We start from the raw sequence: 211,526 nt of genomic DNA, 5'->3' as shown, positions 1-211,526 counted from the left end.
ATCACTGAACCAATGTGTCAACAATCAAGAGTTATTCTACTGGCTAGAGAGATTGATCTCAGTTACCAAAGGGAAACTGAGTGACCGCTGCACATTGAGGCAAGAAGGAGGATGCAACAAGGGGATTCCCCGAGGCGGCCTTTACTCTTCCATGACCATAGCAAGGGTTAATGCAAAACAGGCGGGGTGATTGAGGACTGCCTTTTCTGACTGAAGGTTTAGGTCACTGTACCAGATGAAGAAATGACCAAGTCAGCTTCTGGCTGAGAGTGAGGGAAATATGCAATAGGTTAAGGGAGGTAGGAAGTCACGGATAAGCATCTATGACTCGTGGCCAACTACTGAAATGAGGACTGGTGGTTTCCCATATTCTCTTTGCCTGTTATATATTTTTATGTGTAAGCTATTTCTCTCTTTTCCCACTTTTATTTTATGTAAGTTAGTGGTGCTTAAGTTAAGCTTACATGGTAGTCTTTAAGTAACTATTCCGTGGGACTAGAATTGGAGCAGTGGGCATCCAATAACAGGTGGGACTGTGCATCTTATTTTGGTGAAGGGTGAGGATTCCTTCTCTTGTAAGATGAATAGCAGCAGCATATTCTGTGAAAATACAGAGTGGAGTTGTACAGGGCTCAATGTGTGCAGAAGGGTGAATATGGCAGCTGAATAGACAAAGTAGTGCACTATTCCATTATCAATTTGTTGTCTTTTAGCTCCCCCTACACCCATTCTTGATCTGTGATAGTGAAGCTGAACTTTTAAAAAGAATTTCTCCTTTCTAGTGAACATGATGTTAAGCTTTGTCAATATAGAGGGTGCCGGGGGAGCATGTCAGAAAAAGGAACTTCTCTTTCTATTTGTGGTGTGCTCCTCCCATATGTCTCCTGCATTGTGCTTGTGTGTATGCATGCATGTGTGCGTGCGTGTGTGTCTGCAGCACCTTTCTGTGGGTAGCTTCATAGCAGAGGGTTGCCCCAAACCACGTCCCCATGCACGGGTGCCCGAGGCAACCCGCTTGCTGCAGCTTTGCAGTGGGCTACATATGGAGGCACCTTCTCCCAGCGCCCCTCCTTGGGCATCTCCATCCTGTAGTGCTCCTGGCAGGGCACCTACCCTGAACATTTGCCACACCCTTTCAGGTGGCTATTCTGTGAGAACTGGGGCATGTCTTCTCTCTGGGCATGGATCCCCTAGCCAGAGATGGGTTAAGGGCGGCTGAGGCCCCAAGCGCAGAAGAAAATATTGGGTCCCTTAAAAAAAGAGGGAAAATAAAAATACATGTGAGCCATATTTTTAAATAAATAAAAAATATTATGTACTATTAATATTTAAATTGCGCATATGAAACCAAACTTGATGTCATTAGAAAAAAGTGTCAAGTTGGGGTTTTGCAGGCCCTTCAGAAGTCGGGCAGGGCTCAGAGCGTGTGCCTAGTGCACCCGCTGTTAAATCCGCCTCTGTCCCGAGTACTCCAGAAAGCAGCTTTCCAGCAAGTTCCACCGAATCAACACCTCAGGGAACTTCTCTGCCATCCGTGAGCCTGCTGCACCTTCACCAGCAACGTCTAGACCTCAGCACTGGGAGCGGAGCGGTGGCTTCTTCCTCGGGTCCCATCGCAGCCCGGAGGGGTGGTGGCTGCTCCAACCCTGCTGTTTCTCTGTTCTTTGGAGTTGCCTTTCTCATAGCAAATTCCCACTTATTCTAATTTCTTGTTCAAATTGCTGTGTGACTTCTGTCTCCTGACTGGACTTTGATTGACAGACCTTCTTTTAGAGACAAGATGGTATTACACAAGAAGATTCCTGACCAAGGTCATTTAAATTGTTCAGATTATGTCTCTGGGTTCAAGGGAAAGTGCTCTTCCCTGCCAGAGACAAGGACCAAGGATAGGGAGCGCCCTTCACTACTTTCCTAATTCTGAAGCCTTCCTCAGGAGACTTCCACTGAAGGTTAAGAGATGGAGGGAGTACCTCCTTCTGATAGTGTGGCGTCAAAGCTGGCCCGGGCACCATACACACCTGGAAGTGATCCACCAAGTGTCCTGTCGACTCTGTTTTAAAAACCTGGATTCTCACCTGACCAGGCAGAAGTGTGGTGGATAGAGCATTGGCCTGCTATGCTGAGGACCCAGGTTTGAAACCCTGAGGTTGCTGGTTTGAGTACGGACTCATCTGGCTTGAGTGCTGGCTTACCAATCTGAGCGCAGGGTCACCAGCTTGAGCGTGGGATCATAGACATGACCCATGGTCGCTGGCCCAAGGTCGCTGGCTTGAACAAGGGGTCACTGGCTCGACTTAAGCTCCGGAGTCAAGGCACATATGAGAAAGCAGTCAATGAACAACTAAAGTGCTCCAACTATGAGTTGATGCTTCTCTTCTTTCTCCCTTCCTGTCTGTCCTTGTCTGTTCCTCTCTCTCTCTCTCTCTCTCTCTCTTTCTCTCTCTCTCTCTTGCAAAAACAAAAAAGAAACAAACAAAACCAAAAAGAAAACCCCCTGGATTCTCCTGTCTTTAGGCAATGTTTCTTGCTCCTTGCATTGAGTACAAGGAAATGGAAAGAGTAAGGCAATGAGATTTTTGTATGGAGATGATTAAAAGAAAAAAAAACATGTCAGAGGCAGAGAGGCAGACTGGAAATGTTCTTGTTTGGTTATTTACAAAAATGCTTACTGGTTAAGAAGGCTGGACAGTGGTTAGTGACCTGAGCTTTGTATTTCTGTTGCTTGTCAGCTTGGTTAGTGCATGTTATACAAGAAAAGGAATGATTAAAATTACAAATAAGAAAATAAACTTATAAACCAATAAGACTAAAAGTTGGGGAGAAAAATGAAGGCGGAAATAAGATAAACCAAATAAAAGGGATAAAAACAATACATTAATAGATTAAAAAAAAACAAAACCAGAAGTTCAGAAATTATAAGGTATAACTAGGAAAAGTGTGATAAAAGAAATAAAATTTTAGGTATTAAAAATCAGAAGCTTAGAATTTCAAGTACATACTTGTGAATAAAGCTAAAGTAGAAAAAGGGTACAACAATGTTTTAAAGTGAAAGCAAGGAAAGGAAAAATTAAATGGAACATAAAGAGTAAGCCAGGTAGCTGAAACAATTTAATTTAAAGGAAGATTAAAATAAAGCTAAAACTAGTCAAAGGATTATAACATACTTTAAGTGCTAAACATTTAGAGACTGAAACAAACTGAAAATAAATATAGACAACAAGAGATAAGCAATTTAAAACATGAGAAGAACAAACATTTTTTAAAAAAACAAATTATCTACTTTTTAGAGACACCTCGCTTTTGTTATTGTTATTCCGCAGGTAACTCAAGAGGCCACAAATTCCAGTAAGTTGTCTCTAACTGATTCCCAAGGTCAGGTTATTTGCAGATTACCTCTTGGGGTTCCTTGGGTCAAAGCTGAAGGCAGCAAACAGTTCAGAATATTGAGCCTCCTCTCCAAAGGCTCCTGTGTCTGCATGGCTGTTAACGCAATACCTTGTGGAGCTGGGCATGGAAGCAGGATGGAAAGATGCCCAGCCCTGTTGTCTGTCTTGGCTGTATCAGCCATCCCGTGAATGTGCCCTTCTCCGAATGCCTAGAAGCCCAGCAACCATTCTACAAATGTATTTGCTTGCCTGCATAGCTCTCAGTGCTGAAGTGATTATGGGCCTCTTTTCTTTTCTCCATATCGCTTGCTGCAGCTCAGTCATACTGTTTTGTAATATTTCTGGCTTCCATTAGGAAACAGATCAGTGGTGCCTGACCAGGTGGTGGTGTAGTGGATAAAGTGTCAGAGAACCCAGGGTCGAATTCCCAAGGTCACCGGCTTGAGTGCAGGCTCATCTGGCTTGAGCACTGTCTCACCAGCTTGAGCACGGTGTCACTGGCTTGAGCATGGGATCATAGACATGACCCCATGGTTGCTGGCTTGAGCCCAAAGATCACTGGCTTGAAGCCCAAGGTCACTGGCTTGAGCCCAAGGTCATTGACTTGAGCAACCAATGAACAAATAAGGTGCCACAATGAAGAATTGATGCTTCTCATCTCTCTCCTTCCTGTCTGTCTGTCCCTGTCTATTAGCCTCTATCTGTCCCTGTCTCTCTTACTAAAAACAAACAAACAAACAAACAAAAAAAACCAAAAACACACACAAAAACCCAGATCAGTGGTTTTTAGACTTCTTGGCTACCATCCACAGTAAAAAATACATTTCATATTGTGACTCAGTACATACTGAATATATGGATGTATATATCTGTATGAAGAAACAAGAAGTTTTATAGAATAAGCACCCTAATATCATATATTGTTTCTATTCCTTTGTATTGTCTATTATAGAACTGTCTCCAGAGGGAGCCAGATCAATGGCTTTCAAAAACATTACACTTCCAGCTGCCCTAAGAAGTACATTTTACATTGTGACTTAAGGCACATATATGTTTATGTATCGATATAATTACAAGTTTTATAAAGCAATGCTGACTCTTCATATATTTCACCTTTTAATTTTCTATTGTATTATGATTTTGTTGATGGATTCTGATGTGGCTATATTTGCATCTCTAAGCTTCCTACCAAGCAGACTCAATGAGAGTGTGGAGAACCGCAGCCAAGGCAAATGTCCAACAGGGAAGCAGAATAGTTATAAACATCTTTGTACTGACAATTCATTCTACTGCGCCCTGGTGCTGACCTACTTTATACATCATCTCCTATTCCTCCAGTATTTGTCAAGTATGAGTACCTTCCATGTGAATGACACAACCTCTGTCTCAGGTGTTCACAGCAGGGGGTGGGAGCCGGGAGCCTTGAGAACAGAGCTCCAGGATAGCTTCCAGAGGCGTAACTGAATTGAGAGAATTGGTGGGATACAATTTTTTTGAAGATCACAGAGAATCCAATGCAAATATGCTTAGATAAAAAAATAGAATTTATTTACGTAACTAAATGTTCAGAGAAGGTTTGTTGTCTTCCGACTCAGCTAGATCCAGCACCCAACAGCATACTAAGATCTGTCACTTATACCTGCTTCCTTTGATGGCTCCATTCCCAAGCTGGCTCTCCTTGTGCTAGCAAATACGGCTTTAGCAGTCCTAAACACTAAAGCACCATGAGCTGGGGGAAGAGTTTGTATACCTGCATAGGGTCATGTTTCCATCCTTGAACTAAACGTCTATGTGGAATGGAGGTGTGTGAACAAGATATGCCAGTTGTTTTAAGCCAATCAGAGCCTACTCCGGGCTGGTGTAGAACTAAGTTGCGATAAACCACATGGTTAAGAGTAGAAGGGATTGTTTTTTCAAAGAAAATATTAGGAACTTTGGCTTAAAAGGTGGAAAAATGGAAGCTGGACTGCCCATGGCAGGTGTATACTCCACTGAGACTTGAAGGCTGTGCAGAGAAAGAGAAAAGAATTGTGTTGGGAAAGGTTTGTCACTAGATGGGGACACAGGGCAGCACTTGAGGTGCCCGGAGTGGCATGAGTGAAGCCTGGAGCCACCATGAATCACCTGATGTAGCCAGAACTCAGGACACACGTGGAGAGCTCTGAGAGATGGGACTGGAGCCAGTGAAGCAGACTGGTTTCTTAATCCAGGCCATGGAAGGAGGACTAACTCTAGCAGCAAGTCAGAATTCAGAGAAAGGTTCTGAGCAAAATCGTTACAGTTGGCCCTTGAACAACATGAGTTTAAACTGTGTGGGTCCACTAATAAGTAGATTTATTTATCAATAAATTCAGTAAATACATTTTCCTTATAATTTTCTTACTGACATTTTCTTTTCTCTAGCTTACTTTATTATAACACTACAATATATGATACACATAAATACAAAATACATGTTAATCAACTATGTTATTAGTAAGGTAAACTCTAGGCTATAAATAAAGTTGTTTGGGGGGGACTCAAAAGTTGTACATAGAGTTTTGACCGCAGGGTAAGTCAGTACCCCTAATCCCTGCATTGTTCAAGGGACAGCTGTACTTTATGAGATTCATTTTGTATTGGGGACAAAGGCAATCCTGGTAGGCCATGGTGGTCCAGGCAGAGTGAGTGCCCATCACAGAGAGAGGAGAGGGATTGGAGCAAAAGCTCTATCTAGGCTCCTTTAGCTTGTAACCCATGAATGAACTTCCAATTTTGTTGACTTTTGTAAAGGACGGAGATATCCTTTAATATTTCATTGGTTTCCAACAAAGATCAAATAATTCCTAAAAGCTTCACTTTCAAAAGGGAAGAAATTACCTGTTGAGGAAAAAAAATAAACCAATTGTTACATAACTCATTATACAAGTCTATTCCATCAAATGTTAAATTACTTTGCAATAAATGAGATGGAATAAAGACATTTCTAACTGACCAGACAGGTTTTGGAGGCTACCCTGGGGCATTCTGGTCACAATTCCTCTTCTCCCTGTCCCACAGAACCTTTTGGTTCAACTGTCCTATATCAGCATTTCCTGCATCTTTATCCACCATTAGATTGTGAGCCAGAGGAAAGAAACTTTTCATGATGACAAATAATTTATCTTTTATGTTTCCCTTTTCCAAGCACCTCTACTTGGTTTCAAGCATTGTGACAGGTGTTGGAGATACAGAGACGAATCCCAGCTCGACCTGAACACAAGAAGCCCCACTGTACTGTGGGAAGTGAGACATTTAACAAAGGCTGGGAGAGACATCTAAACAGAATACAGTGGGAACAGAGGTCAGCTCCAGTGGTGAGATCAGGAAACGCTCTTCAGTGGCAGCACGTGAATATTAGAAGACCAGGTGCCAGAGCAGGTAGGCAGGAGAGAGGAAGGACATTGAGTAGTAGAAAGTACTAACTGGCCAGGTAGATGTTTTAACGTGGGGGAGGCCATAACAACATTGACTTCAAGGGTCTCTACAGAAGCATGTAGCCATTTCTTTTAAAGCGGGTTCAGAGCATCTCTGTGGAGACCAAGTTATAATGAACATGAATGTTTTATATATTCGTATTTCATTCTTACCACAATGCTGTGAAAACAAAATAATGTGAGAACACCAGTCTTACAGAAAATTGAAGCTTAACAAAGTGTTTTTCAGATGCACAGCTGGGTGGAGAGGGGGCTTGTGTGATGTCCTAGCTTCCAGGCCTTTGATTCACTGGAGCACATGGCCACCCCCCGCTCTCTGCTCACAGTGACTCTGTCCTTTTGGAGTTGAATCAGATTGGAGAACGGGGCTCACTTGTCTGCTCTTAGTTATAAGATTTCTTCATTTTAGTTGTCAAAACAGCCCAAGAATTTTGATACCTGCTTGAAGAGAAAGCCCATAGGTAAAATAAACTGTGTGCGTGAACACACACACACACGCACGCGCGCATACACAGACACACACGGCAATAATGGTGATTAATTAAAGGGAAAGACATCTGGTGTTAAGGACACAGGTTTATTAATATTAAAATCACCCTAACAAGATTTCTTCCTCTTTACACTGGAGTCAGGTCGAATTATATTGAGACAAGGAGTAATTTTGTAGCATTTGAAACACTAATACTTAAAGTAATTTTTCTTTAAAAAATAATTTTTAGCAAAAAATGTTTTTTAACATTCTTAGAACTCCTGAAAAAGTTGGTTTTGTCACATGATTTCCATGCTTAACAAACTTCAGTGATACACCACTAACATCACCAAATTCACACCTTCCACTTGGAATTCAAGGTCCACAATAATTTTACTACAGCCTCTGTTGGTAGTTTTATTTCCAAACTATCTCTCTTTCTCTTTCTTTCTTTCTTTTTTAGAGAGAGAGAGAGAGAGAGAGAGACAGAAAGAGAGACAGGGACAGACAGGCAGGAAGGAGAGAGATGAGAAGCATCAACTCATAGTTAGGATACCTTAGTTGTTCATTGATTGCTTTCTCATATGTGCCTTAACTGAGGCAGGGGGGTCCAGCAGAATGAGTGACCCCTTGCTCAAGCCAGCAACCTTGGGCTTCAAGTCAGCAACTATGGGGTCATATCTATGATCCCATGCACAAGCCAGTGACCCCACGCTCAAGCCTGTTGAACCCATGCTCAAGCTGTTGACCTCAAGGATTCAAATCTGGGTCTTCTGTGTCCCAGTCCTATGCTCTATCCACTGCACCCCTGCCTGGTCAGGCTCCAAACTTTCTTATCCAGCCCTGTGGATGTCCTTCTTTTTTGGTCCATGCTCACTTATCCCTTTTTTTTTCTTTTTAGTTAGAGAGACAGACAGGAAGGGAGAGAGATAAGAGACATCAACTCGTAGTTGTGGCACTTTAGTTGTTCATTGATTGCTTTCTTACATGTACCTTCATTGGGGGCTCCAGTCAAGCCAGTGACCTTAGGCTTCATGCCAGCAAACTCTGGGCTCAAGCCAGGGACCATATAATTCTATTTGTATGAACTTTAAAAATGGGCAAAAGAAATCTGCATCAATGGAGGTCAATGGTTACTGTTGACAGAGAGATTGACTGAAGAGAGCATGAGCGAACCTTCCAGGTGCTAGAAAAGTGCTATATTGTGATCTTGGCAGTGGTTAAATGGGTGTACAGATATAGCAAATTTCATTAGTATATACATGAAATTTGTGTACTTTATTGAATAAAAATAATTCAGTAAATATTAGTGACTTAAAGAATAAACAAGACATTCTTCAGGAAAAATAAGGCTAGGGGGAAATTTCTCTACTAGATATCATGACTTATAAAGCTATATAACTAAGACTGCGTGGTACTTGTACAGGGATAGACAATTCAGTTAGAATGGAACAGAATACAGAAAAAAGAAGTAAATCTCCACATATGTGGAAATTTGATTGCAGATTACTGGAGAAGAATGAATTCTTCAGGAAGTGGTGCTGGGACAGTTGGTATCTCCATAAAGCAAAGTGATTTCTACATCACTTTATACAGAAATATAAATCCCTTACTGTGCCACGAAAGACAAAAACTTTGAAAAATTTAAGAACAAAATGTAGAAAAATAACTATTGATGAAGACAGTGGAATATTTATGAAATAAAGTATAAGAACCTCTAATCATACAAAAAAGATAGAAAATATGATTGCACTGAAATTTAAAATTTCTCCGTTCATCAAGAAGCATCATAGATAAAAAGGAAAGACAAGTCACAGGTTGGAAATGGATATTTGCAATACATGCAATAAACAAAACATAGTGTCTAGAATATTTTAAGAAGTTTTAAAAAGAAAATAAAAAAGTAACCAGCAGAAAAGTGGACAAAGATGAGTACCCATTTCACAGATGAGGCTATACCAAAGGAGAAGAAAAAATGCTAAATTTCATAAGGAATCCGGTAAATACAAGTTAGAATCACAATGAGATAAACTTTGCATGTACCAGATGGGCAAAATTTGCAGATTGAAAATACCAAGCTGAGTGTTAGCAAAAATGTGGTCAATTACTTTTAGGAATATAAAGTGTCCACCCACTTTGGAAAGCAATCTGGCAATATCATGCATATGAACAATTTTTCTCTATAACCCAGCAATTTTATTCTGTGGCATATACACTGTATAAAAATTATTGTATACATGCACTAAAAGAACTTTCCAAGAATATTCATAAAAGCATTGTGCATGTTAGTTAGCAACACACTGAAAACCTTAATGTTCACTAAAACAAGAATGAGTAAAAATAGAATATGACATATTGCACAATGACATTGTGCAATAGTGAAAATAACTAGAGTTATATACAAAATAAATGAATAAATCTTGCGGACAAAGAAAGTATTAGAAGAATAAACACAATGTTATAACAATTTTATAATGTTTATTCATATGCAAAACTAAACAATAGGTTATTTTTTGACTATCTATCTATCTATCTATCTATCTATCTAAATATTATTTAAGAGCAAGAGAATGGTAAACAGAAAATCCAGGACCATACTCATGTAGCTTCACAATTAGTGATAATAATCTGCTTATGTTTGCTTCATGATTTATGTATTTGTCATTTATTTTTTATGTATCAAATATTACATATACTATAAAGATGATGTGATAGGATATGATGACTACTCTACCTATAGGGTTAAATTTCTGCCAAGAAGTACATAGTGACGAGGGCCGACTTTGGAGAAAAACCTGTAGCTTCTAACCCGACTTTCCCACTTACCAGCTGCCTGACTCTGAGAAAGTTACTGAAGTGCCTATGCTTCAGTTTTCACATCTGTAGAAGGGGAATGATACAAGAAGCTATTTATTTATTGGAACAATTGTGAAAACTAAATGCATTTATATATACTGCTCACAAAAATTAGGGGATATTTCAAAATGAAGATGAAGCGATACAAAAAAGCAGCATTTGATTTTTTTTTTATTAAACAAGAACATCAAAAAAGCAATGACAAGTCAAAGATAGTTGTTCGATTATACAAATGAGATGCAAAACCAACTTTTATTTCATTGGTGAAAATACACTGTACAAAAGGCTGAAGGTACTGGGGTATCTGCACGTTCCCTGATCCCCTAATTTTTGTGAGTGGTGTACATAAAGCACTTGGAATACTGCCTGGTATGTTACAAGCCATGTATCCACTCTGCTGTTCATCATGCTGAGAGCCCAGATCCACAAACTCTCTTAGTCTCAGTATACTTATCTACACAATGAGATAATAAGATTATTGTGAAATAATATATGCAAAGCAAGTGACATTGTGCAAAGCACCCAGCAGATATTCAGTAGATAAAATATAATTGGAAGATTTTGATTCAATCTCATGGATTTCTTATACAGGTATTTGGTTTGGAAATTAAAGAACTAGTCACATAGTAAAGAACTAAAGATGCTAACCTTTGCGATGATTTATGTAGTGAGCAAAGACATCCTTTTAATAAGTGTAGTTAGACATGGCATATACTAGATTTTTCTGAACATCCCTGTTGGGATTCTGTTTGAAATCTTGTTCTGGTGTCTTTTTAAATATTTTATGAAATAACATTACGTGATTATAATAAAGATTTTGAAAATGTGGGAAAACCTATAATCCTATCCATTCAGAAATAAGCCCTTTTCTCAGTTTAGTCTTCTAGCACTTTTCCTACTCTTTATAAAATGCATTGAGATTACACAATTAAATATGTGGCAGAGTAGATGGTGAAAGAAAGGCATTCCAAATGCTCAGGAAAGTAATGATCACAGTCCCTTGTTGAGGCAGCCGTTGGCTGTTAAGTCACCTTTACTGACCTTATGCCATCTTGCCCTTACATGTAACCTGGCAGTAACTGGACTCTAGGTGCTGGTCAGATGGTGTCAGGAGCCTGGGATGCTCCACTTTTCCCATGAGTTCTTCTTTCTATTCATATTGGGTAGAGATGGAACCATTTTCGATTTGCTTCATAGAAATACAGGGGTTTTGTTTTCTGGTTTTGTTTTGTTTTTAAGATAAATGTTTACTTAATTTTTATGGACTTCCAGGAATCAGCCAGTTGGATTCCTAGCAGCTTTTAAAAGCTGTCAAGTTCAAGTCAGGCTACAACTCATCTCATTTTAGCCTCCCTTCTATAGTTGAACCACAACAGTCAGAGCCCAAGCTGCCCTTCCGTCTTTCTGCATATGAGATAGCATTTGTCAATATTAAATTTAATTTGTGCTACTAACAGCGAGGACACAAAGCTTGTTGAACTTCCCTTTGTGTGCTCAGTCCAGCCAGCATTAACAAACTGAATGAATTTGGCAACATTATCTTACTCAAATCTAGGTCAGCTCTGCTGATTGAAAACATTGTACATTTAAGAACTGACCATGTAAACATCCACCTAAAATTTAACTTGTTCATCACCTATTCTGTCTCCTGTACCTCTTAAATAGACGAACATGTAGCAATTACCCAATCCAATAGGTCAACATTAAGAGGTTATCATCAATAACAGACATTTATTGAGCGCCTATTGTGTGCAAGGCACTGTAGTAGGCCTGAGGCTACAAAGATAAAGGAGGAAGAGTCCCTGCTCTCCAAGAGCTTACAATCTCATTAGACTAACAAGACACATACATAAAAAGTCAAAAGACAACCCAAGATAGCATATAACATTAGAGCACTGAGTAGAAACAAACAGGAGTTCAGCCTTTTTTTGCATTTCTATGATGTCTCAATATCCTGAGTTGGTGGGATGAATGAGTTAGAATAGAGAGGTTCCTCTTGTTCATTTTTGAGCTTTGTGGACACCCCACTTCTTTCCATTCTATTATCTTCTGGCCTGTGCTCACCTAGGCAATGGGCTCACTTTTCCCTTAAGACCTTAGTATCATAGTTTTTTATTGAGGTGGCCTTTTGATAGGGTGTCTCACAATCTAGGTTTGCTTGGGACTATCATGGTTTTAGCACCTAAAGTCCTTGTTTTGGAACTCCTCCTCATCCCTCCCCTTCTCCCCGACCCTGGGGAAACCAGGACGGCAGGCACTTCTGAAGTTCCGTGTCCTGTAGCTCAGTGGCCCTCAACCCCCGGGCCGCGGACCGGTACTGGTCCGTGGGCCATTTGGTACCGGTCCGCAGAGAAAGAATAAATAACTTACATTATTTCCGTTTTATTTATATTTAAGTCTGAACAATGTTTTATTTTTAAAAAATGACCAGATTCCCTCTATTACATCCGTCTAAGACTCACTCTTGACGCTTGTCTTGGTCACGTGATACATTTATCCGTCCCACCCTAAAGGCCGGTCCATGAAAATATTTTCTGACATTAAACCGGTCCGTGGCCAAAAAAGGTTGGGGACTACTGCTGTAGCTAGATGTAGTCCTCTCACCTAATATTGTCATGGCTCTGGCAGGACTCACTCCAAATCTGTTCCCCAGACAGATCTCTAGGTTAAAAACCTACAAGAGAGAACTTAACAGGCCCCAAAGATTGCTGGTTTAAGAGAACACTTTGGACAAAAGAAGACAGTCAAGAGAGAATGATAGCAACAAGATGAAATGAGGTCAAGAGAGAAGCAGCAAGGTCGGAAGTGATTGTGGTCAGGTGTGAAATATGCAGGCGTATTAACATCACGTCCTAACAACGCAGAGAGACAATGGGAACATGGACCCTTTTCTTAGAGTAGATCCATTGGACAGTCTGAGTCATCGCCCCAGGGAATCCGGGGTATATTTCTGAAACAGGGTCACTCCTACATAAGGGCAAATATTTGGGTCTATTATAAATAAGTACATAAATATTTAACACTGTCTTAATCCTGACAGAATTTCAGCTTTTCCTTCCACTTTTACCTGGCATTCAGTTAGCTTCTAAATCAATATTTTTAGTCTTTGAGGAGGGTTTTGATTTCAAAATGAGGTTGTATCTCTCCATTTAAATTAATTCAAATAAATCAGTGATGGAGAGAATTTCAGAAAATGAAGGTAATCTGTCTTGAGAGGTGTGGGTTGGGATCTGATATGCATATCTAATAGTAACCTAAGATTCCCAAGAGACACACACAGATTTCTCTCTTAGGTACAGTACTTTGAGTTCTGCTTTCATGTGTTTTTTGAAGAAAAGCTCTAACTCTGAAATTGTAGGAAGTTCCTGAGTTGCTCCAGTTTTACATCTAGCCCTTTGGAGCCCATACCAGGATTAGTCAAGCACAGGGACTTAGTTACCAAATACCCATTAACCGTAGTGGCAATCAGCCAGCGAAGTCTCCATGCAGCATGCTGAATATTAACTTCCTAATGTTCTTTTAATGTACACTTTCTTGGGTGACGATTTACTATAGAATATTAAATGTAAGATTCCTCTCTTTATGGGCCATTTGAAGTGATTGATTTTGTTTGTGAATTCCTATATCTTTGCCTGAAATGGCTATCTATCGTAATGGCCTCTGCCAAATGTTGTTGCATTGACATAACAGATGCCAAGGATCGTCCAGCTATGGCTTTGCGATCTGGTGGTCTTATAGTTAGGACGAGGCTGATGGCACAGCAAGGGGAGGGGAGAGAAAGGTATGTAACATAAAAAATATGAATTAGGCTCCAAACACAATCAGATATTGAAATCACTGAGGTCTGTAAACGTGGTTTTATAGTCACCTTTCATATCAGAGTTGAAAGTTAATGGTGTTGAATGGTATTAAGACTGATAGTTATGAAATAGTAGCAACAAAAGAATTCAATTGCCCACAACCAGATCCATGAGCACAATCTCTCAGAGTTCTAGGCATTTGCTTCAAATGCTGTAATAAAACCACTGCCTAAGCAATAATTTCTTACATTTATTTATACCATGTTTTAAAAAATAACTCACATACTCACATGTTGTACCTACATGTATATTGAAATATTTGCCAGTGAAACCAGAAATTTTAGAAGTTTGTTGCTTTTCACTCTTTTGAGCATTGAGAGGGAGGAGTTACAAAAGAGACGAAGCCATCGTAGGGTCTTTAAAAAACAAACCCTAATACAAACATTTGAGATATTATTAGATTTGTAATATAACTACTTCTTTGCATTTCCCAAGTATGCCTTTCTAATTTTCCATAAAAATACAGTGGTACCTTGAGATATGAATAGACCAACATACAATTTTTTTTTAAAGATATGAGCTGTGACTCTGTATTTTTGTTTGAGATCCAAGCGAAATTCCGAGATACGAGTCATGATTCGGGAAGCTGCCACTAGTTGGTGTGTTGGCACACGGGTCCAGTATCAGCAGTTTGATATAAGAAGTGACCGACTTATGAGCTCAGTTACAGAACAAATTAAATTGGTATCTCAAGGTACCACTGGAAATGTAATTAAGGGTGCTACTTATATCTGAAAAACATAATCTCTTTAAGTAGTGGTAAGGTTGGTTTATAAGTTAATTATCTAAAATTTATGTTTTTTATACATTCATAAAGTATTGTGTATTTAGAGTCCATGCTGCAGAAGAGATTGTACTGGAATAAAATTCTCTTTACAAAGTATGACAAAACTTATAGAACACATTCCAGTATGTTTTGAACAGACATTTCAATTGTACTGGCTTTTAACAGCTCAAGCCACACCACGATAATACCAACTTCATTTTGCTATATAAATATCTAGACTGTATTTGCATCTCAACAACAATACTCCATATAATTAATAGTACCAGTTAGTGCAAGGGCATGAAATTTTTGTATGAATTAAGGACAGAAAAAAGAAGTAATATGAAACAACTTCTTTAATCATAAACCAGGTCATGTTCTGTAAAACAGTGTCAGTCTTTATACATGACATTTGCTGATGCCTTCAAATTTAGCATTAGAGAAATAATGCCTCCTAAGCCATGGTAAAAAACAAACAAACACCACTGCCATATATATATATATTTTAAAGACTATTTTTGAACATTATTACTTGCTTAAATGAAAATCTTCCATACCATCTGATTTTGGCTTTGAATAAAAGAAGTCCTTCACACTCCTCCACACCAGAGAATGAATGGTAATGAATATAAAGTAAATTTGCAATGAATGACTCTAATCAGGGGTCCCCAGACTTTTTACACAGGGGGCCAGTTCACTGTCCCTCAGACCGTTGGAGGCACCACCACATACAGTGCTCCTCTCACTGACCACCAATGAAAGAGGTGCCCCTTCCGGAAGTGCGGCGGGGCCGGAGAAATGGCCTCAGGAGGCTGCATGCAGCCTGCGGACCTTAGTTTGGGGATGCCTGCTCTAAATAGTGCATAGAATAAATGAGTGATATGATAAGGAATCTCCTTGTATTCTCTTCTCCTAAAAGACTTGCAGAAGGGCAGTCAGTCCCTTGCTCTTGTACCTAGGCAACACCATGGAAGTTCTCTATGTCTATCTCTATCTCAAATCAGGAAGCAGGTTTTAGTTAATGGAGAATAAGGAGAAAGTATGTTTTTTATTTTTATTTATTTATTTTTTTACCACAAGAAGGAGATAGGTAATAGGGCAATATAAAAAGCCTAAAAAAGGCTCCTGCTACTGTGGAAGGCCCATCGCTTCTAATTCAAAGTCCTTAAATGGGTCAACAAGAGGCTCATATAATTTTAGGTTTGGAATGAAACATTAAGAGGTCATCTGGTACAGTGACATCATTCTGCAGAAGGGGAAACTAGAGCTTAAGTGAAGGGACCCACATCAATTATTACTAAAGAAAACTATCTTTAAGTTTCTCTTCTTAGTATGTTTTTGTTACTAGCACAGTTTTTGGTTTTGTCATATGTAGCATTTCTGTACCTTGGAAAATGTTATAGCTATTCTTGAAGTCCAAGTGTTCAGAAAATGCAAGACAACAGTTCTAAGCCAAATTCTAATTGCATGCTAACAAAGAGTGTCGTAGACACAGTAACTCAGCAACCTGATTCTAGCCTTTTCCGACCACCATTCGGGAGTCAAGAGTTAGGATAAATTACCTAAATAAAGATAGAAATAAACCACCACATAATAATCTATAAAAACACTGGCCTAGAGTACACTACAAAACTCTCAATAAATAAATATTAGGCATTTGCTTTATGAAAGCCAGTGGAGATGTGCTCTTCAGAAACCCTGTCCACGCTTTCAAGCCACTTTTTACAAATCACATACACTGAGTCCAACAGATGACAAAGGTTGTAAGTCAGGTTAGGATACAATTTGATAGAAAAATGTCTTTTTTTTTTTTTTTTTTTGTATTTTTCTGAAGCTGGAAACGGGGAGAGACAGTCAGACAGACTCCCGCATGCGCCCGACCTGGATCCACCTGGCACGCCCACCAGGGGGCGAAGCTCTGCCCACCAGGGGGCGATGCTCTGCCCCTCTGGGGCGTCACTCTGTTGCGACCAGAGCCACTCCAGCGCCTGAGGCAGAGGCCACAGAGCCATCCCCAGTGCCCAGGCCATCTTTGCTCCAGTGGAGCCTCGGCTGCGGGAGGGGGAAGAGAGAGAGAGAGGAAGGAGAGGGGGAGGGGTGGAGAAGCAGATGGGCGCTTCTCCTGTGTGCCCTGGCCGGGAATCAAACCCGGAACTTCTGCACGCCAGGCCGACGCTCTACCACTGAGCCAACCGGCCAGGGCGAAAAATGTCTTTTGACACGGTGTTTCTATAAAGAATACAACTAATAAATACCGTTGTGTTGCTCATGTTTCAGTTTTGAAGGCAATACTTAAAGAGATCCAAAATGTTTTTAGCCATGGCAGCATAATTGAAACAAGTGTTCCCCTCTTTTGAAAGGGGGAATACTCATTAGAATGTATTAATTCTGGAATCCTCCTGCTAGCCCACTGCACTGCTTTGCAGTTCCATCTTGTAGGCATCTGTACACAGTACATACTGAGGAGTGAGGCTGTTTCCTGCCAGTCCGTTCCTCTTCCATGTCCAGTAGCTCAGAAAGCCCAATGGCCTGGTGTCTGATACAGGGGTGCTTGGGATTTGGGTCTGGCACACTCATTCCTCAGAACACAGGCTTATTCTCAGGATGATTTATAGCAAGTGATTCTGGTTTCCAGTCTGGTTGAAAAAAGTGAATATTGAATGTCCGTGCCCAGTTTTTAAAGACGCGTTTCTCTGTGATAAAGCGATGGTGACTACCCTTCCGTCCTCGTTCATGGGAGAGGTACATTGTACATTCATCTGGCCCAAAAGGTTCATAATAGTGATAAGGGACGGAAGGGTGATTGGGATCCCTGTAGGTGGAAAATGAGATAAGTGATTAAAGCAAAAAAAAAAAAAATCCTTTGACTAAGGTAAGATGTTATCTTTAATAAACTGATAGCACAAATCATATATTCAAGCTAAATAGATTTCAACAAATGATTTTTCTGATGTTTAAGTAATGAGCAAGTGGAGAGGTTTTGAGTTTGTGAAATGAAATTAGTGCCCATTGGTATCAAATGGAGAGATTCAAAGTACACTGTAGGACCTTCAGGCTTTGGGGATTCAAAGACCCTGAGTTATTAAGACTCAGCTAGAGTTCTTATTTCTACTCTTGCACCCATACAGTCTACTTACCTCAAGCATCTCTAGACATATTTACAACACAAAAACAGATTATTCCCCTTCCCCATTTCAATTCCCAAATCATCCAGAGATTTCCAATTATACTGAGTACAGCCTTATAGGGTGTCACATGATCAGACTCCTTTCCAGAACCTTCTCCTAACCCACCCAACTTTGTCCCCTATGCTCCAGCCATACTGGCTTTTTGGGTCATCAACCCCTCCAAGTTTGTTCCTACGCTGAGGCCTTTGCACCTGAGGACAGTCACTTACTTGGTGGAACATTCTCTAACCAGTTCACTTCTCCTTCCTTTGGGGATCTACTCAAATGTATTCTCCTCGGAGAGGCTTTACCTGACGCCCACTCCCTTCACTTCCTCTCAGTCAGACTTGTTTTCTTTATGGCATCGATAACTGTCTGGAACTGCTGTGATGTGCACGTGTGTGTGTTCTTTTTGGTTATTGTCTGTTCATGAGGGTAAGTCTTTGTCTTGTTCTTTGTAGGTGCTCAATAAATAATTTTTATTGTTGAAAGAAATGTATATGGAGTTTGCAGCTACACAGCAAGCTTCTAAAGCCAATTTCTTCTCATGGGATGGAAAGTTGATGATCTTAGTTTGATTCCACAGGAGAGAAGGAAGAGAGCAGGCATGATGCTACCTTTATTCTCCTGTTATCCCGAAATTCCAAATCCTCAATCCCTGCTGTGTAGCCTGACTGCCCCAACATTTTCATGACTCTATATCCCCGTCTCCACCTCTCACGAGAAATACTGGTTCACGTCTTCAAGGTCATGTGCCCTGGATTAACATAAAGGTGTGGGTATGTGCCCTTGTTGCAGGGTTACTAAACCATCTAGCCCCCCAGAAGCCCTGGTGTCAGACTTGTTTTTATTCCAGGCCAGTCCCCTCCACTTCTGATAAGATTAGTTATGATATCCCAGGAGATAAATCTTCTGACCTTGAGCTACGCTCACTAACCAGTCTTGTGGCAGAAACTACGTTCTTCTTAGTTATTTTTAGCTCTTCTCTTAAAAGAGCTAAGCATCGCAGCAAACACCTTTCAGTGCCTAATGTCCTGGGGTCCCTGCTAGCTACTAAGGCTCTACTCTAAGCATGGTAACTTGGGTTCCCAAAGATGCTCCTCTGCTAGACACCTATTTATTTTCTTCAGGGGGCATCAATACACAAATGGCTTTTAGAGTAGCAACTCTACGGGGGTCAGGGATTGAAGTCTTTTATCAAGAGGGCTGTCAAGTTTGTGGCACTGACAACAATAAATCTTTGAGCTGCCTCTCCTCTGAGGTTAAGGTTCTTCCAGGAAGAGAGATTTATTTTTGTCATGCTGCATTTAAACCTACCTCATCGTGGGTTGGACGCTGTGGTGAATTTAAGCTTTGCATCTCTATTCTGCCTGTCTCAGATGTAGGTGTCTCTTCCATAGTAAAACATCACAAGCTGTCCTGTCTAGTTATTCAAGATATCACTTATTTACTTACCCTAGAAATTGGAGTCTCCTTAAAATTTCCACAGAAAGTGTTATGAATACAGAAAATGCAAGCTAGCCTAACCAGTGGTAGGTGCAGTGGTCTCTGGTTCAAACCCTGAGGTCACCAACCTGCATTCTGGCTTGTCAGCTTGAGCGTGAAGTTGCTAGCTGAGCACAGGATCATCAACATGATCCCAAGGTCACTGGCTTGAAGCCCAAGGTTGCTGGCTTGAACAAGGGGTCTCTGGCTCAGCTTGAGCTCCTCTTTCTCCCTCACCGTCAAGGCACATATGAGAAGCAATCAATGAACAACTAAAGTGAAGCAATTATGAGTTGATGTTTCTTATCTCCCTCCTTCCTCTCTCTCTTTCTCAAATCAATAAAACAACTTAAAAAAAGAAAATTCATGCTAGTTAATATTCAAGGTGGACCTACCACTATAAAGAAAAAAATAAATAAAAAGAAACAGAATCTTGTGAGCAAAATGTCCCCAAATGCATATGGCATAATTTGGGAGACATGCCAAATCCATGCAGCTTGGTATACTTGGGGTTAAGCTTTTATTCCAGCACCGATTAGGCTTCAAATCTGATTCATCTAAGTTTTGGACATATTCTTGGCATCAGTCTGACAAAAGAAACAATTAGGTTTCTAAAAATAATCATGAGATTGATTTGGCACGGAGGAATAGCTGGAAATTGAAAAACAGCTGAAGGATACTATAGGATCAATTTCCTCATGCAGGATGACCCTCTCTTTGAATGAAACTTATCTGGCTCTATATTGATCCCCTGAAGGGAGAATTAAATTTACATATTTGGTGGATTTAGTTCTCGATTTCAAAGGTGTCCAAATAACTGGGCATTGTTTGCATCCTTTAAAACTCTGTCCAAACGGCAGAGATATGCTTTGTGGGACTGAGGATGAGAGCCCGAGCCAGTTGTCAGCTGTAATCCATTGTTCCACCCAGAAAGCCCTTCCCTGTTGAAGGTCAAACCCGACTTTCTAAAGCCTGCTGTGGCTTTTTCTGCCTTCACCTGATCCCAGTGAATATACCAGTAAATATCAGCAGAATTTCTACATCAAAAGGCCACTGTTGTACCGGGAGGATTCTGGCACCAAGTCCCTGTTTGGGCCAGGGGAAGCGGAAGAATGAGGGTGTAAGGGCGGGGCTGGTGTGATAATCACAGAGCCAGTCACCCAAGTGGCTGCAGCCTGTCATCAGCACTCCAAGGGTGAGTGTGGGAACAAATCCTGCAGAATAATGTGGATAAAGGGTTTTTTTCCTTTATTTAGGAAGCAGGTGGGAAGACTAAGAGAACTAACATTTAATGTACACTGGGAGCTTTAAAGAAATATCATCGTCTGTGTTCCAGCTCCATAGGGTTGAGTTTAACTGATTTGGAGAGGGTCTTAGGCATGGGTATTTTACAAAGTGCCTGAGGTTTCAGTAGCAAAATAAATAATGCCAGAATTGGGTTATAAAACCCATAATATAAAATAAATATCCATGAGTCCATGATGATGTCAAACAACCAAATAATAAATGAGAGAGATGAAACAGCATTTCCTTAGAGAAGAATGACAATTAATAAATCGAGAAAGAATGAGGGCATAGGAATCACCATTAGAAGAATAGAGTAATTGCCACAGGCAAGAGGCACCAATGAATAGAACATTAGTGGGGATGTAGATAGAAGGAATAGGTTATTTGCATACAGTATCTTCCCCCAAGATGCTTATTAATGACAAAGAAAAAACTTGTAATTGTACTATGAGGAAACCCAGCAGACAGCACCTCAACCAAGTGGTAAAGGTTAACACAGCCAGTAATGAGACATTTTGACATCATGTACCTCTTGATATGAGATGCTGAGAAGGGCTTTTCGCTTCCGGGATATCCTTCCCTGGAACGCATAACCTCAGCTTAATCCAAACTGAGGGACATCCTACCATAATGACCAGAATTCTTCAAAAACATCAAAGTCGTGAAAAATAAGGAAAGACTGAGGAATTGTCACGGGTAGGCGGAGACTAAGGACACAGGAAAGTGAAGATAAAGGCATCCTGGATCGGGTCCTGAAGGTGAGAAAGGACATCACTAAGCAAACTGCTGAAATCTGAAAAAGTGTGTACTTTAGTTAAGAGTATTGTACTGGTGTTAATTTCTTAGTTTTGATCATTGGACCATAATTATGCAAAAAATTAACAGGGGAAGATGGATGAAGTGTGTACTAGAACTCTCTGTATTATTTTTGCAACTTTTTCTGTAAGTCTAAGACTATATTTAAACAAAATTTTTTTAATATAATAATGTTAGAATATAACATTATATTTTCAAATATAATAATGTTTTAAATATAATAATATAATCCTCCTTAGAGAATTCTAATATGCAGCCAGCTTTGAGATGGCTGATTTAGTTCAATACCCGCTAAACCTTGGTGCTTAACATACATCTTCGCCTTTACTTCTCCACTAGTTTATGTGATAGGCCAGCATCTGGCACCCAGGTAGAGTCTAGTGCTGGCTTTAAGCATATGGTCTCACTCATTGACCATTCAAGATGCTAGACTTACTCAACCCAAAACCCAGTGCTCAGGACTCTACATAGACTAACTTATCTAATCCTCACCACACTGAGTGAGAAAGGTACTGTCATTATTGCTATTTTACAGATGAGAAAACTCATGCATAGAGAAATTGAAGTTTGAGGGCCCAGCTGTGTCTTCTTAAGAGTTGGGTTTCGGGCCCTGGCCGGTTGGCTCAGTGGTAGAGCGTCGGCCTGGCGTGCAGAAGTCCCAGGTTCGATTTCCGGCCAGGGCACACAGGAGAAGCGCCCATCTGCTTCTCCACCCCTCCCCATCTCCTTCCTCTCTGTCTCTCTCTTCCCCTCCCGCAGTTGAGGCTCCATTGGAGCAGAGATGGCCCGGGCGCTGGGGATGTCTCCTTGGCCTCTGCCCCAGGCGCTAGAGTGGCTCTGGTCGCAACAGAGCGAAGCCCCAGAGGGGCAGAGCATCGCCCCCTGGTGGGCAGAGCGTCGCCCCCTGGTGGGCGTGCTGGGTGGATCCCAGTCGGGTGCATGCGGGAGTCTGTCTGTCTCTCCCCGTTTCCAGCTTCAGAAAAATACAAAAAAAAAAAAAAAGAGTTGGGTTTCGTGTCTTGGTAAAACTCCTGTCCCACCAGGTGAGTTTCTGTACTAATGACAGCCCACGTTCCTACTGGAGTTGGCAACACATTGTTGGGACAACCTTGTCCTTGCTGCACTTTCCCAAGCACCTATTTATAAAGGTGCCCCGTGCTTGGTGCAGTTGGTCAGGCAGCGAAGCAGAGGCCCCATACTCTTACAATCCTGTCCACTAATGTTAATGGCAGCAAGAGTTCATCATGTCCATTTCTGAATCTTCTAAAGCTAAGCTGTACAATTGTAAAGAAATGTCATAACATGAACAAGCAAGGGAGGATAATTCCATTTCTGGGTATGATCTAGGTTCACCCTGCTCTCTGGGCATGCGGCTGGACCATCTATAGGGAAAGAACGGGCCTTTGCTTCTCTCTAGAAACTCTCTAAACACACTTCTATTTTTGGTGTGGTACTTGGCATAGAGGATGTAGTCAGGAAATGTTTGAGGAAAGGAGTGAAATCAATAGCTGTCAAGTGTCTAAATTGTTCTGAAATTGACTTGCACAGGGGGCCTTTGAGAACACTGTGTAGCATTCAGAAAAAAATGTTCCCACAACGGGTCTTCCTAAACATCTGCCTCAGGCCAATGAGACCGGCTGAGCTCCTTTATCCTGCTGCCTGACTTCTTGTCTTTGGAGCTTTTTTTGAAAGCTAAACTGCTGCACATGTTGGAAGCTGCTGGGACAATATTTGTGTATTTGGGGCTCACAGAACACCAGGAGACAACAGCTGTTTACCCACCAAGGGCAAAGAGCCAGAGTGAGTCACCTGAACTCACCCCTCTCCCCCAACCCAGGCACCTCAGATGGCACCATAACATCTCTTAGTATGTCATTGAGACCCACACAAAAGAGAAGGAAGGTAATGAAAACACCCACCGACTGGGAAGAATTGGTCAAATTATGGCAAAGAAAGAAGAAACAATAAGCATCCAGGAAAAACACAAGAATATATTTTGAGACTACATCATAAAAAGTGAACCATATGGGTGCATCACCATCCATACCTTGCCTCTGTTAGCATCTGATTCTGCGCACTGCACTCCGCTAGGGACGGCCCATCTCTGCTATGCTGGCAGCTTTATTAATGTTCACTAGCTAATAATTCTAGCAGAGTCAACTCTCTGATAGTCGCAATACCTTTGAGATGTCCTTCACATTATGGAGGAGATATTAATTTAGTTTCATGACAGTGATCACTCTGAGTCATTACTCCTCTAATTAATACTGAAGAAATAATGGGTAACCGAGAGTTGTAAACTCGGTAATGTGGTAAGTATGACCAGAAATAAGATCCTTATTAGATAGAGTTTAAATGTTTGGCCCATTATTACTGCCAATAATTTACAACGGAAAATGAGATTAAAAATACTCATTGTAACTTAGTTTGGAAAGCTATGATAACAGATCTTTTTGCTGCAATTTATAGTGTATCTAGACAGAATGGATTTGACTTCCTGTAGGGATATGGCATAATTTACAGGTCTAGTGTTCACACAATAATATATTTTGATGTTGTCTAGAATGCAGCATGGGATTAATTTTCCCCAGCTTTCTGAACACTCACGAGCCTGGAGTCTGGTGAGGAAGGCAGGACGGAGACTGAGGCCCGCTGCCTGAGCCCCTCGTGGAGGACCCCATGCTGGCCCTGGGTGAGGATGAAACAGGTGGCCGCCAGTGACCTCTGAGGACCCTCGAAAGCTGAATTTGCCATTTGCGATTACACTTTTTATTCACCTGACACTTTTGGCCTTGAGATAAGTTTAGAATCAGTCTCTTAAACACCATCAAGGAAAGGGAGATTTTAAAATGCGTTGTGCCAATCCATACTAAATACATAGTGTGTGCAAGACACAACGATGAGTACTAAAGATACAAATGTTGACATGCTCCCTCGAGCCTACAGGCAAATGAGGAGATAAAAACCAACCAATGAGGTGGGGCAGGGTGAAGGAGGGAGGGCTTAGGTGGGTCTGACTCCGATTGGAGGTAGAGATAGGAGGAACAGTGCTGTGTCTGGAACAGTGAACTGAGGGGTTAGGAGCTTTGGTGCTGGAGTCCTACAGACCTGGACTGAAATCCTAGCTCTGCTGCGATCTGCTCTACAAGCTTGGCCAGCTGTTTCATGGCTTTAAGCTTCCTATATAAAATGATGATAATAGTAATGTTTACCTCATGGGGTTATTAAAGGCTCAGTGAAATAGTGTATGTATTCATACTAAATGTAGAGCCAGCATGTGGTATTGCAGAACAAAAAATATCAGCCATTAATATTCAGAGTAAAGAACCAGTAGTAATCATCAAATTAAGAAGAAAGGGATGGGTATTCTAAGCTAAAGCCACAGGAACTGGTCTTAGCAGGGCAGGCTCCTCTACCAGTTTTTCAGTCTGGCTAAAATAAGTCTGCATAAGCCGAGAAGATGAGACTTAAGTGAACACAGAAACCAGGCCCCGAAGGGCTTGTGTGCTAGCTAGGGCATGCGAACTCTGTTCTGAAAGCTTTAGGGGACAACAGAGGGGTTCAGTGACAAGGTCCGATTTGTGACGCTCAGGTGACTGAAGGCAAAGACCCTGTGTCATTCATCTTTGGTTATGTCCCCAGTGCCTAAGACAAGTTAGCTGAATGAATCAAAGTCTCTTTGTCTCTCTGATTAATTTAGTAAATGACTTTTTTTGAAGGTACCAATTGTGCCTCAAGTTCCAAAAAAGGTTAATTTACTAAAAATGAACAGTTGGCTTTCTCATTGCTTGCTGAACTCTGGCCCCATAAAGCTAATTCTTCATTCCTGTGAGAAACGCAGGCAGGCATGTGGTGAATAGCTTGCGATGTCCTGCAAGCAGCCAGAGGCCACGTGAGGCCAGTTCTCCACAGAGGAGAGAAAGGGGACGTGCTCACACAGGAGACCATGTGTGTCCTTCCCTTCCCAGCAGTCAGGCCTCCTAGCCACTGAGCACTATTCGTTAGTGCCCTCTGACATCTCCTTAAAATGTGCCTGTAGGAATCCACAGTTGCAGATGAGTGAATCCTTTCACTGGGTAAATTTACCCACATTTATCAGACCCCAGGGCTGTGCCAAGAGCTCCTCCCCTCTTACCTCATGGAACTATTATATAAACCCTGAGGCAAGTACTAGTGTCAGCACCATCTTACAGATACAGAAGCTCGGGCTTCAAGAGAGTCATTAAGTGACTTGCCCAAGGTCACTAAGGCTCAGTGAGGTGAAATAGTAACATTCCCAAGTTCAACAGCTTCTGAGGGGCAGAAGGGTTATTTTTGCCTAACTCAGCGCCCTGTTACCAGAGCATACAGCAAGAGTAGCAGACAAGACCATTTATTCATTTAATGTTTATGGAGCTCTGGCTATAGGCCAGGATGGTAAATGTCTACTGTCCTTGTGCTAGGGTTCCAACAGTGGCCCAAACACACAAAATCTCTGTCCACAGGGAGTGGACATTCTGGTGAGTTCAACCCACTTGAGTGGTCTCACAAAACCTTCCCTTACCACTTCTGGCCTTGTTAATATCTCATTAAGTCCTAGAGTTTATGAGGCATCTTACAGATACAGAAGCTATACTACATGACATGTGGCTCCTTACAATCCTCAGCTTCTTTCAAAATAAAGCCACAAGGGCTAGTGCTGGTCAGTCAGGCTGCCTGACGGCTGGTTTGGGAGTCAGGGCCATGAAGGGGGGCTGCCTGTCCTGGGTGGAGAGTTCCCCTCTATAGCCGCCTAAAGTCCGAGCACGCCCTCCATGACCAGGGACCTCTAGCCTCACTTGCTTTGAGAAGACATGGCCCTCCAGCCCTTGGGTGCTGGGCACCCCTACCCACTCCTGTGTTGCTGGAGAACAGCCAGGCTGAGCAGCTGGGAGAAGCAGGCCAGAAAAAATTGTTGGGGTGGAAATGGTCAGCCTAGCAGAGGAACTGACTCACATATTGCTTTTTTATTCTTTGGATGCAGATACTGTTTGCAAGTGTTATTTGACTCTAAGAGGTTTTGCCATCTTCATTATTTTTTGCTGTGGGTCAGGCTTATTGTGAGAGTCTAGGTCACAGGAACTATGTCCTATTCTGTGAGCCTCCCCAAATTCTTGATACCAGAGGGTACATCTCAAGTACTTAGGATAATAATAGTAACAATAATTTCATATATCTTATGGTATAATATTAATGTATTAGTAATAATAGTTTTTCCTGAGCACTAACTGTGTGTTGAGCATTATTCAGATGCTCTGCTTTCATGATTTCATTTAATCCTCACCATCACCTGCTTGCTCTTATTATTTTATCACCATTTTGCAGGTGAAGAAAGCAAAGCTGAAGGTCTCCCAGTTAGGGTTTGTTCTGGAATCAGATAAAAGGAACATGAGCATCAGCCTATGTTGCTCCTGGTTCTTACCTTCCTACACTTTGTTAATGGGCGTTACAACCGAGCAGGTGCTCCTCTAGCCTAACCCTATCCTCTAGACACCACCAGTGATGGAATTCAGCTGGCTCCTACCGGTTTGGTACAATGGATACTTAATTTTTTGTTGAGTTTGGTGAAAATGTTGTTAAAATGGCACTTGTAATTAGGGTTCTTACTTTTTCTTTTCTTTTCTTTGACAGAGACAGAGAGAGGGACAGATAAGGAAAGACAGGAAGGGAGGGAGATGAGAAGCATCAATTCTTCGTTGTGGCCTCTTAGTTGTTCATTGATTACTTTGTCATATGTGTCTTGACCAGGGGGTTATAGCTGAGCGAATGACCCCTTGTTCAAGCTAGCGACCTTTGGGCTCAAGCCAGCGACCATGGGGTCATGTCTATGATCCCATGCTCAAACCAAGAACCCTGCGCTCAAGCTGGTGAGCCTGTGCCCAAGCCGATGAGCCTGCGCTTAAGCCAGCGAACTTGGAGTTTCAACCTGGGTTCTCCGCGTCCCAGCCCAAAGTTCTATCCACTCTGCCACCACCTGGTCAGGCTAGGATTCTTTCTAAGGTGGGCTTCTGGGCAGCTGCCCAATATGGAATCATAAATTTACATTTCTTACTCTTTTTTATTCAGCATATTCTAAGCACCTGTAGCTTATTCTGACCATAGGTGAAAATAATTTAACAGAACTATGCTTGTAATATTTATTTATTCATTTCATAAAACTCATTATAACTTTGGTGAAATACTATAGTGAGAAAATGGTTAAGGATCAATCACACAGCCAATGATGCTTGGATAAAAGTGAAGAAAATCGCAAGTGAGGACATTAATCAAGAATCAATATAGAAATATCTTAAATAACAGTTTTATTGTTTTTTGTCAGGTATTCTTTAATATTTTTTCATTAATATTTTAAAACTCTTTCTTATAAAATAATCTATTATAGTTTTGTGTGCCTCTTTTATTGTTCTTCTTTAAGTATTAAATGCATGAAATGATATACTACCTTTCGGTATATCTTTTTTTACTACTTAAAACGGTCATTAGGGCAGAGAACTGGTTGTTAAATTATTGAATCCCACCCCTGGACAGCACCCAGCATGCTTCTCCACTTTCTGTGACAGGACACTGGGCACAGGGAACCTTTTGAAGAGTTCTTGCTGAGAACATCTTGTGAGAACAACTATCAAACCTTTTGGGATGATGGCTGAGAAACAGAAAGCCAGAGCTGGTGGCAACACTGACAGTGTCCTAACTGCCTCGGTAGTGCCATTCCATAAATTGTCTCCATCTATGTACAAGAAGTCTTGATGAGCTAACTCTGAATAAGAGAAATGACAGGTTGACTTGCCTTTCATTTGTTTTCCATAATAAATGGAATATTTCCTTGAACACAAAGTCATTAACATCTCAATTTATTCATGTGCTTTCTCTCTGATGTCCTAATGGCATCTCACATAATTATATCCGCCACGTAACCATCAACTTTGACAGCTCTCTGCATGCCCATAAGTGCTGCTCCCATGGTCTTTGTTAGCCTATTGATTTGAGAAGGCAGTTTGTTTTCTTACACCATCTTATCTACTTTTTTTTTGCATACAGATTGTTAAACAGGGAAACCAGGCCAGTAAAGTAAGTGATGAGAAACTGGGTGAGAATCCAAGCTAGGCACTTTGCATGAATTAACTTATTTAATTCACCTACAAGCCTATGAGGTAGAGCCTATTATTATCATCACCTCCACTTCCAATGATGAGACAGCAGAGACACTGAGAGCAATGTGCTCAAGGTCATGCTAGGTCAGTGAGTGGTCAGGCCGGGCTTGGAACCTGTGCGGCCTGGCTGCAGAGCCTACACCCTTCCTTACTACGTGGTGTCACCCCTGGGGATCAGTGAATCCAGGTACAGAACAAAGGCATGCTCTGTCCACACTTTTCCTTCTCTTCTGTGACCTGACTCTTACATACAAACTACTCCTGCTGCTGATAGGTTTGGGCATTAAAAACAGCGGGAGAAAAGCAGCCAAGTGGTAACAGCATGATTAAATGCCCTTTCCTCATTTTTGCTTCAAACCCCCAAATTGTAGATTTTGCATAAGGGCCCATGAGAAGTTGTTAGGTTTAATGCACAATGAAGCAAATGTAAATTTTACTGAACAATTTAAAAACACCCCAAATACCAGGTTTTACCATTTGAAGATCAGGACTGAGGCCATGTGCCGGCCATCAGGCATTCCTGAAAACTAGAGCACTTTCTGAATTTATAGGCATTGCACCTTTAAATTACAGAGCTTTCGCATATCAGTACATTTGTTGGGACACCAAACTCTGCCTGGGCACATACTTAAGGTAGCAACAGAGAGATATGTCTGTTCTCTTTAAAGTTGTACATCAAAATAATTATACCTGTGCTTTGGTGTTAGAAGCACAAATGGAGGCTACGTGGTGGTAAAGGAAATGAGGCTTAAAGAAGTATTTTAATTTTAGAAAACAGGCATTACCGTCAAAGAAATTGCCCTCGGTAATTCATTAAAAATCACCACATTCCTTTTGAATGAGAGTAATATTTCTCAATGCATGTTCATTGTGAATATTATGCCAATTATAGCATTTCTTTTGGTTGACAAATATCTAGAGGATAAATGAAGCCTAGAAGATGAATTAATTCTCCAGCCGTACAAACAAAAACTTTCAATATTTTATATCACATAATTAAGTGCTGTTTGTTATTTCTAGACCCAGAACTTGGGACATGTTAATTAACTGCTTCAAGAAGACAGACATGTTTTGTGGTTGATATTTGGAATCAGATATTTATAAACCCTGCACAACGCTGCTGATGAATTACACTTGCAGAATAAATCCTACCTGCAGAAGTCTGGGGGCACCATGCCATAAACATCGATCCTGTCACAGAGCTCCAGCGCTATCGTCATTGTGAACCAGCCGGTGCTGAGCCAAGTGTTGGAGATCTTCCTGGAAGGAACAACAGTTAAGTCTGCAAGCTGGTAAAATAATCATTACACCCACCATCATCTTAAATCCTTTCTGGAGCAAGTCTGACCATAAACATGCATACTCTCTCTCTCCATTTGGCAAATAGGTGGAACTTTACCAGAGAGATAGTTCTACCAACTCCACCACGTTCCACGGCACAATGATAAATGATGTCGGTGCACCACTATGGTGGGTTTGTGATACCGAAGGACGCTCACAGAACTTCATCATCAAAGATGATGATCATTGTTTCAGTGTTCAAGCGTATATCACCACAACTCAATTTCTTATAAGATAACCCTTTGTGGCAACCCTTTATTAACTAGAATACTTGATTAACTAGAAATATTCCTTGTTCCCCAAGCAGGGTAGATAATAAAGAGCTTATTAAATATGAACACAGATATGTCTGACTATCAACTGATTGATCTATCAAAAATCTAAACACCAAGATCTCGATTGAATGTCTTTCCTTAAGAGTACAGTAAGTCCTCACTTATCATCGTTGCTAAGTTCTTGCAAATGGCCACTTTATTATTTATTTATTTATTTTGTATTTTTCTGAAGCTGGAAACGGGGAGGCAGTCAGACAGACTCCCGCATGCGCCCGACCGGGATCCACCCGGCACGCCCACCAGGGGGCGATGCTCTGCCCATCTGGGGCGTCACTCTGTCGCGACAAGAGCCACTCTAGTGCCTGGGGCAGAGGCCAAGGAGCCATCCCCAGTGCCCAGGTCATCTTTGCTCCAATGGAGCCTCGGCTGTGGGAGGGAAAGAGAGAGACAGAGAGGAAGGAGAGGGGGAGGGGCGGAGAAACAGATGGGCGCTTCTCCTGTGTGCCCTGGCCGGGAATCAAACCTGGGACTCCTGCACGCCAGGCCAACGCTCCACCACTGAGTCAACCGGCCAGGGCCGCAAATGGCCACTTTAAACAAAATGACTTACAACAAAACCAGTATTACACTAGGCTAATTGATATAAACAAGAGTTAAGTTCCTATGGCACATTTCTGGTAACAAAAACATCACCAAACATCTAAATAAAGACCCAAAGCACTTTTGATATTAAACACTGAAATAAATGTGAGCTATATATACATTTAAGAAAGATTAATAAAAAAGTAAGATGATTATTTTCCAAGCCACTTATTCTAGTTTAGAGTTGTTGAGGAAGGAGACCCCCCCTTTAAATAAGAGGCTTCGAGGATATTTTATAATTTAGGCCAGGCATTTGAGAGTTTGTAAATATGATTTTTTGTGTAATTTACAAAATCTCAAGATGGCCGATATTCCTGCTTAAGAAGGGCTGTCATATTGTAAGTAAAGAGGTTTTCATACCTAGAAGGTTTTGAATAGAAGAAGGAAGGAGGTTTGGACCCCCTCCTTTCTATACACCTGGGGGAAAGAAGGTGAAACAGCCAGGAATATAGGAGGGGAAGGGAGACTTGAGTAGCCCTTTCCTCTCCCCTTTTCTTTCTCCTTAGTGGGCGATTTACAAATCTGGCATCCTGCAAGACCCTGCCATCCTGAAATCATGTAATTAATGATAAAGGAATCATGAGATCCAGGAATGTGAACTTATTTTCTGTAAAGGGCATATAAGATGTAAGAAATCTAATTTTGGGGACACGTGTATTTGGAGCTATAGCCCCATGTGCTCTGCCGGCTTAATAAATTCTTTTTTTCCACTTATAAGTTGTCTGAGTGTCAATCCTCTGAGGTTTTGCTCTCCTGCAACATTGTGGGTGGCCAGAGCCTAGCCAGCCACGTAGGGCACAAGGTGGGACACACCTGGGACAGGACACTTTGCCATCACAGGGTGCACTGCCTCCCACACCCCCACTCGCTCAGACTGGACAATGTAGATGTGACATTTCACCCCACGTGCACATCATTGGGATGTGGGAGGAAGCTGGAGCACATGGAGAAGACCCACAATGATGTGGGGAGAACGTGCTAACTCCACACACACAGTGGCCCTGGCTGGGAATTGATTCTTTTCCCCCTCATTAAATCAACATCATGACAAAACACGTTGAACAAAACATTATCCTGAGACCTGCGTGTTCATTCATTGAGAAGGGGCTAATGACCAGAGGAAAGGGACCAAAGAAATGCTTATGTTTAAGTGAGCATTGTTTTATTTTACCTCTGAACATTAAGAGCCTCTGAACTTTTTTTTTTTAAAGTAAGATGAGGGTAAATAGTGAGACAGACTCCCACATGCGCTCTGACTGGGATCCAGTCCACAACCCCCATCTGGGGCCGATACTCAAATCAGCTGAGCTATCCTCAGCACCCAGGGCTGATGCTCGGACCAATTAAGTACAGGCTACGGGAGGAGAAGAGGGAGAGAAGGGAGAGACAGAGGGGAAGAGAAGCAGATGGTCACTTCTCATGTGTGCCCTGATTGGGGATTGAACCTGAGATGTCTGCATGCCAGGCCGACGCTCTATTCACTGAGCTAACCAGCAAGGGCCCATGAACATCTTTTATTAGAAGAACAAAGCTGACCAAAGTTAAGGAACAAATCTGTGTCTTCCAACATTAATTCATTTGTCCACTCAAACATGGGCATTGAGCTCCAAACACGTGCTAAGCCTAAGGATAACTGTGGAGACACAATATCAAGGTCTAATTGGGCCCTGTGAGAATGAGTCAGCCTATCGTGCTATGCTGCTGTGGATATTAATTCAACTCTTTGGGGCTGCGCTTTTACCTTTTTTTTTTTTTTCCAGTGCTTATGGCATGCCTCATTAGCCAGTTTTAAACACCTATCCCCAAGGTCAGACCGTCTGACTTTGCCTAGCCGTAGCACCACACGTGATGTGAATAACAGGACTGCAGAAAACCTTTTCTACTTGTGCTGTGTGGCACTCCTCTTTGAGAAAGAAGGATTTTTGTTACGCAGTTTGCATTATTTCCATTTCACATAGGGACAAAAAACGGCATTTTAAGAAGTCCTTTGTTTTGTCAAATACCTGATAGGAATGAGCGATTTAGTCATTTTTGAGTCATGACTTCAACTTTCTAGTGCTTAATCCCTTTATTCATTTTTGTTTTTCATTCCATTGTATCCTGACCCATTAAAATCCCAGGAAGAACTTTTTTTTTTAAGTGAAGGAGGGGAGAAGGAAGGACATTTAAAAACTTTTAAAAATGAGAATACCATGGGTTTGTATCTTACCAGTTTCTATCACTAATCCATGGAATGAGCTGAGGCAGGTTATTGCTGGTCTTTGAGCCTTGATTTCCTTCCTATCTGTAAAGCAGGCTTGGGAAGCTTCATGTTCTTAGGCTCTTTTGAGGACTAAATAAGAGAACATCATAAAAAGTATCTAGCCTGGGCTCTGGATGGTTGGCTCAGTGGTAGAGTGTTGGCCTGGTGTGTGGAAGTCCTGGGTTCGATTCCCGGTCAGGGCACACAGGAGAAGTGACCTTCTGTTTCTCTACCCCTCGCCACCCCCACTCCCCCAACTCTCACTCTCTCTTCCCTTCCCAGAGCTATGGCTCAAATGACTAGAGCAAAGTTGGTTCTGGGTGCTGAGGATGGCTCCATGGCCTAGCCTCAGGCACTAAAATAGCTCGGTTGCTGAGGAACGGAACAATGGCCCAGTTGGGCAGAGCATTGCCTCATAGGGGGCTTGCTGAGTGGATCCCAATTGGGGTGCATGGAGGAGTCTGTCTCTGCCTCCTTGTCTTTCACTTAATAATAATAATAAAAAAAGTATCTAGCCTGGTATGTTGATACATCAAGATCCCTTCTTCCGTTCTGGGTTGCTAGGATGGAGCAAATGAATTGAGTAATCCAGCCATTCTTTTCAGTGCTTTTTATTTATTTTTTTAATTTTTTTTATTTTTATTTTTTTCTGAAGCTAGAAACGGGGAGAGACAGTCAGACAGGCTCCCGCATGCGCCCGACTGGGATCCACCCGGCACGCCCACCAGGGGGCGATGCTCTGCCCACCAGGGGGTGATGCTCTGCCCCTCTGGGGCGTCGCTCTGTTGCGACCAGAGCCACTCCAGCGCCTGGGGCAGAGGCCAAGGAGCCATCCCCAGCGCCCGGGCCATCTCTGCTCCAATGGAGCCTTGCTGCGGGAGGGGAAGAGAGAGACAGAGAGGAAGGAGATGGGGAGGGGTGGAGAAGCAGATGGGCGCTTCTCCTGTGTGCCCTGGCCGGGAATCGAACCCGGGACTTCTGCATGCCAGGCCGATGCTCTACCACTGAGCCAACCAGCCAGGGCCGTTTTCAGTGCTTTTTAGCACCCACAAAGAAACTGATATCCTTCTAACACTCTGCTACTTACTCTTGTATAGGAACCATCATCAGCAGTCAGGGCAGTAACTACAAAATTCTGGAGCCTCTGGCCTATGTAGGTATTAAGAAGCCCCCTTTCTTCTCACCAAGGATATATTCATAAGAGCTTTGGGAATGAAAGAGGTGGGATGGAGCAAAATGACTGACTGGGAGGGGGGGGGAGGCGGGAAGGAAGTGCTTTGCCTCATATTAGAGCCTGACTTCACCTATGGGGCTGTGACAATGTGGTGGCCACTTGTTCTAGGCTCACACAGGGTGAGTGAATAACTGTGAGGGTGTGGAGCCCAGATATGAGTATCACACCTGTGTCCTTATGCTTTTAGAGTTGTCAGAAAAACCATGAGGGCTTGTCCCAGTGGCGAAATTACCCCATGATTTTGGCTTTCTTTTGTGCGATGTAGTAGATCATAAGCCACAGCCTGAAATACAGGAGGGTGTGGCTCTACAGGAAAAGGTTTCATGGTAAAAACAGGAAGAATACAAAGTGGTAGACTAAAGAAACTAAAAGGAAGAGTTCTTTAAAGTGCCACTTAAAATTCCCCAAGCTTTCTAAATAATAGTCTTTGGGGATCACATGCTATAGAAATGCAACTATTGTCTCTATGGCCATACCACCGTGAATGCGCCTGGTCTCGGAAGCTAAAATCAGGGTCAGGCCTGGTTAGAATTTGGATGGGAAAAATGCAACAATTTTGTGCCATCTTTCTTAAAAAGATTTGAACTCTTTTTCCAACAAAGGAATAGCTACTGTTTTTACACTTAATCAGCTGTAATGAAAGAATATGAAGAGCTGTCATGTGCTTATTAGGGAAAATTATCAGATATTCTTTTATATGATGAAGTAACACACTGAGCTGATAATTCTATAGTGCACACTAAATTACAATTAAAGATCTTTCTGCTCCACCAGAATCTCATTTATAATCTCTGTGGAAATATTCTTCCTGCAGTTATTTCATTTATGCTTCCTTTTATCTAATTACTATAATATTGGTTCTGAATCATATTTTCCTAATGTACCCTTATTTAATTATAAAGTTATTTTCAAGTACAGTTACTTTCTAATGTCAAAGAATACCACTTGGCTATCCATGTCATTTGTCATGCTTCTTAATTGCAGATTATTCCCAGGTCATTTTTTTCCTCCACTTTTAAGGAGGCTGAAACTTCTGTAAATCAAAATCTACTGAATTACTCTATTTGTTTGAAATATTAACCTAAAATAAATGTCCTGATCAGAAGATGTACAAAATGGGATATTCCACACTTTGTGTGTCTTTGATACATGTTACGTTTCTGTTGGGTTTCAAGAAAGCGTACAGAGAGGAAATGCTGTTGGACCCTAAATGTTTTGTGTTTTAATTTATAGATGTAGCTTTGCCTTGAAGGTCTGTTTTGAACTCAGTTCTTTTAGCTCAGAGTAGGTTGCAAGTTAAGGATATGGACTTATGAGAATATTGAATCAATACAATATTATCTTTATTTAAGATAGTTTCTTAAAGATAAGAGGCACAAAAATTCTAGAAGTCACAATGCACTTTGGCACCTTACAAATCCATGAGTGATTTCCCTGAGCAGGGACTATGTGGACCCTCATGGATGGATGTCTGCACATGAGGGGCCTAGTAACCAATCCACAAAGCTTGGTTCCCTCTTTCCAGTTGGGCTCACCAGGGAGATAGACCTATTGAACAAAAGGTTTCCACTGGTCAGAAATTTAGTGAGTGAGATGTCTCGAAACAAGATTGTTTCCTAAAGATCTAAGTGAACACAGAGTGGAAGGACTACTCTTCAAATTTCCTCCTTAAAATAATTTCTTAAGGAGATCCACAGCAATGTGTAATTATCCTAATTAGCGAACACTGCAGCAGTGTTTCAGTGTTGTGGACTGTAAATGGCAAAAAGCCATTGTAGATTTGAGGCTTAGCAAAAGGCTAAGTTCTCCTCCATCTCCATATTTGGCTATTATGCTGAGTATTTGCACCCACTCCACTTGCTTCCTTGGGTTGCTGGAAGCAATTTTCATGCCCTTCCTCTGACTCTTTGTTTGTTTTCAGATGTTGGTAGATTACACTAATGCGTCCTGTTTTTGCCTTGGGAGAGTTCCTGTCTTAGCCTTGGACGTGTAACTTTGTATCAAGGACTTCCTTGATTTGCATATAGCTATATAATAAAGCAAACTGGGGCTATGGGGCACTCGGATACTGCTATTGGCATTTTGAAGAGTCCTCCTGGTCCCACTGTTTTTTTTTTTTTTTACACAGACAGAGAGAGAGTCAGAGAGAGGGATAGATAGAGACAGACAGACAGGAACAGAGAGAGATGAGAAGCATCAATCATCAGTTTTTCGTTGCAACGCCTTAGTTGTTCATTGATTGCTTTCACATATGTGCCTTGACCGCGGGCCTTCAGCAGACCGAGTAACCCCTTGCTTGAGCGAGCAACCTTGGGTCCAAGCTGGTGAGCTTTTGCTCAAACCAGATGAGCCCCGTGCTCAAGCTGGCGACCTCAGGGACTCGAACCTAGGTCCTTCCTCATCCCAGTCCGACGCTCTATCTACTGTGCCACCAACTGGTCAGGCCTTATCGTTTTTTGAGAAGTGTGTTTTCTTAATTCCACACCTTTTTTAGGAGCTGTGCAGGTCCACGGCAAGTGGCACCCAAACAGGGACTTGAGTATGAGGAAACTAAAACTGAAGGAAGGTGACGGAACTCCCCAAAGTGAAGTGTGCACAGTGAGTAAAGAATGTTTTGGGGGAAAATGTAGTCAGGAGTAAAAGATTATGGGACAGATAGGGTAAAAAATAAGGGACCTTTTTGTAGAAATGTTTCCGTATGAAGACAAATCGTTGTCTGAAGAGTATCAGGGTGAGCTGGAAACAGAGGGATGTGAATATGAGGATAACTTGGAGTCTGAAGATGACACAGGGGATAAAAAAATCCGTGGCTATGGCTGCCTTAGCCGTGGGGCCTCCGCTGCCCTCAGCTCCTTTCTACATTCAACCCTCTGCTCCTCCGTTCCCTTATCGGGCTGATTCCAGAGTCTATAGCTCAAGATCTGGGAAATCCCCTCTCCAACAATCTATAGACCAGGCTCGAAATGCAGGGGAAACAATAGATGGCTTTGCCTGTTTTCCTGTTGTGGAAAGACAGGATGATACAGGGAGACTAGTGCGAGAACATGAACCTGTACCTTTTAAAACTCTGAAAGAGCTTAAACTTGCTTGTGCTCAGTATGGGCCTACTTTCTCTTATACACTTGGTTTATTAGATACTCTTAGTGCAAAGGCTCTTCCCCCAAATGACTGGAAGGCGATTGCTCGTGCTTGTCTCTCCGGGGGTGATTATTTGTTGTGGAAGTCAGACTTTCATAAAAAGGCTGTAGAGCAGGATGAGAAAAATCAGCAAGAAGAGGTTGCTATTACTGTAGATATGTTAACTGGAGAAGGACAATATGCCCATATGGCAACTCAATTACAGTATGACCAGCTACTTATGAGATAATTAATCAGATAGCCACACAGGCATGGAAATGCCTGCCTATTCCAGGGACCAAAACGAAAGAATTTGGTAAAATTAGGCAGGGTGCAGATGAGCGATTTCAAGAGTTTGTCTCATGGCTAATTCAAGCAGTTGAAAGAATAGTGGGGGATAAAAATGTGGGAAAGATTTTAATAAAACAATTAGCCTATGAAAATGCTAACTCTGCTTGTCAGGCTGCACTTCAGCCTCACCGCAAGAAGGGAGATATAGAGGACTATATTAGAATATGCGCCGATGTTGGGCCTTCATACATGCAAGGTCTTGCCTTTGCCACAGATGGTAAGGCAAGATTTCCAGGACAATACTTTGATAAAGGACAGAACAAGCAAAAGAACAAAGAGTCAGAGGAAGGGCATGTAAATTGCTTCCAGCAACCCAAGGAAGCAAGTGGAGTGAGTGCAAATACTCAGCATCATAGCCCATATGGAGATGGAGGGGGGAGAACTCAGCCTTTTGCTAAGCCTCGAATCTACAATGGCTTTTTGCCATTTATGGTCCACAACATTTCAGGAATACTTAAACTTAGCAAACAGCCATTAAATTAAAATGAGAGAAGTGTTTTCTATGGAAAAGAGTGTTTCTACTTATTTTGAGTTTTCCAACCAGTCAAAATGAAACAGAATAGTTCCCTTCATTCTTCTCCCCTTACAAAATGCTCTTGATTAAATAAATCATTCAAATGAATGACAATCTCCTAAACCAGTGCTTTTTAAAATATTTCAACCTGTAGAGAGAAATACATGTTACAGCATGATAGAGCATATGTACATACATGGGTGTATGTATGGTTCTCATTTTACTTTAATTTTTAGTATATTCACAAGGTTGCACAATCATCACCACTATCTAATACTAGAATGTTTTTATCACCTCAGAAAGAACCTTCTACATATGCATACTTATATGTATAAAACCAAAACAAATATTTCATGAAGCAATACTTTGCCTTCCTGATCATGGGTGATGAATGCTGAGAGTATCTGTTCTACGTCATTCTATTCCATTCTTTTTATTACATTAAAAAAATCTTGGCCCTGGCCGGTTGGCTCAGCGGTAGAGCGTCGGCCTAGCGTGCGGAGGACCCGGGTTCGATTCCCGGCCAGGGCACACAGGAGAAGCGCCCATTTGCTTCTCCACCCCTCCGCCGCACTTTCCTCTCTGTCTCTCTCTTCCCCTCCCGCAGCCAAGGCTCCATTGGAGCGGGGATGGCCCGGGCGCTGGGGATGGCTCTGTGGCCTCTGCCCCAGGCGCTGGAGTGGCTCTGGTCGCAATATGGCGACGCCCAGGATGGGCAGAGCATCGCCCCCTGGTGGGCAGAGCGTCGCCCCATGGTGGGCGTGCCGGGTGGATCCCGGTCGGGCGCATGCGGGAGTCTGTCTGACTGTCTCTCCCCGTTTCCAGCTTCAGAAAAAATGAAAAAAAAAAAAAAAATAAAAAAAATAAAAAAAAAAATCTTGCAGTGACTATGTTGACTTTGTATCTGGTTGTTGAGTTGTAACTATCATTTTGGAAAACCTTTCTCTAGACTAAGGCAGGTCTCCCTGTCCTGCATGTCACAGCACCATTTTCTTCTCCTCCCGGGATGCTCAGCACACTGACCACAGCTCGATGAATGCTTGTCTGCCCAGTAAATTCTTGATTCCAGAAAAGTCTAGATCTGTCTTGTTTTTGAGTGTATCCCTGGTGCCTGGTGCAGCAAAGTAATAAGTAAATGTACTCAACAAATATGGGTTGCTTGAATAAGTCTGCCTTTGAAAAGGAAAAACTAACCCATATACCTCTTTTTGGTTAGTGTTCACACAAGTCAAGTGGAATGCAATAAAGCTATTATCTTGCACGTGTTACCAGTGTAAGCCAAGAGCTGTGTGGCCTCTGCCTCCAAAACTGGGATTTGGCCCTGAATTATCCACACAAGTGTCTCATTTCTTCATTTCACTTTGCCTTATACATTCAGCTTGAGCAGCCCCGGGTCCTGGAAGAACCTACAGACTAGCGCTGCCAAAGGCAGGAGCAGTGGGGCCACAACAGAACTCTTAGCAAAAGTTTTTCTTATGGTGAATCAGCCAGGAACCCCTCCCCCAACGCGCACCCTTGGCCCATGCCTGTGTGCCTGTTTACCTGTCCTTGCCAGTCTCCCGCTTGAAGAGCTCATCAAACTGAAGCATCTTGTGGCGTGTGATCATGAAGGCCTTCAGCCGGGGCAGCACCTGGCTCAGGAGGTGCAGGTTGTTGTACACCTGGCCCTTGCCGTCGCGCCGCATGTAGCTGCTGGGACCCCAGAAGATGAACACGGTGCCCTGGCTCACGTTGAGCAGATCGTGGCGGTTGCGGAGGATCCTCTGGATGCTGGAATGTGCGATGACCCTCAGGCTGGTGCGATTGCCCACGTCGCGCCCATAGCCGCGCGTGGGGGCGTCATTCATGCGGATGACACACTCGGTCTGGTCGATCTGGGGTCCTTGCCGGCTGCGCAGCAGATGTCCTGAGCTTGTCACCAGGGCACAGTCCCTGCAGTGCATTTTCAGGGGCTGAAAGGCAGGAGAAGGACACCATCAGCGGCAACCCTTCATTGCCACCAAGCAGTTAGTTTCCTGCCACAGAAGGCTGCCCATCTCCCAGGTCCTCTCACTTATGCTAGAATATATTTCTCCTGCAATTATTGCCTCATCAACATTCTCATTCTTACCATTCTCTTCTGAATTGGTGGCAGGGAGCATTGGACAGGAGGGAAGGAGAGCTAGCCTTGACCTCTCAAACACTGGGCTCCGGGCTTGGCTGATAGGCAGTAACTGAATCACCACATCAACCCAGCAAGGTGGCTGTTAACAGCCGTTTTACAGGCAAGGATACTGAAACTCAGAAATGTTAAGAAACTTGCCAGAGGATGCAGAACTAGAAGGTAATGAAGTCATGCTTTCAAACCCAAATTCAGAAAAATCTAAAGTTACCCTCAAATGGAAGAAAAGGCTACAACACAAATTGTTGTGGCACTACCTTGAAAGCTCTTAATTCATCTCATTGGAAGTGCAGCATATATTCTTGGTTGCTCTAAAAATATGTTTATCCCAAATAAACATCATCTAAGAATCACATGGGGGAAAATGCAAATTACAACCCCTCAAATGCTATAATTTTGAAATGACAATTAGGTAGTTTCTCCCATTTTAAGGGAAGAGATAGAGAGATTGAGTTGGTTTCTCTTTAAAAATGTAACGAGGTCCTGGCCAGTTGGCTCTAGTGGTAGAGTTTCAGCCCAGCATGTGGATGTCTCAGGTGTGATTCCCAGTCAGGGCACACAGGAGAAGTGCCCATCTGCTTCTCCACCCCTCCCCTCACTTCTCTCTCTCTCTCTTTCCCTCCTGCAGCCCTGCTTGATTGGAGCGAGTTAGCCTTGGGCATTGAGGATGGCTCCATGGCCTCTGCCTTAGGCGCTAGGAAAAGTTCCGTTGCTATGCAACAGAGCAATGCCCCAGAAGGGCAGAGCTTCGCCCTCTATGAGCTTGCCCGGGTGGATCCTGGTCGTGGCTCATGTGAGAGTCTGTCTCTGCCTCCTCTCCTCTCATTGAATAAAAATAAAAAAAAAATTTTTAAATGTAACAAAAGCCTGGAGCTCAGAGTCACAGACCTGATGATCAGTGAACAGGCGAGTGCCCTGTGGAAGCCTGGCCCTGTCGTCCCCACCAGGGACAACTGAATGACAATGCTCGTTTCAACACGCTGAACCAATGATTTTCTTTTCAAACACATGCATACTAACAAATTAAACATTCCCCTGTTCATGTTTAATGGGAAACATCTCTTAGTTGCTATTTGAAGATAATATAATTAGGTCCTGAGGCCAAGGCCAGCAAGTACACCAGAAAATGACAATCAAGAATGTTCTGAAGGAAAGTTGCATTGTCAGATTTTCCCCAGAGTCTCTGCCCTTCTTCCCTGTTAACTTTGAACAGGACACACTGGCTCCCTGTATGGTCTCTGGAAGTTGGATCCAATTTAGTACTGCATATATTCAATCTTACTTTAACCCTGGGAGTTTCCTGAGCCACAGCTCTGTCTTCAGAACCAGACAGAGTAACTGAGGGCAGCCACCTCACTGCATAGTGGCCGAGAGGGGTTCACAGGATGGATCCAGCCTTGGCTTTACTACCTGTTAGCTATGAGACCTTGGCAAACCTCAGATCTGCTCAAGTATCATTTTATTCTTTCATCTTAAACTGAGGATAGTTAATGCCCCCATTTTACCTTAATAAAATTAAAGCACAATATTAGATTGAGCCATTTGAAATTGCCACTGGTTGACCTGCAAAAATAACAATTGCAGGTCTTTACCATAAGACCTGGCACAGTGATCACCCAGTAAGTGCTAGCTGTTGCTGGGATTATCAGCCCAAGTGGAGCTCATTGTAGGTGCTCACTAAGTCAGTGCTGGTCACTTCGGGTTGGTAACTGACACATGGGATTATAAAATGGAGATTCTACCATTGCACATTCATCATTCATTTGACATCTAATTATTCTTAGGTGACAGGAACTGTACTGGGCAGGAAGAATGCAAATGAAATGGAAAAGCAGCATCCCTCAAGGTTCATACTTTAGTGAGGGACAGTGGGTCGGTAAAGGTGTGCAATACAGCATAACGGGATGAGGAGGGGCTGTGCTAATGTGTTAGTAGAGGGGACGATGCAGGGCACAGCAAGGCTCGGCACACAGGAAAGAGTGGTTGCTTTAGCTGATATGCTTTAGCTCACAAAAATAAGGGGATATTTCAATAAGGGGAATATGAAGCTATAAAATATCCCCTAATTTTTGTGAACAGTATATTTTTAGATGTTCTCTACATGCCAGGTACTGTTCTGAGCTTTTTCTCCATTTGAACTTATTCCTCAAATAACCCTGTAATGAAGATACTATGTTATCACCCTTATTCTACTGCAAATATTGAGGGACAGAAAAATAAAGAAACTTGCTCACGATCATGCAGTTAGCAAGTGGCAGAACTGGGTGTGAACCCAGAAAATCTGACTGCAGGGTCCAGGGATTCGCTATTACAGATTGCAGTGCAGTAGAGTAAATAGAATAAATATTGTGGGATGTTTGCTTAACTCACTACTACTTCCTTTCTTCCTTACCAGAAACTAAGTGATGTCATTTCCTAATTAGTAGTGTTGTTATTGTTCTCAGGGTCCTGGGCTGGGTGGATGTAGCAAAGTGGCGAGGGTCATGCACAGCAGACTCATCCAATTAGGAGCCTTAAGTTAAAGATTGTGACGTGGTTAAGACCAAACCTCCCTTTGAGGAAAAGCCCAATTACAGATAACCAGAAAGTGACCCATATTTCCTAAAGAAACCACTGGACCTTGAACTAGGAAGCCGTTCTGAGTTCCCTGGGTAAACCGCTGTGCGTGAGGGACAATTTCATCAGCCAAAGGAAGGGGAGGTACTTAATTTTCCTTTTTTTTTTCTTTTACCTGCCTATTCCATACATAAAGGATGAAGTAAAGTTCAAAAAAAATCTATTCAATAATAGAGTTCCTGTTATGTGTCAAGCAGAAAGAATGTAAATAACAATTTAGATAAGACCCTGCCTGTCCTTCTCCAGGAGCATGCAGTCTAAGGTGAGGGTGCCCCAGACAAACAATCGCAGAACTGTGTGGTAAGCTACAATATGATAAAGCATATAGAGCCATGGAACCAAAGATGAGGGAATATTTGAGCCTGTCTAGAAGAGTTAGAGAGCTGGGAGGACAGTCAGGAAGGACTATGTAATGGAAACCAACAGATGAGATAAGGTTTTTCTTCTTTCTAAAGGAAATTATTATTTTTAATTGAGTTTGTTGGGATAACACTGGCTAACAAACCATACAGTTTCAAGTGTACAACTCAACAAAACATCTACACACTGCATTGTGCACCCATTGCCCAAAGCAAAGTTTCTTTCTGGCCCTGGCTTGTTGGCTCAGTGGTAGAGCATTGGCCCGGTGTGTGGATGTTCTGGGGTCGATTCCCAGTCAGGACACACAGAAATGCCCATCTGCTTCTCCACCACTCCCCCTCTCGCTTCTCTCTCTCTCTCTCTCTCTCTCTTCTCCTCCTCTCCTGCAGTCATGGCTTGATTGGAGCGAGTTGGCCCCGGGTGCTGAGGATGGATCCATGGCCTCGGCCTCAGGCACTAAAAAAAAAAAAGTCTCCAGTTGCAAGGAAGCAAGGGCTGTAGATGGGCAGAGAATCGCCCCCTAGTGGGCTTGCTGGGTGGATCCCAGTCAGGGTGCATGCAAGAGTCTCTTTGCCTCCTCTTCTCTCACTAAAAAGTCTCTTTCTATTGCTATTTATCCTCCCTGTGCCCTTTTCCATCTCCCCCTACCCTCTTTCCCCCCGGCTAACAACATCTGTGTCTATGTGTTAAACACACACACACTTTTTTGCTTAATCCATTTACTTTGTTTCACTCAATTCCCCAAACCCCCATCCCTCTGACGGCTGTCTTTTCCCGTCTTTTCCACCTTTCCACACCTCCTTCTGTTTCTGTTTTGTTTGTTATTTTGTTCATTAGATTTCACATAGACCATGTGGTACTTGTCTTTCTCTGGCTGGCTTATTTTACTTATTTTCCAGGTCTATCTATGCTGTCACAAAAGGTAAGATTTTCTTATTTTTTAGGGCCAAGTAGTATTCCATTGTGTAAATGTACCCAGCTTTTTTATCCATTCATCTACTGATGGACACTTAGGTTGCTTCCAGATCTTGGCTACTGCAAATAACACTGAAGTGAACATGGGGGTGCATATATTCTTTCAGATTAGTGTTTTTGGTTACTTCAGATATCCCAGAAGTGAGATCACTAGGTCACAAGGTAGTTCCATTTTTAATTTTTTGAGGTAACTCCAGAGGCGGATTTAATGGCAGCACACCGAGCATGCACCTTGGGCTCCGACTTCTGAAGGGCCCTTCAAAACCCCAACTTTACACTTTTTTCTAATGACAAGGGGCTCAATATTTTCTTCTGTACCCACCTTAACTGACCTTAATCCACCTCTGGGTAACTCCATACTGTTTTCCACAGTGATTGCACCAATCTGCATTCTCATCAATAGTGCATGAGTTCCCCTTTCTCCACACCCTGGCCAGTATTTGTTGTTTGCTGATTTATTGATGATAACCATTCTGATAGGTGTGAGGTGATACCACGTTGTGGTTTCCATTTGCATCTCTCTGATGATTAGTAATGTTGAGTATTGTTTCATATGTCAATTGGCCATCTGTATATCCTTTTTGGAGATTCTTTGCCCATTTTAAATTAGGTTGTTTTCTTGGTGTTGATTGTATAAGTTCTTTATGTGCTTTGGATATTAACCCCTTATTAGATGTATCATTGGCAAATATGTTCTTTCATTTAGTGGGTTGCTTTTTTATTTTGTTGATAGTGTCTTTTGCTGTGCAAAAACTTTTTACTTTGAGATAATCCCATTTGTTTACTTTTTGCTTTGTTTCCCTTGCCTGAGGGCATATATTGGCAAAAAATATTGTTATGAGAGAGGTCTGAGATTACTGCCTGTGTTTTCTTCTAAGATTTTAGATTCTTTTCTTTTTTGCATATATCTAATTTTCCAAACACCATTTATAGAATAGGCTATCTTTATCCCACTGCATGTTTTCACCTCCTTTGTCAAATATTAATTGACTATAAAGTTGTGGGTTTATTTCTGAGCTACAGTCTTTCCTATTGATCTGCATGCCTGTACTTATGCTAGTACCATGCTGTTTTGATTGCTATGACCTTGTAGTATATAGTTTGATATCATGTAGTGTGACTTTTTTAAGATTGCTAAGACTATTCAGGGTACCTTTTTAGCTTCTATAAATGTTTGAAATATTTGTTTTAGATCTGTGAGATATGCCATTGGTTTTTAATAGGAATTGCATTGAATCTATAGATTGCTTTGGGTAGTATGGATATTTTAATGATGTTAATTCTTCCTATCCATGAATACTGTATATACTTTTACTTATTTGCATCTTTCTCAATTTTTTTCTTCAGTGTCTTATAATTTTCTGACTATAGGTCTTTTATATCCTTAGTTAAATTTACTCTTAGGTAGCTTATTTTTTTGTTGTTGCAATAGTAAATGGGATTGTTTTCTTAATGTCTTTTTCTGATAGTTTATTATTAATATTTAAAAGTGCCACCAATTTCTGAATATTAATTTTATATCCTACTACTATATTGAATTCATTTATTAGTGCTAGAAGTTATTTGGTGGTGTCTTTAGCATTTTCTATATACAGCATCATGTCATCTATAAATAATGATAGTTTTACTTCTTCTTTTCCAATTTGGATGCCTTTTATTTCTTCTTCTTGTCTGGTTGCTGTGGCTAGGACTTCCAGTCCTAGCTGAATAAGAGTGGTGAAAGGGGACATCCTGTCTTGTTCTTGTTCTTAAGGGAAACACTTTCAGTTTTTGCCCATTGAGCACTGTGTCATCTGTGGGTTTGTCATAGATAGCCTTTATTATGTTGAGGTATGTTTCCTCTATCCCACTTTCCTGAAAGATTTTATCATAAATGGGTGCTGGATTTTATCAAATACTTTATCTACATCTATTGATACAAGCGTTTAAAAATTTATCAATTGATTTTAGAGAGAGAGGAAGGAAGAGAGAGAGAGAGACAGGAACCTTGATCTGCTCCTGTATGTGCTCTGACTGGGGATCAAACCAGCAACCTCTGTGCTTCAGTGTGACACTCCAACCAAATGAGGTTTTTATCTTTCATTGTGTTTAAGTGATGTATCATGTTTATTGATTTGTGAATATTATATGAACCTTGTATCCCTGAAATAAAAGACACTTGTTCATGGTATATAATCTTTTCAATGTATTGCTGGGTCCATTTTGCTAATATTTTTTTAGGATCTTAGCATCTATGCTCATTAGGAATATTGGCCTATAATTTTTTTTGTAGCTGTTTTTACCTGATTTTGGAATTAGGGTAATGCTGGCCTTGTAAAATGAGCTTGGGAGTCTTCTTTTGATTTTGTTGGAATTGTTTAAGAATGAAGGTATTAGTTCTTTGACTATTTGGTAAAATTCATCTATAAAAACATCTGGTCCAAGACTTTTGTTTTCTGGTAGTTTTAAAATTAGTGCTTTGATTTCATTAGTTGTAATCAGTCTGTTCAGATTTTCTGATTTTTTCTGGTTCAGTTTTGGAAGATTGTATGTTTCCAGGAATTTATCTATTTCTCCCAAGTTGTCTGTTTGTTGACATATAGTCTTTCATGGTATTTTTTCTCTTTTACAGCCCTTTGTATTTCTGAAGTGTCAGTTGTTAGTTTGTCTCTTTTATTTCTGATTTAGTTATTTGGGTACTCACTATTTCTTGATGAGACTGGTTAGTTTATTAATCTTGTTTATATTATCAAAGAAACAGCTCTTTCATTGATCTTTTGTATAATTTTTAGTCCCTGTGTTACTTATTTCCACACTAATCTTTATTATTTCCTTTTTCCTAGTTACTCTGGGCTTTGTTAGTTGTTATTTTTCTAGTTCTTTTCTGTGTAGAATTAGATCGGTTAAATGAAATATTTCTTGTTTCATGTGGTAGGCCCATAATGCTGCCTCAAGAAGCAAATCAAATTTGCCTTTCAGGACTGTTCTTTCTGTCCCATAGATTTTGGGTTGTTGAGTATGCATTTTTTACTCTATGTAACTTTTGAATTCTTCCTTGATCTCATTGTTAACTCATTCATTGTTTAATAATATGTTAGTTAGCCTCTATGTGTTTAAGTATTTTGAGTTTTTTAATTGTTATTGATTTCTAGTTTCATTCCATTGTGGTCAGAGAAGATGTTTGATATGATTTCAATTTTCTTGAATTTATTAAGGCTTGTATCCTATCATATGGCCTATGTTAGAGAATGTTCCATGAATAGTTAAAAAAAAAGTATATTCTGCTGCTTTGGGATGAAATGTTCTGTAAATATCAGTTAAATCCATCTGGTCCACTGTGTCATTTAATGTTGCTGTTGACTTGAGTTTTTGTCTGGAAGATCTATCCACTGATACCAATTTGATGTAAAAACCCACAGGCATGACTGTATTGCTGTCAATCTCATCTTTAATGTCCAACAAGATTATTTTTATATGTTTAGGTGATCCTATGTTGGGTGAATATATGTTTACAAGGGTTATATCTTCTTCTTGGATCAATCATTTCAGTATTATATATCTCCTTCTTTGTCTTTTATTATGGCCTTTGTTTTGAAGTCTATCTTTTCAGATATAAGTATTGTTACCTCAGCATATATTTTATTTCCACTTTCATAAAATATTCTTTTTCATCCCTTCACTTTCAATCTGTGTATATTTTTTGTTTTGAGGTGGGCTTATTATCTCTTCCTTCCTTCCTTCCTTCCTTCCTTCCTTCCTTCCTTCCTTCCTTCCTTCCTTCCTTCCTTCCTTCCTTCCTTCCTTCCTTCCTTCCTTCCTTCCTTCCTTCCTTCCTTCCTGTTAGAGAGGAAGGGAGAAGGGGAGAGAGGGAAAGAGAGACAGGAACATCAATCTGCTCCAGTATGTGCCCAGACGAGGGATCAAATAGACAACATTTGTGCTTCAGGACAATGCTCTAACCAATCAAGCTATCAGGCCAAGGTTTAGGTGACTCTTTTTTGAAATTTAAATTTATTGTGTTTATATAGATTCTAGTGTCCCCCCAAATGCATCCACCCCTCCCCCATGTTTCTCACAACATCCCTCTTGCTCCCCTTCCCGTACGCCCTCCCTTCTTCCCTCCAGGATTTGCTGTCCTGCTCTCTATAATGCTGTGTTATGTATATATAATTTCACCAATCTCTATCCCTTCTCTGATCCCATCCTCTCATCCCCTTTCCCTCTGTCCACTTTCCCTCTGGTCCCTTTGATCCTGCCTCTGCCTCTATTCTGTTCTTCAGTTCACATTTCACATTGTTCATTAGATTTCTCAAATGAGTGAGATCATATGATATTTTTTCTTTCTCTGCCTGGCTTATTTCACTTAACATAATACTTTCCAGGTTCATCCATGTTGTCGCAAAAGGTAAGATTTCCTTCTTTTTCATGTCCCCATAGTATTCCATTGTGTATATGTACCATGGCTTTTTAATCCACTTGTCCACTTATGGACACATGGGCTGTTTCCAGATCTTGGTTATTATAAACAATGCCATAAACATGAGGGTACATTTCTTCTTTTGAATCATTGATGTGGTGTTTTTGGGATATATTCCTAAAACTGGGATGGCTGGGTCAAAAGGCAGTGCCATTTTTAGTTTTTTGAGGAATCTCCATATTGTTTATCACAGTGGCTGCACCAGTCCACATTCCCACCAGCAATGCAGGAGGGTTCCCTTTCCTCCACATCTTCGCTCGCACTTATTATGTGTTGTTTTGTTAATGAGGGCCATTTTGACTGGTGTGAGGTGTTATCTCATTGTGGTTTTAATTTGCATGTCTCCAATGGTTAGTGATGTTGAACATTTTTTCATCTGCCTATTGGCCATCTGTATGTCCTCTTTGGAGAAATGTCTATTCATTTCTTTTGCCCATTTTTTGGTTGGATTGTTTATCTTCCTGGTGTTGAGTTTTACAAGTTGTTTATAAATTTTGGTTATTAACCCCTTATCAGACATATTGTCGAATATGTTCTCCCATTGTGTGGTTTGTCCTTTTTTTTTGTTCACATTGTCCTTAACTGTGCAAAAGCTTTTCAGTTTGATATAGTCCCATTTGTTTATCCTGTCCTTAAGTTTATTTCACTTGCTTGTGGAGATAAATCAGCAAATATATTGCTGAGAGAGATGTTGAAGAGCTTACTGCCTATGTTTTCTTCTAAGATACTTATGGTTTCATGACTTACATTTAAGTCTTTTATTCATTTTGAGTTTATTTTTGTGAATGGTGTAAGTTGGTGGTCTAGTTTCATATTTTTGCAGGTAGCTGTCCAATTTTCCCAACACCATTTGTTACAAAGACTGTCTTTACTCCATTGTATGCTATTACCTCCTTTGTCAAATATCAATTGTCCATAAAGGTGTTGGTTTATTTCTGGGTTCTCTGTTCTGTTCCATTGATCTATATGCCTGTTCTTATGCCAGTACCAAGCTGTTTTGAGTACAATGGCCTTGTAGTATAACTTGATGTCAGGAAGTGTGATACCACCCCCTTTATTCTTCTGTTTCAAGATTGCTGAGGCTACTTGTGTTCTTTTCTGGTTCCCTATGAATTTTTGGAATATTTGTTCTATATCTTTGAAGTATGTCATTGGTATTTTAATAGGAGTTGCATTGAATTTATAAATTGCTTTGGGTAATATAGATATTTTAATGATGTTTATTCTTGCTATACATGAGCATGGTATATACTTCCATTTATTTATATCTTCATTGATATCTTTTACCAATGTTTTATAATTTTCCAATTACAAGTCTTTAACCTCCTTGGTTAAATTTACTCCTTGGTACTTTATTTTTTTTTGTTGCAATAGTAAAGGGGATTGTTTTCTTAATTTCTCTTTTAGACAGTTGTTGGTGTATAAAAATGCCTGATTCCTGAATATTAATTTTATATCCTGCCATCTTGCTGAATTCATATATCAGGCCTAGAAGTTTTTTGACTGAGAATTTAGGGTTTTCTATGTACAGTATCATATCATCAACAAATAATGATAGTTTTACTTCTTTTCCAATTTGGATGCCTTTTATTTCTTCTTCTTGTCTGATTGCTGTGGCTAGGAATTCCAGAATTATGTTTAATAAGAGTGGTGAAAGGGGGCACCCCTGCCTTGTTCCTGATCTTAAGGGAATTGCTTTTAAGTTTTGCCCATTGAGTATGATGTTGGCTGTGGGTTTGTCATAGATGGCCTTTATCATATGGAGGTATGTTCCCTGTATTCCCACTTTGCTGAGAGTGTTGATCATAAATTTGTGCTGGATTTTATCAAATGCTTATTCTGCATCTATTGATATTATCATGTGGTTTTTCTCCTTTTTGTTTATGTGATGAATTACATTGATTGATTTTCTAATATTGTACCAGCCTTGCCTCCCCAGAATATATCCCACTTGATCATGATGTATGATTTTTTTTTCATGTATTGCTGGATCCGGTTTGCTAATATTTTGTTGAGAATTTTAGCATCTAAATTTATCAGGGATATAGGCCTATAATTTTCTTTCTTTCTATCATCTTTACCTAGTTTTGGAATCAGAATTATGCTCACCTCATAAAAGGAGCTTGGAAGTCTTCCTTCCTCTTGAATTTTTTGAAATAGCTTGAGAAGGATAGGAGTTAGTTCTTCTTTGAATATTTGGTAGAATTCACCTGTGAAGCCATCTGGCACAGGGCTTTAGTTTGTTGGGAGTTTTTTGATAACTGTTTTGATCTCATTTGTTCTAATCGATCTATTTAGGTTTTCTGATTCTTTCAGATTGATTTTTGAAGATTATATGTTTCAAAGAATTTGTCCATTTCACCTAGGTTGTCTAATTTTTTTGGCATACAGTTCTTCATAATATATTCTTACAATCCTCTGTATTTCTGCTGTGTCAGTTGTTATTTCTCCACTCTCATTTCTAATTTTATTTATTTGAGTTCTCTCTTTTTTTTTTCTTGGTGAGTCTGGTTAAAGGTTCATCAATCTTGTTTACTTTATCAAAGAACCAGCTCTTGGTTTCATTGATTCTTTGTATTGTTGTTGTTGTTGTTTTTTTGCCTCTATGTCATTTATTTCTTCTCTGATCTTTATTATTTTCTTTCTTCTACTTCCTCTGGGCTTTATTTGCTGTTCTTTTTCTAGTTCTTTAGTTGCAGGGTTGTTTATTTGAGGTTTTTCTAGCTTCTTAAGGTATGTCTGTAATGCTATGAACTTCCCTCTCAGGACTGCTTTTGCTGTGTCTCATAAATTTTGAATTGTTGTATGCTCATTTTCGTTTGTTTCAAGGAAAATTTTTATTTCTTCCTTGATCTCATTGTTGACCCATTTGTTATTTAATAACATGCTGTTTAGTTTCCAAATGTTTGAGTGTTTTTCAGTTTTTCTATTTTAGTTGATTTCTAGTTTCATGCCATTGTGATTAAAGAAGATGCTTGATATGATTTCAATCTTCTTAAATTTGTTGAGACTTGTTTTATGCCCTAATATGTGGTGTATCATACAGAATGTGCCATGAGCACTTGAAAAGAATGTATATTCTGCTGCTTTAGGGTGAAAGGTTCTGAAGATATCTATTAAATCCAGTTGATATAGTGAGTGTGTCCTTTAAGTCTGCTGTTTGTTAATTTTTTTTTCTTGAGGATCTATCTAGTGATGTTAGTTGGGTATTGAAATCTCTTACTATTATAGTATTGCTTTTGATCTCGCATTTTATGTACATCAAAGTCTGCTTTATATAATATATTTAGGTGCTACTATATTAGGTGCATAAATATTTATAATGGTTATCTCTTCTTTTGCACTGCTGTCTTTAACATTATGTAGTGATCTTCTTTATCCCTTTATCTTTGTTTTAAAGTCTATTTTGTCAGATATAAGTATTGCTACCCAGCTTTTTTTTCATTTCCATTTGTGTGAAATATTTTTTTCCATCTTTTTACTTTCAGTCTATGTGTATCTTTTGTTTTGAGGTGGGACTTTTTTAGACAGCATATGTATGATTCCTGTTTTCTTATCCATGCAGCTACTCTATGTCTTTTTATTGGATCATTTAAAAATCCATTTACATTTAAGGTTATTATTCATATGTAGTTGTTTATTGACATTTTATTCTTTAAATTTACATTCCTCTTTTAATAGATTTTGTCCCCACTTTGTTCTGTTTACAGCAGGCTCATTAACATTTCTTGCAGCATTGGTTTGGTTGTAATGAATTTTTTGAGGATTTTTTGTTTTTTTGGTCTGGGAAGCTTTTTATTTCTTCTTCAATGTTAAATGATAGCCTTGCTGGATAAAGAAGTTTTGGTTGTAGGCTCTTGTTCTGCATTACTTTGAATACTTCTTGCCATTCCCTTCTGGCCTCAAGTGTTTCTGTTGAAAAGTAAGATGTCATCTTTATAGGGGCTTCTTTGTAGGTGATTGACTGCTTTTCTCTTGCAGCTTTTAGTATTCTTTATCTTTTAGCTTTGGTACTATGATTATAATGTGTCTTTGGGTTCTTTTTTAATGAGGTTCTGTGTTCTTCTTGAACCTGTGTGACTCCTGCATCAATTTAGGGAAATTTTCAGCTATGATTTCTTCAATCAGGTTCTCTATCCCTTGTTCTTTCTCTTCTCCTTCAGGAACCCCTATTATGCAGATAGTGTTTCTCTTCATGTTGTCACAGAACTCTCTTAGAGTTTCCTCGGTGTTTTTGATCCTCTTTTCTTTTTGCTGTTCTGTTTCCATGTTTTCGCTTATCTTGTCTTCTAAATCACTGATCTGATCCTCTGCTCCATCCAGCCTGCTTTTAATTCCTTCTAGTATAGTTTTCATTTCTGATATTGTGTTTGTCATTTCTGTCTGGTTCTTTTTTATGATTCCAGTGTCATTTTGATGCTTACAATTTCTTTATTTAGGTACTTATTAAGTCCATTCATTGTAGTTTTGAGATCGTTAAGCATCTTAACAATCATTATTTTAAACTCTGCACCTGGTAATATGATTGCTTTTATTTTATCCAGTTCTATTTCTGGAGATTTTTCTGATTGATTCATATGACTTAAGTTCTTCTGTCTTCCTATTGTTTCTGTGTGTGTTTTTCAGACTTGTTAGAGTTGTGGTTCTGAGTTTGGTTTATTTAATTTGGCTTTTTCTCCAGGCCTTTATTCCTCTGCCTCTACTGGTTGCTTGGATTTAATTCTACTTAACTAGTAGAGCCATTTTAAAGTCTTGATTTTCCTGCTGTCTGTTTGCTTAACCCAGCAGTGAGCTTATGATCTTGGCAGGGGGCTTAGTTGAAACTGTATCCAGAAATGCTGTGGGTGTGACCTCTGAGAATCTGAAGGAGTGTTCTGCCCAGTTACTCTCCAGGGTGGGAGTGTTCTCAGTATGAAGGGGTAGGTGTAGCTCAGGTCTCCCTGGAAACCTGAGTCACTGCCCCTCCCCCTTACTTTCTCCTTTCAAGGTGACTTTCTTCCTGATTGGAGCTGGAGAGCTTTTTGGGGGTTGGATACCTTTTTCCACTTTAGGTTTGTGCTTGGTTAGGGATTGACCCCTCCCCCAGCTATGGCTGCCTCCGCACTGGAAAATGAGTCAGCTCAGCTCAGGTTAGCCCAGGCACTCCTCTCCCTATCACCATTTATCTCACTTTCTCCATTTTCCTCATGCAAGTCCAGTCAGTCTTCTCAGCCCTCCTCACCCCTGGAGTCCCAGGCAAGTGGCTGTGGGTGATATTTTCTGCTCTGTCCCTTCAAGGTTCTCCAGCTGTTTCCCACAGACAGAACTTTCACTCTTCTCCCCACTCAATGCTGTCTTGCTGTCTCCTCCAGTCCCAGGGTTTCTAGGCTAGGTCTCCAGATCTGAGACTGAGGGCCCCACCCCTCAGGGTCTCAGGGTCTCTCTCCTTGTAATGAGAGCCCTTCTGGACTCTCATCCTCAGCCTCTCCTTCCTCCTAGGAGCACCGGTCCTCTGAACTCCCTACCAGGATCAGTGTGGATTTTTTTGTGCTTCTTGTTTTTGAGTCCTGTTCTTTTAGTCCAAAGTTGGTTTTTCATGATGATTGTTCCTAAGTTAATTTGTAATCCAGTTTGGTGGTAGGAGATGGCAGTCTGTGCATGTGCCTATTCTGCTGCCATATTGGAATCCTAAAGTGGGTCTCTTGTAGTCAGTATATATATATGTGGGTTTATTCATTCAGCTACTTTATATCTTTTGACTGGAGCATTTAATCCATTCACATTTAAAGTTATATTATTATTATAAGTTTTGGAGATAGAGAAAGAGGTAGTGAGAGGGACAGATAGGGACAGACAGACAGGAGGGAGAGAAATGAGAAGCATCAATTCATAGTTGTGGCACTTTAGTTTTTCATTGATTGCTTTTTCATATGTGCCTTGACTGAGGGCACCAGCTGAGCCAGTGACTCCATGCTCAAGCCAGTAAACCTAGGCTTAAACCAGAAACCTTGGGCTTCAAGCCATTGATCTTTGGGCTCAAGCCAGTGACCATGGGGTCATGTCTATGATCCTGCACTCAAGCAGGGGACCCACTGTTTATGCTGATGAGCCTGCATTCTAGCCAGATGAGCCTACCCTCAAGCCAATGACCTCAGGGTTTTGAACTTGAGTTCTCAGCATCCTAGATTGACACTCTATCCACTGCACCACCACCTGGTCAGGTGTAAAGTTATTTTCAATAGGTACTTATTTGTTGCCATTTTCTTCTTTATACCCATTTTTTACATTTCTTTTTTTCTTTCTTCTTATAAAAAAATCCATTTATCATATCTCACAATACTGATATGGTTGTAATGAACTCTTATATCTTTTTTTTTTTTTTTTTTGGTCTGAGAAGCTCTTTATTTTGCCTTCAAATTTAAATAATAGTTTTACTGAATAGAGTAGTCTTGGTTGTAGGTCCTTGCCTGTTATCACTTTGAACATTTCATGCCAATACCTTCTGGTGGGAATTGTTTCTGTGCGAAATCAGTTGTCAACCTCACAGGAGTTCCTTTGTAGACAACAAACTGTCTTTTTCTTGCTTCTTTTGAGATTCTCTCTTTGTTTTTAAGCTTTGCTATTTTAATTATGATGTGTCTTGTTGTGAGCCTGTTTTGGTCCATCTTGTTTGGGACTCTTTGTGTTCCTTAAACTTGTGTGACTTTTCCTTCATTGGATTAGGAAAATTTTCAGTTATTACTTCTTCAAACAGGTTCTCAATCTCCTACTCACTCTCTTCTGCCACACTTATGAAACAGATGTTGTTATGCTTGATGTTGTTCCAAAAAGCCCTTAGATTTTCCTAATGTAAATAAAAATTCTCTGATCTTTTTGATGTTCTGCTTGGGTGCTTACTGTTATCTTGTCCTCTAAAGTGTTGATTCCATCTTCTGCTTCATCTGTTTATTCTTTCTAGTGTATTTTTCATTTCTGATTGTTTTAAATGCTTACTATCTCTTTCCTTATAACCATTGCTTTAAACTCTTCATCTTATACAATATCTTGGTTGCTTTCATTTATTAAAATTTTTTTTCTAGGGTTTTCTTTTATTCTTTCATTTTGGGCATATTTTTTGTCTCTCCATTTTGTCTGCCTTTTTGTGTTTGACCCTATGTATTAGGTAGATATGCTATGACTCCCATGCTTGTTATTAAGGCTTTCTGATGTAGGTGACTTGTATGTCTCAGTGGTATAATCTCCTAGATCACTTGATCCAGGTACTCCAGAAATGTTTCTTGTGTTGGTTATGTGCCCTTTCCTGTTGCAGTTGAATGCTGAATGGCTTCTTCATGGGTAGAGTTAAACCTCAGGCTGGCTGACTGTAAGGACAGCCCTTGTTCACTGTGTATGAGTTGCTGTTCAGGGGCTGCCCACCAAGGCAGAGTTGTTCACAACAGGTTCTGGTGACTGCTGAAGTCCCCTTTTGGCTGTATCATTTGTGTGTCTAGTTAGGCTGAGCTCTGGTAAGGTTTGAAGCTCACCACTGGTTATGTTGGCTCTGGGCCTACTTGGATTGAGTTTCAGTGCAATTTGGTGTTAGACACTGTGTGTAACCAGCCTTGGGATCCCTGTCTAGAGCTACCACACTATTCACTGATTATGGCTGTATCTACTGGGCCTGGGTGTTAATGGGAAAGGCCAAGTTGTTTACAAGGATGGACTTTCTGCAGCTTTGAGTTGGGGCAGATCTATAAAATGTTCAAGGTTTTCTGAGGTTGGTGTCTACCTGTTGGCTATGCTACCACTCTCTGAGGTTGCCCAAACTTCAACCAGAGCTTTTTGAAGAAAGACTGTAGAGGGGGCCCAAACTGGCCATGCCCCAGTGTCCCCTCTATATAGTGTGAGATCTGTAGGGGCAGGGCAACTGGATAGGGAAGATGGGGCTAGTGGGTCCCTTACTTGGATTCAGTGTGGTCAGGCACTCAATGTTGAAAATCTACCCCTACTCCAGAGCTATACTACTCAATCTTTGTTAGAGTCTCCATTGGCAAACAAGTGTGTTTAGGTTTGCTCACTTAAATTCTGCTTTGGCCTGGGCAACGCCATGTGTGTATAGTCTATGGAAGGCTGTGGGTGCTTGTCCTCAGGACGGCAGATTGCAAATTGTGGATTGCCTTCCTGCTTGGGAGGGGACATTGTTTGCTGGAGAAAGGATCCCCCCTGCCAGCCAGTTTGGCTAGAGTACAGAGAGAGAGAGAGAGAGAGAGTCTAGTGGGTGAGGAGAATGAGTCTGGGTTGTGGAACTGGAGACCGAGTTGGGACTTGGGAGCCCTGATTTCCTCCTTGCCTGTTTGGCTGGGCAGTACTGAGGCTGATGGGTCCGGCTGAGTCTGGAATGCTGAGGGGCTTGGGACCCCTGCCTGTTTGCTCATCCGCCATTATGAGACTTTAATAAACAGAATGGCCCACCATTTTCTGGCTCCAAAGATCCTTTATAGTCTGCCCTAATCCAATGTGAATCTGCATGGCCATGATGGCGACAGCCACTGGCCTTACATTTGGCACAGGCAGTAGGGTTTAGATAGGATCAGTGTGGAGCCACCACCATCCTTGAGGGTTGGGGTAGAGGACTGCTTATTGCTATAGTTCCCCATGGCACTCCTTTTGGGGACTGTGGGCTTGCTATTTTTTACAACCCTGTGAGAGGCCACCCGAGGTCATGAGCTCCAGAATGAGCTGCAAATTGAGGACCAGCAATGGCTTGAACTAGAGCAAATGCTGGAAAAGGAGGCTGACTGAGTTTGAGAGCTGCTGAGCACCTACAATGCCTGGAACTAGAGTGATCTATAGGTTCATGAATTGCAGTTTGTCCTGGAAGCTGAATGTTGGCAGTGGCAGTTGTTGGAGGAACAACTGTGGTTCAGCTTTAGGCCAAGAGCTGGCAGCCTCAGGAACTTCAGTTCCTGCAGGCAGAGTGGCTCTGAGTCAGCAGGAGCAGACATTTCCAGCTCCTCTTCTGAGAGTGAGGAGGCTCAGGCCGAAGTTGCCGTTTGCACACTCAGAACTTAGCTAGTGGTTGTCCAGAAGGTAAAAACCTAGCAACAGAGAGTACCTGCTGAGCCCCTAGTAGGCTTGCTGCAATTGTGGAGTTTAGTGGTGGATGGCATCATGCTCTCTGGAGCAGAGGTGGAGAGATTGGCCACTGTTGCCATGCGTGTACTCCTTCTTGGGGTGGCGTCTTCAGAGTTACCATGATAGCAGAGATGAGAGGGGAAGCCTGAGGCCCTATGTGAACTTAGTTGCCTGTAATGGACCTTTATCTTGGTGATTTGCACAGACAGCTGGGCTGTCTATCATGGACTTATCACTGAGAGGTGTGATGGACTCTTAGACTGCAACCAGAGGGGGGCAGCAGCTCCCTTGTTGAATGGACATGCTGCTTGTAGACTGATGAAGGACCTTGATGGGGGAGGCAGCTCTGGTGGAGGCCCTCCTGTACTGGGAAGCTGCTCACATCCAGTTGGAAGATGCACCAAAGACACTTTAAGGTTTTTATGGACACAGCCCTGTACTATACAGGCCCGCCCACCTACCATGGAGTAGAGGGCTAGAGATAGGTCTCCAATTTGCACCTTGGGCAGAGTGCTCAGGGAGACATTATGAAGGGCGCTTTTGTAATTGTTGCAATTATATAACTTGTGCTGTTACTATAGTTCGTTTATGTAATGTACCTCATTTCTTGCACAGGGATATCTTTGGTGTAGATTGTGAAGCGAGCAAAAATGGTGGAATGTTCTGCAAACAAGTATGAAACAAGTGTGTTTAGGTTTGCTCGCTTATATTTTGCATTGGCCTGGGCAACGCCATGTGTGTATAGTCCAGTGGTTCTCAAACTGTGCGCCAGGGTGCACTGGTGCACCCTAGAAGATTTCCAGGTGTGCCCTATGGTATTCCAGGGAAATATGTGCCTGTTGGGGACCAAAAACCAACAGGGTTTTAGAGTTTAGATTTTTGGGAGACAGAGGTGTGGGGAATTGGCTGTAAGCTGACAGTCTGCCCAACCCCCCACCTCACTTGCCTGATTAGGTTGCAAAAGGCTGTTAAGCTGTGGTGCTGGATTGTTTACACTACCTCCCATGTTCCCCGGAAAGACTGGAGGCAAATTTCTTCTATCCTTTGTTTGGTGTAAAGTTAAGATGATATGTATTGTGGGGGTTTTCTGCACTCAACACGATTAAGAGTAAAAAGAGAGGAATTGACAAGGAAATGAGAGTTTGCCTTTCAAATATATGCCCAAACATTGAAGAAATTGCTAGGAAACTTTGGGCTCATGTTTCTCATAAACACAAGAATGAAAAAACAACACATTTGTGCAGGGACCTGCCGAATTTACTAAGTCTTACTAAGAATGTATCTATATATATAAAAAGATAACTTTTTTGTAGTTTTTTTATTTATTAACCCTTCTGTTTTATAAATTCTGAAAAGCATAACTCAAAAAATGTAACATAAAAATGTTTTTTAATGTCAGAATAAATTTAATTTTGTCGTCTTTATTTCATTTACCATAAAAGTACACTAGGACTTTATATATTTTTTCTTTAATATTTGACTTTATTATAACATATTTCTCAGGAATTTGTATATAGTGTGTCTACAATTATTTGTAGAATTTCAAATGCGCCCTGACTTCAAAAAGTTTGAGAACCACTGATATAGTTTATGGAAGGCTGTGGGTGCTTGCCTTCAGGGTGGCAGATTGCAAATTGCAGATAGCCTTCCTACTTGGGAGGGGCCATTGTTTGCTATTGTTTACTGGAAAAGGGTTCCCCCCAGCTCGTTTTGTCTCGGAGAGAGAGAGAGAGAGAGAGAGAGAGAGAGAGAGAGAGAGAGAGAGAGAGGAGAGAGAGAGAGAGGAGAGAGAGGAGAGAGAAAAGGAGTCTGGCGGGTGAGTCTGGAGAAGGAGACTGGGTTGTGGAACTGGAGACTGAGTTGGGGCATGGGAGCCCTGATTTCCTCCTGGCCTGTTTGGCTGAGACTGGTGGGGGCCTATGAGTCTGGCTGAGTCCAGAATGCGGAGGGGTTTGGGAGCCCTGCCTCTTTGCTCGTCCGCCATTATGAGTCTTTAATAAATGGAATGGCCCACCATTTTCTGGCTCCACAGCTCCTTTACGGTCTGCCTGAATCCAAGGTGAACCTGCATGACCACGATGGCGATGGCCACTGGCCTCAGTCTCCAACTCCAGGTCCCTCAGAAGGAGTGTGCCACTGGTTCAGGACAGGCTAGGTGCAGCCAGCTGTCTCCACGTCAGGAGGAAGCTCAGCAGGGCAGGCCCACCAGGAGTTGACAAAACACATAAAGGTAGTTTTCCATTGGGGTGGGGGTGCTGGCCAAGCCCACAGGAAAAGAACAGTGCATCTCGTTAGCTGCGGAGCTGTACTGCCTTGAGCCCTGCACTGGAGCCTCCGAGGGAGACGTGCTCTGAAGGCCCACGCTCGGAATGGCACAGTTTTCTTCTCGTGAAACTGAGCTCAGCATTGTGGGGCCACCGGGAGTTGGGAAAATAGAACAAAACAGACTCATTGGAAGGGGCGGTGCTGGCTGGGCAAGATTGGCCCCTGTTCCAAAGCCTCACAGTTCAATGTCTGAGTGTCTGCCTCTAGTTTCTTCAGAGAAAGAGCACACTATAAGTCTCTGATGGGTGCAACCAACAATCCTTCCTGCTGGACTCAAGCGTGGCAGAGTGGTCTTGCCAGTATTTGGAGGACTGGATTAGTGCACACTTGAGGCTGGTGCAGTAAGACTAGGAGTGCCTGACCCTGGGATGATGGTGCCGGAGGGCAGTGTGGGGCAGGGACTCAGGATTGGGACCTCAGTTGCTGACCCTCTTGATCTCTCTTTTGGGCCACACCATCCAGATCTTCTCTTTATGACTCCCTATACCCCGAGTCACCTTCCTTCTACTGGAGCTCTGGGTGAGTGCCCGAGAGCAAGCTCTTGTGTGTTGACTTTTTAGAGGAGCACCTGGGATTCTAGGAGACTCCCTCCTCTTCTTACCAGTCAGAATTGTCACTGAGTTTCACTGCCAGATGCTATGCAGGCTCCTTTTCCCCAGTCCTGGTGCTCCGGGTTGGGGGTCCTGGTATAGGGTTGAGATTCAACACTCCTCGGTGGAGGGGAAAGTTTACATCCAAGATATCATTCCAGCTTCTTAACTGACACATGTGGGTGCAAGGGCCAGCCCTTTCCCCACAGATAATTTTTTTTAAAAAGCAAGTGCTCAATGGTGTCATAAAACATGATAGGACAAGTGAAAGCAGACATGAAAAGTATTCTTTGGATTTGGTGACCTTGGCTAAAATAGTCTCAGTTGAACAGAGGTGACAGAGGCTGACTGTGGTAGTGAGTGAGGAAGTAGAAGCTGAAGCCTGGCTACAAAGAGTTGATGGCAGTTTGATGTGGAGCTGGACAGACTCTGACAGGGTGACTGTAAGGCCAGTAGTCCTGGCCATCACAGCCGCCATTCAGGTGCAGGTTCCCATTAGATTCAGATAGACGGTAGAGAAACAACGGAGCCAGGAAATGGCCACAGGTTTGGTTCTAGCCTTGCAACCGGCTGGCGAGTAAAAAACACACTGGGCACCAAGACCCACTCACATGTTCTCCAGTTCCACAACCTGGAGAATCTTTTATGGTTTTTCTTAGAATTAAAGGCCCCCACCAGTTCTCAGCAGAGCTCACAAAACCCCTCACCTCTGTTCCCCTTCAGCACTCTGCCATCTTGGCTGCCTCACCTCTCTGCAACAATGTGGTCTCTGCAAAAATGCCCTCCTAGCTCCTCCTTCTTCTTCTCTCTTCTTAAAACCTTTGGTGCAACAACCCCTTCTCCAGCACACATGAGCATAACCAAACCACTTCCCAAGCAGAAAGTTAATTAATTAGTCGTATCACCTGGGTGACAGCCATTCATGTGGGCAGCGCCATTTTTAACAATAAAGGTGAGCAAAATCAAATAACACAAATTTATAAACTTATTTGCTCAACAGTCACCAACTAAACTGGTTAGTTAAGGGTAGTGTGGATTTTAGCATGGAAAGTTCTGTATCCCAAGAAACCTCTTCTCATGGAGAAGCTCACTAGAAAGATGACAGGGGCATATGCAAATAGCAAGTGACTCAATGATGATTAGGATTGGGAAACATAGGGTCTAAAGCAGACTTTAGCAGCAATCAAATACTTAACCTTCTTATCTGTAAAACAAAAAGAGGGTCAACTAGATACTTGTGGCCAAATGACATTCTTTAGGGTTCACTGATTTAAAAGACATTTTTCTAGCACTTAACACACCCCTGAGGTTCTATGTAACTCAGTACATTTGCTTAATAAGGTCACTGTGTAGATTTGATTCCACTGGACCCTAAGGCCACTGGAACCTGTTTTTTTCTCACAGACTCACCTAGAATTATCACCCTGAATTTTCCAGTTTGATTTATAATTTTAAGACATTATGCAGATTGTTCAAGGAAAAAAACAACCTGAAAAAAGTTTCCAGTATCTTCTTCTCCCATAATTAATTATTTTGTTGAAATCCTCAGATCACAGGTTGGTTGAAAAGTGAAACTGGTGTTACCTTATGAAGATTCCAAGGCCTTCTTTCTTTATCTTATGCCCGTGTGAGTTCAGCTGAGTACGCTTTCAGGGAAGGCCAAGATGCTTGACTGTGCCATACCGACCCTATGTGATTAGTGGCACCACTCAAACACACTGGAGTCCAACCAGTCTCAGAAAGCCCTCTCTCATGATTCCTGCCCATTTGCTTTAGCTCTGAGGTATTGATTACCTCGGGCACCAACACCCACTCTTTGAGTTGTGCAGACACACTAAACAAATACAAAAATGATTGAAGTCTGAATTATGCCTTAAGTGTCTTCTGGTAAGTTGTGCCAATAAAATGACAATAGCCGTTCAAAACATAATGTTATACTTCCCTGCAGCTGACAAGAGCATGTGCCAAAGGCTGAATCACTTACAAAGGAGGAAATGAAGTCTGTTTCTTGCATTTGAAGAGACTAATGATATCTTGAGTAGCAGAGTGATTACAAATTGTACGAACTATATGACCATTTCTTGGGATGTGATACAGTCTTTTGAGAGAGCCAGGATCCTCTTCATTATGGTACCATTATAATCCTTAGTGTCTTAATGAGATAGGTGGAACTCATGCTTTGGTGAGTTAAGATTACTTGCAGTACTTGCATGCTCTTCCCTTGAGCATTAAGATGCTGAATTGGATCACTCAATAGTGTGTGGGAAGGTGAGTTTAGAGCTCTGCTAGGCAGCTGGGAAATGAAACTCCAAGGAAAGGAGGTGACTCCCAGTGAACCCACTGCAGCAGGGCCTTCTCTCTGACTTCCTCCTCAGAGCACTCAGCCTCCTTGATTCTTGGGGCATTTTCCTTATGGCCCTATTTAGTGAAGTGTTCCATCCTTTCATGGGAAACATGGCATTCACATTAGGTCACTCTAATCTTAGTAATCTCTCTTGCTTCCTGATACACAAAAAGCTCTCAGTTAATACTGAGTAGATAGATGGATCAAAAATGAGTAAGTGAAACCCAACTTCCTGCCTTCTCTGTCCTCTGAGAAAACCTACCTCCTGAGACACAAAGTGGTGTCCTAACCAATAACTAGCCTACAGACCCCAGCCCTTTATATTCATGCCAAGGGCAGAGGAAGGGGAAGTCCCTGTGGAAGCCTCTGTCTGCAGGAAGGAGGCCTCCACCATTTGCCTTTGGGCAGCCATTTGGCCCAGGGAGCCATAATGGCCAGAGCCTAGGGAACTGCTTGGAATTAATGACAGGCTGGGAAAATGGCCCAGGACACAGTAAGGGCCATTAAGCCCAGCCAGTTATTAATCCCTAGTAAGAGCTTGATGCCAAGGTCATTAGAGCTGTTGTGAGGTGAAAAATGCCCAGGAAAATCTACAACACACAGAGGAGTACCCGCTCTCCAGGCCACTGATGGTCAGAGATGCAGGTGGGGCCCTGAAAGTGTGAGCTATAGGAGCCTGTGGGAGGCAGGCAGGCTCTCTAAAGGAGTGCTCCGCGCGCATGCGCGCGCGCACACACACACACACACACACACACACACACACACACACACACACACAGACACGTACTGACACAAAGCTTAGCACTTTATTTTTGCTGTCACTTTTGCTTTATGATAATGTGTAAGCATTTGTCATTATTCTGGTACATAGGACAGTGTCTATAACTTAGTGGGGGCTTAAGAATGTTTCAAAAGGTGTGAATTGAGTCTCTTTCTCACCCATTCCATTTTCCTTAACTGCTCCGCAAAAAAAAAAAAAAGTCAGAGAGTATGGGAGCGTGACAACTTTCATCACAACTTGTTCTTTTGGGCTGTGGTGACAGGAGCAATCCCTGCTTGACAAAGCATGCTCAGGGAATCAACGTCTGATTTCTGTCACAGCCCAGAGAGCAGCGGCAGAAGGAATTTTCCCCGTGACCCAGCCCGAGCTTTTCTTAAGAGAACAGACCAGGCCAACTCAAATTAAACTTGACACCTGAAACACCCAGTGATGTCCTTGCAAACATTTGTAGCATGGCAATCTCAGGCTTCACTTTTCAAAATTCTGATTTATTTGGCAGAGGGAAAGGTACCTCAGAGCATAATGTCCATTAGCTCAGTAATGAGACCAGTTTTGCTCTGGGAGCTGCCTGTTGGTCTGGAGCAAACATAAGATATATTAAACGGCTTCAGGTGTTTCGAGAATCTTTGTACTTTCCAACCTGATGTTTTTCTGTAATTACTGGACTTTTATTAGCCGTCAATCTCGGTTCAGCCTGACACCGGGTATAAGAAGCTCTGATTATTTAATGTGATTCACCAGAAAAATGTTACCCTTCTAAGCTGCTCCTCTTCCTCTTGTTCAATTTGAAGCCCGTCCACCAACTTTCACTGCTAAGTCCTCCTCTCTCCATGCAATGCCGCCTTCCATGATTTTCATCTAGTGCTGGCTAAGGACGGAAGTGCTCCATGGACGGGGACAGTACTGAGCAGTGGTAAAATACAGCCTTTGGGGTCACTGGCTTTGAACCTGCTTTGTTCTACTCCATAAATGGATATTTTGGGGCCAAGTGGCTCAGCTTTTCTGAGCCCCAGTTTCTTTATCTGTAATCTGAATATTGTAGAGACAACCTCAAAAGGAAGGTTTGCTATCTCAGTTAATAGTGTACCTTCCACCCAGTTGCTTAAGACAAAATTCAAGGACCGTTTCTGATACCTCTCTTTCTCTACCCCCTATAGCTAACTCATCCAATTTTATTGGATCTAACTGCTTACATAAATCATAAATCCTAACACTTCTCACCATCCCTGCTGCCACCACCTTATCTAAACTACTATAATCTCTCTTTGGCTTTTGATGCAAACTCTTTTTTCCTCTCTTTTTTTGAATTTACTGGGGTGACACTAGTTAACAAAATTATACAGGTTTCAAGTGCACAGTTCAACAACACATCATCTGCACCCTGTATTCTATGTTCACTGCCCCAAGTCAAGACTCTGTCCATCACCATTTATCCCGCATGCCCTCCTTCCTCCCCCTCTCCTCCACCTCTCCTCCACCCCGTCCCCCGCAATCACCACACTGTTGTCAGTGTGCATGAGTTTTTTTTATCTGTTTTTTTCTTTTTTGCTCAAAATAAAGGTGATCTCTCCTCATCATCTTGTACAGAAGAACCCTCCATTCCCCACTGCTGCTGTCTGATGTGACATATATTGATATATTAGCTGTTCCCCCACCAGGCCATTCTGCATGACTGCTCCTTCATGCTCTTCAGCTGTTGCCTTCAGTCTACCAGGTAGGCCTTCCCTGACCCTTTAATCCACATTGCCCTTTTTTTCTACCTGCTGTCACTCTTTCTATTATACAGATTTTTTTTAACTCATGTATCACTACCTAAATAATCTTAGTGATGGGTGTGTTTACATGTTCGTTGTCTTTTTTATATTTTTAGTGAGAGAGAGATCAATTTATAGTTGCAGCAGCTTAGTTGTTCATTGATTGCTTTCTCATATGTGCCTTGACCAGGGGTCTGCAGCTGAGCCAGTGACCCCTTGCTCAAGTCAGCAACCTTGAGGTCATGTCTATGATCCCATGCTCGAGCTGTTGACCTCGGGGTTTTGAACCTGGGTCCTTAGTGTCCCAGGCTGACACTCTATCCATTGTGCCACCACCTGGTAAGGCTGTCTTTCTTCTTTACTAGAATAGAGACTCCATGAAAGGAGGGGCTTTGTTGTATTTACACTGTACCTTCAGCACCGAAAACAGTGCCTATGCAAAGAAGGAATTCAACAAATATTTTTGAATGAATGAATGAAAAGGCATGTACAACTTACTACAGTGTTTGACACATGAAGTATGAAAAAGATTGCTTATTGTATTTAAGTATCACCATTCTGCCAGTAACCAGTTTCTGATCTTTTCTGTCCAGATAACTATGTTGATATTTCCTAAAGAAATCTCCAGCATATATCATAAATGTCATAACCACTATCAGCACCACATGACCTTCCAAGAGAGGCTCAGAAAATCTCATTAGTTTTCTTTTCATTAATTTAATTATTTTATTTCCCAAATGTCTTTTTAATAACTTTATTGATGTATAATTTACATTCCATAAAATTCACCCATTTGAAATGTGAGTTCAATCATTTTTAGTATTTTACAAAGTTGTGCAGCCATTACTACAATCTAATTTTAGAATATGTTCATCATCCTGAAAAGAAACCTCATGTCCATATATAGTCGTTCTCTATTCCCACTCACAGTCCTATGCAACCACTAACATACTCTTTGTCTCTACAGATCCACCATTTCTGAACATTTTATATAAATGGGATCTTACAGTCTTTTGGGTCTGGCTTTTATTTTTAGCATAATAATTTTGAGGTCCATCTATCTTGCAGCATGAATCAGCATTTTGTTCCTTTTTATTGCTATAATATCCCATTGTATGGATATATCTCATTTTGTTTACCCATTCACCAATGTATATTTAGATTGTTTCCATTTTCTTTGGTTACTATGAAAATGGCATTATGAACACTCTTATACACATCTTTGTGTAGACATACACTTTCATTTTCCTTAGGTAGATAGCTAGATGTGGATTTACTGGTCATATGACAACTTTATATTTAACATTTTAAGAAATTGCCAAACTGCTTTCCAAAGTGGCTACACCATTTTACACTCCCACCTGCAGTGTATAAGGGTTCTAATTTGTCTACATCCTTGTCAACATTTATTATTGTCTCTCTATTTGATTATAACCATTCTAATGAGCTAAAGGAAATATCTCATTGTGCTTTTTAAAATTTTTTTATTTTTATTTTTTATTTTTTTTGACAGAGACAGAGAGAGTCAGAGAGAGGGACAGATAGGGACAGACAGACAGGAAGGGAGAGAGATGAGAAACATCAGTTCTTTGTTGTGGCTCCTTAATTGTTCATTGATTGCTTTCTCATATGTGCCTTGACCAGGGAGCTACACCAGAGTGAGTGATCCCTTGCTCAAGCCAGCGACCTTGAGCTTCAAGTCAGCAACCTTTAGGCTCAAGCCAGCAGCCCCATGCTCAAGCCAGCGAACCCACGCTCAAGCTGGATGAGCCCATGCTCAAGCCAGCAACCTTGGGGTTTCAAACTTCAGTCCTCTGTGTCCCAGTCTGATGCTCTGTCCACTGCGTTACTGCCTGGTCAGGCTTATTGTGATTTTGATTTGCATTTTTCTAATGACTAATAATGTTGATAATTTTTTAATGAGCTTATTATCTATACCATTAGTTTTTAGTTTCTAATCCCATTTATTACAATAGTACCTCTACCCCAAGTATCACACTAAGGGTAGGTGACTCTGTTAAACTCTGGGTCATCATTCCTGTTGATTTGTGCTGGTGTATTGTATATGCAGAACCCATTAGCTGGAAGAGGATGGATGGTCTAGGGAGAATACAGAAAAAGACAAGCCATGTAATCAACACCCTTAAATCAGGAGAGGTAAATCCAAAGTAAAATAAAGTGAGCACTAACTGGGTCACATTTTTTATATTTAAATAATATTTTATAAATCTGATTTGCCACGTGATCCAGCAATCCCACTTCTGACTATATACCTGAAGGAAATGAAGTCAGTAATTTGGAGAGATAGAAGGAAATGAAATCAGCAATTTGGAGAGATAGCTATACTCCCCTGTTCATCTCACAATAGCCAAAACATGGAAACAATCTAAGTGTTCATTTATGGATGACTGGATAAAGAAAATGTGCCACATACATGCAATTAAATAGCATTCAGCCATAAAAAATAAGAAAATTTATGACAACCTGGATGAACCCAGAGGACATTTTGCTAAATAAATTAACCAGATAAAGATAAAATACTGTTTGATCTCACTTACAAAATGTGAAGAAAAATCTTAAAAAAGTCAAACTCATAGAAAGAGAGTATAATGGTCATTGCCAGAGCTGGGGTGGGGAACATGAGCAGATGTTGGTCACAGGGTACAAATGCTCATTTAGAGATAAATAAGTTCGGGGATCTAATGTACAGAATGGTGACTATAAGTAATAATACGATTGTATATTTGAAATTTTCTAAGAAACTAGATCTTAAACATTTTCAACACACACACATACACAGAGTAACAATGTAAGGCTATAAATGTGTTAATTAACTTGATTGTAATAATCACTGTATAATGCATACGCATATCAAATCATCACATTATACTCTTTAAATGTATACAATTTTATTTGTCAATTATACCTCAATAAAGCCAGGAAAGAAAAAAGAAGACTTTAACAACTAAAGTTGGAAAATTCATTTTACTTAGTTTATTATACTGAAATGAATTTCATGGAATTATAGAATAGCATTACTGGCAGAAACCTCATAGATTATCTCTGCAAATAATTCTAAGAATATGGTTCTTAGTGCACCAGAAACAAGTCTAAGAACTTGCTAGAAATGCAAATGCTTGAGCCCCACACTAGACCTTCTGAATCCAATGTTTTGAGGTAGGGCCCAGCAACCTGTTCTTTAACAAGTTCTTCAGGTGATTCTGATGCCTCTTTTGGGTTGAGAATCCCTGGACCAGGCCAGAACCCTCATTTTGCAAAGGAAGAAGCTGAAACTCAGGAGGTTCTGTGGTTTGACCAAAGTTCTATGCTAAGGGCAGCACCCGGGATAAACCCCAGGCTTCCTTATTCAAAAATACCTAAGATAATCCACCTATGTCCAGAGACTGTTCAGAGTCACTGAGGACTCATTAAAGAGGAATCATGAATTAATTAACAGTGCCCTTACAATGGAACCTACAAGCTCTGGCTTGTATCTGAGGAGCTCAGTTGGTTAGAATGTTGTCCCAATACATCAAAATTGCTGGTTTGATCGCTGGTCAGAGTACATACAAGAATCAACCAATAATGCATAAATAAGTGGAACAAAAAATTGACCTTCCTCCCTCCCTCCCTCCTTCCTTCCTTCCTTCCTTCCTTCCTTCCTTCCTTCCTTCCTTCCTTCCTTCCTTCCTTCCTTCCTTCTCTCTTTCTTCTCTTTTCTCTTTTCTCAAATTAATTAAAAAACCCCAAGTCATTTATTTTAAAAAAAAGATGGAATATACAAATGGGAGTGGTGTGGTGGAGACAGATAAATCAGAAAAAACATCCCTTGCTTGACACGCCACGCTCAGCAGGGCTGCCTGCCTCTGCACCTGCTGCCTGCCCCTGCACCACCTGCCTGCTCATTTGGAACAGCTATATAGCATCTAAACCTCCTATGACAGAGAAGGTGCTGAATGCCTCTGTGCCTGGCTGGGGGCTGTTTTTGCCCCAGAAGTTGGGTTACAGTGGCTTTCCTCCAGCGAACACCACCTTGCAGAAGTGTGGCTAGTCAGTGCCCTCCTTATCTGTTGTGGGTTATAGTGTGTTCTCCCTTCCAACAGATATGTTGATGTCCTAAATCCCAGTGCCTATAATGTGACCTTATTTAGGAAAAGGGGTTTTAGAGATGCAATGAAGATGTAAATCAAGATGAGGTCATAACGGATCAACCTGGGCCCTCAATCCAATCACTGGTATACTTATAAGAAGAGACTCAGAGACATGGTGACACACAGGGAAACATCATGGACGAGAGAGGAGAGATTGGAGTGATGCCTCTACTGGCCAAGGAGCACAGAGGACTGCCAGCAACCACCAGAAGCTGGAGACGTAAGGCAGAAGTCTTCCTTCGAGCTTTCAGAGACAGCTCCTGCCAAGACGTCCATTTCAGATTTCTAGCCTCCAGAATTGTGAAAGAATAAATTTTTGTTGCTTTAAGACACCCAGTTTGTGGTAATTTGTCCTGGCAGCTCTGGGAAACAAATACACTGCCACCCACCCTCCCACCAGCGTCCTTCCCACCAACGCTGCTTCCCAGGCTTTCAGTTTTCACCCTGACAGTTCATTCTCTGCACAGCTGCCGAGTGAGGTTTTAAAGCATAAAGCATGCTGTCTCCCTACCCTGCTTGAAGGGTAAAATGTAAATGTTTTACCTGATTGGAGTCTTGCATGCCTCATACCCCTCTACTCTCTGTTCTCCATTCTCCAGCCCCATTGGCCAGCAATCTCCTTTCTGCCCCTGGGAGAGACTGGGTGTATCTTGCTTTTGTCTCTGGCATTCACCTCCCCAGTTATTCACATGTTTGGCCCCTTCTCATCTTTCAGATCTCAGATCAAAAGCCTTCTCCTCCAGGAGGTCCCCCTTGATTGCCCTAATCGAAATGTGCCTTCCCCACTAATTATATAACAAAGATATTAACTACTAATAACACTGACAAGATGTCCCACGAATGCACCAGGCACTGTTCTAAGCACAACATGTACATCATCTAATCTAATCTCGAAAATAGCTCGGAGAGGCATGCCAACCATCTTCCTTACTTTACCCGATAAGGAAGTTGATGCACAAATTAATCATCTGTCATCACTCTGTTTATTTTCTTCATATCATAATCTGTAATGATTTATATTTTTAAAATTTCTTTACTGTCTGTCCTCACCACTAAAACATGGATACTGCGGTAGCAGGGCTCAGGACACTAGCATGGCACACAGCAGGTGCCCAGGAGATGGAGAAATCTCTGAGCATCACACTGCTTCACTTTCTTGGCAAGCAGTAGGGGATTTTTCTCTGTCCAAAACAGGCGTGGATGAGCTGTCAGTGAGACAACCCGCTTCCAGAGCCCGTTCCTTCTCTGCCGTGCTAGCACAATGGTTGATGTTACACACTGGCTCACCTCACAGCCTTTCAAATAACTCCCTGAAGTGATTTCTTTCAAAGGTCACTCATATGCAATTACCTCCTCCAGGAGGAGATGGGATATAAAGGCCCCCTGTGCTCATTAAAACAAACAGAAAGATGCATTTTCATTAGAGTAAGGGATATTTAATGCTGCCAGACAGGGCTAATTCCACAAAACTGGCTTCTTTGGCTTCTGCTGCATTTGAAAGGGCCCTAAGATCAATACAGCATGGCCCCAATCTAGGAAGAAAACTGGACATTGATGGTTAAAGGAAAGAATTATGAGAACTTGGGAGTTCCACATATAGCTGAATTAAATGTGGGGGGTGGGGGAGGATGCTAAGGGTTCAGTTCACCAAATGAAAAAAACTAGAATTGAACAGTATGTTAAATTTGTAGTGTTAAAATGGAAAAGCACTGTCTTGAGAGTCAGACTTGGGTTCAGATTTAGTTCAGTTACTTATTGGTCGGTCCTTTCCCATTCTCAGCCTCAGGTTTCCCATCTGTAAAATGGCCAGGGTAGATACTTGGTAAGTCATAACTATTACGATGATCATAGCTTAATTATTACAGATACTAAAAGAACCCTCCTGAATAAAGTGTTACCCCCTCTGCCCTCATGTCCAATCACCCACTGAACCTGCTAAGTCAACCTCCTTTACCGCTGTCGAATTTGATCATTGTTATCCATCGGAACATTGCTTTCTCGGACCTACCCGGGTTCAACCCAGTCACTGCCACGTCTCATAGCCAATCCTCTCCCATCTCCTTCTGTCTATTCTTCACACCAGGTAGAATGGTCTCTCTAAAATGTACTTCTAACTAAGACATACTTTTCTTATAACTCCTAACTGGCCTCCAGTTGCTTTGAGGATGGGTCCTTCCAAGGGTTCACTGGGTTCTGGCACCTTGCCAAGTCCTCTGGCTCCGCCGCCCTCTCACGGCTCTCTATTCTCAGGTCACACAACTATACTGGACTTGGTAGCTCCATACTGTTCCAAGTGACACTGCTCATCAGGCTTCGTCTCAGAGCCTTTTCCACGTTTCCCTGGGACTTAAGTTTCTTCAGTTGTAAACCAGAATAATACCTACTTTACAGTTATTTTGTGAGATAATAACTTTCAAAGTTTCCCTTCCCTTCCTACTCTCTGTCTATAACTTTTGTAACTCCTTCATCGCTCATTCAAAGCATCATTTCCTCAGAGAACCTTCCCTAAACTCCAAGACTAGCTTAGCATCCTGTTTCTCCGTATATAATTCTCATCACATTTGCAATATCGATTCAAAGTCTCTCTTCCTCACAAAATGACAAGGTTCTTAAGAACTGGGTTCATGACTCCATTGGGTCACTAAACATAGGTCACTAAAACATCTCTAGGATCTAATACATAGTAGGTGTTTGCTAAATGTTTGCTGCACAAGTAACTAAATTAGTTCATGCAGGTGAGGGCCATTCAGAAAAAGAACTTCTCCCGGGCTTTCTGTTTGGGTTTCCATTTCAATTTGATATGCCCAAGTGTAGAACAAAAGACAACTCATTCAAAATAAAATATTTAATTTGGGGGCAGATACTCATTTTTCTCATAGAAGACTGAGTAGTACAAACTAAAATGATTACACTAAACCCTTACTTCTATTCATTTTATTACTGAAGCATAAAAAAGCCTCCCAAATGAGCCATTAATTGAGGTTCTGGACCCTGACTACTGCCAAGTAGCAAATAACCAGATTGTGTCAGTGTTGACACTCTGGTTCAAGCTGATGGTTTGTTTATTGAACTGCCTACTTTAGGGGCTCTGAGAATAAAAAAATGGTCATCAGCCGCCTGGATAACAACAAAGCACCCCAGCTGGAAACACATGAGTAAACAAAATCATAATTTTTCACTTTGCCAAGCTCAGTAAACACCATCGTGATGAGCTACCAGCGAGGCAGCCATTAGCTGAATAAATAAAGCACAAAGCTACAAAGAGGATTATCCATGCAGGCACAGTCTACTCATTTGCTGACCACTGATGGACATTAGCTGTGGTGTACAGACTGGGGAGGTACTTTGCCACCTGCTTTAATTTGCTAAACGTGATGCCTCCTCTGGGCGGCAGAAAGATTTATTTTGTATTCGTAAAAAATCACCTTTTTTCTTTTTGTTTCATTTTCTCCACACAGTTATTAAGTACCCATGCCTACGTAATGGTACCTCTTGGGCAGGCTGCCCGGTAAACAACTGCCTTCACTCTAGCTATCCCTGTACTCAGAGAGGGGTTCTAAAATTCAAGGAAGCTGATTTCTAGCAATAAGAGACAAGTGTCTCAGCTTCTTCAAGAAGCCTGGGAGTGGAGGAAGGCAGAAAGGATGGGTAGCTTCAGGGTTTAGAAAGGTTTTTTTCGTTTGTTTGGTTTTTTTTTTTTTTCTTTTTTTAGAAACTGAGAAGTTTTTACCCAGTCTTCTTTTTTTCTTGATACTTCTTTTTTGGCTTCATTCATTTAGATTAGATTTTTCTTTACATCAGGCTTAACCATATTAGTAGCTCCATAACTCCTTGGACACTTTCAGGAATCCTGATTCATGGCTTCAGCCACCCACTTCCCAGAAATGTCTCCTATATTCTGACTCTTACTGGGTTTTACTCCCTGGAGTCTTGTGGGTTGTTCTCATTTCTATTGTGGCTGCCCATAAAAAACAGATTTCATAAGTCCTGAAATAACAATAATAATGGCAGCCAATTAATTTTTTTTTTTTTTTTTTTTTTTGTGACAGAGGCAGAGAGAGGGACAGATAGGGACAGACAGGCAGGCAGGAAGAAAGAGAGATGAGAAGCATCAGTTCTTCGTTGTGGCACCCTAGTCTCCTTAGTTGTTCATTGATTGCTTTCTCATTACGTGCCTTGACCCGGGGACTGCAGCAGAGCGAGAGACTCCTTGCTCAAGCCAGTGACCTTGGGCTTCAAGCCAGTGACCTTGGGCTCAAGCCAGTGACCATGGTGTCATGTCTATGATCCAGCACTCAAGCTGGTGAACCCCTGCTTAAGCCAGATGAGCCTGCACTCAAGCCAGCGACCTCGGGGCTTCAAACCTGGGTCCTCTGCATCCTAATCCGATGCTCTATCCACTGCGCCACCACCTGGTCAGGCAGTGGCAGCCGTTTTTTTACAGAGAAGCATTTTATTATTATCATCATCATTATCTTAGTTAACCCTCAAGTAAACCAATAAGGTCTATATTACAACCTTGATTTATTTTTGAGGGTACAGAAGTGGGAAATCAAGGTCACAGAGTTCCTAAGGCACAGCCTGGGTTGGCATTGGGTGAAAAACACTCCCTGGTGTGTGTATTCTCTTTTACCATAACAGGCCAAACAGAGTTGAGGAGGAAGGGTTGCAAACAAAAGTCGATTAAAGAGTCAAAGAAGAAAATAGAAAGCCTGCGGAGGGGAAGGACCAATAGACAACAAAAATGGCAGGAAAACACTAGAACACAAAAATTTAGAGGCATTGAGATGACACAGTTACTGTAAAAATTCTTAGGTGGCCAGAAAAGTTGAAGAGGAAATTTGGCAGAACAGCCTAGAGTTCTGGAGGCATTTAGTGTAGGAACAAGTAAGTATTTCCACACCACTCAAAAGCCATCAATATACAACACACTGCATTACGATAAGTGACATTCATAATGGGGATCCTAAGTCATCAAGAAAAGCTTAAATTAAGTTAAGCTTTGTTCACTTAGGTAGGGAAGTATAAAATCAATTTGGAACCTTCAAAAATAATTTAGACAAATACAAGTTGGTGCTAAAAGGGACTGTGCTTTTATGCTATTTTAAGCTTCATTTGTTCATAAAATTTGATCCTCAACCATGCTTGAATATGAGGTGCTAGACTACTTTGAAAAGTTATTGCTGAAGGGTAAATAAGCTTTTCTTTCCTCATTCAGGTGTTAATAGACTTTCTACCAAAACTCATGCTTCCCTTCAGTAGCGTAGTCCTAGATGGAAGTGACGGCTCAATCTGGGACTGCATTCCTCATCCCCAAGCTTCTCGCTGGAGCCCTGTGCTTCCCAATGGAATTGGAACGGAGGTCATTGGAGAATTTAAGAAACAGGTGCCTTCCCCACTCTCTTTCTCCTTTGGATGTCTTGATATACATGGTGCAGTGAACTTGGAAGCCATGTGTCAAAGATGGCAGAGCAAAGAATGGAAGGAGACCAAGTCCCTGGATGATTGCATAGGTAAGAAATATTCGGGGCCCTGGCCAGTTGGCTCAGTGGTAGAGCGTCAGCCTGGTGTGCAGGAGTCCTGGTTCGATTCCTGGCCAGTGCCCATCTGCTTCTCCACCCCTCCCCCTCTCCTTCCTCTCTGTCTCTCTCTTCCCCTCCCACAGCCACGGCTCCATTGGAGCAAAGTTGGCCCGGGCACTGAGGATGGCTCCATGGCCTCTGCCTCAGGCGCTAGAATGGCTCTGATTGCAGCAGAGCAACACCCCAGATGGGTAGATCATCGCCCCCTGGTGGGCGTGCCGGGTGGATCCCGGTCGGGCGGGCGTATGCGGGAGTCTGTCTGACTGCCTCCCTGTTTCCAACTTCAGAAAAAAAAAAAAAAAGAAAAAAAAGAAATATTTGGAACTCTCACTTTTTTGACTATGTATGTAAAAACCATTATATATATTTTGGATCTGTTTACGAAGCAGGAAGGATAACTAATTATTATAGCAGGAAGCCAGGATACTTCCTTTTTTGTCCTCTTATTTTACTAAGTGGTCAGAGTTCAGGGACAATGTTTTCTTTCTGAAGTACAGTTCTGATCATAGCAGTCTTGCTCAAAGATCTTCCACAACACCATATTACCTACAGAGGAAAGCCTACTAGAATTGACCCTTCGTATCTTTTTTTTTTTATTGATACATTTTGAGAACTCAAAACTTTCCCAAACTGTACTACCACTCATTTATGCAAATGTGCCATGTCTTTGTCTTTGCCCAAAGAGAAGCTTCCTTCAGGAATGTACTCCCAGGCTCTTCTGACTCCAGTAACTGAAAGCCAACCTACCTTTCAAAGTCCTCTGCAAAGGTCATTTCATCAACACAGTTATCTTTTCCCCCTTCTTTCCCAAGTGAGAGGAAGGGAGATAGATAGAGAAACTCTTGCATGTGCCCCGACCAGGATCTACCTGGTAACCCCCATCTGGGGCTGATGCTATGACCATCTGGGGCCACGCTTGCAACTGAGCTATTTTTAGCACCTGAGGCAGAGGCTCCACGAAACCATCCTTAGTGCCTGGGACTGATGTGCATGGCTTCAGGAGTAGAAGAGAGAGAGAGAGAGAAAGAGAGAGAGAGAGAGGAGGGGAGGGGTGGTGAAGCAGATGGTCACTTCTCCTATGGGCCCTGACTAGGAATCAAACTCAAGACATCCACATGCTGGGCCCATACTCTACCACTGAGCCAATTGGCCAGGGCCACAGTTGTCTTAATTCCAATTGCTTGGGTTCAAATCCCATCACTTACCAACTATTTACAGTACCTATTGGGCAAATTACTTACCTTCCCTGTGCCTTACTTTTCTCCTCTACAAAACTTTGATAGTGATAGAACCTCTTTTATAAGTCTAGCAGGGTGCAGTGAGTGAACACGCAGCGGAGCCTCAGCCTTCTCTGCTGCCATCAGCTCATGCCACTCACAGTGCAAACTACTTTATCAATCTGGATCATGCTTGTGTCACCTCCTTGGGAGGCAAAAGCACTTTCCATCTTGTGTCCCACACTGTCCCACAAAGTGGCTTAAATACAGAAGATTTACTTTTTGGCTGAATGAATTAATACACGAATTTCTAAAGCTGCAGGGACTGGGTTTCATCATTTCTTTCACTCATGACATTCTCAGAGGACTAGGATGTTTTCCTCCAGCTTGAATTCCAGTCAGAAAATGACAAGGCTTTCAATAAATATTCTGAAGTTCTAACGAGGCTCTGACCATTTCTCTGACTTTCGATGAAATTGCCCACCCTGTGAGCGGGGGCACCTATTTTGCTAAAAAGGTTTGTTTCAACTTTAAAGGCATGAGACTTAGTGAGTTGCTCTGGCAGGCTGAGCAGAGGTGGACACTTTCGCCTTTTGTGCTTATTCCTGGACTTGTCTGCAGTGTCTGAGATACCCAGTATTTGTCTCAAGAGGCTAAGAGAGGGTTAAATAATTTGAGGCTAGAAGAACTAAGAATCCTTCAAAGCAGACAGTGAAAGAGGCCAGGGCAGGGGTCACTGGAGGAAGGCATGGTAAATGCAGAGTCTGACAGACCGTATTCCCCACTGGTCTGGCCCAGCCCATTGTCAGCTGCACTCACGGCTGATGCGGTGTTTGTTTAAAAAATAAGTCTTACTTAGGAGGGATGCCAAGACTGTAGATTAGTCTTTGAATGCAGGGAGACATGTTTATTTAGAACATTATTGGTGTTTAACAATATTAAACAGTGAAACTCCCCTGCTTTTTAACTGATATTTTGTATTGAATGATTCCACTTCCTAATCGGCTTTTCCTCACCCACAACACAGGTGGACCTGAACTCACCATCAGTCTCCCCGATCTGCCACTCCTGTTCCCACAGGTGAAGCCCCCTCCCGCAGCTGCCCAAGTCTAACCTGGGAGTCATACTTAACTCCTCCTTCTTCTCTATCTCAACCAAGGAAGCATTAAATTTTGTTGTCCTTTGCTCACAGTTTCTCTCAACTCAGTTCACTTCTTTCCATCACTATTCTAAACACCCAGTTAACACTCTATCATCTCACCTGAACCACTGTAACTTTTGTTTTTTCAACTGTGGTTTATTTATCAGGGTCTCGTGCTGGAACACAAATGCCTGGAGAATGACTCTTATCCATGGAGCTTGGCTCAGTATCTGACACAGAATAGCCGCTCAATAAATGGTCATCGGGCTCATGCTTCCAGCCATTGGAAGAGGACAATGAGAAACCCAAGTTGACCTTTACCCCTGCCCCCAAGTATAGGACCCCTGAGGTTGAGTCATGAACCCCACATCCAAGTCTAAAGAAACCTGAACACATTTCAATTCAAAATTCAGTATAAAAGACAACGTTTATTTTTATTGTAAATAATTAGTGGTCAGGAAATCTATTTGTTCAGCACTAATGACATTATAGAACTGTGGAAGGACGCATGTGCACCGTGAGGCTGGCATTCTGTTGTCTCCTCTATGCCATTAACTCTCTGAACTGTCGTCTTTGCAGTGGGAGTGAAAGCACTCTTGGTCAGCACCGCGCCTCCCCAATTCCTTCTGTCACCTGGGAGAACATTCACACTGGAGCAATAAATTCTTGGGCAGCTGATGACCCAAACCACTGTACCCCTCCTGGGACCTCTACCTGCCTTATTTTTGATCAGTTTAGGGATGGCCTGCAGGGGGAGGGCCAGACACCATTTCATTCATTCATTCATTCATTCACTCACTCACTCATTCATTCAAAATCTAATTCTTAGTAGTTGACTATGTTCCAGGTACTGTCTGTGTGCTAAGGATAAAAGAGTGAGCTAGGAAGACAGAATCTCTGCCATCATGGAGGCTGCATACAAACCGAGGAGAGGGAGAGTAAACTGACAAATAAGTCAAACACATGCAGTGGTCGACACCTGCTGTCCCCTCTCTGCTGACTTTGAAGAGCCCTGGCCATGTGCTGCTCGCTGGCACATGGAGCCAGGACTGTATTTCCCATGCCCTCGACAGCCACTAAGGTTAGCCTTCTGAACCCCTCTCAATGACACCTCCACGAACCTATGCCAAGGCTGGAACTGGGCCTCGGAGAGGACTGAGTCCCAGCTCCACACAAAGTCAGCCCAGCCAGGCTGCATGCGGGTGCCTTTCAGAAAGCAGTTTTAAATGCATTTGGCCATGCTGTGCCCTTATACGGAGACAGCAGGGTTGACGAAAAGGAAGAGGAAATTAACATGAGTGACGCTGAGGCTAATCCAAAGTGCCCACGGGGTCTGAGTACAATGGTCCTTTCCCCTGGATAAGAGGTTGGGAGTCTCTTTTTAATCACATTTCCCAGGATGCTTTTCCCCACAAAATTGGCAGCAAACAAGCCAAAGGTGGCATGACATTCTCATGAAAAAAAAAAAAAAGCAGCCCCCGGTATTGACAGAACTTGCCCAAGGTCACACAGAGCCTCAGTGCCAGCAAAGGACTAGAATTCTGGCTAAAACATTGCCCAGTTCCCTTCCCATGATGCAATGCTGCCTCTTCACAGAAAACCTGGGGGATAATAATATTCTTTCCTGACAATAGTTCGGACAAGTGCTGGCCTCCCTAAGGAAAGAAGCTCTTGATAGCAGAAAAAGCTCCTCTTCCTGTATTTATAGAGGGGAGTCTGGCCTCTGTGCCATGTGGTCTTGGCAGGTGTGGGCTCTGCAGTCGAAAAAGAAGAGACTGACTGTGGGGGGGGGGGGTAACATGACAGAAGGAGGCTTGAAGTGGGGCGAGTGACTTTGACACAATGGGCAGAGCTGTGAACTGGCTGACTGTCTTCTTCTGGACTCTTCTAACACTCCTCTCTTCCTTGCTTCACCTCCATTTGACCCACCCATTCCTCATCCTATCACATAATCAGTGTGGGTGGCTGCCTGCTTCCTGGCCACACAAGGATCTCACCATGGCTACAGAAGCACCTATGTTCCATGAGGCAATGCTGCCTCTTCACAGAACACCAGGGAGATAATAATATTCTTTCCTGACAAGTTTGGACAAGTGCTGGCCTCCTTAAGACCTTTCTTAACCACACTTCCTGATCAAAATCCATCTAGTACACAACTCATTTTTTTTCCTTAAGACTATTCCAGGCACCCAGAGAAAGCTGATTCTCACCAAGTAAATTTTCTTCAGGTATAAGAATGGTTTAATTGTTCTTTTTAATTCCTTGAGCCAAAGGAGTAACAGTGTCAGGTGAAATAGCTGGCATTTTAGTATCCTTGGAGTGGGGGTAGTTGTGTGTGTGTATAAGGGGGAAAGAAAGAAAGAGAGAGAGAGAGAGAAAGAGAGAAGAGCAAGGTTGCAGAATTGATGGGCTTTTCCAGCACCTTTATAAAAAATCAAATTTAATGGGGTGACATTGGTTAACAGGATCATACAGGTTTCATATATACATTTCTATGATTCTATGTATATTATATTATTGTATGCCCATTGCCCAAAGTCAAACCATCTTCCGTCACCATATATTTGGTTCCTTTTAAGAACTCATAAAACTCAACACCAAACAAACAAACAATCTATTATAATTGGAAAATGGGCAAAGGACCTGAACAGATAACTCTCTCAAGAAGACCTATAAACAATGAACAGGTACATAAAAGATATTCAACTTCACTAGCTATTAAGGAAATGCAATCAAAACTACAGTGAGATACCATCTCCATCACCTTTTAATGCCTGTGATGTTCATGCCTAGGACAAATGGAATCCACTGAGGGAGAGCTAGGGCTCAGGGACAGATTCAGAAGTTAGAAGGGGCAGAGGGCCTTGGAGAAGACCTGACCAGTGTTTGAGTGACAGAGAAAGGTGGGTCACAGCAGACTGGTCAGGGGACAGGAAGCTTCTCTGACCCCCTGCAGTGGGCAGCAGGGGATCTGTGCTTTGTGGACTGTGATGGTCTTTGCTCCATCACATTAGGCTTAGAGGCTGCTAACCAGCTGACTGTGTGGTACGTCCTTTAACCATGGAATTTTTAGGCAAAGATCATATCCTGGCTGGGTCTCCATAGGCAGGTTCACTGTCCCTTTTTCTTTGCAGAGAGTTTCTGTGCCTCACACGTCAAAGTCTGAAATCCAAGGATCCGGCTATGTCACTGAGATCTCCATTGGCCTTTCAGAGGCAAAATGCTCTCCCCGTCCATACTGATGCACCTGCCATTTGAGACTGAGGCCAGCTGAGGGCACAGTCTTCTTAGCTCACCCCTGGGAGGATACTACTTTCTGTCTTTGACCTTCCATTCATCCCGGAGTGTTCCTAATAGAAGTGATGCTCCGACAGCTTGAGGACAACAACAAGAATCAGTTCATTCATCCATTCCGCAAGCATCTCTTGAGTGTCAGCTCTTGCCAGGAACTGTGTTAGGTACTAGGGATTCAATGGAAAGTAAACTAGTCACTGTTTCTGCCTTCACAACACATATGGTTTGGATGGGAAGACAGATGTTAATCAAACAATTGCACAGGTAGGTAATTATAAACTGTAAAACGCGCTAGGAAAGAAAAGCACAGGGTGTTATGAGAATCATATCTCTGGTGGGGAGCTGATCCAGTCTGGCATGTGGTGTCTGAATGACAATGCACTTCTGGCTTCTGAGAAGCCCCTAAGCTTTCAAGCCCAACCGAGCCAAGTGGGCCTCTGCTTCCCTGCCTGGGGCTGGGCTGCAGCTTGCTGCCTGGACGATCTCTGAACTGTCGCCCAACTGTGACCCTTGTGTTGACTGGGCTTTATGCAGCCAGCATTAGCACAAGACACTCACCCATGGCACCCTAATCATTTTCCCGTTTGCAAATTGTTCTACCCACTTTGTCGCTCAGGCTCTTCCAGTGGTCTCCGCAGCAGCCCGGTTCCAGCACACCCCCACGCGCAGCCGCCTGCGCTGTGCAAACACAGCCGTAACAAAGGGCAGCGGGCACAGAAAACACCAATCTTAAATTCTAACTTTGAAAGCTCTGCCTCCTGCCCTGCCATGACTTCTGAGCCTGCCCCAGACGTCAGGTCTGCTTCCAGGGAGCTTCCCCCTAGACTTCACCATTCAGAATGGCTCTGGATTCCGTTTCTGAAAGCGGCTGTGTCAACACAATCCTCGGGCTCCTTTCCACGCCTTTCAGCGCTAGAAGGGCTTGACCGGCATTCGTTAGTGCACCTGCTCCGCCCGGCTCCGGGGCCCTTGACAAAGATTCCTTGATCAAACTCTAGCCAGACTCCTCCGAGCCTCCTTTACCACTAGGCCTGTGAACCTTGGCCTACAATGACCTGAACAAACACTAACATAGCTCAAGGCTGTGTCCCTAGGATGACCCTACCTCTCCTTAAAGTGTCCACCTGGGAAAATTCAAGGCTGTCAAAAGAATATACTGTTTGTTCCTGGCAGCACCTGAAGCCAGGGCCCCTATCTTCCAGTCTCTGTGGGAGGACTGGGGCCTGACTTCAACAAGTGCTAGTTAACAAGGCGGGCGGGTTTCACTTGGACCCACCCGCCCTTCTATTATTTGTGTCATTTTTCAGTTCCCTGATGCTGGTGAGCCTCGGTGCGTTCCCCTTGCTGTGTCCTCATGCTCTCTTTTAAACCCCAGTTACATGTACACAAATTGAACTTGAGTTCATTTCACATTGGATTCTCTTCCTTATTCTTTCCCTATATAACCAGTATATTATTGATACAAACCCACCTTTATCACTTTAACCAGTGTCCAACTTTTTTCGGCGTTGACTCCCTGAAATCGAGACCAGGTTACTGTCACCTTTCTAGAAATGTGCAAAGCACTTCTCGTTAGTTACCCAGGAAAATGAGTTCCTGTTAGATGCAGGGAAGACTGCTAATGTACTCATTCGCTGGGACTGCCATAACAAAATACCACAGAGTGGGTGCCTTGACAACACACATGTATTTTCTCACAGTTCTAGAGGCTAGAAGTCCAAGAACAAGGTGTCAGCAGGGTTGGTTTCCTCCGAGGCATCTCTCCTTGTCTGCAGATGGCTGCCTTCTCACTGTGTCCTCGCATTGTTTACCTCTTACTCCGAGCTGTCTGTGTCCTGATCTCCCCTTCTTATAAGGACATCAGTCATATTGCATTAAGTCTCACCCTGAAGACCTAATTTTAACTTAATTACTTTTTTAAAGGCCCTATCTGCAAATACAACAATATTCTGAGTTAACGAGGGCTAAGACTTTAACATGTACATTTGGGAGAACACAATTCAACCCATAATGCCCAATTTCCCCAGAAATACTTACTCAAAAAAGGACACAGATGTCAGAGGAAGAAAAACAGAAGGATTTTGAGATATTATTTCTTCTAAAACTGCCAATCCAGGGGAGTGTTCCACTTTCAGATGTGGGAACAAGATTGGGAGCGAAATTTTACTACCCCAGAGAACTAAGTTTCTGTATATTCATTTTCCTCAGTACATATAACTAGTCTGAGTTTTTAAGTTAAACCAAGCAAGCCCAACTTTCATAACTATTCATTATACTAGTGCACTGTGTGACCATACTGAGGTAGAAGAGACAGAAGCCTCCTTCTCTATGGGAGTTTCATGTAAAGTAATTAATGAATCATATATCTAGCTTGTGTTGTTTAAAAGCTTTAAACGCAATAGATGCCTGCATTTTCTGGACGGAGGCTTTACTTTAAGAACACATTGGCCCTCATACAGTTGTAAGCAAATACTACATTGTGTTGACTTCTTGGGCTTACCTATTTTAGGGGTGCAAACTTCATATGAGGAATCAAAACTTTTCAGAAGACACTTTCTTAGGTCTGGAAAAATAAAATGTCAACCCAAGCATATGTCACGTGGCGAGGGTAACATGCTGTGTAAGTCTCCCAGGAGCTCAGTTTTCCTAGGAAAGGAAAGCTATATTATAAAGCAAGGCTTTGGCTTCAGTGAAGTGTTTGGAACCACCTTAATGGTCTGTTTTCATGGAATTGATGGTAACTGAAAGCTTTCATGAGAGTAATTAAAACATCACTCTTCTCAGAAGACAGAAATGATGTATGCTTCTCTTCTTGGAACTGGCTATGTCCCAAATAGCACTAACCTAAAAATTCTGTCCCAGTATTTGACAGGCTGGACTTTTTTTTTTTTTTTTTTTTAAAAGATAAACAGGAGTGTCACATAGACTACTGAATGGCAGGACAGTGTCTGTATATGAAAGCCATTTCTGTTCTTATTAGAAGGTCTGATTACATGGTTCTCAAATTTCCCCTTAAGCATCCAGAGATGAGTATGAGGTGCAACCTTGTAAATTGTCAGCCCATATAAAGCTCAGATTTAGAGAGTGGTTTGCACTGTGCATACTATAAAACGTGTCCCATGAGGAAGATTAGTATCAATCACAGGCTTATTGGAGAGGGAGATGGAAGCCAATGATAACCTGGCACTATCAACTAGAGTAATGGTCTAAGAAGAAAAAGCAATCAGACAAGAGAAAGGAATATCCCAAAAGAAAGACACAAGTAGAAAATCAGAGTGCAATGTATCACACTGATGAACAGGAGCTGTTATCCGAAACAAAGGCTTAAGTGAACAATGTGTGTTCTCAAACAATGGATACTGCCTCTGCTCAGTTTAAGAAGAACGAGAGAAGACTTACATATCACATCTAGCAACCTGATTTTGGACACAGCAGCATCAACATGTAATGAAGTTGTTACTACTCAGGAGTCCTGCCTGTCGTACTTGAGAATCATTTGCTAATTTCAGAAGCTTCTAAAAGAGGAACTGTCATTCTTGTTTTACAGATAACTTTATCTTGGAAAAGAAAAAAAACCCACAACATTCTCCAGCCTTGGCCTGTTTAGTTAGAAAGGTGCTGATAGACTTATTTGAGTTGTTATTCCTTAGGACAGAAGTGGATCAACAGGATGGAGGAAAGGTTGGACTACTTTTTAAAAAGATTGAAGTTTTGTATATCTTAGAAGGCTTTGACACTCCTCTTATCAAGAAGCACAGTCTAATTCCCCTTGTCCTAACTCAGGACTGACTTTACTACCTCACCTTTGATGAATGGAATGCACTGGAAGGTATCCCTGGGTGACTCAATAGGCTAAATTAGAAATGGTGACATAGCTTCTGCCTAACCCTCTGTATTGGAACACTAGACCCTGGACCTCATGAGCCATGTTCTGAAGAAGTTCAGTGAACACAAAGAGGCCATTTGCAGGCCTTTTTATTGAGGTCCCAGCCAACAACCATAATCGTCCCCAAGAAGTGTGATGGAGCCTTTCATGATTACAGCTGCAGCCTCTGACTTCAATGGTATGAATCATATGGCAGACCTCTATGGAGATTTGCCCAACTGGATCTAATCAGTGTTCAGAACTGAGAGATAATAATAATAACAAATGAGTCTAACGGTCTTATACTAAGTTTGGGGTAGTTTGTTACTGATACATTTAGTAAGAGGCATGGCATAAACCCATTTCCCCTTTCTTCCAAACAATGGAAATATCAAGAGAAAGAATTTGAAAATTCTTGGGATCTGCTTCATGAGTACAACACCATAACCTTAAAACCACATTCTAGGCCCTTTAAAAATAGTTGAAACCTGAGAGAATCCCTTCCCAAGCACACTTGTCATCCTTACATAGAGCATAAGAATGCACCACAGTTGAAAAAGCATCTCCAATTTATAGACTGAAGTTACTGCCAAAGCTTTCCTCAATGTCATTAGTACAATTAAAGTTTTCTTCATCAACAAAGTAATGTGGATAGCTGGCTCAACTCTGCCTTGTTTTGCAATTTGAGGGGTTTTCATATAGAATGTGGTCTGGGTCTTTTTCCTAATCTATTGTGTCTGCACCATAGCCTGACATCTGTGCTCTGATTCCCAGACCTCCTTGCTTTCAGGCCAGAGTAAAGTCTAAGACAGGGATCTAGAGGAGGGAAACAAAACATAAGACACTCCTACATTCCCATACTTAGGAGCAAAATGGCCATTTTTATATGTGACAAGCATATTCTTTAAAAAAAAGTGTACCAGGTGGAGGAGGGCGGGCGTAACCACATAGCACAGCATGGGCGGGAAAGGCGCAGTGGCTGACTTGTTTTGCTGGTGTCTGGGCTTGGTTCCAGGGCCGGACGTCTCTGTCCTCAGCGTGGTCCCATCGATTGGTGCGTCAACCCAAGAGGATTCTGGCAGGAAAGGGACCACTTATTGAGCCAGGGCTGTTGCTGCCCCTGTGCTGAAGCTCAGAGGTAGTGAATCTTAGTAATTCTGTGTACAGGCCTTTTAAAAGGAACTTTCTGGGACTCCAAGAACCATCCATCTTCCTCAGAGAAGGGGGAGAGAGTGAGAGAAGGGGAGGAGCAGGAAGCATCAACTTCCATATGTGCCTTGACCAGGTGGGTGGCAGCATATAAAACCTGGACTACTGCTGGCCCCAACAGGTGAGAAACAAGAACTCTACCATCTGGCAGTTGTGTCCAGCTGTCCTTTAATTCGTTGGCACCTTCTTTCTCTGTCCACTTTTTTCTCTCTGGGAATATCTGGGTGCAAGTTCCGGGGCCCACGGAATGAGAGGGGATATAGTACCCTTGTGGTAGGGCAGGGTAAAAGCCCTCTTTGCCTCTGCACCTGCTCTGGCTTCTACCATTTCCCTTGGCTTCTACCATTCCTCCCTTCTGATGTCCTCAGGAGTGGATCACTGCTACTTGTTTTGGTTTCCAGACTGCTTCTAGCAGCTGGAGAATTTCACCTGGATATTTATGTTCTTTGCCACCAGCAGTTAAAAGTCCTCTCTAGGGATTTCAAGATGGAAGCAGAATAGGCAGATACACAAACTGCTACCTCCCACTACTGAACTTAATTAATTTAAGAATAATCATCATGAAAAGCCAACTTTGGACTAAAAGAACAGGACTCAAAAACCAAGAAGCACAGAAGAATCCACATTGATCTTGGTAGGGAGTGTAGGGGTGTGGTGGGGGCTCCCCCACTCCCAGGAGTGAGGGGAGGCTGAGGCTGAGAGTCCAGAAGAGCTCTCATTACAAGCAGAGAGACCCTGAGAGGCAGGGGTCCTCAGTCTCAGGACCAGAGACCCAACCTAGAAATCCAGGGTCTGGAGGAGATAGCTGGACAGCATTGAGTGGGGGAGAAGAGAGAGAGATCTGTCTGTGGAAAGTGGCTGGCAAAAGAAATAACAGCCTTAAAGGGACAGAGCAAAAAATATCATTCATAGCCACTTGCCTGGTGTACTGTGAGCGAGGAGGGCTGAGAGGACTGGCTGGTCTTGCATGAGGAAAGTGGAGAGAGCAAGTGTAAAGTCAGTAGCCATGGCCACTATCACAGCCACCTGGCCCATGCAGGTTCACATTTGATTCGGACAGACGGTAATGAAACAACGAAGCCAAGAACTGGTGGGCCATTATCTTTAATCCTAGTTTGCACCTGGCGGGCAAGAAATACACACAGTAAGAAAACACTTCCCTTTCCATTCAGGGCTCCCAAAACCACTGACTTATTCTGAGTTTCCTAGAATCAAAGGGTTCTACCTCACCAGCCTTGTTCACCTCTGTTCTCTATCTTCTTCTCTCTGCACAAACTCTGCCAAACTGGCTTCTCCTTCAGCACTCCACCTTCTTGGCTGCTTCTCTCCTCCACATGGCCTTTCTCAGTTCTCCCTGCTCTCCTCTGCTCTATTTTATAGTGTAGAAATCAAAACCTTTAATCCAATAAACAAACAAGGAAGTCTCTGATGTAAAGTCACTTATCTGAGACATAATGGGATTCCTTATGAGAGTGCACCATGCCCTATCATGCAACAGTCAAGGGTGTGGGGAAAAGCTTAGTCTTAGAATTGAGTCCTAGGCTATAAGAACCCTGCCGGCTTACAGCCTGTCCCCCACACTCAATGCAAACTAGAAGCGAGCAAACATATATATCATATTTACAAACTTATTTGACCAACAGCAAGACAAGGGGACCTAATCTGAGCTGAGCTGACTCATTCTCCAGCATGGAGGCAGCCATAGCTGGGAGAGGGGTTGCTCCCTTGGCCCAGTACAAGCCTAGAGTGAACCAGGTGATCCACTTCCAAAAAGCTCTCCAGCTCTAATCAGCGCAAAAAGCCTTCCAGAAAGGAGGAAGTAAGGGGAAGGGGCAGTGATTCAGGTTTCCAGGGAGACCAGAATTACACCTTCCCTTCATACTGAGAATGTGCCCTGCCCCCAGAGAGTAACAGGGTAGAACACACCTTCAGATTCTCAGAGGTCACACCCACCGCATTCCTGGATACAGTTTCAACTAGGGCCAAAAAACCCCCCAAAACAAAACACAACAAAAAACACAAAAACAAGATATGCCCACTTCCCCCTTAAACATAGAAGCAATCTGCTAAGATCAGCAAAGAAACATCTGTAAAATCAACACTTTAAAGGGGCTCTACTAGTTAAGTAGAATTAAAATCCAAGCAACCAGCAGAGGCAGAGGAATAAAGGTCTGAAGAAGAAGCCAAATTAAATAAATCAACCTCAGACCCACAATTCTAACAAGCCTACAAACCACACACAGAAACAAGGAGAAGACAGAAGAATGTAAACCATATGAATCAACAAGAAAAATCTCCAGAAAAAGAACTGAATGAAATGGAAATAATCAACTTATCAGATGCAGAGTTTAAAATAATGATTGTTAGAATGCTTAAGGATATCAAAGCTACAATGGATGGACTTAAATAAACACAACTTAAAAAAGAAATTAATTGCAAGCATTAAATAGGACACTGGAATCATAAAAAAGAATCAGACAGAAATGACAAACACAATATTAGAAATGAAGACTACACTAGAAGGAATTAAAAGCAGACTGGATGAAGCAGAGGATCAGATCAGTGATTTAGAGGACAAGATAAGTGAAAGCATGGAAGCAGAACAGCAAAAAGACAAGAGGATCAAAAAGTCTGAGGAAAGTCTAAGAGAGCTCTGTAACAACATGAAGAGAAACAATATCCACATAATAGGGGTTCCAGAAGAAGAAGAGAAAGAATAAAGGATAGAGAACCTGATTGAAAAAATCATAGCTGAAAACTTCCTGAAATGAATGCAGGAAAAAATCACACAAGTTCAAGAAGCACAGAGAGTCCCGGTAAAGAGGAACCCAAACAGATCTACACCAAGACACATCATAATTAAAATACCAAAGCTAAGAGATAAAGAAAGAATACTAAAAGCTGCAAGAGAAAAGCAGTCAATCACCTCCAAAGGAACCCCCATAGGATAACATTAGACTTTTCAACAGAAACACTTGAGACCAGAAGGGAATGGCAAGGAATATTCAAAGTAATGCAGAACAAGAGCCTACAACCAAGACTTCTTTATCCAGCAAGGCTATCGATTAAAATTGAAGGAGAAATAAAAAGCTTCCCAGACAAAGAAAAAAACCCCAAAACATAAAAAACCTCAAGGAACTCATTACTACCAAACCAATGCTGCAAGAAATGTCAAGGGGCCTGTTGTAAACAGAGCAAAGGGGAAAAATGTAGTAAAAGAGGAATGTAGATTTAAAGAATAAAATGGCAATAAACAACTACATATCAATAATAATCTTAAATGTAAATGAATTAAATGCTCCAATCAAAAGACATAGGTAGCTGCATGGATAAGAAAACAGGACCCATACATATGCTGTCTACAAAAGACCTACCTCAAAACAAAAGATACACATAGACTGATAGTAAAAGGACAGAAAAAAAAATTATGCAAATGGAAATAAAAAAGAGCTGGGGTAGCATTACTTATAGCTGACAAAATAAACTTTACAACAAAGGTTATAGTAAGGGATAAAAAGGTCACTACATAATGATAAAGGGAGCAATCCAACAGAAAGATATAACCATTATAAATATCTATGCACCTAATATAGGAGCACCTAAATATATAAAGCAGACTTTGATAGACATAAAGGATGAGATCAGTAGCAATACTGTAATAGTAGAGGATTTCAATACCCCACTAACATCACTGGATAGATCCTCAAGAAAGAAAATTAACAAAGAAATAGCAGACTTAAAGGACACACTATATCAATGAAATTTAATAGGTATCTTTAGAACCTTTCACCCTAAAGCACCAGAATAAACATTCTTTTCAAGTGCTCATGGTGCATTCTCTAAGATGTTAGGGCACAAAATGAGTCTCAACATATCTAAGAAAATTGAAATCATATCAAGCATCTTTTCTGATCACAATGGCATGAAACTAGAAATCAAATACAATAAAAAACTGAAAAACACTCAAACATGTGGAAACTAAATAGCATGTCATTAAATAATGAATGGCTTAACAATGAGATCAAAAAAGAAATAAAAAGCCCTGGCCAGTTGGCTCAGCGGTAGAGCATTGGCCTGGCGTGCGGGGGACCCGGGTTCGATTCCCAGCCAGGGCACATAGGAGAAGCGCCCATTTGCTTCTCCACTCCCCCCTCCTTCCTCTCTGTCTCTCTCTTCCCCTCCCGCAGCCAAGGCTCCATTGGAGCAAAGATGGCCCGGACGCTGGGGATGGCTCCTTGGCCTCTGCCCCAGGCGCTAGAGTGGCTCTGGTCACGGCAGAGCGACGCCCCGGAGGGGCAGAGCATCGTCCCCTGGTGGGCAAAGCGTCGCCCCTGGTGGGCGTGCCGGGTGGATCCCGGTCGGGTGCATGCGGGAGTCTGTCTGACCATCTCTCCCTGTTTCCAGCTTCAAAAAAAAAATACAAAAAAAAAAAATAAATAAAAAATAAAAAATATCCTTGAAACTAATGAAAATGGGCGTATAACAACTCAAAATTTATGAGACACAGCAAAAGCAGTCCTGAGAGGTATGTTCATAGCATTACAAACATACCTTAGAAAGCTAGAAAAAGCTCAAATACACAATTTAACCCTGAATCTAAAAGAACTAGAAAAAATATAGCAAATAAAGCCCAGAGGAAGCATAAGAAAGGAAATAAAGATCAGAGCAAAAATAAATGACATAGAGGCTAAAAAAACAATACAGAGAATCAATGAAACCAAGAGCTGCTTCTTTGAAAAGGTAAACAAGATTGATGAACCTTTAAACAGACTCAACAAGAAAAAAAAGAGAGAGGACTCAAATAAATAAAATTAGAAATGAGAGTGGAGAAATAACAACTGACACAGCAGAAATACAAAGGATTGTAAGAAAATACTATGAAAAACTGTATGCCAAAAATTAGACAACCTAGGTGAAATGGAAAAATTCCTTGAAACATATAATCTTTCAAAAATCAATCTGGAAGAATCAGAAAACCTAAACAGACCGATTACAACAAATGAGATCAAACCAGTTATCAAAAAACTTCCAATTAAAGAAGCCCTGGGCCAGATGGCGTCACAGGCGAATTCTACCAAATATTCCAAGGAGAACTAACTCCTATCCTTAAGCTATTTCAAAACATTCAAGAGGAGGGAAGACTTCCAAGCTCCTTTTATGAGGCGAGCATAATTCTGATTCCAAAACCAGGCAAAGACAACACAAAGAAATAAAACTATAAGCCAATATCCCTAATGAATTTCAATGCTAAAATTCTCAACAAAATTAGCAAACTGGATCCAGCAATACATGAAAAAAATCATACATCAGGATCAAGTGGGATATATTCTGGGAGGCAAATCAATCAATGTGATTCATCACAGAAACAAAAGAAAGGAGAAAAACCACATGATAATATCAATAGATGCAGAAAAAGCATTTGAAAAAATCCAGCACCCATTTATGATCAAAACTCTCAGCAAAGTGGGAATATAAGGAACACACCTCAACATGATAAAGGCCATCTATGAGAAACCCACAGCCAACATCATACTCAATGGGTAAAAATTACAAGCAATCCCCTTAAGATTAGGAACAAAGCAGGGGTGCCCCTTTCACCACTCTTATTCAACATAGTCTGGAAGTCCCAGACATAGCAATCAGACAAGAAGAAGAAATAAAAGGCATCCTAATTGGAAAAAGAAGAAGCAAAACTATCATTATTTGCTGATGATTGATACTGTACATAGAAAACCCTAAAGTCTCAGTCAAAGAACTACTCTACCTGATGAATGAATTCAGCAAGGTGGCAGAATATAAAATTAATATTCAGATATTAGAGACATTTTTATATACCAACAATGAACTGTCTAAAAGAGAAATTAAGAAAACAATTCTCTTCACTATTGCAAAAATAATAATAACAATAAAAAAGTACCTAGGAGTAAATTTAACCAAGGAGGTTAAAGACTTGTACTTAGAAAATTATAAAACATTCATAAAAGAAATCAAAGAAGATACAAACAAGTGGAAGCATATACCGTGTTTATGGATAGGAAGAATAAACTTTAAAATGTTTATATTACCCAAAGCAATTTATAAATTCAATGCAATTCCTATTAAAATACCAATGACATACTTCAAAAATATAGAACAAATATTCCAAAAAATATATGGAACCAAAAAACCCCCCAAAACATGGATAGCCTCAGCAATCTTGAAAAAGAAGAATAAAGTGGATGGTATCACACTTCCTGATATCAAGTTATACTACAAGTTCATTTTACTCAAAACAGCTTGGTACTGGCATAAGAACAGGCATATAGATCAATGGAACAGAACAGAGAACCCAGAAATAAACCCAAACCTTTATGGACAATTGATATTTGACAAAGGGGGTAAGAGCATACAATGGAGTAAAGACAGTCTCTTTAATAAATGGTGTTGGGAAAATTGGACAGCTACCTGCAAAAAAATGAAACAAGACCACCAACTTACACCATTCACAAAAATAAACTCAAAATGGATAAAAGACTTAAATGTAAGTTGTGAAACTATAAGCATCTTAGAAGGAAACATAGGCAATAAGCTCTCTGCCATCTCTCACAGCAATCTTTTATCTCCATGGGCAAGTGAAATAAAGGACAGAATAAACAAATGGTACTATATCAAACTGAAAAGCTTTTACACAGCTAAAGACTATAAGAACAGAATAAAAAGACAAACCACACAATAGGAAAATATATTTGACAATATGTCTGATAAGAGGTTAATAACCAAAAGTTATAAAGAACTTGTAAAACTCAACCAGGAAGATAAACAATCCAATCAAAAAATGGGCAAAAGAAATGAATAGACACTTCTCCACTTCTCCAAAGAGGACATACAGATGGCCAATAGATGAAAAAATGTTCAACATCACTAACCATTAGAGAAATGCAAATTAAAACCCAATGAGATATCACCTCACACCAGTCATATTGGTGCTCATCAACAAAACAACACAGAATAGGTGCTGGTGAGGATGTGGAGAAAAGGGAACCCTCCTACACTGCTGGTGGGAATGCAGACTGGTGCCGTCACTGTGGTAAAACAGTATGGAGATTCCTCAAAAAATTAAAAATGGCACTGCCTTTTGACCCAGCCATCCCACTTTTAGGAATATATCCCAAGAACACCACATCACTGATTCAAAGAAGAAATGCTTATTGCAGCATTGTTTACAATAGCTAAGATCTGGAAACAGCCCAAGTGTCCATCAGTGGACGAGTAGATTAAAAAGCAGTGGTACATATACACAATGGAATACTATGGGGCCATGAAAAAGAAGAAAATCTTACCTTTTGCGGCAACATAGATGGACCTGGAGACTATTATGTTAATTGAAATAAGCCAGGCAGAGAAGGAAATATATCATATGACCTCACTCATTTGTGGAATCCAATGAACAATGTGAACTGAGGAACAGAATAAGACAGAGGCGAGATCAAAGGGACCAGAGGGAAAGCGAAAAGAGGGAAGGGGGATGAGAGGATGGGATCAGAGAAGGGAAGGAGATTGGTGAAATTTTATGTACCTACCACAGCATTATAGAGAGCAGAAAAGCAAATCCTGGAGGGAAGGGGGGAGGGCGGCGAGGGGGATGTTGAGGGGAACACGGTGGAGGGGGGATGCATTTGGGGGGACTCTAGAATCTATGTAAACACAATAAATTAAAATCAATTAAAAAATTGATTTTTACCAAGACTGGACTGCTGGCACATCCAAGGTTTTTTTCTAGCAAAAAGGAAGTAACAGTCTAAACACTACAGTTACATCTGGGCAGGAACGTTCAGCAACCTTTCTACTACTCGGACTATTGTGAACAAAGGACTCAGGTATGACTTTCCATCAAGCCAGGCTACTTATGAGGTCAGTGCATAAACCCCTCCAGGCCAGGCTTTAGAATTAACACGGAGCAGGGAACTGAGATGGTCTCGGGCCAGTGGGGGAACTTTCTTCTGGAAGTGCCTGCTTAAAGTGTTTCCAGTTCTGTTCCGTTAGCTACAGAGATGCAGCTACCGAGGTGAGAGGCAAGAACTCCCGTGGTGTGAGCACCACGTGCCGCAGTACGAAGACCGTAACAGCCAAAGCAAACCTGGCCTGGCCAGTTCTCACTGCCCTGGAGTACCTTCTTTATGGGCCCCTGTCACCTGTGCTCTGAGGCACTTCAGTGGTGACAACACAGCATGCTGTCCCTACCGCTTCACTCAGTGAGCAGGGAGAGCACCTCCTCCTTTCACACATAACTATGTAGAGAAAGGATGTGATTGTTAGTGTTCCATGCCACTGAGCGTAGGGAACAGTTTAAAACTTCTGCCTCAAACAATTTCATTTGGCTAGATCCAGATGTGGTCTTCCCTATCCTGTCATTCAGAGGATGTCATTGCTTTACAATGGAACAGTTTAAGCAGAGAGGACATTTTTTTTTTCCTTCCCAGGAACTCAAGGGCTTAATATGGTTTCACTTTTTCCTGGGGGTTTCAAGGAATCAATGTGTCTAGTCCACAGGGCCATAGGGCTGGGTAGAGACCCCGAGTCCTTCATAACCCCTGTCTCTGGATCCCTGGGGAAATGTCACAGTCATCTGTTATGTGTGATTTCCTTGTTTTAATTTTTCCCTTATCTCATACTCACCTCTTTAAATAGAGGAAACAATCACTTCTCCTCCTAGTAAATAAGGATACAAAGCAGGGGTTGCAACATTGCAAAAACAGAAAATTTCTAATTTAAAAACATAAAAGAAACACACCCCAAAGCCAATTTTCACTTTCCTTGGAAACAGAGGATCTAGGTCACTGGGTCCTCAGTCCCTCATGACCCCAGGTATGTGGAGCGGACATGCCAGAGGCCACTTGCCACTTGTGTGCCCTCAGCACTCACCAGGCCAGCCTGGCACAGTCACGGCTCCTGCCTGGCTCCTGGGGGCATCTGCATTTGTCTCCTGAACACCATACCAGGTGGATAGCTACCAGTTCTGCACTGCAGTGAACAGAGAATAAAACTCTGTCATTTTAAAATCTTGTGTTAACATCCCCTGTTCTACTTCAACGACATTCTGATGCTGAAGGGAATAGAAATTGGCATCATGGACTTAAAGAAAGGCTCTACGACAAGTGTCCCCAGCGTTTACTGCTTGGGAGGCAGTGGAGAGGGACCAGCCCCCACATTCTTTTTGCCATTTCCTGGTTACACAGCTTGAACTTGGTTTGCTTTCCTCAGGCTCACCAACTCTGAAATATTACAGGAAGGGCCAGTTTCCTTTTTTTGTGAATGGTCCTATCCAGACTTGTAGCCCATAAAGTCCTATTCATGTCATTGCTATTTCTCCTTCCTTTGAAATTGCTCATGTCAGTCAGAACTAAGAGGTCTTAATACTGAGGCTCTCCACATTGTTTTTGAAACAACTGTGAGTGTGTGTGTGTGTGTATATATATATATATATATATATATATATATATATATATATATATATATAATTTATATATATTTTATTAAGTGAGAGGTGAGGAGGCAGAGAGACAGACTCCAGCAATCACCCTGACCGGGATCCACCCAGCAAGCCCTGTTGGGCAAACAAGTGTGTTACAAGTTTGTTAGGCTTGCTCACTTGTACTCTGCCTGATTGGTGCATGGCCATGGGGCAGCACCATGCGTGTTTAGTCTATGTAAGGCTGCAGGTATTTGCCTTCTGGGCAACAGATTGTAAATTGCAGATTGCCTGCTGCCATTGGGAGGGGCCATTGTTTGTTATTGTTTGTTAGGGGAGGGATTTTCCCCCCAGCCTGTTTTGCTTGTGAGCCCAAGAGAAGGAGAGGGAGAAGCAGTTTTTCCTGGCTGCTTGCTTGCCTGCCATTACGAGACTCTAATAAATGAAATGGCCCACCATCTTCTGGTTCCACAGTTCTTTTACTGTCTGCCCAAATCCAATGGAAACTTTCATGGTTATGACCATGGGCTCTACAAACCCCCTATGGGGTGATGCTCTTCCCATCTGGGGCCATTGCTCTGTTGCTCGGCAACAGAGTTATTCTTAGCACCTGAGGTGAGGCCATGGTGCCACCTTCAGTGACCAGGACCAATTTGCTTGAATGAGCCATGGCTGTGGGAAGGAGAGAGAAAGAGAGAAAGAAAGAGTGGTGTGGGGTGTGGAATGCAGATACTCTCTTCTCCTGTGTGCTCTGACTGGGAATCAAACCCTGGACTTCCACATACCAGGCTGATGCTCTACTGCTGAGCCAGGGATTTTTTTTTTTATTGTGAGTATATTATTTTCACTCAATTAAAAAGGTAACAGTTGAGAAGCTGCTGAAGATCCTAATTTTAATGCAGATTCCAACCCTTTTTTGTGGTTGGAGGACAGTTTATAGACTTGAGAATGGTGATATATTCTCCAATGTAAAACACTTGGAAGGGAAAATAATATCATTTAAAAGAGTGTATATTGGTCAAATAAGTTTGTAAATAGGATGTATATATTTGCTCGCTTATAGTTTGCATTGGTTGTGGGAGAGAGGCTGTAAACTGGCAAAATCCTTATATCCTAAGGCTTAGTTTTAAGACTAAGCCTTTCCCACCCTTTTAATACTAAGATCTTTTCAAAACTAAGCTTTTCCCCACACCCTTGACTGTTGCATGATAGGGGGTGGTGCTTTGTATCAGAGACTTCCTTATTTGTATATTGGCTTAAAGGCTTTAACTTATACACTATAAAGTAAGGCAGATCTGGGGCTCTTGCTCATGGTTCCTGCCATCAGCGTTGCAGAGGAGAAAAGGAGATGGGGGACAGAGGTGAATAAAACTGGTGGGGCTTTTGATTCTAGGAATACTTGATGAGTCAGTGGCTTTGGGAGACCTGACTGGAAAGAGAAGTATTTTCCCACTGTGTGTATTTTCTCACTGGCTGGGTGCGAGCTAGGATTAAAGGTAATGGTCTGCCAGTTCTTGACTCCATTGTTTCATTACTGTCTTCCGAATCAAATGAGAACCTACATGGGCCAGGTGGCTGTGGCTACTGGCTTTACAGTGTGCATCTCAGCTTTTTTTTTTTTTTTTTTTTTTTTTTTAGTAAAAAGACTGATATATGAAGAAGTCAACAACAGTGTTAAATACCGTTGTGAAAGCAGTTGGAACAGCAAGCTTGTCCTCAAATCTCAGGTCCTTCCCAGACCAGAAGCAAGTACCCTCGATTAAATCACAGCCTACAATCTTTTTTTGGTGTGGGGGAAATGTTTGCGGAGCAATCACCATTGTGTACTTTGAAGCAGAAACATTATTTCTGCTGTAGCTACTTTTAAGAGGTTCTTGATCTCCACCAAAAGTCAAACTTCCTTCTTCCTGGAGGGCAGGAAGGGAAGGAGGAAGGGAAAGAGGAGGGGCAGGAGGAGGAGGAGGAGGAGACTGGAGGCCTGGCTCTATGGAGACAGCTGCTTTTCAGGCTTATAAGCTTCTCCACGAATAGGAAATAGGCTGAGGAAGCTCTCCAGCCCAACTCTTCCTCCTTCTACCTTGCATCCTAAGCTCCAACCATCTGCCTATAAGTTTTGTCTTGTCTCCGGGGCTTTGTATATGCTATTCCCTTGGCCTGGAGAGTCCTTTCAACCTGGCTCACTCCTGCTGGTCCTTGAGGCCTTACACCATTTCCTCAGGAAAGACTTTGCTAGGCCATCCCAAAGATGGAAGTTGGCGTCCCTCCTCCATTTCCCCACAGCACCTACCCTCCAACCACTTCAGTAATACCTGCATTGCATTATATTTCTCACTTGCCAGTCTGTCTCTCTCCCAAGATTGTGAGCTCCTTGAAGGTACAAATAGTAAGCACATAGCACATAGTGAGTTTTCTTTTGTTTTTCTTTTCTTTTTTTTTTTTTTTTGTATTTTTCTTAAGTTGGAAATGGGGAGGCAATCAGACAGACTCCCGCATGCGCCCGATCGGGATCCACCTGGCACGCCCACCAGGGGGCGATGCTCTGCCCATCTGGGGCGTCGCTCTGTTGCAACTAGAGCCATCCTCAGTGCCCGGGCAAACTTTGCTCCAATGGAGCCTCGGCTGCGGGAGGGGAAGAGAGAGACAGAGAAGAAGGAGAGGAGGAGGGGTGGAGAAGCAGATGGGTGCTTCTCCTGTGTGCCCTGGCCGGGAATCAAACCTGGGACTCCTGCACACCAGGCTGATGCTCTACCACTGAGCCAACCAGCCAGGGCCGTGAGTTTTCAATATATGTTTGTTGAGCGAACAAGAGAATAAAGAATGTGTATATGCATTAAAAAACTGGTAAATTGAAATCTACTGATTAAGGAAATATGGTTTAGTGGAAAAAATATCTTTCACTAAAAAACTGGAATCAAAACCCAGCTTTGTCATTAAGTAGCTACAAGACATTAGGGAGGTCATTCAAATTTCTAAACATGTGTTTCCTATGTTGTAAATAATATTTAAATACTCCATTTTTGTCATTTTCTCACAATTAATTGTGAGAAAAATGTGATTGATTCTTTGCACATGGCCATGTTTCTCAGAAAATTCCATTCTGCTTATTTCCTGGTGGCTGATGTCCAGATCCCTAAGGCCTTCTCTGCCTAAGGGCCCACCAGGTCCCAGGTACAAGGAAGGAGGAGAGTTGGTTTGGGGGCATGGTGGGGGAGAGGACACATTTATATAAATTTGAGTCTGTGGGATTTCTGCTTTCTCCAGGACCCACTGGTCCACCAGTCCACCAGTTGGTGGTCTCTATCAACCATGGCCAGCAGTGGAGTTTAGAGGCTGCCAATCAACTTATTAAGAACACATTCTATTTTACAACATCTTCTGAGAGGGTAGTGGTTAAAGTTACAAAATTCATCGTTTGGATCTATCCAAGCCTTTTTTTTTTTTTTTTTGTGGGTGGAATTATCTGCCTCCCTGTATCCTTTATTCATACCTTCCAGAAAAGCTACACTAAATCTGTCATTGCCTCCTGCTAATTGCCTGTAAATCACCCGTGTGTGAAGTTCCACATGCCTATCCACAGGCATAAAGTTGAAGGGCCCCACACATTCAGAGGCCCTGATGGGGAATCCTGTCATTTGGCTGATGGAATGGTAATAGATGTGGAAATAAGTGATGCATAATGGATCATGGGATTTAAAAACCAGCCTCCATATCCGTGCTGCTTGACAAGGTTAGGGGATTATATGGCTGCAGCTGCATCAATTATGAAATAGAAAATACGCTCGCCTCCCCTGCATCTTAGAAGGTGGTAAACATTTTATACTGGTTCCCTCTGTACGGACAAAATACTAGCTTTTTATCGACCAGTCCCGGGTCTAAGCAAGTGGAAGAGATAGGGAAAGCCGGCCGCAAGAATGATGGGCAATGATCCTTTACTTACGACTTTATCCACAATTTGGCTTGACAATTGATGGGAAATGAAGTGTGATCAATTTCAGACAATGGTACATTTTTTCCTATTGACTGTTCTGCCAAACTGTTGATTGAATAATTAGTTAAAGTTCATTTTGAGCAGCCATTTTGCACAGTCCTCTCCAAGACAAGTTCTAAAGGCATCCCAGAAAGGCCAGCTTGCCTCAATGAGTAGGGACATTAATTGTGTATCCTTTCACTTAAGGTGGTGAGCCACACATGGATGTAAATAATTGTAAGTCTCTGAAGAAAGAAAGAATGGCAGCTGGGAGTAGGGCTGTGAGGCAAGACACGTATTGAAATACAATGTAGCAGTAGGATTTAGGGACGGCTTCTCACAGAAGATGTGTCTAAATGCAAATGGAAGCCCAGAAGAAAACAGGTCACAACTCATCTCTGGTTAGAAGAGATGCCGCTCAGTGACTGACTAAGGCTAGCAGCTATAGTTGCGGAGCAAGTTGCTGGCAAGCACAATGATACAAAAAACAAATGAAAAACTACCCCACCTGGGAACCAAAAAGCACCTAGGCCTGTGCCCGGAACACAGTGTTCAAAAAAATATATTAGCTCCTTTCCTCCTTGGAAATTCTAATTTCATAAAAAGGGCATCTATTGTCTAGGTGCTATTAATATGAAATTATGTGTAGAATCCCAGATGAGGCTCTAAAATCAGGGAGTCTGACTTCATAATGAAACATAAATCCTGGCTTGAGGTTTTTGTGGTTCTAGAACTGGGTTTCCACATTCCATCAAAGATACAGAGGAGTTAGGTGAGCAGCTAGCTAGTTCCAGTTGTTCACAATGTACTTACTGGATTGTGGGGCTGCTTCAGTCTTATATTTTCCTGTTCACACACTGCTCCCTCTGCCTGGGATGCTCTCCACATCAGCCTGGACACAGGCAAATCTTCCATGCCACAGTGCAAGGCCTCTTTAAGGGAGCTTTCTTGGATTTGACTTTCTTACCGCTAAGAGGCTTTAAGTGCCCCTGCCTCACTAATAGTATAGTAACTCTCAAATATGTCCATGGGAACACCTCATGAAATTGGTGCTAGTTTTGTTTTTTTTTGTTTTTTTACCATTTAACCATTATATTTTGGAGGAAAAGTACAATTTTGTTTCTTTATTTCTCTATCCCTTTTACCATATCCCCTAAAATACTGCCTGGTTCATCAAAAACACTAAATGAATAAATGAGTGCTAAGATGTATTAGGAACCTCTTCTAATCTATCCATAACCACCTGGAACTGTAGCTAAAAGCATCTAGGCTGGCTTGTTACAAAAGCCCATATACTGACTCCCAATGGCCCCTTCCCAACCCAGACGAGGTCCACTCAGTTCAGTTAGGTCTTGTCCCTCTAGCTTTCCCTCAGCACAGAAGGGTTTTTCCACAAAACATAAAACCTATCAAGGCCTTTAATTAGAAATATAAGCTATTGTATCACTATCTGTACCCCTTCTTCTACTGTACCTAGTTTTAACTGGCATTCGGAAGCAAGATACCCTCCCATTCCCAGGTGGGGTGAAGCCCCGGAGCCGCTCCACACTGATGCTTCTCCTCCCTTGTTTCCAGAGCCAGTGCTGACCTGGATGGAGCTCCTGTGCCTCCCACCCCATCCCAACACCCGGCGGTGAGATTCTGCAGTCTGTATTTCTATAGGTATGTGTACTAACCAGCTAAGTGTGCTCCTGGCCACAAAGAGATAGTCTTGGTTTCTATGAGGTTTGAAAAATTCCTAACCATTACTTCTGCAGAGAAGACATTTTTTTCTCTCCCTTCCCACAGACTTTTATGTCTCTCTACAGCCTAGTGATGCACTCTCCCCAGATTTCCAAAAGTTTCTGGCCACTTTGATCAGTGCAGTGTGGTAGGTAAATGTCTCAGGTACTAGTCACCAGGTCTGGGGTAAATTTTGGCTCCACCACTTATCAGGTATGGGATCTTGGGCAAATCACTTAGCTTCTCTCATCTGTAAAATGATGAGAATAATTCCACTTCTTTCAAACAATAAAGATGAGGATTAATGGTGATAATGTATATAAAGGGCATGTTATCATTATCACGATATTACAAAATAAAAATGTAATATAGACAAAGTATGTACAACATAATTACATTGTATACTATATATAAAATATAAAAATAAAATTATTTTATAAACAAAATGAAAATAAAATATTATACATAAAATAAAAATTTAACAAGCTCAGCTAGTCTGGGGTACAACCCCATAAACTATCACTGATAGCACTTTTGCATCCCTCAGTCTCCACTCCTGTTCCCCTGTGTGAGTGACATTGTACAGGCCAGAGAAACCAAGTCACGGAGAATAAGAATGCTTCTCCATGTCTTAATTCTGTTTGGGGAGTGCTTCCCATGGTAGAAGTTCTCATTGCTCTAATCATTGCTGACCCACTGAGTGCCACTCATAAGTTACTGAGCCAGTGAGGGCAACCTCAGAACAAAGCTAGAGCTCACTCCCATCGAGGCGCCCCCCACCCCACCCCCGTCTGAAAGTGTTAGGGTGTTAGGATGTCCTGTCTCTTGCTTTAAAGAGGCCAACAGCAGTAGCCTCACACTTCAAGGGAAATGATCAAAGGTCTTTATTTGCACTTAAACATCAGGGGATGAAAAAAAATTCTACCTCTTGAGGGTCCATAGCATCTCAGCGGCATGTAGATTTCTTGGGGAAGGTGAGGGCAGCTCACGTGTCCTCTCAAACATCATTTTCACAGAAACTGGAGAACTGAGTCAGTGTGTCCCCAGGTTGCAGTTGCTTTTAGAAATAATCTGAGACTTCCCATTTCCAAACTAGTAAGAGCATGATCTTTGACACATTTAAGGAAAGAGTGGCCAGGTATTCAGTCTTGAAGCCACAGGTGCAGGCGACAGCACCACTGCTTTCCTAGGGTCGAGTCCACAGGCCACAGGTTGAGACGCGTGGCGTCTTGGGCGGGGGAGAGTGCTGCACAGGGGGCGGGAACCGCTGCTGGAGCAGGGCGCCAAGGACCACTTGCCGGAGGTGTTAACTCCTATGGTGTCAACCGTTTCTGGCAAGGTTATTATTTTACATTATACATCATCTCTCCAATCAGTGCCGATACATATTTATGGGTCACTGACTGTGCACTGGGCCCCGGGATTGGGCCAGGACAAGACAGAAACAATGGCGTTCCATGTCTACGGGGCTGCCACTCACGATGGTCACTGGTAAAAATGACTAGGGCGTGGCTTCAAGGTCTCTTGGAGCAAACATCGTGATGCTGTTGATATGGCTGTCACCCTCAGGCCGACAGCCCCTTCAATTCAATTTTTCTAGCTCTGGTCTATAAATTAGGAAGAACAGCACATGGGAAGAGGTCAAGGTCATTCTCTTAAAAAAAAAAAAAAAAGCTATTTTAGTATTTTCCATAAAAGAGGAAACTGACAATTTGTCTTAAGAAAATATTCTCAGACTAGTAAGAAACTTGAAGACACCTCAATTTCCACCATGATAGAATTATGATTTCTTTAGGGGGAGAAGAGATTACCGAATAACAAGGTAAGGGATGAGAAAAAAAGTGAGGAGAGAAATACAGCCCCAGAGAGAAATAAATCCAGGCAGGCAGATCAGCTTCCTGTCACATAGACGTGGGTGTGAGACAGTGTTTTCTCACACGGCATTACCGTTAATGTGGCTCAAATAACTCAGCTGAAAAGCTTGCCTTTCACCTCCATTCATTTCCTTTCCAGATTCCTCTCCTATCTCTAATTTCTTTATCTCTTTTTCTCCTCAGCACCAAATGCATGCAGTCTCCCTCACTGCCCAGAGGTAGCATCTGACCCTGTCCTTAGTGTCTCATGTTTGTGGTGAAATTGGATTGTTCCAGAAAATGTGAGTAGCATGGATCCCATACTCAGGATCCAAAATCTCTCCCTCCTTCTCTTACCTCATAAAACGCCTGTGCCCATCCATCAAAGTCAACTCCCAACCAATCCCCCACCGGGTGCAGCTGCTACTTTCAGCTCAGGCTAACCTGGAAAATGCACGATTGAATAAATTCACATTTTGGTGGTGGGCTCTTCTAGAAAGTCTGATGGAAAACTATTTAGGAGAATATTGGGGGGAAATGGGTTTATGTCTAGCAATCCTAAAGCCATTCCAGGCAAGGTGCTAGTGTTTGAAGTCCCGGGTCTCGTTGTCATTGGGAAAGACTCATTTGCTGTTGTTCCTGTGATAACTCCAAGTCATAGAAAATAGCTCTAACAGTGGGCAAGGGCCCACAGAGTAATGAATCTCTGACTGGCTATGGATAAATAGCAAAATTTAGTTTCATAAATGTCTGTCTGAGTTTGAAACGGTGCCGGGATGGTTCACGGAGTACCGCCCCGTAGGTCTTTGTGGTGATAAAACTGTTGATTATAATAGCATTTCTGAAGATAGCAGCCTTCAGCTAATACTTTATCAAGTGCCTATCACATGTACTGTGCCAAGATTTCTGTGTGCATTCTCTTAGTACTTCCAAATTTTCTAGAGTAGGTAGTATTATTATCCCATTTTAGAGATAAAAAAAAAACTGGACTCAGAAAGATTAAGTCATTTGCCCAGGATCACAATACTAATAATTGACACATCTGTCTGACTGAAGTGCATGCTTTGAGTCCTCCCACATGCAATCTTTTACTTCTTGCCCACTGTGATGTTTGGTTACATGGAAACATGGAGCTTGGCTTTTATGCAGAGAAAGCACCTGTTCATGTGTGAGTTTAGTGGACAAGGGCCTGAGTCCTGAGGATCTCCACATCTGCACCGCTGGCTGGGCATGAAACCATCTCTTCTCCAGGTGCTGAGAGGTGGCAAGACACGCTTAGTCTATAAAAGGCAACCTTTCCAACAAAGTAATGCTAGTTTAAAAGTACAGAATTCCATTCTATTCCCACAGGACTAAACACACACAATAATGCTAATAATAATAATAAATAGTAAAGAAATGTCTAAAGAAAATGTGTGCCCTAGACAACCCTCAGTATGCAGCCGTATGTGACTCTTCAGTGCCCTTTGAACTTCAGCTTTCATCCCTCAAGCAGCAGTGAGGCCAAAAGTTTTAGCCATGACAACTTGCCGAAAGCATAAAGGAGGTGAGAAGCAAACCTGTCTTGTATAAAGATTACAAGTGGAAAATCAGTTTTCATGTCCATATAGAGCTTTACATCTGCTTTCTGGAATTGAAATATCTGAAACTTTTAATTAAACAAACTATTTTTCTATATTCAAATGCTCATAAAAGCATAAAGGGGTGAAGAATGGGAAATGAATATTCTCCAAGCTAAAAAACAAACAAACAAACAAACAAACAAACAAACAAACACACACACACCTTCCTGGATATGTGTGGAGATTCAAACACATTTATTCTCACTCACGAAACTTTTTTACCTACTGTAGAATGTAATTCCTGAGAGAATAAGGACCTGGACTATTTTGTTGGTGGCTTTGTCCCTAAGGCCTAGAAGAGTTTTAGACACAAGTAGATGCACAATAAGTATTTGTTAAATGAATGAATGAGCACACAAATGGAGAGCATTTTCAAGCAGGTGGGACATACGGTTCCTGAGGCCTGCATGCAACTTCAGAGACTATCATGTTTCAGGCACTGATTTATGATGGCAGGAGAAAGTTTTCAGATAACTTAGAGTTCATCAGAAAGTTGAACTAAGCAGTAAAGCTGTGATGGAGTGATAATAGTAATGGTCCCAGCCCTTTTTCTGCTTCTTGATAGCCACACCCTTTGGAAATGCCCTCTGCATTGACTCTGGGTTTGGCCTGGTGAATTGCTTTGACCAGTAGGACAAGCAAACATAATGCAAGCAAAGGCCTGAAGAGCTCTTGTGCAGTGGGGCTTGCTCTCTTGCTATTCTTGGAACCCTGCCACCACAGGAACTGGCCTGGGCGAGACTACTGGACAGTGAGAGATTCTAGGCCCAGTCACATCATTGTCCTAGCCAACAAAACTAAACAATCAACATACATATGCCTGAGGCCATCTGGGACCAGCCAAATGACCATAAAAACACGAGCTAGACCAACAGAGACCAGAGAAGTCCATCACAGTCCAAAAGACCCCGTAGAATTGTGAGCTGAATAAATAACTACTGTTTTAAACTATTAATTGTTGAGGTGGTTTGTTCTGCAGCAATATATAACTGAAAAATAACTGTTTTCCAAATTACCTGATCAAATGACCTGCAGTGTTGGTTAAAAAGTGTGTATTTCTACATTATTATGGTTTCTCAAAAAATTAAATATAGAATTACCATGTGATCCAGCAATTCCACTTCCAGGAATATATAAATATATACCCAAAAGAATTGAAAGCAGACACTTGAACAGACATTTGTAGTCTGATGTTCTCAGCATTGTTCCCAATAGTCAAAAGGTGGAAACACCCAATGTCTATGGACAGATGAATAGATAAACAAAGTGTAGTATATACATACAATGGAATATAGTCAGACTTAAAAAGGACTAAAATTCTGATATGCTACAATATGAACGAGCCTTGAAAACATGCTAAGTAAAACAATCCAGATACAAAGAGTGAATCTTGTTCGACTGGGTGACTTCATTTAGAGGAGGTACCTAGAATAGTCAAATTCCTGGAGAGAGAAAGTAGAATAGTGATTACTGTTTCAGGGAAAGGGAGAATGAGGAGTGACTGTTTAGTGGGTACACTGCTTCAAAAACTTCTGGATATGGACAGCCGTGTTGGCTGCACAACAGTGTAGATGTACATGATGCCATGAACTGCACCCTAAAAAGTGATTAAAATGATAAATTTTGTTATGTAATTTAACCGCAATAAAGCAAAAAATTCCCTACACATTCTATTTTTTTTTCTTTCTTTCTTTTTTTTAAGTGAGAGGAGGGGAGGCAGAGACAGACTCCCGCATGTACCCTGATCAGGATCCACCCGACAAACCCATTAGGGGGCGATGCTCTGCCCATCTAGGGCCCTTGCTCCATTGCAACCACAGCAATTTTTTAGTGCCTGAGGCAGAGGCCTTGGAGCCATCCTCAGCGTCTGGGGCCAACTTGCTCTAATTAAGCCATGGCTGCAGGAGGGGAGGAGAAGAGAGAGAGAAAGAGAGAGAGAGAAGTGAGACAGGAAGGGGTGGAGAAACAGATAGGCAAGAAGGGGAGGGGTGGAGAAGCAGATGGGCACTTCCCTGTATACCTTGACCGGGAATCAAACCTGGGACATCCACATGCTGGGCCGACGCTCTATCACTGAACCAACTGGCCAAGGTTTCCGGTACACATTCTTGAACCACCCTTCAGACCTACTAAATCACCATCTTTAGGGCAGGAGCAGGTTTGTACTATACAATCCCATCTCCCAAACTGTTTTAGCGTATAATTCAAAAGAATATAATACTAGGTCAGAAATAAAGAAAGCTTCCTCCTTTTTATGAACCAGGACAATCTCTGAAAAATCCACAAGGCATTGACTTTGTTTGAAGGATTAAGTTCAATATCTAAATCTCTCATTATTTACAGAAAAGCATCAGATTTCAGATAAAACACAAGAGAAATCCCTTCCTATCCTAGAGTCCAAAGCTGGCAAAACCACCTGTCTTCCATTTGTTTAGGCATCAAGGGGAAATACCACACTGAATCCAAAAGGTAATTCTAACCTTTTTTATTTCCCTGCAATATTGGAACAAGAATAAATTGAATCACTGTCTGAAAAGAACCGGCTGTGTGAGTTTACTTCCCTTTCATAGTCTCTAGTTCTAAGTAATAATGTAAAAATGTTGCATGAGAATGACTCTGAAATAATTTTCATTCCAGGTATGAAAACACTGCTACTCTTTTATAAGACACTGACTGTTATTTATGCGAGACAGAACTTTCAAATAGTATCCTCAGGTAGGTAATTCACACAGCAGAAACTATTCCATATTCTGCAGTGTATAATTACAGAAGAGAGTTTCATCTTCAAACATTTCACACATGTTAGTCACAGAACTTTAAAGCCTCTGGATTTTTTTGATGGATTACTCAATGATGGTTTAAAGTCCCTGAAGAATTTTTAAAACTCTAAACTTTAAGAATTTAAGTTCTAATAGTGAAGAAAAAATCCCAATATGCAAGTGGTATGTAAAAGAAACTAGATTTTCTTTTCCTGTGAGTTATGCCATTCATTCTGCTCAACACAGAACATAACTCATCTCCTTGTTCGGAGTCCTCGCAGATCACTGTTGGATCTAAATTAAGAATACACTTTGTTTAACTATACACTGCAAATGTCCTAAACATATTTTCATTTAAAATGTCATTTATAGTGTTTCAGATAAAACACAAAGGAGATCCCTTACTGAACCTGTGATAGGTACAACCCAAAATTGTTAGTTTCAAATGTAACATGTATTATAGGTATCTAATTTAGTACAGTATGGAAGAAAAGATTGAATCTTTTTGTGTCCATAATCTTTTTCTTTGCTTAATCCCTTCACCTTTTTCACTGTCGCCAACCTCCTTCCCCTCTGACAGCCGTCAGTCTGTTCTCTGTATCTATGAATCTGTTTCTACTTTATTTGTTAGTGTATTTTGTGCATTAGATTCCACATATAAATGAAATCATATGGTCTTTGTCTTTCTCTGACTGGCTTATTCACTAGGCATACGAATCTCTAGGTCCATCCATGAGAAAAGACTGAATGCTGACATGATACTCACCATTGTATTCAATGAGTGTCTGCATCCTGTTTGAGGGATCACCTAATACAAGTCCTAGAAAAGCTTCAATCCATATGGCAGGGTCTTCTATAGTAATGCACTAATTTAATGGAAACTTTCAAGAGCTTTGGGTCATCTTGAGCCAAAGCTCTAGTGTAATTTGTTGCTGCCATGCTTCGTGCTTCATGTGAAACTACTTCCTCAGATCCATTGCCACCTTGTCACATTCCTTTGTGCCCCGAACCACAGTTTATAGCTGTCTCCTCTTGAATATGAGAATGACTCTAAAATAATTTTCATTCTTGGAACTATCTTTTCTTGAAACTAGGAATAATTGCCTCTGCAAAACCATGCACACTCTGGGTATCTCCTACATGTGAGAACTAATTCTTTATCATTTAATTTACTTCCCCAGTTTCTACTTATTTACAGGGTAGTTTTTTGTTTTGTTTCAAATTCATCTATTATAAAACAAACAAAACATAGATTTGTTTTGTAATTTTCACTTTCTCGAAGGACCTCACCTCTTCTCGCTTTGCTTTACCTGTGAATGTTACAGCCCATCAACCACCTAGTCTTATCTAGGGCTCATGTGATATTTCTGAAAGTGACCTTTCTGGGAACACTTCTTGTTAAAATATAACACATTCTGTACAAATCCTGGAAGACTACTCTCATGCATTAAAGTGCCATTTTCTTGCCCATCATCTCTAACGATCTCACCTGTGTGAATGTGGTAATATGATTTCCACCTCACACCTTTGCAGGTTATTTTCTCACTTGGGATTCGATGGAGACGCTAACACTGGAAAAATGAAAAGACAAAATCTGCCTATTTTTTCCAGAGCGAGTCCCTGACAATGCCACCCTAGTTCCAACGGTACATGCTGAAAGAAGTTCCACAGTTGTTTCATGTATTTAAGCCTTCTGGCTTCAACTTTGTACATATGCACTGTCATGAGGATTCCAAAGCCATCTGCAGAATAATTAAAATCTTGTTTCAAGCCGGAAGCAATAGTCATTAATGTATGTGAGAGACACCAAACTTTGCTTTTCCTTCCATGTTACTGAATATTATTGTAACTGCGGGTAGGGTAGGATTTCAACTACAAAAAAGTTCAACAGTGCAAGTTGAAAATTTGCATGTTCAAAACACTAAGTTGACATTAGATCATGAGAGCTTTTAAGAGAAAGACTGCATCTCATTTGTTTGCCACCTGAAAGCTCTGCGCGACATCTGGTACTGAGCAGGCACAAACACCTGTGAGGGATAAGACATAATCACTGCCTACACACTCTGATACAGAAGAGTCCGTAAATGTAGGAGAGACCACCTGGTCTGGCAAACACCCACTGGCCTCACTTGGGCTTTGAAGACAAGGGCTCAAAACCTGATTTTGCCAGGAGTTAGCTATGCAGCTTTGTGCAACCTGCTTGACGTCTCTAATCCTCAGTCTCAACTATAAATGGGTGGGGCAACATGTCTGTCACCTTTATAATAAGGATGTATTTGTGAAAGCTCTTTGTAAATGATAAAGGTGCCTAAGCCCTGCAACACGATTGAGTCACATTTACTAAGAACAGAACTTTCAAAGACAGTGAAACCTAGTGGTCTCTCTCCTCTGTTCATCCATTCATTTAATACGTAGCTTATTCTGCTTTTCCTGGGCTCACTACTATTTGTTGAGAATGAAATAGTGAAACAAAAGAGACTGGTCCCTTCCCTCATGGAGTCCACAGGCTCTCAGATGACACAGACATATATTTAAAAAACACTCATAAATGTCAAAGATAGATGGTAGCATACACTACATGTAAGAATTTAACTCCAGGAGAAAAAGAAAGCAGAGAAAAGAAGAAATAGTCACTTGAAAAGTGCAGATAACTTGGTCGTTGATACGAATGTTCTCCATATAAGTTTGCAGTGGGGGCTCTGAATCTATTCTTTCCTCATTTCATTCCAGTCTCCCAGCCTCTCATGTTGAATTCTATACAATTCCTAGTATTTAAAGATACTGGGTTTTATGTAACAAGATAAAATGCATGCTGACTCTTAAATCTGGTGCTCAATCCAAGAGATAGTGATCCATACCAATGGCAAGTGACTTACAAATCAGTGGGTAATTCTGACCATCTGTAATTTTCTCTTTAAGATTGATTTCAGAGCCAACTTCAATTTTGAGATGCACTTAAAAGTTTGGGGTTTGATTGCAGGTAGACAGGAAATAAGTCTTCTTAAGCCTCTACTCTAGGCATAGCCAACAGTTCTGGAGGGGCTAAGGCCACCTTTCTAGTAACCTCTTCTGGAGTTTGGGCTGGAAGGCTAGCAAAAAGTGAAGGCAGACCTTCCTGCCTTTGGCTGAACCAGTGTGTGTGTTTTCCTCTTGACATTGCCGGAAATGACTGCTGTGGTCTGGGACAGAATGAGAATATATTCCTGAATCCCCCTACCACTGGTGGCCCATAAATAGCATCTCAGCATCATTCCAATTTCTAAAATTTAATGTGCAAGTTACCCAAAATGGAGGCTCTAAGTGTGGGCTTATGGTTTTTAATTCATGTCATTCAGATTCTTTTTCTCTTAAGGAGACTTAAGGAAAGGTGTGCCAGCTCATTCAATAGGAGGCCACAATGCAAACAGCTCTGAGAATAATCTGCTACCTATCCCAAGTCACATCATTCTGAATTTGGTTGTAAATGTTTTAGTCACAGAAAAATTCTCACCTCAGAGAATAAAACAAAGTCATTTTGGAAAGAGAGCCAATAACCAAATTAATTCTTTTATGGAGCTGTCTGATTTGATTAAGTTGTTGCACTACATTTTAAACTCATTAAGAGGAGCTATCAAGCCACTATTTAAGTGATTTTTTTGTCACGTCTTTACATTTACTGTCCTAGAAGGCTTTTGGTGTCAATCAAAAGAGATGACAATGCTAAATCACTGGCTTTATAACATAATTCAACAGTGGGTGAATTCAGCTGTCTCTGTGAAATACGACCTTGCAGGAGTAGCTGATTTGCCCATTGCCTTTTCTGATAAGAAAAATGTATTTATAATGACATTGTGGTTGCATGTATACTTCACAGAGTTTCCTATTTTAGAACAAGTTTGTTTAATCTTAAAGAAATTCCCTCCAATATTAGGTGAAAAGGAGAAAACTTTAAGAACAAATTATTTCCCTCCTTTTTGCCTTTTCAACCAACACTTCTTCAGATAGGTTCTATGTCAGGAAGCTCCGGAGGAGAGGAATCCACAGTCGAAAAAAGGAACCATGGCTTTCCTGGGAGAGCTTACTGGAGAAGGAGGAGGCAGATGGATAAACCTGCACCAAGGAGATGCACAGGGGTGTTTTCCTGAGCCGGAAGCTAACTCACCCCAGCACAGCACACACTTACCTGCTTGGATACACGGTGTGGAGCCCGCAGTCAGGCACCGCAAAAATTTTTCCAATCATGACAATTGCATTGAACAGAAATCTCAGAGATTTGCCATTGTAAGGAAACATTATTTCTAGTAATATAGGAAAATTATAAATAGGAATTAAATTCCCATGTGTCCAAAAGACAGTATAGCAATATTCCCTTTTTATCTCAAAATTCATTAGAGAAAGCTTCCGTGAAACATAAGAGAGACAGCGCTGTTTAATGAATACTAAGGATGTTCAATAAATTAGGCTAATAAAATGTTCATTCATTTAATAAACATAGATTGAGCTCTTGCTATTTTCCAAATTTTGCACAAAGACAACTACAATCTATCAAGGCCTTTAGGCATTTGAAGTAGCTAAGTGAACATAAATGTAAAAATGTAATTACTGTGTAGTGCAGAGACAGACAAAATATAACAAAACCACAGAGGGAGGAACAACTAAAACTAGAGAGTTCACAAAGGCATCATGGTAGGAGAGATATTTGAGGTATTGCTTAAAGTATGAGTAAGAACCACCCAGAAAGAGAAAAGTGTGCGTGGCCCATGGAAAACATTTTAGGGAACTGTGAAAATTGAGGTTCGGAGTTTCAAAGGAGTGGATAGGTAGGGGTAGAAAGATGAGGCAGAAAAAGCAAGTTGATTTCCACACTGAGGATTTGGGGCTTTATCCTACACATAAGAGGCAGCAAATTGTTAGGCAAGCCAGGGTCACTAGGTAACTAGGGAATTCATGCCTTGCCTAAAAGCATGCACACTCAAATGTAAAGTACATACACTGTTGGACAAACACCCAGGAACCATTTGTAGGCCCAGCAAACAAAGAAGAGCTAGTGGCGGTCTTTATTTTATTTAAAAAAGAGGGTGATACAAGTAGGGTTGCACTTTGGGAAGGTAATTGGCTGCAGTGAAGAGAAAGGATTGGCAGTGGGGAATATTTGGAGGCAGGGGAACTTTTAAGAGGCTCTTCAGTGCTCTAGGAAAAAGATGATAAGGATCTATGTCAGAGTGGTAGCAGCAGAGATGGAGGAGGTGAGAGTTAGAAGATAGAGTTGAAGAACACGGAGTCATTCATTCATTCATTCAAGAAATATTCATTTCAGTACCAGGCACTGGGAATATATATAGCACCAAGTGGGAAAGACATGAGCTATATGTCTTCACCATAGATTTATGACCACGTGGGTGTGGACAATGAAGGAACAGGTGTTCAAGATTACCTTTGAGAAGTGCTTTTGGGAAATTGACCCCTACATAGAGTATAGAATTATCTGATTTCCTCATCATTATAGGAAGCACCTATGAAAACTTTAGAATATTTCCTTATTCTTCTGACATAAAAGAATTTCTTCTATAATTTATCTATTTTTGTTAGAAACAAAGATTAAGGAGGCCATAAAATGTTAAATACATTTAAAAATTCAGAAACAGTGTGTGTGTTGGGGGATGGTTGTTGGGATGGCTTAAGATAATGAGTTAGGTTTTCAGCATGTAAGTATAAGTTATTTTTAAGTAAGAGTATCTAGTAGGTTGCTAGATCTACAGGCTGGGAGCACAAGAGACAGAGTTGAGCTGAAGAAGTAGTTTGGAGTCTCAATAGAGAACGTGAAAACAACAGCAAAGAACTAAACTAACTTGTCCAAGAGAAAGAGTAGAACTATCAGAGAAGATGGCTGAGGTAGGAAACCCAGAGGATAAAATTAGGCTGGGAAGAACAAAACTGTTTAAGAAATCTGAATGAGAAGCAGTGAGGGGATTCTGGATAAAATAGTAATAAAAACCTGATGATTTTCAGATAATGATCAGTGGGTATGTGCTTAAACAATTCCATGCCTTGGCTTTTAAATCTAGGTATTTTTCACTTGTACATAATGATGCAATTGTGTTGAGCCCTCAAATCCACCTTTTAATTGACATGTGGCTTCAGTTTTATGTTTTCTTTAGAATAACCTTGTATTTTCTTTCTGTAAGCCAACAATCTTTGCAACATGTTTGCTATGGAATAAAGTCCCTTTTGAATTGTGTTTATTCAATTGGTGGATCCATACAGTGCTGTTGATCTTCTGTCTGCCCCTCCAGATCCACTCTCCACTCTCCTCCTCTCTGCTCTGGGAGGCTGTTGATTAGAGATGATCAGTGGGCTATATTTGCCATCTGGCTTTTAACTGGGTTTGGCCAATGAGAAGCTCTGCAGGAGCTGGAGAGTGAAAGGAGAGAGGTTGCAATTTTCCCTGCACACGCTGTTGACATCCCTTTATTGAAGGCCACAGTTCTTTCAGGAAGCCCTCTCTACACAATACCTTCTATGGGTTCCTGTACCACTCCTATTCTTGGCCCCGTCAGGCCTAGAGATGGTACAAGGCTTCCCGCCATTCACAAACCCTGAGATACTGCACTATTGCTTGACTGGTTTCTTTAGTCCCTGATTTAGGGTTCACAGTCCCACAGAGTTAATTAGTAGTTCTTTATTAAATTCTCAAAACACCCCATTTAGTGTGCTATCTGGTTTGCTGTCAGGAACAGGTTAGTTCATAAAACAATTTGTCAATTGTCACTGATTCGTTTTTTTTCATTGGCTCTTAGTATAAATGAGGAGTATATTTGGGAAGATTAGATTGGAGAAGAAGCAGAATAAATCTGGGAAGGCACAGGTTTAAATTTTAGAGTCTAGGTGAGGTATTTCTACTCAACCATTTTGAAATAAGCAACAGAGACAGCAGAAGGCTGACAAGGTCCACATTTCACCCTGGCAGATCTGACAGGTTGGGGGATGCAAGCTCATGAGTCTGGATTTTCAGGTAACTGCTATTTGAGTTCACGTTCACAACCATCAATTCTGTGGTGAAGTTCTATAAATCAGGTTGCCATATGATGAACAATACCTAGAGTGGCAAAGAAGATGTTCTTGTACTATTTTTGGGCATTGTACAATACAAAGAAACTAAGGTGGCAGAAGAAAGAACCTTGAAATGTATAAAAGAATATCCTCTGGTCGAGGCCGGGGATGGGGAAGAAGCCCTCAGCACATATGCATGGCTACATAATGAGGTCATTTAATTTCTCTATCTAAAAACCACCCTAATGCAATTAAGAATGGAAAAGTCAAAACACGAGCTCAGTTTTCACTAATACTTCAAGGCAGATTCTATTATATTTTTAATATTTTCTAAAAACAACTGAGTTCTTCTAGGAGAAAGTAGAGGGATGCTGAATGAAAAATCTTAAGATTTTGGTAGTAGAAGCCCAGCCTTGACAGATCTCAGGGAATGCCACAAAAAACCACTTCTGGGAAGTGCAAGGTGGCTCTTTTGAGGGATGAGGGACACAGTGTTATATTTGTGAGACTCATCCACCTTGGTATCTAGAGTTGTAATGTTCAACTTCCATTAATATGTACTATTTCACTTATGAAAGTACCTCACTTTTTCTATTACTCTGTCAATGAACTTGTATATTATTTCCAATTTTTAATGTGATAATGTTGCTGTAAACTTTCTTGCCCTGCAGAATAAAAAAATTATTATGACCAAGTGAAATTTATCCCAGAAATGCAAAGATGGTTCAATATTGAGAGAGATATAGACCTAATTATCATTTTAATGGGTTTAAAGGAAAATAAAATGAAAATCTGCATAGATACAGAAAAATATTTGAAAGATCCAAATCTATTTTTGGTAAACACTCAGCAAAACAGTAATTGACAGTTAGTTGCTTAACACAAGATAATGTATCTATCTCTGTCCTAAAGCCAATGTTATTTTTAAAAAACACTAGAAATATCCTTACAGGCAAAACATAGCAAGTATTAACATCATCATTTAATAATGTACAGGCTTACAATCTCATAAAATTATTATACAAAAAAAAATGAAAGGTATAAAAATTGGAAAAGAGAAGAAAAAATAAGATTTTCTATTTTAAAAGCTATACTAGCAATAAAGAAATGCAGTAATGTGTCACTTATAAAACTAACACACAGAAATCAATAGCCTCATGCAAGATTCCATTTCAACAGCAACAAAAATAATAAAACACCTATCCATAAAATTAGCAAAAAAAATGTGCAAGCCTCTATTAGGGGGGGGGAAGCCTCTAATACAGGCATAAAAAATGTAAAACAAGACTTCAACAAATGAAAAAACATAATACATATTTTGATATAAAGGTTCAAAGCCATAGAATATTAATATTCGCCTGGCTCATGGTGGTGGGGTGGAAAAAGCGTCGACCTAGAATGCTCAGGTTGTCAGTTTGAAACCCCAGGGTTGCCTGGCCAAAGCACATATGAAGTTGATGCTTCCTGCTCCTCCCCCCTTCTCTCTCTTTCTCCCTTCTCTCTAGAATAAATAAAATCTTTAAAAATATATATTAATCTTTTCTAATTTATAAATTTAATAAAAACACTAATATGTGTTTTTCCCTGTAACCAGATAAGCTGATTTTTTATTTTATAAACTATTGAATAGAACAATCAAAAATCAAATAAGAGGGGAGAACAAGCTTTATCGGGAATTAAAATGATGTAAAAAGCTTCAGTAATTAAAACAGTCTGGTTTTGCAGCATAATAAGGCAACTGAATAACTCCAGTCAGCACAAAAAATTCCTATGGAAAATTAGAGGACAATCTCTCTCATAACCATAGTTGTAAAAATGCTGAATAAAATATTAGCGAACTGAATCTAGCAAAACACACACACACACACACACACACACACACACACACACACACTCCACATACCCCCCATGATCAAATGGGGTTTATTTTAAGAATTCAAGGTTGGTTTTCCACTTCAAAAATTAATTAATATAATTTTTCTTATTAAGAGCATAAAAAAGAAAAATCAGTATGTTCATCTCAGTAGATCAACATTCATCCATGTTCAAAACATCTAGCACATTAGATATAGGAGAGAACATATTTAACCTGTTAAATGCTATCCACAGAAATAAAACAAAACAATAACTTTCAACAAACCTCATACCTAATAATAATTTGCTGAAACTTTTCTGAGATTGAAAAGACAAGAATGGCTGCTATTATCATTTTAATTCAACACTGTACTGGAAGTCTTAGTGCACTAAAGAAAGAACAAGAAATAAAAGGAGTTTTTTGTCAGCTGGATAGTAGACTTATGGGGTGACCATTTCATAAGGTATATAAATGTTTAATCACTATGTTGTACACTTGAAACTAATATAAAATTACATGCCAATGATAATTGAAAACTAAAAATATTTTTAAGTAGTTTTGGAAGGACACAAAATATTTTTGTTTAGAGATGATATGATTGTTTACACAGCAAATTCAAAAGAATTAAGAGATTAATTATTAGAATGAACATGAACAAATATCATCTATAAATACACACATGATTTTTGAAGAAAGTGTCATGAAAGCCATACTCAAAGGAATACTTACTGTACTATTCCACTTATATAATGTTCAATAAACTGACAGAATCGAATTGTATAATTTAGTGACATATACATGGGTGATTACATTATAAATAAAAACAAAAGTGATTATTATAAAAGTCAGAACAGTTACTGCTGAGGGTGAACTTCTGGCTCACGGGAGGGAAAGTGGTGTGATATGATGTTAGAGAGGGGCCATTATGCATTACGGGTTTTATCCTAATGGCAATGCGTTTATTGAACAGTTTTGAGCTGGAAAGTAATGAGGACAATTGAACAGCAGTGGGTTGTAGAATAAAACTGGAAGCAGAGAGAGAAACCAGTTAGGAGGTGACTGCAGTACCTCTTGAGTAATGTTGGTGACTTGGATTCTGGGATCATATTAGTTTCCGATTGCTGCTGTAACAAATTACAACAAACTCAGGAGTGTAAAACCACATCATTTATCTTACATTCTGTAGGTCGAAGTCTGATGCAGGTATCACTGGGCTAAAATGGAAGAGTTGATAGAGCTGTGTTCCCTCCTGGATACTGTAACAAAAAGAGTCTATTTCCTTGCCTTTCTAGCTCCTAGAGGCTGCTTCCATTTTTTGGCTCATGGCTGCTTACTTCCATCTTCAGAAACAGCAACATTGCATTTCTCACCATTCCTTTGTAATCACATCTGCCTTTGACTTCAGCTGAGAAAGGCTCTCCTCTTTTAAGAGCTCAAATGATTAGATTTGGTTCACCTGGATAATACAGAGTAATCACCTCACCTTAAAGTCTAGTCTTAATCACATCTGCAAAATCCCTTTCAGTAAGGTAAGGAATTCTAAGGTTAAATATTCACAAATTTTGGGGAGTAGGATATCTATTAGGACCTATCAGGAATCTTTATGGGTTTTTATTCTGTTTATCATGGAGATAAATTTTAAAATGGAGAGAAAAGCATATACAATATTCATCTGTCTTTGAGAAGCAGTCTGGGGGCTTCTGGTAGTGTCTGCCTACCTAATGAATAGATCCCCACCCACTCTTCTGTATGGTGATCATCTAAACTAAGTCATCCTGGGATTAAGACTCCCTACTCTTGGCCTGACCTGTGGTGGTGCAGTGGGATAAAGCGTCGATCTGGAACACTGAGGTTGCCGGTTCGAAACCTTGGGCTTGCCTGGTCAAGGCACATATGGGAGTTGATGCTTCCTGCTCCTCCCCCTTCTCTCTCTCTCTCTCTCTCCCCTCCCCTCTCTCTAAAAATCAATAAATAAAATATTAAAAAAAAAAAGACTCCCTACTCTTCAGTTCAGGTCTGCCCTGAATTTGTTCCTTAGTCCTCATCTTGCTTAGTCCATCTTATTATCTCTTTTCAGGGTCAAAGATGTTCAGACCAATCCAAGTCTTTGGTTATGCATAATTCCATGATGGCTTTGTAGGCATAATTATATCCGCTCTAATAAAAATAATTGTAAATGCACAAAAATCAATTAACCAGAGTATTCATTGTGTGATTGTAGCCTTTTGTTAAGAAAGTATTGGCTGCTTGTGTTCAGTTTGATTTATCTTCTAGCTGGGGAAAAAATGCATGGCTATTTGAGTCTTTAGCCATATTCTTTAATGTGATAAGTAGTTACACAAGTTTAACTAGTGGGCAGTATTGCTCTACTGTGATAGTCTTCACCTTGGCGTCTTAACTGTCTGTTCTCAGTCATCCTACCGACTCTCTTCTTCTCTATTCTCACCAAATCTTCTAAAAATGTCACTAATAATCCTATACACAAATTTTCTACAGGAGTGAAGAACTATGTTTAAGAGCTATATTTGAAGAAGACAATTCCATCTCTATAACCATATGAAATATAACATAAACAACTCTATACAAATATTGGTGTTCAGTTATTCTCTACAAAGTCCTTGGTGAAAAGTAAAAAATTATAAATTTCCCTTCACTTTTTGAGTAAATAGACTACAACTAGTGAGTGAAAAACAACAGCCCTACTTCTGTTTCTTTTAGACTAAGCAAAAAGAAGCTGATTAAAATACAAGGTTAAGAAGTAGTATTTTGGTATAAAAGATTAAATTAATACCATCTCTATGTTATATTCTTTGTTTTTTATACTTTCCTTAAAATAAACATGTATGCATGTGTGTATATATGTGTGTGTGTGTGAGAGAGAGAGAGAATTTATTCAAGATATAAGAATGCATTATCAATATTATCATATGCCTTTAGGTGCTTTAGCTGCTACTGATAAAAAAAAAAAAGTTCATACATTTATTTGCTTTGAATTTTCTGGACCTCCACTTTGGGATGCACTGCATAAATAGGCCTTTGTTAAAATGCAGTAGAAGACATTATACACACAACGACTGAGCTTTGGATCTATAATTACATCTTCTTTAAGTCCTGTTGATGTGCCACTGTAAGTCACTAACTTTCTGTGAGCAGCATGACATTTGATCTGGGATCATCCATGCTGCTCTTCCCAGGCTCCTCTCCTCCCTGTAGCTTTAGACTCCTTGCAGCAGTGATGTGACTAGAAATGAGCACTGTTTGCAGACAGAACCAGCCAGTAGCTCTGAATTTTTTATCATGTTTTCTCCAAACTTCTTCCTCAACCTTTCCCTTTTATTTATCTGTTTCTCAAGCTATGTATGTGTTTGTTTCAGCATTGTTTTTAGAGAATACTAAATAATAAATTTTTAAAAATCAGATGTCTGTCTGATTAAATAAATGATTATCCAATACTGTGATTTTTTCATTTTGGATAGTAAACCCTCACCATTTGCTTTACCTTAATTAATTCATTCATGCAATCAATAAAAATTTTATTCAGCACTTCCTGTGCAACAGCCTTTGTTCTAGGTACAAGGGATTCAATGGTGGCAAAAATAAACACTATTGCTACATTTATGGAGGTTACAATCTGGTGGAGAAGGAGAACATTGCTGGTGAAATGACCTGGCAAAAAAAGTACAATTATAATTACTTCAGAAGTACAAGTTACTGTAAAAATGTGTAATGGGTCATACAAAGAAGACTTTTCTAAAGAAGTGATATTTGACCGGAGATCTGAAAGATGTACAAGTATTATCTAAGGGAAGAGAGAGGACAGGTATATTTGAGGGGGCAGGCAGTCAGGGAGAGGGAACAACCTCTGGTGACAAGAAGCATGGAATGTTTGATAAACCGGAGTGAAGCCAATGAGCGCAAGGAATCTGAGCCGACAGATGATGCTGGAGAAGCAGGCACAGGCAGGTGATGGAGGATCTGATGGGACCTGCAAATCTGTTCTTCCTCCCAAAGCAAGAAACACTAATGAAAGGCTTGTTCAAAGGAGGGTGACATCATTCAATTTTCATGTCTCCTTCCCTCCTTCCCTCCCTTCCTTCTTATCTTCCTTCTTCCTTCCTTCTCTCTCTCCCTCCCTTTCTTATTTATTTATAACCCAGGGACAAGTATGTACTATGAATAACAATTGTAACCAAGACTCTCACAGAGCTTTGAGATGACCTTCTGACATTTCAATACAGAGATGCTTAGTTGAATTCATAATCTTGTCCCTCCAAAAGTGATTTTCAGGCAACATGCAGGCGGCTACTTGGATGGCTGTTGTTGAATATACCCGTATAATATATATGATAATTAAGAGGACAGTGTTGATGGACTTGCTTTTTCACCACTTCTTGAGCCAAATAAAGAGGGCTTAGCAAGGTACAGAGTCAGCCTCAGAGAGGCTACATAGCCCACAAGTGCTCCATACTAATTTCTGTTCAGATGCCTTTCTTTTCTTACCCATTCCCAAAGAAAAATAAGCTCCTTTTGATGTAACCCCTCTTGTGACCTTAAGATAAAGGGTTTCAAAGGTGATAGAATGGTCCCTAAGAACTTACTTTGGACCAGGCTCTAGCTGGGTGCCCTGGGAGAGAAGGAAATAATCTTCTTCATAAGAAGATTAAATCTTGATGATTTGTGGACACAAACAAGTCACTGAGACTGTGACAATCCATAAAGCTGAGAAATCTGAAGAGCAGCCAACTTTGAAGGGCAGCTGGTTCTAAGAAAGCTCAGCAGAAATGACAGCCTCAAGTGCCAGGAGGATGGCACTAAACTTTGTAAGAAATTTACAAGCAAGCCTACCCCTACCCCTGTTCATTTTGTGCTTCAAAATCACCAAACATGTTTGGACCAGGCCCTAGCTTGCCCTTCATTTCTCTAAGCATCTGTCCATATCAAAGTAAACTAGGTCATAGTTACTTCTGTTCTCCTGGGCCCACAGGCCAAAACAGAAGGGGTGGATACACTAGCCAAAAGCAAGGCAGACTTACCAAAGAATTAAAGAGTTAAATGTAAGAAACAAGCCACAAAAAAGAGAAAAATATAAATATTATTATGCTGCCATGATAGATTCAAAAGTTCAAAAAAAGCCTGATCAGGCTATGGCGCAGTGGATAGAGCATCGGACTGGGACATGGAGGACCCCGGTTTGAAACCCCAAGGTTGCAGGCTTGAGCGCGGGCTCATCTGACTTGAGCACAGGGTCGCTGGCTTGAGCGTGGGATCATAGACATGACCCAATGGTCACTGACTTGAGCCCAAAGGTCTCTGGCTTGAAGTCCAAGGTCAGTGGCTTGAGCAAGGGATCACTCACTCTGCTGTTGCTCCAGGTCAAGGCACATATGAGAAAGCAATAAATGATCAACTAAGGTGAAGCAAAGGAGAATTGACGCTTCTCATCTCTCTCCCTTTCTGTCTGTCTGTCTCTATCTGTCCTCTCTGTCTCTGTCATAAAAAAATGCAAAAGATATCATTGTATTTATATTAAAACATTAAGAAATCATGCAAGCTTTAAGTTTGTAGACACTCACTAAATAAGGATCTCTCCACGCATGTCTTCCAAAACCTATAGAGATTAACCAGGAGAACAAATAAAACCACCCATAGGCCCTGTCTACAGCATAACCAGGAGACGGAGAATGCTATAAGCCTCAGTTTACACCAAGGAAGACAAATGAAAATCTGGAACTTGAAGAGCCAGCACTGAAGCCCCTGTTGGAGCTGAGAGTCAACGGAAAAAAGCTTGGAAACAGGAGAGGCAGCAGAGCCTAGAATTGGCAGAACACTCCTGGGAAGAAAATATGCTCTTAAAACAATGTTCTGACCCTGGCATGTTGGCTCAGCAGTAGAGCGTTGGCCTGGTGTGTGGAAGTCCTGGGTTCAAGTTCTGGTCAGGGCACACAGGAGAAATGACCATCTGCTTCTCAACTCATTCCTCCTTCTCTCTTTCTCTCTCTTCCTCTCCTGCAGCCATGGCTCGATTGTAGCAAGTTGGCCCTGGGCACTGAGGATGGCTCCAAGGCCTTTGTCTCAGATGCTGAAATGGCTTGTTTACGCAGCAATGTCCCCGATAGGCAGAACATCGCCCCCTACTGGGCTTGCCGGGTGGATACCAGTTGGGGTGCATGGAGGAGTCTGTCTCTGCCTCCCTGCCTCTCAAATAATAATAATAATAATAATAATAATAATAATAATAATAATGATAAAATGCTCTAAGAGGATAAATTCTAACAAAGGCCTTGAACCTGCTGGATCAAAACACCACTACTGGAGAGACAACAGGAAAAGGTTTGAAGTGCTCAGGTCCAGAGATGCCACTCTTGGAAAGGTACTTAAAAAGAGAGGTGTCCTTGAAACTTAGGTGGTGGCGCAGAAGAAGTGTTTGAGATTTAGGGTTTATCAGAAAAGGGGAAGTCCCCCACCCCAAGTGCCCTTCACTATATTAACAGAAGATGGTGCTCTTGAACTAAGAAACCAAGTGAGCCTCTTCAAAACCTTACCACCTGTAATTGTTGATCTGGGAAATAACAGGATAATTCAAAGTTAAAATAGCAGAAAAAAATCTGTATATAGTTACTATAAGACCTTGGAAAATGAGAATAAAAATACTTTAGTAGGTAAAATATTTTCCTCCAAAAAACCATAAAGCAGAAGAAAACTGTAACACAGCACCTAAACTGATTTAAATGTTCATAAAAAAGCACTAACATATATTTTTAAAAATTTTCAGTGAAATGGGTGAAGCGGGTTAAAAGTACAAACTTCCAGCTATAAAAATAAGTTACGAGGCTGTAGTGTACAGCATGGTGACTAGTGTTAAGAATATTATTGTTAGTAATATTGTACTGTGTATTTGAAAGTTGCTAAGAGCATAGAGCTTAAAGGTTTTCATCATGAGAAAAAAATTTTTTAATATTAAGTAGACTTATTGTGGTGATCATTTCACTTTATATATGTATATGTATATATAATGTGTATATGTGTGCATACATATATCAAATCATTATGTTGTACACCTGAAACTAATATGTTTTATGTCAATTATATATACATTTTAAAAAAAAAGCACATCAGCCAAGAAGCAGAAGTGCTCAGAGGCCACCAACACCCCTAGCCTAGGCTTGCCCTGCCCAGGCAGGCGATGCACAGTGGGGCTTGCTGCTTAGTAAGTCAAGGGAGACATAGCAGAAAACTCGTAAAAAAAAAATCTAAAATTGACTTGAGTGAATGATTCTGATGAAAATACAAGAAATCAAGTAAGAAAGCAAAAAAACATGAACAAGTTTGGATGTTTATTTAATGTGGATTCATGGACTTCATGACAAAATACCATCGATTAACAAAAACTTACTACCCAACAAAACCCTATGTATAGGGTTTATAGTATATAATAGTTGGAGGTAAAATTGGCAAACACTCTGTAGTCATATCACTATCCCAGGTTTCAGAACTCTAGCTCCCTAAATATTTTTTTCATAATTTAGTCCATTTTACAAAAGGGTACAATGACTGGGAGTATGGTAGAAATGTTATTTAAAAATATAAAAATATATAGCATCTGACCTAATAACTAGCACACTGTTAATTTATTTTCAGTTCTATGTAAACATATTGAACAAATTCCTGCCTGACACATATGATGGTCAGAGATTTTTAGAGCAGGAGAGGGTCCTTAAAGTATATTCAATTCAGCTTTCCATGCAAGGTGGGTATTATTATAATATGCAACGTAAATGACAGTCAAGCCCTCAGATGAGGTTTCCCAAGTGTGCCCACACTGATCCTGCCCACATCGCTAATAAAAAAAAATATCTGCTACTTAGCAACCTCTGTGTGCTAGGAACCATGTTGGGCTTTTTTGTTTGTTTGAATATAGCACCTGCTTTTTTCGCCTTTATGCCAATTATCAGTTGTAATACCATTTTACTAATTTTCCCATTTGGTCACTGTCCAGCTCTCCACTGGACCATAACTTCTTTGAGGATGAAAATCATGATGACTTTGCTCATGCTGTATCCCAATCTACGTAGCCCAGAACTCATCAAGTCTGTTAAATGAATGAACACAGCTTTTGACTCTTTTGCCCATTTTAACGCTAAGGGAAACTAAAGGTCAATGGGGTGTTTCTTCAAGGCTGGTAAATGTCAGAACCAAATTCAGAGCCAGCTTTATCTGACCACAGAGGTCATGATTGTTCTACCAACCTTTCTGGTCACTCAATTAGTTTGAAGAAAACCTATTAATTAAGCAATTTCAAATTAATAGCATGAGTTACCTTCAATTCCTGCTCTCTCTTCAAAAAGCTAATGAAGTGTGAGTTTCAAACTTGAGTTTTAATTTTATGAAGATGGTACTAATGCCACCTCTGGGCCTGATGCTTTTATAATGTTTTATGTTACATGTTTACATACATTTAACATCCTTAATTATACCTATGATTACCTTTCTCTCCTAATCAAAAACGATACAACACAGTTTAAATCAACAGTGGGCTGAAGCTTGTCTATGCTGGCTCCTACAATCATTTGCTAAATTTTCAGAGAGTTTGTCAGCTGGACATTAAGCATAGCCATTATTAAAAATATGATCCTATACATCGAAAACCCGAAGGACTCCACAAAAAGATTATTAGAAACAATAAACCAATACAGTAAGGTCGCAGGATACAAAATTAACATACAGAAGTCCATAGCCTTTCTCTATGCCAACAATGAAATATTAGAAAACGAACTCAAAAAAATAATCCCCTTCACGATTGCAACAAAAAAAATAAAATACCTAGGAATAAACATAACAAAGAATGTAAAGGACCTATATAATGAAAATTACAAAGCATTGTTAAGGGAAATCAAAAAAAGATACAATGAGATGGAAAAATATTCCTTGTTCTTGGATAGGAAGAATAAATATAATCAAAATGGCCATATTACCCAAAGCAATATACAAATTTAATGCAATTCCCATCAAAATCCCTATGAGATTTTTTAAAGAAATGGAACAAAAAATCATCAGATTTATATGGAACTATAAAAAACCCCGAATAGCCAAAATAATCCTAAGAAAAAAGAATGAAGCTGGGGGCATTACAATACCTGACTTTAAACTATATTATAGGGCCACGATAATCAAAACAGCATGGTATTGGCAGAAAAATAGACACTCAGACCAATGGAACAGAATAGAAAGCCCAGAAATAAAACCACATATATATAGTCAAATAATCTTTGATAAAGGGGCCAACAACACACAATGGAGAAAAGAAACCCTCTTCAACAAATGGTGTTGGGAAAACTGGAAAGCCACATGCAAAAGAATGAAACTCGACTACAGCCTGTCCCCGTGTACTAAAATTAATTCAAAATGGATCAAAGACCTAAATATAAGACCTGAAACAATAAAGTACATAGAAGAAGACATAGGTACTAAACTCATGGACCTGGGTTTTAAAGAACATTTTATGAACTTGACTCCAATGGCAAGAGAAGTGAAGGCAAAGATAAATGAATGGGACTACATCAGAATAAAAAGTTTTTGCTCAGCAAGAGAAACTGATATCAAAATAAACAGACAGCCAACTAAATGGGAAATGATATTTTCAAACAACAGCTCAGATAAGGGCCTAATATCCAAAATTTACAAAGAACTCATAAAACTCAACAACAAACAAACAAACAATCCAATAAAAAAATGGGAAGAGGACATGAATAGACACTTCTCCCAGGAAGAGATACAAATGGCCAACAGATATATGAAAAGATGCTCAGCTTCATTAGTTATTAGGGAAATGCAAATCAAAACTACAATGAGATACCACCTCACCCCTGTTAGATTAGCTATTATCAACAAGACGGGTAATAGCAAATGTTGGAGAGGCTGTGGAGAAAAAGGAACCCTCATTCACTGTTGGTGGGACTGTAAAGTAGTACAACCATTATGGAGGAAAGTATGGTGGTTCCTCAAAAAACTGCAAATAGAACTACCTTATGACCCAGCAATCCCTCTACTGGGTATATACCCCAAAACCTCAGAAACATTGATACGTGAAGACACATGTAGCCCCATGTTCATTGCAGCACTGTTCACAGTGGCCAAGACATGGAAACAACCAAAAAGCCCTTCAATAGAAGACTGGATAAAGAAGATGTGGCACATATACACTATGGAATACTACTCAGCCATAAGAAACGATGACATCAGATCATTTACAGCAAAATGGTGGGATCTTGATAACATTATAAGGAGTGAAATAAGTAAATCAGAAAAAAACAAGAACTACATGATTCCATACATTGGTGGAACATAAAAATGAGACTAAGAGACATGGACAAGAGTGTGGTGGTTACCAGGGGTGGGGGGAGGGAGGACAGGGGGAGAGTTAGGGGGAGGGGGAGGGGCACAGAGAACTAGATAGAGGGTGGCGAAGGACAATCTGACTTTGGGCGAGGGGTATGCAACATAATCTAATGACAAAATAACCTAGACATGTTTTCTTTGAATATATGTACCCTGATTTATTAATGTCATCCCATTACCATTAATAAAAATTCATTAAAAAAAAAATAAAAATAAAAATAAATAAATAAATAAATAAATACAAAAAAAAATTAAATTTTATGAGATAACTTACATAAGAAACAAAGGAAATTTCAGTAGAAGGATAGTCTTTTTAACAAATGGTGCCGGAAAAATTGGACATCCATGGACCAAATAATGAAATTTGACTTAACACCTCACACCATATAAAAAATTATTCAAAATGGATCTTGGATTTAAAAGTAAAATTTAAAACTTTCATAAGAAAACTTAGTAGAAAAATCTTCAAGATCTAAACCTGTGTGAAGTGTTCTTAGACATCACACTAAGCCCAGGATCTATAAAGGGAAACACTGATACATTAAGTTTCATCAAATTTAAAGTTATTGGGCAGATTTGGTTTCTGATGAGGACTTCAGCTTATAGATAACAGCCATCTATCTGTGGCTGTGTCATCACATGGCAAATAGAGAGTAAACTCTGGTCTCTCTTTTTCTTCTTCCAAGGACACTAATATCATCATAGGGGCCCCATCCTCAAGACCTTATATAATTCTAATTACCTTCGTAGGTCACACTTTCAAACACGATCACATTGGAAGTTGGAGCTTCAATGCAGAAATTTTAGGAGGACATACACATTTAAACCACACTAGTGGAAATATTATATAAGATCTGTTACTGTGCTTCTTTTCCTTACTTTGCATTCAGTGACATCCCACTGGTAGCTGGAAACCATCCATATAGGAATATTTATATCTCAGAAATAAGCAAACTCTACAGATTACAACTTGGTTTATTATACTGTTGATTGTAAAGAAATAATGGAGAAAATATTAATATTTTAAACTTACACGTGTGTCATGTCTGTAGCCATTGCATCATGAATAGCAGAGAATTGAAATTAATATCTTTCAAGGCTTCCTACTCTCTCCACTCTTATTGAACATAGTTCTGGAAATTTCAGCCAGAGCAATCAGGCAAGAGAAAAAAATAAAAGGCATCTATATTGGGAAAAAAGAAGTAAAGGTATCATTTTTTGCAGATGACATGATCTTGTATTAGAAATCCCCAAAGACTCCATCAAAAAACTATTAGAAATAATAAACCAATACAGTAAAGCACAGAATAAAAAATCAATATACAAAAGTCTATTGCTTTCCTGTATGTCAACAATGAAACTTCAGAAAATGAACTCAAAAAAACAATTCCCTTTACAATTGCAACAACAACAACAAAAATACCTAAGAATAAACTTAACAAAGGATGCTAAGGACCTATTTACTGAAAACTACAAAGCATTATTGAAAAAAATTTAAAAAGACACAAGGAAATGGAAAAATATTCCATGTTCAAGTATTGGAAGAATCAACATAGTTAAAATGGCCATATTACCCAAAGCAATATACAAATTTAATGTAATCTCCATCAAAATCCTAATGTAATTTTTTAAAGAAATAGAACAAAAAAATCACCAGGTTTGTATGGAACCATACAAAACCCAAAATAGCCAAAGCAATCTTGAGGAAAACGAGTGAAGATGGAAGTATCACACTACCCGACTCCCAATTATACTATAGAGCCACAGTAAGCACAGCAGCATGGTAGTGGCAGAAAAACAGACATTCAGACCAAAAGAACAGAATCGAGAGCCCAGAAATAAAACTACATATATATTGACAAATTATCTTTGACAAAGGAGCAAAAAACACACAATGAAGAAAAGAAAGCCTCTTCAATAAATGGTGTTGGGAAAATTGAAAAGCCACAAGCATAAGAATAAAACTTGACTACAATTTGTCCCCCTGCATGAAAAATTAATTCAAAATGGATCAAACACCTAAATATAAGATCTGAAACAATAAATTACATAAAAGAAAACATAGGTACTAAGCTCATGGACCTTGGCCATAGAGAACAATTTATGAATTTCACCCCAATGGCAAAGGCAGTAAAGGCAAAAATAAATGAAAGGGACTATATCAAACTAAAAAGAAACTAACAACAAAACAAACAGCCAACTAAATGGAGATGATACTTGCAAACAACAGCTCTAATAAGGGATTAATATCCAAAATATATAAAGAACTCACAAAGCTCAGCAACAAACAACAAATAATCCAATTAAAAAATGGAGAGAGGACCTGAACAGACACTTCTCCTAACAGGACATACAAATGGCTGACAGATATATGAAAAGATGCTTATCTTCACTAGCTATTTGAGAAATGCAAAGCAAAACTACAATGAGATACCACCTCACACCTGTTAGATTGGCTATTACCAACAAGATGGAAACTAACAAGTGTTAGAGAGGCTGTGGAGAAAAGGAACTCTCATTCACTGCTGGTGGGAATGCAAATTAGTACAACCATTATGGAAGAAAGTATGGTGGTTCCTCAAAAAATTAAAAATAGAATTACCATATAACTAAGCAATCCCTCTACTGAGTATCTACCTCAAAAACTCGAAAACATTTGTATGTAAAGACACATGAACCCCCATGTTCATTGCAGCATTATTCACAGTGGCCAAGACATGGAAACAAAGTATCCCTCAATAGAGGATTAGATAAAAAAGATGTGGTATATATTTACAATAGAATACTACTCAGTCATAAAAAAATGATGACAGTGCCATTTACAACATGGATGGTCCTTGAGAACTTTATACTGAGTGAAATAAGTAAATCAGAAAAAAGTTATGAACTGTATGATTTCATACATAGGTAGTATATAAAACTGAGACTCATGGCCATAGATAAAAGTGAAGTGGTTACCAGGAGGAAGGGGATATGGGGGAGGGGGATGTGGGGCATGGGGTTGGGGAAAAGGTGTAAAGAGGGACAAATACACGGTGACAGAAAATGATTTGACTTTGGGTGATGGGTATACAACATAATCATTGGTTCAAATGCTATAGAAACATTTACCTGAAACCTATATACTCTTATTGATCAATGTCACCCTGTTAAATTTAATTTTCTAAATAAAAAAAATTAAAGTTTTTTATTATTTGAAACTATTGCTTGATTAAGCAAAGAAGTCAATCATACTATTGAAGAGTAAGTCAAGTTCCAACATAGGTCTCTTTCATTTTACTCATTAAATAACCAAAAATATCAACCACATTCATGTTGGAACTATATTCATTAATTGCAACCAGAGTTTGGTTACAGACACAAGAATTTGGCAAAAATCAATGAAAGCATTCTGCAAGAACCAATGGGATATATGAAATTTACAACAAAGGATACTATATATTTTATCTTTGTAAATTGTGTGCTTTTATTTTAGAAAAATTCAAAATAAACAGAAGCATATCTAAGTGCCAATTTTTAAAGAGTGCTAGTGTTTGGCCCTGGCCAGCTAGCTCAGTGGTACAGTGTCGGCCCGGTGTTTGGAAGTCCTGGGTTCGATTCCTGACCAGGGCACACAGGAGAAGCTCCCATCTGCTTCTCTACCCCTCCCCCTCTACTTTCTCTTTATCTCCCTCTTTCCCTCCTGCAGTCAAGGTTCCATGGGAACAAAATTTGTCTGGGCACTGAGAATAGCTCCACAACCTCCACTTCAGGTGCTAGAATGGCTCCGATTGCAGTGGAGCAACGCCCAAGATGGGCAGAGCATCGCCTCCTAGTGGGAATGCCAGGTGGATCCTGGTTGGGCACATGTGGGAATCTGTCTCTCTGCCTCCTGCTTCTCATTTCAGGGGAAAAAAAAAAGAGTGCTAGTGTTTCACCATTTCCCAGCACTGTTTTAAACCCAATCTTCTTTTTTTGCTCTTTTTTTTTTTTTTTAAATAACTTTTTATTAATGGTAATGGGGATGACATTAATAAATCAGGGTACATATATTCAAAGAAAACATGTCTAGGTTATTTTGTCATTAAATTATGTTGCATACCCCTCGCCCAAAGTCAGATTGTCCTTCGCCACCCTCTATCTAGTTCTCTTTGCCCCTCCCCCTCCCCCTAACTCTCCCCCTGTCCTCCCTCCCCCCACCCCTGGTAACCACCACACTCTTGTCCATGTCTCTTAGTCTCATTTTTATGTTCCACCAATGTATGGAATCATGTAGTTCTTGTTTTTTTCTGATTTACTTATTTCACTCCTTATAATGTTATCAAGATCCCACCATTTTGCTGTAAATGATCTGATGTCATCGTTTCTTATGGCTGAGTAGTATTCCATAGTGTATATGTGCCACATCTTCTTTATCCAGTCTTCTATTGAAGGGCTTTTTGGTTGTTTCCATGTCTTGGCCACTGTGAACAGTGCTGCAATGAACATGGGGCTACATGTGTCTTCACGTATCAATGTTTTTTTTTGCTCTTTAGTGGAGACAAAGCACCACTCCTCTTTAAAGTGGTGATGTAGGTTATTGTGTTGTATCACGTTTCTACCTCTTGCAGGTTCCCTGTTTTCGGGAGACTGATTGGACCATAATATGTTCAGATTCTTGGATTCACACAATCAACAACCGATTACAACTGTAAACCCTTTTGACTTTCCAGGAAAATGCTCTAGTTCTTCCCATGGAGAGAAGCTCACACTGGGCTGTGTTAGTTCCACCTTGCTTTTAGCTTGTACACCATGTTTTCTAATGTTTTTTTCCACTCCCTTTGATATAATAAAATCAGAAAGTAAGATTTTCTTTATCTATCTATCATCTATCTATCTATCTATCTATCTATCTATCTATCTATCTATCTATCTATCTATCTGGCAGGTGGTTAATGTGATTGGTGTTTATTTACCAAAAATGTTTTACACTCACTGTCCCTTTGTCACGGCCATGTACTTGTCAGTGATCATACTTCCCAGTTGACTTGTTTGGTTTCATGCATGGTCAGAGGTTTTGGGGCTCTGTGCCTCTGTATATTTTGGAAAGCCTTTCACCCCAAATCCAGTGCTCAACACCTACCCTATTTTAAGGTGAAGTTCAACTACCTCCTCCCTTGTCTTTCTTCCCCTAATCCATTTGACATAGAAGAAAAATAATCTTTTCTTTGAATTTCCCTAGAATGTAGCCAAATATTTCTTCTGACATCAGTTCTATTTCTCCATTTTATAACTGTTACAAATGTCTGTGGCTTACGTCACATGTTACTATTATTCTCTTGAGGGCACAGTTCTTTCCTAATTTATTGCTAAATTTTACCACAATGACTAGCTTAATGCCTGTATGTAGTAAAGTCCTAAAACAGTTGGTTTAATGGAATGAGTGGGTTAAATGTCACCAAATGAGTGAGATAGTTCACCTCTGTAAGCCTCAAGTTTCTTACTTATAAATTGAGAATAATAATAAAGAATTTGTATCTATGGAGTTATTGTTAAAAATAGAGCCAAGGTATATAAAATGATCAGCACAGTATGATTGCTCAATAAAAGGTGTGTGTGCATAATAAATATGATATACATATAAATATATGGTATATATAATTCTATTATTGGTACTACATTATCATGTTACTGTTCTTGATACCATATTCAGGTTTGAGTAACTGTGCCTATGAATTATCTAGCACAATATGGTGTAAGGACATGGGCCTGTGAACCAGGAGTCAGAAGATAAAAATTTTCATTTCAGTTCTGCCCACTGTTCACAATCTTGGGTTAGTCAACCTCTCTGAATCTTGTTCCCATGTCTGCAAAATGTGTGTGAACGTGGGAAGAAGGTTGAATCTCTGACACTCTAAAGGTCTATAATTCCACAATAATGTACAGTAAGTCTCCATGGACTGAGCTGGGCTCCCAGTGACAGCAGCACTTTGCCTTCCATAACTTTCCTTACACCCATGGACTCTCTCTCAGTAATGGGTTTGATGCCTTCTGGCAAGGCTGTCTTAGTGGTATATTAGTGGATGCAGAGATACCCAGATATTCCACTTTGTGACTTTACTAGCTAGAGAAGGATTATTTCTATAGTTTGTGATCATAGTGAGCATCTGGAAAATGAAGGGGGGAAATAAATGCTAAAGAGTTCCTAGGTGGTGTACCTAATGGTTTTTCTCTTGGCACGCCACTCTGGGAGGGCTGCCTCTTGAGTTGATCAACCTGGTGTCATGGCTCTAATAATCTTCCTTAAAGACCTTTATGACACAGGACAGGTGACCTCAAGCATAGAGGCAGGAACACAGATGCTCAGAAGAACAGGGTGTTATAGCCAGGAGAAGCTTATCTAGTTTAAGCACTTGATTTTACACATGATGAAACTGGAGCACAGAGGAACCAAAGGACCCTTTCAAGGTCACAGAGCTACTTGATAATAGAAGAGCTGAGTCTAGGAAACCCACATCTTGGAATCCTGGCTCACAGCTTCTGCACCCACTCCTGTCCCATGCACTGCAAGCAAGGATCATCTCTGATGGCAAAAGTGAGCCCAAACTGGCCCAAATAGGCAATGTGCAGAACACTGTCCTTTACCTGTCCCCTTATTCTTAAATAAAGTATGACAGCTAGACTTTTGAAGAGTTGACATTGGTTTTGGGAAAAACAAGTTCCAATTCTTAACTTCCATGAGAATAGCAAACATTTCATTTATAATATAGGTGCCACACTATTGTAAATGTGGTTATTTGGGAACAGTAATAAACTGATGTCACAGAAGCCCCTTTCTTTTTTTTAGCAAGGACCCAGTAACACTCCCCAAGGAAGTAGGTTACAAGAAGCAGTGGCTGTTTTCCCATCATGTGTCCATCCACATTCAGGAAGCAGCTGCTGGACCACGAGCTCTGGAGAGAAGTGCAAACTCAGGATCAAGTGGCACAAGGCCTGGCACTTGGAGGACATTCAAAAATGTTGATTGAATTAGTTCAGAAAGTGTCACTCATGCTGATGACCACAGTGTCACAGAATATTCTGTAGAGTATGAAATGGCTTGGGTAGTAGCTACTCTTTAAAAAAAATAAAGACAAGTTGATAATGAGTACCTTAACCTTAATGAAGCCTAAGGTTCTTGATATGTTTATAGAGTTAGGATGTCAGGCATATATTATATTCACTACAATGGCAGTAGTTATGGAAGGAAGGGAAGTTAAATGAGAAGTATATTCTTACTTATTACAATAAATTTTTATTTCATACAGTTTTCTCTTTTCTTTTTACTCTTTAAGAAAATAACACCCTGACTAAATAGCTCTGTTGGTTAGAGCATTGTCTGGGTACACAGAGGTTGCTGATTTGATCCCTGGTCAGGGCACATACTGAAACAAATAGCCTTTTCTGACTATCTCTTTCTCTCTCTTCTCTCTCTTTCTAAAATCAATCACTAAAAAAAAGAAAAAGAAAAAGAAAAAGAAAATAATGTGCAGGGTGACCTGGAATTTCTAATACTGAAATATGGTACCACTCCAGAATTCAAGAATTCAATGCTAGTAGAGCTTGGTATGAAAGCCCATGTTTTCATTCAATCTCTCTTTCTCTTTCACTAGGAAGTTTTATTTCTTTTGGAGGACTTCAGTTCTGAGTAGAGAAATCAGGGAGCTGACTGCTAAGGTGAGATTAGCTCAACAGTTAGAAAGTGTCCAGTGGCTGAGAGAGTGCAAATACCACTTCATGTCCTCTTGTGAGACTCACATGCTCCTGCCTCCCACGTATGAGGTTTGAGTAAGGTGGCTGACTTATGATCAGTGAAATGTAGGAGGAAGTGACATGAGGCACTTCCAGACCTGACTCTTGAAATATTTGTAGTAAACTTTTAGCTCTCTCTTTTCTTGACATAGCAACTCTTATAGGCTACATGATGGAAGAAGGCCTCTGATTTATTGTGGACTTCAAGTTAGTGCAGAATAAACCCTTACTGACTTACACAATTTACTTCCTGCAATATGATAAAGGAAAACATTTTAAAAAGCTATAAGATAAAAGCTTTTAGGTCAGAATTATTTATATTGCCATCAACTTAAATGTATAAAATAGACTCATCCTAAAGTTTAGTTAATGTTTAATGAAACAAACAAACAAACCTAATTTATGAATTCTAGATCTGGTTGCATTTTTGTTCTAGAAGTTAATCTGTTGCTAATAAATAAATTATTGTTATAAATTTAAATTGTTGCCCATGTAGATTAAAATCATGGATGACTGAGTAAATAAAAATGTGTTTGACTTTGAACAAGTTTGTTTCATGGGCCTAATATTTCATAAGAGGAAATCAGACTCAGCTAACATGTCTACATATTAAAATTACATAACTCATATCTACTTATTTTAATTTTGCAATCTGGTAGGATGTCATGCTATCTATTCAGGGAGGATAGGAACACCCATCTGAAAATAAGTAAGTTACATGTACAAAAAAAAATGTATGTGTGCTTTACCCTTTATACATAGAATGCATCATTAAGCTTAGATACAAAAACCTCAGTCCAAATCACTTAAATTCCTAGGTAAATTCATTTAAAGTGTTAAAACTCAACACTTTAAAATTTTTATCATCTACAAACCATTCGGGCTCACTCTTGCAAAAAAGCTCACAAGGCAATTTGGGTTGGAGGCATTTTTCTTCTCTGACTCTTCCAAATACAGCTTTGTATTAGCATGTTCAATAAAGCAAGTTACACTTCCACTTGATTGTTTGAAACCATTCTTGACCCTCATTTCATTCTAGTTGGAGGTAATTACTTGCTCTAATGCAAAGTGCTAAAGACAGCCTTAAATTCTGTTGAATTATTATGTAGATTGGAAATCAGACCTCAGTTTTCTTTCCTTAAAATAACACCATAATTTAATCTCTACTTTGTCAAATTCAAAAGTCAACCTATTTGTCAGAGTGAAAACTTCTTACTTACAGTAAGATATTGGTCTCGGACCTGCTGGAAGAAATGGGAGAGTTGCCTTGGGAACGAGATCAAGAACGAATAAATCAAAAATGGTGGATGTGATGTATATACTCTTTTCAGGATCTAATATACATCAGACTTGTGCAATGTAGCTTTTACTCTCTTTTGTCATATTTGGTACATTGAAAACATAAGTTTTGTTTCCGTAATCTAAGGAGCAACTCAAATTTAGCTAAAGTGACTGGATAATTTTGTTTTATCTGAGTCAAGATAGAAATTCTGAATAGTAACTCATTTAAATTCAAATCAGTCATTTCTGTACACTAAGAACTCATATCTAGATTAATAGTATTTACGGTAAAATGGAGAAGGGTTTCTCTTTGCTTCATTCCTGGAATCAATAAAAACAACAATGAAAGGCTATTTTTTTTTCCTGTGAATACTAAATGACTTCACAACCATTATTCCACTCCAAGGAAAAATTATTTTGATATCCCAGTGAGGGGGAGAGAATGCACGGCTTCTGTGAAGACTAAGGGAGGCCCGGATACAACGTTCAGTTGTCAGAACAGAAGTTAGTTGTCACAGGCCTGGAGAACTAGAGGAAAATTTACTAACAAGTTCTTCCTAAACCAAGGAGTTTATTATTTTACTCTTTCCTTTAATGAGAAAGTAAAACACAAGATCATTACATAGTTCAGAAAAGGATAAATAAAACGGCTTCCAAAAATTAAAAGATGGCAAATATAATAACATTAAGCTTAAATATATGGAGTTGTATTAGTTATTTTTTCACAATGTATAAAATTTAAATCTACAAATGTAGAGACATCCCACTTGAAAAACTGGGAACAATGGGGGATGATTTATGACCTTGGTTCATACCAGGAGGGCGGCCTCAAGCACATTTTCCTCTGTGTTCCTACTACTTTCCAGTTTCTAAAATTATGTGGTTGGTTTAATCAAAACACTACTTTGACACAGCCTTTTTAATATTCCTTTATTTTTTTTCTCTTAAGAAATCACCTCGGGCATCACAGATCAATTTTATTGGAAACCATAATCAATCCTGTACTTAAAAAACAACTCAGCATTAACCCCAGGTCTCCTGAACACCTTTTTTAATCAGGTCTGGATGAGTGCTAACACTTAGAATGGCAGAGGGGACAGGCAGGGAGGAGGGTTTCACAGACTCTCATGATGTGTGGTCCGCCCCAAAGCCACACCCGGTGACCCTGGCGTTGCCCTGGCTCTTTTCCTGAACAAGGATTGACCTCAGAGTCAGTGTCGTCTCTCTTTCTTTTTAATTGAATATATTGGGGTGACATTGGTTAATAAAATTATACAAGTTTCAGGCCGAGTCAGTCCGGATTTCCCAGGAAAGCCACTCTGAGCCAGATCCAAGCTGCCAAGCATGGGTTAAGAGTGTTACAGAATGTCCCGTTGCAGGCCTGGCAGGCTGTCTGGAGCTTCCAGGCTTCTACAATTTCAAAAGATGGTCAAATAGTCACCGAAGCTTGGTTTTCCTCAATTTGCTGAGCATTCAATGTTAAGGAAAACACAATTTTTCCTTCGGTGAATTCTGGGGAGAAAAAGCTATAACTACACATCCAAAACAAATGCTGGGGAAGAAAAACTGCTGAAGGGGAGCAAAGAACAGCTTCCCTGGAAGAGCAATGTCATTAGGCTGGATGCTCAAGTCGCCAGCTCTCTCGTGTTCATCTTAAAGCCTGCCCTTCATCAAGGAAGCTGCCTGAAAAGCAATGCGCTCGCTTATTTCGACAAATGAATTCTTTTGGAAGGATAGTTCTTCAGATTGCAATGCACTCATTCACTCGTTTGCTTACCGATGAACATATGTTGAATACTGAGTCTACAGCCGACTACAAGGCACTGGAGTGCCACAAACACCCCCGCCTTCATGTGGCTCATATTCTTGGGAGTGGGCAGAGGGTACAGAATAAATATTTAGGGGAAGAAGAAAGGGAGACGGGAGGAGGCAATCTAATTTATTTTCAGTACCCTAAGTACCCTTTTATACTTATACCCTCAGGGCTGTGACTGAACAATAGTTCTTTACCCAACAAAACTTTCTCTTTTTCATGCTGTATTATAATGAACATTACATTTCCTAGCTCTAGATCAGTTGGCCTGTAAACCTTTAGCTGTGGAAGTAATGTAATAGCCTCTACTTCTCTCTTTTAACAAATGAAAGCCATTCCAAAGGAGTGATTGCCTGGTCCTCAGACAAAACCAGGACACGTTTACTCTGAGACTTCTGGCACCCTGTACCAGGGGAAGCACTCCTGCGTCCTACCAGGATCAAAACTGTTGCCTTCGGTGGCCGTAGGGTAAGAGAGGCAGCACCTGGGACACAGGGGCCTGCTCTTTTTTGATCCGTCTACACTCGGACTCCTGTGCTTCTCACTGAATAAATCACCTGCTGGGCATGCACAGTTCTGCCACATCCGACATGTGCAAGCCCATGTCCTACTGTGGTTAAAGAATGCACAATATTTGGCCTGACCTGTGGTGGCGCAGTGGGATAAAGCATCGACCTGGAACACTGAGGTCGCCGGTTCGAAACCTTGGGCTTGCCTGGTCAAGGCACATATGGGAGTTGATGCTTCCTGCTCCTCCTCCTCTCTCTCTAAAAATCAATAAATAAAATATTTTTTTTAAAAAAGGAATGCACAATATTCAGGTATCGTTGTACTCCAGAGAAATACAATACCATTTGAAATGTGTTCTAACTAAATCCTTAGGGCAGAAATAAGAGAGTTCATAAAATATATGATGACTCAAATTAGCCTTTTAGAGAGCAACTCTTCAGATTGCTCCATCCTGTGACAAATCCAGTGCAAATTGGCTGTTACAGATTTTTCAAGAAGCTCTGTCTTGACTTAGGTTGAGGAGAGCAACTCCAGATGTCAGCAGAGATGGAGGGTGGGAGGAGAATGAATGTCAGCCTAACTCATCATCCCACATTCCCAGCCCTGTGGGTGCCCTCATCAATTCCAGAGGTCTTTTCTGGGGGCCCAGGTTATTCTGATTTGGGCTGGGGGAGAGAAGCGACTGAGAGAAAAATCAATGAAGTTAGATCTGGAAAGAATCTCAGACAACACCAAGCCCGGTGTTGCAAGACTCAGATGTGTGGCTGCGCTGAGAACCTCGGGAGGGCAGCATCTGAGCACTCTGTGCCCAACACAGTGCCTGGCACACACGGGGCTTACCAAACATCTCCACAAACCAGACGATGGGACGCACACATGTGTGAACATAAGCAGGCTTCTCTCCAGATGCCCTCAGTGACTGATCCATGCAATGCAATTGCTCCTATTATTTTGGAGAGTAAATTGACAGGTGCAGCTTGACTAGTTCACCTGTCATAATGAATGTTCTTTCCCAACCCTGAAAGAACTTTGGCCTGCCATGTGGCAGACACATGGAAATGTGCGGTGAAGGAAAACTAAATGCTACATTAGGTAATAGTAGAAATAGAAAAAGTTGAAAAGAATTGAAGAAATATTGCCTGCTAAAGTGGCTGGCTCTGAAGTCCTGGTTGTTTCTTGTACGACAGATTAGAAGAAAAAAGTAAATTTGGGTACTCTTTCTCCACATGAGGAAGGGAAAACTGGGAGCATGTGTGAGAAACCAAACAAATAAGCGATCCTTTTAGTAGCAAAGCACCGTGCAGAAGAATATGTACATATTCCCTCTAGGATCTCGTCAGGCCTGGGCACACGACACTCCCGCCTCCTGTGCCTGGTCATCTCTTCACCCACACAACTAGTGTTCTTCAGAAGGGACTCTGAGCGGCCCGCCCCATGCAATACCTGTCCTGCAGGGAGTGCTGGATTTGTACTTAGCAAGAGTATTACATTCCTGGGTCTGCCGTAACAAATTACCACAAACTTGATGGCTTAATAAAAGAGAAATTACTCTCTCGGATGTCTGGAGGCTAGAAGCCTGAAATCACGTTGTCAGCAGGGCCAAGCTGCCTCCAGCTCCAGGGAGAGGACCCTTCCTTGCCTCTCCCGGTTTCCAGCGGCTCCTGGCATCCTTGGCTTGTGGCTGCAGTACTCCAGTCTCTGCTCCTATCTTCACATGGTCTCCTCTTCTCTGAGTCTGTCTTTCCCTCCCTGCATCTTATAAGAACACCTGTCATTGGATTTTGGGCACATCCATGTAATCCAGGATAATCTCATCTCAAGATCCTTAACATAGTTACGTCTGCAATAGTCTTTTTTTTTTTTTTCAAATAAGGTTACATTCAGAGGTCCAAGGGATTAAGAAATGGACATATCTTTTCGACAGCCACCATTCAACCCACTAGCAAGTGAGGCCAGCAACCAGTCCCCTTAATTCGATTTTTAGGGTTCAAGTAGAACTCAGTGCATTATCTCACACAAAAAGTCAATGATGACAGTGCCTATATGTTGATGATAATGTGAACTACTTGGCAAGGGATACAAAGATAAAACCAGGTTCACTTTCGAAGGAGCTGCTGACTCCCTTTCCTGGATGCTGCCTCTTACATGTTCAGTGCAAACAGCCGAGCACAATACTGGATATTTAAGAGTGCATAAAAGAAGTATTTAAGAGCCTTATGTGATAACAAGAAATTACAAAGTTGTCTGACCCCTTACCCAACCTTATAGAGTTGTCAGTCCTGATATCTGGTCACCAGAGCCACATTGTCTCTATCTTGTTTCCAACTGCTATTTAACTAGAGCTGTGCCCCATAATGACAATTTTTATTTAATACCCACAATTAAAATGCTAATTTTGTGAGCCTCCAAACAAGAGTTTTCAGTGAATATAAACAAGCGTAACTAAGCCACTGTTATCTGGTGAAACCAGCTATGATCGTCAATCCCACAATTTTTGTGTCTGGCAAAAATTCCTTTGGAATGATGTTTATCTTTTAAAAGGGAGCCATAGGTGGTGATTGAATCACTTCCACAGCTTATACTTTACAGGTCAAGATGATCCGGAGCTACAAAGTATAATATGCATTTTGATACAGCATAAAAAAAAGAAAGTTCTGTTTGGTTAAGACGGGGGCAGAAAGATGAGGAGCCAGAGGAGGCCAGACTGGTGTAATCTGAAGCTTGTAACTGAGGCTGGCATGAAAAGAGAGGTATTGTTTGCAGTCCGCCACTATGGTGAGGATGGTACCTGCCATCACTGCCACAGGACACGAGATGCGTGCTCAGAAGAGAGGCAGTGTGGAGCACCGCAGACCTTCTCCAGCTGGGCCAGAAGGTCCGATTCCATTTCTCTGTTTACCACTCACTCTACGACTTGGGCAAGTTATTTTACTTCTCTGGACCTCATATTTCATTGTCCCAATGGAGCCAGATTGCATCGTTTCTAAGGTCCCTTCTAGTTCATACATGCTTGAAATAGCTGCTGTAAAAATGCACACCAACGTGTGTCAGCTACTGTTTACTAATTATTTGATATGTACAAGCACCACACTGTGCTCTATGAGGTCGGTCTTATTTACTTATGAAGGTTTCAGGGCCTAATAATCATAATAACACTAACAGCAAATAGCATTTATTGAGAACTTATTTTATGCCAGCTGTTACACTAACTGTCTCACCCATTACTTGAATCCTGAAATATGTCCTCTCTAACATCTGGTCACCACAGTCACATCATCTGTCTCTTGTTTCCAACTGCTATGTAAATGAGAGTTTTGCCCAGTGAATAGTTTTTAATTTAATACTCATAATTAAAATGCTACTTTTGTAAAATGCTTCACATACAAGTTCTGAGTGAGACTAAGCTACAGCATTCCAGTGAAACCAGCTGCGTATGCCAGTCTTCTGATCTCTGAGTTTTACGTGCATTTGCATGTAGATAATTAAATATTCATCACACCCACCCTCTGAGGGAGGTACTCTGATTATTACCATTTTACAGATAAGGAAATTGAGGCCAGGAAAAGTTAATTACTGTAACTTACCCAAAACCATTCAGCTAGTAGATGGTGGTCATGACTCAAATCCTGGAGTTTTACATTCACTGAACTATAAGATCTTGTTTGCTTCTGCATCTCTGGTACCAATACCTAGCACAGTGCCTGGTGCACATAGTTGATCAGTAAATACTTGTGGAATAAATGAAGAACTAATTCATATTCCTCACTCTTAAACACAATGCTATTTACATGACATAATCAACGCTTCCAGTGCTTTTAACAGTGGTAACAAGGGAGACCCCACTAGTCAGCATAGGTAGATTAGCATAATTTTGTCTATCTCCACTCCTGGGAAAGCAGTTGAAACCAATTCACATTTTGTTGACCGTGGGCACTAAGGATAACGGAGCTCTGGGGTATTTGTGTCAGGGAAACCAGCATGAATAAGCCTATTTCCCTTGGCTTTTGTTATAGAAAATGACATTCCCATTGATAGTGGGTCTTGATTTCACTTTGGAAAAGCTGTCTGGCCGATCAGCTGTGTGACTGACCGTTTCTTGTGGGAGCCATGATGAGTTTTCATCATGCTTCTGCCTTTTAACCACAAATAAGATTGTTTCGTTCTTCTATCACAGAATTGGCTCCTTGTTAATGTGTTTCCAGCCCTTTCAGAAGAGAAATGAGAAGGGCGATGGCGTGAGTGTCCCAGTGGCACTCAACCTGCTAACACTAATGCCAAGTAGGGCAATCTGTCCCATTAGAGTTGACAGAGTGTCCCTGAGACGAGATGGATGCTGCAGCTGCAGCCGTAACAACCGAGCGCAGCTCCTCCAGAAACACTAGTGTGCGAAGGGAGCCTCCTGGAGGAAAGATTTGCTGCAAATGGAAAACATTTAGCTCTGCGGAATCCAAGAGAGCATACTGTCTGGTAAATATTTCATTGAGAACACTAGCTGTGGAATTTGGATGCTTACATAATGCAGATAATTAAATGTAAATAATTAAAATTAATAATGTTTGAAATGTTAAGCATAATGAGACAGGCTATTCATCAGTACGAAAGGGGGTCCACTCATCCCGAATATCTGCTCGCTACCATCAGCCACAGCAGACATGGCTTGCATCCGTTTCTCCTGTTCCAGGGAGTCAACCCTTCACTCCCACTTGGCATAAAGAGTTGTCAGTGGATGTTTTCTTGTAGAAAGTACTCTAGTCTACGAATCTTTTTCAAAGGAACAACACAGAGCAGTTCTTGGGGGCGAGGGGGTGTATGAGGTGGGATGGGCAGGGGAGACTCTGTGAAGATATTGCTAGAAATCACACTTCCAGTTAGAAGGAGCTAGAAATGAAACAAAGACAAATCCACATTTGTTTAGGGAATTATGTAATGGAAATAAGCTCTCTGGTGAGTTGTTCCATCTAGTCTTCTCTCTTGCTCTTGTTGTTTCATCTTCAGTCATTTTCTTTTTCCTCTCCCGTAGCTACTTCTCTTCAGTCTAAAAATAATATTTTCAAGTGTTTCTGGCTGTACAAAGAGAATCTTCAGAACAAGCCTCTTTGTAAAAGCAGCAGTCCTCTCTCCTCCCTTCCTCATCAATCTTCCTGAAAGAACGGAGCACATGCCCTCCCTCCTCCTGGGCAGCCCCCTCTCCTTGCGCAGCAGCCTGGCTCTGCCCCCAGCACACCAGCAGAGACTGTTCTTAACAAAGTTACCAATGCCAGATAACCTGGTAAATCCAATGATCTCTCAAGACCTCTCCACAGCATCTTATACTAGTGACTCTATTTCTCTGAAATCCGCTCCTCCTTTGATTTCAGCTCTAAAATTTTCTCCAGATCCTCCATCTACCTCTTTGATTATCCATCCCTAAGTTCTTTTCTTCTTTATACAAATACAAATCCAACAGGCACAAGGCAGAAAACATAAATGTGTGAAATGAATAAGAGATGAGGGCATATAAGACGGAAGGGAGTGGTGAAACCTCTGGCAAATGGACATTGAATACTTAAGTCTTCAAGGCATTCAAATGGGAATATAGTCAGTTTTTATCTCTTCGGGAGCCTTACAAAGAACAATGAAATGTGAGCATAAATAATATTCATCAGGTAGGTCAGAGGAGAAAAAAGCAAGTTTCTTTTATGTGCTCCCCTGATAACAGTGGGATTGACATCAGTATCAGATACATGTTCATGGTGGTTTCATGTTGTTTTTTTTCATCAGTTTAATGTCTTGCACCAACTGGTAGCAGTTGCTGATTCCCAAGTGCTCCAGCCAGCCCGATACATTCATTCCCTTTCCTTAAAGTTTGCATGTACAGGGGGTCTTGACATATGATGTTTCAAGTTTACGACGCTCACTCCCATAAAAACTTTAAGAAATGGAGACGTGAGTGTTCTGGCTTACGCTGTTGGCATCATACTTATGGACTGCTTGGATGAATTAGTTTGGTTGCATGGGTGGAAGAATATGCAGGAATGCACCATATGAGTGAGGGAGTTGGCGTTCCCCAGTACGCTTACCTATGCCATTTTGGACTGTTAAAAGCACAAGTGTTTCATTTGTGTTAGGCTAAGCTGTGTTTCAACTTACACCAAAATTTGGGTTATGTCACTGTCATAGAAATAGAACTGTGTCATACCCCAAGGACCCCCTGTACTCTATTTGGAAGTGTTTCTTGGGTACTTGTCTCCATTAATGCATTTTGCTCTTTCCTCTACAACTCAAAAGCTTCAGCCCTTTCTTATACCATCTTCCATGCAGCTATCAATATTTTTTTTAATTATTATTATTATTATTATTTGTTTAATGAGAGGAGGGGAGGCAGAGAGCCAGACTCCTGCATGTGTCCTGACTGGATTCCACCCAGCCAGCCCACTAGGAAGCAATGCTCTGCCCATCTGGGGAATTGCTCTGTTGCTCAGCAACTAAGTTCTTCTTAGGGCCTGAGGCAGAGGCCATGAAGCCATCCTCAGTGCCCAGGGCCAACGTGCTCTAATTGAGCCATGGCTGCAGGAGGAGAGGAGAGAGAAAGAGAAATGAGAGGGGGAGAGGTGAAGAAGCAGATGGGCACCTCTCCTGTGTGCCCTGACTGGAAATCAAACCTGCAACATCCACACATTGGGCTGACACCTCCACCACTGAGCCAACCAGCCAGAGCCTAAAAAAAAATTTAATGGGAATCTAATATGGTTTTGGTTACATGTTTATTGGTTTTGAGTGATCTCTCTCATTCTTATTTCCCCCATAAGTCTTTTAGTGCATGATTATGCAAAAATTAGGTCATTAAGAAAAGCTTATCTATTCAAACATCAGAAACAATAATAAAAAATAAATGACAAACAAACAAACAAACAAACAAAAATCACCTGCAGGGCCAGTTTAGGCCCTCTGTTCCTTCCCTCTCTATATACTATATATTTTAGCCCAGACCACTCTCTTGATAGGTAGATGATATTAAATTATCCACAAAAGATCTTTTTTTCTTTTTCTTTTTTTTAATAGAGACAGAGAGAGGGATAGACAGACAGGAACGGAGAGAGATGAGAAACATCAATCATTAGGTTTTTGTTGCGACACCTTAGTTGTTCATTGATTGCTTTCTCATATGTGCCTTAACCATGGGGCTGCAGCAGACCAAGTAACCCCTTGTTCGAGCCAGTGACCTTGGGTCCAAGCTGATGAGCTTTGCTCAAACCAAATGAGCCTGCGCTCAGGCTGGCGACCTCGGGGTCTCGAACCTGGGTCCTCTGCATCCCAGTCCAACACTCTATCCACTGCGCCACCGCCTGGTCAGGCCACAAAAGATCTTAATGTAGCATCTCTAAGGAATTTGTCCAAAAGGAGCTTCTTAAAGGTTCCCTTCCCTTTTCATATCACCAAAACACACGCATGTACACATAAGTACACACACACACACACAGGCCTGCTTCTCTTCTTGTCTGCTCATTTGAGTCGTAACTTCAGAGTCAGTTTTGAGTCTGCTCTTTTTTACCTTGCACCTTCTGGGGGTCACAAAGTCGTATTGATCTCACTCTGAAACAGCTTTTCATCTGACCGTTCTTCATCTAATTCTGTTGTCACTTTCCTCATGGAAAACCTCACCTTTTACCTGAAGAAATCCTCCAACCTTGAACTGTTTCTCTGACTCCACCTTTTGTGTGTGTGTGTGTGTGTGTGTGTGTGTGTGTGTGTGTTCACGTGCGCGCGCGCCAGTGTACCTTGTACACTGATGTTTCAGACAGACCTGAGAGAAAGACAGTAAGGGGAATAGATGAAAGGTGAAATTGGTTGATCTTAACTTTCTATGTTGGTCAGAATCAGCCTTACCCCTTCAGGGGAAATGAGTTATGTGGAGAAATGTTATTGGTCAGGTAGATCAGAGAAGAAAAATGGTTGGACCATCCTGAGAATCATCTAAGTTTATTCCATCTGATGCCTGTCAATAGTGCATGAGGTTGATTTCCTGAGCATCTGGCACTTAGAAGATGTTTGTAGATATTTGATGAAGGAAAGATGGTGCCTTAGGAGCCTGGGAACTCCCCACCACTATCACCCACACCACTCTGATTTTGGATTCTGTCTTAAAATCCTTCCATCAACAAAGGGAAAGGGGGAGCTATCTGGTATTTAATCAGAAGATGTTTACTCTCCTTCCTAGAAAAATAACACAAAGTTGACATTGAGGGATCTCCTATTTCTTAGAGGTGCCAGGGAACTGATGATAGAGTATGGAAGTAAGCTTATAAACATCAGGGGACACTTTCTATTTTCCTTTTTGTCTTTTCTTTTAGTCATACCTTTCTGATTGTCCCCAAAGGAAACTCTACGAATCTTAATATGTTCAAGAGTTAGTTAGTTATGCTTAATAAACAAGTTACATATTACTTGTCTACTTCTATGATTTATAAATTTCCTTTTTAAATGGTTATCTAGGGCAAAGTTCTTTACTTCAAATTCATTCAATAACTTCCAGTTGTCTGACTGGTTAGGAACAAGCTCCTCACTCATTTAATGCTTCCTAATAAAGCCCTATCTACCGGTTCAGCTTCAGCCCTTTATTCACTTACATTAAGACTGGCTAGAGCCTGTTCAGTCCTACATTGCTTTCTGAACATGTCTTGATTATGTCCTTTTCTTGCGTTGGCTTAGTTTTACCTCTCTATCTGGAATCTCTTCAACTTTGGCTTCTCCCATCATTCTTTTAGGCCAAGATTAATATTTACTCCTCCATGAAGACTTTCCTGATACCACTTCCCTTTAAGACAAGATATGAGGCCTCTTTCTTCTAAATCCAAATTACCTTGGAATAAAAAATAGTTATATAAATAAGGTATATTGCATGGACTCTCTAATACCTTGTTTATTGGATCATTTCTACTATAGTCTTTTGGGGTTAATTTCTTGAGACTGACCATAATGTCTTAATCAGTTCTGCATCTAATGGGACAATAAAATGCAGTCTCCAATTCTTGGACATGGTGACCTGCCTCAATTTTTCAGTTACTTTTCTAAAGAAATATAGTGTTGGGTTGTTTCAGGGTTTTATCCTGAGTTCTTCTAATTTTGTGTGCTTTTTTTTATGTTGCTTATTTTCATGGCTTTAAATAATATTTGACCTGGCCCTGGCCGATTGGCTCAGTGGTAGAGCGTCGGCCTGGCGTGCAGGAGTCCTGGGTTCGATTCCCAGCCAGGGCACATAGGAGAAGCGCCTATCTGCTTCTCCATCCCTCCCCCTCTCCTTCCTCCCTGTCTCTCTCTTTCCCTCCCGCAGCCAAGGCTCCATTGGAGCAAGGTTGGCCTGGGCACTGAGGATGGCTCTGTGGCCTCTGCCTCAGGCACTAGAATGGCTCTGGTTGCAACAGAGCAATGCCCCAGATATGCAGAGCATCGCCCCCTGGTGGGCGTGCTGGGTGGACCCTGGTCGGGTGCATGCGGGAGTCTGTCTGACTGCCTCCCTGTTTCCAACTTCAGAAAAATACAAATAATAATAATAATAATATTTGTCCACTAACAACTTCCAAATGTGCATCTCCAGTTATCATTTTTCATCTGGACTTGAAATCCATACAGTTAAGAGCCAACTCAGATATCTAAGACTCAATATGTACAACTAAATTCTTAAACTTCTCTAAATCTGGAAAGGAAAAGAAAAAGGAGAAATCATAAGAGGAAAATGAGTCCTATTTAAAGAGGGGAAGACTTTCCCAGTGGTCCTAGATGGCACTTTCCTGAAAAGGACCTTGGAATTATCCAGTCCATCTCCTCATTTTGGGTGAAAACTTACACTTTCTGTTATAAAGTCCAATCCATGTTCTTTCTACTGTATCACATGACCTCCGCTATGGGCCGTAAAAATATTTAGTATCTAAGATTCATTGTCAGTGGTACAATAATGAATGCAATTTCAAAACAAAAGTGATTATATAATTGAAAATAAATCTCCCAGATTTACTTCATTTGAGCAACCTCACAAATACTATTTAATTACCTTACAATAAAGTTCTCTAAATTAAGGATTGACCCCCCCCAAAGGAAACCACTCCATAGAAAAGATTCCTTCTTCCTCAGACTCCCAATAGCACATGCACATAATGTGTCAAAGAAAGAACATCCTTCCATGAAACTTGCCCATGAACTTTTCTCCAAGGGGAAAGGCTCATTCACAAGAATAAATAAGCCATTATTTTTGGTGTATATCTTTTCCTTGCTATGTTTTAGAGTGTGAGAAACAAAATAAATTGCAACTTTGGTTCTTACTTCAATCTCAAGATAGATCTGTTGCTTCAAATAAAAAGCAATGAATCAGACATTTGTTTTAAAGAGCTGTGTACCAATAAAATAAGTGATAAACAGGGACACTATTTATAGTACATACAACAAAGGCATAATATTTTTATTATATGATGAGCTCCGGGTGGATGTAAAAATACTAAGGCCCCTGAAAAATAGTCAAAAAACAAGTTACAAAAGGAAATAATATGATGAGCAAATGTGCAAATTTTTTAACTCCTAGAGAGAATATTTATTGCCTACTAGTTTTCTGTTGAAAAATTAAGAATGTTTTTTACATCTGCAGATGATAACTTTCCTGCTAGAGGAAAGTTCAGAATGCCTGAGGAGTCAGACAGGAGCCAGTTCCTGGTTTTCTCCCTGATTGGAAAACGACCGCTCCGAGTCTCAGCTTCATTTGGTAAGAAATCGGTACAATACCTCAAAGAGCTATCGGCAATTCTACCTGAGATGCTGTACACAGGGTTTGGCCCAGAACCTACACCTGATAAGTGTTCGTTCACAAAAGCAGGAATTAATTTTGTTCACAGTTCTGTTCTCAGTGGCTGAAAAGCATCTGAGCTTTTCAGGTATTTAACAACAATAATAATTCTTGAATTAAATTGCATCAAAATTATTTGAATTACCACCTTGTTATAGGTCTTTTATATAAACCCCAGATGAATGGCTATAAATATTGGGGCCAGAGGTCTTTAGTTTTGTACTATTACCTTTACAAATCAATGATTTGACATCTAGGTAATTTCCCCTTCCCCTTCCCCCCAAAAATAGAAACCCAAGAAATTTAAATCATAATGACCAACTAAAACAACACCAATTTCATTCCAATATTAATATTACTTTTAGTTATTTAACACTTTACAGCAAAATTAACATGCTAACCATCACATTTACATATAGATATTTATTCAATGCAACAGAATATGCAATACCACACTCACTGACCATTACCACTAGAGATCATTTGCATCTAAATAATAACCCCTGAATAGAGCTCACTGTTTTATGGGTCTTCAGTGGAATTTAAAAAAAAATTAATTCAGCATAAGAGACCCCTTTCTTCTAGATTTGTATTAGTTTCCTTTTATTAATCTAAGCAATAAAATCCTTTGACATACAGTTGTTATTTATTATTTTTTTCGTGCATATTTCTAAAAAAGAATTTAGACTAATGCATTTTAGGATGCTGTTAGTATCTTCAATACAGTGTGTGTTCCCTGGAAGCAGCAGTAAAACTAAATATATACAGCTTGCTCAGGATAACATGCTACAGAACCAATTTTTTCCTATGGCAAATAATAATGTTTCTTATATGCCAACTTATAATTTTGAAGAAATTTTTTTTTCTGAAGTGAGAAGCAGGGGTTGGCAGACAGACAGACTCCCCCATGCACCCGACCAGGATCCTCCCGGCATGCCCACCAGAGGGCAATGCTTGGCCCATCTTGGCATTGCTCTGCTGCAACCGGAGCCATTATAGCACCTGAGGCTGTGACCACGAAGCAGTCCTCAGTGCCAGAGTCAACTTTGCTTCCATGGAGCCTTGGCTATGGGAAGGGAAGAGATAGAGAAAAGGGAGAAGGGGAAGGGTGGAGAAGCAGATGGGCGTTTCTCTGTGCCCTGGCCGGGAATTGAACCCCGGACTTCCAAACGCCGGGCCAACGCTCTATCGCTGAGCCAACAGGCCAGGGCAAAGTAATTTTATTAAATCAACAATTAAGCAATCTCTAACTTAAGAAACAACCAATAACAGAATGAAATGAGAGTAATTATAGTCTAATTTGTGAATGCTATCTATAGCCTTAAAATATTACCTTAGATTCACAATATAATTGGTTAGCTACAAATTTTAAAATCATGACTGAAGACCCCACAGAGGCTTTCTAAAAAGGGCTGTCTTTCTTTCTTCTTCTTTTTTTTCCTTCAGGATTGTTACAGGAGAACTGAGCAGAGGCTTCCCTTTCACCTCTGTTAGCAAAATCCACACTACTGTGGCTTTCACCTTCTTCAGGGTTTAGCATGCAGGCCGTATTCGCAACCCAATTACCTGGATATAAGGCATGAACTTCGCAGTTGTCACAAAACACCTATACTATTTTAGAAAGGCATTGATATCAACAACCAAAAACGGGGATTTTATCATCGCAGACAGTATGAGAAATTGCACCTCACTGACAAAGCCATTGCAGAACCCGGGTGATAATATTATTATGGTAATTACCATATGTCTTACATCAAATGCAATTCCAGTTTTATTATCTTTCCGGTTTACTAGAAGGAGATAGGAAGAAGCTGTCACAATTAGACAGGTAGTGTGTCCTCTATTCCAGTGGTCCCCAACCTTTTTTGGGCCATGGACCGGTTTAATGTCAGAAAATATTTTCATGGACCGGCCTTTAGGGTGGGACGGATAAATGTATCATGTGACTGAGACAAGCATCAAGAGTGAGTCTTAGACGGATGTAACAGAGGGAATCTGGTCATTTAAAAAAAATAAAACATCGTTCAGACTTAAATATAAATAAAACAGAAATAATGTAAGTTATTTATTCTTTCTCTGAGGACCGGTACCAAATGGCCCACTGACCGATACCAGTCCGCTGCCTGGGGGTTGGGGACCACTGCTCTATTCAACTGCCAGCTCCCCTCTGAAAAACAAGTTTTCCTTTCTACTAAAGGAAATACAATTAAACATTATAACTCCATTTGCATTGAGAACAAGAGAAGCCTCGGGTTAATTACAGGTGAGGTTCTGTTTACATCCCTGGGGCTAGCCACAGCTAGGTTCCATTTCTGAGGTGGAAAAAGCTGCTGGAGTTTGAACTAATTCCACATTTTTTATTCCACTCTTGCAATTCTGCACGGCCAAAGGGAGCCTGTCACTCAAAGATCTTTCAAATGTGACCTCAGAAACCTTCATTTTCCGGAGCTGGAATGTAGTTAAAGTAAGTTCAGAACCCAGTCTAAACAAAAGGAAAGAAACATGATGGTTTGAAATCATCCACGTGAAGACTGAGAAAAGAGGGGATGGCAATGTGTTTATTATTAGCATTATGTAATCAATTGGTTAAATGTAAGACAAGGTAGAAGTGACAGGAGAGAGCACAAACCAATATACTAAAAGAATTATTTACTGACAAGAGATTGAATTTCTAAAATATTATTTTCTTCATCTTTATGCTTCCTGGCTTCTTCTTCTTTGGCTTATGAGGCATTTATTTATTTATTTATTTATTTATTTATTTATTTATTTATATTTTTGCTGGGGTAGGCACAGGAAAGGATGGACTGGCACTACTATCCTCCACTGATGTCAGGAATGAGTCTGTCTCTAGGCTAAATTCACAGAAGAGAGCTATTTTTCTCTTGATTTAGATTCAGCTTTTCAAAAGTATGTTCACAGCAGGTCTTATGCCATTTATGTTCTTGCCAATGTAATTGCAAACTGTTTAGCTATCTGATTGCACCCTGATAATCTTTTGAATTCTGTATATTCTAGATGTTTAAAGCCAGCTTTTTTCTAGTCATTATCCACCATATCTCCATATTTCACTTCGCTTTTACTTCTCACTTCTCACTATCTGATGTATCTTTTTTGTGTTGTTTTTACATCTACATAAAAATACAACAGGGATCTTAGACTATTTGGAGCCTAAACTAGCACCAGACACACAACAGGTATTTAATCATTAAGTTAAATAAAATAATTAACTGCTATACTTATTTCAGAAGATCTGAATGTTGCCTTTGAAAGTAGCCATTGCCAGAGCTCCGTCTAGACCCGCGATGGCAAATCTTTTTATAAAAACCGCCCACTTTTGCAGTGCAGGTCAAGGCGGGAGGGACCAGGTTGAACTGCACGCAAAAGTGAGCAGTTTTTATAAAAAGTTCCGCCAACACGGGTCTAGACACATCTAGTTATGGAGGATGCTTTACTTACAGACCATTTCTCTAAGAGCAAAATGTTAAGATTCCACTTAAGAAATGAAATGGGAAAAAATTCTAGTTTTGTGTTTTAAGATTCTCTGAAGAAAAAACATGCTACTTCTGAGGAGTTGTAATGCATGCATGGTTTTCAGAAGAAACAGTCCTAGAGAAAAATGAGAAATGACTGACCTTGTTTCATTTAAATGAGAAGAAAGAGGTGGGGACTGAAAAGAGTTCCAATGGAACAGAGAAAATAAAGTAACATCACGTCTTCAGGCGAGGAAGGTGAGCATGCTACCACGTTGCAAGGAGTGTGTCCTACAAATGGAACTCCTTCATTTCAACCTGAAGACCTAATTTTTTTTCTTTGGTGATTATGCTAAATTAAAAACAAAACAAAAGCTTAGTTTGTCAGCCAAGAAGCATGAGAATCGTTCTTATGAGTGCAAGATGAATGACCTCGGCAACAGCCTTAGAAGCGGGGCTACAAGGCGTTGCTCAGGTTCAGGTTTCTCCCTCTCATGTCTACAAACCAAAATCCCTTCACCTTCAACTCAACCCAGCCCCACTTACTCTTAGCAGATAGGAAGCCTGAAGTCACGTTAACTCCCTCAGTTCTCACCCCATGCCTGTGAATGTATCTACTTCCACACATTGGCTAATTTCTTTGCCTCTAGAGCGATAGAAAGTTGTTGTCCTCCATATAAGGCTAATTGTTCATGCTGTTCACACCATCCCTGCCCTCGTATCAATCTTGGGCTTTGCTTTAAGAATGATCCTTTTCTTTTCCCATACTGAGACCCTCCCTGTCTTCTAAGTAACTCTTCATGGTCAACAAACATAAAAGTCTTTCCTACCATTTAAGAAGAAGTCTTTCCTTGACTCAGTGTCCCCATTAGCTATCACTTAAGTAAATATTTTCCTCGATTTCCTCATTCTAAGTCATTCAGCCAGTCATTGAAATCCAACTTCTGTGTCACCTCACTAAAGCCAGCAATCACTTCTTAATCCCTAAATCCAATTAACTCAGGTCTCATTTTACTTTTATTGTGTTGCCACTCTTCATTTTGAAACTCCTGGCATGTCTGACATCACTCTCTCCTAATTCCCTGCTTACCTTTTCTGACTTGGTTTCCTTTTTGCCAATTCTTCTTCTTTATGCCCCTTAATTGTTGTTTCTTTCTGGGCTTCGTCCTTCGTCTTCTTTACCTTCTACAGATGAAGTGATTTAATCTATTTCAGTAGCTCTAATTGCCATCTAGAAAATCATAATGATTTGCCTGACCAGGCGGTGACGCAGTGGATAGAATGTCAGACTAGGATGCAGAGGACCCAGGTTCAAAACCCCGAGGTCGCTGGCTCTCCAGCTCATCCAGCTTGAGTGCGGGGTTGCTGGCTTGAGTGTGGGATCATAGACATAACTCCAAGGTCGCTGGTTTAAGCAAGGGGTCACTCGCTCTGCTTTATTCCCCCCCCCCCCCCCCGTCAAAGCACATATGAAAAAGCAATCAATGAACTAAGGAGCCACAACAAAAAATTGATGCTTCTCATCTCTCTCCCTTCCTATCTGTCTGTCCCTATCTATTCTTCTCTCTGCCTCTCTTTCTGTCATAAAAAAAAAGGAAAAGAAAAGGATAATCCTAATGATTTGAAAGAATCTCCCTCTGGTCCACAGCTCTCTTTGGAACTTATATACATGTCTGATACATTCCCAATCACAGAATCATGTCAGACCAACACATGATAAACTGAATCATACTCTATCAACCAAAAGTCTATTACATGTAAAATTTAAAATGCTATAAAATATTATAATATGATAACTGATTTATTATTAAATATCATACACCTAAATTGCTCAGCTAGACTTGCTAAAATGGCAGAAGCTACTAAAATGAGGAAAAGAAACAAGTTCCAATAACTGCAATGAATATGTCTTGCTTTACTCACAAAATGCGCTTAGAAGTTAAAATTCAGATAAGTAAAAATATCAATGCATTAGTTATCTATTGCTGAATAACAGTATTACTACAAATTAACCTCTTAAAAAATACATTTATTCTTACACACTTATTGTCACAGAGCCTGCGCATGACTTTGATGGACTCTGCTTAGGGTAGCACAAGGCTGCAAGCAAGTTTTTGGCAGGTAGGGGTTGTGGTCTCATAGGAAGTTTGATTGGAGGAGGATTTATTTACAAACTCAATATGGTTGTTGACAGAATTTACATGGTAAGATTGGGTTCATGCAATTGAATTAATAAAACATCATGTGTTAGAGTCCATGATAGGACCAAGCCTTGAGGTTATACAGATGACAAGCCCAAATTCTACCCTTAAGATGCACACAAGAGAGACATACTTTAACAGTCTAGTGTGGGAATGGACACAGAACAGAGCCCTAACCACTCTGGGAGGGATTAACTGACCCGGGACAGGGGGCCGAGATAAGGGTAGAGGGATAGCAAGAAACCCCATCTTCAAAAGCAAAGAAGACAAATTTGAGATTGGGCAAGAATAGACATGTGCATTTCCAGAATAAGGCACCTTTCTAACTTATAGCTAACCAATTATGCATTTGACCCTTACGAGTTGGGAATAGACCCACCCATCTGATTTAGTTAGATGAAATGACATGGAAACTACAAGCAAAACCCTCAGTGGTTCAAAAGAACTTTAAAACCTATGTAAGGCGATGGAATGAATGTGCTGCATTTATTGCTATAAAGTTGGAAAATGACAGTATATCAAGAACTTCATGCGACACAGATGATATGGCACAAATATCCACAAATATTTTTTTTATAAAAGTCACACTTCTGAAAGCATAATTTTGATGCAGCACACTATGTAATGAATATAGCTATAAAATATCACATCACGTTCAAAAACAGTGAAGGATTAAGATAGGAGTACAGTAATAAAATAATTCAGATTAGGATCAAGATGCTGACCTTTATGTTCTATTCCCTGGTCTCAGTGAAGAAAAGAGAGAAATAACAGAGTTGGTAGTCAAATGTGAGACAGACTATCTTTCATCCTGTTTGGTGCTAAAAGTATAAATTGTTGAATAATAATACGAAGTCCATCTGGGGACCCCTCACAAACTGTGTGCACCCTGATTGTCCCCTTTAAGCTTCGTTTTCTTCCAATAAGTCACACATTGAAAAGATCATCACTTTCCACTTTGAACCCTAAATTAGGCCTTACAACATATGGTTAATCTTCTGGGAAGTAGCATTAATACTGGCATACACAATTATACTGGAATCACAAATAAATGACTTGAACAGATTTACGAACCACTTTTATGGACAAACTCATCGATCAAATTTAAATGCTTGAATAATGCAATAATGGCACTTATTAGACAAGTCTAAAGAGAAAAAAAATACATTTTATTGTTGCCAAGAGTAACAAAATGCAATGGAAATCACGAGGGACTCTACAATTAAGGGGGGAAAAGAGCTCATGTCCCAATAAAACAAATGGGACAAGTGCAAAGAAAAGAAACTGGAAGCTCAATTAAAATCATCGGTTTACTAAAATACACAAATATGAAATGCTACTGTCCTCTGTTTATTTATTTTTTTCCCCTGGGGCTATTTTTTGTATCCATCTTCTTTTTTTTTTCTTTTTAGGGTATCACATCTGAGCCTTTGCTAAATCCTTTCCCCTTTCCCAACAGCAATAAAAAAAGTCTTACTTCACTTTAATTTTTGTTATTAATAAAATTTTGAAGCTCATCACCTCAGACCCTCCAACTTAGCATTATTTATAGTCACGAGAGGCTGATGCAATAAAAATACAGACAACCATAAGAAAACAGATAAATGATGGCACATTGCTAAAATGTACTTTGTATATCCATTAAACTATTTTACTAGAATTTTTAATAATAAGGGAAAGTGAAAGCAGTGCACTGACAGAAAGCAAATGCCAGATATAAAATTATGTATTAAGTGCTAATAGGAAGGTATTAAAATTTATGCATAATTTAAAAACATTATTAAAAATCAAAAGACAACAAAATTGGGTAAATATTTGCAATAAATGAAGCATGCATTGGAATATAAAATAAATCTTTACAAAGTAACTTTAAATAAGACAAAAATCCCAATTTGAAAATAAGCAGTTTACAAAATAAATAACATGGTAAATAAATATATGAAATAATGTTTGCACTATTCATGAGAAACTACTAGTAAAATTGACTTATTTCTACCTAATGAATGGAGAAAATATTCCATTTTCTCCTAGTAAATTAGGAAAAAGTTAGTAATACTGATAAAGCTGTGAGGACTCCACCTTTCTCAGACATTATTGTGAGCATACAATCTCATGACCTTTCTTTTGACAGTCCTAAAACAGATATCACAATTGACTCATTAATTCCTCATCTAGAAATTTATCTTGGGGAACTATTAAGTGCAAGAATATATATGCAAACAGTTTCACTGAAGAACTGTTTTGAAGAACAGAAAACTAGAAACAACCTACCTATTCATAAGTAAGGAATAGGCTGAATAATTTTTAAAACATCCATTCACCCACCCACTTAAAGAAATTATCTGCATTTATTAAAAAGAAAATTGTTCTATATTTCCTATATGGAAAGAGCTCGCTGAAATTGATTGAATAATAAAAGCCAAGTGCAGGGCATAACACCCTTTGCACATCCTTACATAATGACAGTGATAATTGTGTGTGTAGGTATGACTAGAGAGGACTAGTATTTGCTGATAAATGAACAATAGTTGCCTCTAGGCGATGGGATACTATTTTTTTCTATATTGCTTGAATTTTCTAAGTTAACGTGCTACTTTAATATTAGAAAATATACACTAAGATAAAAGTGATCATCACTTGATATCAGGGTTATGTGATTATTTTTCTCTATAGAGCTTTTGATCTTTTTTAAGTTTTCTACTATTTCTTTGCTTTATTTTCATAACAAGAAATATTAAACTAACATGAAGAAATGATAAGGACCATAGAGTTGTTCGTGCCTATTGCCCCTGATCCTACCAGGAACAGCCATTTGCTAAGTTGTCTCACAAATAGGCCAGCTGCAGTGGGGGAGGGGGAGGGGTCAGCGTTCTGTTGCCTGGTCGGGTTTCAGTACCCAGGCAGCCCATAAAAACTGAATGTGGCTTGGAAGTCCTGATTTCAGTGGTGCTAATCTATGGATTAAAATGTGTCAATCTAGGTCCCAGCATCTCTTCCAAGGAGTAGTGTCACTAGTTAACTTTTAAATATTATCTTGTGCCCTGGTCAGCTCAGTTGGTTAGAGCATTGTTCCAACACGCCAAGGTTGCAGATTCAATCCCCAGTAAGGGCACACACAAGAATCAACCACTGAGTGCATAAACAAGTGGGACAACAAATCTCTCTTTCTCTCTTTCCCCCTTACTTTCCTCTCTCTCCTTCTCTAAAATCAATTTAAAAACTTTAAATATCATTTTACTAAAGTTAACAAAAACAAAACAATGTAGAGTTGCTTTAAATAGCAATTTGTATCTCCCACAGGTTCAAGGAACAGAAGAAATGTTTACATTTATTACTGGAACTCCAGCAAAAAAAATTGAAACTAGGTTTTTACTTATATATTTGTTGGCAAAATATGTAATGAATGATGACTATATTGTGCAGAACACACAGATCTACTTATAACTTTTCTGCTTTCGGTATAAAATGTTTGGCTTGGGTGAATGTCCCTAATGATGGAGGCTTTAAAACTCTGAAATGTATTTCTATGAAAAGCTTTGTCACCTGAAATTTTGAAGCAAATGACAGACTGCTCTAATTTTGAATTAATGTGAGTATAGTATTGACAAAGGCAGAAAATGGACTCTGCTCTGGTCTCTTCAGCCCTGTGATATTCAAACGTAAGTGACTCCGTTGACAAAATAAACATGTCTCTAGCTTTGAATTGGCAAATTCCAATTGATTGCTGAAATCTTTAAGAAAACCAGGAGAGCCAGAATAATTTATTCTTTTTGGTTTAAAAAAAAAGGGGAAAAATCTAATTACTGCCTCTGGGTCTGCACTGTTCAGAAATATTTGGACCCAAAAGACCACACATTTCTTAATCCTTCAAAGTCTCCTGGAACTTCTTGGGTCCCTTAGCTGAAATTGCACTTGGTCAGAAACCCTGGGTGTTTAGCTAATAGAACTGCTGGTGCTCCTATCATTGTTGAACACCAACGTATGGTAGAGAGGAAGTTTGGTAGGTATATGACAGTATTTGAGGAAGCTAAAGAAACATCTTTGAATGAGTCCATTAGTAAAGTTGACACTGCAGAGAAAATGAGATGTGAAAAGGAAAAGAGCAGTGTATTAAATATTTTGGAATTCTAGACAAGATGGCAGTGTAAGTAAATGGGGTGCTTGAATCCTCCCACAACCATATTAAAATTACAACTAAACTACAGAACAACTATCATTCAGAAGCACCTGAAATCTAGCTGAACAGAAGTCGTACAACTAAGGATATAAAGAAGCAGCCCCATGAGACTGCTAGGAGGGGTGGAGACACGGAATGGGCTGGGTACCTACCTAGTTGTGGTGGATAAAAACCAGGACGGATATACTGGCTGCAGATATACCCCCTAAGGGGCGAGGGGTCCCAATCCCACAGCAGACCTCCCATCCCAGAATTCCAGAGCCAGAAAGAGAAGTCTCCATGATTTCTGGCTGTGAAAACCAGTGGGGATTATGGCTGAGTTAGAGAGAGGGCTGTTGTTCCTCATAAAGGACTCAGATATGGAGTTACTGGGACCATCTCCCTCTGATCTCCAGGGCAGGGCAGAATGAAAGGCTCCAGGGATATACAGGGAGGTACTGAATTTTATCACATAAGAACAAAAGCTGGAGAGGCAGCTTTCTCCCAAACAGAAGTGCTGGCAGAGGCCATTTTTTTTTCTGAGCCTTCCTTCCAAAGAGCCAGCAGGCGGGTGCCATATCTGCATTTCTGTCAACCTGGCTATCACTGTTTGCTCAGCCCTGGTAATTGCCTGAGACTCCACCCAGAGATCGCTTTGTAGCTCATGCAGCATGCTAGGCAGAACACAAACAGTAGCTAACCTTGGCCTGCACCTCCTGGGTGCAGCCCCAGCGTCAGTGAACACAGCAGACAACCTCAGACCATGTTGAGATACCACCCAAGCAAGTTAAGTCTTGCTCCATGGGGTCAACCCCTGTACAACTGATCCTCCACAGTTGTTGCAGCCAGTCCTTGAAGATGCTCAGCAGATGGAGGTAAATCCCTCCCATTGACATGCCAACAGCAATCAAGACTCACCTACAATAGGAGGATGTACACAGCCCACATCAGAGGGGCACACCTGGAGTGCTCAGGTCAGGTGAATGGGGAAGATGTGCCACTGGACCGTACATACCACCTACTATGGAAGGACACCCTACCAAGCCTGGGAGATATAGCAGCTCTACCTAATACATAGAAACAAACAGAGGGAGGCTGACAAAATGAGGACACAAAGAAACATGTCCCGAATGAAAGAACAGATCAAAACTCCAGAAGAAAGAACTAAATAAAATGGAGACAAGCAATCTGTGATTTGCAGAGCTCAAAATACTGGTTATAAGGATGTTCAATGAATTTAGGGGAAGAGTAGATGATCTTAGTGAGAACATCAACAAAGAGATAGGAAACAAAAAGAAAACCAGGTCACATGAAAAAAGAACCCGTCAGAAATGAAGAATACATTAAATAAAATGAAAAATACATTACAGGAAATCAACAGTGGAGTAGATAAAGCAGGGGATCAAATCAGATTTGGAAGATTAGGAAACAGAAAACATACAATCAGAACAGAAAAAAAAAAAAAAAAAAAGAATCCAAGAAGGCCCCTGGGACAACTTAAAGCATCCCAACATTCACATAATGGGAGGGAGTGCCAGAATGAGAAAACAGAGCAAATAATTGAAAACCTATGTGAAAGTAATGACAGAAAACTTCCTTAACCTCTAAAGGAAACAGACATATAAGTCCAGAAAGTGCAGAGTCCCAAACAAGATAAAACCAAAGGGCCCGCACCAAGACACATCATAATTAAAATACCGAAGGTTAAAGCAAAGAGAGAATCTTAAAAGGAGCAGAAAAGAATTGGTTAGTTACCTACAAGAAAACTCCTATAAGACTGTCAGCTAATTTCTCAACAGAAACTTTGCAGGCCAAAAGGAACTGGCAAGAAATATTTGAAGTGATGAAAATCAAGGACCTATAGCCAAGATTACTCTGCTCCACAAAGCTATCATTTAAAACTGAAGGCATAAAAAGAGCTTCCCAGAAAAGAAAAAGCTAAAGGAATTTGTCACCACCAAGCCAGTATTACATGAAATGTTAAAGGGTCTTCTTTAAGAAAAAGAGCCTGACTAGGTGGTGGTGCAGTAGATAACAGTGTCAGACTGGGATGCTGAGGACCCAGGTTCAAGATCCCGAGGTTGCTGGCTTGAGCATGGGGTCACTGGCTTGAGTGCGGGATCACAGACATGACCCCATGGTCACTGGCTTGAGCCCAAGGTCACTGGCTTGAACAAGGGGTCATTCGCTCTGCTGTAGCCCCCTGGTCAAGGCATATATGAGAAAGCAATCAATGAACAACTAAGGAGCCACAATGAAGAATTGATGCTTCTCATCTCTCTCCCTTCTTGTCTGTCCCTACCTGTCCCTACCTGTCCCTTTCTGTCTCTCTGTCTCTGTCACACACAAAAAAGAACAAGATCTAAAATATGAATTATAAAATGGCAATAAATACATATCTATCAACAATCGAATCTAAAAAGCAAAGGAACAAACAACACAAAAAGACATTGATACAGAGAACATTTGACAGTTGCAAGATGGGGAGGAGGGATTTGGGGGAAAGATGAAAAAGGTGAAGGGATTAAGAAATACAAATTGGTTGTTACACAGTAGTCATGGTGATGAAATACAACAGGGAATATAGTTAATAATATTGTAATAACTATGTATGGTGTCAGATGAATATGAGATTTATTGGGATAATCACTTAGTAAGTTACATAATGTCTAATTGCTGGGCTGTAAACCAGAAACTAAATTGTTGTATAGCATCTGTAATTAAAAAATAAAAAATTGTTTAAATTAAAAAAAAAGGTGTTGAATAGATTAGCTTTCTACTAACCCTAGGGTAACTGCTAGAATTCTTTTAAAATACATCCCTTTAATTAAAAAATACTTTGATATCCTCCATAAAGTCCAATAAATTGGTAGAGATAAAGTTTGATCTCAATAATATGTGTGGATACATCCAACCACTGAATATTTGTGTTCTCACATAAAAGTAACTTGTTGAAGTATCAAGATGCAAGATAGACCTGCCATCGAGATTTGAATGAACCTCCCCAAATAGAAACATTCTTTCTTGATACTGAGACAGTGGAGCATCCCTTCTGATCTGCCTTTCACGTCTCACAGTTAGAATTAGTGTGAAAAAGGCTTTAGTGGAGAGTAAAATGCCATTGAAAAGACCCTAGTTTGTTGGCTTTGAAGATAAAAATAATATTTCTTTTATCTGGAAAAAAGGTCTTTAATTCAGGTCTGAAATCATCCCGAGTTATACAATTAAACCCACACAAACTCGTCTACACTACACATGCACACACACACCTCAGCAGACATCTGTCTCTTTTACTCTTCAGTGTCATAGAAGTGCTGATTTTCCCTTACCTGCTCTAATGTTCATTTAGATACTACCATGCTGTGTTTATTTGACCATGCTTTCAATTGACTTTTCATTTGATGCATTTGCAAAAGCCCAGGAGTACAGCATACAGTATCTTTTCATTGAAATGACACATTAATTTTTTTTTTGAAGAGTAGAACTGATACATTATAGTGTCTGTGAATATCTTTCTGATATTCACTAAATGTGATATGGGGCAGTTATATCTTGGGACCACGATTTTCAGAATACACTTAATTATGTCAGTTCTGTTGCAAATCCATAAAATCTAACCTCAGTGGGGCTGGTAATGGGACTGGATAATCCTTTTATCCATTTCTAGTCGACACTTTCCACATGAGCTATTCCGAATCCTGTCTTATGGCTGAAAGTTTCCAATTTCCATTTACTTTTTCATTTTGTAGTATTATTTAATTTTTTAAAATAAACTTTGTTTTGAAATAATTGTAGATTCACATGCAGTAATACAGAAAGTCTTTGTATTTCTTTTAATCAAAATCTCATAAATTGGGGAGGGATAGAGCAAATAAGAAAGAAAGAAAGAAAAACCAACAGCTCATGGACATGGACAACAGTGTGGGGATGGCCAGGGACAGGGGAGGGGAAGAGGGAATGGGGCCATAAATGGTGGTGGATGAAGACTTGACCTTGGGGGGGTGAACACACAACACAGTGTACAGAGATATACTGTAGAATTGGGCACCTGAAATTATAATGATGTTAATCAGTGTCATCCCAATAAAACTCAATTAAAAAAATATATATATATATAAAAGAAAAACTATAGTACAGTATCACAACCAGAGTATTGACATTGATATAGTCAACAAGAAAAAGTTTTCTCACTGCAAAGGCCCCTTCTCCCAATCTCTTCTCTTTTCATTTTCAGGAAGCCACTAATTTGTTCTCTATTTAATTTTTTTTCATTTCAAGAATATTATATAAATAAAACCATCCAGTAGGTTACCTTTGCAAATCAGCTTTTTACACTCAGCATAATTCCCTGTAGATGCCTACAAGCTGCTGTCTGATTAGTTTGTTCTCTCTATTGCCGAGTAGTATACCATGGCATGGGTGTGCCACAGCTTGTTTTATCTTTCCCTCACTGAAGGACATAGGGCATGTTTCCAGTATATTTGGCTTTTATGAATAAGGCTGTTATGGACAGGCTGTCGTGTGAACATAAGTTTTCATTACTCTGGGATAAATTACCAAGATTATTATTATTGCACGAGATAACCCGTTGTATGAGAAACTGCTAAACTGTTTGCTGCGCCAAACAGCATGGTGGTTGTGTCATTGTATATCCCTGCTGGCAATGCACGAGAGATGCGGATTCTGTGTCCTTGCTAACATTTGGTTTATTTTATTTTTTTGTATTTTTCTGAAGTGAGAAGCAAGGGAGGGGGGACGAACAGACAGACAGATTCCCGCATGCGCCTGACTGGGATCCACCCGGCATGTCCACCAGGGCGCCCTGCTCTGCCTATCTGGGCCATTGCTCCACTGCAACCGGAGCCATTATAGTGCCTGAGGCAGAGGCCATGGAGCCATCCTCAGTGCCCCAGGTCAACTTTTGCTCCTATGGAGCCTTGGCTGATGGAGGGGAAGAGAGAGATAGGAAGAAAGGAGAGGGGTAAAGGTGGAGAAGTAGATGGGTGCTTCTCCTGTGTGCCCTGGCTGGGAATCGAATCTGGGACTTCCACATGCTGGGTCGATGCTCTACCTCTGGGCCAACCAGCCAGGGCCTTATCACTAATTCTTATTGAATCAGTCTGGTAGGTATGCAGTGACATTACATTGTGGTTTAAATTTGCATTTAACTAAAGAATAATAATGTTGAACATCTTTTCATGTGCTTATTTGGCATGTGTATATCTTCTTCAGTGAAATATCTGTTCATATCTTGCCCATTATCTGACTGAATACTTTGTTTTTTATTGCTGAGTTTTGAGAATCTTTTATATATTTTGGATACTAATCCTTTGTTTGACATGTGGTCTGCAAATATTCTTCCAAATCAGTCCTGGCCAGATAGCTCAGTGGTAGAGCATCGGTCTGGTGTGCAGGAGTCCCGGGTTCAATTCCCGGCCAGGGCACACAGGAGAAGCGCCCATCTGCTTCTCCACCCCTCCCCCTCTCCTTCCTCTCTGTCTCTCTCTTCCCCTCCCACAGCCAAGGCTCCATTGGAGCAAAGTTGGCCCGGGCGCTGAGGATGGCTCCATGGCCTCTGCCTGAGGCATTAGAATGACCCTGGTTGCAACAGAGCAATGCCCCAGATGGGCAGAGTATCGCCTCCTGGTGGGCATGCCTGGTGGATCCCGGTCAGGCGCATGCGGGAGTCTGTCTGACTGCCTCCCTGTTTCCAACTTCAGAAAAATACAAAAAAAATTCTTCCAAATCATATATTTTTTTCTTTTAACAAGATCTTTGTTGAACAAAAGTTAAATTTAGATGAAGTACAATTTATCAATTTTTTCCTTCCATAAGCCATACTTTTTTTGTCAAGTCTAAGAATTCTTAGCTGTAGATCTTGAAGACTTGCTCTGAATGCTGGTTTTTTTTAGAAGTTTTGTTCTTTCCATTTTACTTTATGTCCATGGTACATTTTGAGCTATTGGTTTATAATGTATGATGTTTAAGTCAAGGTTCACATCTTTTGCCTATGGATATCCAATTGATTGAAAATACTATCCTTTCATTGAATTGCACTTTGTTGCAAATCAGTTAGGCATGTTTGTGAGGGTCTATTTCTAGGTTTTCTATTCTATTCCAATTTATGTGCCTATTCTTCCATCAGTACCACACTATCTTGATTACAGTACCTACATAATTGGCTTCACTATCAGGATTACTCAATTTATTCTTCAATTTCAAGGTAATTTCAGCTATCCTAGGGCCTGTGCCTTGCCATGTAAATTTTAGCATAAGCTTGTCTATGGCTACGAAAAGCCTTGCTTAATTTTGACAAAAACTGCATGAAATCTACAGACTAATTTAGGCAAAATTGGCATCTTCACTGTGTTGAGTGTTCCAATCCATGAACACACTAGGTCATTCCACTTGTTTAGGGTTTCCTTGACTTCTTTTGTCAATGTTTTGTGGTTTTCAGCATACACATTCTGAACAAGTTTTTGTTAGGTTTATACTAAGTATTTCATTTTCTTTGGAGTAACTGTAAATGGTTTTGAGTTTTTAAATTTCTATTTCCACATGTGCATTGTGAGTACACAGAAATACAACTGATCTGTGCACATTGATCTTTTATCCTGTGACCATGCTGAACTCACTTATTAGTGCCAGGTTTTAGTTTTTTGTATATTCTTTTGGAATTTCCTCTGTAGATAATCATACCATCTGCAAATAGAGATAGTTTTATTTCTTCCTTTCTAATACATATACTTTTAAAACACTTTTTTTTCTTGCCTTATTTCAGTGGCTAGAACTTCCAGTACTATGCTTAAGAGGAGTGGAGCCAAATATTTTTTCCTTGTTCCCTATCTTACAGGAAAGCATGATCTTTCACTGTTACATATGATATACATTAACTATAGGGGATTTGTTTGTTTGTTTGTTTAGTGAGAGGAACAGAGACAGAGAGAGACAGAGAGAGGGACAGACAGGACCAACAGACAAGAAGGGAGAGAGATGAGAATCATCAATTCTTCGTTGCAGCACCTTAGTTGTTCATTGATTGCTTTCTCATATGTGCCTTGACCAGGGGTCTATAGCAGAGTGAGTAACCCCTTGCTCCAGCCAGTGACCCTGAGCTCAAGCCAGCAACCTCGAAGTTTTGAACCTAAATCCGCAGAGTCCCAGGCTGATGCTCTATCTACTGTGCCACCGTCTAGTCAAATAGCTGTAGTTTTTTTAAAAGATATTTTTGTCAAGTTCTTGTCTAGTTGTCAAGTTCAACTCTTAGTTTCTTGAGAGTTTTGATCATGAATGGGTGTAGGATTTTGTCAGATGTTTTTCTGTATCAATTTATATGATTATGTGTCTTTCTCTTTTAAGTTGTTGATACGGTAAATTACAGTGATTGATCTTCAAGTGGCAAATTAGTTTTACACACCTTGATACTTCCTTTTCTGGAGCTTTTAAATTACAAATTGGATTTCATTAATGGTTATAGGACTATTCAGGATGAGGTTTGGTAGTTTGTGGTTTTTGAAGGTTTGCTCTATTTTTTTCTAAGTAGTAGAATTTGTGAATGTAAAGTTGCTCATAGTTTTCCATTATTATCATTTTAATGGATGCAAAATTTGTAGTGATATCCCTGTCTTATTCCTAATATTGGTAATATGGGTCTTTTTTCTTTACATCTCTGCAGTACTGCTGGAAATTTATCAATTTTACTTTTAAGAACCAGCTTTTTGTTTCACTGATTTTCTTTGTTGCTTTTTTTGTTTTCAATTTCTCACTCTTCTTTGTACTAAAGATTCAGTCTCCAAGACAGGAAAAGAAGCATTCTTGTTCTCTCTCAGTTCCTTTCCAGTTCTTGGTGTTTCGCCCTCTGCCTTTCTTTCTTCATTCTTGTGTCAGAGAAAGGCTCCTCATTTCTACTGTCAAAGACTAAGTCCCTGTCCCCAGATTTGTTTGGTTTCTCTTCTTGGGACCATGCCACATTCAATAACTTTGTATTTTTTTTCATCTTAACGCTTCTCTTCAGCTTATAAATTTGTTCACTCCTCCATTCCACCCTAAATAAAGTTCCTCAAGTGTAATTTCCCACCAAACTATTGCTTCCCTTCACTATCAAACTTCTCAAGCAGATGGTCTACACTTTCTGCCACGAGCACTTTAGTTCTCATTCATTCTGGCTGTTTCCTAGTCTCAAGATTTCACCTTAACCATTTTTCATTTTACTTCTTAGTCTGCCTGTTGGCTTCTGCTTCTTCTGACGCTAACCTCTTACTAAAATGATAGTTTCTACTGCTCTGCACAAATCTCTTGATTCTTCTTTCCATCTTATGTCTTCTGTTTTCTTTGGCTTCTGCCTACTCTCTACCTGTGTGTCTATGAGCTTTGAGATCACTCTATTATTTGTGTTTCTGCATTCAAACTCCTCAAGAGAGCTTCTGATTGATTGGCCAGTTACTCTCCAGTACAAATCACCTGATTGGCCACATCTATTTTGTAAGATTATCTCATAGGCTACTGTCTCCTAGTCCAATAACTGTTGCCAGCACGGCAAGGTAGTGTGGGTGCAAAATGAGGCAACTATGCTTAGGAAACTTGTCAGAAGGGAGCTGGAGTGGAGGTTTATGAAACACCAGAGTAAACCACATTTTAAAATTCCAGATTTGCTATATTTATGTTAGTTTGGGGTTCTGACCATTTTTAATAAAAGAGATGAGTGTATTATTCAATGCTTGACATTACAGCTAAACTGCTGAACTGGTAGGCAAAGCCTAACTATTAGTACTTTTGGTTTACATTTCTTTACAGTTTCGATAGCACAAGTCTGGAATTCACCAAAGAATATCAGTTGTACGGCTGTTTTTCTTTAAGAAGTCAAAATAAATGAGGTTAATTCATGAAAAGTCACTGACTATATAGCAGCTGAGATTTTTAAATTTCTAAGCTTTGTTATTTCTTCATAGAAAGCAAGATTTTAAAAAAACCACCTGTATATCAAAAGGCCAGATATATAGAGCTGACTGGAGAAACTACTCAAAGATACACAACTCTTTTTTCCCGGACATGACATGCATACACTTTCCTTTCCTTTTTTTTAAAAAAATATATATATGTAAAATATAGTCATTACCAGAACGATGAATACAGCATGTCAAAACATGACACAGAACATTATTTCTCAGTGCCTTATTTTTTCACAAATATTTCCATCTCCAAGCTTCAGCGCAGCTTTTCACCTTATTTAACTCCATATTTATGGTGTTTTCTCTGATTTTCATTAACAGACCTCTATGAAACTGGAAATGCCTCTTTTCTATTATTTCTTGTACAATGCTAAAAAATTAAAATTTTACACTTCAGTTCTCATTTACTCTAGTTTCAAGGCTTTGATTAAAAAGCTATTTTAGGGTAAAGGTATTCTGAGTTTGTCACAATTATAATGAAAAAGGTCAGAAGTTTGTTATTTTATTTTTTTGAAATAACTAAGAGCTCTTGGCTTCATCTTTGGGAACTTAGCTGAGGTCAGCCCATGTTTACTGAGTGCTTAGACTGTTAGGCATTGGGGATATTAAGATGAATTAATATACGCTCTACATCTAAGACCACAGCATAGCAGATAAGACAGCTAAGTATAAGGTTCACTTATGCTCAGTGTGACTACTGGTAAATTTCCTCAGGATGACAGAGGGAAGTACCTTGTCTTTTGAGGGAAAGAGAGAGGGTGTTAGAGAAAATATTTCAGACAAGAGATGACTGAGCCATTCCTTGAAAAATGAACAGAAACTCATTAATGGAAGATGGAGATGTGCAAGCTGTGTGTGGGGGAAGTCCAGAGGTGGGAATAAATATTGTGAACAATTCGTGGGTGTGTGAAACAACCTGTTTGGCTGGGAGCAGAAGGAGAGAGCGGGGAGCAGGCTGAGACAGGATGAGTCCATGCCACACTCATGTGCTTTCCCTCCGTCTCCAGGGCACTGAGGAAGCTCAGAAGCCATTTGCATTGGGAAAGCTGTGGTCACATTGTTCTTTGGAAGGATTACAGTCAGTTGCAGGAAAGATGAATTTGCAGAAGTAAAACTGGAGGCAGGCAAACCAGGTCCTAAAGGTCTGTACTCAGCTACAGAAAAGAATGATAAAGGCGGCTGTCAAGAGTAGAGGGGTTCTTACCTGAACAAATTAAAAGGAAGGATTTCAATGCTGTGTTCTAATATTCTAATGACATTCCAATCAACCTACAATGAATACAGAAGAAAGGGAGAAGAAAACAAGTGGACAGAATAGAATTCTTACGATTCTTCAGTTATAGATGCTACTCCATGACAATGAACCTCATTTTAAATGTGTGTGTGTCTGTCTGTGTGTGTAACAGATACACTCCCCTTAACAGAGTTATTTGTGTTGCTGTCCAGCAAAAAAGCTTATTCAATAAGGTCCAAAGTACTAAACTTCCACAGACACTAAGCAGAGAGGACAAGGCATATCTACTACATGGCATGGGGCTCATTCTTCTCCAACACTGATTCTAGGGTAAAAATGACCCTTGCATTTAAAACATTTTATTTCAATCTTTGCCAACTTTATTAAAAACCAGAAAAGAGCTTTCATGCACACCATCAACTTAACTCTTATCTACACCTCTATCCTTCAGAAAAAAGATAATTTCTAGCCAACCAATTAAATGTTATTTTAAAAAGGTAACTTTTTATATATTACCTGAATAATAGATTACATCTTAAAACATAAGAAATCCCAAATTTAAATTATTTACCATCCCATTAATGAGAGACAACAGGAATACGTATGTGCGTCTGTGTGCAGGTTGTATTTTAATTGAATCACACGGTGTATATTGTTAGTGATCCTAGATCAATAATACATAGGTCATCAACAAATACAGGACATTTGACTCTGCTTTTAATATTTAGCCTAAGCTTTCCTACCTTGATTTTTAGTAATGTTCAATGTTATAAACAAATCAAATTTTTGTTTATCAAAATTTTTTTCTATGCTGTTTTAGTCATTTTGTTAGCTTTATTTTGTGTTGACTATTTATACCAGTAACATTCACTGTAAATTGAAGGGAAAACCCTTCTTTATTTTTGTGTGTGCAAAAAGCAACAATAGAGCACATACATAAGGTCTTAGTTACAGGCAGGCTCAAATAATGAAGTAAAATTTCTTTTTCCAAACCAAACAGTCCATTTGAAGGAAGTGGGACGCAGAGCCTTGCCCACATGACCTTTCCCCTCACCCTGAAAAGTTTCTGGGGAGACTCCACAGTAAATCAAGGAGGAATTAATTCTCAAGAAGTATAGCAATTTTACTTAAGATTTTAAAGACTGTGTAGGTTATTAATTATAATTATTTAACAAAGTACTTTATAAATATCTATACTAAATTTTAGTGGCATTTCACATAATAAAGCTTAATTTACCTATGCTAACATTTGAGTTTAATCAAACCTAAGGAAAAGCTCATTGCTTGGACCATGAAGCAAACTCTAGCCCAGAGGACCCCAAACTACAGCCCGCGGGCCGCATGCGGCCCCCTGAGGCCATTTATCCGGCCCCCACCGCACTTCCAGAAGGGGCATCTCTTTCATTGGTGGTCAGTGAGAGGAGCACTGTATTGTAGCAGCGCAGCAAAGCGCAGTGTCGCTCATGTACAGTACTACTTCCCGTGACGTGGAACGCACACCTCACGGCTCCGGAAGCGCGTCATATCGCTTGTTACAGCTAGCAGTGACAAATGTGGAACCGCACATTGACCATCTCATTAGCCTAAAGCAGGCCCATAGTTCCCATTGAAATACTGGTTAGTTTGAGTTTGTTGATTTAAATTTACTTGTTCTTTATTTTAAATATTGTATTTGTTCCCGTTTTGTTTTTTTACTTTAAAATATGTGCAGTGTGCATAGGGGTTTGTTCATAGTCTTTTTTATAGTCCGGCCCTCCAACGGTCTGAGGGACAGTGAACTGGCCCCCTGTGTAAAAAGTTTGGGGAACCCTGCTCTAGCCGATGTAACATTTAAGGTACTTCACAAATGCAAGTAGAATACCTAACAGGGAAGAAAACACCCCAGAATTTTATTGACAGACTTAATCCTAATTTTTACAAAGTCAATGACACCAGCTAGATTTTAACTGGAGCATCAAAGAGATATATGGAAAAGTTTACATAAGGCTTGTGATTTCTCCTTATTGAGCACTGACAATTGCTTCAAAATCCAATCCTTTAATAATTTCATTCATTTTCCAGTGTATACCAAAGTCATGATACTTAAAGAAACTGTACTTTTTTATTACATAAAAAATAGAATTTAGACCGAGGTTAAAATTGGAAGAGAAAATTTCTGGATCATGAAGTTATTAGTACTAGCCCCTAAGACCAATGTATGACATTTGAACAGGGCATAAAAAGTGTTTTTCCTTTTGAAAAGAACTAAAGAGACAAGAAGAGTGAGAGTCTCTCTGGCAATGCACAACTCTTCCTCAGATTCTGAGCAAGGGGTGGTTTGAGAGACACAATGTGAACAGCTACGTGAGGCAGTTGTCACCTCTCGTCCTGATGTCATCTGCACCTGCCTCCCACTTGTAACCTCCCAGTCTCAGAAACACTTAGTTAGAACACAATATTGGAAATTTTGTTTTCAATACAAAATTTGGGTTCTCTTTTTGGTCTGAAGACAAAGACAAAAGATGCTTTAATCCAGGGGTCCCCAAACTTTTTACACAGGGGGCCAGCTCACTGTCCCTCAGACTATTGGAGGGCCGGACTATAAAAATAACTATGAACAAATACCTGTGTACACTGCACATATCTTATTTTAAAGTAAAAAAACAAAACGGGAACAAATACAATATTTAAAATAAAGAACAAGTAAATTTAAATCAACAAACTGACCAGTATTTTAATGGGAACTATGGGCCTGCTTTTGGCTAATGAGATGGTCAATGTGCTCCTCTCACTGACCACCAGTGAAAGAGGTGCCCCTTCCAGAAATGCGGCGGGGCCGGTTAAATGGCTTCAGGGGGCTGCATGTGGCCCGTGGGCCATAGTTTGGGGACCCCTGCTTTAATACTAAAAACTATGAGTACAGTCAATAAATGAGAAATTTATTGTATATGATTACTTAAGAAAAAAAAAATTTAATGCAGATAACTAGATCACTATTGTCTTTATTTTGGTAGAAGACATTTTATATTCACTTTTCAAATTTTCAAATACACAAAATGATTGTTATTACCACCAAAAACTTTTTATAAACATGTTAAAATCTTAACAATCATCTATACCAGCCTCCAGTCTTCCCTGAGTGAGCACATTTGCTTACTTGCTTGTCCCTCATCTTCTAATAGCAAGGGCAGTTCTTTAATTAAACATGAATGTAGCTCAATGGACTGTGTTTTCTCGGTGCACAGGGAATTTTAGAGCTAATGGGGTGAGCTTTATTAAAGCCTGGTTTTAATCATCTAGGATTCCTATGGGTGTTGAATTTGAATTATGCTAATATTTTGGCCTTGACTACTTGTTTAAATATACTATTTATTTACTTAATATATAATTGGAGGAAAAAATTTTCAGTCATGAGGACACTGAAAGTCATGTAGATCACCACTATCTATATTTTATCTACATCAACATAACATCTTTAATTTTATAAATGTAGATGTCAATATTGATAATACATCCAGTTCAAGGTATTAATAAATGTGTCTTCAAACTCACATTAATAACCTATAGGAATGGTAACTTTAGGAGCATATGGTCCTCAGTGCCTAATGTTTTAAAGTTAATATTGAAACTCTGGTGTTTCACCAGGTATCAGACTGGTTTTAGAACTAAAATGTCCAAATCTCTTAGTTAGAAGTACAGGCAAAACCAAAACATCTACATCTAAATAAAAATGTTTGATTGACTTCTTTGGGCAATCAATTTAGACAGCTAAAATGCTCTCTTCTGAAATTACTATATTTACTTAGCTTTTTTCCTCCAAAGATTAAAAGAATTATACACCTTCAACCAATGCAATTGTGAGGCTGCATATCACCACCCACATGTTCTAATTCCATAATTGCATATATTTACACAAATTATATAATAAGACGCAACTACAATTACAGAGGAATAGGCAAAAATCGGAAAAAATTGCTAAGTCTCACTAAAATAACAATAGATGGACAATATAAAAATCATCAGACACACCAGTACAAGGAAATGAACAATTTTAAGATGAATGAAACAATGCAGCCCTGATCAATCCAGCGGAACGTCTGTCTTAGCAAATGGAAGGGGATCACACTGGGAACCTGAGGCTTAAGGCTTAAGGGTAAAGCTCCTTTTCCTTTAAATTTGTTTCCCAGTTCTATAATGTGAGTGTTTATTATCTTGACTTTCCTAAACACATTAAGACGAGAGAACTTTATTCCTTGGTAATGTCTTATTGCTATTTTTAAAAAAAGAGAAAGAGTAGAAGATAAAGGCTAAATAATAAAATGTAAATAAAAATTGAACTAAATAAGAAAGGCCAAATAAATAATAAAGACTAAAATAATAAAACATGAGCACACTGTAGGTAACTTCATAGAATTTTAGTTAGGAAAGAGCAAGTCCTGCTATAATTTTCTTGCCCCTTTTCCCAGAAGCTGTCTCCAAGTATACATCTCATTTTCAAGGATTTAGAATCTGAGAATATAATTCAGTCTCCTTTTTGAATAGTCATAAAACAAATTAAGCAACTGATCTAGTTGAGCTCTCTATAAATTGTCTTATAGTGTATTTTTATTTGTATCCTAACATCTCACTTTGTTTTCTATTCCAGACACATAGTCTTAATGCAAAAATTGAAAAGGTTGCCTTTTTGGCTTCTTTTTTAAAGATTTTATTAGGACTGAGATCCTGTCTTGCCAGCCTGTGACAGTGAAAAATTAACATTTGGACATATCAGAATTCTTCACAAACAGCATAGATTTATCCTTCAATCTAGCTTATTTGTGATTTCTCTGTGTTCCCGGATTTTCTTCATATTCTGTTTTACGTAATACTTCATAACAACCCTGCAAAAACAACCCTGTTTTTATCAGGGCAAACCCTGATAATTTTTTATATTAGTCAAATACCCATTATACAGATGAAGAAACTCAAACTGAGGCTCTGAATGCTTAAGCACAGAGACAGGTGTCAGACACGGAAAGTAGTTAAGCCAAGATTTGAATTCTGGCACATTTATATAAACATGCGCTGACTGCTGACCCTGCACTAGATACACAGTTGTGAGGACAGAGAAATGAATAGGACATGATCACTGTCCTTGGGGCACTTAATATCTTACAGGTCACAGAGACACAAACACAACCAATTTCACTATCAAATTGAAAGGGCTGAGACAGAGGCTTAAAGAGTTTTTACTGTGGAACAGGTTTCTTAAAGTAATATTAGATGCCTCATGTATTTGACCATCTAGCAGCTTGGCTTTAATAAAAATTTAATGAAGTAGAAATAAATCTGATTCTTTAAGAAATGAACCTAATATATAATTGCAGAAAATTTCAATTTCTTAGAGCATCAGACGCATAAAAATGTAAATGCACTGACTCACTGATTAATAGTGATCTATTATTCATTCATTAAGGAATGATCATTAAGTACTTGCTCATGACCAGGTGCTGCACCTGGCTTTGAGGATGCAGGACGAACAGGGAAGACAAGTGCCCGCCATAGCGGAGCTTAAAAGCGCCCACACCCATCCAATGGGGCGTGCTAGGTGCTTCATAAAGGGAAGGTGATGGTGCTGTGGAAAACCTCTAACCCAGATGCTGGGGTGGAGGTAGGTCTCAGCTGAGACTGTAAAGTATCCAAGCAAAGAGAAAGGATTGAGCCCCACTAGTCTGCAGGTGACCAGTAGTGTAAAAACCTTGAGAAGAAAGAAAACCTGGCAAAAATCAGAACCGGAGCGTTCAGTCTGCTTGGAGCCACGGGTGAGAAGGGAAAGGGTGACATGTGAGTGATAACAGGCAGTATCATCAAACAGGAAGCCTAGTGCATCAAAATAGGGTTTTTGGTTAAAATGAACATTTCCATGGGTCCTGCAGGTGGCCTTGCCAATGGGAAATACCCTGTGTACTACCCCAATAGAAATATAATGCACCAAATTAAGATTTTTAAGTGTTCCTAGTTAAAGAGATACATAAGATAACAAAACGTAAAGGAGGGGACTAGTACCATCTTGGAACTAAACCTAAGGTTAGCTAAGGATATCCACTTAGCTGGAATCCACTAAATAAAGCAGTCAAAGGCTAGGTTCAAACATCTATCCTGATGGTCCCAATTAGGAGATCTCTCACCCCACACAAAGTAGGGATCAAAACCTCATGTAAATGAAGCATGTAATAACCAAAAATAGGGTAAAGTGGAATGGGGAAAGTTGGAAGAATTAGACTTCAGGGCAAAGAGTAAAATCACCTGGGAAAGCATCCAGGTGTAAATAAAGGGGCTGCCCAGAGCCTGGTGATATAAGAAAGTGTGGAGCAAGGTTTTCTCTCTCCTGTGCAGTAGCAGCTAGTGAAGATCAACTAAATGTCTTGTAGCCATAACCCCACAGAAAGGACTTTGTCTTGGACTTTGTGGCTTTTAGGAGTTGACCTGGATTATTAGCAGACCTGAAAATGTGCTGCCTCAGTTGTTCTATCTGTCCCTGGCTACCTAACCAAAGACAGTTAGGCATGCTCAGAGATGGTAGGAATGGGGAAGGCACCAAGGCTAGAGGAGTAAGCAGGGTCAAGATCATAACTGAATCCTATAAGCCATGTTAAGATTTTACTCTAAGAACAGAAACTCAATGAACGGGTAAAGAAAAGACATATGAGAGTTGAATTTTAGATGGATCCCTTTGGTGGTAATGGAATAAAGGAGGCAAAAAAATGGATGGCCAGAGAAAGACTAGCTGGACTAATGTTGACTGAATAGGGGAGGAATGACATTGGCCTCTTCTAGATGGGCCAGAGTGGGGATGCGGAGAGTGGGTGGCTTTAAGAGTGAAACGAAGGCTGATTGACTGGTGGGTGCAACATTTGAAATGGCAGAATCCAAGCATGGTACATAAATATAATTTTGGAAACTGGTTTGTCAATGTTTAATAAAAAGTATAAATAGAAAACATTAGTAAAGGCCCAATAATGGAGGGCAAGAGAAGGCTGACATGATGAGTGTTTTTGAATGTGTTGAATTAGAGGACGTGGAGTGCGTTCAAGGTAATGTCTCCAGTAAGTTGCTGGATATGACGATCTGTAGCTCAGGAGAGAGACCTAGGGTGGAGAAACAGACAGACATCTCATATTAATCTGCACACTGCTTAGCAAAAAGAGAGACAAGTTTAGAGAGAAAAGATAAGTTCTAACATATATGCCTTACTACTTAAGAAACTTTCTGTTTATACTCCATCTTATCAATCAGAAGTTTCTTCTTAAAATGCTTGTCATGCTTGTATTCAAGAATCAAAAACCAATGAAAGAAGTACTATATTTAAAGACAGTATATCTCTAAAATTCAACATATTAAGTGGCATTAATTCTCTTTCCCACCCTGCACAGACTTTTAAGGATAATTGTCAAATCAGAAAGTTCAAAAGTTCAGATATTATTTGAACTGCCTTTCTCAGTTTAAGTCTTCCTTCACCTTTTGCACATTCACGAACAACTGCCACTTCATTCCCCCCGCGGAGAATGATTCCCGAGAAGTGCTGCCCACGAAGACCAGTGTGAGAAACCTTAATGAGAATGGCTTGACTCTAGAAGCTCTTGAAAGTTCACTTTGGTTAAGGAGTGTGTCACTTTTCTTGTCATATTCTTCATCTCAAAAGGGCTTTTAACTTGGCTATATTATAGCTTAGTAGAAAGGGATTTTGGCAGGTAATTTTTTTTTACATTAGCTTGGAGTTTTTTGGGTTTTTTTTTTTTCCTTTTGTTACTAAATAATAGCTTAAATATCATGCATGCTATTTGGTTCAGAAAAAGAGAAAGGACTCATTATGCTTTTTTTTCCCCTTAAAATGATACATACATTTAAGACAAGAGCATTTTGCTTTCTTTCAAGCAGTTAGGTCAGGATAACTGTCAGTTTGCTGATGAGAATAAGGAGGTTCTGCCACACTAGTCAAGGCACCTTTCTTCATATCACTACCAGGTAAAAATCATTCAGCTCTAAGGACAGATTACAGTACATGAGAGAGATGAATGGACACTCACCTCTCCCGAAGCTTCCTGTCCACATCAAACAAACTGAAACAGCCCTAGTACATTTACTGGAAAGATTTTCTTGATAATCCATACATGAACCCAATTTACAAAAAAACTGAGTGGCTCTTTTCATTCAATGTGAGGTTTGCGAAATTCATCCGTATCATGTATTTCCATAGTTAATTCACTCTTGCTGCCACATAGTATTCCATCTGAATATACAATTTATTTGTTCAAATACTGATGGATATCGGTGTTATTATAAATAGCATTTACATAAAAATTCTTGTACATTCTTTTAATGAATAGTTCGATGACCATGATGGCACCTAATAACTGTGAATTTGAATTGCTTCCTTTTCCTCTTTCCAACCAAGACTCTAATATAACGCTCCCTTTGTAAAGACCAGATCTTTTCATTGACTCAAGGACACATGTGGTAAAACTTCTTCTCTAACATCTGACATTTATTCATCCTTCTTCCAGGAAGATGACCCTCTGCCTAGTTACAGCTCATGTATTCAGGTGGGATGGAATTCTTCCCTTGGAGCACACAAGGAGTATGTGGCCTGAGTCTAAGCCAATCAAAGCATCACTTTCCTGTTTTATTTTTAAAACAGATTTATTGAGATATAATTTCCATACCATACAATTCACCTGCCCAAGTGGTACCATTCAATGGTAGTTAGTATATTCAGAGAGAGGTGAAACTATCATCACAATCAGTTTTTTAACATTATCATCACATGCCCTTCATCAGCCTCTTATGTACCAACCACCCCCTCCCCCCACCCTAAGAAATCACTAATCTATCTTCTGTTTCAATGGATTTGTTTATTCTGGACATTTCATAGAAATGGAGTTATATAATATGTAGTCTGTTGTGACTGGCTTCTTGAACTCAGCATAACACTTTCATGGTTTTGTGATTCATCTGTATTGTAGCAGGTATCAATATTTCATTCTTTTTATGGCTGAATATATTCAATTGTATGGATATACCATATGTTTATTGATTCACAGACTGACAGACATTTAGGTTGTCTCCACTTATTGGCTGTTATAAATAACACTGCTATAAACATTGTGCATGAGTTTTTTCATAGCTAGATATTTTCATTTATATTGGTATATACCTAGAGGTGGAATTGCTGGTACATATAGTAACTCTATGTGTAACCACTTGAGGAACTGCCAGACTGTTTTCCAAAGTGATAGCACCATTTTATATTCCTACCAGCTATGTATAAGGGCTCTAATTAATTCACAACCTTGCCAACACTTACCATAATCTGTCTTTTTGAGTATAACTATTCTACTGGGTGGAAGATGTATCCTAAGGATACATCTCATTCTCATTTTAATTTATATTTCTCTGATGACAAATGATGTTGGAAATCTTTTCATGTGCTTATTGTTCATTTGTATATCTTCTGTAGAGATATGTCTATTCAGATACTTTTCCTACTTTAAAATTAATTCATCTTTCTTTTTATTATTGAGTTGTAAGAGTTCTTTATATATTGTGAATACAAATTTCTTTCTTTATCTCTCTCTTTTTTGTTTATTAAGTGAGAGGTGGGACACAGGAGGCAGAGACAGACTCCCACATATGCCCCAACCTTGATCCACCTGGCAAGCCCCCTACAGAGCGATGCTCTGCCCATCTGGGGCTGCTGCTCTGTTGCTTGGCAACCAAGCTATGTCAACACCTGAGGCAGGCCATGGAGTCATCCTTAGCACCCAGGACTAACTTGCTCGAATCTTTCTAGCCATGGCTGCGGGAGGGGAAGAGAGAGAGAGATAAGAAGAAGGGAGGGTGGAGAAGCAGATGGTCACTTCTGTGTGCCCTGACAAAGAATCAAACCCAGGACAGGACTTCCACATACCAGGCCAATGCTCTACCACTGGGCCAACCAGCCAGGGCCATGAATACAAATTTCTTGTGAGATATATGAGTAGCAAATATTTTCCCCTCATTCTGTGGGATGTCTTTTCACTTTTTTTCTTTTCTTTTTTTAGAGAGGGAGAGGGACAGACAGGGTCAGACAAACAGGAAGGGAGAGAGATGAGAAGCATCAACTCATAGTTGCGGCACCTTAGTCGTTCACTGATTGCTTCCTTATGCTTTGATGGGGAGGGGTGCTCCATTGAGCCAGTGACCCCTTACTCAAGCCAGAAACCTTGGGCTTAAAGCTAGTGACCTTTGGGCTTAAGCCAGTGACCATAGGGTCATGAGTCTATGATCCCACACTCAAATCTGTGCTCAAGTTGGTGAGCCAGTGCTCAAATCAGTGACTGCAAGGTTTTGAACCTGGATCCTCAACATCCCAGGCTGATGCTCTATCCACTGCACCACTGTCTGGTCAGGCATCTTTTTACTGTCTTTATAGTGACCTGTGAAGCATAGAAAATTTTAATTTTGTTGAAGACCAATATTTTGGTTATTGTTGCCATGCTTTTGTTATATGTAAGAATCCACTGCCAAATCCAAGATCATACAGATTTCTACTAAATTTCTTCTAAGAGTTTTACATATTTACATTTATATGCATCTTAATTTTAGGCCTTTGATGCTTTTTCAATTAATTTCTTTTAGTAGGTGTGGGTAAAGGTCCCATTTTGTCCTTTTACATTTAATTATCCAGTCATCCTGGCATTGTTTGTTAAAAAGATACTCTAGTTGACCAATGTCACCCTGTTAAATTTAATCATCAAAAAAAAAAAAGAAAAAAAAAGGTAAATAGGGGAGGTTTTAGTTAGGAAGGATAGGTAAAAAGGATAGGCGGGCTTTTTTTCTCTTCTTATAAAGTCTTGATTTGTAAGGCAAGGAGTTTTTGTTTTAAATTCCTCAAATAATTGGGTTGCAACCTTTGTGATATCAAGGGGCTATCATCTAATAACTTTAACTTCAATTTGCTTCTTTATATTACGAAGATCTTTAACTAATATAGAAATAAAAATTTTCCTATTTTCTAAAAAAAAAAAAAAAGAAGATTATTCTTTCTCCATTGAATTGTCTGGCACCCTTGTTAAAATCATTTGACCGTAGACACATAGGTTTAATTTTGAACTCTCAATTCTATTCCATTGATCTATATGTCTGTCCTTATGACATAATACCTTATCATGATTACTTTTACTTTATAGAAAAATTTGAAACTGGAAAGCTTCCAAATTTTATTTTCAAGATTGTTTTGGTAACACAGAGTCTCTTGCAATCCTCTGTAAGTTTTAGAATCAGGTTGTCAATGTTTACAAAAAAGCCAGCTGGTATTACGATAGGGATTTCATTGAATTGGAATCAATTTGCGGAGTACTGTCAACTTAACAACCTTTAGTCATCTGATCTGTGAATTTGGATGATTTTCTATTTATTTAGGTCTTCTTTAATTTCTTTCAACAATGTTTTATAGGTTTTCGAGTATAAGTTTTAATGTCTTATTAAATTAATCCTAAATATTTTATTCTTTTTGATGAAAATGTAAATCATTTCATTTTTGGATTGTTCATTCATTCTAATTGAGTAAAAAAAATGCAACTGATTTTTGTGTATCAGTCTTATAACTTGCAACCTTGCTGAACCTGTTTATTAGTTCTAACAGTGTTTGGTGTATTCCTTAGGATTTAAACAAGATTAAAAAAAAAAACATAATCACAATATAAAGGGAGGCAATTAATCTCAATGTATTATGTTCTGGTAATTTTTCTGGAGATAAAAAGGCCACATCTTCTAACCCTAAGAGATATTCTTCAAAGACATTCAAGGGAGAAGAGATGCATTCTGCTTTTTCAGTTGACTAAACAATTAGGCTGGAAAAATAAAAATCATGTGTAACATTTTGCAATTACAAATAGGTTATTACATTCTACATTATCATCTTATGAACACACACTGAAGAGAAATTAAAAATTGACTATATGATAAAGTGATAAAGCAAAATTTAAATTGATAAAGACACTCTGCAACCTTTCTAAAAGAATAAATAGGATTTTATTTGCTACACTAGGCAAAAGATCAGGAAAATGTTATCCAGTCCAGAAAACCAATGCAATGGAGTTTCTCTGCAAGTAGCAAATCTATTTATAGCCAGCACAAAATATTTTTCATTCAATAGGTCTTATATTCCCAAAGTGTCCTGTTCTCTTGTTTCTTGTTATTTCTCAGCAGTTTCTGAATGTACTATAATTTATTTTCATGTTTCCCAGATATACTGTTTGATGACTTGTAATAAAAGACCTAAAATGATACTATAGTTGACTATAAGAACATATATCATCACAGCCTGGCCTGAATGTTTCCACATAAAAACCTAGGTTTTAACTATACTCATAAGGAAGAACACAGCCTTGTTTTACTCGGGCCATTTCAGTGCTGTCCCCTGGTGGCAGATGTTGAGAAAGGACCTAGGCAGGCATTAGCTGGAGATACCAGATTCCTTTCACCCCTTATTGGGAAGGGTCCTAAAAGGCTGACCAGAACACTGTAATATACAGTAATCCCTTTCATTCCATCCTAAGGACATTGAGAAATAAGGAAGGAATGTATCACATGAATACACAATTCTTTATGCCTTTGAAGTATTTTGTGGCCCTGTTGTTGATGTGTATGAATGTACCAATGATTTATTTTCATCAAAAGAGGATATTGAAATGAACCTACCATGAACACTTACTGTAACTATTCCATTTTTTTAAGCTCTATGTTCTGAAACAAAACATTTGCTCATTCAAGACTACCAAGAAACTTTATAAAACATTTATTTCAAACTACACTGATATCTAATGAAGCTAATAACGTACTAATTGTAAATATCATGTCATTTTCTAAAATACCGACATCCTGAACAAATATGAATCCAAAAGTCAGTTCACAATTCATTATTTTAACTAATTATATATTCAGATAATTCTGAAAAAAAAGTGTTATTAAACTAAGTAAAATATTCATTACCAATAATGTATCTAAATGTAGTTTTTTAATCACTGAAGAAATAAGAAACATATATTTAAGAAAAATTATTCCCACCTGTAAAGCATAAAGATGAAGTATTTAAAATAACTATTTTTATCAGCTAGTCCACTTTTGAAACTAACTGACATTTTCCTGCTTTCTCTTTGTTCATCATTAGCATGTTCAACTGCTTTGACCAGATATTAAGGAAATTTATTTTAAAATTACAAATAATTGGTTCCTCTCTAAGGCAGGTTTAATAAACATTTTCTTCTGCAAACATATATTTAATTTTGGGCTAACACCAAATATTTCTTTCAGAAATAAACATTTCCACTCTCTTGGTGACCTACACAATCTTGCATAATTGTAGCAAAGAATAAAAGATGCTGAATATTACTTATGATAGTTGTGGAAGCACCAAACCATAATCATATTTCACATCAAACAAATTTCAATTCTTATCCCATTCCAATCTACTTTTATCACACATCTACCACCTGAAAAGTATTTATTGGCATTGTATTTTATTTATTTATGTTAATTTTTTAGATGACTGACATTTTAAAAAATTGAGATATAACTGACACATAACATTCTGTAAGTTTAAAGTGTGCAACATGTTGATTTGATACATTTTTATATTACAATATGATTGCCACATAATGTTAGCTTGGTAATATAGCTTGAAATCAGGAAGTCTAATGCCTCCGTTTTTTTTTCTTTTTCAGAATTGCTTTCATTATTCTGGGTCTTGTTTTTCTACATATATCTATTTTAGAATTTTTCTATTTTAGTAATAAATGTTATTAGAATTTTGATAGGAATTGCATTGAATCTTCAGATGGCTTTGGGGAATATGGAGATTTTAACAATATTAATTCTTTTGATTCATGAACACAGAGTATCTTTCCATTTGTTTGTATCTTCTGAAATTTCTTTTATCAAAGTCTTATAGTTTTAATTGAAAAGATCTTTCACTTTCTTGGTTAAATTTATTCATAGGTATTTTATTTGTTTTTGATGCTGTTGTGATGCGAGTGTTTTTCTTATTTTTTTTAGACATTTCTTTGCTAGTGTACATATAAAAACTGATTTCTAAAGAGCTTGGATTATTGGAACATCACCATCTCCACTCATGAATTATACCACTCAGGGACAACATTATGAAACGTAAGGTTCTTTTTCCCCCTTTTGAATATGGTCTCAGTCACCAAATGACACGTGACGATGGGGTGCCCATAAAGTCCATAGGGAAGGTGCACTGGTCACAGCTGGGCACTAAGCTTCCTAGCCTAAAGTTACCCCCTCTGTGTGCTCCAACTCAAATGTCACCTGATAACCTCCTTCTCCACATAAAACTCCTCAGGATCCAAAACACTATTGCCGCAGGGATGGTGGCCAGGTGGGGGTGCATACTCTGTGCCCTGGAATGGGACTGCTCAGGTTGACAGGAGGGCATTTAAAAAGAGACCTAATTCATGTTGCTCCAAAGTAGATTCAAAGCAATCCTCGAAAAGGTTTATGATGATTCAGTTTTTGTTTTAGCTTCCAGGAAGGTCAAGGTGAAAACTTCGGGCATTTGACAGATTTTAGAAACACAAGTGGTACAAAAAAATGATAGTTTCTCATACAGATGCTTTCTGTAACAGCACTGTCTTAAACCTATTTCAAAGGTAAAGAAAAAAAAAGAAAAGCTAACCATCCATGACTTATTTGAAAATGTTTCCACTGTGTGTCATGGCCACATTTCAGGGCTAAAGAAAACCTGAATGTAACTAGCATTTTCTATTAATGGCTAATAATTTTTGAGTGCTTCCTGTGTACTGAGTATTGCACTAAAGAAGTAACTTTTATTAGTTTATTATCATCTTATTATATCCAACCAATAATCCAATACGGTAGATACTGTTACTCCTTAAATAGTATAGAGGAAACTGAGGCTCAAAAACAATTAAATGAATTGTCCCAAATCACAGTCAATGAATGGCAGATCTAGGATTGAAATCTAGTCTCTCTTGATTTCAAAGGTGGTGCCCTTGAGCATTATGCTGTAGTTTTCCTTTTCAGGTGTTCTGCCTTCCATATACCCCTTTATGTCTCAATGTGCCATTGCCTCATTTCATCATTCATTGCTATGAAGGATGAAATCCAAGTCAGTCCATCCATCTGTCTGTTTGTCCTTTCTTCCCTCACTCCCTGCTTTCCTTCTTTATTAACAAAATGTTTTTTAATTTTTTTGTTTAGACATTAAATTTAATGGGGTGACAATGACATTGGTCCATAGGAACACTTAGGTTTGGTATATCTCCATAGCATGTGAACTATTCACTGTCACCCAAAGTCAAAATATTTTCTGTCACCATATACTTGTCCTGCTCCATTCACCTCAGCCCAACACCCCTCTCTCTGGTAACCACTTCACTTTTGTCTATGTTCATGAGTTTTAGTTGTATATCCAACCTATTTACTAAACACTTTATACCAAGCTACTGTGTGCTGGATCTCCAAATCTCTCACACAGTCCTTCAGGGCAGAATCTACATTTTTTTCATTGTGTTATTTTCTGTGCTTTCCAAGACTATAGGTGTGAATTATAGAGTAAATATGTGAATGATATTTAGAACAAAACTCTGGTCTCTGGTACCCTCACATGCTTAGGGCTATGGCTATGAATCTGGACATTTTAGCAAATGATACTTTCTGGTGAGAATAAACAAGTTTAGTGGATGATGAACACATCAATTCATTTTGAGGAAGAGATTCTGAAGCAGCTAGAGGCACTCACTACTCACTGCATCTTTAACCCTCCTCCCTTTCTTTGCATGACTAGACAGATTGAGTGCAAAGACTTAAAATGAGAGGTTTAATTATGTGTACTTCTGGTTACCATAGGTACTTTATGTTGGCTCATTTGTTTCTGCTTAAAAGACTCCAGATATAGGAAAGTTGATTTTTTTCTTCTTTCCTAAATTTCTTCTGAATCAGCTACAAGTGACCCTCCTATTTTTTAAAAGAATATATAATTGTGTGCTGTTGCTTAAGAGTCTTCTCTTTTCTCACCTCAGACAGTCAATGTTTATTTAGGAGGAAGATTAATTTGACTGAAATATTTAAAATATATTCAGATGTTTCTATAATGGAAGGAAAGTTGAGATATTACTTTTGCTCTATTCATAAAGATGAGTATTATCAGAAACCACATTTAACTTCACTGCTTACAAATAACGGTGACTGCCTTCCAGGGTAAATGGAAAATCACTGTGACTAAAGAAAACAAAATTCCTAATCGTGGCATTTACTATTTAAGATCTATCTTATGGTTTTGCTGCTTCTTGAAAAATGCAATATTTTTAAACAACAGCAAGAGACAAAGAAGCCCTAAATAATAACAGCAGCAATAAAAGAGGCACAATCTTTTTCTCTGTCCATAGTAACAGTCCCACGGGAGTACTTTTATTCCAGACTGTCATGTAAGAGTTGTGAAATCAAGCTTCCTACAAGTGTGAGCTCCAAGAGACCTGAAAAATTTTACAGCCTTTTAACTACTTACTCAATAGTGTACAAAGCAGACCTATTCCAAGTCTATATAAACCAAACAATTTCTCAGCTGCACAGGCATCGTCACAGGACTTTTGGAAATAAAAGATCATAAGATTCTCTTTTGTAACAATATATAATCATTGTTCATTCCAGTCTTAAGCACATGAGAATATGTGATGGCTGGTATGACTAGTGGCTGTATATATAACATAATTGATGGAATAGACTTAAGAATTCACAAATAAACCTTTATATTTATTTATAACAGGGCTGCCAGGGCAACTGAATAGAGAACAAATAATCTTTTTAAGAAATGTTACTGCGATAACTAGATATCCACATGCTAAGAGATGAAGTTAGACCTCTATATATACAAGTAATTCAAATTGGACCACAAACCTAAAAAGTAAAACTAGAAAACTCTTAGGTGAAACATAGTAGCAAATCTTCATGATCTTTGATTAGACAATATTTTCTTAACTATGACACCAAAACCACAAATAATAATAATGAAAAGTTGACAAGTTAGCATCAAAATGAAAAAGTATCCATTAGTAGGCCGATGCATACAAAAATCATACTACTTCACAACCACTAGGATGACTAGAATAAAAAAAGGATGGCATGTGTTGTGTTGTCAAGATATGGATAAATCCGGACCTGAATACATCACTGGTTAAAAAACCATGAGGCAGTTTCTCAAAAAGTTAAGTTCTGATTACCATATGACCAAGCAATTCCGCTCCTAGGTATATACCCCAAAAAGATGAAAACATGTATTCACACAAAAACTTGTACTCAAACGTTCCCTATTTACTATTTTAACACCCCAAACTTGAAAAAACCCAAATTTCAATAAACTAATGAATGGCTAAATAAAATGTAGCAATAGTCAAGGGAATATCACTTGATAAGAAGGAAGTTCTGATACATGAATTATGCTAACTGAAAGAAGCCAGTCAGAAAAGACTAAATATTGAATGATTTCATTTATATGAAATATCCAAAATAAGTAATCCATTGAGATGGGAAGTATATTAGTGGTTTCCAGGGACTGGCAGGGAGAGGAGAATGAGGAGTAACTGCTAATGAGTAGGGATTTCTTTTAGGCATGATGAAAATATTCTAAAATTAGATTGTGGTGATGATGGCACAATGCTGTGGGGAAAAAAGCATTATAGCTTGACCAGGCAGTAGCACAGTGGATAGAGCGTCGACCTGGGATGCTGAGGACCCAGGTTTCAAACCCTGAAGCCGCTGGCTTGAGTGTGGGCTCACCAGCTTGAGTGCAGGGTTGCCAGCTTAAGTGTGAGGTCATAGACATAACCCCATGGTTGCTGACTTGACCCCAAAGGTCGCGGGCTTGAGCCCAAAGGTTGCTGGCTTGAGCCCAATGTCACTGGCTTGAGCAAGGGGTCATTGGCTCAGCTGGAGCCCCCTGGTCAAGGCACATGTGAGAAAGCAATCAATGAACAGCTAAGGTGTTGCAGCAAAGAATTGATGCTTCTCAATTCTCTCCCTTCCAGTCTGTCTGTCTCTGTCTGTACCCCCAACTCTAAAAAAAAAAGCATTATATACTTTAAAAAGCTGAATTATACATGAATAAAACTTATTAAAAATCTAATCTGATCAAAAACATTTATTGAACGTTCCCTTTATTGTCTGCTTTTTCTAAATTCATTGGGAGCTCCAAGTCAGAGTTCTGCTGCACCCCCCAGGGCACCCAGGTGAGAGTTCAGAAATAAAAACTGTCACACAAATTTTTTTGACAGCTAAGTTGAAAGTATCCAAGAATGTCAGCTAGGCAAATCAGGAAGTCCATTCACTAATTTATTCCTACTGAAACATCCACTAGTGGGCGGGAGGGACCAGGTTGACCAGCACTGCAAAAGTGGGCGGTTTTTATAAAATGGTTCGCCATCACAGTCCTAGAGCCTTGGATTTCAAGAGCCATGCACAGAGTCAGGAGGCACAGTGTTGAGACTGAGCAAGCCAGGGAGACCGGGAAAGGCCAATAAACCTCAAGAAAAGAGTAAATCAGAAAAATAAAATTCCTGTAGCACAAGGAAAGTATGAGAAAACTTGTCTATTCTGTCTCTGGCTCTGAGTGAAGCGGGTAAAAAAGATCTTTTGGAGAATTCATAAAAGTTATTTAGATTTGTGGTTTACATTCACACGATTGGCATGTGTGTGGAAGGTCAGGCTTATTTTAGAGTGGTAGTTCTTTGCTGGTAGGCCCCTCATAAGTTTGGCAGAAGCATATGCAAACTTTCTTTGGAGACATGCATTTTCAACAGAGGTCACTAAAGATTTCTGCAGACGTAGACCAGAAGACCATGAAGTCATGATAAACACACACACATACACATACACACACACACACACACACACACACACACACACTACACATAAATAAATAAATAAGCTTCCTTGAATAAAATCATAATATTACAATATTTAGCACTTTAACAATTTAAGATACAGGAGTTATCCAATACAGAAATAAAATGTATATAAGAAAGAAGACACTATAAAAAGAGATTAGAATGACTTAGAGGGGGATCTAGAAACGACTTGTGAAAAAATATATGCTGAATGAATTAAATAACAGACTTGAAACAGCTGAATAGAGAATTAGTCAACTGAAAAATCAGAATAAAACACCCAGAATGTATCATAGTTAGACAAATAAAATATGATGATAAGATAGAGACAATATATATAAAAAGATAATGGTTTAAAATACCTAAAATATATTGAAAATGCATCTGCCTGGCTGGTTGGCTCAGTGGTAGAGCATTGGCCTGGTGTGTTTAAGTCCTGTGTTTGATTCCCAGTCAGGGCACACTGGAGAAGTGACCATCTGCTTCTCCACCCCTCTACGTCCCCATTTTCTCTTCCTCTCTCCCCTCCCACAGCTATGGCTCATTCTAGCCAGTTGGCTCTGAGCACCATGGCCTTGCCTCAGGTGCTAAAACAGTTTGGTTGCTGAGCAACAGAGTAACGGCCCCAGATGGGCAGAGCATCACCCCTTAGTAGGCTTTATGGATGGATCCCAGTTGGGGTGCATGTGGGAGTTTCTCTGCTTCCCCTCCTCTCATTTAATAATAATAATAATAAAAAAGAAAATGCATCTGATGCCAAGTAGCTTAATGTCAACGAGATAGAGAAAGCACAAAAACTAGGTCTTCAAAATACTAAAATAGAAAATAATTGGTGATCGGGAATGATATTTTCTTTTAAGAATGTAAGCAAAATAAAGATATTTTCAGGTAAACTGAAATTGTGTTTACCACCAACAAAACTTCATCAGCAGTACCTCTAAAAAATTTATTTCAGAAAGAATGATAACAGGAATCTAAGTTATAAAAAGAAATGATGAACAAAGAAATGGAAGGAATTGGTAATATGCATGTAAATCTACATAAACATCAACTACCTGAAACAACAATAATCCTAATATCTAATCTGTTGGTCTTTAAGGAAAAGAACTAAAATACTTCAATAGAATAATATAAGATTAGTGGCCATCTTGACCGGGTTAAAGTGTTCTAAGTTCCTTAAATTATCTGGAAGGATGATAAAAATAGTAATTAACTTAAGACTGGTAAAAATTCAAGAGTGATATTAAAAGAACATAAACCAAGTGCATTCTCCCTCCTATGAGCATGCCTGCACCTTTCCCTTCAGCCCTCCCTCCCCCTCCCCCACAGGCACTACCTCCAGACTCCAGGGTTCTCAGGAGACAGGCAGTCAGGGGAGCCGTGGGCAGTGGCAGCTCGTGCAGGGCTGAGCCCTGATCCTGTCTCCAGGGCCCCTTTTTCTCCAACTTCCTAGTGGACCAAAGCAGCCCCACTTAGGCTCTCTTATTGCCTCTTCTATTTTGGCCCTTCCTTGCCTCACTGTCCTCAGCTTTATTAAACTTCCTTTCAAAATAAAAAACAAACAAATAAATAAATAGAAATCAAGAGTATCAGTTCTAGTCCAGTATAGGTTAAAAATGGAATAACAGTGACAAAACAAAAACAAAACCCCACAAAAAGCCACCAATCCAGAAGTAGGAAAAAGAGAAGAGGGCCAAAAATAAAAATAAAAATTATAGAATCAGAGACAAATACAAAGACAATGTTTAAGTAAAAAAAAAAGAGACAACCCTTCAAAACTTCAGTTGGAGCAAAGAAGCACAATAAACGTAAATGAACTAAACTTAACTCTTAAATGGCAATAATTACAAGTTCAGATTAAAAGTTCTAGCTATATGCTGTTCATATAGGACCTATACAGTCTTGTTTGTCCACATTATCAGATGGGAGGGCACGTGATCTGAGCCTACATTTCGTAGTCTTGCCATTCAAATTGTGGTTCCTGGCCTAATAGCAGCAGCACCACAAGGTGCCTGTTAGAAATACAGATTCTCAGACCCCAGGTCAAGCCTGAAGATTCAGGATCTACATTTTAGTAAGATCCTTAAGTGATTCATTTGCACTAATGCACGAGAAGCACTGCTTCTAGAGCCAGCGAGGCACAAATTGTGTATATTAAAGACTGTATGGGCACCTCTGTCATTGGGTCAGAGCACTGGCCATTACCGTCAACATCCACTCCTGTGTCTAACACCGCACGGGCCCCAGAAAAGGTGCTGCTCCACACTTCCTGCCCTCTAGCCCTGAAACAGGAAGGCACTGTGTTCAAATGCCATAAGATGTGACGATTGTGTCACCGCTGAGGTAGAGCTGGTCACTGCTTCAGAGCAGGAATGGGGAGAGAGGAGCAGAATGAAAAGAATGGAAATGTCTGGGAAATTAGAACCTATGAAAAGGAACCCCAGGAAAGGGGGAAGCTTAAAATATAAATAGAAAATCTTTGAAGAGGTAGTCTGTTTACATTTAAAAATTAGAGATAATTCAAGTGGGTAGACTTCTATCAAGCATTATTCACATAAAATTCTCAAGCAGGATATTATATGTTGTTTATTTAATAAAGAATTAATTACTGTTCAAACAATAAAATGACCAAGAACATTATTCCGATCAAATCCATAACGCAATAGGTCAGATGAAACCTTTGAAACTTGAAAATCTTTCCTGAATGAAGACATACCTATTGACAACCTACTGGAATGCATGTAGCCTTCATGCAGGTGTGACTCTTGTGTCAGGCCCAGTGAATGTCTGGGGCAGGTCTGGACATACATAAAATATAAGTACATGGGAAGACTATAACGTACAGGATGGAAAAAGATATAGAAGGCAAAGGCTAGCCAAAGGAAATGTTAATGGCTGCTTAACATCAAGAAAAGGGGAACAAAGCAAACAAAATCCTATCACTTTTTAAAAAACATATAAAATGCTCATATTTGAGTTTCTTTTTTAAAAGAATGCTATGCACAATATTGGCAGAAGTAAATCAAAATGATATCATTTCTTACACCAAAGTGGTAGGATTATGGGAACATTTGCTCTCTCTTATTTTTCAAAAACATTTACATTATTCTTAGATAAGGAAATACAATTATTGCAATTAATAGCTTCTCATCTATATGTTTTTTAACTTTTATTTTTATACAGTTTTATGGAGGTGGGAACACTAAGGGGTGAGGTGGCAGGCGTCGGTGTGAGGTGAAGGAGCCAGAGACCCCGGAGCTGCCATGGGAATAGAAAAGGAGGGAGGTACTTGCAGAAATTAATAAGAATGCCAAATGTTCAAAGCAGCCTTGTTTCCAATGGCCAAAAGGCAGAAACAACGCAAGTGCCCACAAAACCATAAATGGATAAACAAAATCCATACAATGGAATATTATTAAGCCATAAAAGAAACAAATTTATGATGCATGCTACAACATGGATAAACCTTGAAAACATTGCAAAGATTAAGTCAGGCACAAAATGACAAATATTGAATGGTTCCACTAATAAGAAGTATCAAGAACAGGCACATTCAGAAGGACAGGAAGTAGAATAGAGAGTACTAAGGGCTGGAGGGAGGGGCAGTTGAGGAGTTATTATTTAAATGGCTACTGAGTTTCTGTTTGAGGGGACGAGAAGATAGTGGTGGTGATTGACAACGCTGCGAATATTGACGCAACAAATCATACACTTACTAATGGGTAAAATTTCAAATTTTATGCGATGTATGTGTCACCACATTAAACACATTTTAAACACTGGATGGGAAGGATTCAGTAATGCTTCAACCTAGAGGATAAAGGAGAGAGCTTGGGCAGCAAAACAAAGGACTGATTAGATAAAGAGCTTTTTGGCAAAGATTGCATGTTTTCTGACTCATTCCTTTACTTGGAAGCAACCAACCAAAATGTGTAAAATATATCCCCTGCCAGTTGGCCGTCATGAGAGGCAAGCCCTCATGTCTCTAATGACAGTATTATTCTACCCATGGACTGGAAGAATAATGAGTTCTGAGGTTTTGCCAAAATCAAGAAATAACAGCTAGTACATGTTTGAAAGATGTAAGAAATAGTGTTACTCAGAGATATCATCGAGTACTAGAAGAAAGAAAAAGAGTAAGGAAGAACAGTCATGGAATTCAGTTAGTGAGAGGTTAAAATAAGGTAAAGCAATTAAAATGTTTTATAAAAGTGGAAGATGAACAAGATATGCATAAAAGGTTGCCAATGAAGAAGAAAGTAATCATTATCTGTGCTGTAAAATTTATTTTAAGGAAAAACAGTTATGTCAAAGTCAACCTGTATTGTATGTGGACAAGAAATTAGATCTGTACTATAAATGGACAGGAAATTAAGTCACAGAGTGAAATACCAGAAAATAAAGGCAAATACGAGGCAGATGTCTGGAAAGGGACTGTGCAGTGACTGTGAAGATGGGGACCATCCTCTCTGTCCTGGAAATCCATATGAGTTTGCCATGGGCGAGGTCCCCAAATAGCTACTGATGGGTTGGAGGACAGTTAAGAGAAAAGTGACAAGAAGGATTAAGAGACTATTAGGAATGACTTTTAAAACATACATTCTAGAACATATTCTGTAGCTGAGCAAACAGACAGGGAATGAAAGGTAGGAATGGAGGCATCGCCACAGTTACAAGTGCTGGACGGAGGGTAACAACAGGGAAGGAGAGGTGTTTCCAAGGTAGTGGGGAGATGCCCATATCTTGAGAATTAATATGTGGAGAATTCACCACAATTATCAACACATTTTCTAATTGTTCTAACTCTTATTGTAATATATTTTGGCTTTAAGCTATTAAATAAGATAAGTCCTTTACTAAGATCTAAGGCCCTTCATTAGACCATTGGTCATATCTTATTGGTAAAACAATATACACATGGACACCCATGGACCCAACATATGTGAGTAAAAAAAATATTACATACACACATTTGTTAGGTATAAAAAAATCTATAAGGAAATACATTAATTTATCAGCAGTAATTATGTCTTAGTGGTAGATTTATGAATAATGATTTTTTTTTTTTTTTTTTTTTTTTTTTACCTTTTGCCATTTTGAGAATCTCAGTATCAAGCATTTACAATTGAATTGGGGTTAACTTTGTTTCCAGAACTAGCACTCTGGCTGTCCGCTCCCATCTCTCCTTCTCAACGTGCTATCATGGGGATAATGCAGAGGACGCTTTTCCCAGATAGAGGGCATTCCATGATCTCAAATGCGGTCTACAAGCATCATCTGCATGAAACACTACTATGTGTTGGTGACCACAGGTTGGCAGAAGACCCTGGAAGACACATAAAGTAAAGTCTGGCTCTCTTCCAACCTTCAAACTTCTGAAGAGTGAGACACCATTGGGAAGGTCCTTATTCTTGGTCCTGGGTCGAATTATTATATTACATCTTAATACTTGATTCCTGCAGGGTCATTCAGTTGAGAAAGCCTGTTCTCTATGATAGCTTTCTCTGACTTTTATTTCTCAACTTTCAAATTAAAAATCCATCACATTTCAAACTAAGCCCGAAACCCCACAGAATTGTTAAGAAGAGCAAGGAACTTAATTCTTCAAGGGATTAGTGATGGCTAGAACATCAAGGCAAAGCTTCATTTGGGGCACTGGTGGCAGGGAACACGCACAAATTCCTACAATCCCTTTTCCAGGATCTGGAATATAAGCAGAATGTTATCACTTCCCGTACTTGTTCAAAACTTGAAACAAACAGAATAAAATGAACCAGCTTTATGACTTGCAGTCTAGAGTGGAAGATGATACCACTTCAGATCATTTGAGACAGCATGGAAATCCCCAACAGCAGCCTGGCGGGTGTGAAATTGCCAAGTAACCATAAAACCAGAGTTCACTCAGGTATTTGTATATTTGCTCCCAACCAAATGAATGCATTAGGTCAATTTCCTTCTGATGCAAGGAAAATACAAACTTTACTTTTCTCAGAAGTTGTTAACGAAATGATTTAAAAGAATGATAATTGCTCTCTCTACAACTATGTGGAAAAGGAAAGGAGAGGAAACTACTCTCCACCCCATACTTCCAACAGCTCTGTACCTGGTAAGATTTGTTATGCAACAAAGTCTCCCTCGACAAGGTTATTCTAGAATCAAGTATCCCCCAGCAGAACTGTTATATAATGAAGTTTCTTCCAGCACATTCTTTCTACACCCCACTGGCTCTTCCGCAGATGGTGGATTTAGTTCCTGTCCTAGTAAGCATACATTATGGAGTCTCCACAAACAGCTTGCTTCAGCCTTAACCACAACACCACTGTTTTTGCTCAAGTCAGCATGTGGTATTAAGATGCACAGTGAAGCCTGACCTGTGGTGGCGCAGTGGATAATGCGTCGACCTGGAAATGCTGAGGTTGCCGGTTCGAAACCCTGGGCTTGCCTGGTCAAGGCACATATGGGAGTTGATGCTTCCAGCTCCTCCCCCCTTCTCTCTCTCTGTCTCTCTCTCTCCGCCCCTCTCCTCTCTAAAAATGAATAAAGAAAAAAAAGAAAAAATAAGATTAAAAAAAAACAAAAAACAGTAAGATGCACAGTGAAGTTTGAAATTAGACAAAGGTGGGGCACCATCTGGGATTAACCTCAAACTCTCTTCACTAACTACTGAAAGGCAGTCTTGAACCACTAACCTGCTGTTTAAGAGCTGCATTCAGACAGTCAGTATGAACACATTGGGGTGGGCCAGCACAGAAAGTTGGGGTTGGCGGAAACCGTAAGTCCCTTTATCCTCTGGCCACCCGCGTCACTTAATGAAGATCACAGCAACAGTCTTCTAACTGGTTCCTCTCCCTCTAACCTAAGACTTTTCTGCTCTGTGCTACACCAAAGCCATGGAGATCCATTGACATACTCATCTGATGCGGGCACTCCTCTCTGCTTTACCCTTTAAAGACTTCCCCAAAGCTTTCAGGCTAAGATCTGATCTCTACAGCCTGTAAATATTTCTATCCAGACCTGCACTGTAATTTCATGTGTTTATCTGCCTTTCTCACAGATGTAAGTCATGCAGTCAGGCGTCACATCTTATTCATTGTTGCCTCTTGGGTCCTGACTATATTGGGAAATACATGGTGGTAGACATACAATGGTATTTGATAAATGAGGGAATGAATCTAACCTGCTCACAAAAATTAGAGGACCAGGGAATGTGCAGATACTCCAGTACTTTCAGCTTTTTGTACAGTGCATTTTCACCAATGAAATAAAAGTTGGTTTTGCATCTCATTTGCATAAGCGAACAACTTTCTTTGACTTGTCATTTGCTTTTCTGATGTCTTGTTTAATAAAAAAAAATCAAATTCTTTTTTCTTTTTATCACTTCATATTTATTTTGAAATATCCCCTAATTTTTGTGAGCAGTATAGTTTAAGTTCCTTTTCTGCAGACAGCTCAGGCCAAGAAGTTGCATGCCTTGCCAAAAGCTGCCAAGTGAAAAGCTTAAGCATGTCCTCCGCCTCCTATGATGCCATACGGTCCTCAGATGTGGGCATTTCTGTATCTCTACACCTGCCCACCTGCTCCAGAAAGGTCAGCACATGCTGCTCTGTATGTAAAGGGAAACCAGGAATTAACTGTATGCCACATATGTGAAGTCCTTCTGCCCCTACTTGTCATTTCTATGATAAGTAAGTCTGTTAGCCAGACTTGTTCAAAGCTGTTGCTATTACATATAATTACAACAGGACTCCGTTCGCCAAACATCTAACAAAGATTTATTGAGTTTGACATGTGTAAGATACAGTGATAGGTTCTAAAAATACCAGGCTGTGTAAGTTATGTTCCTGGCCTCAAGAAGGTGAAACTCGCCAGGAGACAGGCATGCAGACAAATAATCACAATATTGTGTCATTAGAGGCATGTATAAAACACAGAGAATATTTCAACTCTTACAAAGGTATAGGAATTGTAATCTCCACTGTGGGAGATGAGGTTGGAGAAGTAGGTCAGACAGACCCTGTCGGGGCTTTGGGAGCCTTCCTGTGGAGTCAAGTTGATGCTGTAGGCAAGGGGAAGCCATTAGGAGGATGCAGAGAACATAAACAGATCTGTAAATTAGAAACTCAAGAATGTAGTTCAGTTGGTGGAGAGGTCCCATATGTGCAATTAATTTGCAGAGTATGATTTCCTATTAGAAAAAAATGTTTTAGCTCTGCATTTCCGTCTGCCAGAGTAGCCTCCGAACCTGTGAGGTTCCCAAGGAACATTAGGGACACCTTCTTAGCCATTCAAAAAGAACAAGATTAAAAAGTTGCCTTTTCACACTGAGCTATGACTTTTCAAGGTTACTTTTCCATTGCAGAGGTCACATGATTTCTCATTTGCCCAAAGTGATTCTATCTCAGAGTCAGTATCACATCTCAGAATTTGGAGAAGTGGATGATTATTTGTGGAATGGGAGTTCTTCAAACCCTTGGTTAAATGAGTCTCCTCACTTTCTTCCTCACTGTGGAGAAGGTAATTGAGCTGAATAAATGGTCTGGTCAGGACATTTTTTGCAAATAATTAAACAGAACACTTCTTTGACTTGGTTTACTTTTTAAAGGCAAAATCTACTCTGATTTGCAAATGGTACCCATTGACATGGGTACTGTACATTTTGTACAGCCTTTAGAGCACCCATTGATAAGTCAGTGGTTGGTGGAAGAAGCTATTTTTAACTATCCAGAGGCATATTCTCATATTCACTTCAGAATAATAAGATGTTTAAATATTTATTTCTTCCCGAAAACTGGACAGGCTTTGGCTCTTCATTTAAATAAATTCTGCTCAAATAATGTTGAGTCGTTGCTTAGAATATATTGGCACTGAATTTTCCATATGGTAATGATATTCACATCAGAGACCCGCATTTTAGCCTTAGCTCTGCCACTAACCCACACTTTGGGCAAATCACATGACCATTCATGAATTCCCTTTGATAAATTTTAAGTTTTCTGTTAGCTCTAAAATTCTGAATATGTTTTAAGAGATCTGATAAGCACCAGAATGTAGAAATGAAATAATTACAGGACTACAAATGTGGCAGGAGAAATAGTTACTTAGGATGTGTAGCTATCCATTCTCAGGAACGACAAGTGGTCAAAAACTCTTAATGCAGGTTTTTTGTAAGAAATTAAAACCCTTTATGTAGATTTACTCATTTATTCAACAAATTTATTTATTGAGGACCCATTTTATTTCAGGCTGAGATACAATGACCAAAAAGAGAAAAAAATATTCCCCAGCCTCCAAGAGCTGATTGTCAAGCGGGGAAGGCAGACAATTTTAGATAAGAAATAACAATAAACCAGAATAAGTATTATCATGGGACCCTGGCTATGAAGACAAAACATACAGCTCAGCTCTCACGTGGGCTGCAGGTCAGACAAACCTTCCCTGCGGATGTGCTGTCTAAACTGAACATATGTATACCCGTGACTTTTATTTGAGAAACCATAATGAATGGATTATGCAATAAAAACATTTGTCCCAGTTACAGACTGAGTTTAAGACCAAAAGAGCTTGTGAAGAAGAGTTTGAATACGTCTCATAAATGTCCCCACCCCCCAAGTTTTTATCAGTTTTTTTATCATAAGTTTATTGAGTCCCAAGCTAATTCTTCTGTTGAATTGAGTTCACAAGGTATGATTAATAATATTACTATTTAAGATATAATCAATCCTTGTCTTTCTAGCCTTCAGATCCTTCACAGCTGCTCAAAGAGTATATATTGAGTGTATGGGAGGTCTTCAGAATGATTAGTTGGTTAATGGTGGGTTTTAATTTTTCAAAGTCTTTTTTCAACTTTAATCTCTCCTTACCCAGTGTTCACAGGAGAGAAACTATCGTGTGCTGCCACTTGACCCTTGGGTTACAAAAAGCCCTCTCTGAAACAAACATCAAGATTCCAGGACAGATCTGATTGCAAACCAACACAATTATATTCAAATTCATCATACCACACGTTATGAGATTTGGTTTGGGAAATATGGTCATCATATATCACAGATATAGTTGAACAGGGCAACTGGGTTAGCTCCCTTAAAAAGTCCAGGACATCCGCCTGACCTGTGGTGGCGCAGTGGATAAAGTGTCGACCTGGAATGCTGAGGTTGCCGGTTCAAAACCCTAGGCTTGCCCTGTCACAGCATGTACGGCAAGCAATCAATGAGCAGTCTAAATCAAAGCGACTATGAGTAGATACTTCTCATTCCCCCACTTCTCCTCTCTCTGTAAAATCAATAAATAAAATCTAAAAAAAAAAAAAAAAAAAAAAGGTCCAGGACGCCCTATGCCATTCCAAAGAAAAATAATAAACAAATTGTAAATTTGAATAAAAGCAATCCATTTTGAAGTTGCTTTGACATCTAAGTTGTTTACTAATTATTCACTGGATGTCATATACTAAATAATAGATATATACAAGCACATATGCATTGAAAAGGACTAATAAGTAACAACATTTTAGTTAGAAAGTTTTAAAACTCTTAAGTTAATAATAGTACTGAACTTATTTTGTAAAAGAGAAAGATCACAGAAATTGCCTCTTTTTCGTCTCAATGCCTTGATTTATTGTTTCCTGGTTTCATATTATTATTCAGAATTTGCTTTATTATTTAACCTTTCTTCTGTCTCTTTTTCTCTCCAATTAGATCAAAGGTTCTTTGAGGGCAGGAATTGTGTTCTTTCTCAATAATACTCAATTTTGCAACTCTTAGGCCTTCAATCAATATTTACTAAGGACTACGATTAGTCCAGAAACAAATTAGTTATAGAACTACACATTGTAATGATTAAAAATATTTCAAATGATGATTTTCAAACTTTCATGTGCACAAGAATTTTAAAGGAAGCCTGTTAAAATGTAGATTCCTAAATCTCATTCCCAAAGATTCTTATGCTTTAATAATTCCTTCTTTTTTCCTTCCAATTATTATTATTATTATTATTATACCAAATTTAAGAAAGATGAGACGTGCCAGGGCCTGGGACTGCACTGATATTTCCTGGACAGAAAGGACTTGACATAGCTGAGGCAGCTCTGTCCTTCCTGGCAGCCTTCCCACCCTCACACACTCCTTACTTTTTTTCCCTTCAATAAACACTTATTGTGTGCCTACATACCAAATACTGATCTATGGCCTGAAATTAAACTGGTCTACAAGATGTACAAGCAGCCTGACCTGTGGTGGCGCAGTGGATAAAGCGTCGGCCTGGAGCACTGAGGTGGCTGGTTGGAAACCCTGGGCTTGCCTGGTCAAGGCACACATGGGAGTTGATGCTTCCTGCTCCTCCCCTCTTCTCTCTCTTCTGTCTCTCTCATTCTCTCTCTCTTTCTCTCTCCTCTCTAAAATTAAAAAATAAAATCTCAAAAAAAAAGATGTACAAATAAATACTTTGCTGTCACAGTGCTTAGTCCCTTGGATAAAGGGCAAACAATAGGCAAGTAAATTTAAGATTATTTCAAATATTAAGAATTATAAGGAAAATAAGACAGGCTGATATAATAGAGAATGACTGTTGAGGAGGGGGCCACAAGAAGATGACATCTGATCTGAGGGGTGAATGGCCAGAAGAAACCAAAACTATACAAAAGATATTGGGTTTGAGCTTTGAAGAAAAAGGAAACAGCAAGTGCTGAGGCTGAACGAGTGTTCACGGATCAGCAAGGAGGCCAGAATGATGAACTTAAGAGGGAGCCAGGTCAGACTCATCCCCCAGGTTTGGCCTTGGCTTTGGCATCAAGTTATTTTGGGATTCCTCCTGCAGGAAGCTGGATAAATACTCCTGGCTCTCATAAAACTAAGGAAGGTGAAGTATTTTAATGTATGTTTTATAAACAATTCTCCCATTAAAAGCAACCACATTATCAGAACTCCTCACCCATGAAAAAATAGTCCATTTCATGATTCCTTTTGGTTGATGCTTTGTGAAAACAGGTTTTAATTATCATTGGCTGATTATGTTTTGTAACACCTGAGCACTGAAAATTAACTCTTTGAATTTATTTAAGATCCAAATTATTTACAATGCATCGGAGGACTCCAAAACCATAAAATGGAGTTTAATAAGTGGCATGAACTTGTATTTGATAATTTATATGCTTTTCTAAAGGAAGAATTTATAATTTATAATCATGCCATAATTTCAAAGTAGGTTATATGGCATATGCCTTTTTAATCTGGTTTTGAATTATTTTTCAACTCTTGCATTGATTTGTCTTATTCCAACTGGACATTTACCATTTAATATTTATAATACTATTTCTTCTATGAAGTTTGCTTTGCTTGAATAACTGAGGACTTATGGGAGGAACGAAGCAAAAAAGCAAGAAGCATGTTACAGGTATGTATAAAATCCATTCCTGGGGGCTACTACTGAAGCAAGGAGATAGCAGCTCAGCTTCAGACCCCATTGATCACTGCCCTTGCCTAAGCCATCTCAGCAAAGGGCAGTCTAGGTGACAAATGGGCCTTTTGTGATAAGGCTCCTGTCCACTGGAAATAAGAATCAGCTCACAGTTTCATTTCACAGAGTCCACCAGATGGCAAATGACTTTATCTACCCAGTCCAGATCCAGACTGGAAATAGAATGGTGCTGCATGCCCCCTTCCACTCTGCTGGGACTGGGAGCTTGCCTTGGAGGGTTGCTTGATTGGGTGTACGCGAGTTTCAGTTTGGATGTATATTATGCTACAGTTCTCAATGCAGATGTTTCGAAAAACTGGCTTCTTCACTGGTGTCTGGCCAATCAAGTTAGAAATTGATGGCTTTTAAAAACAGGAACCAGGAATGTAATGGCAAAAAACAGATGCAGTCACTCTGATGACAGACATGTAACGAGATAGAAATGAACTGGTGAAACATTTATGGGGAAAGGTGTGGGGGACAGAGGGTGAAAATGGAAAGAAAGGATCCAACAAAAAATGAAATGCCTTCATTAGCACAAGAAACACCAAACACCCTCACTTGGTCCTACTGGAATTACAATTTCAGCTCACATCGTCTGTAAAAGAGGAAGTAGGAAATATGACCATGGAAAGTGATATTTTAAGCTTCAACACATATTGCTCATCACTGACTTAACTTGCAGCATGTCTTTCAACAAAGGCACATAGTGATTTAATCTCAACAGTAATTTAGGCTGCAGCCGTACGAGACAAGACTGTCATTGCACACAGGCTGCAATTTGTGAAATTCAGGTGCTTGGGATTAGGACCACCTGTTGAATTTAATCTTGGAGTTGTAATGTTAATAACATCATATAACTGAACACAAACACTACATATTTAGCAGACTTTGGGACTTCTGGCCATGGAGATGTGAATATTTTCCTAAATGGTATCTGTAAGTCTCTCCAGATTCTGTAAATCAACAGCAAATAAAAAGTCTGTTGGAATTCTGATTCAATATGCAGCAGCATATGGCTTGTTGGTCATCACAATCGACACATGTTATAATTTCTCTAAGGCCTGATATGAGAGTGAAAAAAAAACCAATCAGAGTATCATCTGATAACATAAGAATAGAAAAATTGCCTACCCTTCCTGGTGTTATTTGAAAACAAAAATCTAGCAATATTCTAACAAATGTCTGCTTAAACAAGATTATAGGATGATCCCAGATAAACCTGATTAAACAGCACCATTTGAAGAGGGTGCAAACATTTTACACATGCATCAAGATAGCCATCAGAAATGGACTTCTGCTTAATTTCTAGCCAGCTAAATAGTAACAGTAAAGAGTGCCAATGATTGCATTTTGAGCATAAGTTTATATATAGCTCGGTGGGACAACTAAGATGATGCCTAGAAAGAGAGCATAGCTTTTAAAATTTGTACCTGTTCCTTTGCTTGGGGTAAGGTAAATTTGTTGAAACCTTTGGGTATGGAATTTTGTGAGATGTTGTTTTTCTATGAAATAATTTCATTACTCTTAATTATCTGCAAAGATTTTCCTGGTCATGTTCATAATTCTCTGCTAACAATTCCAAGGACATTCAAACATATTTATCACGCACATTACATTTTATAGTTTAATATTTTTAAAATTCATTTTAGAGAGGAGAGAGAGAGAGAGAAAGAGAAGAGAGGAAGGAGAAGGAAGCATCAACTCCCATGTGTACCTTGACCAGGCAAGCCTGGGGTTTTGAACTGGCAACCTCAGTGTTCCCAGGTCCATGCTTTACCCACTGCACCACCACAGGTCAGGTTACATTTTATAGTTTATAAAACCCTTTTACTACTGATTATTTCACTTTCTCATATAGAGTTTCAACATTCCTTCCAAAAAAGAGCTGTTCTTCATTTTAATGAAATAAGGCTCCGATACATTGTAAACGGAATCCAACATGTTTGTGTGAATAAACACTGTTTTGAGAACAAACATGAGGATATCATATTTGGCCTTAGGCTATTGATATTCTTAGCTGGTCCAGCAGAACAGCACATAGAGGAATATACGAGAATATCTTCGCAAAGGCTCCTCAAAGCTTTCTGCAAATGTACCTTTGACACCCCTATTAATCAAAACTCCACCAGTGCTAATAGCCATTTCCACTAAACAATAGCCATGAAAATCCACTAAGTTCAGTGTATTCATCATATACCAGTTACACGTAAACACCACATCCACAGATGTCAGAGGCTGATGTCTAAACTTTCCTGAACGCCAGCCTCTATCCCTTGCTCCCTCCCACATGCAGACACAAAGTATGTAACCAACCAACAACTTACAAAACTGAAGCTGTAATTGTAAAACTGATGGCCCTCTACTTGTGGTTTTGAGTCTACCACCAGTCCCTCCCCAAATCACTTCCTAATAAAATCTCTCCCTATTTTCTGTTTCTCTGACGTCTTCACAGTGCAAGTTACACGTTTTCAAAGAAACTTTCTTTGATCTTTCAAGGGGGCAATGATCTTTCTCATCTCTGTAGCTGACAGTAACAGTTTATAGCTTGCATTTCCTATACATTTATATCTATCAGTGTATGTATGTATCTATCTATTATCTATCTATCTATCCATCCATCCATCCATCCATCCATCCATCCATCCACCCACCCATCCATCCATCCATCCACTTATACTTCATGGTAGCCCCCACCACCACCACAGGCATTGAAAGACTCTCTAAAGGCTGAGTCCTCCCTTAAATTCTTTTGTATCTTCCAAAACTCTTAGCGTTATTTATTGCACAAATGAGTGGAAGTATTTTGATTGTTACTTTAAAAAAGTTTGATGTTTTCATGCAGGGTAAGAATAATCTTTTCATACAAAAGGATCACCTGCTAAATATTACTTTGGTTCACAACCATAAAAGCTAGTAATATAAAAAGCAGAATAGTTGGGTGGTTTCAAGAAATCCTCTACCTTCACAGAGCAGACAGAGCGAAATGCTGTTTTAATCAAAATATGTTAGCAGCTTCAAATAATGGGGAATACATTTAAACTATATTAAATTGTCTTTTCAGAACCAGAAAACTTGATTAGGAGTCTCCCAGAGGCTTTACACACCGAAACCAAAGATTCATTATTCCAGGGAAGGAGGCTCAATTAAAAAAAAAAAAATTATCTTATTATTAGCCTAGCCATGCAGCGGAAGGCAGAGGAAAACAGGCCCTCAATGGTGAGTTTCAAGCCAATGGAAGCTGAGTTTGTGCCTCCAGCCTTCCGCGCCTGCCTGGGCACCGCTCACCAGGGCTGTGGCGATTCTGCCCTCAGCAATCCAAAGCAGAGATCAGAGGGGTAACTTTGAGCCCGAGCAGCGGCGGAGGCCCGGCAGCGATTCAGCCGGGTTCGCGGTCGGAGGAACGCTAGCGCTGGTAGTACTCGCTCCATCCCGCTCTCCTCCTACAAGGGCGCGACTCCGCGGCCAAGCCCCAGGTTTCAGGAACCCAGCATCCATCGGTAGCTGCAATTCTAGAGATTAAAGGATTCTAGTACCAGGGCCCATTCTTGTTCGGAAATTAGGCTTTGGGGTCCACTCATCCCACCTCTATTCCCTGAAAAACTTTGCATTCTTTTCCAATAGGAATTCATATCAACTAGGAATTATCCCACTTCACCCCAGTGGGTCCACTCCCCGTTCCGCCTTCAGAACGGCACCTACTCACGGCGCCTCCCAGCCCCGAGGAAGAGGGCAGGTTCAGGTGCGCGGGATTCCCTGGCTGGGTGGCGTGTGGATTGGCGAGTGAGCTGTCACCTTGTGGTCCGCCACGCCAAGGTATCCGTACAGCGATCGCGGTCCCGCGGGGGCCCCGGGGCGCGACGGGGGGCTACTCTCCGCCGACGGCTGCGCGCTGCCGGTCGCCGCTGCCTGCTGCTGCTGCTGCTGCTGCTGCTGGGGTCGGTCCTTCTGGCCGCCGAGGCTGCTGTACACAAGCAACAAGCTGGTGCACATGGTGGTGAGCGCTAAACACACTGCCAGACCATGGCGCTGCGGGCGGGCGGGAGAGAACACAGAACAGCTGAGAGCCGACCCAGGAGGAGCGCGCCGGATGGAACCGCAAGACGGTCAGACTGGAGGGGAGAGATTCTGGAGCGAGAACTGGCCGGGATCCTAATCTCGGCCTCGCGCAGCCGGGGCAGAAGCGCACCGGCTCCGTGCGTACCGCAGGGGATGCTCCCGGTGCGTAGCTGCGCTCGGCCGACGCCACCTCCCAGGTCTCTCGGCAGAGGGCAGGTGGTGTGCGGCGCCTGGCTTCTGGAGCGAGAGCGCACCGGCGGTGAGGGCAGGGGTGGGCTCGCACTTTGGGGAGGGGTCCCCTCCGGCCAACTCGCCTGCTGGATTCTCTAGCCCTTGCACCTGCTCCTTTCGGGACCCGTGGGGCTCTATCTCGGCGATCCTTGCAAGTTTGAAATCCGACAAGGAAACCAAGATAAAGTCTACAAAGGTCCTTCTCCCTCGCCCCTCTTAGTTCTTGCCAGGCGGTAGCTTTGGGGCATCCCCCATCCCCCGAGCAATGCGCCTATCCCTGCAGCTCTCCGCTGGCTCCTCGGACTTCCTGCCGAGATCCAAGAGCCGAGGCAACCCTAGTTTCATCCCGGCTCTGGGATTCCTACCCAGGCAGAACCGAGAAATCACAAGGGGACGCGGAGCAGGTGGAAAGTTATCCCTTTGTAACAGGCGACCTCGCGGCGCTGGCTGAGGCGCCCCGGGAGCTCTCCCGAGCACCCCGGGAACGCTGCGCCCGGAGGTCCCCGCTTCTGCCCAGAGGAGTTGCAATAAATGACTCACCATCAGGGGCTTCATTTTGGACACCTCTTTTGTGGGGAATCCTCAGGCACATGCGTCCGGGGCCACTTTTTCTTGGAGGGTTTCCATGATGGGTGATGGGGTGCAGGCGGCTCCGATTTTAGCCCGGCGGCCAGTGGCAGCTAAGTGGGCAGGGGAAACACGAGACCCAGAAAGCGCCGCTGTTGCAAAGATTAGAGACAGAATTAAAACTGAATCGGACCCTCGTATTCTCTCAGTGATCTACACAACTGCCTCCTGCCGCCGCCTGCTGGGTCCTAAAGACCTCTGCATCCCCCCCCTTTCCCGCCCCCAAATATTCTTTCCAGCCTAGTGGAATTTCTGAGGTGAGAGAGTTAATCGTGCCAGTACACCCACCTCTTGATTCGAGGGCTTATTTATCTTTTATGAAATCATCAAATAAAAAAATAAAAAAGGAGAACCCAGCTGGATTCTGAGTGTGATTCCCCTTTGAAAATTTGCAAACTAAATTTTGTTTTGTGATTTGGATAAAAACAAGTCATCCACTAAAATGTCAATAGCCCTATTGCTAGCTTTTGCATTTATGTTCATAGGATGGGGATATTTATCACAAAATAATTTTGCCAAAAAATTATTTATTAATTCAGTTTTTTTATTGTAAGCTTTCTCATATTCTCTTCTTCCTTAATTTTACTTTTTAAATCCAGTTATTCTCATGCAGTCTTTGTACCATAATTTCTATCTAAGTTATTTAATTGATTATTTGTTTTAAATATTGCAATTTATGTTGCTCTCAGGCCTCTGAGGTCTTTAGTGTTCATCAAACTGATTTTAAAGTGTAAAATATTCAGCACATCTTATCCACATGATTAACTGGACATGTAGAATCTCCCTAATTTTAATAAAAGATTTCTGGCTCCTAGAGATAGAACTGCTTATTTTATAAGACTCCTAAGGTCCTTGGCACTCTGCTTGTGTTAGTCTATTGCATGTAGAGTACACAATTTCACATTCAAAACTTCAATTTAAAATTTTAAAAACTATTTTTTTATGTTACACCAATAGCCTGTTTAAAAGAGACCGCCCCCAATGAATTACAAATGGCATTTGTTAAATGTCTAATTTAGCTAGAAACATATTTCTTGTGAAATTACTCAGTGAATATAGTTGTATTAATATATTACTTAACACCTCACCTGTAGCAGTGTAATGTTAAAGATTACATTAAGATGGAAATGATCAGCAAGCCAAGTGAACCATAGGCATAGTAAGAGCTTTCTCAAGGCCAAAAAAGGCATTACAATCCTTTTTTAATCTTCACTAATCCATGGCTGGACTGATGATACAATGGGAACTATTTTTAACTTATGAGATATCCTTCCATATTTAGCATTAGAAAAAGTTAAAGTTATTGATGCAACAGAGACTATCAATGTGATGCGTTTGGGGAAAGAAACAGACAAGATTCAGCCTCACAGGAAAAACAAAAAATTCAAAACACTGTCCAACATTGCCAGCCTTGAAGCTATTTATTCAATTTGTGCTTTGGCCATGAATAGTACCAGTTGTTAAGGCAGGAAAAGCAGCAGCCAGAGGAGAATTTTATCAGGTCTACACAATTCCTTACTGTATGGTTGCACTTGACACTCACATTAGTGAATCAAAGGACCAACTTGATGAATCATTGTGGGCAGATTATCTGTGTTTTTCCAGAGCTCTTTTTGAGATGCTTACTAGACTCAGCTCTGGCATTTTTCAGGATTATTCCCCTCCCACCTAGCAAGTTGCCCAATGACCAATAAAACACTTTTAATATATTTTGCCATGCCAAACAGAGCCATCATATTTATGATTTAAGCTCATGGCAGCACATTGGACATCTGTTACACAGTATGTCTGACCAAATTCATTAAGCTTATGCTTTTCTCCCCCTCCTGAGATAGCAGTTTGCTAGTTGTTAAATCTACTTATGAAATGGCCAGGGTAAATTTTAAAATGTAATTCCGAACTTGATTTGAATAATTTTAAGAGCTCTGGCCTTCAAATATTGGATTAGATAGATGCAGTGGTTTTAGGCATTCTGGTTTGAGAGCCAAACAGACAAGGTGGGGCAGAAGGGCAGATAGCACTAGTAACACACATTGAAGTCCTCGTGCTGTTCAATTTAACGACCATTTAATGATTGCTTGCTATCTGCTGGTTCTCTATTTGGGAATACAGAGATGAATAGGACATAGATACTCTTCTCTAAGAGCCCACCACTCTGCCCATGAGCACGTGTGTGTGTGTGTGTGTGTGTGTGTGTGTGTGGCGCTCAAGTCCACAGGTAGGCAATGGGCAATGGAAGACAGTATTAGAGTTTCAATATGTATTTATCAAGTATCTCCCATGTTATGCACCTACTCTGGGGAGCCCCTACTATGTGGCAGGTATTGGGGATACCTAGATGAGTAGAGTGCATGCTAGCTGGCAGGAACTCAGTCTGTTCGCAGATAAGTGCTATAAACCTGTATGATTCAAAGAACTAGGAAACAATCACAACACTTGGTTTATTTTTCAACTTTTGAGTACTTGCTTATTTAAGATCTGAGGGGACTGATATTTTAAGGGTATTCACCTATCTTTGTGCCACTTTCTGCACATGTTAAAGTTAATAATTTGAACAGCCAGAAAGAGCAGGAAGTAGACAGCGTTCCCAGACACTTGATTGACTTGGGAGCAAGTAGACAAGTCAATAAAGCTTTTTTAGTTCATCTAACTTGTCCAGTTCAATACAAAGTGAGTCAGGAAATCACAATTTGCTTTTCAAAATCCAGGTTGCTGAGATGGATTTCACACCATCTAAAATTTTGCCACATTTCTACTTCTAGCATCTTCACATTCAATCAAACAGATTTCTATTTTAAAAAAGAAAGGAAAGGAAAAGCATTTGAGTGTTCTGCAATGTAGGACGTGTGTTAAACAAAAGGTAAGAATTTATGACACAGGCATGACGCAGGGTGAGGAGGGAGGAGGAGGACTCTGAGGTTCAGAGGGAATGTCAGCCTGTGCACATGGCCGGGAAGTCACCGCAAAACTGGCAGAGAGCGCGGAGGGACAAACTGCTGGAAAACCATGAGCCTTACCCATAATTCCTAAGTGATCTCTCAGTTCAGAAACACGTTTCAAACGTTTCAAAGACAGATGAAAAGCAGAAAACAACATAATGTCAACTGCGTTTGAGATAAAAATGCTTTTCACCTTATGATATTAAAGACAAAGATATTTTCCTACATGCAGCAAAACTAAAAAGCTTAATACGTAGAAAGTCCTAGAACTAATTCGATAGTTGTCCATTGGTGCTCTGCAGTTTACTTAGTTCTTTTTCCTTCCTGGCTGTGCCTGGTGAGCTGGTTGGTTGAGAAAAAGTTTCTGGAGTCAGGCTGACAGGACCCAGATTCTGCCTATACCACCTACCAGCTCCGTGATCTTGGGTAAGTGACTTACCTGTGCCTTAGTTCCCTTATCTGTAATACAGCAATCATAGAGTACCTATCTCAAAGCATCTGTGTTAAGATTAATTGCGATACTAAAAATAAAGTGTCAAGAGGAGTACTAACAGATTGTTCACTATTTTAATAATATTTTCTGATTGTGATGAATAAACTGGGTTTGAAGGCAAAAGACAAGGGTTTGACCTGTGTGACCAAAAGCTGCATGACCTTTTAGCAAAGGACTTAAAAAAATGTTAAGCAGACTCTTAACTTACCTCTAAAAAGCATACAACAAAGCCTATCCTGCTAATTGTTAAAAGGCTTACGAGGATATTGTGTTTGTGAATGTTTTGTGCACCATGGAGTTCTGCAATAGCTAAGAAAATAGTAACTCAGTTATTCATCCAACAAGTATCCATTGAGCATTTATTGTATGCCAGGCACTATTCTAACCACGGAAATGTGACCAAAATGCAGAAGGACTCTGCCCCATGAGGCTTACATTTCCAGTTAGGTCGATAAACCAATAAAACAGAATGTCAGGCTCTAGGGGAAAAAGCAAGGTAAAACAGTTAGAGATTGGAGTGGGAGTATATGTGCTTTTTTAAAACTAGGACAATGATATTTGAGCAGAAATTTGAATAAAGTGAGGGGTTGCGCAATGGTGCTATCTAGAAAAAGGGAATTCTAGGTAAAGGGAACAGCATGTGCAAAGGCCATGAGGTAAGAGCTTAATTAGCATGCTGAAGTGACAGCAAGGAGGTCAGTGTGGCTGCAATGGAGGGAGCGAGAAGACTGGGAGAAGAGGAGGGCAGAGAGGCAGTCCAGGGCCAGATAGTCTAGGGCCTCAGAGGCCATGAAAAGGACCGTGTGAAAGAAGCCATCTGAAATTTATAGCATTGGAAGGTTGTGAGTTCTCGATGTTTTGAAAAGATCACCTGGCTGCTATGCTGGGAATAGCTTTGGGGGGAGCAAGAGAAGAAGCAGAGAGACCCATAAGGAAGTTATTATCATAGTCAATGTGGAAGGAAAACATGATGCTTTTAGAAGTGATGGTTTCATGATTTGCTGATTATTGAGTAGAAGATATGAGAACAGGAAAGGAGGCAAGTGAACACAAGGCTTTTGGATGGGTAGCTGGGAGAATTGAGCTGTTATTTGGGGACTAAAAATGGAGAACTTGGATTTGGGTGTACTCAGTATGAGATGTCACATGTATTTAGAGTTCAGGCATGATGTTGGGCTTAGAGACATGACAGTTCATGAAAAGATGAGGTCACCTAGGAATGAGCCAAGACACACACGAAAAGAAGACACAGGCTTGAGCCCTGGGCACTCCAAATTTCAGATGTTACCAAGAATAGGAAGCATCATTATAATAAAGGTAATATTGTAAAACAAAACAGAAATGACTCCTTGAACTTGATTTGATTTAGGTGGCTGATTATTATCATTTTGAGTGGATTTTTCATTCCAAGTTAGTCATTTGTCACTTTTCAAATTCTATTATTGTACTGAGCATATTCATTTATTGTTTATCTTTCCTTCCAGATAAAAATTTTCTAGAACTGGAACTATGTTCTATTACTGTTTATATCCTACAAGCCCCGCATATAACTAAGGGTATTAATATTAATCACTAACGTTTATCCAGTTCTTTTTATATGCCAACACTGGTTTGAGTTTTACATGTATTAGCTCCTTTAGTCCCCATGTGACCCCTGAGGTAGGTGTTGGAATCCATGGGAGTTCCAAAGACCAGGGTAACAGGCTTTATTGAAAGGAAGAAAGGAACCCTGCTGGGCACTTCTCCTGGGGAGAAGAGCACTGGTTACAGACTAAGGGCAAGTTATATAGTGTTTGGGAGAGCCTGAGGGGATACTGAGGCAAAAGTCCTGGTATGTCCGGTATGCTTCTCCTTGGGGGACTTTGAGCATGTGGGTGTTGAATTAAAAGTCCTGGTATGTCCGGAGCCCCTCCTTGGGGCGGCTTGTCAGCTTTTTGGAATTCCTCTGTCTCAGGGGCGATAGTCCAGTAAGGGTGAGGTCTGACAGATAAGCAGAACATCAAGAGGGCAGTTTGGAATACACATATCTATCAAGTTACTATCCAGAATTCTTCCAGACTATGCATTCAACCATTCCTTTTTATTTTTCTCCGAGGTGAGCCCAGAAACCTGAAATTTTATATTCCAGACCTTCATTTTGTCTTATTTTTATTTTTTAAATTAAAGTATAATTGACATATAAAATTATAATATAACATTATATTAGTTTCAGGTATAGCATAATAATTCAGTATTTGTGTATATTAGGGAATGATTATGTCAATGTAAGAAACATCCAAACTTGTAAGAATTTTTATGAGTTTATTTGAGCCAAACTGTCAACAATTGCCAGGAAACAGTCTCAGTGGATTGAGAAAGTGCTCTGGAAAATGGCAGTTTTACCATTTATTTTATACATGAGAATCAAAGGGAAAGACATAAGGGAGTTACATGAAAATGACTAGTGATAGATTAGGGCGGCAGGAGAAAGCAAAGTGGGGGGATCTTTGGGACTGAATAAAAAGTAAAAATGTATATACTGGAACTTCTTTTACATAGGCAGGCATAAGAGAGTTCAAAGTTAATTAACATGATAATATTTAATAACAATGAGGGGGTTTGTTAGTTTCTTCTGGGTGGGATGCTTGCACCCTGAGGGGGCA

The 211,526-nt window shown here is 40.1% G+C and overlaps 1 protein-coding gene across 1 annotated transcript; it reads right to left on the bottom strand.

Moving 5' to 3' along the window:
* Positions 1 to 16,644: 16,644 nt before the first annotated feature.
* Positions 16,645 to 205,579, bottom strand: ST6GALNAC5 (ST6 N-acetylgalactosaminide alpha-2,6-sialyltransferase 5). The gene is made up of 5 exons (XM_066372210.1): positions 205,366 to 205,579; positions 204,331 to 204,564; positions 39,975 to 40,384; positions 29,869 to 29,976; positions 16,645 to 17,604 (listed from the first exon to the last, which is right to left on the bottom strand). The coding sequence occupies exons 1-5, from the start codon at positions 205,378 to 205,380 to the stop codon at positions 17,373 to 17,375; spliced, it is 999 nt and encodes a 332-aa protein (XP_066228307.1). The 5' UTR covers positions 205,381 to 205,579; the 3' UTR covers positions 16,645 to 17,372.
* Positions 205,580 to 211,526: the final 5,947 nt, after the last annotated feature.

The sequence above is a fragment of the Saccopteryx leptura genome, chromosome 3 (genome assembly GCF_036850995.1).
Source record: "Saccopteryx leptura isolate mSacLep1 chromosome 3, mSacLep1_pri_phased_curated, whole genome shotgun sequence".
Classification (NCBI taxonomy): domain Eukaryota; kingdom Metazoa; phylum Chordata; class Mammalia; order Chiroptera; family Emballonuridae; genus Saccopteryx; species Saccopteryx leptura.
The sequence above is the reverse complement of the archived record's forward strand: the minus strand, read 5'-3'. Positions and strand labels throughout refer to the sequence as shown.

Excerpts from the sequence above, each read along its gene's own strand:
- ST6GALNAC5 (XM_066372210.1), bottom strand. Across the intron at positions 29,977-39,974 it reads CGGGAGACTGGCAAGGACAG|GAAGATCTCCAACACTTGGC; the intron begins GTAAACAGGCAC and ends TGTTCCTTCCAG. Across the intron at positions 17,605-29,868 it reads GTGCCCCCAGACTTCTGCAG|GGATCCCAATCACCCTTCCG; the intron begins GTAGGATTTATT and ends TTCCACCTACAG.